Genomic DNA, 270,243 nt, shown 5'->3' on the forward strand with positions numbered 1-270,243 from the left:
AAGGATGCTTTTTGGGGCTGAACGAGTTGAAGATGGTTCTACAATCACAGTGCACCCTGGTGACACTGGAGTAGAAGATGGCAGTTTCCCCCACACCACATATTCCTTCTGTGGCAGTAAAGTGACAGCTTGTCTCAACTTCACAGATCCAATCTTGTCTGGTTGCTCGGAGCCAGACCATCGTGAGGTGCAACTGAGAAGCTGGAGAAACTCATCGCATCCTGGGTCTGAAGTCCTTGATGATATCAGCTCCCAATATTTTGGGTCACACTTCTGTATAACTGGACGGAGTACATTGGTACCAATGATCAGTTCATCCCTCTGTCCTGGCACCACAAAAGTTGGCACTTCAAATCGAAAACCATAGACTTCAAGATCCAAATTGCATTTTGGGCGTGTTAGCAGGCCACCACAACCAACCATAACCACATTTTCGGGGACAGATTTGAGAGTAAGTACAACACCAAAAGACTGTAGTTTGCTTTCTGCCTCTTCACTTATTGTGCATGACATGCTCCCTGAATCAAGCATTCCTCTCAAAACGGCTCTGTTTCCAACAGACACGGGGGTGTAGAACAACTCACAGGCCTGATCTACTCGTTGTGATCCAACAAAAATCACAGTCTTCTTGTCTGACAATGACTCACAACAGTTCACATATACTGCGTAAGGGTCTACTGTATTTCTGAGGGTATTTCCCGTGTGACCCATGCTGCCCCTCTCTTCACATGGGCTTGCTAGTTTAAATCAGTGCTAGAAGAGGGAACTACTGTTGGTGGTTTCTGAGCCACCAATGTACAGTCACGTTTCACATGTCCTGAACCAAAGCAGTTGAGGCATAGTCTAAATAGTCTGCAATGAGCGTGGGTAGTGTGGTCTTTTGAACTACAGACCTTGCATGGGAAATGTTCAAATTTCTGCTGACCATGTGGACGGCCATTTTGCTGTTGTCTCCGACGATCAGTTGTAAGAGAAGAAGTACACAGTGACAGAACTTTATCAAACATGTTCACCATTTGTTGGGTGGCATGTTCAATTATGGGCTGTGAAGAAATGAATGTATTAGCAGCAGAATCAGCAGTCACCGTTGAGTGTTGAGGGGTTCGAACATCACCAACAGACTGATGTTGGCCATTGACATTGGTTGATTGTGAAACCTGCGAAGGATGACAGTGTTGATCTTTTGTAGGAAAAGCGACTGCATTAGAATCAAGCTGAGACTGACAGGTAAAACTCAGGGCATTCTGACTGGGAATGGTTTGACTCAAACCATGTTTTGACTGAGGGACTGAGCTTTTGATTTTGCCTAAATAGCTGCAGGGCTCCAGACTGCGAGCAATTGGTCGCATTTTGCGACCAAAATTTGAGAGTGTGCGACTGAATTTTACATCCAGTCGCACATGCGCGACCAGTAAATTTGCCTCCCCCACCCTTCGTATTTTTTTATACATCAAACGTGGAAGGGGCACGTCAATGATCAATGAAATAATCAATGAGACGCAAGCGCACACGGACGCAGGCAGACACACACACTCGCGCACATACTCATGAAACGCGAGCACGTACACTCTCGCCTGATACCTGTCTGTGAGGCGGCCACTGCGTGTGAGAAGAATAGGGAATGCCACTGTGAGTGGCTAAAATGCGTGTAGGGGGAGGGGCCTAGAGATAATCGAGCGCGCGTAAACATCTGTGGGAAGGAAACTGAGACAAATATCACAACCTGATATGTGCGTCTGAGCTATGAGCAAGCGAACTATTGATTCGTTCTTCCGACCTGCAGCTCGTGTACCCGTGCCAGAGTGTACAGCAGGGGTCTCAAACTCGCGGCCGCAGGCTATTTGCGGCCCCCAAGATGATATTTTGCGGCCCCCGCCTTAATATGAAGGTTTAACGTTACTGCAGCCCGCCAGTTTGTATGAATGACACTTTTTCATCGTCGTGCACGGAGATGACCAACCAATCACAGTGGAGTAAATGACTCTTGGGGGCGTGACAATGACAGGGCTTGAAAGCAGGAAACCTGACAGCCCCCTCCCTCCCCGGGCCACATTAAGAAGTTCCTTACTTTCCTTTAGAACGTATTTATTCGCTCGTAATTTTTTACATACATGCAGTCCGTGCTGAACTTTTCTCTGGGCCGCACAGAACCGGAGGAAGGTTTGGGTTTTGGTTACGGTTACGGCGGCGCATCAAAGGGTTATGCACGGCCGTTACGGCAGCACACCGCTCCCGCGGGAGTCGGGGTAGCTGAGGAGAATAAATGTCCCACACCTACATGCGTGACAGCTAACGGGGCTTGAACTTTAAACACGCTCGAGCAAAAACAACATTAGTTTTAGACTCACTGAAAATACGTGGGGAAAATGCAACGATAGACGTGTTTGAGATGAACCGGCACCTCGCCTGGATCGTTTGGGAGACCGGGGGGGGGGCTGTGAGATGAAAGCGAATCTGCAGCAAGACTGAAGGAGGACAGGAAGATGGAGTTGTCCTTAACATTCAATTTAGTTTTAATATTCTTCTCCCCCTTAGTATGATCTGTGTTATTATATATTTTATGATTATTTTAATGTTTTGTAATGTATGTAGCCTTTTTTAATGAATTGGTATTTTAAATTATTTTAATTAATCACTCCACTACAAAAACCATCAGGACACATGTCCCATAATGCATTGTTTTGTAGTCTGTAGGGCAGCTTTCAGTCAGTTCAGTTTCCAGCTGTGTCCGGGTAGGTTTGCCCCTTGCTCCCACCCCTTTCTCGCGATATTTTTGTGATGATTGACAGTTGATGTTGGAGCAAAAACAAAAATATATGTCACACACCAGGTGATCTGCGCAGCGTTGAGTTCACCTGGGTGATCTCAAACACGCTTATTGTGCATCTTGGCTGCACCTATTTAGTGTCACAAAGATAAATTTCCATCCGTTTTCTTTACTTATTTGTACTGTCATGACAGTGATGCTGCTGTCAGTTTACCTTCTTGTTGCATCTTCAAAAGTGCAGAATAAAATGTGACACTGCATTTGGAACAGCACATTGTAATTTCTGCATCTATTATTAAAGTATTTATTAGTAATACAGTGGAAATTAGTAGATTTGGTTAGAATGTTGATTTACGGTATGCGCCCCTAAATTTTCTGGTTGCGCCCCTAAAATTTTCAGTTAGGGGGCCACTGTGCTCCTAGTGAAAAAAGTTAGTCTGGAGCCCTGAGCTGTCCAATTTCTTCTGTACTTCAGCTGCTGTCCATTCGTGAGGGTCTTTTAACTGAAAAGACAGTGCAAGGCGGGCGTCAGGACAGTGGTTAATAAACATCATGACAACCTCAGCACTTGGGTTTTCCACAAGTCTGCCTCGCCTGCGAAGGCACTCAATGGCAACATCCATAGCTTTGTTAAGGCGGATCCAATAATCCATTGCGTCTTCACCAAGAAATGGCAATGTATTGTAGAAGTCCTTCATTGGAAGATCAGAGAATGTTAGCTCACTGAAGTTGCGCTTCAAAATGTCAAAAACAACATCCATCAATTCAGCATCACTCAGTGTGGGATGGCAGCGCATAGACACTTTCACTACATCCCTGGCCTTGCCCATCAGTCTGGACATCACTAAGTCAAATGCTTGTTGAGATCCACAATTAAGTCTGGACAAGTAACATCTCATCATATCTTCCCACTCATCAATAGAAAAGGTATCTGTTTGGTCACCCCTAAAATACGGTGGTGCTTTAGCTTCCGGCTGGATCACCACTCTTAACTGTTCATTGTGTTCTGAGGGTTGTCTCTCGGCGGGTTGTGATTGGACAGGTTTGTTGTGCTGCATCACACTGAGATTTGCTGTGATATTGTCCCCAATCTGTTTTGCCAAGTCGCTAATTACAGTGCTGAGCGTTTCAACTGTAATAACTTGGGTGGGACTAGGGGGGGGCATTTGCAACAGGTGTGGAAGTTGCAGCAGGGATTAGAGGAGGAGAAATTTCTGACTGTTCTGTGACACAATGAAAGTTGCTGGGCCTCATAAATCTTCCCCTCCCAAACGAAAGCAAGGGCTGACCCCTCCCCAAACCAGAACAAATCTGATGACTGGTAAACTTTTGTTCAGACATATTTTCCGGTTTCAGGGTCCCACAAATATCAATCACCTCAACAGAAAGTATGCTGTGTTGGTGCAGCCACAGTACTTAAAAACAGAAAAAGAATGGGGGGAAAAAACTGTTTCTTATTAACTCATGAAAAAAAAATCAGAAATGTTGATTGCCATGTAACAACATACTTGACAATAAGCAAGCCGACGCATGTAAAAAAAACAAAACAAAAAAAAAACAACACCTGTCAGTCAGAGCACAGGTAAAATTGCGCCCTTATTCAACGGGCTGTTGAAAAACCTGTAAGTCAATGTGCAGGGAACAGTTCAACCGTTACAAACTGCCGCTGTTAGCCGCCTGCGAGGTGGTCTGGATCATGCAGAGACGGTGATGGCGACAGAGATTGCTGATCCGCGATAGGACGGGTCTAACGGCACCAAGTGTAACCGGATCACTTCTGCGTTGTGTTTAGGAAGTCAAAAGATCTCGGGACACATCAGCACCCTTGGAGACCACCTCCGTTTATTGCGTATCTGGCAATTTTCCAAAAAGAAAATAGAAATTACGGTGTTAGCATCCCGTATTAGCTCCTACATGAGGGTGAGAGGTAGAGGGAGCACAGAACATGAACGGGAAATTCTTATTCTGAAATAAACAGTTAACATCTACAAAGGTTTTTATGTTTTTCATAACAGATTCCAAATAATAACAGTATATGGCACAATAATTAACATAAAATGAGGATTCATATGGCTAACATTACAGGACACCCACCTCTCCCGCTGGACAGTAAAACAAAAAGGAGAGAGGGAAAGAAAGCGCCAACCTTATAAAGAGAAAACCACGAAGAAGAACACATTAAGGAGGGGCTACAAAACCCAACACAGAATACAAGGGGGGAAAGAAACTTAGAGACAGTCAATATTTTGTGTAATTAAAATGAACAGATCACGTCCTGTTACAAATACATTCTTTTGGCAAAATTGTTCCGACGCAATGCATTGTGGTCTATAGTGCACTATGTAGTGAGTATCAGAATCAGACTTACTTTATTGATACCACACGTGGGAAATTTGTTCGTTACCATAGCAACTGACAGCAGAGAAAAACAAGAACAAAAAAAATGTAGCATAGATGCAAACAACAAGGTGGTATTTTTAAGGGAATTCCCTGTAATAAACAAATAGCAGGGATGCAACATTTCACTGATTCAGTTCAAACCTTGGTTTTTGTGTTCAGTCTTCTTTTATGTGTGTATTACAAAACAAACGTTTAGAAAAAATAACACACATTTATCAAATGTGTCTAATAATGCAATAATGAAGAAAAAGCTTTCCGTTGGCTCACCCTAAAGGCCCGTTCACACCGGGACGAATTTTGCCGGCGATTTTCACCGACGTTTAACGCCTCGTGACTAAACAAAGGGCACCAATGAGAGTGTGCACACCGACGCGAAAAAACGCCACGCGTCAAAGTGTCAAAAAAAGAAACGCCTCGGGTTCGTTTTTTTTTATTTTATTCTATTCGACCAATGAGAATGGCGCTTTTGCACACGTGTCTGGAGCTTCTGAAGTTACAGTAAAACACAACTTGGGGGCGCTCAAACACAAAACTGCCTTGCTGAGCACACATACCAGCGAAGAAGATAGACGCCAAGTAGCGTCTACACTGCCGCGAAGAAATAATGACGGACATTCTAAAATATCCCCTTACCAAGTACCAGTTGGAGCTACTGGTGCTTGAAATATTCATGTTTTCTTTGTATGATTCTGACAAGCGCGTAAATACTTGCTCTCTTCTTCTGAGTGAAAAGCGACTTTAAGAAGCGTAAAGTTGCGCAGCGCCACCTTGTGTACAGGAGTATTTCTGTTTTACATTAAGCGCCATCTAATGTCAGGGAATGAAATTGCATGTTCACTCCACTCATCGTCAGCGAAAATCGCCTGGGTGTGAACACAAAAGACGTGGCGAAAAACGCTGGCGAATAACGCCTGGCGAATATTCGTCCCGGTGTGTACGGGCCTTAAGTCTTTTGTCATGTAATAAAACCACAAATCCTAAATCCTTGTTAAAGTTGGCAGCGCTCATGTTTGACATAAACATACTGGTTGGGATGGAAAGATTCACTTTTCCCCACAGTTTGCTTCCATGGTGTAACGTACGGCTCAGCGAACCTTTGAATGTGAAAAGGTCAATGATGCTTTTGGCTTTGTTGAAAACACTCATTATATGGCGGCACGCATGAGGAACTGAGCAGATGATTTCAGTTGCCTCTCCAAGATCGTCTGAGCCATCATGTAGTCATACTTTTGCAGGATGCAGGATATCAGCCCTGCTCTTCCCTGCAGCCTCACAAAGTACTTTCCGACTGCGATGAGAGAGTTTCTTCCCGGTCCGGTTCTGTACGCGGTCTTTAGGTTCTGTGCACACACTGGGAGGCAGATGCAACGGCGCTCCACCTTTGGGTACATGATATAAAATAAAAGAGATTGCACTGAGACTTAGCTTAAAGCTGAGAAACAGCTGATGACTGCGTCACTGAGGAGCAAGAAGTGAAGAAATGAGGAGGAGGAAGAGGCGGGGGTCCTGGCGGCTAACAAGGCATGCTGGGAGCCATGTGTCACAACTGACATGACAAGCTTGACCTTGGAGTCGGCCAACACGCCCCCGCCTTCCCACTCATTCCCCCCCTCTTTCATTTCCATCCCTTCTTCTCCTCCTGAACGTCTGATTTCTCTGCGCTTTGTGCTGCGTGGAAAAGACTCGAAACGTGTGGCGAGCTCGGAGACGGGCGCCAAAGACCCGCTGGTCCGTGTTTGATGATGTGATGGGAAAAAGTCACTAAAACTTCAACGCAGCCATTTCAAGATGGCGAATCCTAATATTTATCGGGGGACAAAATAGGGTGGCCACTCATTAGAGAGAGGCAAAAAAAAGTTAGCACGTAACCATGGTAACACTTATCAGGCTCCTCTACTAACCATAACATCTGCCAATAATAGAGGAATGGTACATGTGTTTGTGATGCTCCTGGATGGATACACAACAGTTTCAGTGCACAGTGGTGTCCACACAACCATTAGGTGTTGTTGTGAGAGTTGGGGAGGAGAAAGATGTGAAAAGAACTGAGACCTTCCTTCAGTTAGCTTGTTTCTGTTTTTTTACATTTTATTTAAGTTCAAATAGGTTTTTATAGGTTTTATCTTGAGGAGGTATAATTAACAGTGAGTTTGTGTATTTGCCTCCTGTCTGTGAGTGTGTGGATGTGTGAAATGAAGTGTAGTGTGTGTGAGCAGGGTAATTGAATCATGAAGCACTTCCAGGATTTATCAATGGCATTGCATTCGTTGTAATTAAAGCTTTTTTTAATAATCTCTTTATGTGTGTGGGCTGTAATGAGAACAGCCGTTTACATTTTAAAGGGACATTTGTGTTTTCGTATTTGGAATCAAAGCATTTTTTAAAATCAGGCACTCTCTGCCCACTCCTAAACATGGTTGGCTTCCAACCACTCTTTGCTATGAAGACATGCTCTGTAATCATGGGGGGGTGGGGGTGGGGGTGGGATAATCAATGTTATTCATTAGCTGCAATGTTTCAGATTAGGCCAGGACCACTCTGTTACCTTTAGCGCCTTCCTTCATTAGTGCAGCATCATTAATTAGCACCGTCTGCTAATGAAAGCCACTCTTAATTGGCAATTGAGAGATAAGGGTTAAATGAAGACTTCAGCTATAGGTGTGTGTGAGTGTGTGTGTGTGTGTGTGTGTTTGTGTGTGTGTTCTCCTGAATCCTTCCTATATCAGGGAGGCCCAATCAATCTTTATTAGCTTCTTAACCAGCAGAGTTAGCCTTTTAAGGAGGACAATCCAGGAACGTTGTGTCAAGAGCAGGTTAGACGCAGACACCTCTAACAATACTTGCTCTCTTTGATCAATAACAGAAATGGTTGTACTTCTTTTCCTCAGCTGGGACGACTACAGAGCCCTCCCCTGCAGCTCCGCCCCCTCCTGAGGCTCAGCCAATAGAAGCCAAAGCTCCTGAAGAGGAAATAGATGTGACGGATGATGACATCACTGCAGGTAAAGGCCATATGTATATACCGGTGTATATATATTGATCGCTATGACATGCTAGCATCTTTTCTAGACTAATATCTTAGGGACATTTGAGAAGAATGTGTAAAGTCTCACCGACTCTCTGTTATGCAATCCTTTAAATTTACCAGATATTCTCAAATCATTTTGGTTAGATGGAGCAAAGAATCCACATCTGTCAGTTTTAAAAACTTTTGTCCGTGTTTCTTGTCACCACTATCATGCTACATCAGCTACAGCTAAAACAAAAGACCACGTAATCGAGTCTCTGATAGAAAACGCAAACGGACCTTCACGAGTTGAAATGTTAGCTTTCTTGGTAATGCTAGGACTAATGAGACGTGTGTTGCTGTTCACAGAGGTTAGGCTTTGCGGTTCTGGTAGCGTTTTGCATAAACCGTTGTTTATCGTGGGGGGTTACATTTTAAAAACAACCTGCGATTGGTGGAATCCACAAAGTGGGATTACGCTTTAAGGCTGTAAAACACCTCGCTACACACTTTACCCTTACCTGGTAAACTCTGCTGGTTGGTGTGTTCTGGATTGGGTCTTGACCCACATGGTTTTTAAAACAGGTTAACGCACATGTGTACACATGCCTTCACAAAACACACACAGACACGGAAAACACTGAGAGAAACTACACAACAGTTCTTGGAGAAGATTTCCTGAATGTTTTCATCACACACACGTTAGGGAACACTGTTTGTGTTATTTCATCATGAATCTTAGTGGTTGTCTAGAAATTATTCATCATATTTTCTTCTTGTTTTGTGGAAATGAAAAGAGCTGCCATCGTTTTAGTTTTGTAGACAACTGTCCTTCCTTTTGCCATCCTTCCATCCCAGAGATCAGTCAATATCACAGATGTGTAGTACAATTTATCATTTCTCACAGCTCATCTTTCTACTATTGACAGCCAGGCTTTTTTTTCCCCTCCGGTCTCTGCTGTATTAAATCTGTTAGCAGACGCCTCAAACGCTGTAAAATCTGATCCTTCGCTCCACTGGCTTTCTTTGTTTGTTGTCCTTCTCTGATTAAATCCACCGTTTGAATTTTATTCGGGAAAGCAGCAGGAAGAAGAACGTCTCTGTCAAACTAAATTAGGAAAAAGCTCCATTTATGTTGCCAAGCAGGTTAGAAATGTGGACTCTGACCATTAGTTTTCAGGGCATAGCAATCCATTTAAAGGATCTTTACTTTGCTGGAGTCAGATTTGGAGACTGTGCAACATTTTATACAGTCTTTGGAAATTACTCCAAAAAACATTGAAAGACACTTGCCAATGAAAATAGGGTTTTGGGTGTTTTTAGCGTGTTCCTGTAGTATTTTTCTCTTGTTATAGGACATTCAGAGGATAAATTAAGATTAAAACTGCCTTTCTGAGTTCTTTATTAAAATCATGTTAAATTAGGAGCAGATGCAAAAAACGCTGTTTGAAAAAGCTCTCAGTTGTAATGTAGAAACTGAAATGGGCGGGGCCAAAGTCTTCCAGCTCCGCCCCTTTCTGATCATCCACTGTCAGACAAAGGGATCAAGGACATCTTTGTTTTCCTCTTCTGAGCTGGAATCTGGATCAGAACCGTACGGCTGGATAGCTACGATGTTGCTGCCTATATTGTTGAACCGCTAATGTTAGGTTGGCTGTAAGCTAGCAGGAGAGTGTAAACAAAGGGATGATGGGATGTCAGCAGAGGCTTGCTCTTACGCAGAAACTATGTCCCAGAAATCTTTTTTTTTTGGCTAAAACTGCGTAGTCCTAATTAAAAGACCACTAGGAACACTAGATCTGAAAATGGATCAAAAAATGATTGGAGCACAACTCTAGAGCCTCGTTTCCACTAAGTGGTATTGTCTGGTCCCACTTGAATCAATTGAGCACTTCCAGTATAAAATGGACCCACTAAACCGGGCCAAACCATACCATTTTATTTGAGCCCTCGTTGGTTGTAGGTCCATAGAAAAATGGAATGGACCGGTTAAGGCGGAGCTACTGTTGAAACCCGTTGATTGGCTGAAAGTCATTATGAAAAAAGAAAGTCTGTATTCGTCTTCTCAGTCTTTTCTCGAACAACATGAAATGTTTTGTACCTACGAAAAACCAAAAGCCAAGCTGGAAAAAATGAGCTTCTGGATGACCTCCATTGTTGTTGTTGGCTTCACCCCGCATACACCGTGACGGTCCAACCTCTAGTGTAAATGCTCACCTTAATTTTCTGGACCATTCTAAACCGGACCGGACCATTTAACTCAATGAAAACGAGGCTCAAGTGTACTGTTTGCGCTGATCTGCATACATTTAGTGGTTTCTTTTTGTGTGTTTTGTTTTATATACTTGCATTTTAATATCATTAGTAATTTTACCAAAAATTCTGGATTCTGATTGACTGCTGAGTGTGGATTAAAAAGTGATGCTGTACACCTAAAAAAAGTAGTTCCGGTCACATATCTTAAATGTTCTGTATCACTGCTCTACCTTCTTTAAAACAAACTTTATCTTCTTCATTTGGACCAAAACAAGCGGTTAGAGGAGAACTTTCTCTCTGAACTGATGCTTTATTTAACACATCGTGATCATCAGCGTAAATATGACTTTCCTTTGCCGCTGCAGTCGAGGTCGTTGCTGGCTGAGCCGGCTACGCTCATCTGAATGAAGCTCATCTGCTGGACTATTTAAATATGTAGTTGTAGCGTTAGATAAGTTAATTCTTCTCTAAGAGTTCTGGTACATCACCTGTCCATCCTGGGGGAGGATCCCTCCTTCATGTCGCCCCCCCCTGAGGTTTTTCTCTTTTTTATGGAGTTTTTCCTAACCGCGTAGGAGGGTCTAAGGGCAGAGATGCCCAGTTTCGTTTAGTCCTATTGAATTGTATGTATTCATTATCCTTTTGGATTGTATGTTTACTTTACAATTACCGGTACGAAGCCCATTGAGACGACTGTTGTTGTGATTTTGGGCTATACAAATAAAATGGAATTGAACTGAATTAAGCAGCGCGATTTTGTAACGCTTCACGTTACAAATGGTCCACTTTTTGTGGAAAAAGTGATCTAAACGATCTGGTTGAATATTTATTTCTTTTGTAAGTGACCATGGTCTAGTGGGCTTTGAAGTGTGCATTATCAGAAAGTATCGCACGCCGCGGAAACCTGAACCGTCCAACGCGAATGGAAACTTCTTCGGCCATTATCCCTTACTTATTAGTTGTTTTTTTCAATTCTTAGGTTTTTGTTTTTGTCAAATGTCCAAAAAAATATAAAACCAAGTCAAAGATTTAGTTCAATGAAAACAGATGTGTGAGTGATGACAGAATTTATAGGAATCCAGGATTCATATAAAGCAACAATGAATGAATACAAATTGATTGTAACATTTCTTGCTTAGTCTTTCTTTTTTAAATTTTATTGTATGTTTTTAAAATAAAAATCATTTTTGGGGTCTCTTTCTTTGTAACGGCGCTTTGGTCCACGCAGCATCGCCACACTGTCCTGTCATTGCGCACAGGTCTTGTTGAAAAGGTGACAAGTGACAGAAATGATGAACAAATGCATGTTTGATGAAAGGAAGGAAGAGGACAAGAGATACGAGGACAAAGAAGAAGAAGCAGAACAGAGATGTCGACAGCTGTGCAGACACTTGGCTGCAGGCCGTTTCCACGGCGATAGACTATTCTCATCATTTTGTTGTCTCCCTCCTCCCTAGAACACACACACACACACACAAGTCAGGATGTGCAGGTGACAACAGTTGTTGCTCAGTGATTCAGCTGCAATTCCTCCCACAGCCATCAGCACATGCGCACACACACACACACACACACACACATGCACACACAGACAATCCAGTGCTCATACAAACACGCACTGTAATTATGTCCCTCGTGGTATCGAGGGATGTCATTAGGATCCACATCACTGGGTATCACACACGTGTGTGCACACACACACACACACACACGTGCACACACACACATGTAATCACTGCAGGCATGATTGATGGCAAAGAATTATTGTGCCGAAGTCATTTTCAGTCTAAAGACATGGGCTGTAAAAAGTCGAGATTTCTGGACGACTGTTTTGGTTGGATGTCTGGGGCGGCCCAGCACCTCTGTGGGATCCTGCAGATGGAGAGCTTTGGTCCGTCTCCACATCCTTAAGGTGGAAGTGTGGTTTGAAACGCAGCTGATTCCTCAGACCTCGTTGAGTCTTTAGCTGGAGAGTGAAACTACAGCTCTACGCTAGAGGGAAGACTGGCTCCACCCATCTTTGCTTCAGCTCATCTTGGATGGGGGGAGTGACTGCAGAGAGGTCAGAGGTCACAGTTTGACCCCATCCACCACTTTCCTCACACTCTTCCACCTTTTTGTGTGCTGCGGGGCATTTCTTCCTCTGCGGGATGGAGGAGTGGGTCTGTCCTCATCATGTCCGCTTGCTGGAATGTCGTTTTTCTGAAATAAAAGCGTTTTGCTGTCAGAAGCAGATCCTTGGTTTCTGTTTTGGGGGAAAAGGACAGCCGTCAGATTTAAGATTGTGAGATTTTCTTTTTCTCTTCTGCATCCTTCCCTCCTCACTTTGCTTCAGTGCAAGCGGTCCACCGTGATGGAGGTCGAAGGCCAGGGCGACCCTCCCCTCTTGGTCATTAGCTCAGTTGGGATTTGGTTAGCTGAAACGCCGACCTCCCTCATTAATCTAATACCAGGAGCTGGGGGGGGGGGGGGGGGGGGGGGTGTCACAGATCAAATTTCTGCTCAGAACAGATTGAACGGACGGAGAGATGAAGGTTCAGAGTGTGACCGCTTGGATTGTTCCCGATGATTGCATTGTCACATGCGGCGAACGGCCAGCTGCTGCTGGAGAACATTACTGTTGAACAGTGAGGCAGTTGTCCAAAAATGAAGGGTGTGAAGGAATGTAACGCTGGTTTCTCTGGTTTACAAACAGCTGGAACAAAGTAGAACAGACGGGAACCTGTGCTAAAAAATAAAACAAAAGTTAGAACACGTTATAAATCTGAAATGTCTCTATATTGAACTCTACATTTGTAGTGTTGTCTTTGTTGTGTGACATAGTTTATACCATGGTCTGGATGAATACTCGATTCTGATTGGCTGCTGGGTGTGCATTAAAAAGTGATGATCCACAGGATAACCGCACGGTGATAGAAGTTCCGGTCAGCTAGCTTAAATGTTTTGTATCACTGCGCCGGCTTCTTTAAAACAACCTTTTGCTTCATCATCTGGACTAAAACAAGCAGTAAGAGGAGAACTTTCTCTCTGAACTGATGCTTTATTCAAGCCATCGGGGCGATCGGCATATATATATCGCTTTATATAGCCGAATCTGCAGCGGTAGTGCGGCGCCGCACCACGTACCAAATAGTTAGCTTTTTGTGAGAAAAGCGATCCAAATTGGAAAAAAAACAAGAATTAAGGACTAAAAACTGGTTACTATCCATTTCTTTTGTAAGTGACCATGGTATAAGCGGGCTAATGGCCTTCGAATTGTGCATTATGACTTTTTAACGCACTTCGCGGAAGCAACCATCCTACGCGTTCAGGCTTCCACGGCGTGCGTTAAAAAGGGATAATGCACACTTCGTCAGCCATTAACCCTTACTTGATCCTGTGGTTTAAAATGAGAACTAACAAGTTCCAACAATCTAGTTCTACATATTTCCTTAGCTCATCATCTGCCAGCTGTAATGCTGAACCTGATGTTCAGTAAGAAAGAAAGGAAAAAGAAGAAAAAGTGCTGTGGGATCGTTTTTGCACATCTGTGTGCAGAAATGTTGGCTGAGAGAGTGTCTACACATGTTTGTGTTAGGCTGATGCGGCTATAGAAGGATACCCGTCATTCGCCAAAGCTTGATTCCAGAACCTGTTAGAAACCCGACTGTCTGTTGGAATGTTTTTTTTTCCATCACAAAATGCATCTAGCGTTTTGTTTGTTTGTTATTTTTTAAACCCTCTGAGCCCACGGAAATGTGCTGATGCATCCTCCAACTCCCTGAACATAAAAAAACAGTTCTCACTTTTAAAACAGTTATTATTTTACACAAACAAACAGAAACCAAATGGAAGTGTTTCCACTTCATTATGACGAGGAGCAGAGAATTGGGCTGAGTGACCGCCGTCCCACTGACCGCCGTCCCACTGACCGCCGTCCCACTGACCGCCGTCCCACTGACCGCCGTTTCCGGCTGGCAATGATGGGTTTGACACTGCTACAAAAGCTCGCAGTTTGCTAAAGATGTAAAAACAAACTAAAACTTAAAAAATGAAATATTGTAAAATGGTGTAGCACAAATATACCTTGAACTCATTTTAGGTACTTTCTGATTCTTGGAAACCTAATCAAGAAAAAATTTAGGCTGACTTTAGAGTTTTAAACGCATTGAATGACTTTGACTGAGAATCTCCACCAGCATTGGGGCGGAGCCTAATGACCTATGGGAGGGAACTGATGAGCCCTCAAACAGTTTTAGACCATTTGGAAATTTTTTCTTTTGCTGCCAACAGAGATGTGCTTCAGCCCCTCCCCAGTTTGAAATGTAAGATTGAATGTTTGAATGTGAGCACCGACACTGAAGTGGGTGTTTTGTGAGGATGTCACATCAAAGCCCAGTTTGAATGTGGTCAAACTGGGCTTTGGTGTTGTAAAGGAAGCGGTCGGACTTACTGGACCTGAAACACCCAGAGAGAATGATTCTGATCATTAGTTTACAAACTGCTTCATCCGGAGCCTTTTCTGCCTTTTCTGCTGCGTCTCCTCTTTGGGAAGGGGATTTCTTTTCCCGCTCGCTTTGCTTTTCATGCACGGGGAGCTCTTTGACATGTCTGTGCATTAGAGGAGAGTCACTAAGCTGCTCTGGCTGTAATTCCAACATAATTGTTTCTTTATGAAGAAGGGATGAGAAAGTGGCTGCCCGTTGTTTCTGCAGCAGAGAAATGAACATCCACAGTCATATTTGTCAGACTGCTCCATTTACTGCATAAATGGGACGGCTGCAGAGAAGCCAAAAATAATAAACCGAATAAAATCCTGAATAATTAAACTGCAGGCAAACATGGAGTTCTGTCTGAAATATCCCTGAAAAATGCAGTAACTTTGGGTAAAACCCAAACAATAATCCCTATGTTTTCTCTGTTGGTCTCTCGGTTTCTGTTTGCTTGGTTGAAATAGACAAACATGGCGTCATTCTGTTATGGTCACTCACTTATCACACCGAGGTCAATCAGGCTCTTAAAGTGTAAAACCTTTTCCTGTCACCCCTTTTACCCCACTAATTGTTTCTGACCATTTTGTTTCTTTGTTGAAGTATTTACTGCAAACATTGATTTGAAAACACAGCCCCCCCCAGCCCCCCATGCTGCTCGGTAGCTGACTCAGGTGTTTCCATGTTCTGACTGACTGAACACACCTGATCCAGGTTAGGAGCAGCAGGACGTGCAGGGAGAGCGGGCCTGGAATAATGACCGGAGAGGGAGGTTTCAATGACTGAGGAACGTTTCTGTTCTAAGTAAAGCTACTGATGAGCTGCAGAAAACCGGATGTTGACTTGAAGACATCTTTGAAGAGGAAGTTCTCTTCTGTACTCGAAGGCTGGATTTCAGAAAGGAAACCTTTCATCTTCTGTAGAAAGTACTTCAAGTACAATAGTGGAACTCATCGTTTTCTATTAGATAAACGTTTGAAGACCCACCGTGATGGAAATTGTGTTATTTACATGTTCTTGTGGCATTTTTCTGAGGATGGAGGACATAGATAAACAAAATGAAGCTCAAAGTATTTCTTTATTCAAATCAGGTGCAGACGAAAATGAAGAAAATGTTATCTGTGACGTAGAAACTAGAATCTGTGGGCTGTTAGCTCCAAGCTCCGCCCCTTTCTGATCATCCACCTGCAGACCAACAGATCCATGAACGTCTTGGTTTTCCTGGTCTGAGCTGGAATCTGGATCAGAACCGGACGGATGGATGGATCTGATGTTGCTGCTGTTTTGTTGCACCGCTAATGCTAGGTTGTGAGGGGCTGTAAGCTAGTGGGAGAGAAAACAAAAATGGAAAAGAAAAGTAGAATTTAATAATTTTGACTAAAAATAGCGTTGTGATAAATAAAGACCCCTGCTGGGAATGCTTTGAACAGGGATCAGAAGATGATCAGAGAGGGACTTTGGTTCGGAGGCCTAACACCATCACAGTGAAAAATCTGCTGGGTAGCTATGATAGTTAAACATCTTTGACACACAGAGCCAAGGTAACACGCTCCTCAGAGGCAAAAAAAACTACAAATTCCTCCTCCTTCCCATAATGAATGTTTATTCATTATCATTACTCCTGACCAAAACAGATGCCTGTGAAGAGGGCAGAGGTGAGGTTAGGATCAGATGGAAAGAACGCTGGAGCGTATTTTAGTGCGTTGATGCTGTTTGGTTCCGACCCGAGCTTTGCGGCTGACGGCGTCCCGTAGAGCCCTGAGCTCAGCTTGGTCTGTGGACCCCCTCCAGGCCTGACGGGTGTTTATGAGCCGCTGAGGGATTTTCAGCTGGCAGAAACATTTCCGATCTGTTTGGACCGAAAGTGAGCTGGAATCATGAGATCTTCTTGTCTAGAAGAACGGAGTCTGTTCTCCAAACATGCTACTTTCAAGGATCCAGCATGTCCATCACTGAATCCCTGACTGGTGCAGGTTTTTCTTCCCAGAGCTGCTGAGCGTCGCCTCCTTCATTCCTGCGGGACGGCGGCTCGGTTCAGCCTGGGAACGAAGGGAATGCTGATCCGGAACAGCAGCAGGGCTGGATTGGCTCTGCTTGGTGTCCTTTTCCGGCTGATTTCCAGTTTTTCCGGTTTGCCGTCCGAACACCCGTTCACCCCCCACCCCAACCCCCCCATCCAAGCGCAGCGCTCCCAGTGAGCAATAGTTCTTCTGTCTGTGTCTCAAGACGATAAAATACACTTAACCTTCAGATGGACTCGGCTGAGCAGAAGGGCAGCCACGGTTCGGATCTCGAATCTTTTTTCTTTATCACCTTAATTGTGTTTTCAATTATTTTCCGAGATTTTCGGTCTCCTGACATTTGCCGGAAGGACAGAGTTCACCTGGGACTCTCTTTGTCCGTCCTGCATCACCAGATCGTCTTCTGTAGCATTTCTCCAAAAACCTTTGGCTTGCATCCACTTTGACTGAGTTTTCTCTTCTCCCACACAACGTCTCCATCCTTCGCCTCCTCCTCTTCCTCCTCCTCCTCCTCCCTCCTCTTGGTTCCCACATCATTTCTTGCAGCTATTGATCCCCTCCCTCACTCCCCGGTGATCAGGTTTTACCAGTCTCCCATTGATTACCAATGGAGGCAGAGCCGAGGAGCATGCTGGGAAGCTGGTGGGGTTGCAGCTCCAGGAGGGGGGAGCTGGGAAGGTTGTTGGTGTGATTTCTTCAAGAACAAAGCAGCAAAACTGTTTCTGTAAATTGAATTAGAATGATTTCTAGCTCCGCAGCATTTATTTAAACACTGTTTTCTGATTTGAAGGAAGTTAAAGATTTCCTTCAATTACATTTTTAAACTAAAATTATTACGGGGTTAAATAAATTCTAGATGAAGAAAATAGCCTAGTATTTTTATTTATTTTTTATTTTAGAAAAGTGCAAACGTGTACTTCTTGCCTCTTTGTTTCTTTTTTTTAACCACCCTCTTGCTGCTGATTATTGAATGTTTTGAGATTTCTTCTTTATCTTTTGGCTTTGCTTCCATTTGTCGTTGTTTTCATCTCTAATTTAGAAATTAGGGAACATTGGAATTGAAAGAACATTCACTATATTCATACGTAACAGCAAATTGGCTGATAGATTTAACAGGTTTCTATGTCATTAATAATGAATGCTCCTGAAACAAAGTGCCCCTCTGATTGTTTCAGGGGCATTTCATTGTTTCTTTTTGCCCCGACACTCTCTGAACGTGAAAGCCTGGACTCCACAGGTGGCTGCAGTCCAGCTTTCTGTCCGTCTTTTAATAGATTCCTTCCTTTATGGATAATGTCATTTCAGCCAGAAAGCCTTTTTTGTCCTGATCCATTTTTGGTTTTTATGAAGATTTAGCGGAGCGGAGGCGAGTTACGGAGGGGAGCTTCTCTGTCCCCCCTCTTTGCTTTATTGGGTTATGTTTGGGAGTCGGTTGGCTCAACAAATAGGATTTAGATACAATGTCATTATAATAGATCTGCTGGTTGCGAAGGAAGCAGATCGATAGGCTTCAAGAATCAATCAGTCTCTCCGCACGGCAGCGAGGCAGCAGGTACACACTGACAGGAAGTGATGCGGCGTGACGGCGGCCCGTAGCAGCTCAGAGACTTCACTACAACCATCAAAAAAGTCCTTTTGAGCTAACGTTAGGATCTAGGCGTCATATTTCCAACCTTTACCGCATAAAGTGATGTTGAAATCTCCTTTCTGGATCGCAGAACGGTGAAGATGTTGGCTTTACTTACTGAACGCCATCGTTTGGTGAGAAAAGGAGAACATCTTCACAGAGGAGTCTGTTGAAAAAGGTTTGGGATTCCTACAAGAGAATCCCAAACCTTTTGCTGCTCGACTGATCAGCATCTTTAAAACTAGTTTAGTCTGGTAGTCATGCCGTCAGAAGCGTGCTCTAACACTTCCGGATTTATTTCAGTCAGAAAGTTTGAGAGAACCTTTGGAGAAATGTGGCTTACTGGGGATCTAATGGAGGGGTGGACATGTGAAAGAAAAAGGCTGCATATTGAGTTTTGTTTGAGTTTTCCAAGCCGTCCGAGTGGAGAGATGTGAATAAAAACCTGGGTTGTGTCCAAATTCCCGCCGTAACCTCTAACTTTTAAAACACTAACTAGAAGCAGTTCAGACTCCACGCTCACTACTGCGGCGGACATGACGTCATCGATTTCACAAAGTTAAAATCAAATTAAAATAAAAGTTTTGGGACGATTATTTATGAGTCCACTGTCTTCTGAAGATAAAAATGTTGATGGTTTATTAACAAAAAATACATTTAAATACATTTTCTCAGTAAAAAATGTCCCGATGCAATGCATTGTGGTCTATATTCGCTGATCTAGTGAGCATCGATCCACACTGGTTTTTCTCAGAGACTTCTGGGAAATTTCCAGGGATCTGGATTTTGGAATGGTAGATTCAGACAGAACTACAAAATGGCGAACACACTATAGAGTGCTCTATGTAGTGAGTAGGGTGGGAATTCAGACACACCCCCTGTCTTTAGACTTGGACATTAGCACCACTTGATGACATCATCAATAGTCGCCGGAGAGAGTAGCTGCAGGGCTCAAAAAATGTACACGCCGTGTCCGAATTCACTATAGTGCGTTCTCCGTGTTGTAGTTCTGTCTGAATCTGCAATTCCCAAATCCAGTGTTCTATGGAAATTTCCCAGAAGTCTCTGAGAAAAAATGGTGTGGATCGATGCTCCCTAGATCAGCGAATAAAGACCACAATGCATTGCGTCAGGGCAATTTTTGCCAAAAAAACTGTATTTAAATGTATTTTGATGTAATGTATTTTATAAAAAAAAACATTAACAATGTTTTTATCTTCAGAAGACATTAGATTCGCCGTTTGACAAAAAAAAAGTGAGCATGGTGTCTAAATTGCTTTTTAAATCCAGGGCACCACGTAGTGCCGCACCATATAGTTTTAGGGGTTAGGGTGGGAATTCAGACACAGCCCTAAGATCAGCTTTATAACTTTATAAAGTCATGCAAAAACCAAAGTTCATGTGAAGAAATGCGTTTCTCTTCTCACCAGGCATGTGGAGGGATATCCAAACCTGAGTCCCTGCTCAGAAAGAGGCAATAGTGAGAGCCAGAGGGGTAGGGGCAGTATTTGGATTCAGGTCTTGTGATGACTGAGGGCTGTGCGTCTGGATCCTCTAACCTCCTCCCAGATTGTCATTTAACATGAACTGCTTTGTGTAACCTGTTCTGGACAAGAGTCTCAGCAGGAGAACGAGAGGAAACCCCTTTTTGTGTTTCAGGGACTCTTGAGAAGTTTTCTTGACCACCGATCCTCCGACAGTGTGGCAGGACAGGGAATTACAAAGCTGTGGGGCAGAACAAAAATGTAGATGATGTCTTTGGGTTGGATCAACTTTTGATGGAGATCTTTCAGGACGCAGAGACATTCACAGTCTGAAGCAGGCAGTTTGTTCCCTCAGATACAACCTCCTGACTTTTTGCTTCTTTACTTTCATTTTCTTCAACAATCTGAACTTTTTAGTGATTCTAGTTGGGAGTCTATCTCTAATTCTGTTATCTACTGGCCCAGTCTGGCCCGGGGGATGGATGCCATCTGTAATCCACTTATCAGAGGCGGCCGCTGGGCCTTCTTCCAAATGACAGCTGGCCTTTAGCAATCTCATTACAAAGAGCACCCGGATACAGTATGGAGATATGGGGGGAGGGAGCTGGAGAGCAGAAATGAACACGGCAAAGGAAAATATGACCATAAAAACGTTGACCTCAATCAAATTCTGCTCCTTTCATACCAACATTCTGGTCACACCGGGTGCTTCATGAAGCAGTGATTCCAACATTCTCCTCCTCCTCACTTCAGGTAGTGTCGTTACCGCCGAGCAGCACCCGGACACGTAAACCAGCAGAAATGCATGGATGTAGTTTTCACGGTAAAACGCCGGCAGCTGTGGTTGCCAGAACGGCACCGTAACATTTCAGTGAAACATATTTTATTTTTACGGTAAGAAGGTATTTTTGTTGTTGATTTCACAGTCAAAACCTGTAAACAGTCAATATTCACTCCAGAAGAAAATATCTCTACTTGAAAAAAAATCAATGTTTCACCCTAAAATAAGCAAGAAAAAATGCATTAAAAAAGCCAAAAAACACACCAATAGTCTTTGTAAAATAATGATCTAAAAGTTTTTTCTGGGAAAATTACAATAACTTAATTGCTGTCTTGAGGCTAATAATATTATTTGTTTATAAAAGTAAAATATCTAACCAGTTTTGCTGTTTTCAAATACTACACAACCTTTTCATACTGCAGTACTTTGAGTCATTCTCTTTTCCAAGCTCAATACAGGAAGCATGGATCATTTAATACAGCAGGAATCAAACTTTCAATCAGATTTCAACTCTTTAAAGTATTTTATTTTTTAGTTTAGGATTATGTATTTTTTCTATAAAAAAAAATGTACTAATTACTATTTTTTCAGTTAATTGATGAACAGGAACCTCGAATAAAAAACCCAATTTTAAACAGTTTTATAGTTTACTTGGTTTTCCTGTCATGCTTTTACTGTTTTTATTGTTAAATATACAGATATTTGTTGCAGTTTGCAATCTACTCTGAGTGGGGCTGTTCAGGGGTCGGACAAACGGCGGCGCGGCCCGCCTCTGCTTGATCCTTTAGTCTGTGCTCCGCCTGCTGAAGTCAGTCTGTTTCATGGCTTTAATGAGGTGAACTGAACATTAGCTGACTTAAGTGTACTTTTACTGTACGCCAAGTCCCATCATGGCCGCAGACAGACTCAGATCAGGCTGCGTGCGCCCAGGTAAATAGCTGCATTTAACCCTCTGACTGGAATCCATCTGTGATTTCGGTCTTCTCGGACACATTTACCCAGTCAGCTGTTTTGGGATCGGATGGCCGACCACTTTGCCGAGGTGCTGCAGTGGTTCCGATGCTTCGACCGGCTCCAAACGGGACGATAACATCTACGCTGTGAAGGCTCTCAGGGTGCAGTTCTCACCTAGAAATGAGACGGAGATGAAGTTATACAACCAGCAAGACCAAGTTCAGTGTGTTCCTCAAAAACAAGTCAACACTGATTATGATTTTAGAGCAGTTTTAAACAGAAAAATATATTTTCTTGATATTTGAAGGTTGTACAGGTTTAAACTTCCCGCATGAATCTATGGTGCTGTGGAGAAAGCTGTGCAGCAAAAGGGGGAAAAGGTTAGCATAACGTGACACGCTGTTGCATAAGGAAAATAAAGAAAACAATAAACTGACAGTAAAAAAGGAAAATGACGAGAAATCTATACTGTTGACAGACACAGCGATGTTAAAAGTCTCCGATGAGCTCAGACAGAATTCAATGACGTTACAGCGTCAGCTTGTCTCAAACCAAACTCTCAGTTCTCATTCAAGTCTTTCCAAACATTCCAGGTCATTATAGTCCAGTACAGTCCTGAATATTCCAGTAAGGCTACGTTATATTAAATGTATACGTCACTAGCAAATTAGTTCTATTGTAACAAAATGAAAGTAAAATAAAAGAGATCTGTGAAGTAAATGTAAAAATGCAGTGATTTATTTTTAAAGAAAGTTTAAAATTGATTAAGAAGTTAGAATTCCTGCTTTTATGACTGGTAAGTTTTTCATTTTTGACTTTTTAACTTTCTGATAGAACCTGTGAGGACATGAACTCCGTTTGTAGACCCAGCAATGGTCCAAAAAGGGAAAAAAGTCCTGCAGAGGCTGCCGATCCATTGATTACAGCGCTCCAACAAACCCATCCCGTCCTCCTGTGTGTGTGTGTGTGTGTGTGGGTGTGTGTGTGTGGGTGGGTGTGTGTGTGTTCCTGTACCATACAAATAACAGTCTGCACACAAATCGAGACGGAGATGGTAAGGAGGGGAAGGTGACGGGGAGGTGTGTGTGGTTGCACACACCCAAACGCACACTCAGACACACACAGGCTGTTTTTATGTAGTCCTTATTGAGCCTTTGATCCAAAGTGTGTAAGGAGCCCCCCGTCCCGCTGTGAGCTACACATTCGGCGCTGGCGCACACTCTGGGCTGCAGCGGCTCCCGCTGAGTCCACCCTGTCGCACGCGCGCTTACAAAAGAGTTTATTTTCGGTGAACACAAAGAAAGGGCACGCCCACACGCACACAAACGTTTGCACGTGTGCAGAAGCCGTCCAGGCCTCTGCGAACACAACCGGCTGTGTGTTTAAATGTGTTTGCACTGTGACTAAAGGCCTCCAGCGCCACAATGGGACGTGTGCCTGTGTGTGCGAGTGTGTGTGCATGTCGTGATTAATGCCCGGACAATGGAAGTGTGCCTGCTCAGTTGTTATCAGCTCACAGGAGACTCACATGCCTGCTGCTTTTTTTTTCCAACCTCCTTTCAAAAATAAAATGGACTGAAAGAATTGAAGCGGTAGAAAAAAGGTTCCTCACCTTTCACTCCGAGGAAACATTGAACACAACCCTGTTATTTTAGGACTGCAGCAATATTTAGTCATTTTAACCCAGAGAGATCATTTTTCCTTTATTTTATGTTTTTGTTTGCAGTCATTGTCTTCACTGTGAAACCATCATTTGTGCACTAATGTCCTGTTATGTGTATCTATAAAGGTCGAGTTTTAGATTTCATTGATGGATCACAAGTTTTTACTTGTGATTCAGAGTTTTTTGCATTTCCTTTAGAATTGATACCACTTCCAACCCAAATAGCCACTCAGGTTTTTGGGTTATTATGAAAAATATGACTCGAGAAATAACATTAAACTTAAAACATTGAAAAATACCAACTTGTTGTTTTTTAGTTTTTATGTTACTGTTAAGGTTCGACCCAAATGAAATCTGTTACAGTTCTTTCAAATGTAGAAACGCCGTCGTGTAAAAAGCTAAAAGTCATTTTTTTGTAGGCATAAATTCCTTCTAAATGTTTGTTGCAGCATTTTGGGCCCAAATCTGATGCTTCTGCATCTCAACCATCAAACTGATTCAGTCTTCCCTTCATCTTCCCTCCAGGCTGTCTGTCCAACCTCCCTCCAAACGCCAAGAAGATCTCCAACTCTTACGAGGAGCGTCGCAAGCAGGCCACTGCCATCGTGCTCCTTGGGGTGATCGGGGCGGAGTTTGGTGCTGAGATCGAACCCCCAAAAGGTTCAGGAAGAGCTCGGCCCGGCGGACTGGTGCCTGAAGGCTTTGGGCCCACCAGCGGAGCGTCGTCTAACTACTCGCTAGCTAGACACACATGTAAGTACACGTGTGGATGGATTACTTGGACTAAGTTAGTGGCTTTGTCTAAATTTGTTTTATGACAACGGAAAGGTCAGACTGTCTGAACGCTTTGCTCCTTTTTTCTGTGAGTACCGTATTTTCTGGAGCGTAAGTCGCGGTTCTTTTCATAGTTTGGCCAGGAGTGTAACTTCTACTCCAGAGCGACTTGTAATAATAATAATAATGGATTGGATTTTTCTGTGCTTTTCCAGACGCTCAAAGCGCTTACATTGTGTCAATTATTCATTCACTCCTCATTCATACTTGGTGATGGTAAGCTACGGTTGTAGCCACAGCTGCCCTGGGGCAGACTGACAGAGGCGTGGCTGCCAGTTCGCGCCTACGGCCCCTCTGACCATCACCGGGATCATTCATGCACATTCAGACACCAGTGGAGCCACACTGGAGGCAAGGAGGGTGAAGTGTCTTGCCCAAGGACACAACAACATTTTGGCTGGTGGGAGCGGGGATCAAACCGCCGACCCTTCGATCATTGGACAACTTGCTCAACCGCCTGAGCCACTGCTGCCCCACTTGTACTCCAGAGCGACTTGTACTCAAGTGCGACTTATACTCAGGAAAATACGGTATTCAATCTTTAGGTTTCATTATCCGGTAAGTAATTCTTGCTCATAATCTCGAGATGTTTTAAGATTTAAATTAACTTTAAGTGAGGAAAAAAGCATGAAAATATTTGTAAGTTTGATAGAGTAAAATACTGCATAGAAAAAAGGTTAAGCTGAATATTAACAGAATTGGTATATTTCTTGGAATCTTTGGGTTCATATAAAAAATATCAGCATGAAGTCTCTCCTGAACGGAAAAAGGCAAAAACTGATGTCAAATCTTTAAAATGACAACATTATACCACTTTTACTTTAGAGAGGGAGATCGCCCGTCACTCTTTTGAGTGACGCGATCATGTGACATGAGTATCTTTTGGTTCATGATCGACCTCTTGTGCCCTCTGCAGAGCGATCAGCCTCACAGGCCTGTGCACAGCCTTGAAAAGGTTCAGCGGTTCGTCTTCTGCGCCTGAATCAAACTTACAACAGACAGAGTAGAAAGTTCAGTGCTGGATTAGAGCTGAGAAAAGTAAAAGAATCGATTTTCCCCCCTCAAGCTCAACATCTTAAGAAGCTTGGTGGTGATTTGGTCACACACCCAGAGTCCGGCCACTGCCGGGGTGCGCCTGCAGCAGTGGACCCCGGTGGGCATCAGACCTGCACTAAGCAGGGCCGTTCTTCCATCCCACTGCCTGCATGCTCTGATTGGCCGCCTCTGGGGGTCGTCCGCCCAAAAACAGAACCTGTGCTCCCACTGATGGGCTCTGGAGCGTGATGCCTCCCAGCTGGACGTGTGCACAGCAGTCCCCTCACCTGTGTGGATCATCAGACACCTGATCAGTTCATGAAACACCAGCTGGCTCCTCATATAAGCAGAGTTTCAGGTGTTACAGAAGGAAACTTGCCAACATGCTCTGTGAAAACAGAAGAGACGAGGAGATGTCTGCTCATTCTCTCTCACAGTGAAGCTACATTCATGCCGGGCTTATGTTGCAAGAACACCTTCACTGTCTCTACTCAATTCTAGTTTATGTGCTCACAGTTTGTGTAACATGTGGAAGCGATGCAAATGAGGTGAATCTTGCTCCAGACTGTCTCTTTCTCAGCTCAGTTCCAATATATGAAAGACTTGGTGTCATAGAATTCCAGCTGGGAACGAACCGCAGTTATGATCAATTTTCAAACGGGTCGTTCTGTCATCAGTTAAAGGGACGCCATCCATACGTCACTACTAAATCCTGAATCGTCCCTGCTGGGTTCATTTTTGACATTCAGTGGCCGGCCGCGTGTTTTGTACCCAAAGCCTGAAAACAGACGTAAAAACGGACGTAGCAACAAGTTGAGCCATAGCAACTGGACTCAGCGTTTAACGAAATGTTCCACGGAAGAAAGAAACCCAGAAAGATCATTTTTCCTTTCATTTTTTTACTTTGCATTCATTTTCTTCATTGTGAAACCATCATTCATGCACTAATGTCCTGTTATTATATCAAGTTTTAGATTTCATTGATGGATCATAAGTTTTTACTTGTGATTCAGAGTTTGTTGCATTTCCTTTAGAATTCTTACCACGTCCAACTTAAAAAGCCACTCAGGTTTTTAGATTATTAGGAAAAATATGACACATGAGATATAACATTAAATGTAAACATTTGGAAAACACGAACACCATTGTCTAAAAGTCAAAAGCATAAATACAGTTAAAGTCTTACATTAATCTTCCCGTCTCAGTCCTTCTAAATATCCTGTTTGTTGAAGTGCAGCTGCTGTAACTCGTCTTCAGGACGACGTCCCCTGGATGAAAGAGATCCTTCGCTGATGGAAATGGGTCTCGATTTTAGTTCATTCACAAAGATGATGACGTGTGGACACTCTATGTCAAATCCTATGGTCTGTCTGTTGGGAAGACGACGCGTGTTTCCATAATTCAGTCTTTTCCTGATCCAGTTATGACGACCTTTATTGTTTTGAACGTTGGCTGAGGCCTCAGAGCTCCAGAGGGTTTTCAATGAGGAGAAATGCTCCGTCTCTCCCCCTTTCCTTTTTTCCCTCCTGCCCTCCTGCCTCCTCATTTTGTCTGCACTCATTCCGTTAGTTGTTTTTCCGGCTCCTTCGCCCCCCACCCCCCACCGCCGCCTGGCTCCGTTATGAAATTGAAAGATTGATTGCTGTTCTTGGCGTCCAGCACCGTGTGATGAATGAGAGCTGTCCATTCGGTCAGATCCAGGTGCAGCACATACAGCGGAGCGCAGATTGGTTTGAGGGGGGTGTCGACGGGGGCGGGGGCTGATTGTAGGGATGGAAGGATGATGACAGACGGAGGGTGAAATGGCGTTGGGATGTAGAAGTGACGAAGCGTTGATGGGAGTTGGGTCTCCGGACGCCGCCGTTCGCAGGTAAATGTCAGACGAGTCCGAGCTGAACGCTGGCATTTTCAAACATTCATGAGAGCTAATTGGAAATGGAGTTTTATTTGTACTTACAAGGGGCAAACAGGGTAACTGCATGTCAGGCGTGTTTTTACCACTGCTTTGGGATTCTAACCCCAGACCAGTGACAGCTGCTTTACTTGTTGAACCCACTAACATTTTAAACAGGAAATTTTCAGATTTGATTCAGATTTGTATCCAGCCCCCCCAGGCATTACAATACAGTGGGGAAAATCCACCGTAGTTCAATAAATTGAACGATCTGAGTTTCCAATGAAAACGCAAATACATCTATGGACATCTTTGAAGGTTGGATCAGGTTCAACCTTTCCTTTAACTGGTTTTACTACTTAATGCCTAAACACTGAAATAAACTCTGTTTTAAGAAGGCATTTGAGCAGCTCTCTTGTTTCAAGCAACTTTACAAAGTGGCTTATAGACATACATAGGCAGAAAGGTAGATAGATGGTTAGAATGTATTTCTGACTCATAGTTCACTCAATGAAAAGGAGTCCACAGACCCACTACATTAAAAAAATACTGAATGCACAGGTAAAGAAGGAGTATACGAAAAATAACAATACTTCATCAAAAATAAATTAATACAAAAATAAGAATAAAAGAACAAATAAAAACAATACTTATATTTAGACAAACCACACCATAAACATTAGTTAGGACAAATGAGAATTGTAATTAAAAATATATATATTTGAACAATTATATATAATTAAAGCAATGTAAAGAAACTACCTGTCCTCGCCCTTGCCACCCCCTGACTACCCTCTTTTTACCCCCCCTCGCTGGCTGAGGCCACTCCCTCTCCCCTCTTCCTGTGCCACCCTGGTCAGAGCCGCACATCAACAAATTCATGATGAGCCACATTTTCTGTTGGTTTTATCTCCATAGCAACCATTTTATGTTATGGTCACCTGGGGGTGACGAACAGGTCTGTGTGGTTTTTAAAAGAATCTACAAAACTAAACTTTTGGATCTGCCTGGCAACAGAGAACTTGTGTTAACCACGCCCACATTCCCAATGTGTTCATTTTGTACGTCCTATTGTTTCGTTCGCCTTGAACCAATGATTCACGTGTTACATTTTCAGAATGTTCTGGTAAAAACTGAGCGAGTAACAGGGGAACGCACTTTGGCGAGCTTACCATGCCGAGGCAGTTCAAAAATCCACCAACTTCAAAACCACCAGAGCTTCACGTGATGCTCGAGGAGTTAGACGCGATAGTCGGAAGGAGGACTTTGAATTTGTAGCTGGTTCTAAGGGGATTTTTTTTATTTTATTTTATTCCAGACGGCTGCCTCAACAAATCTTTGAAATGTGGCTGTAGACTTAAACTGATGGCTGAATGTGAAATTTAGTGAAGATCGCTTTTTTTTTTTTTTTTTTTTTTTGCAGCTACAGAGGAGATTTAGCCCCCAGTCATGGTTCCTCCCGCTATGATGTCATGATGAAACGACGTGATGCAGTTTTCTCATGAATCTGAAAAGAATGGCAGAAACCATCGCTGCTCCTCTGTCTGGTTAAATACTTTTATTTTGAAGGGACTGTCATTGACTCTGTATTATAGAGCAGGTGTACATTGAGGGGTTGCACCAGTGCAGGTTTTAGGATAACATGTTCCTTAGATAAAAAATGGTTCATTAGGTTTTTCCTGCTCTCGGTGGAACGTCTCAAAATCTTTTTCTTGACCCCCCCCCCGCTCTGCAGCCAGTCTGATCCAGCTCTCACCCGCTAACCAAGTCCCCATCATTGATTTACCTTCACCTCTAATTTCAGCTGAAAAGCAGGCAGATCCAGAGAAAGAGAGCAGGTGGGGCGCGGCGAGCACAAAGCCAGTGAGCGTTTGTTTTCGGGCCGCTACATTTGAAACCTCACTAATCTGTCATTATTTCACGGACCCTGCTCCTTCCTCCTCTCCTCTTCATCCTTCCCTCTCTCCTCCTCTCCCTCTGCTCTAATCACCCATTGTGTGTTGACGCCACGTGTTTACTGCACTAACTAACCCCTCATTACAGTCAAGTGATGCTTTGTCAATAGTTGTCGGGTCATTCGGAGGCAGGGCTGCCTTTAAACAAAGATGTCCGCTGTGAGAAACAAATCAGACTCTGGCGCTTCTTCCACTTCCTGCTCGCTGCTTACGGAGAAGAGACTTGAATCTCTTGACAGAAAAGTATAAAAAGTCAAATAACCAAGTATCACAAGCTTAAAAAAAGACTCCAACTACTGCTGACTAAGAAACTTAAAGTTTAAAAAGGCGACCATACCAAAACCTCCAAATAGGGGGGAGGCTGCTATCTACAAGCACTGTACCTTAAATTGGTGAGAGTTAAGATGATTTAGTTAATTGAAATGTTAAGACGATATATTAAACCACAGATCAGGACTTTGAGGATGTGAAAAAATGACCGTGAGGTCCAATCCCCTTTACTGATATTTGACTTCACAAAGGTTTAGTTCAGGATTCATGTTTTGGAGCTGGAGGGGGACGTTTGTAGCATCACAGCAGAGGTAGATGATGGTGGAAGCACATGAGAGACTTCAGCTCACGCCTAAGCCTAACCGTCTCTGCTTTGTAGCTACAACACACCTGATCTGCACTGCTGATGTCTCTGCACCTGCAGCCGAGGCAGCCAACGGCGAGATGCCGTCGTCCGCTCTGTCGGCCGTAACGGCGCAGCACGATGATGCTAACACAGTTAGCGCTCTGTCAGTGCTGGCATATAATGATACTAAACAATGATAACACAGTTAGCCTCCAGCTATGTCTCTGCGAGCCACATTGGTGGGATGTGTGTGTGTGTGTGTGTGTGTGTGTGCGTTTGTGTGCAGAAACCAGTAAGTATTGGGGGGAGGGATGCCATTTAAGGGAGGCTGATGATGAAATGCCAGGAGATCCAGGTGATGAGATTAGCCGTGTGTCTCTGGAGAAGTGAGGACCTTTAGAGTCACCACAGGATTATAACTAAAGTAAATGATCAGTTTTATATTGTTTGCTTCTTTATATTATTGCTTTTTGCATTTGGAAGGAAAACACAGCAGGCTGTATTGATTACCTGAGGAACTCAGACAATAGAAAAAGGGGGGGAAAACCCAGCAACACAGCACAAGGATCAAAATCAGAGAATTTGTTCCAAATGGAAACATTTGCATTTTTAATCTGCAGTTCTTCGCCTGTTTCCCCTCATCTCAGTTCTAGCAGAGAATCTGCTAAAAGCTGAGAGTCTGCGACAGACAGGAGGGGAGGTTCAGTGTGTCTTTGGGGAAGAGGAGTGTTATTGAGAGATGGGGGATATTTTCTGGAGTCTTAATGGTCAGTCCGTCCCTGCAGAGACTGGCTCAAATGTCAGGTCAGCTATGAGATGACCTCCATCCCGTTTGCTGTCTTTATCGTCTGTGTGAGCGTCTGGGCTTCTGTGTGCAGTTTCTTTTCCTCCTAATTTAGTTTTCCTACCACTTCAGATGGAAATTTTAGTGTTAATGTGTGTCTGTGTTCTGGAGATGGGGGTTGACTGTGAAATCCCAGATCTATGGTGGTTTGATGCAACACAAAAATCCAAAGAAAAAGCCATCAGAAGCTGTAATCTTCTGTGGGCCATGCTGCGGCGCTCTTGTGGAAAAGAATGATATTTTTAGTGTTTATCAAATGATCTAATGTGCTAGCATGTTTCAAAAATGCAGTGTTGTGTGGTTGTAATGTGTGCAGGTAAGGCGCTGACCTTCCTGCTGCTCCAGCCCCCCAGCCCCAAGCTCCCGGCCCACAGCACCATCCGCCGCACTGCCATTGATCTGATTGGCCGGGGCTTCACCGTCTGGGAGCCGTACATGGACGTGTCGGCGGTGCTCATGGGACTGCTGGAGCTGTGCGCCGACGCCGAGAAGCAGCTGGGGAAGTGAGTTCACACACTGGCTTTGCTGGAAGGATCCGGAGCTGGATCTGGATTGTTCTCCAGGATCCGGATCGCCTTCATTACATTGTTACATCACAGGTCAATGACGCCATCCCTGAATGTGCAAAAATCAACTGAAGTTCTCACTTTGATGTGATGTTGAGTCTTTGGGGGAATTCAAATTCTCCCCCTGACCCTACAACTGTACAATTGGACAAACAGGGGATTCCATGAATGGCGGCTGAACATCATTAGCCGAAAATGGAAATTCTACGAGCATTCAGAATTGTACCACTTTTAATAAAGCTTTTTCATGTGATTAAACCGGTTAGTATGCAGGGCATACTATGGCACACTAAATGGGGCAAAAAGGGTAATCATTTTATTCCTTTCAAAAACGGATATAAACAAAAGTGTTTCAGATTTGTAAAACCGTTGATCCAGAGGCTTTAGCTCCAGCGTCTACATTTCTTCACCATAACGTGATCAACGTGAATCAGCATGTTCGTTAAGTTAAATGAATGTTTTTGGACCAAAAAAACAGAATATTTTTCGACTGAAATTGTTCCGGACTTTCAGTTCAGGCAAATGATGTCTTGCCGCCATGTTGTCTGTAACCAGGTGCTCTTGGGGGGGAAAAAAGGAATCCTATCTGTCTCTGTGTAAAGAAGTAATTGCCCCGCTCCTTATCACAAAATCACTGACTAATTACAAAGTGGGGACAGATGAGGTCTATTTCCCAAGCCAGACCCAAACCTGATCACCATACTAGTTCAATCAAGAAATCACTTAAACAGTATCTGTTAGAGAAAGGGAGGTTGGCTGCAAGATCTTGAGAACCAACGCATCGCGCCACCATCCAAAGAAATTCCAGAAGAAATGAGAAGCAAAGGGATTGAAATCCATCAGTCTGGAAAAGGTTTCAAAGCTGGAGCTCCAGCAAACCCGTGTCAGATCTATGATCCACAAACGAAGCAAACTGGGAACCGTGGCAAACCGTCCCAGGAGTGGTCGACCAACTAAAATGGCACTAAGAGTGAGACGACGACTCATCCAGGTCACAAAGGAACCGTGGAAAGCATCAAAAGAACTGCAGGCCTCACTCAAGGTCCGCGTTCATCACCATAAGACAGACACTCGCCAAAAATGGCATTCATGGGAAAGTTCCCAGGCGAGAATCCCCCCCCCTGCTGTCAACAAAGAACACGACGGCTCGTCTCACTTTAGCCAAAAGCCATCTTGATGGTTGTTGAGACAAACATTTCGTGGACTGACGAGTCAAAAAAGGTGTGCGGCCGTTACATCTGGCTTAAAAATGGAACGGCGTTTGATCAAAAATATCATGCCGACAGTAAAAGATGGTGGCAGGGCTAAGAATTCGGAGTCGGCCTTTGACTTGTTCTTTAAGCCAGAAGTCTCAGTGAAGGACTTGGAGACCTTCTTGTAAGAACTTGAGTCCAACTTTACTAAAAAACGTTGACTGATCCGTTCTGGTCTTTTAAGATCCTGCATTTGATTACTGTGTTTGTTTGCTAAAATGCTTAGTCCTCCGTCTCAGGTTGCAGAGCACAGGCGGGCTTGGAGAAGCACATGTATGAACACACGCTTACGCTGCAGCATCATGGAGCTGACACCGTGAGTTATGGAAGCCGGGCTGTAATTGGCTTTCAGGGCATTATGATGATGCAGTGATGTCTGTCTTGGTCTGATGTGAGACTCCCATCTGTGCGGTGCAGCCTTCATAAAGATTTTTCAAAGATGTCACTATGGCAGTGATGCCTGAAACTGGCCATCTAAAGATGAATGTGGAATATACAGTTTGGTTTCAACAAATCTTTGCTTAATTAAGGTTAAAGCCCAAAAACAAATCAAACCTGCCAACATAATTCCAGTCACAACAAACCATCCTTGGGTTCAGATCAAACTTTGAACATCCTTTTCTCAGTTCAGGGTCGTGTTCAGCAAGACCAGGAAAGAGAATTTTAGAGGGACCACATGGTTTGGTACCCCTTCTCTGACCCCTCTGACCTTCTCTGACCCCGCTGACCTTCTCTGACCCCGCTGACCTTGTCAGTTCCTTCTCGGTTCCTCAAACGTTTCCTGCTTTGGAGCCGAAGCTTTAGTGAAAACCAAGTAACTGACTCCAGTTTCTAATCCACTGGAGTGACTTTAGTTGTGAAGGGTTGATGCTTCAGCAGAATTTACATGTGTGCTACAAAACCCAACATGCGTGTGTGTGTGTGTGTGTGTGTGTGTCATCCTTCCTGCTGAAATGTAACTGGCCAATATGACGTGATCTGATTAAGGCTGAAACTCAAGCTGGGTCAGTCGGACTAAATGAGTATAGATATGTCTGCTGCTGCTGCGCCAGTTGCTGCTTTGTGTGTGTTTGTGTGTGTGTGTTTGTGTAGAAGAACAATTTATTTGAACACACTTTTATTAGAATGGAAAGAACGGTATATTCACATTGTCAGAAACTGGACTAAACCAAAAGTTCCCACGATGAAAAGCACAGAGGTTGTAGATTTTTCCAGTTCAGGATAAGCATAGAATTGATGAATTGTTTTTTTCAGAATCAGAATCAGCTTTTTACAGTACAGTACAGTACATGTACATGGATTTGGCTTCGTTGTCTTGTGCTCTCGTGCAAACCAAGCAAGGTATAAGGTGTAAAGGGGTAAAGACAAAAACAAAGATCAATAATTTAAAAATAAGTAATAAGAAGATAGATATAAGGATAAACAAACATAACAAAACCACATCATATTTAGTTAGACTTCATATTTATCTTTACTGTATACTTTGATAAAGTTGGCAACGCTGTACACTTTGTTGCCTGTAATGCAGTTTTTACACTCAAAACAAAGAGCCGGTGGTAGAAAAGCTCCTCTGATTTAAAAAGGAACGTTAAAAAATTGAAGCTCAGCAAAAACACTGAAGAAAAACCTTGTCAAAGACAAGCGGTCCAATTTTTACAGTTTTCATTGGAATTTTTAGAATTTTAATGGCAAGAATATCACGCTTGGTATAAAACAATCTGATCAATCTAATTCAAATTAAATATTACTTTGAAAATATCAAATCTACTTATCAATTTGCCCAATTTGAATGATTTAGCCAAAAGGTAGCTTTCAGGTAGTTGTTGATGTTATTTAAATATATAAATATAAATATACTCCAACATCTTGGCAGTAAGTGTTAGCCTGTAAAGAGTCAAGTGGGTTTAAACGGATTTTTGCTTTATTTGGGATTTATTTCCTCACACAAACCTGCAGACAACTCCCCAATGATTTCCTTTGAGCAATGTATTGACAGCTGCTAAAAATAACCATTGTTTAGTTGTTCAGTCTAAAGTGTAAAATCACAGAGCCTTGCTGGCTGGAAATCCCCCGTGGCTTCAACAAAATGGAAGTATTTCGCTCCTAACTCACCTTAAATAAATCCATTTAGGATTTCAGGTAAAAGAGTGTCCGGCTAGTCAGATTTTAAGGAGTCTTCTCCAGTTGCAGTTGCTTTCAGCTCCTAAAGCAGTCCTTTCAGGACAAGAGCAAACGCTGAGGAATGCTGGATCTGTGACCCTCCATGGATTGTCAGGTTGATGTGAGCTTCACACTGACAGAACCCACAGCCCAGGTTCATGAATAACTGATAATTAGACATCTGCAGATGAGTGCTGCTGCTTCCAGGGGCTGTTTGGAGAGCATGAGGGCTGATAAATGAGATACCCTGTAATCAGATCAATGCATTACAACACACAACCAGAATGGATTAACCAGTACGCACACTGTCACTCTAATAAAGTGCCTCAGTTTTCCTTCGCTCATTGAGTTTACTCTGTTGAAAGTGTGGATGCAAAGTTAAATCCATTATTGTTTCAAAAGAAGTGTGCACAAACACACACACAGAGGGTGCACATCTAAAGGCGTGTCTCACAGCCGCTATGGACAATCTATGCATATTGCATGATGAAACTGGTCATACGTTGAAAAAGTGAGAAAAGTTGTGGTCTTTACAAGAACTTTTCACAGATGAATCGCCAATGAACCACGTTAAAACCACGGAGGAAGAAGTACAAATAAACCAGGCAAAGAACACGTAAACCAACCAACGCAGATCATTTATCTCCTGACTGACATGAAGCCATCTCCTGACTGACCTGTCTGCGGCTGTGCAGCGCCGTCATAAAACTAGACACGGGATATTTAGCCTATAGAGGAATGTTTCATTTAGTTAATTAAGGTGAAGTCCATCCTGCTGAGTTAAAATCATTTAGAACATTTAGAACAGAGACATTTATCTTTACTTAAAGCAATATAATATCCTTTTACCGTTTTTAATCTGCATTATTTGTCTAAAAAAAAAAAATAACAATATTGGCTAAAGCTAAAAATACCAGAACAGATGTATTTGTTTATTTCTGCTATTCTGGTGAAATGATTTGACTTCCCCGCAGAGATAAATGTTGTCAAATTACAAATTTGAGCTTTAGACCATATTTGGCGTGTTCTGCCCGCAGAGATAACTGCACATGTTTTTTCCCTCTGCGTGGGTGGAACACTTGCATTTATTCTGTTGCAGAAGATGAATGTACTGCAGACGTTGTCCTGCAGAGATGTTCTCAGTTCACCATTGGTAGGAGAAGCAGCCGTTCACGTCACCAGACAATACGTGGGGAAAAAGTTGTGTCTGAGCCATATTGATTCTCGCTCTTTGAGGTTTCTGAACAGACGGAAGGATTTGAGTTCATCAAACAGTTGTTTAGACCATTGGAGGAAAATGGTTTTAAAACGGAAGAGTGAAAAATCCTAGTAAACTGCTGAATTAGCCAGTCACATTGTTATTTTTGAAACGGTCTAAAAATATGACCAATAATTGGTTAGCCACCTTTATACCTTTGAGTCACCATTTGTCAATAGTTCTGTCTTAAAACAGGCAGTTCTCAGGAACCTTTTTTCAGATTAACTGTAAGTCCTCTTGATAATTTATGCACTTGATCCGTGAGAGTGCAGAGGCCTGAACATCTGAAAATAAGGCCTAGAAACCTCCTAGACACCTGTGTGTAGGGTTGATGGTGAGTCACGAACAGGTGGAATAAAAGCCTGTGAAAGATGGTGAATTAATCCAAAAGTTTTCAGGAACTGTCCGTTTGTTCAGGTGGCAACCATTAACACATTTTAGCACCACTTATCAATGGTTAATCAGCAGGTCTGTGACCCACTGTAGAAGTTTTACAGTTACACAGTTACAGTGGGGCAAAAATGTATTTAGTCATCCTCCAAATGTACAAGTTCTCCCACTTAAAAAGATGAGAGACGCATGTAAGGTTTACCCCTCATGGGTAAACCTCAACTATGAGAGACAAAACGAGGGGAAAAAATGCAGAAAAATCATAATGACGGATTTTTTAAGTATTGGTTTGTAAATGGTGGTGGAAATATTTGGTCCCCTACAAACAAACAGTATTTCTGTCTCTCACAGACCTGTAACTTTTTTGGTGAGGATCCTCTGTCCTCCACTGGTTACCTGTATTAAAGACCCCTGTTTGAACTGGTTATCTATAGAAAAGACTCCTGTCCACAACCTCAGACAGTCCAGAATCCACTATGGCCATACGTCAATGCCGCAATGTGTATATTAACTGAACGTAAATATGTGGGAATAGCATCAGCCTTTATTTTGTCTGGACACGATTGGAAACATGACTTCACATGATTGTTTATATGGTTTCTCAGGACTGGGCGGGATTTCTTTATTCAAAAGCTGCTTCCATTAGCTCACACACCGTCACAAAGCCGCCGTCTCCTATTCTTGGAGACACTGTTCTCCCGGGAGACCTGGTTCTCCTGAGGCCGGCAGGTCGCTCACGCAGACGGACCGCGGTCCGAAGCCCCCTCCGGAGCACCCTCCCCTGCCCTCCAACACAAAGCTATGAGTCCGGCTGCTCTGCTCAGAGACACAATTTGCTCGCACAGAGCAGCCGGCTGGACCTGTTCGCGCTCCAAAGCCTCGTCTGGAGCACCACACTGTCTGTCTGTCTGTGCATGACGTCAGCCAGAGCTGTAGTGACCCACGATCAGAGTGAACCGTTTCTATTCACCATGATCGGATCAACAATCGGCATAACCCACCTATGTCCGTCGGAAAGAAATTTTGATCCGTATGAGTCTGATCGGGGCAGAGTATTCCGAGCGGCGTGTTTACATGACGCATTTTTATTCTGATCAGGCGTTCATTCCGATTACTTTTGTCCATGTAGATTCCGCTAGAGACAAATGACCTCACTAGTGTCACAATGAAATGCAGGTGTTTGCTCATCTCTTTGGACTTGACCAAAACTTGATTTGGTTCTGGTCATTAACTAATGCAATTGTTGTGCAAAGAGATTTCCAGGAAAGCAGCTGCATCAGCACCACAGCACACCAGGTGGTTGGAATCCAGACTCCTGACAGCAGAGCTAATCCAGTCCCACCTGAGATGTTCATGAATGGATATGTTCTGCACATGCAGAGGGGGTAATGTGGTTACCGGTGTGAGAGCAGGATGAGCTCTGAAAGTCTAATGGACAGGTTTTCAACAACCTGAATGAAGTCTCTTCCAAAAGAGGACTGAGCTTCTCATGCATCTGCTGCCTGTGAAAGAAGGGCTGCACAGCAGTCAGTAAGCCACTCCAGTCAATAAATCAGTCGGTAAGCTTTCCAGCAAGCCAACCCCATCTACACCCCACCGAGAGAACCAATCAGAAAGTCAGTCAGTCCCCCCAACAGTCAGCCAACCGTACCCGTGCAGTCTTAGCATCGTACAGCGGCAGCTCGCATCATGTGACGGGGGTTATTCACTCCTCCCACACATTCACAAATCGATACTGCGCTGCCCTCGCTGTGTCCGCCTGTGTGTGACTGTATTGACTGGATAATGTCAGCGCGCTATTGGCTGTGAATGCAGCCGTGTTCCCAGCTTCACACATGCTGGACCCTGAGCTGGCTGCTCCAACAAAAGCCTAGACGATTCATCACAATTCCAACTTTACACTTCTTTTGACTCCTTTCTTTCACTGGTTATGGTTTTTAGTCATTTGGGGGGGATTTCTGCACACGCAGCAAGCGATTCTATGATTGCAGAGTCTCTGACCTTTAAACAGACATTTCAGCTCAAATCCCTAATGAGACGGATGTGTGTGTTGTTCTGGATTCTAATGATAGTACAGATGATTTCATTAAATGTTCTAAATGTTGGTCATTGACTTCAGTAGCTTTCTGTACAATTAACTCCACGCCTTTCTGCTGCATTTTATCAAGGCGGTGACTGTTTCCAATTACAGCCACCTTTCCAAATGAAATTAAACATTTCAGTATTGCTGATGTATTGCCGGTCTATTACCAGTATTAATTACAGGATCTGTAGCCGTGATGTGTAATAGGAGGCGATGAATCGTGCTGCCTGGCTGCCGTCCGCCCATCACCCCACTCTCTCTCTCCCCCCACAGTAATTTGTTAACAGGGTGGCCTTGCTCGGCCGCCTCCTCCTTCCTCCTCTTCCTCACACACACACACACACACACACACACTGAGGAGTGTGTGGCCAGCTGTTAGGGTGTGTGTGTTTCCAGTTCCTGTTGCATTGTGGGAGTCTATTATGCTGTCGCCTGGTGAATGGATCCCGTTCACTCGGCCTTGACATGATAAACTGCTCCCTAATCTCTTCACTGCATATATTCGTAAGACTCAATATCTGAGTCTAACGCCTCTCTGACTCTTTTTCAGTTTACCAGAGTTTAATCTAGCTCATTTAGTAGTTTATTTGAACAAAACATGAAGCAAAGTCTTCCAGAAGAAGTAGAAAGACAGGTATATGGCAACAAATGTCTGGAACAATAAAATAATGTTTTAAAAAAAGTTTTTTTAGACCTAACCTTAACGCCTTAGTCACATGCACCTGTACGGCGGGTTGACCTGCACGGGTGCTGCAGGTTTTTGGGTTGTTCAGGTCCGTGGAGGATCATAGAGAGGATTGGCTGCATCTTTAGTGGAGCGCAGGTGTGTCTCGCAGTTCCTTTGCTGCTCGTGCGGCCACCACTAAAGGACGTCATGAAAAATGGAACGTACCATTATTGAGCGTGTGGTCAGTGTATTGTGAAATATTTGTAAGGATACACGCACTTATGACGTAGGACTGATTTCGTCATAGGCGGTCAAACGTAAGGTGTCTGATTTCCTCATTTCTAACAGTCGGGCTGCACATAAGGAGCGCGCACGTATCACTGCTGCAGACACCCCACGCAGTTGTGACCAAGGAATTAACGCTGGTCAGCTAATGAGACTTGTTCTGATTCTCATCATCATAATCAGTTTCCCTTTGCATTTCATCCAAAGTAAACAGTTCAGTGGAGATGAAATATAAAACTCTAAAACCCCTCAATGAAATATATTAATCTAAATATTTAGAGTTTGAGAAATAAAGCTATGTAAACACAGTAAGAGTAAGCAACCAATAAGAAAAAGACTCTAGACCAGAAGAAGAGCTAAAAAAGGTTGAAAGTCCGAGCCTCGTCCTGCTAGTCTACGCTGAAAATCTGATTACCAATCTCAGATTATTTATTGATTTTCCTACATTTTAGAGTCCTATAATTTTAATGTTTGGACCATATGAGAACTGGACTGAGTGACCCCGCCCTCCTGGCACTCCATTGACATAGAAAAAATCCCATAGATTTCCATAGAGGAATAAACGGCTGTTACTCATTCATTCTAGATCTGATAACTTTTATTAACAAGTTCTTGATAATCCTATTTTTTTTCCACATTTTTGTTGTAGTGCAAGTTATTCAAGTCATAAACTGGCCAATCAGATGTCTCCATTAAAGTTCCTCGTGTCAAACGTTTGATTGACAGATTCTCCCAAGCCTGCTTTTGGGGGGTAGGGGTGTGGACTGTCAATCTAGCTCACTCCTGATTGGTGGTTTCCATAGAAACGATGACTCAGACTAAGTCAGACCAATCACTGCCTCCCGACATCCGTATTGTGAAAAAATGGCGACTGAATTGGCGTCATTTGGTTGGAGCCAGACATAAACCGTTTTCAATGGGTGATGTCACACTGGCTCAGTCCAGTTTGCAGATTCATTCAATGGGGTGGACTCTCTTCTCTGTCTGCAGCATTGATGTGACACAAAGCGGGCTTCCATTTCATTACTTTCATTACTCTAGCTTAAATTCATCTGTCAGCAGCAACTGAAAGTAACTGGATTTAACTCCATGGTTACGCCCTCCATCCTGGAGGAGAGAGACTGGAAGAAGCTGGGAGGGCTGTGATGGAGAGCAGCGTCTTTCGAGGTGGTCTCGGCTTGTTTCCAATTGGACTGAGCTTTGGTTCGCTCTGAGTTTCCTCAGTCTGACTACATCCGTGCTCAAAGCGGAAAAACTGTAGCCGGGCATTATGGGATGTAAACAGAGTAGTGGAGCAACAATGAGACACAGGAACTCATTAAAATAAGTTGTCGGATGTATGCTGGCTTATTAAAACCACCTTGAACGTGATAAATATTGATTCTCGCACTGTTTTTCCAACAATCTATATGTCAAACATTTATCAGCGTAGCTCCTCAGCCGTCGTCTCCACAGTAACCGCCCTGCAGCACGCCTCCACCGGACCAAAGTAAAAAGTGTTGGTCAGAGAAATATTAAGTTTGAAACAGTGAACTATGCAGACAAGCGCAAAAAGTGCAGGACTTCCTTAATGTCTGCCATTCGCTGCTTTTTCCTGCCACATTGCCTCTGGCCAATGATTGAAGAGATCTTTGGTCATGTGGCTTTTTTGGGTTGACAGCTGACCAAATGCAACACACATCAAAGCTGTAGAACTTTTTCTGTCTTTATGTTTTTGGGATGCAGCCAAAAAAAAAAGGCTTTGAATAAGCAGACCTAAGTTCACCTCCTAAAGATGTCAAGAGTCTTCCCTGCAGCCTGCTGTCGGTCAAGCCAAGTGTCTTCTGAGCAGTGAAATCGGTTTTCCTTTGAACTCAGCCAGAGATCGTTCATTGTGTGTCCTCCGTTTCTGAGCATGTTTGTCTTTCAGCTCAAACGAAGGTGAAGTTCACAGTAACCCATTTCTCTCTCCTCCCACAGCGTCTCTATGGGTTTGCCCCTCAACCCTCCTGCAGATTCGGCTCGCTCCGCCCGCCACGCCCTCTCCCTCATAGCCACGGCCCGCCCCCCCGCCTTCATCACCACCATTGCAAGAGAGGTGAAGTAGATTTTTGCACACGGCAGCTCCGGGACTCTTCAGTCTTCACGCTGGCGTCTTGTCCCGGTTCGGTTTTGTCTGGCGCTCCTGACAGACCGTTTGGTTTACAGGTTCATCGACACAACGCAGCTCAGGCCAACTCTCAGTCACAGCAAAATGTCCACACCACCACTCTGGCCAGAGCGAAGGCAGAGATACTGCGAGTGATTGACATCCTGATCGAGAAGATGCCTGGAGATGTGGTGGATCTGCTGGTTGAAGTAATGAGATGCTTTATTCATTCTGTAAAGAACATCTAAGCAGACTTAGTCAAAGAGAAATATGATACTTTTTATCCAAATCTTCCTAAGAGAAAGATTGACCTTAAAGTCAAAGGTCAACATCCTCCTCTTCCTCAGGTGATGGACATCATCATGTACTGCATTGAGGGTTCTCTGGTGAAGAAGAAAGGACTGCAGGAGTGTTTCCCTGCTATTTGCAAGTAAGTGTGCTTACCGGCGTGAGTGCTCTTCAGCGGAGTGTGGAACGAAGGAGTGTCTGAAGCTGTGCCCGTGTCAAAAGGTCAACTCGCTTCTGATGCTAGAGAAAAAAACATCAGCTCTGTCTGGCGAGGCACTTTTCGGTAGGTACCGGCTGCCTTGGCCGCCACCAGAGGTCCCACAGCGTCACACAGCTGTCATGTGGAATTGTTGGATCCACAGCTCGCCTTTAAAATCAGCTGGCTTGGTTTGTGTTTATCTGTGGTGCAATTCAATTCTATTTCTATAACCCAATATTTGCAACAATAGTCATCTCACTGGGCTTCATGCCGGTTATTATGTAATAAACAGGAATCGTTAAGAACGTAGTCATACCATTCAGAAGGTAATGGCTAAACTAAACTGAACTGGGCATCCCTGCCCTTAGACCCTCCTTCTCGGTAAGGAAACACTCAAAAAATAAAAAGGAAACCTCAGGGGTGTCCACATGAAGGAGGGATCCTCCCCCAGGACGGACAGCCGATGTACCAGAACTGATAGAGAAAATTAGCTTATCTAACTCTACAACTACATTTTTAAATAGGGTCCAAAACCTATTTGTGCAGCGGCAGGGTGGTCGACCTCCGGTTGGAAGATTGCAGGTTTGATTCCCGCCCATACTCGAACCCCACCTTTCCTCCGGTTGAAGGTTGGCGCCAGCGTTCAGCAGTGGAGCTGCGATCAGTGTGTGAATGTGACTGTGAAGCCTCTGGGCCTTCGAGGAACATAGAAAAGCGCCAAATGAGTATACACTGGTGTAATTGCAAGATGTGTTTTTTCAACATTTTTTCTAGGTATTCGATAAAGTTTTGCCCATTTTGGAAACGCAGCTTAAGAGATGCTGAAATCGATCAGGACACATTTGACACCGCTCTCTCCCATCAGGACATTCAGCCTCTGTCTGCTCGTGTTCTGATGCTCCTGTGCTCCATCGTCCAGGTTCTACATGGTGGGTTACTGTGACCGCAGCCACCGCATCGCCGTGGGAGCTCGCCAGGGTTCGGTGGCCCTCTACGATGTCCGTACTGGAAAATGTCAGGTTGGTTCAGCGTGGGCAGAGATCTCTGCCGTTCAACAGCAACACTAGCAAACAGCAGGTTCCTCCATCCGTCATCCTCTTCATCAGCTCAGCTGTTCACGGAGCCTCCTGGAAAAGCTCCCATCACTCACGTTTACCTGAACCTATTAAACGAGTCCAACTGTACTCCATCCATCCGTTTGGCCCAAATCCCTTCATCTACTTCACTCATGTGGCAAAAAAGCAATTTTTGGGAGTAACATTACAAATAAAAAAAAGCATCTCTGCATTAAAAAATAGAGAAGTGAAAGGATGGAGGAAGACGAGTTTCTCTTTCTCTCTCTGTAACTGATAAACGACAAAATGGTGACGTTGTTAATCATGTTTTTGTCTTACCCCACAATTCCCTGTGATGTAGTGCAGCTGTGTGAGTGTGTGTGTGTAATTGTGTGGGTCCTGGTCCAGTGTGTGCGTTGGTAATTTGCTGTGTATTGATTTTGCGTAACGCGAGCAGTCTAGTTTGGTGAAGGGGGTCATTTATATCTGATAGCGGCACGGCCCCAGTCACCCAACATCTCCTTTGGTTGTGTGCATGTGTGTGTTTGTTTTTAGTGTACTCGGGGAAGAGCGGACAGCCGTTGTGTTATTTGCAGTAATTAACATTTAATAGATAATGGACCTGCAGAAACTGTGTGTTACAAGTGTTTTATTGCCGTTCTAATGGAAAGCTTTCCTCTTGATTAATGGGGTTCAAAATCTTTAGGTTTTATTAATTCTGTCCCTTCCTATTGATCCTCCATGTTGGCTAATGTCTTTAGCAGGATGCCAAATGTATCTGAAGCAGATATTGACTGCTATTAAGTGGTGATCAACGCCTGTTTCCACAGTGAGGAGAAACGAGAGCAAAGTGAAAGATGATTGGACCGAAAAGCCTCGGGTTCACTGCACATTGTTTTATTCAGCAAAGCAGCTGCTCTCAAAGCCTTCGCTCCTCTGGACTGCCTTAAAAGAGGCTAACATTGTTGGAACAGGAGTTTCTGAATCTGTCAAACTGGAACAAACGATAGAAACTCTAACCCTCCACAGTAAGAGCCTCACTCCTGCCCTTTAGGAGAACCCGTGTAACAATCAGCTCCTTATTTTAGTGCTCATTACAGTCTTTTAAGGGTACCTGGAATCTTTCAGTTTATATATTTACATCACAGATTCGACTCTTTGATGTTCGGTTTCTTTTATGCAACAAAAGAAAACCAGACCGATCCAGAAAAAACTAAAGATACATCAATTCTCAGTCACCAAAACCCCTTTTTTTTTTTTTAAGTTCCTGCTAACGTCCATACTGAGCAACTTCCCTTCACTCCAGCTATGGATACGTTTGCATCCATAATAACGAAATGAGAACCAGACATGAGAAATGAATCCGCTCACCCAAAGGTTGTTTGTCCAGGTGAATCCAAACTGAAAGGAAATCCCAAAACAAATGTTGACAGGTTCAGAAGTCTGTCATATAGACAGCTGAGGGCAGGGAGCCTTTAGCCCAGCCTATTTTCTACGTCACAAATATGATTTTATCCCCTGTATTTTATTTCTGCTCCTCATTCACATCAATTTGAATACTTAAATACTTAAAAATACAACTTTAAGCTTAATTTTCTTTTTACATGTCCTCCATCAGGTGAAAGCTGTTACAAGAACAAGTTAAAAACACCCAAAACAGCATTTTTCTTTAGTGCGGATCTCAGAACAGATTTTGACTCTTCATGGTCTTTCTGTTGTTGGTTTGCTGATGCAAAAGAAAACAAAAAAAAACAATTTTCTCTTCAAGGCAACTTAGTAGAAGGAACTTGAAGCCTTTTTGTTGTCATTCTTTATCATTTCTCCTTTTCCTCCACTATTCTGTTTGACATTAGCTCTGAGGAAGCACTAACACATATTGAGCTTTACATACATGTACCGGTAAGTACATGTATGTAAGACATGCATTCAGTCCATCAAAATCCTTTAAGTCTTCAAAGCGATTTTAGTTTTTTTCTGGGAAATCTTCTAAAGGCCGTGTCACACAGCCACTGCCCACATTTTCTTTCATGAAACATGTAATTCAAATCTACGTCATTCATACGTGTTTCCTGCGTTCGTCATTCTTCCATCGAGGGTTTTGGCTGACAGAATTTTACGTGAATTCAGTTTTGAGCCTTTCAAACTTTTTGGTCTGTTGAGAAGACAGCGTTTATGCGTATTTTACATAGTTTATATACACAATTATTACATAAATCTTACACAATTATGCCTGATTTTTGTGAGATGCATACACAAATTTGTGTCTTTCCACGACCGTTCCATGTTTGTCAAACAGACTTTTCATGCATGAAGCACCAATGTAGATCTTTTATATCACGTATACGGAGCACAGATCACGTTCAGATCACGTAAGTGACACACGAATCACGAATGAACTAATAAACAGCACAATGATCACACGGTTCACGTTCTACGTTGGTTTACGTGTTCTCTGCGTGTTTATTCTTCTGTGGTTTTAGTGTGGTTCATTCCTGATACACCTGAAATCTCAGGTGTTGTAATGTTTAGGTTCTCCTTTGGGGAGTCAAACGTATCGCCTCTATCACTCCTTCTACTGCTGTAAATGTTTTTTGTCGTATTTTTTTTTTTTTGCCACTTTGTTCTTGTCTCCACGTCTTCTAGTTTTTCAGGAAACTGGAGCTTTTCTTGAGGTGCCAGAGCTTGTTGCACAGTGTGTCCTCCACATCCACCTACCCATTAAGTATTTGGGGAGTGGGTCGGTCGCGACTGTCCAACACTTTGGTCACACTTTGCTTTTTTACTAATAAAGTGGACCTGACTGCAGGAGCCGCTTTAGAGGTTTAACTCACCGATCCGGCCGTCACCCTTTTCACTAAGGAAACGTCGGAATCCAGTTTCTGAGGCTTCGGTTCGACCTGAACGCAGATTCAAACCCTCGGCGTCCCAGCCCAATAATACCAGCAGGATGCAGTGAGACCTGAGGCGGAGCGTAGATTTTGGCCAGTGCTGAAGGTCCTGGGCCATGTTGATGACAGTCACTGCATCTTCAGTACTTCTCAGCCTCATGTTGCTGAAACCTAATTAGAGACGCCCCAATATGAAAGGTGGGAGGGAAGGCATTAAAAACATGAGGTTTTCATCTCACCCAGTTGTTACCATTTCTCTCAGCTTTAACTACAGCAGACGGGTTATTATTTCCAGGTCTGAGCACTGCAGGCGACGCATCTTAATCTCATCTGGAGGGGAGAGACTTTGTAATCCCAGTCGCGGGGCAGAAGCTGGGTGGGGATTTCTGGGAGGGCGTTTATTGTATTACACGCCCCGCATCTGCCGGGACGCTTTATTGCGTTACCGCGATTGCCGCCACGATTTATTTTGTCCCCGGAGTTCGGCCGGCAGCATCTGCTGGAGCAGAAGCTGCCGCTCGTCTGATGGAATTATGTCATCCAAACCTTTACAGCCACGGTTGAAGCAAAGACTTGATCTGCAGCCGCTCAATGAAATTCTGCTACAAGCAAGACTTGTTTTTCCTTTGTTCACTAACTGGATGAAGTTCATCAAAGCGTTGGCCTGAACCTCCAGCTGTAACTGCGGCTTCCGGCCTCCAGATTCACCATCAAACTATTTTCCTTTCAGCCTTCTGACCAACGAGGAGCCGTTTGGGTTTTTTAATGTCGATCTAAAACCTAGAATTGTGTTAGTTTTCCTCCACTGGATGCTTGGAAGCCTCTGGAACGCCGTTCACACGGACAAACACACCTCGCTGCCCTCCTCTGTTGAACTAGAATGTTTTTTTTTTTTTTTTCTGTTGAACTAGAATGTATTTACAGAATAACTCGGGTTTCTTCATTTTTACCGTCACATAGTTGTTTTTTTCAGAGCCGTGTTGTGGCGAAGTCGTTCATTTGCTGAGTCGGCTGATTCAATGATATGACATCTTGATCTTTGCAGAATATTCACGGTCACAAAGGTCCGATTACAGCCGTGTCGTTCGCCCCAGATGGCCGTTACCTGGCGACCTACTCCAACGCCGACAGCCACATCTCTTTCTGGCAGGTGAGGCACAGTCAGAGAAAATCCAAGCTGTGATGGAAATATTTCACTGTGACGTGTGCAGGCATGTAGAGAGGCTCTCATTAGTATTTCAACCCCCACTCTGCAGGCCTTTTTTCTTTCTTTAAAGGATCGTTTCAGGTTTCAATTATCAAATCCACCTTAAAAGTTCCCAAAAACTAAACAACAGTCAGAGGAGCACAGAGAGGATAAAATCACTTCTTATCTCTTCCCAGAACTCTTCTTTTGAATAAAAGGTCTGTCTGACCTCTGACATGACTGGCTACACTCACACCCCCCCCCCCCCCCCCCCCCCACCCCCTCTAATGGCATTACTGTAAGTATAAACCACTGCAAGCGTGCCGGCAGGATGGCTGCTGTGGTAATTAGCTGGCAGACGCTTTGTCGGTGTGTGAGGGTCTCGTCTCAGACAACGATTGAGTTTCCCTGCTACTTTTTTCCTACACACACACACACACACACACACACACACACACACACTCCCACACACACACACGCACACACACGCACACACAAGCTTTGTCTACCTTCATTCTTTGCCTTTCTGCGACCGCTCAGTGTTGACCTCACTGTCAGTAGCAGATGATTTTAGTCACTTCCACAATCCTCCTTTTTTGAGGTTTATGTTTGAATAAACTAAAAACTGTTAAAAGTTGCAGAATGGTGCTTTAACCCTTTGCACTCTGTTGTCTTTTTACATTTTTGTTTTATTTTAAAGTTTGCTTTTTTTGGCCGTGTTTGACATCCATCCTTTAAGTACAACCCCAGCTTTTTTTTAACGATACATTTTTTGATTATATTGCACAATATTACAACCATGAACCTAAAACTGTACAAAATTTGAGATCAAACATGTCGAGACAAAATAAAGCGGTAGAACATTTCAGAAACAAAGAAAGTTAAAGCAAAATGAAAAAAAAAAATGAGACGAGGGTCCACTTAACTAAATACAAGTTTCAAGGATGATTCATTCCAGTGGGAATCATAATTATGTGTCATAAACAAACTATGTAAGGGCTGCACGATATGAGGAAAACTCGCAATTTGCGATACTAGTGATCAATATTGCAATGTCAATATACAAACAATTAGCAAAACATCATTTTCATTTCACTGCAACAGTTGAATTTAAATAAGAGTAACCATACATTAAGTTATAATCCAAATGACCCTAGTATATGCAGGAGGCGAACATCTAAAATAAAACGGTTCCATCTGATTGGTCAACAACACAAAGGCGTCCATCTGATTGGTCGAATGCATAAAGGGATTGATTTGATTCGTTAAATACTTCAAGCTGCCATAAGTTAGTTTTAGCACATTCAAGGTAACCATTTATTGCAGTTTTCGCTGTCTTTAGCGATATCCAGCTAAATGTGCGATTTATTGTGCAGACCTAAACAATGTAAAAGCTAAATTTGAAACCTTCATGTTAGGCTCAGAATGAAAACAATGCTAATGGGGGGTTGTTGGTTTCATTCCCAGCGTCTGTCAGACTCACCGGAGAGTTTAGGGCCTGCAGAGGGTTTATGTTTGGACTCCTCGTCTGTTTTTCTTACAAAGTTAGCTCTGGTTTTACAGTAGAATCGTCTCCAGAACCAGATTCTTTTGTTTGCTTGTTTCTGTGTTTAAACCCGACCACCTTCTGGTTTGTGGACATTTTCATGTGAACTGAGTGTTTTGGTGGCGATCCGCAGATGAACACCAGCCTGCTGGGCCAAATCGGCATGCTGAACTCGGCTCCTCAGCTGCGTTGCATCAAGACGTACCAGGTTCCTCCGGTGCAGCCGGCCTCCCCAGGATCCCAAAACCACCTGAAGCTCGCCCGCCTCATCTGGACCTCCAACCGCAACGTCATCCTGATGGCTCATGATGGAAAGGAGCATCGCTTCATGGTCTAAGCCCTCCTGCAGTCGGCGCTGCTGTCATTGTGGACCGGTTTAGGGAGTTCTGTTCTGGGTCTGGAGGGAAGTTAGTGAAATGTGGTCTAGAAAGTCTCACTGGGGGATTTGTGGAACAGCAGCTCAGCTAGAATGGAACAAATCCAGTCCAGGTCCCAGTTTGGCTCGCTTAAACTTTATGTTCTACTGTAACCTTTGTGGAGAAGCGTGCTCTGTACATATTTATAGGCCGTGTGTTTACATTAGGATTTGTGCATATGTGAATCAGTGACATCATTCTTATTCCTATTTATTTGTTGCTTTTCATCAGAGTCCCAGTGCTCCTTCGCTTTGTGAGGCAGCTGTTGCTGCTGGTCAGGACAGAAGCGTGCTACCGCGACGCGCTCTCTGGTCTCTGAGCCTGCTTTTGGGAGACGAGCGGTGCAGAACACGCACATGTTCCATCACAAGAGGGAAGCGGCTGCAGCTATAAGAGGCGGCGGCGGCGGGCTTTGACCCATGCAAGGCCGCACGCAACACGCTTTCCTCGTTTCAAAGAGGCTTCAACCTGCCAGCACTCTGCTTTGACTGTTGTAGCACCTTCAAGGCTTTTCCTGGCTTCACACCGACCTGTGTGTGTGTTTGTGTGTGTGTGTATTGTGACTGTTAAACACACATTCTCACTTCAGGCTGTTCGCTCTAAAAGCATGGAAAGGTGCAGCGCCTCCATGCAGAGAAGGCCCTCTGAGGTCACAAAGCCACACTCCTTATTAGGATCATTTTATTCTTCCAAGTGGCTTTTGGGTCGAGATCATCATCATTCGTGTCGACATCTGCAGAAACGTTTGTCTGCTGAGCTTGATGGGGTTTTGGCTTTAAGCTCCAGTACCTCCTCTTAATAAATTGTCTGTGTCTCTCACTAGTTCTGAGTAACAGTCCATGTTCGCCGTCGCCGTCGCCGCCGCTGCTGCTGCCGCCGCCCTCCCTTGGCGTGTGTTGTGGCATCTGCCTGGATCCCACTCTCCTTGAACTTGTTTAAAATGCTTTTTTTTGTTTAACTCAAATGCAACCTGTTTTTCTAGAGACAATTTTCTTTCTTTTTTTAATAAAAAATGTAACTTTGGAAATAGAGGACGGCCAAAAGAATAAAGTACAAGATAGAAAAGCAGCAGCAGACGTCAGAATCTAAGGGGGAACATTTCCGTCTTGATGTTGTTGAAATATGAAAAACTGCTGCTTTGATTCCCCCCTAGACTGATTAACAATTAAATTTGATCCTTCTCAGAGTTTTATCCAGAGAAATGAAGTTAGAATATATACAAATATAAGACGTCTATCAATATTCTATGGACGGGGAGACCAGTCTGTTGGACAGAGTCCCTCTTGGTGTGTTGGAGGGGTTGGAAGCCTCCTTTTCTGCCCTCCCTCCACCTCCTGTCAGTTTCATTAGTGCTGTCAGAAAGCTTCTAACACCGTTACACACCTGTAAACCCGAGCGTGTCAAAGCTTTTCACAGGTTCTGCCTCCCCTCAGAGGGAGGGGGGGGGGGGGGGCGGCGTCTGGTCGGGGGGATATTTTCAAAAACACTCAAACATGCCAAGTCCAGCTCATCCTGACAGCTCTGAGATCTTAATCTTTCCTTTCCTCCGGCACTCTTAACAGTTTGAGAAAATATGTTTTTGGCAGCCTCTCAGGGGAGGACGGGTGAGAAAAATGGAAAAGGCGGGGAGGAAGAGCTGAAGAGTAAGTAACAAGTGAGGAGATCAGCTCGGCCAACCAGAAAAAGAGGATCTGTGGTGAAGGCAGAGAACCAAAGTGTTTTCCCTTAACCTTTGGTTCCTTTTGTTTTGTTTTTCTCCTTCCTGACACGCAGAGATGAGCCGCCATCGCCCCCCCCCCCCCCCCCCCCCCCCCCCATCTCTGCCCCCCATGGCTAATTCTGGTCATTGGGTTCAGATGCGTTTACAGGAAGTGGCGTGTTTAAAGTGACTGACGTCCTGCATGTAGATGAGCCTCCCTTCATGCTGCTGTGCATCATGTGAACGTGTGTGTTCTTCTTAAAGTGTGTTGCTGTTGACTTGGTGTCCAATAAAGGCATTCCTGTGTCAAATCTTAGTTTTTCGTCTGTAACACCCGGTTCATGCTGGTCAGTGCTGCACCGTCATATTGACACCAACCAGGTTTTACTACATTTTTACAAGGACTGGTGAAATACAGAGAAAAGGAGGAGTGGAGGATGAGTGGGTATTGGTTGGAGAAGCTGATTGATTTCTTTCTAGTTCTAATATCAGATTTTTATACCTTTAAAACTTTTTTTTATTGGATTAATTCAAACTCAACTTTTTAGTGTTTTCATAAATGATCTAAACCGCGTCTGCAGTACATGCAGTTGGTGAGCCAAGTGAATCGTCTCCTCAATGATTCTCTTTAACTGAAATAACAAAATGATTTCTGCAGTTCTAAAACTAGAACTTGTGACGGTTCTCTGCGGCTCTGAGCTACACAGTACAACTTTTCCCTCCGCACCTCTCAGATGGGGCCGGTTTAGCTCGTGCTGGTTTGCGGCACCTTCCGTCCGTGAGACCAGGGTTCGACTCCGGGCTGTTCCCTATTCCGTTCTCTGCTGCCCTGCCGGTCCCAAGCCCGGATAAATTGAGTGGGTTGCGTCAGGAAGGGCATCCGGCGTAAAACATTGCCAAGTTACAAAGGAGAGTGTTTCTCTGTGGCGACCCCTGATGGGAAAAGCCGAAAAAGAAAGAAGATTTCTGAGCGCCTCTCAGAAGCTGGAAGCATCCACAGAATCAGGCTGGAGCACAAAGTCAGCGCTAGATTTTTATGTAAAAAAAAACAAACCAACCAAAAACAAAGCTTTGATAGGACTTTATCATGGGAGTCTTCAAAAATCAAGTCAGCAAACAGTAACAAGCATTAGTAATGTGTTTATTAGCCTTTATGTGACATTCATGATCCATTCATAAGCAAACAAATGTAGCACTTAATCAGCTCCTTATAAATATATTTATTAGCAGAGTTAGCCTAACAGGTGTTGATTAGGTACTTATAAAAAATTAGCATTACCTGTTAATTGCTAATCTTTTTGCAGAAGGTCCTAAACAGTAAATTTTATTTATTCTCATCTATTCTTCAATCTGAAGTGTGACCATCATGCTTGTCTTCACGAGGCTTATGCGGAAATCCTTTGTAAATAATTGATAAACGCATTACTTGCCCATCATTTAAAGTTTGGACTGTTCCTTGCCAGTAACCTGACATTTGGGTGATGGAGACATGCTTCAAACAATTTGTCGTAGCCTGATAACTCATCCGAATCGCCTCAAAAGGCGACGCTGCCTTTGCAGAGCCGACTCACATCTATGACGTCAGCTGTGAAAGGATGGAGTGTTTTCACTGGCGTCACAAATCCAGTCGGAATCCCGATGTGTTGCCACGTTGGAGATATCCACACGTTGCCTTCATTTGAGCTTAGCCGTGTACAAATCCCCCAAAAGCCACGACAATTCTGTGGCGAATGGCAACAAAACTGAACGGAAACATGAACAGTTCTCTATATCGACCTGAACCTAAAGAAAAGGAGCGTTAATGAGTTTAATTGAATTAACTGATAGAGAAAATTCACATACGATGCAACCAGTTCTTCTGACCAGGGCTAGCACTTGTCCTGAGGTTGTAAATGAACTTCTCCTTCGCGAGTCAAAAGATCGATAGGTCTGTGAAAATGTATTTCTACTCCTGTGCAGTCAAACTAGATAAAGACGACACAGCTCATGTTCTGTTTAATCATCAGTACTAGTGTCAAGAGGATGACTACTAACCCTAATCTACTGAGTTGGAGAGAACAGAACTGGTAATGTCAATCATTTTTAGCATAAATAGTCTTTTCCAATTTTGCCAATTCTAATCAAAGTTATGATCAAAATGATTTTTATCGTTTTAATCAAAATTCGGTTGGAAATTTCACAGATGTCTTTTTTTTGCCAGTAAATTCCTGATTTCTAGTAAACGGTAGAACAGTTACAGAGTTTCTCTGTCTGACCTGCTGTTGCAGCCGAGTACTCGGCAAATATTGACTGTTCTGCTTCAAAGTTGAGTTCTGGACTCATCGTAACGTGTTTGTTTATGTTTTGGCAACGCCAACATGGCCGACCTCCGGGATGATGGCTTCACATAAAAACAACCAACAGGTGAGGAAATGAATTTGCATCCCAGCTGAAGGGAGAGCAGAGGGGGGGGGATTTTCCTCCTATCCGCAGACTGCATACTAACAAACTTTGGACTTTTGGAGAAGTTCTAGTCTTGGTTCGCTGCTTCGCACCAAAGCAATCTTTGAATCTGCATTTTGGGGTGTGTCAAAATTCGAGGGAGATTCCCTCAATGGCCGCAGCCTTACCTGGCATCGTTGGCCGGGACCTCCGTCCACCTGGTAGGCCGGATGTGAACGGCTGTGAGTTTGGACGAATCTAGCCTTTAGATAATTCCAGCCGTTATATCGGCGAAAGAGAGGATTCAACTATTAATCTTGAAGGTGTAATTATCTCCATCTCCGGGTCCTGCTTCACATTCCCCCATTGTTGTCAGAAAATCTCCGGGATCTGCCGCAAAGCATTGTGGGATATGGACAGCATAGAAGGATACACCAGACCGATCCTTGAAGTCGGGCTAAAGAAGGCCGCATTCAGTGGCCGCATCTGAAGGAGACGTTGACTTTGGACGGCGGCGCTGTGACGTAAGCGGCCTTCAAATGCAGGCCTCCGATTTGGAATCAGCCTTGGAGTTCATTTTTTTACTCCAAATTGGCAAAACAGAGACCTTTTTTTCAGAAGGCAGGACAGCAGAAGACTGAACTCAGTTCCCCAACTCTTCCACAGAAATGTGCCTGAATTTCCTGCTGGAAAAGGAGAAGAGCGATTTCTCCAGGAGAACCAAAGAGCTTCGCTTCTAGCTCGGGAACTGGACCGGGCTAAATGAAAATTTGAGCAGGAAAAAGGCAAAAAGGTCGTTTGATCCACAGTGAAAGTAGAATGAGGAAAGTTCTGAGGAGGCAGAAAAGTCAGCTGATGGGGAGTTGTTTTTAGAGGATGCCCGGTGGCCCATGTCCAAGACCCAGGAACCAAAGACCCCCATTGGAACCAGACAGAGACTCAGAGACTCTGGAGGTATTTAGGACTCCGGCAAGCTCCCAGGACCCAAAAAGAAGTGCATCTGGCAGAGAGCCGGTGTAGGTACCGTAACCGTTTGGTCTGGAACCTCCGTTCAGGGTCCTTTCGACTGAAGGTAACGTCACACTACGGTAACCCTACTGGGACAAACTATGTAGCGTGGAGATCTGCTCGGGCTCCACAAATGGTCATTTCACACTCCCTTTTGTAACCTAAAGTTATTTTCCCTCATAAATTGTGTCTGACAATATTCTTTGTAATTTTTATAAAGAGATTTTGCCACAATCCGCTTGTTATTTCAGTTTAAGTTCAGCTGTGGCTGAAAATGTTGTCAGCACGGCTCAGAAAGTGTCTGAGAAGAGAGAAGAAATCTACTAATGCTAATAAATGATGAATAATCACATTACTCGTGTGATTATTAAGGAATAATATTATAAAGCGCTGTCAAATACAAACAAAAAATGTTGAAACATTTTGATTAGAAAATTGAGAAGCCTCATGGGGTTAAAAAAAGAAAAACTATTAAACAAAAACAAGCAACATGAGAACCACTGTAGTATAAGTATACAATATAGATACCATTTTAACAGCCAGAGGGATTGTTTACATAAATGCCAAGAATTACACATATCAATCGTTTTGAGTGCTTTGATAGTAATTTTACATAAACATGTACACATTTTAATAATTGTGGATAATATGCAGTTTTATTAATACATTTACATTTATGTGCATAACATTTGGCCAGAAGAATTAATAAATGAATAATTGTTTAACATTGTTAGGACGTTTTCTGGTGTCCTGAAAAAACAAAGTGCAGTAACACATTTTACACATCTAGCAGCTTTTCCTTATAGTTTAGTCATTTATATTTCTTTCATTCTTTTTTGTTTTAGAGAATAATGATCAATGTTTAGGCGTAAAAATGTGCATAGAAAATATGGCAGGATTGGGGGTGGAAATCGATCCGTTTTCTTCTACCTACTCCTTTTTGAGCACTTTAATATTTGATGTTTGTTTGTTGTGTCTAAGTATTTTATTTGGTCTTTGCAAATCAAATGTAATCCAAATCTGTGGTGAACCCTCTTAGAGAACACCAGCAACTGCAGCTTTGAAGGACGGCGTGAGAGAATCAGGTGGATGTTTCTGACAAAGACATGAGTGAAGTCCAGGTCTCCACACAAACATTCAGACTTTTGCTTTTCCACAGTCCGTAGACCATCTTCCATCAAACCACCGCCTTCACTGTAGATCCTGATGGAGCTTCAGGCTCAGGAAGTGCCTGAAAACATGATGTTGGGACTTTGTTTTCATCAGACGACTGTAGTGGAACGAGTCGAAGAGGAGGAATGCTCACTCAAGATTAGAATCAGTCAGCCTGATGATAAGATGAGACTTTATTTATCACAAGAGGTGGAAATTCTTTTGTGACATTCAGTTCAGTCCAGCAGTGGAAAAGAACAGAAGAACATCTGCAACTTACACGACTGAAAATAAATTAAATCAAAATTACAATAAAATTACAAACCAAACAACCTTTGTGGGAACCAGAAACGATAGAAACAACAACTGGAATACACTGTGTGGGTTCCTAGAGTCACTGCAGCACCGTCTGATGGCTGTGGGGGGGGGGATGACCTGCGGGGCTCCTTCTTGCACTGTGGGGGTAACTGTCTCGTGCTGAAAGAGCTGGTCAGCACCTCTACAGTTTGGTGCAGGCGGTGGGAGGGTGTATCAAAGTTCATTCAATCAATCACACTTTATTTATAAAATAGCGTTTCTCATGCAGTTGCACAGCTCGAAACTTTAACATTAAAAACAGAAAACACACAATATTACAGCAAAAACCCACCCTTCATCCTTCACACTCCCCTCCGTCAAAACATATGACCCATGGCCCCCACGTACAAAGAATAACTATTTAACTGTAAAAAATAAATACATAAACAAGTTACGCTTGGCTCTGCTGTGAGGAAACAGTATTTGGGAATCTCTTCATGCTAGGAGCCAGCTTGGCCATGAGAACATCACCACAGTGCCCCCCCCCCCCCAGAGTGGGACAGCAAAGGGGTCCACTTCACAGCCGTGAGGCTGCAAAGTTAAACTCCAGCTGCCCCAGCAAGGGCAACAACTGCAGCAACAACCACTGACCAGGCCGGCATGCCCCGGAGGAAAAGATCCAGCGACAGAAGGTCACGGATCAGGCTTTGGGGCCAAGACGGACACATTCAGGAGGGGACCATTTCCTGTGACGTCATTTCCGGGTGAGCTATTCCCAGTGCTAGTCGTGTGTGACTGCTGTCCTCTTGTTTGGCATTAGCCTTACTACTATTGCTTACTCTAACGGTTATCTGGGTTAATATTCACATCTAGTACCTTTTATTAGCGAATTCACCACTGTTAAACCGCTTGCTGTTCACTTTTCTCATTTTGCTAAATAAACCACTTCTCTTTACCTAAACACCGCTAGCCTTACCTTAAAACCTGGCATGGCCACCACTCCTTCCGCCTCTCCTCCTTTCTCCTGCCCCATGTGCCATATGTTTAGTGATGATCCTGCCTCCTTTAGTGAAAATAGCGGTAGTTGTGTTAAGTGTAGTCTTGTGTTAGACTTGGAGGCCAGGCTGGAGCAGTTAGAAGCGCGGCTCCGCACAGTGGAAGCTAAGCCGGCTAGCCAGGTCGTTACTCGTAGCGCGGGCCGCGCTACCAGGGCTAACTTAGCTAGCACCCCAGCGCCCTCCCAACAGCCGGGAGACAGTCAGGGGTTTGTACCGGTTGGGAGGAAACATAGTGCTAAACGCAAAAACTTAGAGCACCCGAGACTCCACGTTAGTAATAGGTTCTCCCCCCTCGGCGACACACCCGCTGAACTCTCAACTCTGGTTATAGGCTCTTCTGAAGTTAGAAACGTGGAGCTCCCAGCGGCTACTGTCAGGTGTTATCCGGGGGCCAGAGTTGGTGACATCGAGGGGAACCTTAGGATGTTAGCTCAGAATAAGTCCAGGTTCCGTCAAGTCGTGATTCACGCAGGCGGTAATGATGCCCGACGGAGACAGTCAGAGGTGGTTAAGTTAAACGTAGCTTCGGTGTGTAAACTGGCTAAGACGATGTCCGACACTGTAATTTTCTCTGGTCCCCTGCCGAACTTAGTCAGTGATGAAATGTACAGCCGCTTTTCATCATTTAACCGCTGGCTTTCTAGATGGTGCCCAGAAAACGGCGTTGGTTTTGTGGATAACTGGAGCGCGTTTTGGGGGAAGCCCGGTCTCATGCGGAGAGACGGCGTCCATCCCACTCGGGACGGTGCCGCTCTTCTTTCTAGAAACATTTCTGCTAGCCTTAGTCTGTTAACCTGACAATCCAGAGACGAGACCCGGGCGCAGAGCAGCAGTGTAAAACGCTCCTCTGAGCCTCCCTTAGGGTTAGTGCCGGTGCAAAACCCATGCAGGGAAAGTCAAGCAGGTCCTAGCTTTAGCTTATGTGCTGAAAGACAAATGAAAGGAGCGCGTCATAGAAACCTTACAGTGACAGACAGCAGTTCTCACAAGCAGAATTATGATGTAATTAAATGCGGTTTATTAAACATTAGATCCATTTCCTCCAAGTCCCTCTTAGTCAATGAGTTAATTACTGATAACAATCTTAGTCTTCTAGCCTTAACAGAAACTTGGCTCCATCAGGATGACTATGTTAGATTGAATGAAGCAACCCCCCCCACTTATGCTAACTATCAGAAATCCAGGATTTCAGGTAAAGGAGGGGGTTTGGCAGTAATATCCCAGTCTAGCTTACTTCTCAGCCCTAAAGTTAAAAATGCTTATAATTCATTTGAAAGCATCATATTGTCTTTAAGTCACCCAAACAGGAAAACTCCAAAACCTGTTTTACTCATAATTATTTATCGCCCCCCCGGCCCATATTCAGAATTTTTAACTGAGTTTTCCGACTTCCTATCGACTATTGTCTTAGATTCTGATCAAACTATAATATTAGGGGATTTTAATATTCATGTTGATGACCCCAGTGACTGCCTAGGAAAGGCTTTTGCAGCTTTATTAGATGATGTTGGTTTCACCCAAAGTGTGAATGAACCCACTCACTGTCATAAGCACACCCTGGACCTTGTTCTAACCCATGGGATAGAGATCAGCCAGCTGAGTGTCCTTCCTCTTAACCCCATCATTTCTGATCACTTTCTGATTACCTTCCAGTTTACACTGGAACATCCTTCTGCCCCAGTGAATAAGAAACAGCTTAGAAGAACCTTAACTGACCGTTCTGTGTCTGAGTTTAAACACACAGTTCAGCCAGTACTTAGTGATATTCTGAGAAAATACTCTGAGACCAGCTCCCATAGTATCAGTCCTAGTATAAATGACCACTTTGTTAATGATGCCTTACAAGCCCTCAGGAGTACACTCCATGTTGTTGCCCCCTTGAAACCTAAGTTCGTCAGACAAAACCGAGTAGCACCGTGGTTTAACGCTGAAACTCGTTCTCTTAAACGAGAAACCCGTAAGTTGGAAAGAGAATGGCGCCGCTCCGGTTCAGAGCAGTCACTGGATATCTGGAAACATAGCCTATTAAATTATAAAAAAGCCCTGCGTAGAGCTAGAAGCCAGTACTATTCAACCTTAATATCAGAGAATGGAAACAATCCAAGATTTCTTTTTAGCACTATTGCTAAATTAACTCACAGTCAGAGCTCAGTAGAACCACATGTTCCTGTTTCTCTCAGCTCTGATGATTTTCTTACATTTTTCGATAGTAAAATCTCAAATATTAGACATAAGTTAAATCAAGTTATTCCTACTATCAGCCCAGAACAGGCTGAAGCGGTAGAAATGGAGGCATCCATAGAAACCTCTGTAACATTAGACTGCTTCACTGCTGTGGATCAAGTGTAAATAACATCAATTATTACGTCCTCCAAATCCTCAACGTGTCTGTTAGACCCAATTCCCACTAGACTTTTTAAAGAAACTTTTCCCCTAATTAATGATCCCATATTAACAATGATAAATGCCTCTCTGGAAACGGGTTACGTGCCACAGTCTTTTAAATATGCAGTTGTTAAACCTCTTCTGAAAAAGCCCAGTTTGGATCCTAGCATCTTGGCCAACTATAGACCGATATCAAACCTGCCCTTTATTTCTAAAATCCTAGAAAGAGTTGTAGTTAAGCAGCTTTACTGCCACCTACAGGACAACAGCCACTTTGAAGACTTTCAGTCGGGGTTTAGACCCCACCACAGTACGGAAACTGCTCTAGTTAGAGTCTCTAATGACTTGTTATTGGCCTCAGAAAAGGGACTAGTTTCTATTCTGGTCCTGTTGGACCTCAGTGCAGCCTTTGACACTATCGACCACGGTATTTTACTCCATAGATTAGAGCAGGACATAGGGATCAGAGGATCTGCTCTCCAGTGGTTTAAATCCTATCTGTCCGATAGGTATCAGTTCGTTAATGTAAATGGCCATTCCTCTCAGTGCACTCGAGTCAACTATGGAGTCCCACAGGGCTCAGTCTTGGGACCGATCCTGTTTACGCTTTATATGCTACCCCTAGGAAACATAATCAGGAAACACAGCATTAATTTTCATTGTTATGCCGACGATACGCAGTTGTATTTATCCATGAAGCCTGACCAGAATGACCAGATAGAGAAACTGAACGCCTGCATCAGTGACATCAAGACCTGGATGACAATTAATGACCTCCTCTTGAACCCAGAAAAAACTGAGGTCATTATACTTGGTCCTAAAAACCTCAGAGATGCTCTGTCTGCTCAGATAGTCTCCCTGGATGGCATAAGTATAGCCCCCAATTCCACAGTTAGAAACCTTGGGGTTTTACTTGACCAGGATTTATCATTTAAGGCTCACATATCTCAGGCGTGTAGAACTGCCTTTTTTCACCTGCGGAATATTGCTAAGATCAGAAATATACTTTCTAAGAGTGATGCTGAAAAACTCATCCATGCATTTGTTACGTGGAGGCTGGATTACTGTAACTCCTCGTTAGCAGCGTGTCCTAAGAGTTCCTTAAGAAGTCTCCAGCTTGTTCAGAACGCAGCAGCTAGATTGTTAGCAGGAACTAGCAGAAGAGATCACATCACTCCTGTGTTAGTTTCGCTCCATTGGCTCCCAGTTGATTCTAGAATCAAGTTCAAGATCCTCCTGTTAACCTATAAGGCCTTACATGGAATGGCCCCGTCCTATATTAAGGACCTCATAGTCCCTTACCATCCAATGAGAACACTTCGCTCGCAAAATGCAGGACTGCTTGTGGTTCCTAGAATTAGTAAAAGTATGGTTGGAGGTAGAGCGTTTAGTCACCACGCCCCTGTCTTATGGAATAAACTCCCAGCTCATATAAGAGAGGCCGACTCAGTTTCTACATTCAAAGCTAGACTGAAAACATTCCTCTTTGGACAGGCTTATTGTCAGACTAGTTAGTATTCAGAGATTATTCAACTTAATGTTAATTTGTTTAAATTAAACTTAATAATAACTATTTCTTTTAAAAGGCTGCTAGAAGTTGAAGCTGGGGTAACTATGGTGCACTGGGGTTCTGTCCTCTTTCCTGTTTTTACTTCTACCCTTCCTCTCCTCTATTCTTGATCATAATTTATCATTTAGTTCTCCATGCCTCTGTTTGGTGCAGTGCGATTCATGTATTGTCCCTCTTTCCCCTCCTGGGGAGTGGGAGTGCTTCCAGACTCCAGTTGGCTCATCCGTGCTCCTGTTCCTGACCGTTTACCTCGCCTCTGCTCCTGCTCCTACACCTGGCTGTGGATCCTGTCTCCGGCTCGACTCGCGCCTTTGACTGTCCCCACAACCACGGCTGGATGAAGCTCGTCTGCTGGACTTTTATATATGTAGTTGTAGATTTAGATAAGTTAATTCTTCTCTAAGATTTCTGGTAAATCGCCTGTCCGTCCTGGGGGAGGATCCCTCCTTCATGTGGACACCCCTGAGGTTTCTTCGTTTTTTCCGGAATCCGTTTTTTTTGGGAGTTTTTCCTTACCGCGAAGGGGGGTCTAAGGGCAGGGATGTCCAGTATAGCTTAGTCAGTTTGTTAGTTCATTTTAGTATTTTCCTATTGAACTCTTTGTATTCATGATCCTTTTGATTTCATGTTTTACTTCGAAGCCCATCGAGACGACTGTTGTTGTGATTTTGGGCTATACAAATAAAATTGAATTGAATTGAATTGAAAAGAAACACTGAGGCTAAAATTATGATAAGATCCTAAAAATAAAGACATAAGATGAATATAAAAACATAAAATTGAGAATAAAATGCATAAAATGAAAACAAATACATAAAATAGCCTATATTAAAATTACCAGAATAAATAAGCAGATAAGATCAACTAAAAGCCAGATTATAATGTCTTGAGCCTCGTCTTAACACCCTCTACAGTCTCTGCGGCCCTGAGGCTCTCCGGCAGGCTGTTCCACAGGCGAGGACCGTGATGGGATGTTCAGCCTCATCCTGTTTCCCCTGAACTGATGCCCCCTGTACTGCCCCTGCCCAGCACACAACTCCAGGAAGGACCACTGAGGCCCCCACAGTGTCATAGAAAGTCTTGAGCAGCTGTCTGCTCCAATAGACCTGAGTCTTTCCGGTTCCAGGTTATAGCACGGACTCGTGGGGCTGACGCCGGCTATACAACTGTCTTCAAATGACTTAAAAAGTTGATTTTCTCCAAAAAAGAGAGCTGACCATGGCCCCGAAGAAAAGCCAGGACTACGAAGACCTTAAAAAAATTCTTGATGATATCAAAGCTACGTTGTATCCATTTATGGATCAAGTGTCCACTAAGCTAGCTCCACTGATTGAACTGATGGAAGAGTTCCGAAGATTTCAGGCTCAAAACGACCAACGAGAAAACCGGGTCGACAGTCTGGAGAAAAGACTGGACGATGTGGAACAACAAGTAAGGATGAATAATGTCATTCTCACTGGAGTACCGATCAAACCACGGGCAAAGCTAAATGCTTGCTAAAGCTATAGTAGCTATAGCATAGCTAGCAGTGCTGAAACGGAGAGCGGTGGAGAGACTCTGGAACACCAAGTGGAATCATTTCTCACATCTAAAGGGATTTCCCTGGATCTCAACACCATCGAGACCTGCCACCCGCTCCCCAGGAGAAAGGAGACGGATAAACCAGCGATCCTCATCAGGTTTGTGAATCAAAAACACAAACTAGCTCTGATGAATCAACGTAAAAATCTGAAAGGATCTGCTGCTTATCTGAATGACCATCTGACCAGAAAGAATGCTGAAATCTCCAAACAGGAAGCGTAAGCAGATTGAGAACACTTGGGTTAAAGGCTGCAGGATTCACGTCAAACCGCTCGGTCCACCGGACCGGTCCAAGGTTCTGGTCGTGGACACCATGAAGGACTTTGAGAAGTGTTTGATCACGGTCGTCTGAAACAACATGGATTAATAAACCAAAGAGCCAAATAATTTCAAGAAATATGACGCCTAGATTCATCATTTTCTCCAAAAGTCTGAAATGACCCTGATTTCAGCAAAGCTCTGACATGCAGACAAGTTGACCTCAACTTACACCGCAGGTTATATCAGCTGAAGAAGGATATGGACCTGGATCTAATGTCAGCAGACAGAACATCGAAGAGAACTATAAACTCTGTTTAAACCCAGACAGCTGTTGATCAGCAGAAGAAGCAATACCAACCTTGGTCATTCGAAAGATTATGGACCCTTTTTTTTATTTTACTTCACAGCATTACTTTATTATAAAAAAAATACATAAAAAATAATAAAACAAATGATTAGTCAATTATTGAAAATGGTTACATTGATTGACTTTTAATTATATTATTTCACTTGCTCCAAAAATGGATAAATTGATTCATGATTTTTTCCTAATGTAACATAATCTGCACACATTTTGGATAACTGATCTGCATGTGCCATGTTGATTTCTAAAAGTTATTTTTTACATAATAATTAAGTAATTCATATTTGTCATGTGCTTTATTGATATTTCAGAATTCAATTCTGTCTGATAAAAGTTACGAACCGGATATTGATAAATCATGTAATAAAATGGTTACAGTAGAACAGGGGTGGGATTATATGGGTTCGCTTCCTTCCACTCCCTTTCAAGCAATATTTATCAATATGCATAATTATCCTAAGTTTGATTCGTCATTGTATGAATGTATAACTGATGATTGTATTGTTTTTTTTGTGTATTATTCTTATTTGATTGCTTGAAATAAACCATTTCAAATCAAATCAAATCAAGTCTCCTCAGGAGCTGAAGGCGACTCTGGCCCGTCCTGTAAAGAGCATCAGTCCAGTTTGTTGTTTAGGTGAACATGCAGGTATTTAAACGTGTCCACAACCTCAATGTCCTGATGGCCTGGATGTTCACCGGTGAATGTGACGGTGAGGACCTCCTGAAGTCCAGAACAAATAACAAATCCCATTTGTGTTTACACTTGTTTGGAGCTGTTGATTCAAACCAGTAATCTAAAAAAAAGAAGTTGGTGGAATCCTGAGGATGTGACGTCTCACTGTTTGAGGAATCCCTCAGCAGCCAAAGGCTCCTTCAGATGAGGCCCATGGCTGCATGGTGAGGGTTTCAGAGCCTCCAAGAGGGGCAATTAACAAAAGAGTCAAATAAAGTTCTGTGTCACGTTCCTCTTTCTCCTCCCTTCCACAGACTCTCCTTCCTCCTTCTCTGTTTCTGTCGTTAATAACTCCTCATGCTCCAAACTGATCAGCGTATTGATCGGGAGTGTGATCTGCAGCTGAATCCATTTTTCTCATCATCTCATTTTGAAGGCGTTTGATCACTAACCTCAGAAGGAGTTTGATCTGCGACGAGAAAAGAACCAGCAACCCGTGTGTCTGCTCACAAAGACATCACCCTGAAGTGACCAGGTCAGGTTCCTCACGTCAGAGATTAGGGAGTTCGTTTATGATCCAGTATTCTGTGTTAAATGTCAAACAGTGTTCACTTGCACATTTCCCTCTTTAATTCTTTGTGAACTTCTTCTTAGTCGTTAGTTAAAGCGTAAAAAGCAGCAGGAGCTCATGTTTCTCTGGGCTCAGATTTTCTCATTGATCCGCCTCTGGCAGCCAACCAAACTCTGCTCTTCATCTCCGTCTTCCTCCCATCCAGACTTCACTTTGGCTGTTTCTGTTCCACCAACAGTTATTGCATAAAACATAAAGAACATTTAACATTTTTGTAATCTCAATATGTATGAGCTGCAGAGGCTGTTTTTGATGCGTGTTTACATCAGCCCCTTTAAACTAATTAGCTGTAAATGGGAATGTTTGGGGGAATTATTCATGCTGTTGGAGCCTGTGCCTTTATCCATTATTGATGTTCCTCAAAGTTCTTGTGGTTGAGCTGCAAGTTTTTCCTCTCAAGATAAAAAGATTATGAAAAGATCTGTGGATGTTTGTGATCAATACGATCTCACAGCTGGACTGGAAGCTTTTTGATGAGAGGAAGAGGAAAAATCTGCTTCTGCAAATGTTTTAGGAGGTACCTGGCATTCAGACGTTTCTGCTGCCTCTGAGGTGCTTTTTGGTTTTTAAAGACACGTTTCATCTAAAGGCTATTTGTAATGCTTTTTGTTACCAACTGGTTTACTTTCTGATACCATTAATCGGGTTAAGGTCACATGTATTCATTCAAAGACCTTTTGTTTTAGACTAATTTGTTAAACATCGATAAAGTTAAAGAAAACCCAATGTGTTACAGCAAACATCCTGCTTTAATGTTGTTTTCAATTTTGAGCCATTTCTGATAATTAAAGAGCTTCATGCCAGACAGCAGTGGATGCAGTTTGTTTTTGGCAGCCTGGCTGTGCGGGTCTGATTTGTTTAGTCTCCTGGAGGGGAGCTTCATCAACAGAACAGAACAAATTCATCTCTTGTCTTTGAACACTGGTCTCCGGCGTTCGACCGGTCTCCGGTCGAACGCCAACTTCAGCGAGGCTGAAGTTGGCGTTCGATTTTTGGTCTTTGCTTCCAAATTCCCTTAACTTTTGAGGGTAGAGTTTATCTTCATCCTCTGTAAAATGTTTGCAGCTGCTTTAAACATTCTACACTAGATTTCACGTAAGAACAATTCACGTAGGATCTAGATTTCCCCCAAACTGTCAATGTAGAAGCTACAAAATCAGACGCCAACTTCAGCCTCGTCCGACTTTTAAGGTGGGATGGATAAATACACAAAAGGTCACTAAAACTGTTATTTTCTAAGTATAATAATAAACGTGAATCCACTGTTTGAACAACTTTACTAGCAGCATGTTCGGAACATTAGACAGCTGGTTGCCGAGCATTCTGCATTATTATTATGGTCTGTGGGAACTACTCTAACAATAAATGATCATTTGGAGTAAAGACTCCTGGTTTTTGACTGTTAACTGCAGCTTTCTTTTATTTTGAAACCGAAGGCTCTTCTTCTGTTTCCTCTGGATCTTTTCTGCCGAAAGAAACGTTCTTTCAGACGGTCGTTGCAGCTGCTTTAAAAACGTGGTGGAAGGATTTTCCACATGTGACCGAGTGACTTGATATGAGTCAAGAATGAGTCGCATGTGGTGGAGAGAATCCCGTAGTTTTCCAAAATAAAACGTCCTTCAGAATCAGATTACAAAAAAAACAGAAAAAAATGTAGGTTGTGTTTCATGTCTCTGTGGCCCGGTACCAACTGCTCTACAGACCGGTACCAGTCTGCGGCCCGTGGGACAGGAACCACTTTAAGCTCTTTTAAGCTTTATATTTATGATAACAATGTGTAAGAGGGTTTTTGTGACTCGAGCAAAACTACGGTCACTGAGTTCTCACGACGTTCATCGTTGAAACAAAACAAGTTTTCTCTCAGAAAGGATTCTTCACAGCAGCCGTCCTGATCATTTTCACGACCACTGAGAAGAAAGGAAAAGCTTCGCAGCAAACAGCAGCTTTGCATTTTCCTTCAGAAAGCAAATGTCCTGCAGGAGGACTCTGCAAGGTCTACAAAGCAGGAATAGTTTCATTCTGTTGACCAGTTCATGATTCTGTCTCTCCCCTCATAGATGATCCTGCACTTGAAGGCAAGAGACGGTCTAAGTTAAGGCCGTGTCACACAGCCACTGTGTACATTTTGTACATCATCCACGTATGAAATTTTGGTCTTTAATGATCCATGCATGATAATGTTTCTTGCATTTGTCGTGTCGAGGGTCTCAGCCGACAGGTCTTTACGTGAATTCAGTTTTGAGCTGATTGGAGTTTTTGGTGGGTTAAGAATTACGCTTTTTTGTAGTTTATATGCAATTATTACTTAAATCTTGTGCAATTGTGTGTGATTTTTGTGAGATGCAAACACAGATTTGTGGCTTTCCACAACTGCTTCACGTATGCCTAATGGACTTTTCAGAAGTATAACTTTTATATCACGTGTACGGCGCACCTAAAAACGATGTAATTGACGCAGGAATCACTAATGAATTGCATGTAAACAGCGCAACAATCACACACGGTTAATGTTCTACGTTGCTTTACGTGTTCTTTGCGTGGTTTATTCGTACTTCTGTGGCTTTAACGTGGTTCATTCTTTGAAAATTTCACAAAAAGATCAAAACTTTTCTCACTTTTTCCATATTTATTCACGTATGACCAGGTTTTTATCCATGCAATATGCGCCAAATGTATGTAGTGGCTGTGTGACACGGCCTTTATGTATGAAGGAGATCTGCAAAAGGTCTTTCTGTACAATATTTGGTACATTTAAATGTGTTAAAATCTTAATTTGGGAAATACCACGGCATCCATCAGGCTGATCTTCGTCTCTAAGCTTTTTGATGCTCTTTGAGTTTTCCCGGTCGCAGCTCCTTGATGTTGGCGGCCGTACGTTTCCACAGCGGCGCCTTGAACTCTCCGAGTTTCCTCTAAAGTTCCTCCTAATCCTGAGAAAGCACCGAGCATGCTTAAACGAGGAACAAAGTCGTCCAGCGTCGACGTTTAAAGAGAAGCAAAAAGACAAGTCAATGTTAAGTGCAGAGCGAAGAGGAGATCAAAGGCGGCGCCGTGTGTGCATTTAGCTCCAACAAGGCAAAGTTTGTTGATAAAGTTAGGAGGTGCAGAGAGGAGAGAGGGGGAGTTTGGAGGAGCTCAGGGTTCGATTAGTTAAGAGCAGAGAGGCTGTGATTCTGCTCAGCAGGAGAGAGAGAGTATCGACGTGGAGCCAGAGAACCTCGTCTCCTCCCTCAGGTAGGCATTAAAACTGGGCTGAGAGATGGAGGGAAGAAGAAATGGAGGGAAAGAACCCCCAAGAGCCCGGCTGGAGTTTTGATTCACTTGGGTTTCTCACATCAGCCTGACGGGGAGCGGCGGGGGAGCCGGTGTTTTTAAATCCACAATGCTGTCAAAAATTAATCACCGCTTTACTTTTGGATGATCAATTCAGCGTGGAGCGGCGCCGCGGCTTACAGGCGGCTCTGGGTTACCCGCAGAGGTGTGGACCGGGGCTTACTGGGATTGATGTGCGTTTGGTCTGAAATGTGAGGAAGCTGGAGACAAACTAATACACTTTCAGAAGCTCAACCTGCAGAAAGAGAACGACAGGGGATCCTAAAGTCTGTGTTTCTGCTTGCGTGTCCCATGATGCACTTGGCAACACTCTGCATTCTGTTCCTAATTGGCATAGCAGCGATGTGCTTCGGTTAGGGGGCAGCAGACGATCTGTGAATAGTTGCGAGTCGCAGCTGTCATGTTCGGGACGTCACGCCGGACCACAGCGGCTCCCGGGCCTCTGAGCGGCTCCCGTCCAGCACGGGACCCTGGAACTGTGTCTCTGTGCTCGTAATTGTAGAACAAACTCATAATTGACTGTTCAGCCTCCACACGTGTCCCGTTCCTCTGGGAATGTTTCTTTGACCTCTGCTCCTGCAGGAGATGGTGCAGCGTCTGTGTGCAGAGGGAGGGGAGGACCACTTCCTGAAAACATCCCATCTGTCCAGTTTAAGACACACAAACACTCCCTCATGAGGACCCCTTATTGACCGGACCGCTCACTCTTACCGTGAAACAGACAAAGACGTTGGAAAGACTCACAAACCACAAATCCGCTGCTGACAGCCTGAAAACTTCTGACCACAGACGTTTCAAAATAAAGACGCTTCACCTTCATTAGAGGGATTTCTATATTTGCTACTCATTCCATTTTCTTCTAACAGGAAAATTCAGCCATTTTGTGTGATTTGCACTTTATAAGACTATGTCTTTATAAGCAGCTTAATACCACATTATTAATGCTTGGTCATGTATTCTTTATTAAGAACTGAATTCTAAGGCATCACCAAATTTTACTTTGAATGTTTGCCATTAACAACTAAATATAATGTGGTTGTTTTAATTTAATGGAAACAATACGGACAAAAACAATAAAAAATAGAAAAAATCTCAATATTATGTATCATAACAATAGTACAAACTCAACTAAAACAATTAACATCCTGATTCTAAGTATTTCAAACAGGAATAGAAAATAAAATATACAGATTTTTTTTACAGTTTGTGAGAATTTACTTTACGTAGTTACGGATAAAACTAGCAAGAAAACTGGAAAAAGATAAACAATAAATGCATAAATAACAGAATTATTTTATTTCATGTATATATCGAACCTTTCACCACCATTTAAGGAGGCCCAAAGTTCTGTTCACCACGTCAAATCAACGAATAATCCAATGACAAAACATAAAAAACAAAACATAACAAAGGATCAAATTAATTCATCATAAGCAAAAGCCAAGTTAAAGGTCAGCTAGGCAGATACTACGGCACGGTAAAATCAAATTTACAACAATCCCCAAAAAGTTGTAAGCACAGTTTTCCTGTTTTTCTATTGTGTAGTGAATTTAAATGTTGGATTAAAGCCTCCCTCTCCAGGAGGGATAGCAGTCTACCAGCACAGTGCCGTTATCCTCCTGCATCGTTTCCCAGAGCTGCCGGCAGCTTCAGCGGCAGAGCCGTCAACTTCTAATCCAACTGTAATCCTGAGAAAAACGAAGTCATCTGGTGTCGACGTTTAAAGGGATATGCAATGGAAAGTCGATGTTAAGTGCTGAGTGAAGAGGAGATCAAAAACAGGACAACTGGTGTGTTTAGCTTTGACAAGCTTGGAGCTGTAATGAGAAAGAATGGAGGGTGAAAGCCCAAGTTTAGCCTGCAGCGGCGGGGAGAGAGACTCGGAGACTGGATGAGAGTCTTTAACACACTACTCTTTAGTAACGTGGTGATGTTAAGTCATCTAATCTACAGTACTGCAAACAGAGCTGAATGTGAAACCAGCAAAGGAAAAACTTTTATTACGATCATCTTCTGATCTATTTTCAAAGCTTCCCCAGTGATCTTTTAATTATGATTATGCCAAAATAAAAGACCTGTGTCATTTTCTACAACAGTTTTCCCCAACGCCTGATTTCGAGTCGCAGACACCAACTTGGATTATTTCCATTTAGTTTATTTTCTGATGCTGAAGGATCTTTTATTTTGGTAAACCACCGGATTGTGTTCCCCACATCCTTCTGTCTTAAGGCGTCACGTGACGTTAAGCAGCTGCTCGGACCGCTGAGTTTGCAGCCTAAAGCTAAAAAGCAAAAGAAAAAAACAAACAAAACAACATATTTGGAAAGTTTCTTTGGAGAGAAAAGATTCAGAAGAACTGAATAAAAGTCTTTGACTTGACAGAAACACAAAGCTACTGTTTCCAGACAAAACCAGGAGTTTTCCTCCACATACAGATTTGTGTACAGAGGATTAAGCATCTGTTAAGAAACTTTAGGACAGAAAATGTTTCTAGAAATAAATACACTTGTGTAAAAACAAAATATGAAACATCGTTTTGGTCTGAAAGATGATCTGAGCCTGGGTTGACCCTCTGCGTGTTCTATAAAAAAAAAGAAGTAATGTTGCTTCTATTGAATATCTACAAATCACAAACTACTTTTTCAAATGAACAATTTTCTTTCACCGAATCCTCGTTTTCTGCCAAACAAATCTACTAATGTTTGCAGACATTTTCTTGTATTTGCATTTCAACGTGAAAAATAGGTTTGACAGAAACTGGAGGTTAAAAATAGTAAATACCAACTTTGGCCCCGTTCAGACCGGTCCATGAAAGTACTGTCTGGGCAGCGGCGCTCGCTCGCTCGCTCGCTCAATCCCCGCTTGCTCACTATGCTGAGCTGCCGCAGAATTTCCTGGTTACTGTTGGGCGAAGGCGGGGTCCACCCTGGACAGGTCGCCAGCCTGTCACAGAGCCCATGGAGCTGGAGAACGCCGCCACCCAACAGTAAGTTTGACAGCTTCCGACAACCACGCGGCCCCAGCGAGTTAAGAAAATGGATGAAGCATCCGGACAAAAATCCTCTCATCGCGTGGCCATATTGGATTTTTTCTATCCTTTGATCGAGTCGCTGAAAATGTCACTTGCCCAAAGCTGAGTCCCTGATCGCAGCGCCCAATCCCCAATTTGTGCCACAGGATCTCAGATTGTGTCTTTACATTGACTTGACATTGGATCTCGATGCCCAGACATGCGAGTCGCGTCCAGTGTGGTCTGTCATCACGTTTCCTTTTCTGTGCATCATTACTCTAAACTGCTTATCATCCTTCTGTCTGTTTCTCTGCCTCACCTGTACAGATCCACCTCCCACTCCTCTGTGTCTAAACTGTCATACATGACCTCATATGGCCTTTGTTTGGTCTTCACCACAGCCGTCTTTTGCTGCATCTTCCTGTATTTCTACCTGCTGTCTTCTGTCCTCTGAGGCCACTTCCTCCCTTTTCCTCTTGAACTTTTTCATTCCCCCACCGGGTCTCCTATTTGAAGTTTCCCTGTATTCTCTGTGATTGTGCCTCATAATCACAAGACATGCCCCTTAGAATTCTGTTTAAGTTCATTGAATGAAAAAATATGTTGTAGCCTCATGACTTACTCAACAGAAATCTCAAAGACATACAAAGAAAAAACCCAGATTTATTCCAAACCCAGAATTGATTGATTGATTGTTGAATGCTAGCTGGTCCAGCTTGATTGACTGCAGGTAAACATACCCAGCATCCTCCTGGACTCTCTGCAGTGAAGGTGACCTGCTCCTTTGCAGGCTGCAGTGGTCTACCTCCTGCATGAAGCTCCAACTAACAACTTTGTTTGGTGCTGTGTCAAAGTTTCTGCTCCTCTCTGATAAATGTTTCACCACCAAACAAACATTCATTGGAGCCTTTATAAGATTCATGCAGCGGTAAATAAGATAGCATGGTGTCCTGAAGGCAGATGGAGGTGGAATCCTCAGCAGACTGAAGCTGAAGAACCCAGCTCTGGCATTTCCATCGCTGCCTGCTGATCCTCTCACCAAGACCACAAGAGCATCGGTTACTTTGCCTCCTGGAAACAAGTGCATGTTGGAGAAATCTCCCCTTTTTGAGGCAGCAAAAAGCCCCCATCTCCTTATATTTATGTTGAGTTTGGAAAATGAGATCAATATGGACTCATGTTTGATGTCCTGCAGGCATACGATTCTGCACTTAACTGCTGTGATATGTACACCGCAGGGCACAAGCATTGATCATGTTTCCAAACTAAGAGCTCCTTGATAATAAATATTTGATATCTGAGCGCATCAATAAGTTAGTCACTAACAACGCATGAATTGCTGTGAACTCATCCTGGACACAGATGATTTCTGCGAGGTTATCGACGGACTGTTTATGAGCAGCTGATGAGGAGATGAATTGGCTTTGTGGTGCAGCATCCGCTCTGTGCATCAGAGCTGCTGCTCATAATTACATCTCAGTTGATTGACAAGCAGCCGTCTCAGCCTGTGGCGCACAAAACTGGACATATTTGGAGGAATAAACAAAGAATTAAGAAGGCACAGCTTCTGAGTCCAGCTTTGAGCGGATGGCGTGACACCTCAAGCGAGCCCGCGGTTAACGAATGCGTCTAACCTTCAGTTTGGCGAATAACGTGTCTACTGGGCTAGTTTTCAATTCATAGTTGCAAAAGGAAAATTAATCAAATTAAAACATGTTGATGGAGGGTAATTTAATGGGTTTTTTTAAGCGTATCCCTTGACTTTTTTTTAAAAACTGGAACTAAGACTGAAATGTGTCAAATGTTGAGAATTGTAGAAAAAATGTAAAAAAAACAAACTCAGTTTACGAATACAAGATAAATATTTTACAACTTCTTTTTCAAATAGTTATTAAAAAAAAACACAAGAAGTATTATCTCTTCTTAGACCATATTTTTAGGGCCACGTCTATTTTTAAATTGAGGCGAGCAGCTGTTAAAGCGAGGACTGTCCCAGATGAAAGAGTTGTGTTTTTAAGGTTGTGTTGTGTTCTTTACTGTATTTTGTTGCATCTCTGCCAGTACAGCAGATGTTTGTAATGTTTTCAACAAGAGTTTCATCCTATATAAGAGTGCTATAAATGGAGGAAACTGTCGTGGCAAGCTAGGCGAGGCAGACGCTGGAACCCGGAAGGAAAACACAGGTGAGTGATGAGGTGAGTAATAAAGTTTATTTTTGTCCGGCGAGGCTTGGAGTCGTGGAGTAGCAGGAAGCTGGATAATGGCTCGTGGCGTGACTGGAGGAATCCGTGAGGCGCTTCTGCTCAGGAAGTCAGGAGACTCAGGTGACCACTTGTGGGTAGAATGTCCTGATGACAAGGCAAAGATGAAGTTAGGTGAGAGCATAGATACATGAGCAAGAATGAACTAGGCGACCAGACTAAGCACCATCAGGGACAACTAACTGGCGATGAATACTGGATCTGGATCTCCTTAAGAAGGTCTGGAGGTCTGATGGTTGAGTGGACACAGCTGGGATGAGTCAGGAGCAGAGCAGAGAGGGGAGGGGGAGGAGAGCTGCTAGAGGCACCATGACAGAAACAGCATCACAGAGTGACTGAGACTCTGAAGAAACTGATGGAGGGTTCTGGTTCTCTCCCGGGTCCAGTTCTGATTGTCCAAAGAACGATATTTCACAGGATGAAATGGAAGTCTAGATTGTAATTTATAGCCCATAACCTCAGAACTAACAGTTTATGATGTTTTCCAACTTTCATACTGCAAAACCCGGTTGGTTCTTTTTTGTTGTTGTTTCTATTTTCTAAGTTACAGATTTTTGCCTCATAAATGAAAGACTTCAATCTCGTAAATTCTCAAATTATAAATTAGAAAATTCTAACTTTGTTACTGTAAAATATTGACTCTTTTACTCATAATTCTAGGCTTTCATTCTAGTCGATATTTTTCCTCATAATTTCACCACTTTACTCTTGTACATTTGTTTTAGTTTTTTGGTGTCCCTGATATTCCATATTCGTAAATTTCCACTTGGAAATCAATCAGGTTTTTGGGGATTTTATAGAAGACGCCACGCTACACAGTTCAGATTCGCTTACCTGAAAGAGAACTTGTTTATGTTGGAGCATATGTTGCTCTGACAATGAAGTTTTTTATCATTTCAAAGAAACAATGATTTCATAATGTAACCCACATTATCATTTTTCCATCTTGTACTCTGAAGCCTCTGATGAAGTTTCTAAAATATTTCTCCTCATGTTTAGGCCATTTCTTTCCAAAATCCCTTCTGAGTTCTCCGTAGGACCACTCGCGACTTGTCCACTATTTATCTCCAAACTACTGCACACCAAACTGTTGATTGACTTTTGCAAAGAAAAAAGTAAAAAAAAAAATACTCATAAAATATTGTTAAAGAGACCTGTCAAAAACTGATGGAAAATGTTACAAAGGGAGTGAACTGTGTTTTTTCATCCACAATTGGTGAAATTCAATTCTTTGATTCCATCCTATCCGAAACACTCCCATCAGTTTTTCATTTCAACCAAGAGGAAGAAACACGGAGCCCTTCTGCTGCAGCAGACACTTTGTAAAGAAGCGACGCTGTTACCTGACAACATGGTCTCCAGACCAGATTCCTCAGGTGCATTAAGGCTGGAACCAGAGCAGGATGTGACTGGCAACAGCATTGGCTGGTTAAGGCTGGAGATTGCAGAGCGAACGGATCAATACGCTTGGAGCCGGACAGAGCTGGAAACTTGAAGACAGAATGATGAAGGAAAGGCTGAAGAAATTCTATCATTCTATACCTTCCTACTTCTGTCTTTTCTTCAATCTTCTGTTGTTGTAAAAATAATGTTGGAGTCCACAATCAGAAACTGAAACTGAGAAGGGTCAGACAGATTACTCAGAGTAAGAAAAAAACAATCTTTTCCTTTCACACGAACACAAAAGATTGTTTAAGTATTTGAAAATCAAAATCAAATGTATATATACATATTTGTTCCTGCAGGAATAATAAGATGGCCAAAGGAAGAGATACAGACCACGGATGTTAAAACATGAAAGCTCCTCACCATGCATGGAGGGTTCCATCCCAAATCCAACACCCTGAGACTGTATGCTAGCTGCAAGGAAGGAGGCCGAGGACTAGTGAGTGTAGGATCCAGGATGAAACATCCAAGATGCATGAGTACATCAAGCTCAAGGCCCCAACTGACAGTGTGTTCAGTGAATGTCTCAAGCAATGGAAAGCAGAAGGATACAGTGCTGGAGGACAGATCCTCATAGGAGGACAAACCCCTGCATGGGATGTACCACCGGACCATAACTGAAGTGGCTGATATCAAGAAGTCCTACCAATGGCTAGAAAGGGCTGGCCTACAGGACAGCACTGAAGCGCTCATCCTGGCAGCTCAGGAACAAGCCCTGAGCACCAGAGCCATAGAGGCTCAGATCTACCACACCAGACAAGACCCAAGGTGTAGATCTACCACACCAGACAAGACCCACGGTGTAGATCTACCACACCAGACAAGACCCAAGGTGTAGATCTACCACACCAGACAAGACCCACGGTGTAGATCTACCACACCAGACAAGACCCACGGTGTAGATCTACCACACCAGACAAGACCCACGGTGTAGATCTACCACACCAGAGAAGACCCACGGTGTAGATCTACCACACCAGACAAGACCCACGGTGTAGATCTACCACACCAGACAAGACCCAAGGTGTAGATCTACCACACCAGACAAGACCCAAGGTATAGATCTACCACACCAGACAAGACCCAAGGTGTAGATCTACCACACCAGACAAGACCCACGGTGTAGATCTACCACACCAGACAAGACCCAAGGTGTAGATCTACCACACCAGACAAGACCCACGGTGTAGATCTACCACACCAGACAAGACCCACGGTGTAGATCTACCACACCAGACAAGACCCAAGGTGTAGATCTACCACACCAGACAAGACCCACGGTGTAGATCTACCACACCAGACAAGACCCACGGTGTAGATCTACCACACCAGACAAGACCCAAGGTGTAGATCTACCACACCAGACAAGACCCAAGGTATAGATCTACCACACCAGACAAGACCCAAGGTGTAGATCTAGCACACCAGACAAGACCCAAGGTGTAGATCTAGCACACCAGACAAGACCCACGGTGTAGATCTACCACACCAGACAAGACCCACGGTGTAGATCTACCACACCAGAGAAGACCCAAGGTGTAGATCTACCACACCAGACAAGACCCACGGTGTAGATCTACCACACCAGACAAGACCCACGGTGTAGATCTACCACACCAGACAAGACCCAAGGTGTAGATCTAGCACACCAGACAAGACCCAAGGTATAGATCTACCACACCAGACAAGACCCAAGGTGTAGATCTACCACACCAGACAAGACCCACGGTGTAGATCTACCACACCAGACAAGACCCAAGGTGTAGATCTACCACACCAGACAAGACCCAAGGTGTAGATCTAGCACACCAGACAAGACCCAAGGTGTAGATCTACCACACCAGACAAGACCCAAGGTGTAGATCTACCACACCAGACAAGACCCACGGTGTAGATCTACCACACCAGGGACTTCCGGAATGCCGGCATAGAGGAGACACGCTCAGTCTGAGGCTCCCACACTCGGTTCACTAAAAACTCCACAAACTCGAAAAAAAAACAACAGAAAAGAAGATATGAGTGGAGGAAACACGCTGCGGAAAAGCCAAAGAAAAAAAAAAGAAGTGAACGAGCTGACCGAACCAGAAAATATCGAGCACGAGATGGAAGAAGCGGCCAGCGAAGCTAACTCGGACAACGAAAACCAGCGAAGCCCCAGCGACACAAAGCTAATGCTAGACGGGCTAGCAAAAATTAGCGCTCAGATCCATGACTTGGACACAGAGCTGCGAGGGGCAAAGAACGAACTGAAACAGGAAATATCTTCCCTCAGGCAAGATATGGACCGACAGTTCAAGGAGCACCACAACTCGCTGGAAATTCAAAAAGCAGACCTAGCCGAAGCCCAGACTCGCATCGCAACTTTGGAGGAGAGCAACATGGAGGCGAATGGTGAGCTGAAAACAATGCAAAAACAGATGCAACTTCTTCGGGACAAAGTCACGGAATCTGAAGCCAGAGCCCGGAGAAATAACATCAGAATCTTCGGGCTACCAGAAGAAGTTGAAGGGGGCTCAGTTATAACTTATCTAAACGATTTGTTTAAAAAAGAGCTTCTCATTCCGACGGACTTTGATCTTCAGATGCAGCGCGCACACAGAACCCCCCCGATGAAACCCAAAGCAGGCCAGCGCCCGAGGCATGTCGTGGTCAATTTCTTAAGTTTTGCAACGAAAGACACGATCCTGAAGAAAGCATGGCAAAAGAAAATAAAAGTGAAAGATCAGCTCATCCAGTTTGACCACGACTACCCAGCAGAAATTGTACAACAAAGGCGCTCATACTCGGACATTAAAAAAGTTCTGAAGGAGCGGGGAATCCGTTTTCAAACCCCATACACAAAGCTGAGGATTCATTGGAAGGAAGGCGTACAAAGCTACAACAGCGCGATGGAAGCGGCAGAAGACATTAAGAAGAGAGGGATCGATATCAACACTCCAAGCAGCGAAAGCAGCAGGGGACCGGACCGGACCCAAGCAGCAGAGGGATGGCAGCGCGTCGGAGGGACAGCGCGGCGTGCACAAGAGAGGCTCCAGGAATACCAGAGGAAATAACCACAGGGAATCCGTAAATGGAGTCGAATTAAACAAAAAAGGCCGAGACGGAGCTCACAGACTGAGGAGGAAGGAACGTTGGACAAAGCTAGACTTATGTCTAGAGGCAGGCTCCCATCTGGAATGAGGACATCCTGCCCACCCACCAACGGGGACGAGAGAGGAGAGATGGATCATCTTTTCTCCATGTGGAAGTCACAATTTACGTTTGTGTTCAGGTTTTACAGTTTTTTACAATTTTTGTTTACATGGTCACGGTCTAGGTGCATAAATATGATTGTTATACGATAAAATGTGTAGTTTGAGTATTGCCTCGTTAAATGTGAATGGGTTAACCACACCCAAAAAGAGGGGGATAATTCTGCAAAAATTAAAAAAAGAAAATATACAATTAGCTCTATTACAAGAAACCCATTTAAATGATCAAGAACACGAGAAACTTAAAAAACTAGGATTCAGAAATACATATTACAGTTCATACAAACAAAGCCGCAAACGAGGAGTCGCTATTCTGATATCAAACAGAACTCAATTTGAGACTGACAAAGTCATAAAGGGGAAGGACGGGCAGTACATCATTGTTAAAGGACGAATGGGAGATGCAGTTTTGACAATAGTAAATGTATACGCCCCACCTGAAAGTGATAAACAGTTTTTTAAATTCCTGTTTAACGTTATTGCTGAAGAGGCCGAGGGTATATTAATCTGTGGAGGAGACTTCAATGTAGCCTTAAACTTTAAATTAGACACAACTAGTAAACATAAACATAAAAAGGCTATTGCCAAATTTGTTAAATTATCAATGGAAGAACTGGGATTGCTGGATGTGTGGAGAAGCTTAAACCCCCGTAAGAAAGCTTACACACATTACTCCGCAAGTCACAAAGTACATTCACGAATAGACTATTTCTTTGTTTTTAAATCAGATATTAATAGAGTAGAAGAATGTAAAATTGAGGGTGCAGATGTGTCTGACCATAATATCCAGCACATGAAAATAAATATATCAAATAGGAAGAAACAAACAACATGGAGACTGAACGTTGGGATTTTGAATAATGAAACAATTATAAAGGACATAAAAGCCGACATAAAACAATATATGGATGACAATGACAATGGAGCGGTAGACCCTACAGTGCTATGGGATGCTCTTAAAGCAGTAATTAGAGGAAAACTAATAGCGAAGACAGCATGGTTGCGGAAAAAGAGAATTCAAAAATATGAAGAATACTCGGTAAAATTAAAAGAACTTGAACAGCAGCTCATAAATAAAAATACAACAGAAATATACCAACAAATACAAAATATTAAAAAACAAATCAACCACATATTAGAGGACGAAATAGAAAAAAAGATGATTTATTTCAAACAAAGCTATCAGGAAGTAGGGCCTAAATCAACAAAATTACTAGCCAAAAGAATTAAAAAACAACAAACTCTGAATACAATCTATGAAATCCTTGATCCCGAAACCAATAAAGTAACAAATAATCCAGAGGAAATTGAGAGAATATTCACTAATTACTATAAAAAGCTATATTCACAACCTCCTTCAGCCTGTGAACAAGATAAAAGAAGCTTTCTGGAAAATATGGATCTGCCATTTATCGGATTAAATCAAAATAAACTACTTACAGCTGAAATTACTACAGAGGAAATATTAAAAACCATAAGCTCTTTGAAAAACAATAAATCACCAGGCAGCGACGGGTTTCCAGCTGAATGGTATAAAATATTTAAAGATGAGCTGACTCCAATATTACACAAATCTTTGAATTGGACCCTACAAAATGATAAAATGCCTATTTCCTGGTCCGAAGCAATTATTTCAGTTCTGTTGAAACCAGGGAAAAACAAACAGTCGTGCGCCAATTATAGGCCTATTTCAGTACTAAATATAGATTACAAAATCTACACGTCTATAATCTGTAACAGGATAAACACATTTTTACCTGACATTATTGATGAGGACCAGACGGGATTCATAAAAAGTCGCCAGACACACGACAACATTAGAAGAACCCTACACTTAACTGAAAGAGCCCAAAGAGAACATATAAGTACAGTTCTCTTAAGTATTGACGCGGAAAAAGCTTTTGACTGCGTTAATTGGGAATTTTTATTCTTAGTCTTAGAAAAAATGGGATTTAATAACAAATCAGTTGAAATTATAAAAACAATATATTCACAACCAACGGCTAAAATTAAAATAAACGGGAATTTAACAGGAACATTTAAATTAGAAAGATCCACTAGGCAGGGTTGTGGACTCTCCCCAACTCTGTTTGCTCTTTTTATTGAGCCTCTGGCACAGGCAATCCGAGAAAAACCTGAAATTAAAGGAGTTTCAATGAATGGCGTTGAACATAAAATAGGATTGTTTGCTGATGACCTAATAGCGTACCTCGAACAACCAGAATCATCAATTCCACAGTTTATGAAACTGTTGGGAACATTTGAAAATTTATCGGGATATAAAATTAATATTTCAAAAACTCAGACTCTAACATTCAACTATGTTCCCTCTGAATACATTAGAAACAACTTTAAATTCAATTGGAATATGACAAGTATTAAATACTTAGGAGTAGAAATAACACAAGACTTTCAACATGTAAACGTTAAAAATTATTCAGAAGTACAAGACAAGATAAAAAAAGACATAGAAAGATGGTCAACACTCCCACTAGATTTCAGCTCTAGAATCGAAATAGTGAAAATGAATATATTGCCGCGGTTTTTATTTTTATTTCAAGCTCTACCAGCACAGGTCTCCAACACTCAATTTGCAACGTGGGATAAAACAATATCCAGATTCATATGGGACAATAAAAGATCCAGAATAAAATATGGCACCCTCCAGCTTCCAAAGAACAAAGGAGGTATGGCATTACCAAAGCTAAAAGAGTACTACATCGTCTCACAATTACGGTACTTATGCTGTTGGTGTAACCCCCATTATACTGGAAAATGGAAAAATATTGAATGTGAAACTTTACAAGAACCTATTCAAAACATTATTGGTGATAAAGAGTTATATGAAACAAAGAAAAGGCATTTAGATCCCATAACAAATCATACACTAACTATATGGTTCAAACTACTCCAAAAATACAAAATCTTAAATAGTGCAAAAAAATTAAAATGGGTAGCATATGACAGGCAATTTAAACCAGCAGAATATGATCAGACCTTTAAATATTGGACTACAAAAGGAATAACAGCATGGTGCTTGCTAGAAAAGGACGGACAGCTGGAGAGTTTTGAGAACTTAACTAAACAATTTCACCTTGAAAAACAGGATTTTTTCAGATACTTACAAATGAGAAACTACCATAAGAAAGCAATACAGAGAGACTCCTCTGGGGATGAAGGCGGGATAGTTCACACAATAACAAAGACATATAAAGACAACAATACTAAATGGATTAGTATGCTATATAAATCATTAATGGAATATGACGAAAACACAACTTTGAAAGTAAAAGATAACTGGGAAAGAGAATTAAACATAAGGATAACTGAACAGGACTGGTTAGATATGTGGAGACACCACCATACCACCACTGGATCTCGAACGTGGAGAGAGTTTGCCTGGAAAAACCTTATTAGATTTTTCATAACACCTAAACTGAAGAACAAACATTTGAAAACAAATCAGAGCTGTTGGCGCGGATGTGGAGAAATAAATGTTGACCACTCTCATGTATTTTGGAAATGTCAGAATGTAACAGGTTTTTGGAATATGGTGGGCGATCTCACATGCAAAGTGCTGGGATACACAATCCCTTTGTTGCCAGAACTGTTTTATCTGTACATGTTTTCAGGAAACCTAATCCACCAAAGTGACAAATATTTATTTAAAGTCATGTCACTAGCCGCCAAAAAAACAATAACCAGAAACTGGGGCACTACGGAGATCCCTTCAAAGGAGCAATGGACTTCAACAATCAACAACATATATTCAATGGAATTAATAACATACAGGCTGAAGCTGCAAGAGGCACAATTACACCGAAAGTGGAAAAAATGGACACTGTACAACAGATAGACATGGGGAACACCTAGACTTGACCTTTTTCTTTTCTCTCTTGTTTTTTTGTGATGTTGTTTGAGATTTGTGTTCATGTAACAAAAACTAATAAAAATAAAGTTATAAAAAAAAAAAAAGATCTACCACACCAGACAAGACCCAAGGTGTAGATCTAGCACACCAGACAAGACCCAAGGTGTAGATCTAGCACACCAGACAAGACCCAAGGTGTAGATCTAGCACACCAGACAAGACCCAAGGTGTAGATCTACCACACCAGACAAGACCCAATGTGTAGATCTACCACACCAGAGAAGACCCAAGGTGTAGATCTACCACACCAGAGAAGACCCAAGATGTAGATCTACCACACCAGACAAGACCCAAGGTGTAGATCTAGCACACCAGACAAGACCCAAGGTGTAGATCTACCACACCAGACAAGACCCACGGTGTAGATCTACCACACCAGACAAGACCCAAGGTGTATATCTACCACACCAGACAAGACCCAAGGTGTAGATCTACCACACCAGACAAGACCCAAGGTGTATATCTACCACACCAGACAAGACCCAAGGTGTAGATCTACCACACCAGACAAGATCCAAGGTGTAGATCTAGCACACCAGACAAGACTCAAGGTATAGATCTACCACACCAGACAAGACCCAAGGTGTAGATCTACCACACCAGACAAGACCCAATGTGTAGATCTACCACACCAGAGAAGACCCAAGGTGTAGATCTACCACACCAGACAAGACCCACGGTGTAGATCTACCACACCAGACAAGACCCACGGTGTAGATCTACCACACCAGACAAGACCCAAGGTGTAGATCTACCACACCAGACAAGACCCACGGTGTAGATCTACCACACCAGACAAGACCCAAGGTGTAGATCTACCACACCAGACAAGACCCACGGTGTAGATCTACCACACCAGACAAGACCCACGGTGTAGATCTACCACACCAGACAAGACCCAAGGTGTAGATCTACCACACCAGACAAGACCCACGGTGTAGATCTACCACACCAGACAAGACCCAAGGTGTAGATCTACCACACCAGACAAGACCCACGGTGTAGATCTACCACACCAGACAAGACCCAAGGTGTATATCTACCACACCAGACAAGACCCAAGGTATAGATCTACCACACCAGACAAGATCCAAGGTGTAGATCTACCACACCAGACAAGACCCAAGGTATAGATCTACCACACCAGACAAGACCCAAGGTGTAGATCTACCACACCAGAGAAGACCCAAGATGTAGATCTACCACACCAGAGAAGACCCAAGGTGTAGATCTACCACACCAGACAAGACCCAAGGTGTAGATCTACCACACCAGACAAGACCCAAGGTGTAGATCTACCAAACCAGACAAGACCCAAGGTGTAGCTCTACCACACCAGACAAGACCCAAGGTGTAGATCTACCACACCAGACAAGACCCAAGGTGTAGATCTACCACACCAGAGAAGACCCAAGGTGTAGATCTACCACACCAGACAAGACCCAAGGTGTAGATCTACCACACCAGAGAAGACCCAAGTTGTAGATGTACCACACCAGACAAGACCCAAGGTGCAGATCTATCACACCAGACAAGACCCAATGTGTAGATCTACCACACCAGACAAGACCCAAGGTGTAGATCTACCACACCAGACAAGACCCAAGGTGTAGATCTACCACACCAGACAAGACTCAAGGTGTATATCTACCACACCAGACAAGACCCAAGGTGTAGATCTACCACACCAGACAAGACCCACGGTGTAGATCTACCACACCAGACAAGACCCAAGGTGTAGATCTACCACACCAGACAAGACCCAAGGTGTAGATCTACCACACCAGAGAAGACCCAAGGTGTAGATCTACCACACCAGACAAGACCCAAGGTGTAGATCTACCACACCAGAGAAGACCCAAGTTGTAGATGTACCACACCAGACAAGACCCAAGGTGCAGATCTATCACACCAGACAAGACCCAATGTGTAGATCTACCACACCAGACAAGACCCAAGGTGTAGATCTACCACACCAGACAAGACCCAAGGTGTAGATCTACCACACCAGACAAGACCCAAGGTGTATATCTACCACACCAGACAAGACCCAAGGTGTAGATCTACCACACCAGACAAGACCCACGGTGTAGATCTACCACACCAGACAAGACCCAATGTGTAGATCTACCACACCAGAGAAGACCCAAGGTGTAGATCTACCACACCAGACAAGACCCAAGGTGTAGATCTACCACACCAGAGAAGACCCAAGATGTAGATCTACCACACCAGAGAAGACCCAAGATGTAAATCTACCACACCAGAGAAGACCCACGGTGTAGATCTACCACACCAGACAAGACCCAAGGTGTAGCTCTACCACACCAGACAAGACCCAAGGTGTAGATCTACCACACCAGGCAAGACCCAATGTGTAGATCTACCACACCAGAGAAGACCCAAGGTGTAGATCTACCACACCAGACAAGACCCAAGGTGTAGATCTACCACACCAGGCAAGACCCAATGTGTAGATCTACCACACCAGAGAAGACCCAAGGTGTAGATCTACCACACCAGAGAAGACCCAAGATGTAGATCTACCACACCAGAGAAGACCCAAGGTGTAGATCTACCACACCAGACAAGACCCAAGTTGTAGATCTACCACACCAGAGAAGACCCAAGGTGTAGATGTACCACACCAGACAAGACCCAAGTTGTAGATCTACCACACCAGACAAGACCCAAGGTGTAGATGTACCACACCAGACAAGACCCGAGGTCTAGATCTCCCACACCAGACAAGACCCAAGGTATAGGCTGTGCAAAGAGGTGCCTGAAACAATCCAGCACATAATTGCAGTGTGTAAGATGCTGGCAGGTGAAGCATACATGGAGCGCCACAATCAAGTGGCTGGAATAATATACAGGAACATGTGTGCAGAATATGAACTGGAAACCCCAAGGTCAAAATGGAAAACACCTCCAAAGGTGGTATCGAATGAGATTGCAAAGATCCTGTGGGACTTCCAGATCCAGACTGATAGGATGGTAATGGAGAACCAACCAGACATTGTAGTGGTGGATAAAGAACAGAGGAAAGCCGTTGTGGTGGATGTGGCAGTGCCAAGAGATGGGAACATCAGGAAGAAGGAACATGAGAAACTAGAGAAATACCAGGGACTCAGAGAAGAACTGGAGAAAGCCTGGAAAGTGAAGGTGACAGTGGTGCCTGTGGTAATTGGAGCACTCGGGGCAGTAACCCCCAAGCTGGAGGAGTGGCTACAACAGATACCTGGAAAGACCTCAGACCTCTCAGTCTAGAAAAGCTCAGTGCTAGAAACAGCTAAGATACTGCAGAATCAGAATCTTTTTATTGTCATTATGCAGTGAACAACGAAATTATTATCCAGCAGCTCTTTTCAGTGAATACCTATACAAGGAAGAATGACTGTATAGTAAAATGTACTTTTTTACTGCACAAAAAATTAAAAGAAAAGCAGCAAGGGCACATCACAGTGTGTTGGCAGGGGTAAGGGGGGTTATGTTCAGTTTGAGGGGGGCACAAGTGTGTGATGGGGGGTAGGGGGGTAGGATGGACTTCATAGGTCTGGGAAAGAAGCTGTTTCTCAGTCTATTGGTGTGAGTTCTGATGCTCCTGTATTTCTTTCCAGAGGGTAGAGGTACAAACAGTTGGTGTCCCGGGTTATATACGAGCTATACGGCCAGCCTTCTGTCGGACCAGGGCCAAGTCCTGTCTGTCTCTAGTAGTGCAAATTCCGTACCACACAGTAGCACTCAGACAGAGGATGCTTTCTATAGTGGCTCTGCAGAAGTTCCCTAGTAGTTCCGTTGAGAGTCCAGTCCTCTTAAGCTTCCTGAGAAAGTTGAGCCTTCTTCACCAGGTGGGATGTGTTCAGCGACCAGGCGAGGTTCAATGTGATGTGGACCCCCAGTAGCTTGATGTGGTCCACCCGCTCCATCTCCTCGCCATGAATGAGGAGAGGGATGTGTAGCACCTTCTGAGACCTTCTGAAGTCCACAATGACCTCCTTGGTGTTCAGGACGAGGTTGTTGTCGGCAGTCCATTCCTGTTAGGTGCTGGATCTCCTCTCTAGTGGGTCTCATCGTTGTTTGATATTAGACCTACTACGGTGGTGTCATCAGCAAACTTTACGAACATGCTTGTGGGATGGATAGCAGAGCAGTCATGGGTGAACAGAGTGAACGGGGCCGGGCTGAGGACACACCCCTGTGGTGTTCCTGTGCTCAAGATCAGTGTGGATGATGTTGACTCCCGATTCTCACCACTCGAGACCTGTTGGTGAGAAAGTCTGTGATCAACAAGCACAGAGAGGCAGGCAGTCCCAGGTTGTCCAGGATCACCATGTTGAAGGCTGAACTGAAGTCTACAAACGACATCCTGATGTAGGTGTTCATATGCTCCCGGTGGGACTGGGTCATGTGTGGGGCCAATGACACTGCATCTTGATGTCTGAAAACTGATGTCAGTCCAGAGTAGCAGGGATAATGTCCTTGATGTGGCTCAGGACAATCCTTTCGAAGCACTTCATTTTCCACTTAAACCCCTGGCCGCTAGGTGGCAGCACCGCCCACTTTGAGCAGCTCTACAGCACAAAACAGCTACAAGATCTGAGCGAGAAGCAGCTTGTTTTGTTGTTATGAAACATGAACTGCTTAGTTTTTACTTGGGATGGGTACCGTACCGAAACTCTGTTCCATGTTGCTGCCAGTGTCATATAAAAACACGGATTGCTCAGCTTTGTAGCTCAGATAAGAAGGAATGAAGCACTGCAGCTGCACAGCGGCTAATTCACGGAGCATCAGCCAAAATGCTGTCGGCACATTGGGCCAAAGTTCTGCAGAACCTCCCAGCAATGGATTCTAGTTCAGCAACCTGATGGATCAGAGTGATGTGTCCAACGCTCTGAAAACAGGACGACATCGTGGCGATGAGCGTTAAAATCTGTGTTTACTTCCACGTGTGAGAAAGTGGAGCTGCAGCTGCAGAGCAGCCTGGAAATAAAGCATCTTAGCCACATTAAAGCGTCTCCTTCATCCTGTCATGCCGCCTCATCATCACTTTATTGTTTCAGGAAAGAATTAGTGTTATTTTTCTTTTCCTTTATTTTTATTCTTATGCTTTTGTTTTTCAAACAAAAATGGTAAAAGTTGGGATTTTGTACAGATCAGAGGGTTTGGGAGTTTTCTTTTTTAATTACCGGTAAATGTTTTTAGGCTTAATAGTATTGAAGTTTTTGTTTTATATTCATGTTTATTTAACTTCTTCTAAACTTAAGTCTCTATTGGTCAGTATAGCACAAATTGAAAATTTGAAAAATTTTGATCTTGTTTTAGGTTTTAGGTTGTTTAAACACAGAGAGAACTGGAGAGAAACTTTGGCCCAGAATGAAAAATAAAAACAACACAAGTGTGTGTGCATGTGTGTGCGCACGTGCCTGTGTGTGTGACCTTGACACTGGCAGAGCTCTAGCCTTAGGCCTGTCCTTTAGCTCAGGGGAACACACAAAAGCAGTTATACTCACACATGATGTTGCATGCACACAAAGACACAAACCAGTATTCACACACACCCACACACACACACACAGTGTCCGAGTAGCCAGCAGAGATGTGGATCATTAATAATGCATTGATTGTAGAGAGAAGAGCAGTGGACTGGAAGACCTGAGCATGCGTGCACGTTTGTGGGAGTGGACATGTGTGTGTACCTGTGTGTGGATGTGTGTTCATTGCACAGATGTCCAGTTTCCTTTTTAGGACTGGAAATGTTTTTTATCTGTTTTATGGGATAGATGTTGATGACAATTTAATCACCATTCAGTAATTATTGAAAAAATTAGAATTTTAATTTAGCTGCAACACACGTTTGACCCCGTGTAGTGTCCCAGGTTAAAGGTCATGTCACACAGCCACTTTATACACTTGGTATATTTTCTACATATGACATTTCTGTCTTTGGTGATTCATGTGTGATCAACGTCATTCATTTGTGTTTCTTGCGTTCGTCGATGTGCTCAGACGTCCGTCGAGGATTTTGGTCGACGTTTCTTTATGTGAATTCAGTTTTGAGTCATTCAAACTTTTTGGTTGGTTGAGAATTATGCAGTTTATGCGTATTTTATGTAGTTTATACACAATTATTACTTAAATCTTACGCAATTGCTTGTGAGATTTAGGACACTTCGACACATGGGCAGGCAAGGAGGGAATCAAACCTTCAATATTGAGATTAAAGGTCGACCGCCCTACCACTGCACTACGGACGTCCATTATTTAATGTACATAGTCTAAAAAGAGTCGAAATCATGGGATGGTTAGCAGTCTTGCCTCACGGTGTGAAGGCGCTGGTTCGAATCCTGACTGTTCTTTCTGTGTGGATTTTGCCTGTTTTCCCCGTGCGTGTGTCCGTTTTCTCCAGGCTTCCTCTCACAGTCCAAAGACAAGCTGCATAGGTTGACTGGGTATTCTAAATTCTCGTGTAGGTGTATATGTAAGTGATGTTTGTGTGTGTCATTGTGTGGTTCTGCGACACACCAGTGACCCGTGCAGGGTGTGCCTCGCCTTCGCCCGACAGTAGCAGTGATGGGCTCCAGCATCCAGGGGATACAACAGATTAAGAAAATGGACAGATGGCATCAAAATCAGGATAGTTCCTTCTTTAACCTTTGTGCTATCTTAGATGACCCCCCCTTCCATTGAGGTGTTCTCCCTACCATGACAAAGGTGGATAAAGGTGGAAAGATTTCATGTAATCCATGGACACCAGTGAAGATCACAAATCATTGAAGAAAAAAGGTTCAGAGCACTGTCTAGTGGGTCTAGACCATTGTTTTTCAACCAGTGTGCCGCGGCACACTAGTGTGCCGTGGGAGATGGTCAAGTGCGCCGTGGAGAAATTGCCCTCATTAACTGATCTAAAAACATTTCCCATCTCCAGGATTTCAGCTCTCTGTTCATCCAAACAGGCCCTGATAAAACACTGAGGAGTTAGGAATATAAAAGATGTAAAATACATTTTCTTTACGTTTATTTTATTTTATTAAAGACATTTTGATAAGAATGACTGTTCCGCGATTCAGCTGCAGGTTCGGCTGTATTTTGGAAAAGTCCCGTCGCTTTAACTGTCTCCACCAATCATTCTTGGGGGGCTTAATCACATGTCATCAGTCTGACCAATCAGAAGTGCTTAAAGTCTTCACTTCCTTGTCCCGATTTAGCTCGTAAAGTCGCTCAGTTCTAACAAAAATACCAGCTAAAGCTCGTCTTTAGCGGTGTAGCTTTCCACAGAATCCGGTATCAGACCGGGGAACAAGTGAACAAAACAATGAAGCTCCGAAAAGCGATCTTTGGCCATTTAATGCACTACATCTCCCATGATGCATTGGGTTGTGAGAGTGACAGCGCACAAGGAGATCTGTTGTTAAACGTCTTGAAACCAACGAACACACATCAAACTGTTTTTAAATCTTCTAACTTAACTTTTATTGCATCTTTTAGAAAAAAAACAGCTGCAGTTTCCAGCTTTTTCTGTAACAATTATCTCAAAAATGCATGTGAGACTGTGGAGGGAGGGGCTGTAGATCAATACACACTGAGTTTCTCCTTGTTTTTTTTTAATTTTTGGATGCTGGTGTGCCGTGGGATTTTTTTTAAGGTTAAAGTGTGCCGTGGCTCAGAAAAGGTTGAAAAACACTGGTCTAGATGACCCAACTCCCAACGTTAAAGTGCCTAGGATAGCACAAGGGTTAATCAAACTCTGTCATGTGTCGTGAACGTTCATGAGGACACACTGCCGGTCCCAAAAAAGGCAGCTTCCAGGGGTGTAACGGTCCATTTGAACAATTTGATTCATATCACAAGAAATGATCCCATAGAAGAGCAGAGAGAAAAAAAAGGAAAGCAAGTAGCATGTGAAGGGATGTCAGAGGGAGGTGAGAAGACAATTAAAACAGTCAACAGGCACTTTGGATTCCCTGGACAACATCTCATCATTACATCAGACGCAGTCTGCAGGCAAACTGAGGCCTGTGGGCCAGCTCTCTGGTTGCCGCGGGAAACACTTCCTTGTTTGCCCTAGCGCCCTCACTTCCTGCGTGCTGAGACATTTAGGGATAGAAAGGATGGGTGTGTGTGTGTTTTGTTGCATGGCTAATTTTGACAGCATGGGAATGAGAGAGTAAGTAATGTTCCCAGCAGACTGTGTGTGCCTGTGTGCACCCAGAGAGTTGCATCCATTAGTGATAATGGGGAAACAGAGCTGCTATTAGCTGTTAATGGACAAACACACATCCTCAGCACAGATCTCTTCTCCATCTGACCCAGTAGACCCACAAAGCTGTGCGGCCTGCGGATGGCCGGCTAAACCAGTTGTCTTTCACTTTCACTTGATTCTGGATCCTTTTTAATGAGCAAAAGCCTCCATTAGTGAGTGACTGGATGCACTCCAATAATGCAACGCAGAGAGATAACTGTATGATTTTGTTTTTGAAGACGTATAAAAATCACAGCAGAAACACAACCCAAGCTTCACTAAAGTCAAAGCAGTAGGTAACTTTTCTGACTGATTTTTAAAAAAGCAGCTTAAAATAAACTGTGGCTTCGTCTGAATTCCCTCCCTACTCTCTAAGTTCTAAAAAACTAAAGAGTGCCTGGTTATCTAGTGCTCTGGATTTTAAAGCGCCTGTTTCGTGCTAAATCAATTTTTAAGCTTTTAAGTGTATTATAATGTTCGTTTCTCTCCAGCCCCTCCCAAACCACGAAAACGAGTGGGTTCTCTCATTTTGACATCACAAAGTGAGGAACCGGCCCTTCCAGGAAGAGTCTGCGCTACCAGCTCCGCCCTCAGACACGCCCACAAACTGCATGTCAAGACGATGCAAATTTAACTTTAAAGCAACCTGGTTTCATTATTGCATTTCAGAATTGATTGTAAAGTTCTTTTATTGGACTATAAATGTTTTTATGGTCTCTGGCCTTCACATTTATCTGATATGATTTTAAAGTACGAGCCCTCGCGGACCCTGAGGTCCTCTGATACCGGCCGTTTGGTTATCCCAAAAGTTAGAACTAAAACATGCAGCGAGGCCTCATTCAGTTTTTATGGACCCCGCCTGTGGAACAGCCTCACAGAAGCCTTAGGGCCACAGAGACTGTTCACGTTTTAAAAGGAAGGCTTAAGACCTACCTTTTTTTTCTAGCTTTTAGCTGAAATTTATGTTCTATTTTTATCAATTTGATTTATGTGTATGCATATACATTTATTTATTTATTTATTTTAATGTATTCATTCACATTTACCATTTTATATCTGTCTTTTTAGGTTTATTTATGTACTTTTGTGGTTATTTATCGATTTTAATTTTAACTGTATTCCTTTTCCATTTAATTTTTTCCTCAGACGGACCCTCCTCATCAGTGATGACCCTTCTCAGTGAACGGCGTCAGTGGGATTTCCCAGGTCTGGCTCCTAAACTCAGATCTGGGGGGTCCCGCGGTAGTGCATTCTATCAACTTGTGTGTGTGTGTGTGGGGGGGGGGGGGGGTCACTGATGTGGACATGTGCCAAAATATTGTTTCCCCACTTCAGTACAAAGCCAGATTTCTACATCGCATCATTTTATCAGTCTTTTTATCTGTGTGTGTGTGTGGGAGGGGGGGGGGGGGGGTCGGCATGGTGGCAGTTTTAACCAAAATATTTGTTTGTAGTGTCCTTTGGTTTTAAATTAAAAGTGCTACACTAATAAAGTTTGATTTGATTTCATTATTAAATAGAACCTATTTCCAGACTGAATCCCAAATTGTTTCCCTTTAACACCAGGATTTAATAGCCATGACAAGGTGGCTGTTAATTTTTATGAACTTCTCTTTTTGATTGAAATTCTGCTATTGGAGGGTGGTGAGGCTTGTTTGTCCTTCATGCTTGAGTAATTCCAGAAAGGCCAGAGAGAGATGGGTAAAGGTTTAGCTGGACCACAGAGCTGGAAAGCTGACTAGCACTTGTATTGAATGTAAATCTTAACACAAATATCATTTAAGCTGAATTTGTGTAAAATTGTCAAAGCTGTTTGTTCCAAATTTGTTACTCTTTATACTCCTCTAAGTAATGCAATAAGACATTTTTAAAAACGTTTAACATTTTTAATAAAAGGTATAATGAAGTTCTTTGTGGTCCTTGACCCTTGTGCTATCCTATGGGGTCAAGATAACCTTTCACGTGTTCTCCCTACCATGACAAAGGTGGAAAGATTTCATGTAATCCATGGACACCAGTGAAGATCACAAATCATTGAAGAAAAAAGGTTCAGAGCACTGTCTAGTGGGTCTAGATGACCCAATTCCCAATTTTAAAGTGCATAGGATAGCACAAGGGTTAAAGATGTTCAGAAGTTTGTTATGAGACGATGCAAATCCATGGGGAAAGTTGGTGAAAGCCAAGGCTGGAAACTGCCGTTTCAGTGCAGGGTACAGTTTCATGTACTTGATCTTTGAGCCTTCAGACAGCTCAGCATGCTGCTGTGATCAATACTGCCACATGCACTTCAGAAACTGTTGTCATTCAACAGTCCTCCAACGTAACCTGAAGCTGTATTATGTAAGAAACAAGCAATATATCAACTCTGAGCTGATAGGCCAACCGGGCTGCACACACGAGCTCAGCTCAGAAGGACGGAGACCGTGGACACGTGTTTTGTGGTCAGATGGGTTCATGTTTCAGCTTACCTATAGGGAAAAATTAACGCTGGTTTTTGTGTGCCAAAGAAAAGATGTGTGTGCGTGTTGGGAAGGAGATTAAAAAGTGTGATAGTGGTGAAAAGAAAAGATAGATAAAGGATGGAAAAGGTGTATTATTATCAGGAGTGCAACACTAATGGCACTGATGACTTGAATGTGTGTAAACGTGCTCTGTGGACAAAACTGTCACTTCCCTCTTGAAGCTAACTCAAAAATCAAATCAAATGTACATAGCATTTTTATATAAAACATATTACAAAGTACTTTACACCAGAACATACAAACATACATCCAACTGAGAAGGCTCTGGAAATATAAAAAGGAAAATACAATAAATAAATAAATAATTAGAAACAAATAATTGACAATAAAATATGAAATAAGGAATATTACATTGAATTATTAATAGTCCTGTGTAAAATAATAATATCTGACTAAGTGGATAAATTAATAATGGTAAATGGCGTACACTTATAAAGCACTTGTCTACCTTCCTCGAAGGCCCAAGGCGCCTTACAGTCACACACACATTCACACACACATTCACACACTGGTGGCGGCTCCGCTGCCGAACACTGGCGTCAACCTCCCACCAGAGGCAAGGTGGGGTTCAGTGTCTTGCCCAAGGACTCTTCGACACATGGGCGGGCAAGGCGGGAATCGAGCCTGCAATGTCCCGATCATGGGTCGAACGCCATACCACTGCTCCACTGCCTCCCATTCATACAAAATAGATAATAACTAATAAAAATAGTGAAATGAGTTAAAAGCCCAGTTAAAAAGGTAGATCTTGAGCCTTTTCTTTAAACTTCTAAACTCGCTGTGACTCTTCTTCCTCTGGCAGGCCGTTCCGCACATGAGGACCGTATCCTCCCCCAGGACAGACAGGTGATGTACCACAACTCTTAGAGAAGGATTAGCCAATCTAACTCTACAACTACATGTTTGAATAGTCCAGCAGATGGAACTGGGGGCGCGAGACAAGCCAGAGGCGAGGTCAAGGCCACCAAGGCCAAGTACAGGAGCAGGGACGAGCCAACTGGAATCTGGAATCACTCGGAAAGAGGGAAGACACATGAATGTCACTGCACCAAACAGAGGCATGGAGAACTTAATGACAAATAAATGATCAAGAACAGAGGAGAGGAGGAGAGTAGAGGACAGAACCCCAGTGCACCATAGTTTCCCCAGCTTCAAACTTCTAGCAGCCGACTAACAATTGTAATTATTGGAGAAACAAATTCCTTCCCAGTGTTTTCCCAACAATCTATATGTCAGAAACACTTATCAACGTACCTTCTTAGGTTTTGTCTCCTTGCTGTACCAAAGTAAAAAGTCTTGAACCTGACTTTGATATAGATGTTGATATAGAAAATTGGTCAGCAAAACGTAAAGTTTGAATCAGTGAACTATCCTGACAAGGACTGCAAAGCACAGGACTTCCATTATTCTTTCTCTCATTGCTTTGCCCCGCCTTTTTAATGTCTGGCCGATGACTGAAGAGATCTTTAGTCACATGGTTTTGTTTACAAGCTTTGGTGCAAAACAGAAATCATTTGATGTGTTGATGACACAAGTTTGAGTTGATGACAGTCTGAAAACAGACCAAAGAAAGGTTCAGGACTCAGTCTGGACCAAAGAAGGAGAACTCATTCTGGACTAACGGACTTTTCTGATCTGAGTACAGCTTAAATGTCAAGTAAAGAGTTAACTTAATACTCAGTATTCAGTGACATCCTATTTTCTTTTACTTGTTGTATTGCCGTTTAATTAAAGATTTATTCATTTATTCACACGTAGGCGTTTCCATTCCTCACTGTGCTGCTTTGAGTCAGATAGACGGCACGGGGTTGACTGCAGCTTAGATTCTCAGATGATGCAGGCGAGTTGAAAACAGAGGAATAAAAAAAAGTCCTAAGTTTGTTCAGAATTATGACAGAATGATGTTCTGTCAGATCCACATGGGTCCAGCATGTGGTTTCATACCTGACACACAGAAACAAAACCTGAGAAGGTGGGGGTGGAGGGGGGCTTCATACATGTATGATTCATGTCATTTGCTGTCTGGACCAAGGACTGTACATGTCACTGATAAATGGTGGTTTAATTCCTGGCCTTGACGGACATAGATGCATTCTGAAGACGCTTGACCCCGCGCTGACCTTGATGCATTTATGAGGAACAGACGGAGGGCGGTGGGAAAGCGTCCGTCGCTTCAGTGGCTTTCTGACGGCAAAAGCACATCACGACGCTGAACTGTTTGACGATGTTCAGTTGTTGATTTCTGAATGACAGATTGTCCCTCAGATTCACTCACAGTTCAGGTTCTGAATGTCGGCTTTCAGCTTAAACACATCTTTGAGTTTGTGTCCATTTTCTCCTGTTTTTTATGAGTCGAATGGAATTTTGGATCAAGTTACTCCTGAAATAAACTTTTTGATCTTCCTGAAGTACATCCCCTTTCAGCTGAATACTGTAAAACTTACTTGCTTCCTCAGTTTTTGCACATCCCCAATGCAGATTCAGTACACTTGTGTCAACTTGTTTACCTTTTTTTTTTTTACACGTTTCTTCTTCTACTTATTTTTGTCTATTCCCCTCCCTTTCCTAATTTTTATTCTGTAATGCCCCTCTTGTAGCCCCCCCCCCCCCCCCTTCCTATTAAGGTCAGGATGGTGCTAAGTGTCTATCAGTGCTGATGAGGCTCTGGAGACTCCTTTGTTCTCAATGAGGGGGAAAATCTGCAGCAGCCACAGAGGCCCCCGCCTCTCTCCGCTAACCCCCACCTTGATCCCCTCATCCTTCCATCGCTCATCTCACAGCCCAATCAATCACTGCCTCTCCCTAACAACTCTATTGATCAGCTGCACTAACAACATCTTTCATTTATTAATTATGAGAGGAGGTCTTCCTGGGATTTTGCTCTGTGTTCTGTTCTCCTGACCCCTCCTCTGATGTTCCTGCAGACGGTCCCCAAGCCTTTAACCTGTTCGCACATCCTTTTGTTTGAAACCTTGGATTCATCACAAACATGTTTACAAAACTGAATGTCTTATTTTTTTTAAATCTTAAAATCATTTTAAGCTTCATGTGGAGTCATTTGAATCCAAAGAATTGGATTGTTGATGTTTTTTTTTTAGATGTAAACTCTGTGGTTATGTGTGCAAAAACCTTTAAAACATTTCATTTTCTGATTTTTTTAATCAAAGATGAAGTGATGCAAGCGACAATGGCCAGTGAGTTAACTCTTGCACTGTGGAGCTGAGCTTTCTCCAGCAGAAAAAGCGTTGGAAGTTAAGGTGTGGGGCTTGAAAAATGATGAAACCTTGAGATATTTTCATTACAGTCTGAAGAAAAGGTTGTGTTTTTTTTTAGCTGAATCTGTGGGTTCAAGTCATCCCAATTAGTCAAACACTGTGTCCTTTTATTGCTGTTGTTCTTACAGGATGCAGAACCAGCCGTGCTTCAAAACCGGCTTCTGGCTTTGCAATACAGTGAAACGGATTTTGAATGGGTCATTCAATTCATTTTTATTTAAATAGCCCAATATTTACAACAATAGCCATTTCAATGGGCTTCAAACTGGTAATTGTGCAATAAACATGAATCACAAAGAACATAAAATCATAGAATTCAATAGCTGATTGCTAAACTTAGCCCTTAGACACTCCCTATTGGTAAGGAAAAACCCCTAGAAAGAAACGGGTTCCGGGAAAAAAAGGAGAAACCTCAGGGGTGTCCATATGAAGGAAGGATCCTCCCCCAGGACGGACAGACGATGTATCAGAACTAGAGAGGAAGTAGCTCTTCTAACTCTCCAACTACATCACATCTGAGCCTGGGGGTGTCCGTGTCTCTGTGGTGTGGGTTCTGGTCCTTGCCCCTGAGTGCTGGGCCTTTCCAAATTTCCAACTGTGGGCGAGCCTGGTGGGGCCATGTTTACAACACTTCTTGTGGACCCCCTCTTCCCTTGGGTGTCCTCCTCCTGGGTGGGGACGGCGGGCCCCTGCCTTGCTCTCTCCTGGACCAACTGTGGGCCGGGTGGGTGGCTGCCAGGAGCACGGGGCGGGTCTCCCTTGGGGAGTCCTGCTCGTACCTGGGGTTGGGGCGGGGGGATGCCCAGAACTCCTTGGTGGTGAGGTGCTCTTCTGGGGCTGTGGGGTCTCTTCTGGGGTGGGGCCCCGCGTTGGGCCCTCCCGGTGCGGTGGGGGGGCTGCTCTCCTGGTAGGGCTGGAGTTTGCACTTTCTGTCCCCCCATGCCTCCTTGCTCTCTCCCTGCCCCTGTGGCGGTCCTGCTGACCCTGACCTGGGTGGTGGATGTAGTCACCCGGGGGGCGGTTGTTCTCTATCTGCTGCCGTGTGGGTGTTGGGGGGTTCTGGCTGCCTCTGCTGCTGCGGCGGGGGTCTTGGTGTGGGGATGCCTGGGAACTCTCTCTCCTTCTTTTTACATTCCACCATCTATTTTAGAGGAACATGAACACTCACTCGAGCACAGGTGTTAGCTCACCTTTCTATAAATAATTTCTGTGATTGAATGAATTATTTCACACTAGTTGGTTGGAAGGCATAAGTATGCGTGTGTGAACAAAATTTGTATTGTGTGCATGTTGACATGTGAACATTTTTGGAGGCAACAGCTGTGTTTATAACATTTGAGTGTGTGTGGACAGGTCCCGCCCTTATAGACGTGTATTACATCTGAACCTGATCGTAATGATTAACATCCAGTAACTTGTTGCTTTATGCTGCTTCATGGTTTTACCCCCCCCCCCCCCCCCCTATATAATCACCCTCCTTTACCCCCTCTCTCTAATGTCCCTCTTTCTTCTTCCCTCCTTTCCTTTTCTGTCCGGTCCAACACAAAAGATTTTCAATTATGATTAAAATGAATAAAGTTCGGCCTCGATTACAAAAGGGGTTTATTCAGACATACCTCTGGTTTGTCAGAAGATTACAGTTTTTCTCGCTGGCTTTAGTACAATTTTCAGATCAGAATTGAAGTTTGCAAATACGTGTGTGCATTTCTCAAAACAATTCGTGCAAACAGCAAAACACTACGGATTTCTTGCAAAAGCCTGTAACTTGCTCAAAATCTTTAGTTCATCTCTCAAAACTAAGTCTTTATGTCATTGAACATGTCAGTGCCATCAGAATGTCAAGTCCTTGTGTCATTGTCTACGAACAAGACAGTCAAATTACTTAGTCATGTTGTCAATATAACTGTGTACTTTAGAGGGAGGTTCTGATGGAAACTATGGCTAAAGTTTGGATGACAATTATTGTAAAATGTAAGTTACACCTTGTTTGTGTGATTGCAAGAGACTGGACAAGATTCACATTTACACTTTTATTGTTCATATTGTAATTTGTTGACAGACCATGTCATACCAACATAGAAAAAACCCACTGCAAACAGTAACACAAAGGGAAAAAAAAGATAGGACAATATTCTGTACAACAGTACAGGCAATGCAGTAGGAATTGGTGTGGTCGTCCTACACCTCTTGTCGTTCCTGTATGTTAGGCCACAAATTCTCATCCACATCACAGCGAATATCCTCTCTTGCAATGCAGCGAAATATGTTTGTCACATTATGACAACTTGGTCAACCATTTTGCCGTTGATGACTTATACGATGAACTAATGACTGGGTGTTTTGAGGAGGAAGACTATTGCACAGTGAACTATAGAATACATTTTGATCAACATGACATAAACAATTCATAATGTAGCAAAGACCAGAGAATTGTACATAATCATTTGCATGGATGTACCAAAGGAATTGCAACTTGTTCAAATAAGTGAGAAACTGCTTATATGATGTGGACAAGTGACATCATGATGTGAAGATTGAACAAATAGTTTTGGGAATTTCATTCTGATCTGAGAATTGTACTAAAGCGACTGAGAAAAACTGTAATAACCCCTCTTGTTAAAGTAAAATATGTCCAACACAAGAGGCCTTCAGCTCTCATCTGTCAGCCCAGCTGTTGGACAGGACAAGTTAAACAAATAATAAAAAAAGACTCCCAAACGTTTCCCGACCAGTTCTGTTGTTTCCCGTGCATAGGAATCAACGTGAGTTCATTTTACCATGGCTCCTGGTAAAAAACGTTCTGTGGATTGAGATCATTTCAATTTAGTTTCTCCTAATAACTATTAACTATTAACTATGAACCTAATTATAAAGCGGGTAGTTTTATAAATCTATGATTACAATCAGACACAGTCACATTACAGATAGCTCAATGGCAAAATTTGTGATGTTTTTGCCTTGCGTTTATCTTCTTCTTGTGATGTCTGTTTTGCAGTGACAAGACAGCACTTCTCACAGAAATCGTGACACATTGTGTTGTTTTACTTTTTTTATTATTTCCACATTGAAGCGTTACAAGGACCTTAGTTGAAATAGATGATCTACATCCAGTCCACCACCAGATGCCGTTATTCTGTGTGGTTTCAAAGCCCCAAATGGTTGTTTCATTTTTCCGGCACAGTTACATAAACCTCGAGAAAGCTTCATGGGGCTTCTATTCCCATCCCTAGTAGGAAGCCAGTATTCGCACCTTTGCTATAGGCTATAAAGCAGGGACGAGCAACTCCAGGCCTCTAGGGCCGGGATGTCAGCATGATTTACACATATCCAAGCCATACTCGTGACTGATAAGCTGGTTTAGGTGTGTCCAGCCAATGACAACATGCCAGAGCAGGGTATGTTGGAAAACATGTTGGAATGTGGCCCTTGAGGCCTGGAGTTGCCCCTCCCTGCTACAGAGGGTGGCATAAGGGCACCATACGACAGCATCATCCGGACGTCATATAAATGCGTGTAACTTACTTTATCCCCACAAAAACTTTACGATACACTCACCCCACACACGACAATGGTACGTTCCATTGAGGTGGACACATGAGCCGCCGGTTAAGAGGCAGCCCCTCCTCTTTGTGACCCTCCACAGACCCGGACGACCCAAAAACCTGCAGCACCCGTATGGGTGCATGTGACTAAGACATTAGTTACAACAGTTGAAAAGAGTAAAATATCAATTACCTCTCTTTTAGCTAAAAAAAACGTGAAAGTAAAAAAGTGAATATGTTTGTTTGTGAATTCACAGAAACTTGTTATTTTATGTAATTTGCAGTTAACATATTCTTAGAACAAACATTGCAATAATCTCTACCAATCTGGATTCAAATGGTCTAAAATGTTTGGATTAAAACACTGGTGATATTAAAAGATGGGTTTGATGTTTTTGTCCCTCTGTGGGACTTTTTGACAGAACTGTGTGTAACTCTGGATCAAAGTATCTGATGATGTCCTGTTTTTCAGTCTGTTTGATGTCCACCTCTGAGCTGAGCCCAGCTGTCTCTCCTCCCTGGTGCTCATCTGTCTCATCCTCCGTTGCTGTGGTCTCCTCTGTGTCCTCCTCACGCTGCAGACTGAGAGCTGCCATTGATTGAAGTGGTGAGTGCTGAGAGACTGAACAGAAGCCTTTTTATTGAAGGCCTGTCTCTGTCGAAGTGTTCACACAGAACCAGTCAGTTCTGTTCGCTCGACCCAGTGCCAGCCTGCAGGGTCACAGTTATTAATACACAAAAGAGAGACGAACGATGCCCAACTCTCAGGAACTGAACCTGGACCAGAATCTATAGCTTATTTGTGGCTGTTAAAATAAACCGGCTGCTCCAAGCGAGCGAATCGTGTCTCTGAGCAGAGCAGCCAGACTTGAAGCTTTGTGTTTGCAGAGAGGGGAGGATGCTTTGTTACGGTGTGCAGTCCACAGGAGGCTTCGGACCGCAGTCCGTACAGCTGCTCTGTGTGAGCGAGCTGCCGGACTCAGGAGAACCGTGTCCCCCGGGAGATTTTTTATCTCCAAGCAGAGAAGCGCCTTTGGGACGGTGTGTGCGCTGGCGGAGGCGGCTTTTGAATGAACAGTCCTGAGAAACCGTGCAAACAATCATGTGAATTTGTGTTACCAGTCCTAATCCTAACCGTATTTCTGGGTTTGTTCTGCCAAGAAAAACTTGGATGATAATAACAATCATAACAATAATAAAAGCCCGTTTAGAAGATCATCTCACTCCGTGTCGGAGCTTTGTTTACAACGGGACTCCAACTTCTTCTACGATCGTACCAATTTATCCAGACCAATGACCAATCACCATATCGTCAGCCTAATAGCATATCTGCCTAACTCATTTTTTCAGGTTTTTGGAAAAGAAGAAAAAACACCTTTTTGTCACCAAAGGAGAGAAGAGTTAGGCCAATATCTCAATTTGGCAAAAAAAATGAGTTAGGCAGAAATGCTATTAGGCTGACGATATAAATAAAAAGTTCTTACAATTTGGTGAAAAAAAGGTGTTTTTTCTTCTTTTCCAAAAACCTGAAAAAATGAGTTAGGCAAATATGCTATTAGGCTGACGATATTGCACGTCATTGGACCAACATACCGCCAATAAAATAGTGTGACGTCATCATTAGTCGCAGGCCCCCAAACAGTTTTGGTGCCTACACCGTCTTTCCACAACACGACCAGGCTTTACGCAAGAGTTCTACTTCAGTTCGTTGATGTGTCAATGTAGCGGGAAATAGCTGAACAAATGGGAAGCAGATCCAGGTTTCAAAATAAAAATTTTCATTTGCAATTTCAAAATAAAACTTTAGGGTGACGTGGCCGTGTGCTAATGCACCTTAACCCAGTGGACAATGTAGTTGTACTTTTTCACCATGGACGATGAAAGTACAAGAAGATGTAAGTACAAGAAGATGTTATTGAAACAAAAGCATACGTTTTACAAGGACCCAGTGCCTGTTACCTGCCTCTCCCCAGACCGCACTTCCCTGATTGAAATGTATTTGTAAGCAGCAACTAAAAGCTCTTGAACCGATTCCAAACCCGCCCAAATTATGCCTATCCACTTAAAGCAACTTTTGCCCACAAAGGCAGAATAAAAACCACCCTATTGGGTGGAAAACTAACTAGTCGGGCAAAAGTTAACGACACTGTTCGCTAACTTGGGAGTCTCTGGACCTGCTATTGACTGGAATATACCATTGCTACAGAAGGACAGGGGAAGACCTTTTACATGACCAATTTTATGCCAGTTCAGCGTTTGGTGTAGGGTTGGGCGATTGACGATGTTTGCAGTAAACCATCGGGATGGAGGATGACATCGTCGGGGGGGTATTTTTAATTTTTCGTTATTATATATAATTATTATTCGTTATTTTACTTTATTATTTCATTTATTTTATTTTTCCAAAATGACTCACCCGCGATGATCCAGCATTAACTGAGGGAAGTGACTTTAACAGAAAAATAACATAAAATAACAAATAAAATAGAAAAGACGTAGTCCGTTCCTGCACCTGGTTAGTCAAGTGGACCGGTGGACCGGTGGACAATGTCTCTGAGCAGTTGGACTTTGTGTTTGAGGGGAAGGGAGGAGGCTTTGTTACGTGTACGCTATGTGTGCAAGACTTTTGCGATCCGTCCTGCAGCTCTAGGTGAACGAGCTACCGAACTCAGGAGAACCGGGTCTCCCAGTAGAACCGGGTCTTCCGGTAAAAGTGTGTCCGGGCAGAGCTCATACCAACAGCTCACACAGTGGCTTTGGGGCGGTGTGTGAGCTTTTCAAAGCAGGAATGTCGCTCAGTCCTTAGAAACCGTTCAAACAATCACGTGGATTTGTGTTTCCAGTCGTGGCTGATAAAGGCTGATGTTATTCCCACATATTTACGTGCAGCCAAGATGCAGATTGCAGCGTTTCTCGCATGGATTTTATGTTCATCAAAGGCTAAATGTTGTTAGCTCATGTTAGCCTCTCTTAGTCCTGGCTTCTTCCAGCTCGGTTCTTCTAAAGAAAAAGCACCGACCACACGGATGAAAAAGTAACAAACAGGCGCTTCATAATAACTGTAACATTAATAAAAGCACGTTTAGAGGATCATCTCGTATATTACCGAGCTGCCAGATATCTATGTATGTAGCCGCTCGGCTGAACTCATTTCCTCCTCCGGTATTTCAAACACTACTGCGCATGTGCGAATGATTTATTCCGACCGAAAGTGTGACCATGTGAACGTTTGCTTTAATCGGAAAAGGTTTTCTGGGCCCATGTACACGGATGGATTCTAATCCGACCATTGATCCCATGAAAATATTTTGCACATGTAACCGCGGCTTATGGTGTCGACTCGCAGCGTGGCGGGGGAGTGGCATCATGATGGTGTCTCTCCATCGGGATGTCAGTCAACCATCACGATGGTATCGGACAACCCTAGTTCGGGGTGTTTTTTTATGACACAGTTAAATGTTAGACGTAAAATTTAGTTTTCAGTTTGGGGCCCCTGGAAAGTTGGAGGGTCCAGGTGATCGCCTTTTGCCTTTGTCTATAATGGTAAGTAATGACTTTTTGATTTTGCGTTACTTTTTTCGTTCTAAAAAAGTCTGCATTTAAACTTAAATGAACTGCTCCAAAGTCTGTTAATGAGCATCAACCTCCTGTTCTGAAAGCGGCAGTGTGTGCTCCTTCACTCTCTTGTTATACAGCCTAACGTCTCCTGCTAGCTTGGAAATCTTCTTTTAAACCTTTAGCACTGGAGTTTTTAGCTCTGGTGTTCTTTCAATTACCACAAACTTCAACCGTTAACATGATTTTAGTCATTTTTAACCCTTTGTGCTATCTTAGATGACCCCCCCTTCTATTGACGTGTTATCCCTATCATGACAAAGGTGGAGAAAGGTGGAAAGATTTCATGTAATCCATGGACACCAGTGAAGATCACAAATCATTGAAGAAAAAAGGTTCAGAGCACTGTCTAGTGGGTCTAGATGACCCAACTCCCAATGGTAAAGTGCCTAGGATAGCATAAGGTTTACTGGATTCTGAAGTGGAGAAAAGCACTTTTTCACTGATGTTACGTCCCTCTTCAGAGAGGAGGGAGAAAAACAACTGATATGTAACACTTACAAGGGTACAGTGTTAACATAATCAATGTAAACTAACTGAAATTGAAGTGTAGAAAAGGAACTTTGTGCTAAAATACAACACTTCAGGTAAAGGGCCTCAAAATTCATTGGACTTGAAGAAATTGCATAAATGGTTAGAGAATAACGGCAGTTTGAAGAATGTGTTTCCAAAACTAAAATACAAAAAAACACCACACAAGGCTCAATGGGCGGGGCTTAAAGTGAATGATATAATTGGGCAGAAATCGTTTCAAAACTTTTCATGGCATGAACATGAAGCAGTCCTATACTTTCATAAGAGACTCAGTGAGTGAGAGGCGGTTTGTGTCTCTTTGGTTCTGGTCCAAACTCCTTCAGGACATATTTGCTCTTTCTCTGTTTTTCTGGTGTCCTCTGTCTCACCCGGCCCTGGGGGGGTGCTGTCAGATGACTGGGCAGCGACACGACAACCAATTAAGGTCTAATTAATCAAGCTCCAGTAAAGAGGTAATATCCTGAGCCACTCGGGGTGAAATTGTGAGTGTGAGAGCGAGAGAGAGCAGAGCGAGCTAATGAGAGACAGCAAGTAAATAAAGGACAGGAAAGATTTGTTTCAACTGAAGTTTTTCACTCGCTCTCAGGATCAAAACACAATAATTAAAACAGTGAACCCACAAGTTTCAGTAAGACCAACGTTTGTACAAATGTTTATTTGTGAATGTGTGCAGCAAGTTTTTCATCTATTCTTTGACAGTTTTTACAGACATCTGCACTGATGATTGGATTTGCGATTTTAATAGAAAAACGACAATTAAGAAAAAAGTTGCATTTATCAAAGAGAGTTTTTGCGCTTGGGGGAGGTTGTTTTTGAGGCGCATCAAAATGGACATATTTTGCAAAACTGCAATGGAAACAGTTTTTTCTAATAAAATGAGTCATGTGACCAACAACCGGAAGGCGATGTGCTTCTTGGTTGGAACTGGCGGCCTTGGACAGCGGGCGCCACCAGAGGTCCCACAGCGTCACACAGTTCATCCAAAGTAGAGGACTTGTTGGATCCACAGCTCCTCTGGAAAATCACCATTTCCCAAAATGGCTTCATCCGTAGCCCCTCCCACATGTAAGGAGCTCGCCGCCTCCTGGCCTGAAGAAGACGCCAACGTCTCCTTTGTTAGATGATGATGAGCAGAAACGTAAAAGAATCTGCTGTCGATCAAAGTATTGTTCATATCCGTCGCCATGTTTATGAATGACTTCCCACGTGAGTTTCTGTTTAATGGTTTGATTAGGATTTAATGGAACCAGTGAAATTGTTAAATTAGATTTTCTACGTTTCTAGAATTTTGATCAAGTTCTTAACATTTGAATTATGGAAACGCAGCTACTGACAAACATTGTAAAAAAAAAACTGCACAAAAGTACCAGTTATGACCGTCTGTTAGTTCTGAATGTTTTTCACTCCGTAAACAAGATAACATTTTAAAGTCAATCAAAAAGCATCAACAGGAATTCCCAGTCCTTTCCTTTGGTTAATGAGTGGAATCACGCAGTGATGGTGACAGAGCTTCCATGCAGGACTTCCCTGCAGACGCTACAGTGTGGGAGGGAGAACCAAACCTGCAACTTCTCCAACCAGAGGTAGACCGCTCTACCTCTGAACCGCCACACTGAAAACAGTTTCGCCTTTTGCTGTCTGCTGGTCGTCGTGGAAGAACGGTAAATCTCAAAACAATGTGTTTCATTTTTGTTGGGACCGTTCATGATGACCAACAGCAAAGACCTCAGGCGACCATGTGGGAGGAGCTGTCTACTTTTTTCAAATGAGCTTTTCTTCCAAAGAAAGGCGGCGCTCCGCTATGCCTGCGCTGCCTTGTTCCATCATGACTGCATTGGTGTGTCGTCCATTGACTGTTTACAGTGGTGCTGCGGTCAAAACACATGGAGCTGGGGTGGGGTGGGGGTGGAGATGGGGGGCCTGGGGGCAGCTGAATGGAAGTATTGATGAGAACAGACGTGCACACACGCACGCATGCACACACACACACACACATACACAGTGTTGGAGCCGCTGGCTAGAGGCCACAGTAAACCTATTGATCCATTGTTGTTTTCAAACTATCTCTATCTGTTCTCTCTCACACACGGGCACACACACATGTCACGCACACACATAGGAGAACCACAGCATTATTGTCGTGTTGTTTTCTGCTTTGGTCTCCATAACTGCACATGTGAACATTTTGTTCAGACGCCGCTCAGGTTAGTTATGCTGGTCCAGATTGAGTTTTGTCAGGGCTGCTGCTGAAATCTGTAATTACAAATGAATAATCAATGATGGACATCCCATCACTTTGTCACTTCCAGACCCACTCTAATGTTTTTAATACGTTTTTGAGCCATTTTTGTTATGATAGAGGAAATAGACAAAGAACTTTAAGCTCATAATTCCATTTCTGAGGATTTATTTATTTAAAGTCCCCCTCTGTTAAAAAATAAAAATCAAGTTTTTTTCATGTTTGCATTTCTGAGTATTTCTTCTTGTAAATCGCTGTCAATCAAACTGTGTCAGAGCTTGGTTTGAATTAATGAGCTGTTGTGATGTCACGACGGCCCAGTAGCGCCTGCTCATTGCACCCCTGATGTGCCCCGTCCTGTGTGAACATCAGCTCAGGTGCCACAGAAGAGAAGATGTCACATTGCTGCATTCTCCGCTCGTATTTTAAGTGCGTCCAAGGCTGGATTAGGTTTTTGGCTGGACGAATATCAAGTGAAACTTAAAGTTAAAGTCCTAAATACGTTTTCTGCATTTGTGTTCTCTCTGACCGAGTTTGAAGGCTCGCTGTCCTCAGTAACCAGAGGGAGGAAAAATAAAAACAAGAATAAAATCATGGGACTTTTTTTTATTATTGCCTCCATGAAAATAAGAAAAAAATCCTGATGTTCAGGAGGTCTGATCAGGCTGGCTCCTCATCCCACAACGGTTCTCTGTCTGGCCCCCAGCTCGCCTCCTGGGAGCCGGCATAGTGATCGGAATCGCTCCATCGGCCCTGCGACGGACCGTCCAGGTTCACCCGCCTTCCCCCAACCGTAGCTGAGATGGTCCCGTTGGGCCATCTGGTTCAGACGGGTATCAAATTGCGCCACGGTGCTGCCAGACCTTTGCGCTGCACCTCGCCATTGGACCTCAAATCACGTTTGTACCATCGACTTAATATTGAAACTGGCCGCCTTTGGTGCACAAATTGCGTTTGGTGTGAACGCAGCTTAACCGTAAACTGAACGCTTCCTCTGGGTCCATGCAGCCAAAAAGTGTTGCTTTGGAACCAAAAATGTCACTTTTCTGCATTTGTTTATCGCTAAAGATAAACTTTTGAGAATAGAGACTGTCAGTAGGTGTTGTCGTGGCCCCCCCATGAGGCTCTTCAGTCATGCAAAATGCAGCTTGCAGAAAGTAGGGCGGGGCTACTCAGCTCAGCACCAATGGCCACGCCCATGCAGAGGAGATTTTGAAAACAGAGGCCTGAAATATGAAATATTTCAAGGTCAATGAAACAGTGAAATATTGTTTTCTTTTTACATTTAGGTTGTGGGGTTTTGGTTAAAACTTCATCGTCATAATTAAAACACCACTGGGAATGTTTTTATATATTAAAAAAATGCTGCTTTAAAAATTCTTGTCGTTGTTATCTACAATTTGGGCTATGTGACCAGAACATTTTAACATGATCATTAGGCTTTGGCATGACCATTCCCACATGGTTCCAAAGGAAAATGGATCGGTATCAGTGACATTTACAGTCCTAGCTGTCAGTCTTTCTGCCTGTTCATCCGTCCACAAACCAGATCATTCTGCTCACTTTCAACCGTTTTTCAGATGAACTGGAAGGAAACTGTGATAGCTGACAAGCGTGCTGCCTTCTGAGGGACTTTTCTCTGAAGCTGTTCTGTTGTTTTTGCAATGAGAAAACTGAATCTTCACAGCAAGACGTGTCTACGTGTTTACAAAGCTAGAAGAACCTCAGACAATATACCCCACATATAGATTGATCTTAAATGTTTACTACAGCTGGGAATGAACTCTTACTCACATTGGCACATTTACAGGAATATTAATTGCTTGATATTTTCCAATTTAAAATAGAGAAAGACATGAAGAAAAGGTTGGCTTTGACCTCTGCTGTGTCTCCTTGTGCAGCTGTCGTCCTTCATCTCCCCCTCCTTACAGATCGGCACCAGGATGAGGCACAAACTTATGATTTGCCCCCTCCATATAGGCTTCATAACTCACCCCTCTGCCTGCCGCCTGCTGTCAGCCCACCAAGACCTGAGCTGGTTGCAGGCTGAAATACCGCCGCCCGTCCATTCCCTGCGGCCCTCTCCCGAACAGTGTTGGGCAGAAAAAAATGGCATGAGGGGGAGTGGGGTTAATAGAGAGATCCTCCTCTTTTAATTGAAAAAGTTAAATGATGCGACAGGGTGAGGATGTCATTACAGGAATGAGCTGTGCACTGAGAGATGAATGGCAGCCTCCAAGGTTGGTTTAATGAGGACACTGGGGATCTTGCAGGATACTGGACATGAGGGTCAAATGCTGAAAACCAGCATTCACAGTTTTTTTAAGGGTTTTGTAGGCAGACCCAGAGTATGGCAGTGATCATTAGAGCTCTGAACATGCCGTCCCACTTTGATTCTGTGCTCCATCTCTTTATGAAAGAGATGTTTAACGGAGAAAAGCAGAATCAACAGACATGCTGTCCTCCCATCAAGAGGAGCTGAGCTCTTATTGTGCATAAACACCAGATGGACATTTTGGTGCGTATTTATCAACTAAAAAGAAAGAGGCCTTTGCAAATAATTGAATGACACTAGCTGCGTTTCCTTTGACTAGGAAATTGCTCAAACTGCATTTGCGATAATAAATTCGCCTAATGAAAACTCGACAATTTAAAAAAAGCTCACATTTATCGAAAAAAAGGTTTTTGCGCTTGCAGGATGTGCTTTTTCAGGCGTATCGGAATTGACATATTTGGCAAAACTACAATGAAAACACTTTTTTCCTATTAAATGAGTCACGTGACCAACAACCTTTGGTGCTGCACAGCGGCGCCACCAGAGGTCCCACAGCGTCACACAGCGTCACACGGATAATCCAAAAGTTGAGCGTGTCATGAGGAATTGTTGGATCCACAGATCCTCTGGAAAATCACCAACCATTTCCCAAAATGGCTTCATCCGTAACCCCTCCCACTTGTAAGGAGCTCGCCGCCCAATGGCCTGCAGAAGACGCCGACGTCTGAAGGTGAAGGTACCTGCTGTCAATCAAGGTATTGATCACATCTGTGTTCCTGAATGACTTATCGCGTGAGTCGGTTTGGGTTTTTTCACATGATAATGATTTCCAAAAAAAAAGAATTTTGATTACCGGTAAGTTTAGCATACACAATGGAAACACAGCTAATGGCTCCTAGCAAAGAGGAGTCTTTGCTGCACAGAGGACATCATTGCTGGTGTTTATTTAATGTCACAAACTATACAGGGGATCACAGAGAAGCAGCAGAACAACAATACTCTGAGGTTTGATGGGCTTTTCCTGCAGGAATTGCCACAGAAATTAGGATTGACTTTATGTCTTTCTAAAGAGAAGCAATTTTAGAAAAAACTCTATTAATGTCAAGAAGATGAGTTTTAAAGAAGATCCCATGGAAGTCAAAACATGAGTGTGCAGGACGTGACGTGAAACAGCATCAGGTCTCTGTCCGAGTCACAGCTGCTTCTGCAGGATGAGTGACAGCTTGATGATCTGGAGTGGAAGTCCTTCTGATTGGACTTCTGTCAGTCGGTGTTATAGAACGATTTATATTCAGAAATAAGAATTGTAACACAGTTAATGTGGTGCTACATTACAGCCAGTCAGAAGTTAAAGTGGCCAGACACCTATTTAAAATCAATGTGAAGAATTTAATAGGTGTGGGCTGATAGGACGATTCACTCTCAAATTTGTCTTCTCTGCTTAATTTTTTCAAATAATCTAACAGTTTATTTTTTTATTAACCACCTGATGAAACGACTGAAATAACTTCATTAACTTGTTTTTTTTTCTCTCAAAAGTAAGATAAAAAATAGAACATAATCAGTTTGGGGGCATTTATCATAATGCAACTTTGATGATAAAATAACTGTAAAATGTTCAATTCTGACTTTTTCTGAGGTCTTAAAGAAAAAATGTCCCACATGATCATTAAAATGTTTTACTGAAATGCCTGGATGGGCTGAAACATCAAACGATGAACCTCCAGGACGTCCAGTTCCTAAAAACAAAGTGCGTTTCCCCGGTCATGGGTTCACCTGGTCTTCTCAAACCACATGTCTCCTTTTCCGATTCCCATCTGCAACTATTCCAGCTCTCCTCCTTGTAGGGTCAGTCAGCGTTTCCAACACCCCTTGCCCCTTTACATGTTATCATTTATTAATGGTAAGAGGTCTGCATAAAGCATTAGCACTGTTTGTGATAAACCATTAGTGATGAATTTCATTTTTCTCCATAGGAAACAGAGGAGCATTGGGGGCCGTTAATATCCGCTAATGTTAAGAGGCGGCGGAAGGGGGAAGAGGTTCCTCCCTCTGAGATGATTAGACCCGTCCATTTAGTTAGAGGGCATGCATGCAGACAGCAGCACACATGCACACTCACATGTACACTATGTGAGCAACTCTTCATGCATGTAAACCTTTTAGATTGTGCCCCAGTTCAGGCCAATGTTCTGCCTCAGCACAACGTGGAACGGACACTCCTGTCCGGCACGGCAGCAGCCAGGATGAGTAAGTATGCAGCTTAATACAAGAGCGGGGCCCAGAGGGGATTCGTAAGTAACACAGAGAAACACCAACGCATTATCAACGAAGACGTAGAGACAGACACGTCTGCACGCTGCTGAGGAAGAGACAGTCAGGAACTCACAACGCTGCCAACATTTCTGCTGTCTGTACTTGCTCCCTGTGGCTCCAACTGGGTTTCATAGCTGGATTCTTCAAACGACTCCCAGCTCTGCCACCAAACCACCATGGACCATAAGATGCTCTCTGCTGCTCAGATGCAGTCAAAGTTCGTCCGTTCTGCGTTGACGGAACTGAAGTCCTTGTAATTAGATCCAAGAAAAACACAGAGAGAAGGCAACTGAAGAACTGACTCCTGGAGAAATTAAGTCAAAGTAGAGACCTTGAACTTTAGTTGTATTGTGTTCATGTTGACATGTTTGTATGTGAACATTTTTGGAGCCAACAGGTATGTTTGTAACATTTCAGTGTGTGTGAACTGGCCGCGCCCCTTTTTAGAATTGTATTACATCTAAACCTGACCCTAATGATTATAACCATCCAGCAACTGTTGCTTTATGCTGCTTCATGGTTTTAACCCCCCCCGCTTCTATAATCACCCTTCTATGCCCCGCTCTCTAACATCCTTCTCTCTTCTTCCCTCCTTTTTTTCCCCGTCCAGTCCAACAAAAAACTGTTGCAAATATGAGCAAGATGAATAAAGCTTAGTCTAAATTACCGGTACAATAGAAGTTTATCCAAATATTCCTCTGGTGTGTCAGAAGATTCATAACCCCTATTGTTACAGTAAAATATGTCCAACACAATGGGCTTTCAGTTCCTGTCTGTGAGCTCAGCTGTTGGACAGGACAAGTTAAAAAAAAAAAAAAAAAAGTAAAAACCTTGGAATCACGCTAGTGACACATCTTAAGGCCGTGTCACAAGGCCTCTACCTACATTTTGCGCATTTTTCACATAGGAAATTTCAGTCTTTCGTGATACATGTGTGGTACATATATTCGGCAGGGAACGTTCCACCGCCTCCACTCATAATAGCACAGTCCCCTTGACAGACTCACACAGGTTCCTGGGCTCCATCATCACACGGGACCTTAAGTGGACCCATTGGCGGTCTGTGGATTACACACCTGGGCCTTCAGCAGAGCTGCATCTGAATCACTTAACCCATCGTGAACCATTTTACGATGTAGAAACGAGGTTTGCATTGCATATTGAAAATTCCTGTAGCCACAATAAATGCCTCTAAATAAAGAGAATAAACAAAACAGTAGATGAATCTCATTATGCAGCTAGAGCCAGCACAAAACAGAGAAAACCACCACATAAATTTGGAATATTTTGTGTTCTGATATTTTTCATTTCACTCATCAAAAAATCAGATTATTTAAAGACAAAATCCATCCTCCTCTCTTTCCTCAAAAACAGTCCATCACCCTGTCATGTAGGTAATGGTCTCAGTTCCATCAAGAAGTCCTTTCTATTCCATCATCAGTGCTGAGAGCCCAGTCTGTCCAGTTGGGTTTCTGCGTAGGTTTGAATTCGCTTCAGAGCAGAAAATGTTTGCCTGACAGACACAGTGGACACGGGAACGGTCAGTCCAAACACACAAATCTGTACGGCTGCTTCATGATTCACTCAGATTTGTCAGATGAAGGAAATCAAAGAGATCAGTGGGAGATTTTCCTGCTAAATCCTCCATGGAGTACATCACAGTCAGTTGTGGTTTTACTGAGACAGATCAAAAGGTCCTCTGGGGCTCTGTATCAAACTTTTTTGGGTTCAGGAGGAGGTCATTAATTGTAATCCAGGTCTTGATGTCTCTGCTGCAGGTAACAAGTTTCTCTATGGTCATTCTGGTCAGGTTTGATGGATAAATACAACTGCGTGTCATCTGCATTTAAGTGAAAATTAATGCTGTGTTTTGTTTCCTAAGGCCAGCATGTAAAGCATAAACAGGATGGGTCCTAAAACAGAGCCCTGTGGGACTCCGTAGTTAACTCTAGTGCACTGAGAGGACTGTCCATTTACATTAACAAACTGATACCTATCGGATAAATGCGAGTAAAACCACTGGAGGGCAGATGCTCTGATCCCTATGTCCTGCTGTAATCTTGGGAGAAAAAAATACTCTGGTCGATAGTGTCAAAGGCTGCACTGAGGTCTAACAGGACCAGAATAGAAAGTAGTCCATTTTCTGAGGCCAATAACAAGTCATTAGAGACTCTAAATTGTGCAGTTGTCATGGCGAGTATGACGTGGCAGACCCAGACGCTGAAACCCGCAAGTAAACTCAAATCAGGAAGTTTTGGAACAGATTTATTTTTTCTTCCAAGTATGGTATAATGGAAATTTAGTAGTAATGGTTTGTAGATTCTTGTAGTTCGCCGTCAGCGTAGATGTTGGAGGTTGGCGATGATGTTGTGATAGCCCGTGTCCGTGGCAGAGGTCTTGGGAGGAACGCTGAGAGCGAGACCGGAGCGCGACGAGGCAGGAACGTCTTGGCAGGAGCTGGATGGACTGCAGAACTCTGGGAGCGAGCGACAAAGCGTGGTAAGTACAAGCCAAAACTATGAAAAGTAGCTTAACTTGGATGCCAGACAAAAGCACCGGAGTGAGTAACGAACTGGCGATGAATGCTGGGGTTGGATTTCCTTAAGAAGGCAGACAGGTGATGAGGTGAGTATCGGTAGCTGGTTCCAATCAGCAGAGGAGAGAGGGGAGGGGGAAGGTAGACTGCCAGAGGCACCATGACAGCCGTTAGGCTCTTGCATGCAGAGCCCCTGGTAGTTTTAGATTAGAATAGATCAGGTTCAACTGTATCATCGAGAAACAGAAGACGTGAAGCAGCAGAGACGTGAACTCTGGAGCATCTTTTTGTTTTTGGTACATTTCATCCAGATCATGAATGAAAACAATACAACATTTAAGCGTAATTTTTGATGTGAGGATTTCCCGTCTTCCCTCTTCATTATCCAATCATCGTATACAAACGGTGAAGCAACAAACACAAACATTTACATTGACTGATGGGGAGAAGGGAAGCAGCTTCACTGGAGACAGGACGTCTGCTTCAACTGCACTGTCAGCAGAAAGAGAACGCCCCCTGATCCTATCACTACTTTGACAGTAACATATTCATATTTGGCTTTCATCACCACCACTACGATTCCACATGCCTGGCTCGCTGCACAAAAGCTGAATTTTGCATCCTAACTGCATCAGTGCATCTTTTTTGTGGATGGCGGTTATTGTTTCCTCTAAAAGCTCAGACAGATATCATGCTGCCTGACAGATTTACAGTTTAATCTCATCTTTACACGCGTGTGGATGTTGCTCTCTGGAGTTTTAACAGATGGCATCATTCATGAAATAATAATGATGAGCAGGAGGCCGGTGTGACTCCGTTTGTCACTATGATGTTCATCCTCACAGCTCACCAGAAAACAGCTGGACTGACAGAAACCTGCCCCCTTTCTCCCCCCAGCCTTTGAGTCCTCTCATGAAGGTAAACCACTTTACTGCAGGCTGCAGAAGGAGGTGGAGCTCCTCACTTTCTGAACATGTGACTTTAGAAGTGTGTTAACCTAGAGCTCCATTCTCCAAAAATTCATATTATTTCATGCAGTCACATGTGCCCCCCCACCGCACACACACACGTGTTTATGTGAAGAGTCAGGGTTGTACACGTGAAGACCAGATGAATTGGATCCCTAACTTGATGAAACTCGTGTTTTAGCATTGCAACACGTCAAGGCAATTCCAGAGGAATTGTGTTGGATCTCTTGTTAAAGCTAATTTGTGTTCACATCCCTTTTATGGGGCACTAAACTCTTTTTTCCAGGTCAATCCAGCAATGTCATACTCACACCTGAGCTGCCAGAGCAACCACAGACCCACCTGTGCCCATATCAGCTTGTTCCGGGTGTTTGGGGGGGGTGTTACGGTTGGTCAGGGAAGATAAACCCAGGAACAGGAAGACTCAAAGACGTTCATAAAGTTTCAAGGATTTACTCGGCAGTACAAAACAGTGATCCAGCATAGACGTCGCTCCAACACAAAACACAGAAAGAACAGAACTTAAATCGGAAGCAAGATAATTGCTGGCAGCTGTGACTAACCAGGGAGAGACCACAGCTAACCTGCCAAAAAACATCACCAAAAAACAACACTAGGGGGGAACCATGACGGGGGCAGTGGACACACCTGAACATCGGTTTCAGGTCTAACCCTTGTGCTATCCTACGCACTTTAACGTTGGGAGTTGGGTCATCTGGACCTACTAGAGCAGTGTTTTTCAACCTTTTTTGAGCCACGGCACACTTTAACCTTGACAAAAATCCCGCGGCACACCAGCATCCAAAAAAAAGAAAAGCAGTAATTCATGGTCTGTATTGATTGACAGCCCCCCCCCCCCCCCTCACGTGCATTTTGTGCATTTTGTGATAATTGTGGCCGAAAAAGCAGGAAGTTGCGGCTGTTTTTTCTAAGACATGAAATAAAAGTTAAATTAGAAAATTTAGAAACTGTTTGTTTATTCGTTGAGGTTTCTAGACATTTCACGCGGACGACACGGGGACACTGGCCCTTTAAGCCAATGCATCATGGGAGATGTAGTGTGAAAACTGCCGAAAAAGGGCAGAAAGACTCGCGTCTGTGAGCTTCATTGTTTTGTTCACGGTCTGACACGGTCTGACACCGGACTCTGTGGAAAGCTACACCGCTAAAGACGAGCTTTAGCTGGTATTTTTGTTAGAACTGAGCAACTTTATCAGCAGAATTAAGAACAAGAAAGTGAAGACATTAACCACTTCTGATTGGTCAGACTGATGACATGTGATTAAGCCTTCAACAATGATTGGCGGAGACAGTTAAAGGGGCGGGACTTTTCCGCAAACCACTATAGCTGCAGGTAAATCGCGGTACCGTATTCTTATCAAAATGTCTTTAATAGAATCAAATAAACACAAAGAAAAATTAATTTTAAGATCTTTTCTATTCCTAACTGCTCAGTGTTTTATCAGGGCCTGTTTGGATGAACAAAGAGCTGATTTCCTGGAGATGGAAAATGTTTTTAGATCAGTTAATGATTAATGAGGGCAATTTCCCACGGCGCACTTGACCATCTCCCACGGCACACGGCACGGCACACTGGTTGAAAAACACTGCACTAGACAGTGGGCTGAACCTTTTTTCTTCAATGAATTGTGATCTTCACTGGTGTCCATGGATTACATGAAATCTTTCCACCTTTATCCACCTTTGTCATGGTAGGGAGAACACCTCAATGGAAGGGGGGGGGGGGTCATAGGATAGCACAAGGGTTAACCTGACCATGTTAAATCCTGATAGGGCTTGAACCAGCAACCCTCCAGCTGAAGACCATGTAATACTACGGTCACATCTCCCAAAATGCCACAGCGAGCCGACCTAAATGCAAGTTTTTCAGCAAAATTGGCAGGTGGCCGCGCAGCAGCGTTTGTAATCGGGAGGGGGCAGTCGCGTTTTGACATGCTGCGCAGAAGCCACCGAAGTTTTGAGAAAAACTTCAAATCGAACGGCGACCTGACAATTTTTTTGACATTGGTCAGTGGTCGCTCGCTCACATTTGGAGGTCACGCAGTGGCAGTACACTGACAGGAAAGCAGTAGCCCCACAATTGACTGATAGGAGGGTCTCCAAGGTCCCCAAAATCGTTCGATGATGGGCCGATTTCAGACTGCCGCCCTCCAGCCATCCCCTTGCCATCGTCCCACAGCCACCGTCTGATTGTTAGAAATCCTACGGTCGCACTGCGGGTACTCGAGAGCTATTGACACGGGCCGGGGCCCAGCGATGACCGGACATCGATCTGGTGATCCCGGCCACCTGTGGGTCTAAAGGGGGAGACGGCACTGAGACCTGCGTCTTGAGGTAATGCAGTTGATGCTGAGAAAAAAATTGTGCTTTCTAGGAGGCATCTTACATGAAAATTATTTCATTTGTAAATTAACAAGATTCTAATGCGCGCTCTAAAGCCGAGTTGAGAATGACCAGTGATGCAGAACGGGCCACTTTTATATACCCCCGGGCTACTGGCGGCCAGTGGCATTTGATATGGACATCTGCTGTCTGGACACAGTAACACATCGTCCAATCAGAGCTGCCGCCTGCCGGCAATCCAGCTGCCACCGCCCTGTGGTCGCCCAGCTGTTTCCCGTTTTCGTAAAGGCGCCTGCCTGAGCGACAGAAGTCTGACTGCCACCGTCATCATTCATGGCCATGCCCCCAATTTTCAAAAATCGGTTGGCGGCATGAAATCTTGAAGATTCTGCCGATGCCTCCTCGTTTTATATGCGATCGTTGCATGATGGTTGAACCAGCACTGGATGCTGCCCAAAACTATAATGTTGCTGCTCAGATCAAGTGCTCTTCCTGTGAAGGAAGGAAGGACAAACACACTTGTTTTCGAAGGTCTCCATTGCAACCGTCTGTAAGAATTCCACCAAACAAACATGAGGTTCAAGGTATAGAATTTCTGAAACAGAGAAGAAATGTTAGAGAATCAACCAAACAGCATTTCAGTAAAATCAGGAATCTGTAGAGGGAGCCAGAGATTAATATTCATGATGGGCAAATAGAGAAAATGGACTAACCCGGTTTTTCCTGTTCTTCAAAATCACATCTGTTGAGTCAAACGTCTTGATTCTTATATTAATATTCAAACGAAGGTGTGGGAGTGGGCGGCTGAAGATGACTGCATCAAAAGGGACAGCATTAAAAAACCTCTGTAACACTAAAAGTCTGGAACACACCCCTCATTTCATACTCAGCGCTGATGCTGTTTTGCTTTCTGCAGACATCCAAAGAATGTGTCTTTTCTGTTCTGAGCCTTTCCCTTCTTTGTCTGAGAAAAGGGTTCAGTAAAAGCCCCGCTGTAGTGTCATTAGTCGTTTCCACAGCAGTGGGATGGAAATGAATGCATGAAAATGAAACCCGTGCTTCCTCCACATCATTGCCCTGCTTTTTCAGGTAATTTCTGAACAAAGTGAGATTACAAGCAGAGTGTGTTCCAGCCCCAGCCTGCTTGTCAAACATCCCTCAAGCAGAAATCAATAGGTCATCATCTCTACATATTACTACATATCAGGAGGGGCCCAGAGGAGGAGGAAGTGCAGGCCAGGAATCTAACTACAAGGCTGGTATGGGATCAGATCTTCTTCTTGTTTGTGTTTTTAAATTTCATAGAAGGTCTGTTTTTGTAACCTGCTGTGATCCGTCTAAGTATTTCATCTGATGTGGCTTTAAGACTCCATAAAACAGAGAAGCTTTATTCCCCTCTTGGGTCAAACAGCCCGGCAGCTAAATTAAAAATATTTTCCTCCAAAACATCGCTGCAGCATCTCCCCGAGTGTTAAGAGTGCATCATGGAACACATCAACCATTGGCTATTGTTTAAAAGTGCATGATAATAACAGCAATCAGTAAAATGTCAAGGCCTCTGTGCTTAAACTCAACACACAGCCGCGCTCTTAACTGAAATCCACTTAAAATGTGCCGCTGAGTCGGAGTCAATCATTAAACAGCTCACTTTGAGAGTCTGAGCAGCGATAGATATCGATTGTCATTTTTACAGGTCATTTCCTCTGAAGATGATTAATATGTCTGTTTCTCAATCACTGGAGCGTCCACAGACTGACATCAGACACTCGGGAAGGCTCAGCCGAACAGGAGGTAGGCTATAATTCACCGGGCCGTCTGCAAAGTTCAGGGAGAGCAACGGCGCTCACCTGAAGGCAAATATTTACCCAAAGTACAGTTTATCCTTCAGGGTCGCGACAATCGGACACAACAGAAAGTTTCTGTTCTTTTTTTTACCCAAAACGTGAGAGCTTCATCCACTGTCGGGGTTTTTCAAAATAAATTAATTTAATTCAGCTGTTAAGTAGATCTCATATATGTGGGTTCTTGTATTTTACTTTCATATTTATTTATGCTTGTTATCATTGTATTTTTTATGCATTACTTCAATTTATACTCTCATAACTTAGCTAGTTTTTTATTTTAACTTTTCTATCTATTACTTAGACGTTTTAGCTGTTCATTGTGTCCTCTCACACTTTTTGTTTGCTGTTTCTTTTACATGAAAGGTGCTTTACATATAAAATCAATTTGAATTTGTTTGAAAACAGACATTTGTAAGAATTTTTCTTCATATCTTTACATTTCTCTACATTTTGGTCAAACAGGAAAATTGTAATTTTTATTTTTTTTTAACATGTTTCTGTGCCATTTTCCTCATGATGGAGGACATATATAAACAAAATTAAGCTTAAAATTGCATTTCTGAGTAATCCTTTATTCAAATGTGAATAGGGAGCAGACGAAAAACTGCTGTAGAAGCTACAACATGGAGCCACAAACTCCCTGCTCTGCTCCATTCTGATGTATCCACTTGCAGACGACTATGTACATCCTTTTTGCTTTGTGCATCCATTTTTGTTGCCCCGGTAACGTTAGCTTGGGGTTGTGAGGGGCTGTAAGCTAGAGGAAGAGCGTGTAGACAGATGGGTGATGGGACGTGATGACTGGTCTACAACTCAGAAGTAAATTTCTAATAAACTCCTGCCGCTCTGCAGAAACTATGTCCTAGAAAATGACAGGGTTTTTGGATTTTGGCCAAAAATGGCATCTTCATCATTTAAAGATCCCCTGGAACACTTTGAAAATAGATTAAAAGATGAACGGAGTGGGACTTTAACTCAAGACTTCCTCTAAGTTTGGGTAGGTTTTCATTTGGAAAATTTAATTTAAAAGTTTTCGCTGCTGCCCCGTCGACCCATCGACATTTTTAAAGGAGCAGACTTTTATGAACAGGCCTCGCTGAAGCTCAATATGTCATAAAGCACTTAGACATTTGATGGGGTTGCAGAGATTCAACTGCATTTGACTTCTTGTGTATTTTGGTCACACCAAATTGATTGTAAATTCCAATATGAGTAGATTTCTTCTGAGAGTTTCTGTAATACTACATGGAAATCAAGCATATCTAAAAAGTGAAAAACCTATAATGGCTGCTCCTCCACATTCAGTAAATCAGCCTCTGCATTCATGCCACATTGTGGGCTTCAGTTTTTTCACACTGACTATCAAAAGGACATTTTTGAAATAAGGATGATCTCTGTCACATAGAGATCTCTGTCTGTTCTTTTAGTCTGAATTCATCCTCAAAACTGGTATTAAACTATCAGAAGGTACAAATGTTGAACATGAAATGTTTATTAATGGAAATGACTGCAGCTCAGATCTCCATTTCTACAGCTGGGACTTGAATTTGTCAAACTTTTTTCCCCCATCTTGCTCTGGGATTTCAGCAGCTTAGGACTTCTCCATCCAGTAAAAAAACAAAATAACAAAAAACATTTCCATCCAGCATCCGCAGCTTCACAGCATCTGAAGACAATTCTTTTTTTGAGAAATTGTGCAACGATGCACAAAACGTCTTCTATTCTTTGTTTTCTAGTGCTTTCGTTTGTTGCTTTCTTATTGATGAGTGATTTCTGTTCTCTGCCTCAGTTGGTTGTAGTTTGTAATAAAGTCATCTGCATCTCAGTCCTCTGATTCCAGCCTCGGTACCACGGTAACAGTCTGATCCTGCTTTTGTTCCGTCCCGCCCCTGCTGTCCTTCATTTAGTAAATCCATTCTTGGCAAATATGGTAACCTCACATGACGGGGAATATTAAAGAAGTGACAGAGCTGCAGCAGTGAAGGGATGTTTTAGCTCTGTCATATTAGTCCACACAGAGGAGATCAATGGCTGCTCATATCTGCAGCAATCAATGGTGTTTAGAGACAGACTGATCAGTAAAGCTGCTCCAGTCTGACTTTATTACAGAAAAGTGATACAGAGAGGAGGACAAAGGTTCAGAGCAGCTGAGGATGGACAACCACAGTGGCTGTCTACCCTCTGGATGCTGTGAGAGCTTCGCCTGTTGGCGTCTTCTCCTCAAATCTGCTTTGAATAAATATGAAGACATTCAAAGTGTCCACAGAAACGGCCACAAACGCAGGAACACGCTAGATCTGCCACAATTTTGTTGTTTGGCACAAAACTGCACAGAAAACGTTGTCATCAAAACCATTATTTTTACAGGTAATTTCATTATTGAGCTGAAAAAAGCAAAAGTTCTGCAGATGCACTAAAGACCGGAGAGAAACGGGTCCGAATAAAAAAAACCTGATGAAAAGGAAGACCACAAAGTCTCATCTCACCGTGCAGACGACAGACGTCTGCAAAGGAAAGACGCTCCGTACGGTTAGCCCTGATGTGCAAATCACAGCAACACAAGAACAATCAAATTCACCACAACAATTAAAATAACAAAATGATAAAACAACGTTTTAAAAACCACAACAGAAGAAAAAAAAACATTCAGAAAACAAAAGTAATTTCCGGAAATCAAAATGAAATGTGAAAAACACAACAGGAAACCAGAAAAGGTAGTTGCTACTGGACATCTCTGACTGGATGATGACGTTTGTTCACCTTTTCAAATGGAAGTTATTTGGCACAGAAGATATTTCCTTAAGCATTAGGCCACGCCCACTACAAACGTTCAGTGATTGATCAATCAAATCTTCACCACAGTTTGGAAAAAACATCCCTCTGCTTCATCATCAATTACTCATGTCCCACATATACCTTCCTTTCTGAGTTTTTCATTTTGACTTTTGGAAAGTACTTTTGTTTTCTGAACTGTTTTTTTTTTACATTTCTGTTTGTGGAATCTTGCGTAGAGTTTTTTTTATTATTATTTGTTTTTATTTTTACATTTTTGTTGTGATTTTTAAATGTGTTTGCATTGAGTGATTTGTTGATGTGATTTTCCCTTCAGGGCCACCGTAGTTAATAAAATCTTTAGCAACAGTAATTGATGTTAGTGTGATTTACTGCACCATGTGATCCATCTCTAACTAAAACAGAAAATGTTTATTAAAGATATTGATCACAGTTAATAAATTAACAAAACAAGTAAATCAATCTATATAATTTGTGCGTGTTTAAGGTTTTGTAGAGGGGATGAATTTTTGCAAAGGCTCTTCTGGGGCTGTTGGGGTTGTGTCAAACCTGCTGGGGGCAGCAGCATGAAGCAGTGTCGGTCTTCCTTGGCGGGACTTAAAAAGTTCTGGACTTGTCCCACTGACCTGATATTTTATGCAGCAGGGCTTTGTTTTGTGTTTGGAGGTGAGAAGGTGAAACCGGGATGTTGCAGGTCGCAGAGGATCGGATGAATGATCTCCAGACGAAAGTAAAAAAATCTTTGACAAGTTCAACAACGACAGAGAGTCGTCTTTAGATCAAAGAAAAGCTTCATCCAGACAATAGAAATGAAAACCAGAAAACGTTGTGTGAGTGTGTGTGTGTGTCCTAGCATACACACACACTCACTCGTATGTGTGTAATTGATGTTGGTCCGCTCTGGTCACGCACCTGCTGCAATTGATTGGCTGGAGCAACTTCCACAATCAGTGAACAGCGACCATCGGCCCATCCTTTCACCTGTGTTTTTTTCTCCTGTCTTCATTTTTTTGTCTCTCTTCCTCACATCTTCTATCCTTACTCCCTATCTCTCCCTCCGTCCTCAACCTTTATCTCCTCCCCCAGCTTTCCTACACCCCGTGGCCTCTCCACCCTTCTTTTGGTCAGGCGTGTTGCTAGGCAACAGCTGGTTTATCTCCCTTTTTTCTCACCTGGACTATGTGAGTTTGACCAGAGAGGAGTGAGGTGGGAGGACAGATAAATGATAGAGAGAGGGGAAAACTGGTGGATGGAAGAAAAGGCGTTGTGGGGGGGGGGGGGGGGTGTGGATGAAATGATAAGAGTCATAATGATGAGATAACTGGACAAAGGATGGAGAGATGAGAGGAAAAGAGGACAAAGAAAGATAAAGTGCAGCAGAGAGGGAATGCTAGCAAAATGTAAAGATTACACGTTCTGTTATACAATGACCCCCCCCCCCCCCACACACACACACACACACTTCCTTTATTTATGTTTCCTGCTGCTCTACAAAGGAGAGACGTTGGCCGAATCCCAATTCTTCCCCGACCCCTATGGCTTCTCCCTACCCCTACATTTAGCCCTCCAAAGAGAGGGTTATACAAAAATCCTGGTTGTGTCTGTAGTCCCACCCTAACCTCTAATTACCAATAACTATATAGTAGTGCCCTGAATTTTAAAAGCAATTCAGACACTACGCTCACTACATTTTTTTTTTTTTAACGGCAGAGGATATGACGTCCTCGATTTCACAAAGTTAAAATCTAATTAATACAAGCGTTTTGGGACAATTATTTATGATCCACTGTCTTTTGAAGGTAAAAACATTGGTGGTTTATTAAAAAAATACATTTAAATACAATTTTTTGGTAAAAATTATTCTGACGCAATGCATTGTGGTTTATATTTGCCAATCTAGTGAGCATTGATGCTCATTTGTTTTTCACAGAGACCTGTGGGAAATTTCTAGGGCTCTGGATTTTGGAATTGTAGATTCAGACACAATAGAAAAAGGAGAACACGCTATATAGTGAGCAGGGATGGAATTCGGACGTTACTCCCACTCGATGATGTCATCAATAGTCGCAGGTCATCTACATAAGTAAGTAGCTGCCAGCGCTCGGACAATGCATAACAATATATCGTTTTATAAAAGCCGTTCTAAAACACAAAGTCATTGCTTACAATTAAATGAAGAAATGCATTTCTCCTCTGCAGCACAGCGTCATGCGGATTCAAAAACCTGTTTCGGATACCCCCATCCCTCCAAATGCCCCTGCAGTCGGAGGGAGGTCGCAGGTTTTCTGCAGAATCGGGTCCACTCTTTGGCAAAGTCTCGATCCTCCTGGGTTGATAAAAGGAAAACCCACCAATACAAACTGAAAAATGATTAAATAAATGAGACATTTCATAATACTCTAAAATAAATTCTCAAAAATTCTCTTTTTTTTATTGACAATAAGTTTTTCTTGTACTTTGGCCTTTCTTTTTTATTCATTCTCATTATTGTACAAATAGTGTTTGTATTGATAATTGCATTTCAGTATTAATCTGTAACATTTTATTCAACTTTACACATTTTCAAATCTGGATATTTCTGTGTATTTCTCAACAAGGAAATCTCAAAACCAGGTAGCAAAAAGTCACAGCTTGATTCTCATTTGTGGTTGTTTTTTCTTCCATTTAAACCTGTTCAGCTCTGCTACAAAATGTGTCCAAGTTCCCACACAAACACACACCCAGAGAGGGCTCAGACCACTGCTGTCTGAGCGCGGAGTGATGTACAGTCTATCTGCTGTCCTCTGTCGATACAGTGGACATAACAAAGCACCACATCCTCCTCCACTTACACTCCCACACACAAAAAAAGCCTTTTTTCACACACCCACACTCACAGATCTCATCTCCAACCAGGAACGGGTTCAGTTTGGAGGTCGGGATGATGAATTATGAAATGTGAAACTGGATTCTTCAATGTGACCTTGGCTGTGGAGCAGAGGCGTCATTAACGACTGCCGTCTGCACTTCACGCTCTGAATTCTGCCAAACCTTGAGCCAGTGACATTACAGGTTAGTCAATCACTTTATGATGCAGACGACATCTGTAAGCAAATTCAACAAGAAACAGGCAGGATCTTCGTTCACTTCATCAGGTGTAGAGGGAATCAGAAATGTCCCTTCAGTCACTTTCTGTATGCCCCGCATGAGAGCTGCAAACAGGACGGGTCGGCCACGGCACAAAGCTGAAGGTCGAGGTTGAGTTCCAAACCCAAACCAATCTGAATGATATTTCACACAGCGGTGTGAAAGTGATGCAAACAAACGGCACACTGCCAGAACAGGCCCCTAAGAAATGAGGTAAACAGTCTGATTCCACTGGCGGGTTTTCTTGAAATTAGCAAAATAATCTGCCATGGGATAAAAACAAAAAGGTCCTATCAAGATTCTGATTTTCAGAAAAGGATTCTACTCATCAATGCTGCATTTGCAACTGCCACTAGGCGACGGGGAGGCAGTGGCAGCTGCCAATGGAAATGTTGTCGTCAGAAAATCGTTGGCGTGGTCATGAATGCAGACGGCGGTGGTCAGGCGGCTGTCAGTCAGGCAAGGCAAAAACAAAAAATGAAATCTGGCAAAAACTGGGAAGCAGCAGCAGTATCATTGGCCGCCGGCAGCTCTGATTGGTCGTTGTGTAAATGTCTCAGAATGGCGGTTGTTGGTATCAGGTGCCTGATAGCCTGGGGGTGTACAATAAGCGGGCACCACTGGTCATTTGCTACTCAGATTTTGAGCACGCATTAGAATCTTGTCAAGTTACAAATTCCCACATTAATAGACTCCCCAGCCGCAATTCGTCGATACACAGAGTTTCTATGAAGCCATCAAAGCCATTATGAGATTTTTGCAGCATCAATGCCATCTTCCCATTTGGAACCCCTATGATCGGGATCACCTGATTGTCGTCCAGTCATCTTTGAGTGCCTGCGCTGCTACCTAACAATTTCTAACAATCAGACTGTGGCAATGGGACGGCAGCATGGTGGCAGGGGGGTGGCTGGAGGGTGACCATCTGAAATCGGCCAATCAACAGACGATTTTTGGGAGCTTGGAGACCCTCGGATCAGTCAATAATTGTCCTGCTGCCTTCCTGCCACACACCTACACACCTGTCACTGGACTGGATCTCCAGTTGTGCCCATGTGGCCACAGACCAATGTCAAAAAATCGTTTCCCAAAACCTTGGTGGCTGTCCTACTTTTAACTCGCAGGGCGTTTAAAAATGCAACTGCCGCCTCCCGATTACAAATGCCACCACGCGGCCACCTGTCGAATTTTCTGATAAACTTGCATTTAGGTTGTGGGGCAGGGTCATTTTGGGACATCCAGCCGTAGTCCAAGACACGTTTTCTCAAAGTACAATTCTTTTACTATTAAAAAAACTTTCTTGATGAGATTAATTTTCTTGCAGGACTGTAAGACATGTTTTAATGAAATAAGGGTCTAAACAAATCCAGAGGAGGATTTCTGCTGTGAGGATACATTTTAAACCAGAGTGGTAGTGTGATACATTATCTTATTTCAAGTGTAAACTTTTAAATAAAACCATTTTGATGGTAACTTCCGTTTTTTAAAAGTCTTCATGTACTCTATCGATGCTTCCTGTGAGGCATCAGTGCCTGTAGGATGATTGTTGATGTTTGACACATGAACTATTCCAAAAGTACCAGAAAGAAAACCCAACACATTTGGATTGCTTTTAGTGGAAACACACTGGGGCTCCTACTGTCTGGGAAAAGAAGAGGGTCAGGATCTGCAGCTGCTGTAAAAGCCAGGGCACATGAATCGTGGGGGTGTGGGAGAAACTGAAAGGAAAAATAATCAGGGCTGTGGTAGAATCATCCTGAATGAATATGGCAAAAAGCTAAATATAAGAGTGTTAGGCCGTCACTGGATGAAAAGTGGAATGAAGAATGTTTGAAAAGAGGTTACTGAGAAAAGGAAACCAAACAAATAATCAGGAAGTAGACCAGCAGAAGACCAGATGCAGAACAGACAAGAAGGAAACATGTGAGGAAGGAAACACAGATTAAATCTGACCAGAGGCCATGTTATAAGAAAAAAAAAAACTAAAATATAAAAAAGGAGGAAAATACCGGACATAAGCCATATGGTAGTGCCTCAGTAGAGGGAAAGCATCAACACGCATCAAGGCTGCTGTCAGTGGAGGTTCCTGAAAGCAAAAAGGCTTTTCAAAGTCAGAACCTGCTAGAAATCCTCCTTATAATCACTATTAAAGTTTGAACTGCCTTTTTTTGCCTCATTAGCTTCAGCGACGGCTGTGGAAATGTTTCCTTCCTTAGTTTAAACTCCTGTACTGTTGTTCAAGGAGGACGTGATTTCAAAGTTTAACTTTTGCTTTAAGTGTCATTGCTGAAGCAGGATCCATGTGAGAACATCAAACTTTCATGCGTTGATGGGGAAGAGCCTCCACCCACCACCAGTCTACCCCACACCCCACCCAAACATGTACCAGGTGAGCTCTCTGAAACGGAACGGCATGTTAATTTCATGCTCCTGCAGCTCACTCTGTCCTCCTCTCCCATTCAATGAATATTGATTATGAATTGATTCCTGTCTCTGATTGGTCTCATATCACACAGTTCTCATGAAAATTGAATCAGTCCGATTGTGAATTCATTCTGATTGGATTAAACTCCACCGACAACTGCTGCACGAGGCAAGAGGAAAAAAGGAAGTAGGTCACTATTTCCTTCCATAATAAAAGCCTGAGACAAATTCAAACCAGTGCTGAGAGATTTGGATTTTCTTAAAGTTGATTGTGAGTGTATGACAGATGTTCCAATATTATAAAACAGAATCTTAAGAATCTACCCTTTTTTATACAAACAAGTCCAGGGCTAATCGTTTTGTTCAAATATTTTTTTTGAAACTATTGGAAAATCATTACAGGTATGCAAAAACCTAAAATGCTGCGTTCACACTGGACTCAATTCACGCATCAGAGGCGTTGAGTTTCAGTGTTAGGTCAATGTACGGATGCGATCTGAGGTCCTGCGATGCGATTTGGGTGGCAGACGCAGCGACCTGTGTCAACCAATCAGAGAATCAACTTTAGGCAGGTGACGCTTTAGCGACTCAGTCAGCGAGTTGAAAAAAAAATCTAATCTGGACGCTCGATGTAAGGATTTCCGTCCTGAACTTCCATCATTTTCTTAACCTGCAGGGGCTGCTGGGATGCCACAGACTGTCCTGACCACACCCTGCACAGGTCTCCATGGAGCTGGAAAGATCAAACCCGCTACACCAGCCAGCCGCCCGGCGGACAGCAGAGCTAGCCAGCACCGCTGCCCAGGGTCTGGTAGAGCTGGTGAGCGCTCGCCATGCGGTTGCCTAGCCGGCTGACAGACAGATGCTGTTGTAGCGGCACAATCGCCCCAGCTCCATGGGCTTATGATGTTTATCGTGTTAATGTAGAACAGAAATTCTTCAAACTGGCCCACAGACAGACAGAAGTAACATTTAAAAGGGCCGTTATCTAGGGGAAGCTCCTCCAGTAAATGGTGAGGCGTCTCTGAAGTTCAACTGAGTCGTCCACTCTCCTTTCTGTTACAGATTTGAGGACATCAGTTTGAGAGAAACCACAAACACGCTGCATCTAAGGTTACGTTCACACTGCAGGGCTTAATGCTCAATTCAGAATTTTTGAAATGATAAGATTTTTTTGCAAGGCCGTTCACATTTCCAATTAAATGCGAACTTTTGTGATCTCCTGTGTGACCGTGAAACGACCCAGAAGTGACCCGGATGCGCAGAAGAGTACTCAACGGTGAACGACGTCACTTGTTGTTTGCAGAAGCAGCTAACGTTAACAATTGATGTCAACACCAGTGTTGTCAGCAGCGCAGCTCTTTTTGCATTAATACATATACTTTCACAAAGGATCCAGCACAATAACAATCTTCTCATTTTAACCCTTGCGCTATCCTATGACCCCCCCCTGACATTGACGTGTTCTCCCTACCATGACAAAGGTGGATAAAGGTGGAAAGATTTCATGTAATCCATGGACACCAGTGAAGATCACAAATCATTGAAGAAAAAAGGTTCAGAGCACTGTCTAGTGGGTCTAGATGACCCAACTCCCAATGTTAAAGACCCTAGGATAGCACAAGGATTATGAAGGCATTGGAGCCAGGATCGTCTGGACCCACTGTTGTGGAATGGGGATGTGTGTGTGCTGGGGCCACGCGTGTGTGTGTAAGAGAGAGAGAGGTAGGTAGGGAATGAGGGGGGCGCGAATTCATGTTGTGTTACGGAGGAAGGAGAACGGTAATAAAAGAAGGTTTCTCCGAGAATAAATGCTATGGACTCTTTATTAACCCGCTCTGGAGAATCTGAGGGTCCGAACGGTGACCTCGCTTCCCTTCCACTGACTGGTCTCAGCAGCATCGTCCGCTATGGTTGCTGTTTATGTTCTCGTTCCCGCCCACTTCAACGCAGAATAATGAAGTTTGTAGCGTATCGATGACGTTCAGGTTGGATTCATGTGGCCTGGCCGTTCAGATGGAGGTCACATTTGAAAAGATCGGATACGTATCGGGTTCAGGACCACATACCCAAGTGGCCTGGGTCGCATTCGAAAAGATTGGATCTGTGTCATTCAAACTGTCATGAAAAGATCAGATACAGGTCACATAGGGGCAAAAAAAATCGGAATTGGGTCGTTTCAGCCTGCGGTGTGAACGTAGCCTAAGATGGACAGATCCCGTCATTTTGTTTCCAAAAGAAGCACTTGGGTGGGACAAACATGCTTTTCAACTGTTGGATCACAGCGAACAGGTGAAGGTCAAGACGTAACCTGCAAGATGGGTCCTATAAACCAATAGAGCACTATGTGCATATTCTGAATGTCAGACGAAACTTTAGCCTCTATGCCGTTTCACTAGATTTATAGAATCTAAAGAAATCGTTTCTAAATGATCTCCTTTTTCTATTGCAGCAGTTCTTTCCCCCCCACTAGTGAAACGTATTACTCAAGCAGCTGTGAGGCTTAATGAATCCCAGTAGCTTCGACTCTCCGGCAGCAGATCAGCAGAAACCTCCAGACTCAGGTGCTGGAGTTTGTCCTGGACTGTTGGAAGTCACAGCTGCAGAAAAAACAGCAGACAGAGATGCACACGGCTCACAAAAAAAGGAATATTCAGCTTTCAGGGGCAAAGAGGACAAAATGTGAAAAGTCAAGTTGCATTATGCCATAAAATCAGGGCATTCTTGCAGAAGAGAGATGGAGTTTTGCCATCTTAAACGCAGAAATACAAAAAAACGGTGTGAAAAGACAAATCTTCCTGGTATCTTTATAGCTTGTTGTGTATCAACCTGAGCATAAGTTCCAGCTTGAAAACAGCATCTCGTGTTGTTTGTGAGTCGTCTTAATATTGGTTTCTCCAGAAACTTTTGGATGTCAGTTTAGCATTTAGACGTGTATCTGTGGTTACACAACAGGAAATATGTCAGGAAGTCCTGTTAGACGGAAGAGCCAGAAATTCACCAATTAAAAGAGGTTCAAATTAGGCTCAAGCTGTTTTACACAAAATTTAGAAATGTTACAAAACTTTGAATACTTTTTGCAAGTAGTGCATCTAAAACCACAAACTTTAGTTTTTCCAGAGGAAGACTTTTGTCTTGTTTTGTCGTTTGCATCAGTTTGAAGCAGCAGTTAGCCTTTCTAAAAGCTGTGTCCCACAGCCACTATGTACATTAAATGCATATTGCACAGATGAACATTGGTCACACATGAATATATACATGAATATATGTGAAAAAAGTGAGAAAAGTTGTGGCCTTTTGGTGAAATTTTCCCAGATGTATCACGAATGAACCACGTTAAAACCACGGAAGAAGTACAAATGAACCACACCAACAACACGGAAATCAATGTAAAGGTTATATCTGCTCAAAATTTGTGTGTCAATTACGTCCTTTTCTTGTAATATGTGCGCCGGTTACGTCATATAAAAGTTCTACATCAGTGGTACATGCACCAAAAGTCTGGAACGGTTGTGGAAAGACACAGATTTGCGTATGCATCTAGCAAAAATCACACAATTGTGTAAGATTTAAGTAATAATTGCATTTAAACTGCATAAAATGCGCATGAACTGCATAATTCTCAACCAACGAAAAAATTTGAACAGCTCAAAATTCAAAACGAAACCCTTGATGGTCATCTGCGCACATCGATGAATGACGAACGGAAGAAATGAATGATGATGATGAATGACGTTCATCACGCATGATTCACGGAAGACCGAAACTTCATATGTGGAAAATGCACAAAATGTCCAAAGTGGCTGTGTGACACGGCTTTCACTCTGAGTTGGCCTGGATGCATTCACGCCCTGACTTTGGTGGAAAGAGAAAAATGCTCAAATGTAGGTAAATTATTTTTCCACTAGTAGATTTCTGTATAGAAACCAGACCTCCAAGTTCTTTATACAACCCCCCCACCCCCCAACCTTAAAGCAAAGCTCAAAAGGCTACATAAAAACTTCAGACTGAGCTTTATTGATTATGACTGTTATAATCCAGTTAAATCCAGATCATTCCAACAAAGTCAGATTATCAGAATTGAATTCTAATGACCTGCAGAAACCAACAGATTAAATACAAACGTTTTGTTAATCCCCAAACTAAGCAAACAAAAGGAGACAGTGGAGAACCCCCCCCCCCCCCCCCAAAGGAAGAAGCCTCCACACTGTAAAAAAAACATTTCAGGGGTGCAGTAAATATGACAGAAAAATATGGGTATGAATGCATGATAAAATAAGTGAACAACATTGTGAAGACTAATCCAGCAAGAGCATTTGTGTGAAATGAACATGTAAAAATAAGTATTCCAAATAAAGAAATAAATGTTTAAGTAATAAAATAAATCATTTAAAATGTTTTTTATTTTCAACGTCTGTGCTTCAGAGCAGACCCACGAGAAGAAAAGCGTTTCTCCTACACACTACAGAGCCACCCTACCGGCGGAGGGACACCACGCCCTAACTTGTTATGGCTCCACCTTAAAAAAAAACCTTTCGAACACCACTAGCTTCCAATGCCCCTACAGTTGGGGCCATAGGGAGGAGCCTAGGGGTGGGGGACCAATGCGGATCACTATGAGTCAAGTGCTCTCTGACTGCTCCGACGGTAGATTTCAGTTTTAGGAAATTCAGTTTTGGCTCAACACTTCTTCTTTTTCAATAAAAAAGGGGCTGAAATCCAAGTCCTCAGAGTGTGGATGTGTTGGTGATAGCAGGTCAAAGAAGTTTGTCCATAACGGTATCTCTATTTACCATTTCTCCTCTGTTTGTGTCCAGACTCATCTAATTTTGACCTCTCATCTCTTAAATGCTATAAATTATTCAACCAACCAACTGTTTTCCTGTTTCTCTTTCTTTATTCTAGTATCTTCCTCCAATTTTGGTCGCTTAACTCCTCCTACAATGTTTCATCTACTTGAACCATTCAACTATTCAAATGTTCAGCTCTTTCAGCTTTTTTCATCTGTGACTTTTGATCCTTCAGATCCTTGAACTTCTCAAGGTACTCCTTTAAAATTCATGGGGAATCCTTGGTGCAGAAGCTCGCTGGTTCGATACCCGGCTCTGGCTTTTTTCAAAAAAATAAATTTTTGTTATTGTGCTGTTTTCACTTTATTTTTGGTCAACTTTGATCATTTCTTTATTCAGTTTTTTATTTATGCCAATTATTGCCCTTTAAGTTTCATGTTCCTTCAGCAATGTAGCATCAATCCTCCATTTTCTTCTGGAAATGCAGCTCCTTCTAGTTGGTAAAGCATCTTTCTTGAGCTTCATATGTTTTCATTTTTTGGCTAAATTTCCTTGTCCTTGAACTTTAACATCTTCGGCTTTTCCTCCTGTCTCTTTCTAACCTCTAAAGGTCACACCACATGTTTTCTCTCTATTTAGTCATGTTTTGACTTTTTTAAAACCAAGTTTGTTGCAACAAACTCTTTATATTTAAAACCTTTGGCTCCGGCTCATGTGGCCCCCCCAGCCGTCCCCCCCACTCCATCTGGATGAAGCTCATCTGCTGGACTATTTAAACATGTAGTTGTAGAGTTAGATAAGCTAATTCTCTCTCAGAGTCTGGTCCATCGCCTGTCCGTCCTGGGGGAGGATCCCTCCTTCACCCCTGAGGTTTCTTTGTTTTTTCTTTTTTTTTCTTTTTTTGTTTCAGTTTTTTCTCACAGAGAAGGAGGGTCTAGAGGCAGGGATGCCCAGTTTAGTTTAGTTTGGAATTTTCCTATTGAATTCTACGTATTTATCATCCTTATGATTTTATATTTACTTTACAATTACCAGTGCGAAGCCCATTAAGACGACTGTTCTCGTGATTTGGGGCTATAGACATAAAACTGAGTAGAATTCAGGTCATCAAGTCAAAGTGCAGCATTTAACCCAAACCGCCAGGCCCTGCAGGTGAATGTTTTCATGGTTGCTGGTGCTCTGACGTGTTTGAAGGAAACTTTGAAGGAAGGAAGCTTTGAAGGAAGCCCAGGCTGAAGCCTCAGGAGGAGCGGGATGCTGGCAGCCGTCCTCCGCCTGACTCCTCAGTCAGACGCCTCCCGGGCCGCTGATCATCATGCGCCTCCTCTCTCTCTGCCTCGGATCAGGAAGCGGAGCTCCTCCTCGGAGGCTGTTGCTCCTGTTTATCTGATTCCCGCGACACAAGAGCCGAGTCTCCTTTAAGCGACACCCGCTGGATCTCGTTAGCTCTTCCTCCCGGACAGCCGGCGGGATGCGGAGCAGCGGAGGCAGTCCAGCATCCATCTTGTGTGCGCGTGTCTCTGCGCGCCTTGGGGTGATGAAGCGGACTGTAATCTGAGCCGGCGAGCCAACAGGAAACCCCTCCTCCTCCATCATGGATGCAGACTGTCAGTATTTGCTCCTCTCGCTGCAGAGGCTCGGCCCTGTATGAGGGTCTGTCCCGCTGAAACGCGTCCTTGAATCAGCGCGTCCGCCTCCGCGCCCTCGCGCGCGCTCTCCTCGTTCCTCCCGGCCGCTCCCTCTTCCTCTCCTCCGGGGGAGGGGGGGCAGCTGCCCGCAGCGCTGCAGGATGCTGCGGTACACCAGCACGTTCGGCCTCATCATATTCAGCGTGGCGCTGCTCATCCTGTCCTTCATCAGCTTCGTGTCCATCAAGAAGGACGTCAACCCCAGATACGGACCCAACGGAGGACCGAGGATGTACATGTTCCACGCGGGCTTTCGGTGAGTTCAGGCCACGGAGTCAGTCTGAGGCTGCAAACACCCACATTTGAACCGGTTTAACCTGTTCTGGTAGCGTGTGTCTTTCATCAGGTCTGAACTCATCAACCCACTGAGCTGTTGGAGGGATTGGACATGAATGAAGCATGTAGATGTTTGGGGGGTAGATCTGCTGCGGGAGGAGGCAGCTGAAAGCCGGCTGCTGGAGGCCTCTGCTGTTGGAGGCCTGGTTGAAAGCTCTCATCCAAAGGATTGGTGCTTCTTCAGTTTTTGAAAAAGCCTTTTGTGCTTCGGTTTCTGAAAGCCATCTTTTGTTTTGTGTCCAGGTCATGGTCCTGTTGTCTGCAGTTTTGATTCTCCTTCATGCATAGCTGCTTGTGTTTCCATGATGTTTAGTTCATTGTTTTGGCTCCTGCTAACTAACACATTCCCCGCTGCAAAAGTCAGGTTTTTCCAGGCAATTTTTCTCATATTTTCCTATTCTTATTATATTTCTTTTCTTTTAGTAATTTTGCATTGTCATTTTTTCTTTCAAAGTATGTTTTAATCATCCTACAGCAGGTTTCCTGCTTTTGGGTCCTCCACAATCATACTTTTTGGAGGGAATTTACTCTTTAGACGTAAAAAATGTGAGGATACAATCATTTACAAGTTCAAAAGTACATTTTTAAGTTCAAGTTTCACACAATTTAACAGCAGCAGCCAAAAACAAACTGAAACTAACCAGAGACAGCAGATAAGGTCACATGAATTCACACATACACACATGCAAATCACTTAAATGAGCAAAATCCAGAGACAGAAAGTGAAGTCATCAACAGTAAACGTGGCTAAAGAGCCTGTATCCTGCTTTCCTTTAGCCTTTCAGAATAATCCAAATATTTGACCATATATTACCTTTGGTACACTGAAGAACCGTTTTTTAAATGAATTATTAGTTACTTTTGCAGCTTGTTTTCCTACTTGGAAGTAAGACGACTCGATCTCAGAGGCTCCGCCTTTCATTCCTTGCGGGTACCGCCCATTTCATGACATCAATCTAGAGCCGGCCTTGGCAGTGTGTCTGCGTTTCTCCCACGAAAACAAACAACATTCAAACTTTTGCAAAAGGGATGTTCACATTGTGCATAGAAAAGGAAAGTATTTAGCCAATCACCGCTAGCTCTCCACGGAGAAAGTGTTAGTCTGGGGGTGGAGCTGGCAGCGCCTACTCTTCCTGGAAGGGGCGGTTCTTCACTTTGTGACATCACACTGTGAGGACTGATCCTGCTGGACTAAACAGAGGAAGTCTTATGATGTCCAGAAATGGTGATCAGAGCTGCTCTGCTGCTGATGCAGACAGTGAATGCCAACTTCTCTGATCACAAATGAGGATCAGACCAAACAAACGGGGGGGGGGGGCTGGTGCTCAGAGCGCAGGTTTGTTCAGAAATGCGCGTATGGAACAAACATATCGCTTTGGGGTTTTTATGGTGAGGAATGAACATTATAACACACTTAAAAGCTCAAAAAGTTGATTTTGCATGATAATAGGCCCTTTAATTTAATGTCCCAAAAAATTCCAAAAGGAGTCTAACATTAAAGACACAGAGGAACTTTATAAACTTCAGTTTGAACAATTTTCAAAATATAAAGACAGATAATCAAAGCTTAGAAGTGCTTCCTGATTCAAAGCTTCATTTAGTGAATACAAAGATTTGAGTCACTGACATGTTACTTTTTTTTCCAGCGGCAGCCTTGTTGGTCTTTAGAGCTCTGACCGTTCTCAGTCAGAGCAGCTCAGATTTCCTCTGATGGGAACGAAACACCTGGGTGTCATTTTCCGGGACTGGGGGTGCGAAAGACACTAAAGGTTTTTAGATGGTCACACAGTAACAGCGCACGGTCTCACATGAATGCTCTGAATGCATCCGCTAGGACTTATGCATTAGAGAAAGAAGCAGGATGGTTCCAATTGATTTAAGAAACAGCTCAGCCCTGATGTGAAAAACTAAAAACTGCAATCCAGTTCATGATTTTAGGGGGCCTTGTTTTGGAGCAGGGGTCCCCAAATCCAGGCCTCAAGGGCCGGTGTCCTGCTGGTTTTCCTGAATCCCTGCCTTATTTGCTGCTGATGACCTGGATCAGGTGTGTTTAGCCAGTAAGGAGCTTCAATGGGAAGATGGTTGGAAAATATGTAGGACCCTCGAGGCCTGGATTTGGGGACCCCTGTTTTGGAGGATAGGCTACAACAGAAGGAATCTTTGCTTAAATGAACTAGTGTACATCTGCATTTTCCTGTAAATGTGCATCAATCTGAAGGGAAAACAGAGCATCTGTTCGTCTCCTCGTGCCAGGTCGTCCAGTCAAAGCTCAGGTGTGGTTTGGAGGGATTTAGCTTGTCCAACAGCAACTGTGCCAGACTCACATAGAGAAGGGCGTTTTTGCAGTTCGTGCAGTTCCAAGATTTCAGGAAGCGATAAATCATGGCGACGCAATCGGGGCACCAGGGAATTTTCACCTGTTTTGTGTCCTGATTTGCTTTTGCCAACTCTGCAGTTTTTTCTGACATTGTGGTTTCTGAGTGGAATTAACGTGACATTTAATTGAAGCCAAATTCACATCAAAACGTGGATTATGTTTGGCCTCATTGCTGTTGAATGAGCAGGTCTTTTAGCTTTTTAGATCTGAGAGGACTTTGCCGTGTCTTAATGAACTTTGGGAGCATTAAGCTCTTTATCTGGAAGGAGCTCATGAAGATGTTCATAACATTGGAAAAAAAACATTATTAGGATGTATTATTATTAATTATAAATAATTTATTACAATTATATAATAATTATTATTCTTTATCATAAAGTTAAATGCTGCAAACATAAACTGACCTTACTTTCTTTTATGTTTTAATTCATTACAATCAATTCATGACTCATCCTAGGTTTGACATCATCATGTATACAGAAACAAAAAATGGAATAAAAGCGTCAGTATTTCCATAATTCCATTCAAAAACATAGAAACTTAGAAACTATATTCAGGGCCAACTGTTTACTTAATTTCAAGTATTTGTTTATTTTGCAAAAAACTGGGGTTCCAGCTCATGAAATCCACAAAAAAACGGATTTCAGGAAATAAGAACCGTGTGGAGAAATCTGTCCAAATTATTCTTTTTCTTCTTGGAGTTTAAATGAAGATGGGCATCATCTTTGAGGTGCTACTGTGTAAGAGTGTGTAGGTTAAACATTACGTATCAGTTCATTTTTCCATAAAGCTTGAGTTTGGCCCGTGACTTTACTTCACTGCTTCCTTTTGGCCCCTTGTGATTTAGAGTTTGACACCCCTGATCTAAGAGAATGTTCCAAAGCAGCGGTCTCCAGCCTTCTTCAGTTCACGGACCAGTTTAATGGCAGCCAATATTAATGGGAGAGAAGTTTGAGTTTAATATTATTAAGTTTCAGATTTCCCGGTACAGAGTAAACCATGGACCGTACTGGTCCGCGGCCTGGGGTTGGAGTTCTAGAGGACTTCATGATTCCTTCTGCTGAGGATCTGGATGGAGATGCTTCATTTTGGTTGATTTGATGAACTTATAATTAGGGGTGTGAAAGAAAATTGATTCGGCAAAATATCGCGATAGTTCATTTGGCGACACTTGTATTGATTCAAAATGCTGCCAGGACGATATTTATGTAATCATTTCTGAGCGTCCTTCAGCGTCTGACTCTTGTTGTCCACTTCACCCTCCAGCCACTAGTTGGCAGCAGAGAACACTGAGCCCCTTCAAGCAGCTCTACTCTGCACAAAACAATAGACCTTTTTCGCAAAAACCGGAAGTACGTCATCAACGTGTAAACCTAGTTCCGGTTTGTGCTTCGCTGGCGGAGGAATGGCAGAGCCTAGAGTGTTTTCGAAGAGCCTGAGTTGTGTTCCGAAGTTCACCAGCACCGATGTGATGAAGAGTGTGAAGATGCAATCGTCCACTAAAGGAAACAAATTGGACATGGGATATAAATTCGTCCACGAAGAGTTTATCCACCATTACCAAGGTAAGCTTCAGCTAGCTTTAGCCATAGCCGCATCACCGGTAACTCTGTGTGTTTACGTCAACTGTAAATCCTGGTGTTATTAATTTGTAATATAAGGCATCGCAGTGAATATGTTGTGTGTATGTTTAAGTGAAAAGGCATGAGATTAACATAACACCCAAAAATTTGGTGAAGCTGTAAATAAGAAATGTTAAGTTGCCCGTATGCGTGTTCATTTTGCTGCGGTTGCGGCACTTTCTTCACTTACTAGTATTATTTTTCTGAAAGTATGGTGAGCAGAAGTCCTCTTTTCCTGGACATGTCCTCTCTTTTGATACTTATATAATAAAATAACATTGAACATAGATGAAATGTAATTATATTTGCTTCATGTATGCAGCTCTGAACACCAATTACTCTCGATGAAATATCTCACAAACTCACTTCACTCCTCTTTTTTACAAACTCAAATCTGGTCACCCTATTGACAGTTATAGTTTCATGTCATTCTGAACATTGATGTAGCAACATAAGTATGTCCTAATTTTAACCTATATAATTTATTGTGTCTAGATATCACTGGACGCAGAAAGTGCCAACCTGAAAGCTTTCGTCTGCAGTTGTGTGGCTGCTAAAGGATTTTGCAATCACATAGTTGCCATCCTGTTCCAGACCGCACATTATTCACAGCTGGGTCTGCAGGCTGCTCCACCCCCCTGGCCTGCACGAGTGGCTTGCAAAGATGGCACAGGTGGGTTTGTGATCATATTGTCATTATTTTTTAAGAACGTATGTGTATCCATAACAACTCTAAATTATTATAAAAACACCCCAAGTAGTTACTACAGACTTTAATTGCTTTCTGCCTTTTACTTATAAGGGAATCCATCCTGAACCGGTTAGTGAGCTGATGGTGCAAAAACCCAAAACAGTTGGCAGGGACGGTCAGAGGTCCACACTGTACAAGGCATACAGGTGATTAACTTTTTGTTGCTTTGTGAGCAAGTTAAGTTTTTTTTTTTTTAATCTTATGACTAACCAAATTATGGTTACAGCAGATATAATGAATTAAATTGAAATGTAGTTATGCACTTATGTCTAACTTTTGTGTGTTGTGTTTCTCTTGTGTAGGACCACAGCCAGATCCATATGATGGCATCTGGAAGCAGATTATGCCAGGTGCAGCCCCAACCTCTCATGGTTGTGTTGGATGGGTTTCTGAGATGGAATGAAAGAGAACTTGGATATATATTGTGGCAAATGCATGAATGCATACCTTAAATTACACTTATCTTGTCTTTAACAATCAGTTCAGCCTTCTGTCTTACTGTTGATCTGTAATGTTATTTTTTATTGTAAATGTTTGATGTTATTTGCATACCAAAAAATTAAACGAGGCACAATTTTGACCAAAATTGTTTTATTTGTTCATCTAATTTTTTTGTGTAGTCAGTCACATTTCAACAGAAAAATATTACGAATATAACAATTATATTTAATTAGATTTTAAGAATATGTGGAAACACTAAATTTTTCCATACTATTTGCACATTATACATTATTTACATACCAAACATTAATTCACTCTTCAAAACAAAAAAGTCCATGATAATTTGCCAAAACACGGCGGTTAAGCCAGATCTGATTCACACTGCCCATCAGTGTGAGCGGCACAGAGAGTTCCTGATGTGAAAGGACTTTATCCTACTGATCACTCTTTCCACCATAATTCTGAGGCGGGTGATGGCTGCGGTTTGTTCTGTTTCCTCCTTGCTGAATTGAGCTGAAAGCTTAAAAGGTGGAATAATGATCTTAGATCCAATGTCAGTTAGGAGGTCTTGAACGAGGAACTTTTGTCCGCCATGACATCGTCTCCTGGCTCCAGCAAAGGAACTTGGCTTCTAAGTCATGGATGTAATCCAAAGCCTCATCCAGAGCACCTGTGAAGATAAAGAAATTAAAAATCAGTCTTAATATATTAATGCTACCTTTCAACACAACACAGTAATCATGTTTTGAAAAGTATGTTAAGTATTTAATTACAAATACATTTCATTTATTTTTGTTAAGGAAATTACAAAATGACAAAATGCTCAAAAGTGATTAAATACATGTAATTAAAATAGGTGAGAGCATGAACATCTTTTATTATAAATATTAATTTGTTCAGGTAGAAATGCATGTATCCAATAACGGTACACATAGTTGACTAACGTTAACCAAACACATTATGAACAACCTTACCTGCAGGTGGGTGTGTCATGTAGTCGTGATCCATCTTTACTGTCTTAGCTTAGCCACCATGTCGCTAGTATCTTCACAGCTTAGCTGCATAGCCTGACGTTTGAGGTTCTGTCATATTCTGACTCCCTTCTCAAAGGATCAGTAAAGTTGTTCCAAGGGAAAATACTCGGGGCAACACCACTCTTCAGGCGACGAACGACGCAGCCGCACCACAATCCCGGAGCGAAGTTAGTAAGTGCCGGCAGCAGAGGGTGCTACCTGTGTTTACATTAAAACTATGCCCTTCATCTCTTCGGATCGCCTATATCCATTTGGGTTTCAGGTTTGGATCCACAGGAAAATAATGAAATGAAAGGTAAGGCTGTTTTTGGTTGGAAGACGAACAGCCTGGAACGCAACAGAGACTGCAACTCTTCGACTCTGCCATTCTTCATATCTGCTGCTACGCTAACAGGAAGTTGTTTTACACGTCATTGACGTATTTCCGGTCGAAAAATGCGGAAGTGTGAAAAAGGTCTATAGGAAGACCTCAGCTAGAGGCAGCTTGTTTTGTTGTTATGAGACATGAAATACTTCGTTTTTACTTGGGATGGGATCCAAACAGAAACTCTGAGCCAGTAACATATAAAAATGTGGATTGTGGTGCTTTTAGCGGCTCAGATAAAAACGAATGAAGCAGCGCAGCGGCTAATTCACGGAGCATCATCCAAAATGCTATCGGCAAATTGGGCCAAAGTTCTGCAGAACCTCCCAGCAATAGATTCTAGTTTGGTGACCTGATGGATCAGAGGGATGTGTACAACGCTCTGAAAAAAAGGCCGACATCATGGCGAGGAGCGTTTCTAGTTTACTTCCGCGTGTGAGAAACGTGGCTGCAGCTGCAGAGCAGATATGTAAACACAGTACCTTCTTTGTCACATTAAAACAACTTTCCTTCGTTCTGTCATGCTGCCTCATCATCACACTTTATTGTTTCTGAAAAGAATCAGCCCCCCCCCTTATTTTTGAAACACCATTCAGGCTCCTGAACCGTTCAAATGTTCTGGAGAAGCTACATTAAGCAATGTTGAAAATAAACAGCATTGTATTTCCCCAATAGAAACTTATTGGTTAAGGAACATTCATTCGTTTTTTCTCATACTGAAAAATATTTTGTTGTGGAAATCAGACAATGTTTACTGTTCCCTTTCTATATTTTAACTTACCAAAATAAAAGCACTATGAATTTGCTTTGGTAAATGCAAATCATATACGAGATTCAGCTGCAGCGCTTAACATTGTGATCATTAAATAAACTGAATTTGACCATTTTATTACAATAGAAGACATAAACAAATTCAGGTAGAGTTTTTTCAAAGTCAAATGTATAAAAAAAGAAAGAAAATATGTTTCGGTAAAATATCGGGATACGTATCGTATCTCCAGACTCTTGCCAATACACACCTCTACTTATAATCCCTGTCTTTTTCCTTTTGCAAAAACAGAGAAATGAATGGTGATTCCTCCACAGTTTTCTTATTTTCTGAAATCCTGTTTTTGTGGGTCTCATCAGCTGGAACCCCAGTTTATGTCAAAATAAACAAATAATCTAAATCATTTGAAAAGAGGGATCTGACTGAATATATATTCCACAATAGTTCACTTTTCAGAATGGAATTAAGGAAATAAACACACTTTTCCATGATACTTCATTCTGTATATACATGTTTGTCTTGTTTAGGTTTGTTTTTACTTTTAATTTTTGTTATGTTTTTATTGTGTGACCGAAACCAATTTCAATTCAACGAAACCCCGAAAGAAAAGACGTACTTATGCAATGTTTTTGGGCTCTTGGGAAAAGTTTTGCCAGAAATATATAAAATAGATTCCTTATTGCTTCCATAGGAATTTGATTAAGCTGATCAAGTTTGAATAAAATAAACTTTTTTGAAGACACGCCCTGTGAGTGTTATAATATTAAAGAATATAATATTTTAATGTCCATCATTCTATAATCATCAAGTTTAGAAGCTTTAGTTGGTTCACCCAAAAGAGCAAAATCCCAAGTTCTGCGTGCTTCACTTAATAAAGTGAAGCACGTTATAATGAAATAAATGAAAATATGAAATAAAGTTAGAAGAGAATGTAAGGACAGCGATGCAGAACGTCTGGACCATCTCCTGACGTCAAAAGGACTGATTTGAAAGTTCAGCTGGTTTCAGTCAGACTAATACAGACCCGCTCCTCAACCAACTGTTGTGTAAATCATTTCTGACCCAACGTGTCGCTGTGGAGCATGATGGCTGGTTCTGGAGGCCAGCGAGCCGTCCTTGGTGGTTGTGATTTACAGCACGGCAGCAGCATTCATTTTCCTCCCGTCAGTAATCATTTTGCTTCTCGTTCTCTGTCACTGTGGGCCAAGGTTATGCTCCGAATGAGTTAAGATGTCCAGGAAGGCGGCATTTGGACAAAGCTTTCTGCTGCTGGACAAAACAGAGGAAGTCTTGCCCAGAAATGGTGATCGGAGCTGCTCTGCTGCTGATGCAGACAGTAAATGCCAATTTCTCTGATCACAAATGAGGATCAGACCGAAAACAGACGTTAATGCAACCCAAACCCTAAGTACAACAAAATCTGTGAAAACCATGGATGCCTGTTCTGAAATAGAGAAAAATATGTTAAAGAAATCTAGTTAGATGAAACATGAGGAGGATTTTGAGTGTCAAAACCTGGCAACCTGGCAGTGACCTGTCTTAGGCTGTGTCTGAATTCCTTCCCTACATAGTGCACTAAATACTTTGCTAGTTCTGTCTGAATCTGCAATTCCAAAATCCAGAGCCCTAGAAATTTCCCAGAAGTCTCTGCGAAAAACCAGTGTGCTCACTAGATCTGTGAATATAGACCACAATGCATTGCGTCGGAACAAGTTTTGCCAAAAGAATGAATTTAAATGTATATTTTTGGTATAACATCAACATTGTAATTTTCAGAAGACAGTGGACTCATAAATAATCATCACAAACGCTCATTAATTAGATTTTAACTTTTCCGTAAAAAAAATATAGTAGTGAGCGTGGAGTATGACTTGCTTTTAAAATCCAGGGCTCTACATAGAGCAAAGCTATATAGTTTTTTAGTAGTGAGGGGTTAGGGGGGCACAAGTGTTTGCAGGCCAATGTTTTATTTCAGAACAAACTCAGGTTTTCTGGGGAAGCTCACACTTTATGTGGGAGCAGAAAGGGGTTCATTTGATCTGTTGCAAAGAAATGACATGAGATCAAATACAAAAACACCAAAGAAGGGGAGTTTGGTGCTCTGGGGGTCAACATTTTTGGCTTATATGTAGTCAGGGGGATGAACCCGCCTGTTTGAGTCACTCTCATCGTTTTAATTGCTTCCACTGCCTCTCTATTGGATCAGATTTAGAGGCGCCTCGCCGTCATCAGAGGCGTGTTTTTGTTGTCCTGTAACATCTGCATGCCAAGCCTCCACACAATCATTTTTGTTGTTCCTTTTTGTGCATTTGAAGCTGGTTTCAGCAGTTGAGTGATGACTGAGACATGGGTGAGTTATTGTTTGTCTTGTGTTTCATGTCCTTGTTGCAGCGAAAGGCCGCCTCGCAAACCCGACCTGAGGTGAATACAAAGAGAAGAATGTATTTCTGCTCCCACACACTTCTATGTCTCCATCTATTCTTTAAGCTCTAATGTCTGAAATAGCCCCAAACATTGGAACAGAATATGGAAAATGCATTGAAAACAGTTCTGAGGTATTTGATGTTCTTTAACTGTAACTGCAAGCAGTATGAAAGACAGATATGTACTGAAGGGTCTTTGCTGCTTCTGTCGGAAATTCTATTTTTGTGTCTGAAAACAGCTTTTAACTCTTAATGGGACTTTATCACAACATTTACAACACCTTTGAGGAAACTGAGTGATGGGGATCTGGATGTTCATTCCACAGTGAAAGCACCGGCCTGAATGCAGTCAACACCCGTAATGGTACTGCATTCAGGCGCTCACTGTCCTTTTCCTTTGGCCACGCCTCTATAAGGGTTAGCAAGAATGTGCTTGTACTATGGAAAATACTCATGCAAATAACCAGTGTTGGGTACATTACTATGAAAAAGTCTTTTGAAAACAGGAAGTACTAAAGTTCTCCAGCAGTTTTTTTCTCCTAAAAGGCAAAACGGTCATTCTGACTGGAGGGGGCGGGGCTACAACCAGTGAAAAGTCTAAAATCCAAAAGAACAACTATTTCCAATACAACTTTTTACTTTATAAATGTTTAGGTTTCTCCTTTTAAAGAAAGTTAAAGTGAAACAACACAAAAAGCAGCGACCACAGCACCAAATGTGAATCAAAATGCACGAAAGAAAAAGAAAAAACTAACATAAGGTTTAAATGAATCGTGGTAAAGGTTTCAAAGTGTCTCAGCTTTGTGAAGCTGTTCTAGTTTCAGTGATAATCCCGCTCTGGAGAAGATTCTCTCAGTTTTCGGGTCGGTTCTGGAGCAGATTCAGATGAGATGACTTCTTGCAGACTTTAAATTCTGCCTTTGTGTTCTCCATCAAAGTGTAATGGTTCCGTGTGGATGTGGATTCTTCTGGTTGCATCCGTCTGTCAGTTCTGCATTGCTGCCAGTGTTTCCAACTATGCCCCCCCCCCGACGTGCTGCTTAGTGAAAAAAGGAAAACAGGTGAAAGACTTTAGAAAAAAGAACGTCTCCGGCTCGTGTCGTTCTCATCATAGAGCGGCTCTAGGAGCGGAGCGGATCTATGCTCTGGTGCTCCTCACAGCCTCTCTCTTCGTCTCACCTGGACCTCCCACATTCATGCACTCTAGAAGGAGAAATTTGCAGACTGACTTTAAAAAATAGGATGTTGTGCCACATTAAGAACTCTGGTTCCTCAAAACCTTCTTGCACATGGACTAAAAAGAGCCAGTGAAAGAAAATATCTTGGTTTCATACTGCTTGTTTAAAAAAATGTATGCATTTACATTTTTTGGTTTTCAATTTTCCATATTGTCCAATAATGGCTACAATTTCCGGCCTGTCTCGGTCTGTAATCATGGTCCTTTACTGAAAAGTCATCATTTTTGCTTGGATTCTGCTGGTCTGAGTTGAAGCCTGCAGCTTTGTGTCACATTATGGACACAAAGCCAGTTTGAGCCAAAGACAGTGAATCTGTTCTGCCGCTGTTTGATGCTGATGTGCTCAGATTTGAAACAGCATGAGGAAAAAGTACTTCAGATTTGAGTTTGACTCTTGTTTTTTAGAAATTTTTTGTGCAAATATACCAATATTTATGTTGTAAAGACAAGTGTGTTTATTTTTTTTGAAGTGTTTCGACATACTTTAAGTGTTTTTTTTCTCAGTCAATGAAACTGCCTTGGGGACCATGAGAGGTGACACACCTGTGATGACAGGTAAAAAGTCCTGTGAAATGACAGTAATCACAGCATTTTGAATAAACTTGGGAACTCCTCACAAATCCTGACAGCAGATAAAGGTACATTGCATCCTACGGAGCCCGTGTCCTGACATGGTTAAAAAAAACATATTAATTTGTACCAACGAATTATTATTTCATTTCAACGAAACAATAAATAGTTCCCACTGAATAATTAAGTTGTTCCCTTGAAATGTTAATTTGTTCAAATGAAGGAGTTTGTAAAATGAAGAAAATCCTTAAAGCTGACTTTTTTATCTCGCATTAACCAGAAGTGGTAACCTGTCAGGTAATGTCTTTTCTGGCTAGCTAGATTTTGTGGAAAATGAGGCAAATCTTCTCATTTACTTTGATAATTTGCCATGTTTCACTTAGAAAAATGTGTAATTACACTGTTTCCATTTAATCATTGATGCAAAATAAACACAATCCAACTCACGTCACAAGGCATTCTTAAACACAGATGTGAGGAATACTTGGATTTACAGCAGAGACCTTCACATTTCTGTCTGTGTGTATCTCATCACATTGCATGGAAGACACAGAGGATGTTTAGAGATCAGATTTATGTATTTTAAATAGTTTTACAAAAGCATCGGGAATCACGTCTCCATGTCTGCTTTCATTCACATCCTGGTACGCACTCCGCCCCGCTGCAAAAGCCGCTTTGTCAGACACACCTTATGAGGGAGAAGAACTTCAGGTTACAAAAGAAAACGTGAAATGAAAACATGTAGACAAACACGTAGTTTGTCCAAGAGGGGCAACAGTAGCGTGATGTCATCATTAGTGTCAGGCCCCGAACACGTGTTGCAGGCCGAACAGTAGTTTTTGTACCGTCACCGGAGTAGCAATCGCATCAGTATAGTCAATGGAAACATCAGTGATGCAATGGCAAAATATATTTCATCTTTGCTTTAAACCAGTTAACTTATTTACAAAAAGATGTAAGCAGAAGCATTTAAGTTTATTTCCAGTTGAAAACACGCGGCATGTAAAAGGTCACAATTATTTAGTGGGAACAAATTAGTATTTTTTTTAACCCATGTCAGGTCAAGGGCTCCGTACCTTTTGTTAATTAGAAATTACGTTAATTACGATCATATTTGTTTTGCTGTAACCAGGCTGTCCTGGGTTTTCAGTTGTTCTTCAGTCGGGAACTTTGAACCCGATATTTAAACATTGTTGTGAAGTTAGCTTATCCCAATTATTGGTTTGAAAAATTTGTGAAAATGTTGGCGATTTATTTATTTATGCATTTTTGCCAACCTATGATAGGCAAATTCCTACATCAAAATCACAAAAATCACAGAGTTTTATATATAAATATATCAAATATATATATAATAAAAAAGTAAAGAGAATAGAATAAAACAAAAAAGTTTGAACCTTTGAAGCATGTTAAGGCGAGGAGGCAGCGGTAAAAAAATGGAGGTGAGGACGTTTTCTGTACTTCACGTTTCAGTCAAACATGTTTGAAAGTAAAAGGACGTCTCACAGAAGAACTTAAAGTTCTTAAAGAACTCAAACGCCATTCATAACGACTCTTGAAAAAGTTGATAACTTATTAAAGATAATTAGTCCGCCTGCGTTAAGGCGGAATAATATCTTAAAATGATATGTTAGTTTACATCTTTACATTTTCGCCCCGTCTTTGCTGAACTGTGTCTTTGGCTGTTGAGTTCAGTTCAAGGATGGTTCCCAGATCTAGAAGACTAAAGACGATCATGTAGCTCCAGCGAGGACCGCTTGAAACGTCTCTGTGAAGCTCTGTGTGTGTGGGGGGGGGGGTCTGTAATGATGTCCCTCTCACAGCAATGCGGTTCTGGGATCTCTGCTTGCTGGTAACCGTCACCAGCGCCAGCAGGATTTTCCTCTGTTCCTGACCTGAAGAGTTTTTTTTAATGTATAATTCTCCCACATTTACGTATTTCAGGGGCTTCATGCACTGCAGAAACCGAAATTGGTCATCTTAGCAAATGTGCTAAAGCTTTAAATTTAATCTAAAATTTGGATTTGTTCAGACATCTTTTTACATAAAGACACATTGCATTAATAGGGATAGTTAAATGCTAGAAAGTCCCAGAGATACACTTTGCAAAGATGACTAAACTTGCTGCATGAGTTCTGCCTTGTCGCTATTACCAAACACATCCCTGGTTCTGACGCAGAATAAAAAAACTTGTAAAGCCTGCATTTAAACTGTGATGAAAGAATAAATGATGTTATCCAAATTGTTACCATTTTTTAGGAGTTATATCAATTTGAAAAACATTTTTTTAAGCTCCTGCATGTTTCTTTTGAAGGCATTTTAGCTTAAGCAAGAACGAAGGCTACTGTTCAGTTTTGAAACCAAGCCTGTCAGAATATTTTAAATTGAAGATCATCCTAAAAATTCCAAGATTAGATGTCGCTCAAGCGTTGGTTTGGCAAATTAACCACAATAATGAATTCTGTGGATGAGAAAGCAAAAGCTTTTACAATAAAACTGCTTCAGTTCGCAGATGAAAACTTCAAGTTCTTACAGTAATTATGTGCACAAACCATATATTTGCCTTCATTATATCACAGTATCTTTTTTCTAAAATACTTTGCAGAAACACAAAGCAGGCTGTGAGTTTGTCTCGCAAAGCTTTTACTCCGTGTTCAGATGTTTCTCTGCGTGTTCTGTAAGTTTATTGATGTGACTGATTTATTAACCGCTTATTCTGCTGCTGATAAAGTTCTAATATAGTAAAGGCCTTCTTAGTGAAACTTAGGCGAGCTAAAATGCTTCTCAAAACGTGAAAGTGCTGCTTCCAAAGGTGAACGCTTTGGTAATTTAGGACACCTGTCCTCCTCCTCTTCCTCCTCTTCCTCCTCCATGCAGTTCCCAGGTGGCGATGAAGTATCTGGATCCAGCTTTCACTTCACTGAGCAGCGCTATTAATGAGGACCTGAAGAACTCCTCAAAATGGACGTACAACAGCACTGCTTTTATACAGCTGAGGTACACACACACACGCGCACGCACACACACACACACACACTGAAACTATACAGGCTTTTAGCACTTGCAAGTCCAACGGCAAGTTGAGAAAACGTTGAAGCTAAGGGCATTTGCAATGTCATAGTAAAGGAAAATTACAGCGTTAATATGAAAATATGCCATTTACAGAAAACGTTCATGTTGAGAATGAATGTTTTGTGACATGAAAGGTTTTTTGGGTTCAAAAGACCTAAACTGAATTTCAGTTCAGGCTTAAACTCATGGTTATTCAGCACATGCAAGAGTTTACACCCTGCAGCCTAAAACCTACAACCTGCCAGATTTGTGTAAACGTTAATCCTGGAACCAAGTGGATGGTAAGAGCAGACATGTTTCTCATTCTTTCTTCCTGACGCCTCCTGCACCTAATAAGTACGGTGGCCAAGAGGTGCAAAACACGGTTACATTTAAGATACAACAGCAACAAATCAGTTCAAATGAACAAATACTGAAACACAACAGTAAACCCGAGTGCAAATTACCAGGTACCGAATCACAAAAAGCAATCCCGTAACAAATTTGGTATTTGGTCATTTGCACCCGGATTTGCTTTTGCTTTTCAGGACTCTGTAATTTGTTCCGTGATTTGCTGTTTTGAGCAAATCACGAAAGCGAGCTCCAACTGCTTCAGTAAAGCATTTGGAGCTCTGGAACTGGGGAGTAAAGCCCAGCCCTTCAAAACAATCTCACTCCGTAATCCACCCGCCCATTAGTACTTCTGTAGAGTATGGCAGTATGAAAAACCATGAATACAAGAAATACAAAAAATAAAACTGGGCTCAACACAAAACCATGGCGCTAATTTAACAGACACGAATCTGTTTAAGCAGTAATGTCGCTCTTATGAAACTGCCTACGGGGCCAAGATCTGGCTGTTGGTTATGAAAGTTAACTTTTTACATGAATTAACTATTGGACCAAATAAACCAGCCTTGGTCATCAGCTTGGTGAAGCTGACCCCTCACCCACTTAAAGTGTCTGGTTAGTGGTTAGTGCGTCCTTTGTGCTGATATGTGCCTTCAATATTATCATCAGTGCTGCTGTGGTTTCTGCGGTATTAAAAGTATTCACAGCTAATCATCCCCCCAGGGTACTCCAAAAATGAACCTGATTGGTCCACTGTTTTTACTTTTTTATGCTGATTTGTACCGTTTCCGATGTTTTAAAATGTTTTTGTCCGAAAATAAAATAGAGGTTCCTCTTCTACTAGCCTTTATTTCTCAAAAGCCTGGTTCAAAAGATCTGGACAGCTGTATCGTTTGTACCATCATTATCTTTCAGTCCAACGAAAGTTATTCCACACTGAGGCAGTTGTTTAGCTCTCTTACATCTGCCCACTCCATGCTTAGGCTTAGTTATTGAAGAGCAGCTGTGCAAAAATGACCACTAAAGCTCTAGCACTGTGTTGCAGGACAGAGATCTCTCATCACATCGACATGCCCCACAACTTCACTCTGACTCGAGACGCAGTCAAAGTCGGACAGCTGATGCACTTTGACTACTCTAGTCACAAGTACGTGTACTCCATCGGAGAGAACTTCCGCTCGCTCTTGCCAGAGGTCTCGCCGATCCTCAACAGGCACTACAACGTTTGTGCTGTGGTCGGCAACAGTGGCATTCTCACCGGCTCGCTCTGCGGGGCCCAGATTGAGAAGTATGACTTTGTCTTCCGATGCAACTTTGCTCCCACAGAGATTTTTAAGAAGGACGTTGGTCGCCGAACCAACATGACGACATTTAACCCCAGCATCCTGGAGAAGTACTACAATAATTTGTTGACTGTTCAGGACAGGAACAACTTCTTCTTGAGCCTGAAGAAACTGGATGGAGCCATTCTTTGGATCCCGGCGTTTTTCTTTCACACGTCGGCCACAGTGACCAGAACACTGGTGGACTTCTTTGTGGAACATCGAGGACAGCTGAAGGTCCAGCTAGCTTGGCCCGGAAACATCATGCAGTACATCAACAAGTAAGACAGATGCAATGTTTGCAGTGTGTCCATGTGATTTATCATGATGATGTTACACATGTAATTCTTATGACGAAATACAAGTTTTTATCGGCTGAGCTGGCAGGTTTTGACTGCTATCATGGTGTTTTCAAAGAATAGACTGCTCTGTGATCTCCTTTGATTGATTCTCAGCAAAAACAGCTGTCATCTTACACGTTCTGCAGGTTTTAAGATAGTGTGGAAGTGAAGCAAGATCATCCTTTGACCTTAAATGTGGTTTCACGTGGTCTTGTATTGAGTTTTCAGGGAGTGTGTTTGCAGATTACCAGTAATTCTTACATTAAGGGAAGACTACATTTACTCACAGAAAACAGAAGAGACAAAGTGAAGATAAAGAAATACATTAGTGTGTCCAGTGTGCTGTTAATAATGTGGCCACAGTTAGATTAAAATACCAGCAAGATGCCTTAGTCAAAATATAAATGCAAGTAATACAACTTTTTTTTTATCTTGCCTACTGGTTTCAGTCAGGGAAGACAGTGCCTGGATCTAAAAGGCCAATTTCTACTAGTCTATCTGCAGTACGTCTCTGTTGTGCTTGCATTGACACTGAAAAAAATATAGAATGTTCATTAATCAATCAGATTGTTTACATCGCCTCTGGGTTCCTAGTCCGTCCCTCTGCACCGCAAACCAAGCTTTAGGCAGGAGTTCTATGTCCAGCCTGTTGAAGCGTAAAAAGTCAGGGAACCGAGACAAATCCAGGTTTCAAAATAAACACCTCTGTTGTACTTTCAAAATCAAACCTCATTTTATATTCAAGGTGACCTGCCGCAGATAACATCAGCGTCCATTTTCTCCATGGACAGTGACAGTTTGGTTTTGGAAGTACAAAAACATAACATATATGACACAAAACATGCATTTTACAAGGACTCAGTGAGGAAGGAGAGAGGATAGGGCCTCTTTGCTTCAGGTTTAGGTGAGCGGGTTACAGAAAATGGATGGATGGAAGTTCAGGACGAGAAAGATCAAACTGATCCTCTACATCGGATTTGCTCAATAATGTCCCTCTCCTCTGGGTTTGTGATGTGTATGTACTGCAATGTGAAGTCATGTGACAAGGTCACCACAAGTCAAACAAGAGGATGTGGGTTAGAAGCTTTGCTGACCATCACAGAATCATTCATTTGTTCATTCATTTTCTAACTGTATGTCCCCTTTCGGCGTCTCGGGACTGCCGGAGCCCTTACTGGCCACTTGTGGGCGAAGGCTGGGGACACCTTGGACAGGTCACCAATCCATCATAGAATATGTTTGGTTTTTTTGAGATATTTGGAAAGCAAGAAGAGTTTTTTTTAGGCAAAAATTGTTCTCAGATATTGTGGACAGCAGAAGCTCTTCTTATGCAGTTCAAATGAAGATGGGTAAATGTTCATCTGCACTCCACAAGCTGGGCACAACATCCATCTTCTTATCCCTTTAATGTGTCTTTATCCTGTTTCTTGTACCATTTGAAATGAGCAGGTGCTATTGTTGTCCAAAGCTTTGCTTCATGTTTACAGCAAAGTGGAGATTTAGGCTGAAAGCCGGATTATAGGGAAACTCCATTTAGTGAAGGGAAAGGAACTCAGCTCTGTCTGTGAGTGGAGAGGGATTTACGTCTGTTGCTTACTGTTGGAGCTGTGGAGAATGCCTCTCTCACGCGGACATTATCTTAACCAATCCCATTAAATCTACCTGCTCTGGACAAATGACCACATTGAGATAGCTCACAGGGCTTTCACCAGCACAAGGACCGATTAAGATGTTTGTGACAAAGCTCGTTTGGAGAGAGTCTCCCTCTGTGATGCGGAAACAAAACCCGAAAGAATGGTTGGAAGAACCTGCATTATCAGTGCTTACTTTTGTCGTCTCCAGCTGGGTAAATGTCTGCATAACTGGCTCATCAAAAACTCTACAGCCTCATTTCCACTAAGCGCTACGGTCCAGTCCGGTTGAGGATGATCCTAGTAACTCAGGTGAGCATTTCCACTCTAAGTTGGACTGTCACGGACAATGCGGGGTGAAGCTAACAACAACAACAACAACAATGGAGGTCATCCAGCAGCTCATTTTTATCCTCTTGGCTTTTGGTTCTTCATATCTACAAAGCATTTCATGTCTTTTGAGAGAAGATTGCGGGCGGCGAGGAGGAATACAGACGTTTTTGTTGTTGTGATGACCTTCAGCTAATTGACGGCTTTCAACAGTAGCTCCACCCTAACCGGTCTGTTTCATTTGTATATGGACCTAAAACAAGGGGGGCCCAAAAATGTTGTGGGTCGGTCCAGCTTAATGGGTCCATTTTATATAGAAACACTCAAAATACTAGACTGGACAAGACCGGACCATACCGCTCTGTGAAAACGAGGAATAATTGATTTTTAATCAAATAAATATGTACTGATTTCTGCACAAACTTTAACAGAAAAAAAATTGTGCTAAAAGTTTAGCATTTTGAATTATTGATTGATTGATTTAGCCTTGTAATCCAAGCCTTGCTTTTGCTTTAGCGAGTTACGGTGTCCTAATGTTGTGTGATGGTTTCTTTTAATGGTCACACATATGTGCACATTAATTGATAACAGATTAGACCAGGGGTTGGGAACCTTTTTGTCCGAGAGAGCCATAAACGCCACCTATTTTTAAATGTCATTTTGTGAGAGCCATACAATATTGTAGTGTCCCTTTCCCACACTGAGGCACGGAGACTTAACCTCTTTTAAGGTTATTTATTCTGGTTACTGCAGGCCGTAACCAACGCGGTACAACTTATTCAGCAACTCCTGATCTCTCCTGCCGAGAGCGCTTCTCTACAACTTTTTATTTCCCCGCTCCCGCACCAGCCCTCCTATTTCCTTTATTCGGCCCATCGCTGAACCCCATTGGTCCAAACTCCCCAACGACAGGCTGAGCAACAGAACTGAGGGCCAATTAGCATCTCTGTTTGATGCGTTCAATGAACTCTGGAACTTAGAATGCGACCCAACAACCACCCAGTGCGCTACAATCTGTTTAAAGATAAAAATACAAGTGAATGTTTGCATTTTATGTCATTTCAACACTTAAATTACATTAAGTCTGTAGATTCTTTTTAATAACATTGTTATGCTGTTGCAAATAAATGATGAGTATTTCCTAGCATTAATGTGATTCTGGTGCTGCATGGTGGTTTTGCTGATGGTCTAGTCTGGTTAATATCATGGTGAGTTTCAGCTTCATGGAGGCGTTGAGACTTCCATCCGTTAAACGTGATCGTAGGTTGGTCTGAATGTTCTTTAGATGTGAGAAAGACTGCTCACATGCAGACGTGGGGCCAAACATTGTCAGCAATACTCACACGCTGCAGTGTGTGGTATGTGACGGGAAGCGTGTTCTAAGTTCTGACAATCAGTGTGCCGTTTTCACCTCGCTGCGTGAGCCCACTACCCCTTCCCTTTTCCTTCACACACATTTGTAGCTCCTTCACAGAGATGGGAGCATCTGCAGAGACGGCAATTCGCAGGTCTCAGGCTGGTGCAAACTCTGTGATATAACAGATAATAGTAAACTGGTAGTGGCGCAGATTTTTTTTGTCCTAGCACCGCTACTACTGCACGCGTCCCCTGGCATCGCATCGCGCCCGCGAAAGACTGGTCTAATGAAACTTTTTTTTTTTTTAATTAAAGATTTGTCTGCAAGCCACATGTGACCATCAAAAGAGCCAGATATGGCTTGCGAGCCACAGGCTCCTGACCCCTGGGTTAGACCAACACAGTGGTGAGAATGAGAAGACTATAAATATCCCTTTGATTGAATTTGTTCTTGTATTTAACAGCTACTGGAAAACCAAACAGTTGTCGCCGAAGCGCCTGAGCACCGGCATCCTGATGTACACTCTGGCCTCTTCCATGTGCGACCAAATCCACCTGTACGGCTTCTGGCCTTTTGGCTGGGACCCCAACACGGGTAAGGAGCTGCCGTACCACTACTACGACAGGAAGGGGACCAAATTTACCACCAAATGGCAGGAGTCCCATCAGCTGCCAGCAGAGTTCAAACTCCTCCACAAGATGCACACAGAAGGACTGCTGAAACTCACCCTTTCACATTGTGCTTAAAGCCGCCGCCGCCGTCGCTGCAGTGCTCATTCAAACTACCATCCAGAGCTTCTGAAGGCGGAGCTAAGGGAAGGACACCACACCAAGGTTTGGAGAACGGTCACCATGAATCTGTTATTGGTTAAATTCAATCTTCTGTTTTAACTCATTTTAGCTGCTCAGCAACTTCCTCCTCTATGCCTCATCTATGACTTTGGTTTATATCATTTTGTTTGTCAAGTTAACGCATTAAGCTTTTTAAAGACACAGTGGCCGAACAGGAAGCCTTCTGCTGGGTTTTTACCGTGTTAAGGTGGTGACCTTTCAACCTTTAACATCTTTTCGTTTGGTACTGCTTGTGCTTGACATCTTGTGGTTATATGCAGTTTTGCAGCTACTAGAGATGCCTTTATGTGATATGCTGTAAGTATTTCATAAGCCTTAAGTTAATGGCCATCACTTCCAAACCTCATGTGCAATACCTTTTTTCTTCAGCCCCAGAAATATCAGAGAATATGTCCATTAGAATCTTTTGCCAAAACAAAAATCTTATTTTTTCCATAAAATAGGAAAAAAAGATCTTAAATACAATTTATCAACAAGTTATAAACAAGATATAAGAAGTTGTATTTAAGATATAAATACAACTTGAGCACATTACACATTCTGGTTTTAATACCAACAATCAAAGTCAAATTTGGAAAGCAATAAAACCTGTGAATGCTTCACTACCTCTGCTTAGAAAAGTTGAATAGAAGTTATAGCTGAGAGCTCTACGAGAAGTATGAAATTCTAAACCAAATCTTACTCTTTTTGCCATCCCTGCTGACACCTGGTCTTCTTGGATTGGCTAGATTTTATTCAGAGGAGGTACCCAACTTCCTCTTTGGTCACAGTAACACAGAAAGGTGCGGGGAAATGTCTAAACAGATGCCAAGAACTTCAGATGCAGCTCTATGAAGAGAAGCTTCATGTAACACAGAGCATTGCTTACAATGATACAAACTCACCCTTCAGTGTTCTCAGCAGACTTTTGTTCAGGTAAAACATGCATTGATAAAAAAAAAACGGTGGTAAATCTTGAATCTGAGCTTTCTTTTGTTCCCAGCTCACCCTTGGCACAGGCTGGCTCAGGGGGATTCTCTGCATTGTGTTTGAATGACAGGACAGCCGGTTTGTCTGTGTTTGATTCTCTCCACAACATATTGTAAAGGTGATGCTCAGAAACGGAAGACTGACCCTAACCCTATCATTAACCTTAAGTACACTAAACAAGCAGCACACTGCAAAAAGTGAAATGGCTCCTTAGCAACCAGTGGTTGGCTGGCAAAGGGTGTACAGTATTCTCCATGTATTTGCGGGGGTTAGGTACCAGAGACACCCCGAAAACGCAGTATTCGCAAATACGGAGAACAATCCCGCCATTCCAGCCACCCCACGTCTGTCTACTCACCCTTCTAAAACATCTCTGATGCTTTTTTATAACATTCATTAAAGAACCTTTTAATTCAGAGCAATAGACTGTACCACAGCGTACTTTGTAAGCACACTAGGAGTGTCACTGGTAATTTGTGACGGTTTCATCCATCATTCATTCGTCTGGATGGTAATTATCCTCCACGATTATCCTCTTCAGCGTATCAGGAATTTTTCCGGCTGCTCATGAGTCAGCTGATGCCATTTCTCCATGCAGGAGCAAAAACTTCAGTTGGTAGAGATTCGGGAACCAGTGGAACAAGCTCTTGGAGGCTGACGTGCTCTTCATGTCCGCTCCCCTCCTCAGAAATTCGTGCTGCACCATCCTCAGATGCTAAAGTCTCATACAAGCAGTTTTTCGGATGAACTTGAGTCACGTGACAGAAAGAAAAAAAAAAGTCTGTGAATACTTGAAACCGCAAATGATTCAGACTGGATACATTTGGTTCGCTTAAAGTCAATCAGAGTTTGTTTCCCCCTATTATCCAGATCACATTTTAAGTGTGAATACACCCAAGTGAACCCTGGTCTGGGACCAGGATCCGCTCTGACCCAACGTTGGAGATGTTCTTGGTTTGTTTCCAATCGGACTGAGCCGCGATTCGCTCTGAGTTTCCTCAGTCTGAATAGGCTCACTGCTCAGAGAGGAACAACTGAACTGGAACGGCCACCGTAGCCGACGTAAACTGAGTAGGACCATAGCAACCATTACAATAACAACTCATTAAAATGTGGTTGCATGAATACAGGCTCCTTAAAACTCCTTTTAACGTGATAAATGTTGATTTATCACACTGTTTTCCCAAAAATCTACATGTCATAAACATATATCAGCGTAGTTTCTTAGCCGTTGTCTCCTCAGTAACCGCCCTGCAGCACGCCTCCACCGCACTAAAGTAAAGGGTTGTACCTGACGTTGATACAGACGTTCAGAATTGGTCAGTGAAATGTAAAGTTTGAATCAGTGAACTATCCTGACAAGCACTGCAAAGCGCAGGACTTCCAATATTCTTCCTCTCTTTGCTTTGCCCCGCCCTCATGATTCCTGGCCAATGACTGAAGAGATCCTTAGTCACATGGTTTTGTCTGCTTGATGGCAATCTGAATACAGACTAAACACAAGGTTCTGGACTCGATCTGGACCAGCAGACGTTTCCAGTCTGAATACAGCCATAACATGTAATAACGTTACAATGTAAAACTTAAATGACATACAAAACATTATAAAGTAACATAATGATGACTAAATCCTCACAATGAGACATTGGTAAGAATATAAAAACATGAAAATAATACAGAGTGCTGTACTATGTGACCTACCTCAGTGTCTGTGTCACGACCACTGAATTTCTGCAACAGCACAACGAATAGCTACAAACCAATGCTAGTGATGGTTTGCTGCAGCTGCAGCCAGAATGATCCTCTGTGTGGTTTGTTGGTTTTTAATGCTGGAGGCTTGTCGCGTCCATCCATTTATCCCCATTTGTGTTCTGCTGATATGAAGAGATATTAAGATAACGGAGAGGCTTTTAGCATGATGAGATGGGGGGGGGGTACATGCAGCTACAATATAAAAAAGTAATTCGAAAGGATTTCATGTGGCCTTTTTTGATCATTTTGCAAATTTTAAAGTAAGATATTTGTCACTATTGTATTTTGTGTGTAAAAAAGAAATTTGCTTTGTTGTGTAATTATCTTGACCAGCAAGTCTTGATTGTTAATGTAAAGGCCGTGTCCCACAGCCACTATGTACAAATTGCACATATTGCACAGATGAAAATTATTCATACGTGTATAGACGTGGAAAAAGTGAGTAAAGTTATCGTCGTTATGGGAAATTTTCACAGATGTATAAGGAATGAACCACGTTAAAACCACGGAAGAAGTACGAATAAAACCCACGCAAAGAACACATAAACCAATGTAGAACATGAACCGTGTGTGATTTTTGCATATATACTATAAACTATTTTTGCATATATACTAATTGCATATAAACTATAAAAAATATGCATAGACTGCGTAATTCTCAATCAACTCAAAAATTGTGAACAGCTCAAAACCAAATTCACATAAAGACCTGTCGGTCAAAAGGACATCCATGAACACAAGAAACACGTATGTTTATCACGCATGGATCATGAATGACGGAAAATTCATACATGAATAATGTACGTAGTGTCTGTTGTGCCACGGCCTTCAGGTTGATTAAAAAGAGGAACACTGCTGCTGTGAATGAGCTGCACCTCCACCCATCCATCCATCCATCCATCCATCCATCCATCCATGGGACGACAGTGGCACAGGTGGTTGAGCGGGTCGTCCAATGATCGAAGGGTTGGCGGTTCGATCCCTGCTCCCACCAGCCAAAATGTCGTTGTGTCCTTGGGCAAGACACTTCACCCTCCTTGCCTCCAGTGTGGCTCCACTGGTGCGTGTATGCGCATGAATGATCCCGGTGATGGTCAGAGGGGCCGTAGGCGCGAAATGGCAGCCACGCCTCTGTCAGTCTGCCCCAGGGCAGCTGTGGCTACAACCATAGCTTACCATCACCAAGTATGAATGAGGAGTGAATGAATAATGGACACACTGTAAGCGCTTTGGGTGTCTTGAAAAGCGCAGATAAATCCAATCCATTATTATTATTATCCATCCATCCATCCACCCATCCATCCATCCATCCATCTATCCATCATCCATCCATCCATCCATCCATCCATCCATCTATCCATCATCCATCCATCCATCCATCATCCATCCATCCACCCATCCATCCATCCATCATCCATCCATCCATCCATCCATCATCCATCCATCCATCCATCCATCCATCCTCCAGACCTGCACTGAAGCTGCATGTTGGCTTTGGACGGACTGGATGGAATTTACAAGACAGACTGTTCAGTAAGATGGGACTCTGTGGGTAAATGTAAAATCGACTGCAGGAAACCAATGACAGAGTCTCAAACACAACAGATCCATGATGAAATGGTGAGGAGTGTAGGGAAAATGAATATATTTGCAGCATTTTAGGTGATTTCTGCACCACTGTTTGAATTCCAGCAAAAGACAAAGCAAGACAGGACGACTTCTTGATGTGAACAGAGAAAAACACATTTCTGTAGCTAAAAATGCATCTATGTACACTTGTACCATGCAGTGACTCTCTTACATTATTCCACAACATGCAGAACTTTAAATATTTTTATATTTAATAATGTTCTGACTTTTGTTTTTAATTTTAAACTTGTGTTCTGGGGATGTATATGTCTGAATCCTGGTGTTTCTGTGAAACGGTGTAAATGCATGAACATGTCAGTTTGGTTAGCAGATGAATCCATCCTCTGTCTATGGATGTTTGTAAGAAACAGCTGTGCGTGGGATCCTGTGTTTAGAATCAGTTTAATCAAACTGGGATCCATAGGTTGGTCCTTGGACTGAGACAGAGCAGGACATATGTGAGGAGAGTTTAAAAGGAAAATGTCTATAAATGTGGAATAATGGAGACGGCCTAAAGCAGGTTTTTTCTCTCATCTCATCCACTTTCGTTTTCGAGTCAGAAAGTAAAACAAATGTGACACAAACTACAGTACAATGCCAAGTTAGTGATTTTCAGGTGAATATTTTTCTGCTGCTTTTTTTCACTTATATAGTTGCTCATATATATTGCCTCTTTGTTGAGACACCGAAGTGTGAGTGCTCTTTTTGACTGTCTTGCTGTTTGTGTTTGTTTTTGTGAGACAACAAAAATGTGAGGAGATAGATTTAGCTTCTAAATGGCAGATCAACTTTATTTTTCTAAGTGAATTTTAAATCTAAGTCTCTGGTTTTCAGGATTTTGACATAAAGATTGTTGACATTCTCCTAGAGAAAATGACCAGCAGATTTTATTGATGGAGATCTAGTTTGCTGCATCAGAAGTTACTAACAGTTTTTTTTTTTTGTTCCATCAGTATCAAGTTGGGTTCTGAAAGTCAAGACTGTAAATTCTGAGTTTAATTATATTTCATAATATTCTGTCTACAAATAAAATTGCTCTGTGCTATATTTGATTGTTCATCCATTAAAATGATTCAAGCATCGGAGAAATGTTGTCCTTTTTTGAGACTATCATGACGTCTGAGGGATTGTATTTATCTGTCTGTTGGACGCATAAAGAAGAAGGTTTCAGGGCTGCATGAGAGCTGGATGTGTGACAGCAGTGCAGTTGGAACATCTCCTTCATCTGCATGGCTTCATTTGGTCCAGAGTCGACAAATTCTTAAATGCAATTCTGAAAAAAGCAGGTTTTTAAATACAGATCAAATCAAGCAAACAAGAAAAAACAAACATCTGCCACTGGATAAAAAGAGTTTTTCCTTGTTTGTCAAATGAGGAAGTTTGTAGATCTTTCTGTTCCAAAAACAAGGCGGCAGGCCTTTCCTTCTTCAAACTGAAGCTTCTTAAATTTGACTGAATCCATTCACCTTCCTTCCTGAACCGAGTCCAGTTCCATGGAGATGCTGGAGCCTACCCTTCACAACCGCTGGAAGAAGGTGGCGTTTACCAGTACGTCAAGGGCAAAAAGACACAAGTTACATTTCAGAGTCAACAATTAAAGAGAAGAACTAACCCACGAACGAGGAGAACATGCAAATGAAAGAATCCAGCTGGGATTTGAACCAGCGCCTTCTCACTTTGGGGCCAGGGTGCCAACCACTACACCACCGCGCAACCTGTGACTCACTCAATGTTCTCAGAAACATCCCAACAAGAAGATCCCACACAGATTTACCAAAAAAGAATGTTAAACTTTTGAAATGACACAAACTACCAGAAATGACAGAAAATTCGACTTATTTTCTGAAATTAAGTATTTTTTGCGTTTAACAAAATAAACTAAGCAATAAACAAACGTGCCTTTGTCTATTGCACAAATGTTTAGATTTTAGGTTGAAAACAATAATGTCTGTGGGACTCAGGCAGTTAGAATAAATCCTATCGACAATGTCCACAATAAGCAAAGAGTAGTCCACGTTTCACAGGCAGGGGTCAAAAGTCAACGCATGACCTTTAGTCTGCATGAAGCTTTGCGCGTCTGAAGAGTCTTATCAACTTGACTGAGAGCTGTTTAGACTTGTTCATTTTCGGTTTCACATGATGAAAAGTCTTTGTTTGTGTTGTTTTTATCAGCAGCACACGGGCGTCTGGCGTTCAAACACTGTGTCCTATGTCCTGTCTTTCCTCACTGCGTCCTTGTAAAACATGCATGTTTTGTGTCATAAATGATGTTGTGTTTTTGTACTTCCAAAGTTGAACTGTTGTCGTCAATGACGAAAATGGTGATCTGGTGTGTTAACGTCTTATCGCTTAGCACATCACCTGAAATTTAAAATAGAATTGGATCAAGTTTTATTTTGTAAGTACAATAGAAATTTTTATTTTGAAATTTGGATCTGTTTCCAGTTCTCCTTTTTTTTTTTTAACCACAAAATTGACGTGTCAACAGACTGGAAATGGAACTCCTGCTTAACCCTTGTGCTATCTTAGATGACCCCCCCCCTTCCATTGAGGTGTTCTCCCTACCATGACAAAGGTGGATAAAGGTGGAAAGATTTCATGTAATCCATGGACACCAGTGAAGATCACAAATCATTGAAGAAAAAAGGTTCAGAGCACTGTCTAGTGGGTCTAGATGACCCCACTCCCAACGTTAAAGTGCCTAGGATAGCACAAGGGTTGCAGCTTGTGTTGCCGTGGCGAGGCAGACATGGCGGAGGCGAGGTAAACATTCTGATTGATTGATGAACGTCTTATTTTTTTGTGTCAACACAATGGAGACAGACAAACGGACCAGTAAATATTAGCCTTTGGTGCTGTCCAGAAAGGAGGCTAGAAATTGGTGGGAGGTGACTTTTGTGAAGCCACCTGCCCATTTCTCAATCCAGTGGGGGGCAGGTCAAGGAAGGAAGGCAGGCAGGCAGGCAGACGGGCAGGCAGGCAGACGTGTAGGCAGGCAGGCAGACGTGTAGGCAGGCAGGCAGGCAGACGTGTAGGCAGGCAGGCAGGCAGACGTGTAGGCAGGCAGGCAGGCAGACGTGTAGGCAGGCAGGCAGGCAGACGGGTAGGCAGGCAGGCAGGCAGGCAGACGGGCAGGCAGGCAGGCAGACGGGCAGGCAGACTGGCAGACGGGCAGGCAGGCAGACGGGCAGGCAGGCCGACTGGCAATGGAATCCTCTTTACTGACTGAATCCCCTGCAGTTTTTCCAGTCTAGTCCAGCTGTGATGGAGCTGATGGACTTTCTGTGCTGCAGGTACCCAGCAGCTCTGCTGGGCAGTCCTCTCCCTGTTTCACATACTGGGAGATGATGGGATCCAGAACCCTGAACCTGATGGACATAGTGTGGGAGACAGAGGTGGAGAAGACGTTTTGTAATTTTAGCTAAAATTAATTTGATTAATTTGATATGTGTGTAATTTAAGCTAAAATTACGCACATATCAAATTAATCAAAAACTTTCAGCAAATGGCGTTCACGCAGCTAGCCTAAGAATAACTGGAATAAAACCTGGGGCTGAAACCAAATAACATCAAAATTACACATAGGAACATTTAACACCAACATTTTCACTTACTTCTTTCTTGTTCGTTTTCTGTAGTCCTCCTTTTCGCAGCGGTGTATATGGGAGAAGCCATGTAATATGCTCCCCTGGCATATCTGAAGTTTACTTTGTAAAATTGTGTTTTGTATTGTACTTCTGTTTTGTACAATCAAGTAAAAAAAATGTATGCAGCCGTTTATTTAGATGCATCGCTTTTTTTATGTTTGCATTTATTTATTTTTGCATCGCTTTTTTTTTTCTTTTTTGCTAGTAGTTTTTTATTTTTGCTCCTTTTTTTTTTGTTGCTGCGATGGCGGTTCTCGGCCAACATAAGTTTCACCTTCAGACACAAACATGAAGATCAGGTAGAGCAGAATATCAGAACCAGATGGAGACAGAAGGTTCTGCAGGGAAGCAGAAGAACTTTAACGTTTTTGGTGCGTTCCGTTCTGCCAGAGGAGGGAGACAAAAGTTCCTCAGCATAACAAAAAGTTGCCTTAGCTCAGACGTTTTGAGGCGTAATCCTCTTCCATGCTCAAATGTCCTCACCTGGATTCGGGAAAGGGTTTCGGATCAGAAACCTCTTTCGTCCTGTGGTGTAACAGTTTAGCCCTGCTGTCGTAACCTCGTGCACACGTTCATGCGCGCGCATCAGGAGCTGCAAAAGCAAACAGAGATGATGGCAGACTGCGGCGACCGGCAGGTCACCGCTGAACTTCGGAGGTCAACGGTTGGGCGGCGCCTTCACCAGCACCAAAAACAAGGACAGTCCTGTCGGAAACATGAAAGACAGTCGCCTCGGCGCTCGTTTGTGTGAGCAACCTGTGATGAGAGTAAATCTCCCCCTGAAATGCAATGCAGACATTGTCATAAAAGCAGTTTTGAATGGAACAATCTTTAAGATTATTTCACAAAATGCCAGATTTAACAGCCCTGAAAGCAATGTGGTTTCCTTCTTTTACAGAAATGCACGTGTTTTGTGTCAGGGGAGTTCAGGCTGCAGGAGCAGAGAGAAACGGCGGCAGAATGTAGGTCAGCGTGTATGGAAATGAGGGGGTCAGGTGGCGTGCGCTGGGGACGGCCAACCTCTGACCTCTGACCCTCTCAGTCCATGTCAGCAGCTTGGAACAAAGGGGCCCTGCAGGAGTCCACAGCTGGATCCCAAAGGATCTTTTGTGACCCAACAGATTGGGATATTCTTTCAATTTGCAAACTTTCAGAGTTTTACCGCTTTGGTTTGTTGGAGAATCCGTCGTCGTTTCCATAAACAAACGGGACACTGAACTAAAAGGAATGTTTGCCGTTGTTGTGCTTCCTAAGCCGGAATTAAACCTGCTGTGCAGGGAATCAAACCACCGACGGGAAGGACACCGGTCCTCCAACACAGAAGTGGAAAAAGAAGAAAAACCAAGAGGACTCATGGGAAAAAAAATGACAAAAAGTAAATAAATGCAACGATAAATTTAAACAACATTTCAAACGACGAAATTAAAATGACAAAAGAAAATCAGAAATGTACATTTTAAATGTCTTTGTTTGTTCATTTCTGTGGTTACTTGTCTGTGGGATGCAGTTCAGTCCAGACAAAGAAAATAAAGTCCTCCAGAAAATCCCTGGAGGACTTTGAGCTGAGTGGATGCTTCACATCTGCAAGCTGCACTAAGAATGTTTCCATCCAGACTTTACATGTTCAAACGAGGTCGTTTTGGAATTTTTCCGTACTTTTACCTTAAGTGAAACAAGAAAAATGTTCAGAACACATCAAATCTCAAACAATAAAAGGGAATTGTTATATTTGTGACAGCAGCAGGCATCTGAGAGACCAAACTGTGACATCAGAGAAGCTCAGATTCAACTCAGTGAAGCAGTGCTGCCGATCTGATGAAGGCCGTGAAACATGAACTCAGCTCCTCTTCCTCTCATTTCTGCTCTCTTTGATCATCAGGGTGAAACTCAGAGACGTCTGTCTTCTTGGCAAGACCAAATCAATAAATCAACAGTTATGATTAAAAGAGCAACACGGCAGAGGACATTAAATAATCATGCGGAGAAGAGGAGGAGGAGGAGGAAGAGCTGCCTCCTCTGCCTCTCGTTAATGAGTGAACTGTGTTGAGATGAATTCCTCCTCTGCTGCTCTGTCAACACGGCGATAACACCGCCACGTCTGTGCACGTCGTCTCCAACGTTACCCTCCAATCATCTGACAGGAGCGTCTGCCACACAAGTCAAGTTAGATTTGAAATTCTAAAGGAGGAAGACTCTTCTCAAAGTTATTTCATGTTTGAAGTTTTCATTTTTGCGTTTTTTTGTTTAGAACCCGTGACCCTGACCCTTCAAATAAAAACCTAGAAGTCGTGAATAAAGTCTAAAGAGGGATGTCGCAGAAATGCAAAAGAACCAATGAATGTGACTAAAATGAAATAATAAAAATTCACGTTTACTTAATGTGTAATACTCTCAACAGAGAACCTTTTTCAATGTTAAATCAACAATTTACAATTTTTCCAACATTATTTCAACTGTTGATGAAGTGTTTGTATTTTAGTTTTTATTTTATTTTGATTTTTAAGCAGTTCAATCATTATTTCTAAAAGAAACATTTTTAAAAATACATTAAAATGTGGCACAAAAAAAACCTTTTCCGTCTAAAACCTTGATGAGAAGATGAGTGACTGAACCCTTTTCCATCCATCCGATGTGTTTTAGTGTGCATCTATGCAGCACGGCATAACACACTCACTGTGAGCGCTATGCCGTGCTGCATAGATGCACACTGTGTGTGTGTGTGTGTGTGTGGCACACACACACACACACATGCAGGACTCACCTCAGTGAAGAGATTAGGGGGAAAGAAGCCCTCAGTCTGCTGAGGCCTGAGCTCACATGGAAGCATGAAAGTTCATCACAGTTATTGATCCGACTTAGTATGAGCTGCTGTGTGTGTTTGTGTGTGTGTGTGTGTGTGTGTGTGTGTTTGTGGGGGGGTTTGCACTGTGTCTGTTTTTCTCTCGATTTTTTTTCCATTCAGCTAAATAATAAAATGTATTTTCTTTTTTTTAAAAACTATTTATAAATAATGGAATGCATAACATTTAAATGATTAAGAGCCGTGTTTTTCCCCACAAACTGATGATCTGAATGTCGTTTCCACTGGTTCAGACTCACAGAAACCTCTCCAGGAAGGTGTGTGGCGTTCATAGAATTCCTTTAAATACCGTCAGAAAATGCAGTTGGTGAAAACGAGAGGTTCAAACCTTTTTTGTCTTAGATTCTGATGGAGGTCGTTCCTGTTTTCCGGTGACATTTACGTGATCCTTGGGCTGTGGGTTTTTCTTTGTGTCTTGTCAGCATTTCCCTGCATTTATCTGTTTTTTCAACCGTTTTGTTCTGCACGGTGAATCAGCATTCGGAAGCATTTCTGCACGCCTCCCTTCCAGCTGCTGCTGCTTTCTGCTTCATTTCTGTAAAATCCCACACACCTTCTGTTGAGAACAGGATCCGGTTTCTGGTGTGAAACCTCCTCACACTGACCGGCTAACCGCAAAAGAACAAGAATAGCTAAATAGTGACTGAACAGATTTGATACCAGCAGCCAGTTTCTGCAGCAGCTAATAAACACGTTGAGATGAAAGCCGTCGGAGCTGCTGTTTGTTTAAAGCTGGCAGGACACTCGTGCGTGCGTGCGGTCACATTTGAATACAGCAGGTCAGCTCCACACGCCGCCATTGTGCCGCTATTAAAAGCAGATTTCATGGCCAACAGAACGGCAACAAAAGAGGCAGCAGGTCCAGAAACTTCAGAAGCTTGAAGGAAGGACACAACCAAGGAGGACAGATGGAAGAAGGCCGGGCTCCAAAAATTATTGTTATTATTGTTGCTGTATTATTATTATTATTATTATTATTATTATTATTATTATTATTATTATTATTATTATTATTATTATTATTATTATTACAATTATTGTTTGATGGATATAATATATTATGATTAATTTTAAATAATTTGGCAAAATCCTTTAATAATGAAATTTGAATTTTTTTCAGATTCTTAGATGATTTAAATAAAACATTTTTTGGTTTTTGTGAAAATTTTATTTACAATTTTTTAAGCTATTTTTAAAGAACTGATTTCTTTAAATAATATTGTATTATTTATCTAAAAAAAAGCAAGAATGTTCCACTTTTTAGTTTTTTTTTAAGTGACGCACAGAATTTTTGACAGATATAAATTCAGAATTGTGAGGTTTTTTTTCATCTCTTTCTAAAAAATTACATTTGATTATGGGAACACATTGATCTCACATAAATGTGTTTATTTTATCAAAGCCTGTATAATTCTTGAAAAACAAATAAATTATATGAAACTGTAAATGTTCCTCAAGGAGCTTTACATTTTTTACATATATGTTTTTTGTACAGTGACTACTCATACTTGTTTCTATTTAATTTACTTGTATTTTTTCTTTTTTGAATGCAGAGTAAAGGGTCAAAAAGTCGACATATTTGTCTTAATTTTAATATTACGTCAGATTTCTTTGAGTCCCTTCGTGTTCCTGCTTTTGGCTGTCATTTGACCGCACCAGGCTGCTGAAAACGAAGAAGAGCAGGGTGAGGAGGAAGAGCTCCAGCCGGACAGATGGACCCCTGCCTGAAAACTGCTGGGTCATTTGGAGGAGAAGGGGAGGGAGGATGACTCTGAGAGCTGCGAGAGGCGAGAGTCAGTGGGACAGATGCGAGGCAAAGCGGAGCTGTGTTTGTTACCAACGCTATAGATTAGCATGTGGTCTCCAGCACAAAGCTGCAGATCAATACTGCTGCTCTGCACCCAGCAGATGGCCCGGGACGGAGAGAGGCAGGCAGGGAGGCAGAGGGAGAGCATGCGCCTCACCCGCCTCAGACAGAGGAGCTGGGAAAGCTCCTGCAGGAGCAACAGCATCTTTTTCTGCAGGTTTAGTTTCTTCTGCTTTCCTTTCAGAACAACAGAAGGAAGAGGAACAATTTAAGAGTCTGACAATTTAACAAAGGAAAGAGCTGGTTTAATACTTTAGAAAGAATTATTTTAGTTAAAAACAAGACAATAAAAAAGTCCAAAATAAAACTTCAGAATAATACTAAAGAAATGGAAAGACTGAACTATTATTACTCTAAATTTATGTTTCTTTTAAAGTCCCCTTACCATAGAAAATCCGATTTCAGCAGCTGAATTCAGAGGTAAACGTTGTGGCAGAGCTCAACAGAACATCTTTAAGGTTTCTCAAAAACATTGCAGAAAAGGGAACAAATTGGACGGAAAGGAAATAAATCTGGACACGAGGCTCATTTGGACTTTTGAGGTTTTCAGCCTTTGCAGGGACTGACATCTGTTCATGTGACGTGGAAGCATTTGATGGTGGTTCTTTTCTTCAGCAGCACCAGAATCAAACGTCTTCTCCTGACGTGAGCCGTGTGGATATTCGGGGGGTTTTCTAGAAAACTGTCGCTGATGTCGCTGATGCTGACTTGCTTTTCGGGATCCTGTCCCTGTTTTCTTCTGACTCCTAACTCTGTCACTTCCTCCTCCGCCTTCTTTTCCTCCCCCTGCAGCTGCTCCTTTGCTGCCTCCCCCCACTCCACCTCCCATTACTTCCATTTTCTTGCTTCCCTGCTCTCTCCTTACCTCATGCTCCCGCCTGCTCTCCTGCTGCAACACTTACTCCTGCCCACAAACTTCTCCCTTTGTTCCCTCCCACCAGCTGGGATCTGCAGCATCAGGTGGAGCTCTGAAAGGACACCGCCTTTTACCGAACCTGCAGGTCCTTCCTGAACCGAGGCAGCTGAAAGTTTGAGGAAGGAAGCAGACGGAGCCGCTGGCCGTGTCTGCGCAGACCCCCCGCCTGGCTCTCTGACAGCTGATCAAAAGGAGAAAATGGGTCAGGCTTCTGCTCTTCTGTCCCTAATTACACAACAGTCTTTAAACAAAGCAACATCTGCCCAACTACCCAGCATGCTCCTCCTCCTCTTTTGCATCTCCTCATCCTCTGCTCTCCTCAAACCACCAGCCGTCTCACAGGAGCCTTTTGAGAGACATTTTCAAACTCTGATGAAAGATCAGGAAACAGTTAGGCTCCTCCCACATCGTCAGAGGACTATCTGCATGCACTCGGGCTGCACGATATGAGGAAAACTCGCAATATTAGTGATCAAAATTGCGATGACGATATTACCTGAAATACATGAACAAATGGCAAAACAACATCATTTCCCTGCACCAATTTAATTTAAATAAAAGTCAACAGAACTTAAATTAAACTCCAAATGACCCTCGTCAACATAAAAGGGCTCATCTGATTGGTCAACAATGTGAAGGCGTCCATCTGATTGGTCAAACGCATAGATGGATTTATCTCATTCCTTTACTACTTCATGCTGCTTGAAGATTGTTTTTGCACATTTAAGGTAACCAATCACTGCAATTTTCGCCATCTTTTGCGACATGCGTATAGCGCAGCTTGATATCGCGATGATGATACATTTGCGATTTATTGTGCAGCTTTCGTCAAAAAAAAGGGATGATGTCGCAACAACAGATGAGATGATCACATATAATAACCCTAAAACTGAGACAAACTCAACGTTTTGGTCTGTTAGAAGCTAAGCGACTTAACGTTTTCCTGTTTTCAGTCCATCTGATCCATTTTTCTGAAGAACTTTAAAACAAAAATCCACTTTTTGTGAATGAAGAGAAGCAAAAGAGTTTTCACATTTCTACACTAAAATGAAAAAAACATACTTCAAGCTGATCCAAAAAAGTTCAGCTGCTTTAACTTATTTTCAGATTTTCCACTCTGAGATTTTCTGCATAAAACAAGGCGGCGCTCCTGCAGAACATCCAACACCTGCATCGCCGTGGAGGGACTCGCTGCAGAAGGCCTGCAGGGGAACCCAGAGCAGAAATCGGAACCTGGAGCACGGAGGCAGGAAGGAAGGTTCTGCAGTTTCAGGTGGAGCTTCACTGCTTTGACCCCCGTCGGATCGGGTCAGCCGTCTGGGCCACAGAAACTCCGCTGCAGCGCTCGCACTGCAAGTCATACGGTGAGAAGTACTTTCACACAGAGTGTGAAATTGATTTTGTGTAGCTTATTGCTTGATGTAAGTCTGAGGCCCGCCGGCAACGGTGAGCACAGAGCGGCGTTTAGCACCTCAACAGTTTGATGCTTTCCTGACGAGCCGAGGATCCAGAAATGATCATGAAGGAAAATGAAAATGTTGCTTAACAAGAAATGAAAAGCAGCTATTCAAACAATTAAACAGTAAAAGCTAAATAGACAAAAGTACTCAAGCACTGTGGAACTTTATGGTCTACAAATGGAATAAAAATGTAAAATAACTGACTGAAGCAGGTTCACAATATTCACAATAAATACTTGAGTAAACGTAAAAAGTATGGTGCACAGAAACAGTTGGACTTCCTTTTCTTCCATATAACTCCAGAGGAAACTGGTCTGAAGCCAGCGGCAGGCAAACTGAACAGATCTCCATGAAACTACAGCTTTATTAGGATTTATGTGTAACAGACAAATATCAGATGTATTTAAGGGAACTGCTGCAATCCTCACATAAAAACCTATTTTAATGTAGACTTTCTTTAAAATGTTCTTATTTTCCTGAGGAAACAGTTTGAGGATTTGTTGCTCAGTGGGGAGACAGATGATCCTGATCCCACCTGTCGTCACAGCCGTTACGTCCTTTACCTGCTAGTTCAGGTGTCTCTGGAGTTGATCAAGCTTGTGCCTGTTTCTCTGTGAAGAACTGATTCATTTCAGGATTTTTTCCAGCTGTTTATCAACTGATGTAAAAAAAAACACAGATGTGAACAAAAAGGATTTTTATGGAATGCAGAAAAAAATCCTGTAATCTGTTTTCTACGGAGCCCTTGTCCTGACATTAAGATATTAAAATATATCTTGTACGAAATACTATTCTGTTCCCACAGGATACTATTCCGTTCCCTCGAAATGAATAACTCGTGCAATAATTATTGCGTTTGAACGCAATAATTATTCACGTCATAAGTCATTCACGCGGATATGCTCTCTTTACGCAGGCAAAAGCGTCTCAATGAATATAAGAAAAATATCAAAAGATTTATGATAACTAGGCTGCTTTGTCATAGATAGCTCCTGCTAGGCTACTACTAGCGCCGCCGCAGAGCTCTTTGATGTATGCCGGCATTTGGGCAACTGGCTGGTCGGTTGACAGACAGCTGATATTGTAGTTTAGGGTCGAATAGGAATAATAATATTCAGGACTTGTATTTTATTAACTTTAGCAGTCAGTCGCTTTACATTCGAAGGCTATTAGGCTACATGCTAACTAACTAGCCGATCATTCCTGTTATTAATTTACGTCATAGATTTACAGCGGATAACTTTTGATATTTTTCTTATATTCATTGAGACAGTAATAAAGTGATCATTTTTGTTTTTCATGTTTCTTTTTTGAACAAATGTGGGTCACAGAGACACGGACGTTACCGCTGAAAGCGGCTTTTGCCGGTGTACAGAGAGCATATCCGCGTGAATGACTTATGACGCAATAATTATTGCGTTCGTACGAGTTAATCATTTCAAGGGAACGGAATAGTATTTCGTACGAACGAGATATTAATCTGAGGGAACAAGATATATTTTAATATCTTCATGTCAGGACAAGGGCTCCGTAGTTTTCGGATAAAAAAAACTTTAAAAAGCTGTTAAATTTAGAATATCTGAAAGATGTTAAATAAAGATGATAAAGATATGAAATAAAAATAACAATGTGAGTTTTTTGTGTCTTGTGTCTGGCTGTTTCCTTGGTGCTGAACCAAAGAGTGAGAGAAGCAGACAGAGGGAGAGTATTTCAGCTGTGATTTGCCCTTCAAAGTGTAATGAATTGTAAAGTGAACAAGCTGCAGGCCATGATGTTCACTCAGAGCAACTCCCACGTTCATCACTCCACCGGAGACTGTCGATAGCGTCCCAACACGTCCGTCTGCGCATGCGCAGCTCTGCACATGCAGACACCACCTCTGTCTGCTTTTAGCAGCTGCTGAAATTCTTCTGGCCTGCATCACAACACAAAGAATCAGAACGTTGTTTCTATGGTTTCTAATGGTCTGGCAGCCCCCGCCCCTGCAGCGTCCGGATTGCTGATGTCATTTAGGAAGAAAAAAACATTTGGAAGACGCGTTTTTGTCTTATGTCAACTCTTGTCAAACAGCAGGAGTTGGATTCCATTAAAGATTTTACTTCAAAATGTCAGCAACACAGCAGCTGTTTTTGACCAAACCAAAGTGAAATCATGTTCACCGTGTTGCCTTCGAGCTCTTCAGGGAACAATCCTCTTCCTTTGTGAAATTCAGCTCTGAGCTGAAGTTTCTGTGTTTCACAAACACAGAAACTTCAGTTCAGACCTGAAAGTGAAACCAATAATTATAATAATGCATTTTATTTAAAAGTGCCTTTCAAAACACTCCAGGACACTGTACAGAATCAAAAGTAAAACAAAATGAAATCACAAAATGTAATAAGCACAATAAATGAGTTGAAATAAAATATCAAACAAAATAGCAGAAGATGGAAAAATTGTGATCTGGAAAAGCAAATTTGAACCGATAAGTTTTGAGTCTGGATTTAAAAATTGAAAAGGAGTCTACAGTTCCAGAGTAGGGGAGCTGAGCGGCTGAAGGCACGGGTCCACATGGTGACCACACGGACAGCTGAAGGGCAGAAGAAGACCGGAGAGAGCGAGAGGGAGTGTTGATATGGAGGAGATTAGGAAGATAAGAAGGAGCATGGAGGGCTTTGAACGTGTAGAGAAGGATTTGAATTGAATCCTGAAAATGTCTGGAAGCCCGTTCAGCTGCTGGAGAATGGGAGGGATGTAATGGAAGGAAGGAGTTCTGGTGAGGATGCTGAACTCTGGACTAATTGAGTTTTATTGGGAAGAGCAGAGAGACATGCACTGCAATAGTCAAAGCCAGAAGTGACTAGACTAGGAACAAAGAGTGGACAGTGACTAAGACACACCGGCTTCTGATCCTGACAGGTGAGGGGACACCTGTGTCCCACAACTTCCTCTGTAAAAGAAAAGATCAACCAGGAGAGAAACAGACTTGACATGCAAAACGCCATCAGGCTTCAGAAATGTGAGCGTCTGTGCAGGACAAGCCGGAGAATCCAAGCAGGGAATCCAGGAGATGCTGGAGGCAGAGATGCTTCTAGCAGAAACAACACAGTTACACTTTCTTCTTTTATTAGACATATTAAAAATCTGCACGTGATCTGATCAGAGCTGAATTAGGAAACCCATGCAAAACCATAAAATGAAGTAACTCAGTAGGGGTGGGATTAAATAAATTCACTTTTTCCTGCTCTGACTGATAGAAAAAAGAAAATCGGCGTCACTGAACATCAAATCAGAGCCTCTTCTCAAGATATTTCAGTTTCTTTCACGATGTCAGACCTTCATCCTGCAAAACACTCCCAAACAGCTCGACTTCCCGGCCTGCAGTCAAGATGTTTCTCCTTTTAGGAGGCGTGATGCAAGAGGAAAGTCCGACAATGCCACCTCATCATTAGCTTCAGTTATGCAAGAGACGGATTTAGGCATTTAAGGGCGGGGGGATGCCCCCTTAAATGTGACGGCCCACAATATCTCACTAAAGGAATGAAAAGCACAAAAAAACCTCCACAAAAAAAACATAATAAAAAAAAAAGAAAGAAACAAAAACAGAAGGATGGACGGACGGATAAAGAAACAGACATAAAAAGAAAAAAAAGATAAATGCAGCCTCAGCAGAGAACAAGCCAGAGTCCTGCTTGTGCTTGTCCCAAACCCGGTAAACACAGAGGGTGGTGTCAGGAAGAGCATTCAGATTTAGAGATGGATGAACTGATGACAGCATTTTATTGGTTCAACGGGATAAGACATCCCAAACTCTCAGCCCACCCGGACTGGGATCCATGGGAGGAAAACTTAGTGTCCAAAGTGTCAGAGTGGGAGCAGTTGTGCGTGGTGAGCACACACTGCAGACCCGTGTGCTGTTTCTCTTTGTGACAGATGTGACGCTCCACACACAACTGAATCCTCCTGTTCACGTGCCTCTCTGCTGCAGTGGGCAGAAACACTCACATGTGGATAAATGGACTTTACCAGAGGGGTCGGGTCGGGCGCTCTGCCTTTTCTTTGTTCGCACAACTTTATTAAGTTTCACAAAAGCAATCAAGGGCTGACAGGCAAAATCATGGACACAAAATCCATCAGTTAAACTTTTCTAAACGTTGGATTGAAAAAATAAATGAAAAAGATTCAATTACTTATTCAAATTGTGGATTTAAATATTCTATAAATGCAACGAATTTTGTCGTCATCAATATATGTATATAGACACACACAGTGTGTTTATATTAAACTATTTTAAATGATGCTACAGAACTCCAGAGATCTCCTCCTTTTTGTGTTACAACAGGAGCCTGATCTTTGCCCAAATGTTTGCACTGGTGAGAAAAGAGGAGCCCAGCTTCGCTTTGGAGACTTGCTGTTGTTTTACAGTCAGCTGTAGTTTGATGTTTTTTTCCTCAAGTTACACTCAACAGACACAAGCAGCAGGTGATGAGATGAGGGCTGAGATGGGATCAAATTTTAATGATGCCTGTGAGGCAAAGAGCTTCTCGGAGATGAAGAGAAAGCGCCGCTTCCTCTGTTTGGGACGGAGATGAGTTGTGAACCTCCTGCTCAGAAAGGGCAACTTTGGTCTGAGGACCAATTTGAAACTTTTTGAGTTTAATGTTTTGTGGATGAGCGTCTTTGTCTAAAAGAATATCATCAAGGAGAACATAAACATCACTTAAGACGTTTCTCCAGAAAAGATTGAAGCGACTTTTCTGTCTTTGTGCGTAAAGAATCTGCATTCTTCAGATGTACCAAACCATAAGGATGCTTCCTCATTTCAGCCAGAGCTGCCTCATTGTCAGAACCTCTGAGGCCAGCGGACGCCTCGGTTGGTGGACCGAGTCACGGCCCCGCCCCTCCTGTCCCAGTCTCGCCCCCTTTGATTGGTCGGTTCCTCCGTCACTCCCGAGGGTGAGGCCCCTCTGACCCAGCCTCTTTGTTGCTCTCCGCTCCCCTCAGCAGGTTGGGCTGAGGGCGCGTCTAGGGGACCGCGGACAGCTCCCGACCGGAGCGCAGAGCAACGCAGGAGGAGGAGAGGGCTGGATATGGGGGAGCCGGCGCGCGGGCCCGAACGAGCGAGATAAGACAGGCTTTTTCATGCGCGCACTCCGGGGGGAAGACACAAAGAGACGCCCTGGGAGGACGCAGAGGGGGAAAGCGGGAGCACGGCTGCTGACCCATCCCGGCAGGAAAGGAGGAGGAAGAAGAGGAGAAAGAATTGTGCTCACCCTGATGGACTGAGAGGACAGATGAATGAAGACTGCCTACACTAACGCCTATAGATGCCTGGCCAAGGACCTGGACGCTTACGCCATGAACGCAGACATGACAATGGACGGCATTGGCAGCCTGCATGGCGGGGTGTCGGTCAGCTCCGTGGCCCCTGACGCGGAGCTGATGAGCGGCCACAGCCCGCATCACGGCCGCGGAGGCTCGTCGGTAGCGGCCGGGGGACCCGGAGCGGCGGCGGCGGCGGCTGCGGCTGCGTCCACCCTGCGGATACACCAGGACCTGGCCGCCGCCGCCGCCGCGTCCTCCCGCTCCGCCATGGTGTCCGGCATGGCCAGCATCCTGGACGGGAGCGGGGAGTACCGGCCGGAGCTGTCACTGCCGCTTCACCACGCCATGAGCGTGCCCTGCGACGCCTCCTCTCCCGGGATGGGAATGAGCGGCACCTACACCACCCTGACGCCGCTGCAGCCGCTTCCCCCCATCTCCACCGTGTCCGACAAGTTCGCCCACCACCATCACCACCACCAGCGGCTCTCCGGGAACGTGAGCGGGAGCTTTACTCTGATGCGGGACGAGCGGGGGCTGCCGGGCATGAACAACATCTACAGCCCCTACCACAAAGACCCCATGTCCGGGATGGGTCAGAGCCTGTCCCCGGTGCTGGGGAACGGCTTGGGTTCCATCCACAACACCCAGCAGGGTCTCCACAACTACGGCGCCACGACGCACGGCGGACACGACAAGATGCTGAATTTTGACGCGCACCACACGGCGTCCATGCTGGCCAGAGGGGACCACCACCACCACCACCAGCACCGAGGCCTCGGCGGCCCCGCCGCCGGGATGATGCCACACCTGAACGGCATGCACCACCCGGGGCACCCCGCCGCCTCCTCCGCGGGCCACCACCCCCACCCCCACCTCCAGTCTCCGTCCCACGGGCCCGTGTTGGCTTCCACCCGAGAAAGACCGCCCTCCTCCTCGGGGACGCAAGGGGGTAACGGCTCGGGTCAGCTGGAGGAAATCAACACCAAAGAGGTTGCGCAGAGGATCACGGCAGAGCTGAAGAGGTACAGCATCCCTCAGGCCATCTTCGCTCAAAGGGTGCTGTGCCGCTCCCAAGGGACCCTGTCGGACCTCCTGAGGAACCCCAAACCCTGGAGTAAACTAAAGTCAGGCCGGGAGACTTTCCGGAGGATGTGGAAGTGGCTGCAGGAGCCCGAGTTCCAGAGGATGTCGGCCCTCAGACTGGCAGGTAGGAACAGAAAAAAAGGAGAAATCTCATCTGTCTCATGGAGAAGAAAGTTTTGTTGGTTGTTTGGTCTTTCGCTGCGCCTCCTCGGCCCTCCGCGCATCTTTGTAGGTGAGTGGGATTTATTTAGAATCACCAGTGTTGTGATTACCATTATTGATCAATAACAAAAGGGGGATCGATAGGAAATGACAAGGTCACGGGGTTTCCCTCCAGCAGTCCCTCAGTGCGCTCTCTGACAGGCCGGGTTTTTATTTCCTGTCCCATGCGCGTCAGAGAGGAAAACGGCATTTTTAATGAACGGCAGTGCTCCATAAAATCCATTTAAGCACTCCCAAAATGTGTCCAGACAATCCCAGAAAGCACTTACAGCCAGTTTGGTTTTCTTTATTGAATTCGGGAGGAAGTGAGTGATTATCCTCACAGACAGACCCTTATGTAAATCTCATCATATGATGTTTGGCTCTGGTCTGGTGAAGGCGCGCTGCGCCCTGGATGTGCGGCTTTACGAGGATCCGTGGTGCAGGGAGGCGCGCGGGGAGTGCTCGCTGAACCCGAGAGGTGTTTAGGTGGGTCTGGGGCCCCCTCTAGTGAGGAGCCAGGTCCGTGTCCCGCCGTGGAGCCTCTTTTGTCTGCGGCGGACAGCAGCGCTCCTGCGCGTCTTTGCGCGCTGCCCTGAAGATGACAGTTGGAACAAAACCTTTTTCGTTCCAGAAAAAAGTGTCAAATCTACGCAGAACAGGAGACACAGACTCCAGAGACAGTCTGATCTTTGAACAGCTGAATTTCTTTTTCAACGGGGCCACATTTGCTTCGATATTTTAGTCGAACTGTTTCCGCTGTAAAAACTAGAATTTAATCCAAATTCCTAGAAATGTTTATATTAAAAAAATTTTTTTTCGTTAATTTGTAGTCATAAACAATTTTATTAATATAACAATTGTTTGAGTATGTTTTATGTCAATGTTTAGGTTATTTTTTTTTTGCATTAAACCCTGTTTAAGAAGAAAAAGAAAACTTGTTTCTAAATGGTCAGTATTTTGTTTAATTTCTCCTATTTGTTACAATATTCTTGTGACAATAACATGCTGAGTTATTACAATGTTGTCGTTTTTATAATTTTAATCCCCTGTTTATTTGTAATGAGGACACAGGAGAGCTTTTGCTCCCAGTTGAACTGATGGTTTGAACCTGTTGTGCAAATCTACTCAGGAGAATTTGAACCTCATGTCACAGTTAGACAAACACAGCAGTCCCAGTTTAATTTGGCGTCTTTTACGTTTCACATACAAATGCATCAGAACAGAACAGGTGATGTGTGCTGTACAGTCAGAAAAACAGCGGGTCCTTTTTTATTTATTTACCTTTACAAACGTTCAGAACCAAATACGCTGACAAACGGACCTGTTTCTGTTATTCTGAGGAGATAAATATTGATTGTAAATAAATGAGTAAAAGGTAAAGTGATTTGGATTGTAGAGATTTAAATCATTAGTGACTTTTCTGTTCAACAAACATACAATAGTTTTATAGTCCTTTGATTTGGGTAAAGTATTAAATACTTTTGTCTTCCTGTAATCCTTTTATCGTGAACTGAAGAACTCTTTGAAACTTTGGGCTGAAACGACATATAAAGTGAGATTTGAACTTAAAATTGACTTTAAAAGAGAAAAGCTTTGAAATAACAATCAGTTTGATGTTAAAGGATTTTCTGAGAGTTTCTGCAATAGAAGTTTTTACCTCCTTCTTCAGAGTGGAGCTTCAGCTTAAAGGCCAAAGGCCGGCCGCTCGTTATTTCTCATGAAACATTTTGGAAATGAAGTTCTGAATTACGTAAACGTTGTGTTTATTACTGTCTATGGAACGGAACCACAGCGAACTGGAGGCATAAGGCTGAGCTTCTTTTCCAAAGGTTGAATATATTTACAAATAGAAATAAATAGATGTTTATAAAATGTAAAATAAATATACATTTAAAATTCTAAACCAAAACAGGCATTAGGTGTGAGAAAAAGGACATTTTATTCACCGACTCTTTTGCCTTTGGTCCTCATTTCTTGTGGTTTTCTGTTTATTTGTTGTGTCCTCACTGATCCTAAGATCCGTCCACCTCACATGGATGCCTAAATAGGGAATCTTTGAGGTGTTTAACATATTTGCTCATGAAACAAAATAGATTGAAATTTATATTCACATTCATCAGTTTATTTAATATTCGGTCTGTTTGAATTTTCAAATGTTGAGGAGTAACTTTGACTTGGAGGGAGTAATCAGAGTACATTTGCTCATTTCTGCTGCACTTGCACAGATTTCAGACCGTCTTCAGATATGTTTTTTTTTTTTTCTTGGTGGTGGGGGCTGGTTTGATGACTGGATCCCTGACGTGGATGAGATTATCTCTGCAGAACTTGACTGTAATTTCATCAGGGCCTCCTTGATTTTCTGGAGCGCTGCTTGGCGGGACGGGTTAATGGGAAATGACGGGAGTGACAGTGGAGGGAGAAGCTTGAGGGGGGAGAAGGAGCGTTGGTGGCGCGTGTGCTCCCCGGTGTGTTGTAAAATGTCACAGTAGAGCGTTGTGGACTTCTGAGTGAGATGCACTCGTCTGCCTCCCTCTGTCTCTGACATTCAATCTTCTGTTCACAAAGCAAAGCCTGGACGCTACGGCGGTTCTGAAACTATTTCTTGATTCTCCTGCTGGGAGAGATAAACCGTCTTTTGACTTTTAATGCTTTTAAACCAGCTGTTGATTTTACCCGTTCTGACAGTGTGCATGCAAAGTTACATTTGATCTTCAAAGTGCGGTGGTTTCTTCTTCCACTGAGATGAACGTTTGCAGAACCCGGTTAATGGCCGCTGTAGGACAGAGGAAAACAAAGTGCAGACCCTGTGGAGCTACAGAGGCTGTGGGTGTGTCTGAGTGTCACTGCATGCGCTCATCCTCTGCGTCGCTGCGTCTGACACACAACTTCTTTAAAAAGCTCTTCACAAAATAATATATATATATATATATTATTATTATAATATTCAAACATACAGCAGGACTCAATAGGTGGATAATTTGAGAGAAGAGAGAAAAAGTTGGAGCAGGAAAATCCCAATACGACCCGTTTGAGGGCACAATCATTCTGGGGATGAAGGCAGCTGAGCTGCAGAACTTTCTGTTTGTTCCTCCAGTCAAATGCAGAACATGACCAGAGCTAGTCTGCACAGTTGTGACTCTGCAGATGCTCTCCTGTTTGTTTCTCAGTCAGAAAGTCATGTTGTGTTTTAAAATCCCACTGACCTGGTACTATTAGAAGGCTGCATGAGGACTGCTGGCACGTCTGCATTGCTTTCATGCAATCTGACGCTCATAGTATCATTGAAATACAACTGACACCCCTTGGTCTTGTTGGTGTGATCTGAGCTGAACTATGTTAAATCGTGCAGCATCAGTTCAGTTGTAAAGGCATCTTGTTTTGTGTGAGAGAACCTCGCTCTATAAATAAGCTGAAGGGTTTGACGGAACAGCAGGCGTGTGCTGGATTCAGTCCATCACAAGCCTCTCACAAAGTTAGTATTTTATTACACTATTGTTAATTATTTTAACGTGATGATGAAACAATGAAACTGTGTTCTAAGCTGCTGCTGTAGAAAGTAGACCTGGAGTGACAGGAGACGCTTTTTTCTTTTGTCTTGAGGTCGCAGTAAGTCGGACATTTCTGCTGACGTTTCTTCCTGGTTCTGTTCTGGAACCGTATATGACTTCATGTGACACACTTAACACACGTGAAGAAGCTTTGGTTTTGTTTGTTTAAATGGTTTGAATGCTATAAAGTATTCAACCGTTGTTTTCCTTTTTTTCTTTCTTTATTCTAGTATCTTCTGTCATTTTTTGTCCCTTAACTCCTTCAACTGTTCAGCTATTTTATCCATCCAACTCTTCAAATGTTCAGCTCTTTCAGCTTTTTCCAGCTGTGACTTTTGGTCCTTCAAATCCTTGAAATTTTCCAGATATTCCAGGATTTCCAGGATTTCTGCCTCCATTGAAACACATGGGGAATCCTTGGTGCAGAAGCTCGCTGGTTCTGGCATTTTTCACAAACATATCTTTTTTGTTATTGTGCTGTTTTCCCTACATTTATGCTCAACATTGATCATTTCTTTATTTTATATTTTTATTTTTTATTTTTACCCTTTAAGTTTCATTTTCATTCAGCAATACAGCATCAACCTGCATTTTCTTCTGGAAATGCAGCTCCTTCTAGTTTTTTTTCTTTTTTCATTGTTGTCTTTTTCCTAGTTGAGTTCAGAATGACTGTAGAAACAGAAGCAGCAATTTTCCGGATCAGCATGGCTACAAGCATCCAATAGAGGCGAGGTCAAAAGTCAGGGCAGCATCACTGAGACAATAGATGGAGCAAACTCTCCTCTGACCTCCAGGTGAGCTAAGGGGCAGCAGTGGGGGGATGAGGGGAACCGAGTGGCGTCTTGACCGACGACCATATTCTACTTCAGCACCTCTAATCTTCCATATTTTAGACATATGATTGTTGTTTCATCAGGGCTCATGCAGCCGTGGGTTTAGGTGGGTTCGGTTGCTTTAGTTTCTCCTAGATAATTTCATAGCTAACTCTTTCTGTGAATGAACACTGAATAAATGGACATTTATGTTTTTTAACAAGCAAAAACTTTTTTTAAATGTTATTTTAACACTTGTTTTGTTAAAGGTTTCTTGATTTCCTGTCATAAAGGCAGAAGATTTTATTGATAAAAGCCTAAAAATAGAACAAAACGAAGACGTGAAAAACTGAAAATATGTTTTTATTTGTTGTGATTTAATAACCAACCAGTCATCTGATCAATGAGATTCTTTACTTTTGAGATCCGATTGTCTTATTGACACGGTTTTCCTGTTTGTCGACTCATTGGTTTGTTTGGTGTGAAACCCTTCCGGACGGCTGAGGTTGTGGTGAAGTGATGAACTTCAATTGGTTGATTGATTCTCATTGAGTGAGGGAAAAATCCATCTGTGGAAATGAAGCAAGAACCTCCTCTCAGCCGAGGTTTGACCAGGAGGAGAGGGGTCGAGTGTTTTCCCCCTCGGAGGCCGTGCGGTCTCGGCAGGAGGCTCACCTCCGCCGTGGAGGTGGAGGCCGTGTGGCGATGGGTGGAGGGGGGTGAAGGTCTCATCTGATTGGGACGTGCTGGAACTGCATGGAGGTCGCCGCCACGACTGCACCTGCAGGCCGCTGCTGAAAGCCCCATTTGCAAGCGTTTTCCATGCATCCGACGGGCCTTTTCGGGTTGTTCTTGCTTTAATTCTGCAGCCTCTGTGTTGACTCGGCATGAGCTCGGATGATTCTCTGGATTCATCAGCCAAAGCCCCCCTAAAGCAGAAACAAGGATCTTTTTTAGCCCATATACCTACCTTCTTTTATCCTTTCATCATTTTCTCCTTTTGCGGACCTCTCTCCTTCTGACTCCCCCCCATTCCTCTCTTTTTTTTGGGGGGGGGAGGTATTATGTGATTGTCAGGGGAATTGAACACAAGAGCAGAGGCAGCAGCGGCCCAATGAATTATTGATGGGAATCTCAGCATGACCCGCCTCGGTCTGCTCACTTCACTTCTTCTTCACCTCGCAGCCGGGTTAACCAGCCAAAATGGAGGAAGGGCGAGGGGGGAGGAGTCCATTGTTTGGATGAAGATCCTGCGGCTGCAGGTGAACCTGCGGCAGATCCAGCCTCGTTTTATTGGTGTTTTTGTTCTCCCGCGGCATCAGTGCCTCTCAACACACTTTATTTGTGCTTTTGTTTATTCCCAATTCTAGTTTTTTAATCGTTGACAAGGTAAAACACTGGAGCACATTACATCCAGTTCTAACAAGAGCTACTTTCCTTTAAGAAGGATTTGCATTGCTTTCAGCTAAATTATTTATGTTTTTGTTTAGTTTGTTTCAGGCTCACGCTTAGCGTTAATGAGACTTCATGAGAGTCTGCTTTTTAACAAAAAGGTGGGAAAGCATTGACAGCATTTAAGGTTACAGAGAGACCTCCACATTTACCAAATTGTGCAGAAAATCTGAATTCCAGAGCCTGAATCCTTTCCATTTTATGCATCCTGCCGCGAGCAGACGCAGTGCATTATTAATGATCCGGACATTGCCTTATAACGCAGATTACCAGCAGCTCCTGTGTGTGTGTGTTTGTGTGTGTGTTACTGCTCCAGACTGTGGGAATACAGCTTGTGTTCGTTTTCAAGGTTTCCGTCCTGACCTCTTGCATATGCACAGACTGCTATCGATCCACAATAATGGATTTCAGGCTACAAAGAGGAGACTCGTGATGTTTGTTTGTGTCGGCGTGAGGAGGTTTGACAGACGCTGTTATATCTCGTCTTATACTGTCAACAGCAGTTTCGGAGGCTGAAAAGTGAGACGTAAAAAAGGGCAGTTTCAGCTTTGGAGGTTCTGTCACACGTCTGAAAGGAAACTTCTCTGTCCTGGAGGAATCTGCAACAAACGTCTTCAACCTGTCTGCCGTTCTGTTTGCCGTAATGTCCGAGCATAAATGCTCCCCGACGTCCCTCAGATGTCTCCCAATGTTGATGCTTGAGGTGCTGTAGACCAGTAAGAACAATCTATGCGAGCAGCTGCATTGTGACTTTCCTTTTTTAGACTGCCCACACCAATTAGGGAGCCCCGACAGTGTTAGGCCAGGAGAAGAAGTGTTGCTTGGCCGGCTGAGTGGATGGGGTTCAGAGGAGAAAATGGGTCTGTCACGGCTTTATTAGGCCGGTCAAATCAAACGTGACACTTGGACTCAGAAGCCATTGAGGCGGTATGCCCAGAGAATGCAGGCAGACCTCTGCACTTGCAAGCAGCCGCAGAATCTTCCTTCAGTTGTGTTTGGGCTAATTTTTAGCCGTCATTGCATGTGGCGTAGAGGTCTTCTTGATCAACGTAAACGCTACTTTTGCGAGTAGCATTTTTGGACTTTTGCTCTTACCTAAGAAACTCTTGGTCTCCTTATAAAAACAAAAATTCAGGATGGTCAGTCGGATGTTTTCAATCCTCGCAAATGTGATAGGAAGAAAAAATCTCAACAGAAACTTTTAACTCAAATGAAATAAACACAAAGACCTTCACAGATTCAGTTCTGTCAGTCTAGCTGTCAAGTTTAATGTTTTTAAAGAAAAAAAAGGTCAAAGTTACAACCTGTAAAATGACTTCATGGATGTCCAAAGCTGTTTTTTCAAAGGAGAATTCTCTTTTTTAAAGTTTGTTTTTGCATCAGACAGACAGCCGCACAATGCTTGACCTCATTGCATCATGGGAAATTTTAGCAAATCTGATCTTTCTAATAAGTCCTGTTCCAAATTCTTATGGTTGCATTTAGTGCAATGTTCAAAATATTTGCAGAATTCACCTTCACAGCCTCAAACCCCCCCCCCCCCCCCCCCCTTTCTAGAAGCAGTAGAATAGCCTGTCGGTGCATGAGGTAACCATAGCAACGGAATGAAACTACAAAAGAAGCAAGAACAGAATAAAAAGCTAATTGCCTCCTTTCTGTGGCTAACCAACGTATTACTGTTTAGGGTGACGGCAATGACAAAACCAACATAAAGCTTTGGGAAAAGTTTGAGATCTGAATTCAAAAACTAAACATTGAAGTAAAAAAGTTAATTTAATGGATGTGGCCGAGAAAGCAATGGTGAATTACAGCACAAAAACTCCAACAAACTGACAAATTAAGGAATAAAGATCTAAATCCATCAGATGTTGTTCAGACGACAGAGTGAAACTGGACTCTAAAGAGAAGATGTCTGTAGAGGGAACGCAAAGACAATTCAGAACCTTAAGAAAAATGATTGTTAAATCTTTGAAACGATTTAAAACAATCTTTGAACAAATATCAGATGTAACAAAGAAGGCAGAGAGATTAAAAGAAGTTCTTAATTGTATATCTATTTTTTTTTAAATGCAAAGACATCATGTCTTTTGGGCCTAAAAGGGAAATGTATGTAAGGAATCACTCATCCTAACCAAAAAGCTAAAACAGAGACTTATGTAACCAGTGCCTTTGTTTGGGATGTGATTTGGCCTTCATGAGGAACTATAGAAAACTAGAAGGAGCTGCATTTCCAGAAGTAAATGCAGGTTGCATGATAAACTTAAAAGGTAATAATTGGTACACAAAAAAATTTAACCAAGAAATGATCAAAGTTGATCATAAATGAGGTGAAAACATCATAATAATAACAAAGATAATTTTTTGAAAAATTCCAGAGCCGGGTATCGAACCAGCGAGTTTCTGCACCAAGGATTCCCCGTTTATTTCTATGGAGGCAGAAATCCTGGAATGTCTGGAAAAGTTCAAGGATTTGAAGGACCAAAAGTCACAGCTGGAAAAAGCTGAAAGAGCTGAACATTTGAATAGTTAAAATAGATGAAACATTGTAGGAGGAGATAAGCGGTAAAACATGGAGGAAGATACTAGAATAAAGAAAGAGAAAAAGGAAAACAATGGTTGAAGGATTCATAGCATTCAACCAAATATATTCAATTTTAGAAAGCTTAGTTGTCAAAAAATTGTATAACGATTAAAAACCATGTTTTTTTTGTTTTAAACATGCTCTTCCATCTTCTTTTCTGATGAATGAGGACATATTTGACAAAAATTAAATTCCAAATTGTATTTCTGAGGATTTCTTTATTCATTTTATTTATTTATTTAGGTGCATACATAAAAATCCAGTTTGAAAAAGAGACTATTTGTAGCGTAAAAGTATGCTGGGCAGCCCAAAGACAAACAGATCCATGAATAGATAGATAGATATTCTTTATTGATCCCACATTGGGGAAATTCAATTGTCACAGCAGTTCCAAAGAGCAGAGAAAAGAAAAGTGACAGCAATGTGCAAAAGTGAGGGGTGTTCCCAAATGTGCAAGTATTCAAATACAATAAATGTGCAAAAATAGAAAAAAGTAAGAAGTAAGTAAGTAATAAATTATGTACACTATTACAACATAACACATGTTATGCCTAATAATAAAATTAAATAAATCAAGTAAAGACATAGAATATACAGATGAGCTATGGATCATGTCTATGGAATGTCTTTGTTTTCCTGGTCTGAGCTGGAATCTGGATCAGAACTGGACGGATGGACGGATCTGATGTTGCTGCTGTTTTTGTTGCACCGCTACTGTTAACTTGGGAGAGTGAGGGGCTGTAAGCTAGCAAGAGAGAATGTAAACAAAGGGATGATGGGAAGCAGAGGGGGGGCTCACTCTTTGCTAACATCCCACCCACAACTCAGAGGTGAATTTCTGATGAACTGCTGCCGCTCTGCAGAAACTAGGTTCAAGAATGATTCTGAATTGATTTTGGCTAAAAAAGGCAAACAAACCACTGGGAACACTTTGAAAATAGATCAAAAGATGATCTGAGTGAGACTTCAAATAAAAATTTAAAGTGGCAAATTAAATAAAAAAAACACGTTTATAAACTCAGATTAACAAACCAAAGTTGAACCCAGATATTAACTGTAACCACCAGATCTGTCATATAGAAGCTGAAAGGAAACAGAACCGAGTGTTTGTCTATTTTAGGTTTGGAGGATTTATTGTAATGTAGAGTTGATCTAAACACATTTTCTCATAGCAAAAACCCAGTGACTCACATTTCAAAGGTGTTTCTGTTTGATGTTTTTTACATTTTCACCACACCTGTCTTGTGATTTATCCAGTTTTATCCCTTTTCTAAGCCCTTGTGTTGTTGTTTTTTTGCATGTTTTGTGCGCTTCCTTCCCCTCTCTTCGTCACACGGTCGTCGCTCTCTTTGCTCCCCTCTTCCTCTCCCAGCTTCATTAGTATTGGTGTCACAGTGCAGATAAAATAACTCTGTCCAGAGGGGAAATGAGCGACAGCAGGCAGGACAAACCCATCAGGCTGCAGGCACGTTTCACGGTCAAAAACAGACTCTGTTCAAATAAACCTGAGAGTAAATACAATTTCCTTCTCGCCACGTTGGTGTGAAGGGAACGCCGTAATGCAATCAGTCTATGACCATTTAAAAGAATGTTTATGACGATTATTATATATGAGTTTTTTATTGCACCTGTTACATTATCTGCTGTGGTTTAAGACAACCGTTATTGTGCTGCGTTGAACTTGATCAAAATACCTTTTTTTTTGTAAATAATGTTTTTGGAAGATTTTTGAAATTAAACAAATTGAGAAACTTCTCTAAAGCGTTCGATCTTGAGGTCCTTTGTCAGCAGCTCTCTGCATGTGGACGTGCTGAAGTGATCAGTCAGCCATCGGTCGCCACATAAACAAGGAATCAGGGCTTCTTTTTTTTCTTCCAGCCTCTCCTCTTCTCAGGTTATTTTCTCCCACACATCATTTTAGAGAGTAAACGCGTCTGTGGGTGTTTTCTTGGTATGATCCAGCAGCTCGGGCTCGGCTTTGGAGCGGATGGATGACATGGATCGATGGCTGTAATCCCAGGCAGATTAAAAGAGCATTAATACTGGCAACGATAACGTAAACGCTGCAGACCCAGATCTCCATTGATCTGCAGGAACCTGATCCAGACCAGTTCCTGGAAAAGATGGTGCTGGGGTGGGGGGTGGGGGTGGGTGGGGGGTCTATAGTGTATAGACAAGAGAGACGAGGAGAGCCACAAGCAAACAGCCAGGAGAGATGGAGAGGAACATGAGTTTTGAAAATTGGAATTCGGAACCAGCTTCCAGATTTGAAGATGCTGTGATCAGCAGGTACTGATACTGATTAGAATTTATCTTCTAACAATGATCCACATTTTTTCAATAAATGTCAAACCAAAGACACCAGCCTTACAGTGCAGCTCTGTCTTCTCTTTAAAATGCATTTAAAAAGAAAGTGATAACTAATGCAATGAAGGCCATGATGTCACCCGATGGTGTTCAAGTTAGCCGAGATGTGCCAAATGTTGCATTTCCTCTAATGATTGCATGGTTTCAGAAGGGGGGGGGGGGGCACTGTCCTGTTGACTGACATGTTAAAATCTCCAACTTCCAAATAAAATAAACATTAGTTAATCTGGTTACAAACAATATTTTTTTTAAATCTATCACTTTATTTTCTATTGTAGACATTAAATATTTTGTGGATCTCCAGCAGGTAAAGTCTGATTCAAAACAAAAAGGAAGTCATCATTTAGTTGCTGAATTCTGCATGAATGGGGATCTTGGCGCAGAAGCAAATTCTCTCCTTTTCAGTCGGGTCCGTCTGGCGCTGGGAGCATCTTTCTGGTCTGTCTGCAGCTGGGAGGTACCGCTGCATGAAGATGAAAAATGATTTGCCCTTTAAACTTTATGGTCTCTGCAGCGACACAGCAGGGCAGCATAGCAGCATCCATTACTGCTCTCAAAAAAAAAAACAGACCTCGCATCAAAGTCACCAAAAGTCTCTAACAGCAGCAAAAGTAGCTAATCCCGGTGTGTGTCTGCTTCCCAGACTTATGTGTTGTATGTGTTGCTTTTTAGCTAGACGTCAGTGAGCTACGGTGGACGACAACCACCATTGCAGCAAAAAAAAAAAAAGGCAACTGCAAACAAAATGAAAATTAAATGCAAATAAAAAACGCTGCAAATAATAACCGCCATCACAGCAAATAGCTAAAAGCTCTGAAACACATTTTTTAGATTGACGGCCAGCAGAGACTTTGCCGTGAGGAGAGGCGGTAGACGCAAATTTGCCCGCGAATCGCGTTCGGCGTGAACACAGCTTGATTAGTGGTCTTTCTGTACACTGTCTGGACTGGGTGTGTCTGCGCGTTAGCCGAAGTTAACAATACCCGGAATAAAACCTAGGGCTACCTCTGACCAAACCAAATAACATCAAAATTACACATAGTAACACTTAACACCAACATTTTCTCTTACTTCACTTTCTCGTTCAGTTTCCGAGTCGTACTCCTGTATCCCTCCTTCTTTCTTCAGCGGTGTGTAGTAAAAACCAATCCACTTCTAGTGTACATTCTGCAAACTGACCCCAGATCTGTTGTGGCGTCACTTTTGTGGTGATGTCACTTCCTCTAAGGCTTTCCTTGTATTTGCAGCCGTTTTCCTAGATGCATCGCTTTTTTATGTTTGCATTTCTTTTCTGTTTTTTGCATCGCTTTTTTTTCTTTTTTGCTGTGATGGCGGTTATTAATTGCAGCGTTTATTTTTTATTTGCATTTCATTTTCTTTTTGTTTGCAGTTGCTTTTTTTTTTCTCCTTTTTTGTTGTTGCTGCAATGGCGGTTCTCGGCCACCGTGGCGAGCTCATGCCCTATAGCTCTGCATATATCGCACAACTTTACTGAAGCTGTCAGCAGACAGATTTACATACATGCAAACTGAAGGGAAATCTGTTTAAAGTCTGATGGACAAATGGTAAAAGCAAACAAACACATTAAGAAAAAAGTTATATATTTGTCCTTCTTCATGTTCCGCTCTCTCCCGTTAAACCGTGAAACTGTGGATGTTGTGTCATGTTGTTTATGTTGGCATCTCATTTGCTGTCTAACAACCCACGACTATTTCCTGCTCACCTGTTAGATCAGCTTATGTAGTTTAAAAGGAACAGTTCACCGTTTTAGATGACGTCTAAACGCTGGGATAGGCTCCAGCAAAACAGTGACCCCAAAAGGGATTAGCAGGTTCAGAAAATGGATGGATGGATTTATGAATGGGTGGCTGGATAATCTATGACTGTCACGTTTTGAAGCTTTTTTCCTATTTTTTCCATCAAATTCATTTCTTTCAGGATCCCATCCGTCAAGCCAGAATCCCAATAGAATGAATAATACATTTATTTAAAAAAAAATGGTGGTGTTGAATATTTTGGAACAACTCAGATGAGTTACAAATAGTTTGATATTTTGAAAGAGATGCTGAAAATGTCATTGATTTCCTGACATTCATGTTTCAAAGCGTTATTGAAAAAACTCTGATCTGTTAGAGGAGTTCCCACCCTTTTTGCTGGTTTCCAGGCCAGCAGAAAGGCATAGTCCCTCTAGGAGGTCTCGGGTCTTCTCCAGGACCTCACTTCAGTGGGATATGCTCATGAAATTCCCCAGGGACATGACATGACTTTCTCGTGATGCGGAGAAACAGCAGTTTTACTGCAAGCACCTCCTGGGGGATCAAGCTTCTCACCCGACCTCTAAAGTCTTGGTCACAGGAACCTGTTGGGGGGGTTGACATGTACAGGAAGCTGCAGGTTTTTGGGTTGTCCGGGCCTGTGAAGGGCCAGAAACAGGATGGGCTACATCTTAAGGTGTGTTTTGCAGTTCTCTTTAGGCTTGTGCACCCACCTCAGTGGATGTTAAGAAAATGGAACATACCAACCATTGTCCTGTAAGTGTATCGTGAAGGATTTGTAAGGATAATGTGAGTTAAACGCACTCATGACGTACAGACGATGCTATCGTTGTGCACAGTTGTGCATGCACGGGCTCCTCACTGACCGCGCTCAAATGCTGCATGCAATAGGTGTGCATGAGATGCATAAGAGTCTGTAGGCTGCCCACACAAACCACACTGTCTAATTTCTCTTTTCTAACATCCAGATTGCATGCGAGGGGGCCCCAATGTGTGTTCAAGAAGTGCATAAGGAAATTACACCTTTCCCTTGAACAGCACTGACGGATTTGGGAGGGTTAAAAAGTGGAAAAATCTGTAAGCCACGACTGCTACTCACCTAGCTCTCCCTGTCGCCTGCAGCATGCCCATAGAAAAAATGTTTATAAGCATTGTCACCATACGGGTTCACAGAGGCATAAAATCGTGATATTTTGTGCGGACCAACTGCATGGCCATTTTTCAGCCTGTATCCAGCCATAAAGGAAGTTGTGACTAAGGCTTAACCCTTGTGCTATCCTAGGCACTTTAACATTGGGAGTTGGGTCATCTAGACCCACTAGACAGTGCTCTGAACCTTTTTTCTCCAATGATTTGTGATCTTCACTGGTGTCCATGGATTACATGAAATCTTTCCACCTTTATCCACCTTTGTCATGGTAGGGAGAACACGTCAATGGAAGGGGGGGGGTCATCTAAGATAGCACAAGGGTTAAGCAGAACATTTTAGAGTTTTTAGCCAATTGCACCAACGGCTTGATGTACCTCATGTAAAACTTAGAGAAATGCTGCGTTCATGTGGTGTTTGAATGATCGTAAGATTGAAAAACAATAAATCTTCTAACACCCCAAACTTTTTTTTAGGAGGGCCACAAGAACTCTTTTTCTTTCAACTTCTTTTATCTTTTTTTTGTCCTAAAGCCCTATAATAAAGTTTTATTTATTCATGATCCTTTTAATAAAATAAATAGCACTCTTTATGAAGTAAAAAAAATGACCAAACAACCGTGATTTTCAAAGACAAAAAGTCAGGAAAAAATATACTGAGAAATTAAAAAGAAAAACCAATAAATAGTGGATTTTCCCGCTGAGACTTTGAGGGCTGCAGCTCCTCTCGTCTCACAGTTTGCACTAAAACTGAACAGCTGTGTCCTGCATGTCTGTTTCTCATCCAGTAACAATGTTAAAAAGCACATTTCAATGTCTTCTGCTGCAGCTACGCATATTTCTGTGTTACCTTTTCCCCAGAACAGAGTTCCCTCGTTTATTCCAGGAGTTACGTTCAAAAAATAACCGTGATCGGTGAAATCCATGGAGTCTGATTACAGACGTTTATCATGGTAGTAAATCTCCTCACTGCCTAAATATACTTTTCTCACACAAACATGAACATTTTCACCCTTTTCTCTTGCTTAAATTCTCAAACCTTCATAGAAATTAGGTCCAGGATCTTAGAATGAAAACAAAGATCCGCGTTTCTGCACAGGAGACACAGAGGAGATTGATTGACAAGGTCTCCAGCCAATCAGGATACAGAACAGGATGCGCTGTTTATAAAAAGCAGCATGATTGCTCTAAAAGAATGAGGAGCTAAACCGGGAAAGATGAACTGTGACGTAGAAAGGAAAGACTGTCTTCTGATCTGTTTGACAGAGATTTTAGAGCGTTTCAGGTTGGAGCACAAACTGCAGAAGGGGGGAAGAAAATGTCATGTTCTATGCAGGTCGTGATCGTGTGGCCAGATGAAAAATAAAAACATGGGTCTCTGACATTGTTCAGTGGGCCGGACCAAACATGGAGGCGGGCCGGATCCAGCCCGCGGACCGTAGTTTGCCCACCCCTGGTCCAAATGCTCATCCTTCTAGAATTTGGTGGTAAAAGCATTAAACACAGCCGGTTTGATGTGCAGCTGGGATTGAATGGAATTTTTCTCTATTCGATTGGACTACGTAAAAGGATTTGTTAAGCCAGATCTGTCCTTTATTGGATTATTTTCCATATTGGATGGACAGGATCCAGTTGTAAACATTACAGCCTTAAATGATGACAGGTTTAGCAGGAGACATGGAACAGACATGAGACATGTATAGAAAGAAAGACAAAATGTAGAACATGTGTTCTTGGCAACAAAAAACATAAACTCTGGAGAGTTGAAGTGATCAAATGTGTAATTTCCTCTGCCTCTTGTCGTGGTCAAACAGCAGGGAATGGTGTGTCGGAATGTCACCATTGTGTGTGTGACAGAATGATTTCAGGCCTCCAAAACATTGCTGATAAGAAAGATACCGAGAGGCCAGTTAACTCGTCATCTATTAGTTCTGGTAAATGTGTGTGCTCAATGTCCAAGCATTCCTCGGACTGTCCACACTGTCAACATTAAGCAGGTTGAAGGTTAGCAAATGTTTTCTCTTTTAAAAGCTGCTACGTCCATAAACTTTTGATTCCATGGTGTTTCCCTTCCTGTAGAGTTCATTGGTGCTGTATACACATTTCCTTTAGACATGTTTCCCTGCTGTCAAACTCTGTGAGATAGAAACCCCTCATGGATTTGCGGTGCAGCGTGTTGTGCTCAAGCTGGATGGCTTTTGAGAATTTAAAGCCTTCTGGAGTTTTGCCTGTCTCCATCCAGTTGGGGACCGTCCTTTCCACATCAAAATTCAAAGTAATCTGCTTGATTTTAAAGGCAGTTTGTTCCATACCTCCATAGGGTCATGTGTCACTTCCAAATAGAAAAATTACAACGGATTCTGACCATATTGCATCTAACTGGGCTGCAACTGTTGGCGAGAAATTACAATCGGCTTTCTTAAAAAATCTATTCCTAACATCCCTAAATGTTTCAGGATTTAGACAACATGAACACGACAACTTTCCTATGTGAAAAGTATTTTTAGAAACGTCACAGACATTTAACTAGTTTTTTCAACAGATGTAGAACCTTTCCGACAGAAAGCTGAAGAAGTCTGTCACTTCTTTGGGAGAGATTTACCACCACTACTGGAAATGAATCCAGTTCTTAAGATGCATGTGATTCCCAGGCAACTTTAACAAAACCTCATAGGGAGTTCAGGCAAAATTCGTGTTATTTAAATTCATTGTGATTTCTAAAGTAGAAAATGCTCCTAATTAGCGTTTTTTTTTTCTCGCAATTTTGTCTCCAACTAGTTGCGAGCTGTCGCAGCCCAGTGAGATACAACCCTTACTCCAACGTTCCTCACAGTGACACTGAAGCCAAGGTAACCCATGCTGTGTATTCAAGTAAGTATTATCATGTCTGTCTGTTCTCCGGTGTCTCTCTAGACGTAGGAAACATCGTAGCTCATGCATGTTCTGCTCTCATTCAGAAATGGTAAAAATGGAAACTTTTTTTGAGATCAGAAGATTAGAAAAGAAATATGGAGCGAGTATAACCTTAAATTTGTCACATGTCAGAGTCAACACATCATTAATGCTCATTTTTGTCACTACATAAACTCGTTTGATTTTTGCGGGTGGCGTTTTTGTTAAGGACTTTTTTTCCTCCAGGCCTGGGCCTTCACCCCCCGTGTGAACCTCAACCCCCCGTAAAGCTCACGTTTCATTTGACATTAAAGCTTAACGGTTTCTAAACTAAATAGTTTGTCAAGGTCATTTGTATTAGTTAGTGTATTTTTTAGTGAACAAATATTATTATTGCATCTAAGTAAATGTTGCTAATTACTTTTCACAAATATTATGACAAAAATAAAATTTATAACCACATTTATATTCAAGACATTAGTTATGTAACAACTATAGTGTCATTAAATTGTCAAATACAGCATCATAAACATCACACGACTCCAAACAAACAAAGAAAGGTATGCAAATAAAACTTATTTAAAACACTGACCGGTTAGAGGTTCAATTCCAAGCTACCACAGTCACTTTTTGAAGTGTTCTTGTTCTTCATAAGGCGGTATTACAACATAGCTGTGAAAATAAATAAATGTATAAATAGTAGGTTATAGTATATTAATAGTAGATGTCTCAACACTTGTAAAACTTTTGATTTCATACACGGCAAAAACTAATAAAGGGTTGCATCATAAATAAAACCAGGCCCCTCTAATGTTTAAAAACTCAAAAAAATAATGTGTATGATAAGGTTGGATGATAAACACAGACAAAGAAAAATACATTAAAAATTATTTTAAATAAACAGCAATTTAACCAAGTTTGAAGACCTTTCAATTTCTTTTGTCCAAGTGTCAATGTAACTTCGTAAAACAAGGATTTAGTTATCGATTGTCGTCATTACTATTAGTTTTGAGGATATTTATGGTAATTTTGTGCAAATCACACTATGTTATAGTCTCTGCTGTGGTGCAGAGGTAGACCTCTGATTGGGGGATTGCAGGTTTGGTTCTCATCTTTCCTGTCCAAGTGTCCGTCGGCAAGACACTGAACCCCACTTTGCTCCTGGTGGTTCCAGGTTAGCGTCAGTGTTCGGCAGTGGAGCCGCCATCAATGTCTGAAGGTGTCAGCATGGGGGAATGGAAGAGGAAGCAAGTGAGAGTAGAGCTTTAGGTCATTTACCAAACCCAAAGTAAAGAAGAACAAAAGATCTTCAATATTTAAAAGAGTGATGAAAACAATGGGAAGGATTTAACAATTAATGTTCGTCAAAGTTCATCTTGAAAATAATTATTGAACAGACGAAACAAACCAAAATGATTGGAGGCCTGTACAGTCGGGAACCCCCCCCATTCTTCGGATTTTCTATCTCTATTTTGTTCATCTGAAGTGACTTGATAAAATAGCAGGTGAGGAAGATGAATAGAAAAATCCAAACATTTCAGGCCACAGTAGACGAACCGAAACTAGGTAACGTTGTACCCCCCACAGGAGCGGTCCACACCAGTCCTGCTACCAGACATGCTGGTGTTGATCACAGCACCAAAGTAGACAGGAGTTGGGATTTAGGCAAGAGTTCAGGGCAAAAAAAACAGCACCAAAAGAGCAAAGGGCATCTGGGAACAAATAAAGAAATTCTGTTTGGGAAAGGTATTTTTGAATTGGCCTGTTGAAATGTTCACAACTTTAATGCTCTTTCCAACATACCAATTATGCAGATAGTTTCAAAGTTTTAGTCTCACAAAAACACAGGATTTTGCCCCCTTGTGGTTGTTTTTTCACCACTTTCCTCTACAGAGGAGCTATCTTCAATCTGAACTTGGAAACTGTCATTTATCCCTGAATAACAACCCATTGCTGGGCTGTTTGTGTGAGTCTGTTGAGATCCTTTTAGACGTCGTCCTAACCCTTGTGCTATCCTAGGCACTTTAACATTGGGAGTTGGGTCATCTAGACCCACTAGACAGTGCTCTGAACCTTTTTTCTTCAATGATTTGTGATCTTCACTGGTGTCCATGGATTACATGAAATCTTTCCACCTTTATCCACCTTTGTCATGGTAGGGAGAACACATCAATGTAAGGGGGGGTCAAAGGATAGCACAAGGGTTAAAACTTGTGCGGAAGGTTTAGAAACCTCTTAGGTTTAGAAAAAAATTGTTACAGTGAAAAAAGGACCATCAAAAGAAGCAGAACAAATGTAAGGAGGGCAAGAATTATATGTTTGTGATGAAACCGGACCTACAGAACATTAAAAATAATGTAATATTCTTCTCTCAGTTGTGCATCAACAGAGCTCAAAACTTTCTCAAGATGCGCTGGCACTATCGCACAAAACCCACTGGACCAGATAGTGAGGCTCATGGCTTCTGATGAGGGAAGAGGGGAGGGCTGCTGAAAGGGGAAAGAACCCTCAAGAGTTTAACAAGGAGTTGTGAGCATATTCTATCCAGGGGAATGGAAAGGACCAAGTGCTTAAAGGACAAAGCCATCACAGAAGTCTGTAGGTCCTAGTTTAACCACTCTACTTGACCATTAGTCTGGGGATGTAACCAGAAAACAGGCTAACCTTGATCTCCAGAGTTTGCAGAACTCTAAGAAGGCCACTAAGAATTGAGTTGGCCCATTCTAAAACAATGTTCATAAGGAGACCATGCTGGAGACAAAGAAGCTTAGCGACCACCACAGCAAGTTCCTTTTGCAGATGGCAGACCCAGCAGAAGCAAAACATGGGCCATCTTGGAAAATGTGTCTGTAATGCAGAGAGCGACAGTGTTGTTTCTTGAGGCAGGAAGGCCTGTTATTGATTTCATGGCAGAAACAACAGGCGGGAAGGGTCTGGCAGAGATTGAAGCAACCACATAGGAGGCCTTTGTGGCAACTTGACACTTGAGCCTGAAGGTCAGAAGGCACTGAAGGCCACCTGAAATGTTGTGGCATGAGGATAGCCATACCAGATACTCCTACATGGAAAGCCAAATAAGAAGAATAATCCCACTTGAGAACCTGGTAATAAAGACTGGGAGGGACAAAGAGGCAACAGACAGCAGGAACAGAAGCCTAAACCTTACACTTCAAGGTCCACCGTGAATTTGATGGTGGATTTCTGTGCTAATACTGTATGTAACGCAACAGGTTATGGATCATCACCTCCTCTTGATGTAGACAAGACAGTGCATCCAGAAGGACAGAGTAAACTGGAATCAGTTAATTAAAAATAAAAAATAAAACAGATCCCACCTCGCCTTGCGAGAGTTGAGTCTATTGGCAGATCTTTTGTTCTTCCTTTACATTTGGTCCAATTTGATAGTTCCCTGCAGTAAGTCTTCAGCTTGAAAGTTTCACATAGGCTCTTAAATATTTGCAATGTCATTGATAATGTGAGAAGCACACCAGCTGATATCTGCATTCTTGATCTTGAGGGTGTCATCTGCTTGCAGTTTTCCTGGATCCATCTAGTTTACCTTTCTGTCAACAAAAGGTAATCTCATCAGTTAGCTCCATAAGTAGCATGAGTTTGTCTAAAGCGACTGTTTGGTAATAAGCAGTCTAACGGCCCGCGAGGAGTAACTGTTTTCAAAGAATATTGTTCTGCAGCAAACGCTGTGTAACCCTCTTCCAGATTGCAGCCAGGAGGAACCGTCCATGGTCGGGGCGAGTAGGATCTGACAGAATACAATGTGCCATGGACGGGTGGGTGAACGGAAGCCCTTTTCAATTGACACAGGACGCACATGTACTGTTGGGCTACATCTACACCAGGAAGGTGTTGTAAGATGGGCAGCAGAGGTTGTCATGGCATACACCTCCAGGAACATGGTGCTGTTGACAACCTCCACAGCTGATAAGGAGCATGGCTGGCTCAAGTTAAAGTTATCCTGACCTCCATGATGATTTCTTGTAGAAATTCAGAACCATGTTGTTCACCGTGCATTAGTGCCTCCCCCCCAGCCCCCCACCCTGCACCTACTCCCTGTAAGTCAGTTCTTTGTCATTGTGAAGGAGGTGTACTACTGTTGTGTCGTCTGTGTACTCCAGGATGGGGTTGGAGCTGAATCTGTGGCGACAGACATGTCTGACTCTGTCTGACCATGACATACTTCTTCCCATTTTACACAATATTTGTTTCATTTGATTATTCCACGTTATCTTACTGTCCACAATAACCCCAAGCAGTTTAGCCTCTGCCTCATCAATAAATTGTTTGATCTGAAGGGTGGGGACTCAGAAACTAATCCTGGGGAGAACCAGTGTTAAGGTTGAGGACACTGGAGGTGTTGTTACCTACAGAATGTGTTCTGTTGATGAGGACGTCTAGCAGCCAGCTGGACGAGGGGGTGTTCAGACTCAGGGGTACAAATTTCCATATGGGTAATTATTGGGTAATTATTGTACTGAAACCAGAGTTTAGGTCCAGGAAAAGCATTCAAACTGGATTGTTTTTTCTTTAGCTCAGGTGGACGGCAGTGGAGATAGGAGGAGCCTTTTGTCTTTTATGGTTTGACATAAAAACGCAAAAGATAAGCACCTTGTGACGTGTGTTCTGTGAAAGATGCTATATAAATAAACGTACTTACTTACTTACATTTAGTGACCACACCACATCTGTTTTCTGTAAGTTCTTGCACTGTCGCTCTTCATTCCAGATCTAAGACAAATTATTCTGGCATCTCTGTTGTCACTGCTTGGTGTACAGTGTTCCTGCACGTGGCTTTCACCAGTCGTCACTGTACAGGATCTATTCATAGTACATTTTTTTAAATCTTCAAAATCCATGGTTTGGTTTTAAATGAAAAAATGTTATACCGGCTTTTCTACGTGTTGCATACATTGCTAATCATTGGGAACATCCCTGATCATTAGTGAGAGGCTTTTATTGTCCAAGAATTAAACTCTCTCAGGACAAACAGGAATATTTCTTTTAGCATCTGCTACTACTTTGGCTTTACTGTTGGGCTGTCTTACACCGAATTTAAGTTAGTTCAATTGTTTTCCATTTTTACACTGCTCTGTCTGCGGTGCATCTTCGTTGCGTTGCGTAGGGAGTCTGTCTCACCACCGTCAGTTAGTTAACATCTACTCCATTGGGTCTCCTGTCCGTCCCCCCTTCCCCCTTGGCTCCTGGAGGAGTGGTTTGTCCTGCTACCCCCATGTCAAGTAGCTTGTCCCGTTGTCTTTGCTCATTATAAAACGTAAGCAATCAGGGTCCTATCCCCTCACCTTCCTCACTGAATCCATCTAAAATGCATGTTTTGTGTCATAAATGTTGTGTTTCTGTACTTCTAAAAGTAAACTGTCGTCGTCCGTGGGGAAAAAGGACGCCGGTGTTATTTGCTGTGTTAATGTGCGTTACCACATCGGTATGTCACCCTAAATGTTAAATAATGTTTTATCTTGAAAGCACAACAGAAGTGTTTATTTTAAAACCAGGACATAATTCCGGTTCCCCACCTTTTTGCTGCAACATTAACGCCAACAACCATTAAATAGAGCTCCTGCATGAAGGTCCAGAGGAGGATCGCAGACATGATGAAGGCGATGTCAATTCTGATTGATTGATGAACGTTCTTTTTTTTTTTGCGTCGATAGAAATCAACGTCTAGAATTGTATTCTTTGGCACTTCCAGTCTGTAGCACACTATCCATCTTGACTGTCTTTCAGTAAGGAAAACCCTAAAAAAAAAATGTTCCTGAGCTTCACAACCTTTTGGCTTTGCAACTTCACCAGCGATGTACCCAAAGAAAGAAAATGTGATGAAGAAAAAATGATACATTTTAGACTCTGCATACTAATTAGACACAAGTCAAATGTCATTCCTCAGTATACAGCTAACAACTACTAGCATTTACACGGCTACACATTAGCATGATGTAACGCGCCCCCAACCCCCAACCTGTGCCTCTAGACAAAGCCTTACATCCACTTTGGCAATAATACACAAATCATTGACTCAACTGCAGTGAATAAACTAAAATATTTCAACATCTAGGAAATAATAGGCATCATTCAAAATCAATGTTCATGCAAAAGTTTTAAAATTACCTTTTTTTATGTCTTAAACTTTCAGAATATTTGTAGAGCTCAAAGGACCTAAATTCATTATTTTTTTGGGCATCACATTTGGTATGTCAGTGTTTTCGTTTTGCAGCTAAATTATGTTGTTTTTTAAAATAAAATAATAATGTGTTTGTGTCACCAAAAACATCTTAAGTGAAATGAGATCAAAACAAAAGGATTACAGGAATGGCGGGACAGAAAAGAAAGGAAAGAGGATGACATCAAACTCCTCTGAGGCCATGTCCTCATCAAATCAATGACATCACTGAGCCACCGTTGGCTGGGATTGGTCAAAAAGTTGGAAGAACATGGTCTGTGTGTGGGTCCGTGTGGACACGTGCACATGTGCGCATGTCCATGAGCGCGCATGAGTAGGCAGAGCGACCTTTGTCCAGGGATCTCACAACAGAATGTGTGGGCACAAATGCACTGATAAACCATCACTAAGCCAACACCCCCACCCACACACACACACACACCCCCGCACACACACCCCCCCCCCACACACACACACACACACACACACACACACACACACTCTTACTCAGTCTTTCTTTGTTCCTCATAGCTCCAGTGCGTGTAGATTTATTCATTCATACATAATTTTTTCTATGGCAGCAAATCTTCTTATTAACCTTGAATCATTTCCTGGGTCAGAAGAAAACAGAATCATAAAACCACTTCAGAAGGAGGCATTCGTGTAAGAATAGGGTGTTGCTTTTTTACAAACATTTACGGGAGTCATATTTATCTTTTACTTGAATATAAACACATTAGACCCGTAAACACGTCATTTAGTCATTTAGAGTAAACTGTCCGCTGTCTAGAAAAACTCAACAAAACAAATTGAGTTTGTTGTCTCATCTGAATATGAACAATATTTAAAAAACATTATTATTTAAAATACCTGTGTAGTGTAGGGACAAACATCCTTCTGAATGTACCTGGAACACATTGTTTTCTATTGTAAAAAAATATTGTTTTTATCTTATTTTTTAATTTCTTGATTTATTTTATGAAAAACAAATACTGTATGAATTAGGAAAATGTGTTAATGGTTCTTATAGGATTATCCAGCCGTCGTATTTGCACAAATTTTACGATTTATTAATTCTAACATTTTGGAGATACCCAGATAACTTGAATAGATGATTCAGTGGCCGGGATGGGCTCCGGCAGCCCCGTGACCCCGAGAGGGATAAAACAGAATAGAAAATGAATGAATGAATGAATGAGAGGATTCATTTCACTGATATTATATTACAACTGTCAAGTTAAATTTGTTCCTAAATCAAATGTCCTTGATCCTCAACAACCTGTCAGGAGATTGTTTACATCATTTTCTTGAAGCCAGCAGTAATTCTGGGATGCTGGCTGACGTGTTTGGATTCATGGCATCTGCTTTATACTGTAGGTTGTGTATGTTCGGACTTTTCATGTGATACTTATACATCCTGTTAGTTGTAGTTGTCGTTCATTTTGATCTGTTGAATGTTAGACTAAGACAACTTTCTGTAATTACACATGTCCATGATTATTTGGCATTTCAACAAAGAAAATCCTTTTTTTTTACATCCAAAAGATCTACCTCCATTGAAGCAATGGGGTCCAGAACATCCACAACAATGCAGTGTAGCATTTGGTGGATAGCTACCAGAGGACAGTTTAAAGTAAACGTTGGCACCAGTTTGAGTAATTTCTTATGTGTGCATACTTATCTGGGTTATGTTCATTTTAAAATTGCTTTTTTTTGAATGTGATCTTTCTGTCCAGTATAAAGCAGGAGAAGCCCCTTATTGGGCATTCTGGAATAAATTTCAGATGTTTGTTTTGTTTTATTTTGTTTATTTGCATGTTTTATACTTCAGTTGGGTGGCAGTGGCGTGATGGAGGGAAGAAAAAAAGCACAGAGAAAAAGTACCATCAGTTTATCCTGAACATGTGCCGAATCCACAGGATTTTAGTGATTGTAGTATTTGAAATGGTAATGAATGTATCATACAGTATACCATACAGTATAGATGGAATGTGTGTGTGTACACACAGCTAATCATTTAGCTCTCAGAGGTGCAGTTTGTCGGTTGGTTGGTTGATCAACATGTTAATAATCAGCCGTTCAGGGAAAAAACAATCATTTAAGTAACTAAACAACAAGACCGCAGCCATCACTGCATGTGCAGCTTTATTGAAACAACATTCAAGTGATGGTCTTAAACTATGACTGAGTAAGGTGCTGCTTGTCACGAGGTTACCAGAATTCCAGAAGCAAGATTTCCAGATTTTCAATGAATGAATGAAGATCCCATGATAAAGTGTTGAACTGCTGTTTTTCAGGTTCTCACAGAGTCTCATATTTGGACGACTGCTTACAATCCGGAGACGGGGAAGGTTGAGCACACGTTCTTCAAGTGAAGGAATAATGAAATGGTCACTGCTGGCTCCTGTTTCAGTGGGCGGGCGGTTTTTACCGTCGTAGAGCAGAAGGCTGACGATGACTTCTGACGGACGGCTTGGGTCTTTGAATGGCTCATTGCTCCATTTCCGGTTATCTGCTCAAATTGTGAGGCAGAGATCAGTGGTGCATTAAGCAGCACAGCACACGCACACATACATACAGACACCAGCTAATCCAGCGCTGATTGCTAAGTGCTACAATGCTGTGTGTCTGAGTGCTGAGATATGATGCATCAAATGTGTCTGCCGTGCAGCTGTGCTGCTCTTGAGTGTGTTTGCTGCAGTTGTGTCTACTTCAGCTAAAAGGACTACTTGTGTTTTAAATTTTGTCCGCAGAAAAAACCTCTGAGCACAGAACGTTTCCAACAGTCATGAGAGAACTGGAAGCATGTCGACTTTGTAAAAAGTGCTAAAAACTCCTTAATATCTAGTGTATGTCTTCATGAATATTTTCCACATGAATTGTTTTTTGTACAAAAAGATCATAATGAGAAAAGCGGCAGCAGAATTTAAGCAAAGTGAAACCTGTGTTTGGGATTAGGGACTCTGTCACTGAATCAAAACGATTTGTTCTTGAAAGTCTGATTTTTTTCTTGGGGGGGGCACAATCAAGCCCTGTTGCAGGTCAGAGGAGTGCATTCTTTCAATAGACACAGGTTTTGACTCTCATCAAAAGCAGGCCGATCCCTGCGGCCATCCTAAACAAGCATGACTGTAGATTGATGTCGTGGTTTTCAGATGGACTTCTAGTGACGGAGAGTTTAGGTGCAGACAGAAATATCTTTGGACACAAATCATTGGCAGTTGCTGATTCAAGGGGTGTGCAGTGGTTTGGTGGCTAGCACCATCTCCTAACAGCAAGAATGCCCTGGTTCAAATCCTGGCTGGGTCTTCTCTCTTTGGAGTTAGCATGTTCTCCTTGGGCCTGAGTGGGTTTTAATCCAAGCATTTCGTCTTCCTCATGCAGTCCAAAAACATATTTGCTAGGCCAGGGGTCGCTAACCTGAACCTCTCAAAGAGCCATTAGGATCAGTTTCCTACTGAGATGAAAGCACAGGGAGCCGCAACACTAGATGTGTTAGAAAAAATATCTTTTTACATATCGCGATAGTTCATTTGGCGATACTTCAAAATGCTGTCAGGATATATCTAGACCCGCTAGACAGTGCGCTGAACCTTTTTTCTTCAATGATTTGTGATCTTCACTGGTGTCCATGGATTACATGAAATCTTTCCACCTTTATCCACCTTTGTCATGGTAGGGAGAACACGTCAATGGAAGGGGGGGGGGTCATAGGATAGCACAAGGGTTCAAGACACCACGACAATCTTAGAACATGACACTTATTTTACAAAAACATAGAGAGCCGCAGCACAGGCATGAAAGAGCCGCATGCGGCTCCGGAGCCGCCGGTTTCCGACCCCTGTGCTAAGCCAATGGTGACCATACATTCCCATCTTAGATGTGAATGTGAGAGTGTGTTGTTTGTCCTTGTGTGGCCATGTGATGGACTGGAGAACTCCCCCCTTCGGTTGATAGTTGCTGGGTAGGCTCCAGCAAGACCCTGCATTGGAATTACTGGGTATAGAAGATAGAAGAGCCATGGATGGATGAATATATTTGAGGATGGATGGATGTGTGGATGATGGATGATGGATGGATGGAACTGCTGATTCACAGAAACAACCAGAACTCTTTGAGCAAACAGATGATGTTGAATTGTCTTTTAATCTGTTTGGGTGCAAATCCCTCATGTAAAGGGCGGAGTTTTGTGGAAACATAAAGCTGGACCTGAGGATGATGATGATGATGATGATGTTTCAGCTTCCATTCACATTCAAAATGAATCAACACAACTGTTTCCTCGGCTCCTATACCAACTTCCCGCCCCCGTGGCTTACAGCCCCTCCCCTCGCCGTCCTCTTAGCGTGTTTTCTACTCTCGCTGTTCTTTTAACTTGTTCCATTCAGCCAGGGGAGGGGCTTCAACCAGGAGACTCAGAAAACTGGATTGAGTTCAATCACGTTGCTGCATTCCTTCACTGTAAATTTCTGCTGTCGGAGATGCATGGAGGTGTGGCTGCCCCCCCCACAGTCACGGGGTGTGGGTCCGTTCTCAGTTGCAGCCGAGAGCCTCATGTGGAGGATGAGTGTGTTCCTCTCAGGGTACCGGAAGAACCGATGCAAATGTGGAGGTGCTGAGTGCAGTGGATTGTTGCAGAGAGAATTAAATGACAGTTAGCCGTCATGATAATTGGGGTGGGGGCCTGGACATCGTGACGGCATCGCCCACATTAGCGGGATCACGGCTGATTAATGGCAGAATCCAAACATCGCTCAGCCCTGCTGCCTCATGACAAAGAGACGAAGCGTCCAAATGTGGCGCCACACACAAGCAGTGAAGTGTATGTTGAAGGGCGACTTTATTACTTACCCTGCACTTATATGCCCTGTGTGTAATGGATACCCAGGCTTAAGTGGTAATGGTGCAATAAAAAAAAGAAAAAAGAAGAGGAGAGACTGGGAGTTCAGACGGAGGGAGGCAGAGAGATGGGAGAAAAATGAGATGAAGGAGAGGCAGGGCAAGAGGAGGAGAAGGAATGAAGGAAGCTTGGAGACCAGAGAAGAGACAAAGCAGGAAAGAGCTGAAAGGATAATGGAAATAAAAGAGCGGGAATGAAAATCAAAGAGACTTTGAATGATGAGGTACGAAAACCAAGAACAAAAGTGGCTTGGAAAAGATATCGCAGAAAGATTACAGAAAAAAAGAAATCTTTTTGCTTTCAGCAAAACCTAGAGAGAAATGTCAGTGTTGGTGAATGCAAAGGTCGACCAAAAAATAAAGAAATGGAGAGTCAATGGCAGCTTCTTTGTCCAAGAAGCTTCTTTCTCCTTACTGAAGGCAGTGGGGCTGCACTCCTGTGGCTTACAGTCAGCTCTATTGATCCCCAACTGTTTTCTTTCTCCTCTCGCATTGTTAATTTCTCAGCATCTACTACCTGAAACTCAGTCCCCCTCCCTTACCCTGTTTACATCCCGCCATCATGCAGAACTGAACCGGGTTCTGGATCATCAAGATCATTGATGGACAGGACAGCAGTAAAACATTTCTGTCTGTTAGGGATAGCAGCTAATAAAACACTTTTTATTTGGAAAATAAAATGAAGGAGGAAAAAATCTCTACGTTTAAGTTCATGTGTTGATTACAAGGAATCACAAGAAAACATGTTGTACTCTTAGCAGGTCTTTGTCTGGTGATCCCTTCCCTAAGTCTGCTCGTGGCGCTGAGACATTTGTTGTGTTTCAGTCACCGTGGAGTCTTGGGCGAAGCCGGCATGCAGGCTGTAATCCATCTTTGTGGTGAAGATGAAAACAGTCTCTAATGATTGTGCCGAGCTCCTCTCTGTAAGATGAAACCAAAGCGTGCCGGCTCACTCACTTCCTCCATCGTAACTGTTACTCTTAATAATAAACTTAATCCCTATTTAACAGTTCATATGGTGAAGCCCAGAGTGCTGCATGTGCAGGCAGGCTGCAGAAAAAGGACAGTTTTGTGCTCTGAGCAGCATCTCTACGCTGGACATGGGCGGAATGTACATCAAAGATTAGGAGCAAAGAAAGGGAATTAGTGTTGACTGTCTTATGAAACCAAAAGTTACCAGAAAATAAATGTTTTCCTCTCCGTCTGTTCCACGTGGATCTTTTTCCATATCATCCACTGTCTCCAGCTGTTTCCACTCCATTTCCACTCCTCTACACTGACCCATGTGGTCTCTGTCTTCACTTTGAATGGCCGTTTCAATAAAGCACCGCCTCCATGTTTCTATTGACGGTTAGCAGCCCTTAACTCTAAAATCACAGTATGAAACATTGATGTGTTTGCTGTTACTGTTACCTGCTCTCCAGACTCAATACTCCACTTCCATTCAAGTGAGAGGAGAAAATGCTTTGAGGTGGAATAATGGCCCCTCATTCTGGATTGGAGGACTTGACCTTCAGGGCCGAAGCGGATGTTTGTGAAAAAGGGTCAAAGCTTTTCAGTTTTTGAAAAACTGAGACTGTTGGGAAAAAAAGCTGTTGCTGTTGCCGATTGCTTATTATGATGGTTGTGCTGGTTTTCACCAGAACAGGTTGATGATCTTGATGATGGCTGTCTGTAATGATGAAGGCTTTTGCGATGATGACACACTTTCACGACACGAGGAGTCAGAAGTTGGCAAAAGTTTCTTTCCTCATTTGCTCCAAACCGTCCAGTGATGTGAATATCCAGGATGTTTTTGCTGAACACAGAATTTCAGTGGTTTCCTCTGTCCAGCCAGGATCCTCTGTAACGTGTTCACAAACTGTTCCTGAAAGCATATTCCTACGAATCATTGTTTGAAATCCACCAATAAATCAAATCAATCAAATTAAATTTGCAGTAGATTTAGCCTTTTGTGACACATCTGAGCAGAGGCCCGGTCAGCTGAGATTATTTTAGCATGTTTACCTCAGTGTAAGTAAGCCGTGTCACGACTGAAGCAATGTTTGGAAAAAACATGACAATCGGGAAAAGAAAGAAGAAATATTCTAATCTCCCCAGATTGATTGTAAAAGTGTTCCCAATCATGTCGTTTTTAGTCTAAATCAAATAACCTGTGTTGTCTAGGACATAGTTTCTGCAGAGCGGCAGTGTTGTTTTTTTTCAAACTTTAATTATGAATATTGAGAAAGTTATAAAACAATAAATTTAAATTCACTTTGGGCCAATTTTGGACCAATGACTTATATCTCCATTCTCGGCATTTCTTTTATTTTTTCAATAACATAACTAAGTATCTAACAAGAAACAAAACAGGGAACAGCGGATGCATTATTAGGGAGGGAGGGAAGTAAAAAAAAGGGGGGGGCGATCAGGGGTTTATTCATCTTGATTATATTTACAAGTCAGACATGTTCGTTACTTCCATTTGTTGCAAGTGATTAACATAGAATGCAGTAGTTTTTTAGAAATTCACCTCAGAGTTGTGGGCGGGACTTGTGGCATGGAGCAACCCCACCCCCCCTTCCAGTCACCCATCTGAGTACATGCTCTCCAGTTAGCTTACAGCCCCTCAGAACCCCAACCTAACATTAGAAATGGCGAGCAATATCAGAGCTTTCCATCCGTCCAGTTCTGATCCAGATTCCAGCTCAGACCAGGAAAACGAAGACGTTCATGTTTGTCTGCAGGTGGATGATCAGAAAGGGGCGGAGCTGAGAGCTTACAGCCCACCCATCTTTTATGTAGCAATTACAAGCGTTTTCAAGCGGGACGCCATCATAATTTTCATTATTTATGTCCGTCATCATGAGAAAAATGCCAGAAGAACTTGTTACAAACACCAAAAACACTTTTTTTTATTGGAGTGGGTCTTTCACAAACATAAACAAGCGCCTGAAGCTAAAGAAACTTTTCAGAAGGAAATCATTTTGTCTCCTGATAAATTAATACCCGTTAGTCGAAAAATCAACACAAATGTAGCAAAAACAAGCACGTTCTGTGACGTTAGAAGGTTTTCATGTTTCCATGCTCCATCCTCTAGTTTTAATCAACGTCGTCGATCACAGTCCACGTTGACAAGCAGAAAAACGATTGACCATAAAGAAAAAAAAGAGGAGTGATGCTGACAAAGCAACATGACAGTGGATCCACATGGAAAGACAAAGCAGAGAGGGCTGGCAGGTTATTGCCCGTGCTTCCTGTGCCGTTAGGGAGGCGGTGAGGAGCACACGGATGTCTACGGGATGAGCCGACAGAGCTGATGAAAGGCAGCGGGACCTCGCTCTATTGATCCCATTGATCCAGCCCTTACCTTTAAACAATAGGCCCCCATCCTACTGTCTTTACTCAAACTTGTAAACCCTTCTGAATAGTATAATTGTGATTGCTACTGTATCTCCAGACGGGGTGGGAGAAGAGCCTGATTGAATCACTGACGCCTCGTCCTCTTCCTCCTCCTCCTCCTCCACAGATTCAGTGTTTTTGTGTGGGTGGCTGATTTTGATTGCTCCGTGTTTCCACGTAGATGTGTCTGCACTTTTGTAGCTGCAGAAAAAAAGCCTGTCTGGGGCGAACTGCTGCTGCTGCTGCTGCTGCTGCTGCTGCTGAGCCTCATGCTACAGTGAGCAGCTGCAGTAAGCAAAAAACAGAGACACACAGACTCCTGTGAAATATATGAGCAAACGGAGGCAGGATGGATTACATCCGTTTTTAAGAACATAGGTCTATATATCTTTACAAGGTGCACAGAAGCCCCTTTTGTGGACGAAACTCTACTCTAACACTACAAATAACTATCTATTTGTCTCCATCTTTGCTAATTCACTCAAAATTGGCAGATTTTGTCAAGCAGACATTTAGACAACAGTCCCACTGCTTGAAGCTCTGCTCTCCGAGATGACAGGGCTCGTGTGGGGAAATGTAAAAATGGAGTCCATTGATTGATTTTCTAAAATAACTGTGATATAAAAAGGATTTCATAACCCCCCAGCAACTCCAATCTGAAATGACTATTTTAAGATTTTCATCACAACAGAAATTCTACGATACTGAAACGTAAACTAGCAGGTTTCCAAACATTTGTGTGAACTAGATTGCTGTAAAAACTATTACTGATAAAATATTCAGAGCTCCCTTTCCTCCAAACCAGCGGATTCACAAGTATCTGATATTTTTTAAAGAGCTTGAAATAACTGGTAAAAAAACCTCTGAATTGAAAATGCATTGGACCCACTCCAATTAAAATCACGTTGTTTTTTTGGTGTTTTTAACATGTTCTTGTAGCATTTTTCTCATATAGAGGACATACAGTATATAAAATAATGAAAACTGCGTTCTGAATATTTCCGTACTCAAATCGCGTTGGATGAGGAGCAGACAAAGACCTGCGTGTCGAAAAAGTCTCGGTTTGTGACGTAGCAGCATCCATGGGCAGGTCAAAGGTCTCCTGCTGCTCTGCAGAAAATAGGTCTTAAAGAAAGACACAGGCCCTATGATTGAAAAACATCTTAATAATTTAAAGACCACTGGGAAAAATATATTTGGTTTGGGACTAAAGAAATGATGAATGAATGACTAAATAAGTGCAAAGAACAGAATAATATTACTCATTCTGGTCATTGAAGAGATTGTCCTTTTTTTAAATCGTTGGATTGTTTTTCTGTTATGCTGGATTTCTAAACCCCCTGTAAATCTGCGCAGTGTTGTTTAACAAAATAATGTAACGTTTTATTTTGAAAAGAGTTTTTTACTTCCTGTTTAGGATTCACATTTAGTTTCTGGTTGCCTTTCTGTCACAGGCATTATTTCATGGTAGAAACTGGTTCCCTGTAACTAATTCAATATCACTTATTTTATTTGTTTCACTAAATACTATAACTTTATTTGTTTCTGGTGTTTTTAACGTGTTTTTGTGACATTTTTCTCAAGATGGAGGACATTTATAAAGATAAGTAAGCTTAAAATGGCATTTCTGTGAAAAAATGCCAGAGCCGGGTATCGAACCAGCGAGCTTCTGCACCAAGGATTCCCCATTTATTTCAATGGAGGCAGAAATCCTGGAAAAGTTCAAGGATTTGAAGGAGCAAAAGTCACAGTTGGAAAAAGCTGAAAGAGCTGAACATTTGAATAGTTGAATGGTTGAAATAGAAGAAACATTATTAGGCGGCAAAAATGGTGGAAGATACTAGAATAAAGAAAGAGAAACAGGAAAACAATGGCTGAAGGATTTATAGCATTCAACCAATGAACTCTTTGACTCGTTTCGGGTTCCATGGCTGCAGCGTTTGAGCAGATGTTCAGATGAGACGGAGTCAGTCCATCGGGCTGTTAGCACAGGGAGGATCTGGCTGCGTTCAAAGTCCAAGACGCTCTGTACTTTTAGACTTTGAATCATCAAAAAACAACATTTTTGGCCTGAAGAAGCTCGTTTGAACCTCACTCTTATCAGACTGATAACAACAGAAGGCCCAAACAACACATCCAAACAGAACAAATAAATCTGTGTTTAAATATGAGAAAATGTTTAACAAAGTACCAGTACTAGAGTCAATACTAGAAGTTTAAACTATGAATTAAAATTGAAAATCAATTAATTAATTTTGACTCTAAGCCACTGCTTTAGAAGTTTTATGGACAATCAAACAGATTTACTCCTGACTGAACTGGATGGTGAAACCATCATGTTGGTGGAGATCATCATCCTTCAGATGTGAGGATCCACAGCGCCACCTGTCAGTGACCAGCTGTAAGCAGAAGCATGGCAGCAGCTCATGTGAAGAGCCTCAGCTCACGCATGACAAAGCGTCCCCGTCAGAGAGCGTTCACGTGGGATGCTGAAGAGACATTTGAGCGGTTAGTGTCCCGCTAAAGCCTGCCGTGCGTCCCGCTCATGTGCTGTTGGGCTGCTGAGTGCTGTGATAAGAAGCTGAAAGGACACGGGGTGGGGGGGTCTGTGAGTGCTGGTGTGTCTGTTTACAGCGAGGATAGTTTCCTCTTACATAACAGTTCTGCTACTGAATTGAGTCCTTAACCAGATTCGTATTGATCAGTTGGGCTCTGACTCGTGCATACTTAATTCGAGGAGGTAATCGAATCAAACACACCCCGACCTCCTCCTCTGCCTCCTCTGTCAGACTTACCAAACATTGGAGGAGGTTCTGTTGTTTTCATGGCGAGAAAAGCGTCGTCAGCTTTACTGAGCGTGTGTGTGGCTTTTGCCTGGACTCAACTTTAGCTTTAACCATGTGACCGTATGAGGATTGACTCGTTTTTGGGTTGTCCGGGCCCCTGGGGGGGTCGTAGAGAGGGGTGGTTGCACTTTAGGGGAGCCCAGTTGTGTCCCCTGAGGCCCGTGCCGTCACCTTGTATGTGTGTGGTAAGTGTATTGTGATTCTTCTAACATGCGGGTGATGCTGTCATACGGTGCCTTACACAGCAATCTATAGCCATCGGTGAGCTAGATCCTCACATACCACACACAAATGCTGTGTGCACCAGGTGTGCACGTGATATGTAAGTGCCCGCAGGACGTCCACACAAACTTGTCTAATGTGTTGAAGAGGCTGTCTTTCCAAACACTGACACGTGGATTCTGCCTTTCCCCAGCTTGCAAACGGAAGGAACAGGACACGGCGAAGGACCGCAGCAACACACCAAAGAAGTCGCGACTCGTCTTTACCGACCTGCAGCGGCGCACCCTGCTGGCCATCTTCAAGGAGAACAAGCGTCCGTCGAAGGAGATGCAGCTCACCATCTCCCAGCAGCTGGGGCTGGAACTCACCACCGTCAGCAACTTCTTCATGAACGCCCGCCGCCGGAGCCTGGACAAATGGACAGACGACGGAGCCAGCCCCGGCGGCCAATCCTCAGCGTCCAGCACTTGTACCAAAGCATGATAGGAGAGGGAGGGGAGCCACGGGATGGGAGGGCTTTTTGGGGCGGGATGGGTGGAGTTGACGGGAGGGGGGGATGGGATGAGGGTCGGGGCTTTGTCCAGTTCAAGCGAGGAGGAAAACCAAACTTTTTACAATATTTTTGTTTGTCTGTTTTGCTTTCCTCCAGGGTGACAAACTGAGAGAGGGGCTGCTCACTGCCACCACTTGTTGTAGCCGAACCGCCTTTTGCAAATTTCTCATAAATCCACATGGAAGCTTTAAAACACACAAACCTCACTGGAGGGCAGAAACCTTCCGAATCATAGATTGTCACGGCTGATGTCTCCTCATGGACAGCAGACGGACACACTAGCCCAAATACCAAAGACTAGAAGACAAGAAATGTTTTCTATTATGCAATATAAGCTAGGAAACTACCAAACAAGTTACCAAGAAAAGCTTTATGACTGCAGAATGTGACAGACGCTCTGGGATAATAATAAGGGAAGAAAAAAAAACACTATTCTTTATTTTTGATGTTTTCAGACCCTCAGATGTCCAAAGAAACTTTGGAAGGTGGATTTTAAACATGAACAGTAATACTTAGAAGGCTTTTGCGGGTGGGTTTGAGGACAACAGGGAGCAGTCTGGTCTGCTGAAGGGGAGCTTATGTGTCATTCGTATACAAACCAAAGATATGCGTAGATTCTAGTTACCAGGTTCAGAATTCATGGTTTTGCTGATTGAACTTTGTGAAAGTTGCTCGCCTCAGTCAGACCTGCGATCAAAAGTGATCACGATTCAAAGGGATTTGACTCTTTAAAGCGGCTGGTGAGAATTTTCTCAATTTGGGACAAAACATGCAAGCACAAACGCTCAAACACAAACGTGCAAATTCCTCACGGGTTGAACAGCCAAGCCCTCAGCAGATGCAGCTCTCAGTGGAGAGGCATTGTGGTTCATTTTCATCGAAACGTGAGCACAATCCTAAAGCACATTTTCTTTGCAATAGAACCGGGGCCTACAGCCGAGCCGAGCCGAGCCGAGCCGAGCCGAGCCGAGCCGAGTGGTCTTCACATCTTAGAAAACTCAGGATGCCATTTTTTTCTAAACAGCGGCTGAAAGCCGTTCGGCGCTTGTCACTGCATGCTGTTCTGTACAGATGTGCTGTGGACTCACACAGATAGGACTGCTTTAAGGAAAAGACACACAACTTTAAAGAGTCATTTCTCGATTCCCCAGCTCCCAGCCCGACCTTCAGATAAACCAAGCTAAGCTCCAGATCAGCCTTTCCACGGAGCATCGGAGCGCCACCGCTGTCTCTGCTCCTCACTCAGAGGAAAGCTGAAGCAAAACCATGAGTCCCAAATCTGAGCTCACGAAAACCAGAGGCCTGCACCACTTATGCAGACTTCAACGAAACCAAAGACTACGTTTCACATTTTAGTCCTCTGACTTCCTACTGAATACGCTTTAGAGTGAGGTTTTCATTTAGCTTTGGCTGCAAACTCAGATGCTTTTGGGAGGTTTCTCCTGCCTTCACAGCCACAAACAGCGTTCAGCAGACGCGGCAAACCGGCCGAACCTGCAGAGGACGAACTGTCCAGGCGCATCAGGGCCTTTGTAATAATTAAAGAGGACAATCTTAAGACGATGCCTGGCCAGTCCGTTCCTTCCAGGAGGTCGGTGAGCCGGAAAATGTCAACACAAACCTCAGCCACTCATTTCAATGACTGTCATCAACTCATTGAGAGGGAAAAAAGGAAACAGACTCCAGACTGACAGGAAGAGAACATCTGCTTTTGATGGAGTCTATCAATGGCTCTCTGTATTGTTGTCTTCCGACCATTAATTCCGTGTTTCGTACCCATTGGTTTTAGGAGGTTTTATTCGAATGTAGCGCCGTCTAAATTGATAGAAGAATTAGCGCAGGCTAAATCCTCAGCCACTGTCACTGTCTGTCCCTCTCCTTTCACCCCATCAATCATCCTTCACTGAAGCTACCAAACCAAAAAGAAACACGTGAGAACGCAACAGTAACCAAACCAAAGCAAAGGCGTCAGTCAGCAGCCCCTGCTCCTTCAAAAATCCAGGCTGAGACGTGGCCTGGTCAGAGGCAGCCAAAGGCTTTAGGAATGCTTTGACGTAAAAAAAAATGGACACTTGAGACTTTTTCTATTTATTGACAAATCGAAACCAAAGAAAAACCTTTTTCTGCACCTAACTGTTCCAACAAATGGAAGAAACTGACTGAAAATGGAAGAAAATTATTACCAAACAGAGAAAAAGACCAAAAAAATAAAGAGTGGTGGCAACGATGTCAAGGACGACAGCAAAGATGGACGGAAGGAAGAAAGAAAGGATGACATCCTGGTGGTAGAAAAGTAGCTATGTTGTGCCTGGTGTTGCATCAGGCAATCTTTACGGGGAAGCAAGTTGGCAACTGGAAAGGGTGAAACCACACAGGATGGAGGGAGGAAAGAAAGAAAGACTATTGTCACCCTTTTTCTTCTCTCCAAGCCCTCAAAAAGGCAGAACATTATTGTGTTTCTCACGGTTGAAGTCTTTAACGTGTGCCTATGCAGTTTTTCAAAGTAAAACAAAGGTTAAAGAACAACAAAAACCTCATCAGCTACCAAACCAAAGATTCACTGTTAACCCAAGTAGCAGTACTCCCCCCCCCACCCAAAAAAAGGGAAGATGTCCAAGGGTCTCAACTGTGATTGGTCAAAACCCCTCCTAAAATACCATCAACAGAATCCAGAAACCTGTTTTTGATGCGGTGAAAAAGCTTTATTGAACCACCTTGTTTCACAGCGTAGCCTAATCAGACACTTTTGCCTTGGTAGCTACCAAGTTTGTTCTTAGTTACGGTGTTAAGCACTTTCACAGTTTAACCACGAGCAGCTACACTATTTTTGGCTACTCGTCCAGCTGGAGCCGTCGTGACAGGACAGGGAAAGACGAGCTCGACGCTGAGCTTTGTCACCAAAGGATTCTGGGAAAAACTAGGTTTTTGTTTACTGCTGCAAATCTGATCTGGGATCAGGTCCCATTTTCCTCCAGAACAAGCTGCTGGCTGCTGCCAGGAAGGCGACAGGAGCTGCTATGGGACACGTACAGAGCATACCAAAGATTTTCTGCTGTACTGACGTTAGCACACTGTCACTTTTTCCTCGCTCCACGCCGAACCAGTTTGGTTTTTTTTGGTTATTCTGGTATTGTCTGCGACTTTTTAACTTTTCTGAAGCCAAACCCCTCATGAGAAAGGCATTAGAGGCTCATCTGTGAAGCTTTTTCAAAGAGGTAAAGGCCAGCAAGGCTTCAACTGGACCCTCACTGGAGCAGGAGAGAAAAGTGGGCATTCAAGAGGCAAATGAGGTCATCTGTAGAAGGAATGCATCACCGGCCAAAGCATTTCATTTATATAACACGTCAAATTGAATTTGCACGGTGAGCCAAAACAGAATTCCAAAAGAATCCCACATTTCTAATCTTCTGTTCTGAAGTTTAGTTGTAATGCTGCTATATTTTTATCTGAGAGTTGAACCAACACCCACAACATTAGAAAAGACGTGTGGATGCTTCCAAAACATCCGTAGCTTTCGTTTTATAGACCACACAACCGTAAGTCCATTTCCAACGTGTGAAAAGCAAAGTGTTGCTAAAATGACAAATGAAAATCCCAGCATTTTGTGGCTCAAAGTGTTTTTTTGGGCTGAAAAGTTAAGAAAGGCAGACAGTCCCATTTTACAGATTTTTCTTTGATAGAGGAGGGGTTCACACTACATGTCCCCAGATTGGCTTACGACTTGGGGGGAGGAACGATGCTACTTCCTCATCTATACAACCACAATAAATGAAACAAAACCAAAAAGCAACTGCTGAGAGAAACTGCTAAACTATCGGTCAAATAGCTTTATTCTTAGTTTTCTCTCCGTCTTTCTGTATGTAAAGCTTCTAGTCCAAAGAAGTCCCCCGCCCACCTGAGCCAGTCTTGCTGGCCACGCCCACGGAGGGGCGGGATTTATGGCTCAGGGGGTGGCTGTCATTTTTCATTCCCTCTTGCAGTTCTGTCTGGATGTAATACAGGCTAAATCTGCCAAACCAAAAAGTGTTAATAATCATAGAAAAAAGGGGAACAGAGGAGAAGTCCAAACCAAAAACTGACCCAAAGAGGTTTATTGCTTGTTTGTCGAGTACTTATGAAAATGTTTTGCCAATTAATATTTCTGCCACTTCGGTATTTCCTAAGTTTTTGCAATATGTGATTCATTTGTAAAGTGATTTATGGGTTTTATTAATTCTTGAGTAATTTCAGCGAACAAAGTTTTGTGGCCAAAAAAATCCCCCAGAATCCTTTTGACCTTAAAGATGATTAACTTTGCCAAAGTTTACATCCAATCTTCCCTTTTCTTTCTGGTTGAAGCTTTATTTATTTATGAGGTGTTTTAGAACACATTAGTTTTGTACTTAATGATAATTTAATGTTATTTAATTAGATGTAATTGTTTTCGATTCCTATTTATGGGTATTTAAGAATGTTAGTTGCATCCAGGATGCAGTGCTTATGCCAGGCCGTTTAATTTATTCTTAGCTAGATTTACTTTACAAAGCAAAGGAAATGTTGTTATGAATGTTTAGACTTGATGACAGAACAATATAGATTGTCAGACTAGATTTATGTATTTCTGAATGTCAACACGTTCTCTGTAGCTAATCTTGCTCCTTTATTTTTGGTGTTAATTTATTTTTTTAAGAATGAAAAGAATCTCCTTGAATCCTCCTAAATGATGAGCACTGCATCAGACTTTTCCTTTTCTTCTTTGGGAATGTTTTAGCTCAAATGTTGTTCATTTTGTTGTTGTTATTATTTGTTTTATTCCATTCTTGCTGACCAGTGTTGAACAAGCAATGAACTTCCGACTGACGTAAATGCCCCTCGATCAGGTGACGTACGGGCCACATGCTGATTTAAACGGAACCGCCAAAGATAACGGGAATCCTTAAGAGGCCAATAAACTGTGTGTTTACATCCATGCAGCTCATACCCTGGTTTAGCCCAACTCTTTGAAAATCATAGCTGAAAGGAGTTTGTAGACTTCCTGTCATTGTCTGTTCATAGAGGACTTATCCAGTACAAAGAGGATGGAAGAAACTCCTTCACAGAGAAAAGTATTTTCCAAATGTTTTCCTTTTTCCCATCCATTCCCTGCCTTGTGCTGGTATTATCGGAGCTTATCCGGGTTTCTGTGTCCCTGATGTGATGTTCCCACCACAGTCGCCACCGTCACACCACAATGGCTGCTGTGTCTCCCAGTGTGTGGCTGTGTGAATGCAAACACACCCACTTGTTTCACTCGGTAAGGAAGAAAACGGACGAGTCCCTCAAAGCTAGCTGCTTCCAGGACTGACCTTGTCTGTGTGTAAAATAGATGAAGAAAAAAAAACCTTTTGTATTTCAATAGTGAGAACCAGGGAGGCTACCTCACTGACTTTCCATTTGTCCTTTTAATTGTGTTGATGAAACCAAAGATTTGTTTCTTCTTCAATGCGGTCTGCGCTCCGCTGCAGGTTTTTCTGCTCTTCTCCTTCCTGCTTTCCCATGATCCTCCTGGGGCTTTCTGCCAAAATGAGCTGCAAAAACCAAAACTCTGTGATCATTTTATTACTTGTTTGATAGAAACTTTAGAATGAAAATTTCAATTCTTGCTGTTCCATTCAGGCAAATCTCTCGATTTTTGAAAAGTGCAAAGCTTTTTGGACCGTTTTTGTTGTTTTGGTTATCAATCTTGCTTTGCCTTGTAAGTAGAAGGAACTCTAACAGAACACTGTTGCAACAGAGGGAGCACACATATTGCTTTATTGATTGTTAACCACGCCCGCCTTCATAAAGTAGACATAAGGTCAGAGCGCTTTTGTTTTACATCGCTCTGTAAAAATCGCCGGATAATGTTCACAGATCTTTCATTCACTAAATCTGTCTAAATAGTGCTCAAGAGAAAGTTTTGCATTTAATCACTTTACAGCTTGTGGTTTAAATCCCCATCTCAGTCATTTGACAATGAAAATGTTTCCATCCTTAAATTTAAAAAAAATGCTTTTATTTGAGTTCAAGTTCCTGTGACAAAGAAACAACCTTCATGGATTACATTTAAAACCTTCACAAATGATCTGTTCTTCACCCAAAAAAACAAAAGAGGCAGAAACAGGTTTGTGTGAAATGAAACTTTAAAGTAGAACATTTGAAAGCAGAAACAGCTTCCTGTAAAGCAGAAAACATCATTGATAATTGAAGTCAACGAGCTCAGTGGCATTTAGAAGCGCCTCGAATTGAAAGATCATCATCTAATTCTTCAGGAAAAAGGCTTTTGTTGCAGTTTTGGAAAGAGAGATTTCCTACAGCGTGAAGAATTCTCATAAACATTTCCCAAACCCGATCAAAAAAGAAAAACACATTTTTATGCCTTTTTCACAAATTCTTACCCACAATTTTTTCTTTCTATTAATTTGTAAACAAATCTTTCTCATTTTCTTGTGTTTTTTTATCAGATTACATGGATGAAATATGCTGAATCCTAAAAACAAACAGAATCCTTGAATAAGATCATTGAAGAGCCAAATTGAAGACACTTTTACAAAACTGTTTGATTTAAATAAACCTTTTAAAACTCCTTCCCTGCAATCATCGGTGAATAAATGTGTTCAGTTGGAAATGCAGCTCTTTTCTGTCCTTTAGCTTCACTCGGTTACAGAGCTTTCGATGGAAAACGAGGAGAAAGGCTTGTGCTGCGCAGACCGCTCGCTCTTTACCAAACTGTTGCAGAAATACCTCATACACACTAGTGTTAGGATGATGTTCCAGAGCTTATGTCATAAATTATTCACGTTTTCACCCTCATTTTTTTCTTAAAAATGAAACGAGTGTGGGTAAAAAAAAAAAGCTTTTCTCATTTTTAAGTCAGTCTACTTTATGTGAGAGCTAAGAAGTGAATGCTTGTATATTTCATGGTCCTCCTCTGGATGTGTTCATGTCGTCTCTCTGTCAGGGACGGGGGGGGGGGACGACACTTCAAACCTGTTTTCCGGCTCAGTTTAAACGTTAAACTTCTACCATGTGAATGTTTTTGGGATTGGGAACAATGCTAGAATGATATGTGTCCGTCCAGAGAAATACCAATGATCCATTTGTTTAAGAAGCTCACACCCAAAGAATTATGCAATATGTTGTCTCTTTTATTCTACGCTTTGGTTTTTCCTCTTTTGTGATGCATTCCACTGCAAAGCCCATGCAGCCGTTCTATTAGCCCAGACTTTATGCATGAGTATAATTACAAGTAGCTAGCCGTGTAATGCATTGTGATCGCTATCATTGACCTCCTCCTCATCATTTGGTCATCTTTGACAGCAGAATTGTGTTTACATGTATATGACCTTTGACCTGCTCATGTTTAGGCTGAAAACCTGCTTCATTAGAGTCAAGCGGAGCGGGAGAGGAGGGGTGTCAGACTCGCAGCTTTATCCGCCAGCTATCCTGTGGCGTTCACGTCCATCTGGAAAATCAAACACAACCCCGGTCATCTCTGGAGGTCACTGGGTTTTGTTCTTTTTTTCTTTCTGCAACACAGACTTCCATCCAAATCAAGTGAAAAGACATTTTTATGTCTGTGGAGTTTAGCTTCTCCTTCTTCTTAACCCGAGAACAAAACCGAGCATCGCAGAAGCCTGCAATCGAACAAAATGAGTGAGGGAACAAAGAATGAAAGTGGATCAAAACACAGAAGTGAATCAGATCCGAGCTGCAGCAGCATCCAGCCAAAACACGAGAGGAAAAGGACCAAGCCTTACGTCATGAAACCGAATCCCCGTGATGATGGAAAACAAAAATATAACTCCTGTAAACAACATTTATCCAACTGAATCTGTGAGATGCATTAAATGTGATTGAATGAGCCACTTTTACCTGATAATCAATGTCCAAATCCTGGATAAATTCACAAGTGAACAGATCGGATGTGCAAAGGCTCCTAAAACTCTTTCTTTCCTTCACTGAGACAAAAATGATCAAAGAGTTTTAAAACACAACCATAGCATCAGACAGCAGCACCAGCACAGGTCAAAGGTCAAATCTGGAGGTCAGCGATGGTTGTGGTTCCATCAAACCATCATGGTCTTCATTTGGAGTGACTCCGGCGCCGCTGTGGGAAACGGTTTCAGCACATTCCGTCGCTCATTTCACGTACTTTTCCAGTTCCATCCCTTTTGCTTTCTGTCGGTTTTTCAGGGTTTTGCATTTGTTGTCACACAAAAAGTTTTTTTTTGTTTTGTTTTTACATTTGGTTTCAAACTGAAAAGAGAAGTGACTTCTAACGTGTTGTGTGGACTGAAACGATGATCAAACATGAAGGAGATCTTTGGGAAATTAATGTTGTTCCACTCTATGTATAAAATAAGGAAAAAAATCAATAAAGAAATCACAATGGTCTTATCCATGTCAAACCGAAGCTCCTCCTGTTGTTTTTTTAAATAAAAGGTGACATTAAAATGATCCAGATTGATAGTCTGAATAGAGGAATTTCAACAACCCAGTTTGGAAAAATTATTCACAGAATCCAATTAAAGTGTCGCTATCAACAGCTAAGATTAGATTAGGTTATCCATCTTCTTCTGCTCATCCGGGACCGGGTGGTGGGTTCAGCGGTCTAAGCAAAGACGCCCAGACTTCCCTCTCCCGGCCACTTCCTCCAGCTCCTCTGGGGGGAACCCGAGGCGTTCCCAGGCCAGTCCAGAGACGACGTCTGTCCAGCGCATCCTGGGTTTTCTCAGCCGTCTCTGAACAGAAAGCCATGCCCGGAGCACCTCCCTTGATGTGGAGGTGCAGCGGCCCTCCAGGTCACTAAGCTCCTCCCCCTATCCCTAAGGGAGCGCCCAGCCACCCTACGGAGGAAGCTGACTTCAGCCGCTTGTATCCGGGACCTCGGTCTTTGGGTCATGATCAAAGGAATAAAACCCAGCAAAAAGTAGGCCCAGGTTTTTCACACATTGAGGTTTAAAGTTCCTGAGTTTGGGTAAAATCCTCTCTCTGCTTTGTCTTCTGAACACATGATTAACACTTCAGTTTTGTCCTGGTTGAGCTGTAGGAGGTTTTCTGCCATCCACGACGTTAAATCTAAAATACTATTTAAAAGCTTGAAGGTCATCAGGATAACTGAGTACATAAATACGGTTGGTGGCTGTTGCTGCGTCCTCCTGGCTTCCCTCTCTTCTGTCCTGTGTTGACATTCTGACTGCAGCTGGGAAGAAGCCGTTGTGGAGGCGTGTGGCGGGCGCGTGCGTGGATGCTTTCACGCCTGCGGCGTCTGAGCCTGTGGCCTTAGTCCACACACTGGATGAGTGCGTGGGAGGGGTGGTGTCTGTCCCTGATGACCTCCGCCGCTCTCCCCCTGCTGCGTCGTCTGTAGATGGTCTCCATGGACGAAAGATTGCAGCCAATGATCTTTTTCCTGCTGTGTTGATGACCCTTTGCAGCATTTCTTCTCTTTCATGGTGGTGTTTCCAAACCAAGCTGTTATTCTGCTGGTGAAGATGCTTTCCACAAGCCCCCCCGTAGGCTTTGGTGAGGGTCCTGCGCTTAAGTGCGGCCTTCTTCAGCAGCCTGTTGGAGTACAACCTCTGCTGGGTTTTCTTCACTGTGGGGACAACATTGTCCTCACCGTGGGTCAGGGGTGGGCAAACCTTTCAACTGGTGGGCCACAAAGGGTTCTAAAAAGTGTCATACATCGCATTTTGGTGTTTTTATTTCAGAAGAGTGTCAGAAGACTCATAACCCCTGTTGTAAAAGTAAAATAATATGTCTCTAACACGAGAGGCTTTCAGCTCTCATCTGTTTGCTCAGCTGCTGGACAGGACAAGTAAAAAATAAAAAGACAGCAATGATGTTTAGAGATCAGATTTAAGACGTTCTACAAACCATCGGTAATCGCGTCTCCATGTCTGGTTCATGAGATCAGTCAATTTTCTGCTGCAAAAACATCTTTCTGCTGCTGCTTCCGAGCCTCTGTGACCCACATTAGTTCAAGAGGGGGAAAATAAAAACAAGAACCAAACTAGAGGATACTTATAAAATTGTCTCGAAGGAAATACGAAAAATATCATAAGATTTAGTAAGCTCGAGCTGGCTGCCTTTCGATCTTGCAGTGGCGCTCTGTCTGCAGCCGCCCAGGTGCCAGCGTGACGAGCAAACATGCTCCACTGACGGGCATGGCGAGCAGCAAAGCCGGGACCCGGCGGGGCGACCGCAGGCTGGCGACATGTCCAGGGTGTTCCTCTACAGTAGCCGGGTCTACAGTCTACCTGTGCAGAGTTGTTGGTCACGAGACTCATTTAATTCCAAATCATTTTTTCAAAATTGAGGTGTTTCCATTAGGCAAATTTCAAATTTCCGTTGTTTTTACAGAATGGGCCGCTCGATGCCAGTCTGAATACAGACCAAACGCAAGGTTCTGAACTCAGGTAAGCGGACTGGATTCGAAACCAAAGGAGTTTTCCAGTCTGAATCCATCCCTCTCTGTGTCCACATTGATTTCAGTCCAAAGGATCGCTGAGCTCCTTTGATCTATTTTTATGCACATTTAGTTTTGGTGTTTCCAGTCAGACTATTTCTGTCCTTTCACTTGTCCGCTTCCCCCCTCCCTCGGTGATTGCCACCCACCAATCTATTTTATGTCTTTAATGATTGCATCCTGTTGTTCTCCTTTTCTAGTTCCAATCACTCCATCCCTCTCTGGAGCTCTCTGCTCTGTAGTCATTCCAGCATCCATCTCCTCCCATCAGTCGACCTTGTCACTTCTTCCCTTTACCTCATCCAGTCCACCCCCTCTCCACTTTTAATCACTCCGTCCCATTCTCCTGTTTCTCCACATCCTCTTGTTACCACGGAAACGGGAGCCCGTTCCTCTGGCTGTTAATCCGGTGACATTGTCTCTCTGTTATCTGCGGGTCAGATGCCTCGATAAGGAGGTCTAAGCGTGGGAAACCGTTGGAAAGTGTTGGTCTTCATTAACACGGGGGGCAGTGATGGTAATGGTACGGTCCTGACGGCTCTGAGCACATTCTGGATGAAACACACAAGAATGAGACTGTATGATCACTAAGGAGGACAAACAGCACGAAAGCCCAAAGACTGCAGGCCAACGCACCTCCACAGAGGAGAGCTGCACCCGGAGAGAAAACTCTCCGCCATGCCTGACTTAGCAGAAAAATAAAATGCGTTGGAGTATGCTTACAGCCCCCTCTTCAACAGAAAACATGTTTTTTCCCCCCTCCCTAAAGTCCCTGTTCCTCCTTCCATGACTCCGTCTCTCCGTGTGCACAAATCAATGCTTCTCCTGCCTGCAGGAGGTCACAGGGATGCACAGAGGGCTGCAGTCCCGCTTTTTCAATTACCAGCCATCGCCAAAACATGCACACACCTGCACACAGGGGTCCTTCTGAGCAAACCCCCCACCCGACGGACCACGTTCACAGGAAAAGCCTAAAGACTTCAAGCGGATGCTTTGGATCCTGAACAGAGCAGAAGATCAAAATTAACTGAATGAAAGAGTGAGTGATGGAGAAAACAAAGAAGCCGTTTACTGAACAGTCGGCCAAAAACCAGCATGAATCTTCTCTCAGGATCCTGGTTGGCTGCTGAGGCAGTCGTTCCATTTTCTTTACTTTTACTTTGTATTTTCTGTCTTTTTTCTTTTATATTTTCAGTCAAAATAGAAATATTTTCATGTCTCCTTTCCCTAATATAAGTCAGAATTCAAGGCAACTTGACAGAAAAAAAGATGTTATTATCTCATCGTTTACGGTGTAAAAATATAAAACCAGAGCAGCTGTATTACTTAAAAAATGTAGCTTTTTCAGGAACTTTTGCTTTAAAAAGTATTTAAAGGGAGGAATGTATTAAAATCACCATAAGTTAAATTTTTTTTTTTTTCAAAGCTCAGGAGAGAAGACCGGCGAAGGAATGAGGAGAAGGGAACAGGAGGCGACACTTTAATGATTCCAGAAGACGTGGAGAAGAGATTCCACAGAAGAGGAGAGGCACGAAGAACGAGGGAGAAAGAAGAGGAGAACGTCTGAGAGCGTGTGAGACGAGGAAACGAACAGGAAGAAGACACATGAAATTATCTGAGGACGGGGGGTGAAGACGTAGAGAGGGGAGAGGAAAGTTGAGATTAAGAGAGAGGAGGAAAAGCAGCGACGGAGGAGGGCAGAAAGGAGGCCATCAGGGGCAAGAAGAGATGGTGAGGAGAAAAGAGGACAAAATGAAATGAAAGATGGTTGCTGGCTCAGACGTACTGTAAGGAGGGGGAGGAGGAAGGGGGAGGACGGCGCCGAGCCCTCTGGGGTTATTGGGTCGTGGACAGCCAATCTCTCTCAGCTTAATCAACAGCAGCAGAGGTGATTGCAGCACCGCAGGGGACTGCTGGGAAAAAGATGGAGGGATGGGGGGGTGAGGGGAATGGAAGGGGGGAGGAGACAGGGATGAATGGGAAGGAATGGAAAGAAAGGGAGGACAGAGGAGGATGAGGAAATATTGGAAAAGAATGGAAAATGGGATGAGGTGGAAAAACAGGAAAGAAAAAGGGCAGAACATTGAAAAGGTAAAGGGGGCGGGGGGAAATGAAGCCCCCTCCCTCTCTGGGGTGAGGGGTCGAGGCAGGGAGAACAGAAGTGAGAAAGATGAAAAAATTCAGGGATGGCAGGAAGATATGATTGAAGGAATCTGGGGAAAAAAAGAAGAGCAAATAAAGAGGGATGAGTGAAAGAGGAAGGAAAAGAAAAGAAAGAAAAATGATGACAGGATGAAGAGGAGAGATGAAGATTAAGCAGAAACAGAGAGAGAGAAAATGAATGAAAAAGATGCTGAGGCTGTGGAGAGAGGAGGTGAAAACAAAGGAGGAACGTAAGAGAAAAAGGAAGGATGTGGAAAATAAAGGAAGGAGGAGATCCTAAACTACAAAAACTGAAATGTATTTTATTAAATAGTCTTAATTTCTGTCTTGCAAAAAATATATATTTAAAAAAAAAAATAATCGTAGTTTAAGGAAACTTGTTAGTGTTTAGTTTTTTTATTTAAAGAAGAATTCTTGGAAAGACTTTCCTAACAGATTTTTAGTTTATTTTAAATAAATTTTTCCAATATTAAAGTACCTATATTCTTAATCCTTTTATACTTAACAATATCCATGTTTAGGATAATTTATGACTCTAAAGAACACATTTTTCCAACTAAATAAGACGACTCGATCTCTGATGCTCCGCCTTTCGCTCCTTGTGGGTGCCGCCCATTTCATGACATCATCCTAGAGCCGACGTCAGAAGCGTGTCGGCGTTTCTCCCATTCAAACTTTTGCAGCGATGGATGTTCATGCTGTTCATATCAAAGGAAAGCGTTTAGCCGATCACCGCTAGCTCCACTGAGAAAGTGGGCGTGTGTGTCATCCTGGGGGCGGGGCTGGCAGCGCAGACTCTTCCTGGAAGGGGCGGTTCTTCACGTTGTGATGTCACAATGTGAGGAGGGGCCGGTGCTCAGAGGGCAGCTTTATAGAGGAATCCTCAGGCTAGAAACAACATTCACTGCTGTCGTCGTGACGCCAAACAACAATGTCCAGACACAAACACTTTCTTTTTTTATGCAGCTTTTTATTTTAAAGGAAGACTTATAGAGATAAAAATGAACCAATGATGCTGGTCTGAGGAGTCAGACAGCTTGGCAGCAAAGTCCAGACTTCTGTGTGTTACTGCAACCCAAGCAAAGACCATTCATGGCTACATGTTCACCCAAATACACAAACAAATAAATACATTCAAACAAAAACACACAACAGTTCTGTCATGAGACGTCTGCCGTGACCCGGCCATCGTTCCCACGCCTTCTCCCTGAAAGAGTCTCCACACAGGAGATTCAGTTTGGAGGGTTTAAAGCATCAACGCCAGTTTGAAAATGACAAAACAGTTTCCATTTTCGCCGTGGCCCCCGTCACGCCACTACAGGACAGACGATGGACGGCCCAGTACAACAACTTTGGAGTAAATGTCAAGCTGTCGCCGTCTTCACGCGGGACAAGGTCCCGTAGAAGAGTCTTTTTAGGAACTGAATAAAAAGATCAGCCAGTTGGCCGTCTGCTAGCTTCACTCGCAGCACTTTTCATGTCTAGAAACCCGGTCTGGGCTTTAGGAAGGGTCCATGGCTCAGGTGACAGCGGGGAAATGTACATAAACAGACATAAAGCACAAGAGCAGTGATTCTAGTTATCCAGTGTCAGAGAAGGCACGTTAGCTTTAGCATCAACGGACAAAAACAGCCTCCTACAAGCGCTTCCAGTTCTCTACGGTCCTGTTTCAAAAAAAGCTTTTGGGTGTTTTTTATGGACTGATCCAGAACCTCAAAATCCATCCTCAATGCTACTAAAGGATGCGTCCTTAAAGCAGAGAGACTTCAGGAGGAGACAGAGGCTCAACGTTAATGAAATCCTTTCTAAAGCAGTGAGCGGCGTCGTTGAGGAAAGCGGCGTTTGGCGAAGGCTGGATGGCACAACATTTGAACTGTTTGCTCTTTTCAGCAGAGCTTTCAGAGGAGGAAGCATGCTGATGTCTGAGGAGAAACCGACACCACAAAGAACCTGCTTGAGTCTACTTCACAGTGGGGTTTGTCACACGTTTGGAGGATGTCCTTTTCCTGCTCAGAGACACCGTTTGGGGAAGAATTGTCCCACTTTGACCAACTTACAGATAATCAGAAACTTAAACTCCTTCATTTGTTAGATCAGTCGTCCGGTCTGAACTCAGCTGCTACTTGACCTTCTTCTAACTCAGCCCTGTTCCTATTGATTTGCTGAGGCGGTCTCTGAAAATGAGCTATGGAGTGAAGCATGGGGAGCATGTGCAGTAAAAACCACTCTCAGGCTGCACATTTCAAGATAGGAAAAGGTAAAAAGCAGGAGGAAGCAAAGACCGGAGGAAAAGGTGATGAATTTCAGCAGCAGCAGTTTCTAACCGCCTCATTTCCGCTTTGACAGACTTCAGCTGGAGCTCCGTTTATTGTGGAAATGAAACAAACCTGCTCTCTGAATGCAGTGGTATCCATGGAGCTCACAGTTTGCATTTTAATCACCTATAAGGCAGAACCAGCAGTGGGTAGCATAAAGGGGTCATGTGGGAGACGAACTGTAGGAACTTTAGAACGGAATGTGAGGATGGGAAACATCATCTGAAAACGTTACCAGCAAAGCTGGGGGATCAACACAGAACTTTCGCTCAGTCCCGCCCGCTTTCCCGGGTTTCTGCAGAGGCGCTTTGAACGCGGAGATGTTTCCAGAAGGCCTTGGGTAACAGGAAGGGGTTCCGGAGGCGCCGGCGTGGTTCTATCTGAGCTTCTGGCCGGCAAAGAAGGCTTTCGTCTCTCCGCAGGTGGGGTTTGTGCAGAGCGGGCAGCGCAGCGTCAGCTGGCGGGAGCACGGCTCGTTGGACTTCAGGTGGGACTGGACCAGGTCTGCCAGAGCCTGGACACAAACAACAGTGCAGACGCTGAAGCTGCACCCAAAATGGACGCTCCGTCTGCTAACAGATCTTATGACATGATGTAATGAATAAAGTGGGTGCATGAATTACATGCCAGACATCTCATTACCTTCAAATATCACAAAGTAGCCCAAAATAGTCAGGAAAAATGCAAAACTCAACAAAGGCATGCTTTCAAAATATAACTAAATACTTTGTTGATGACTATCTACTTTTTCCAGTCAATCCTTTCTCTTCTAAGTGGTAGAGTTTGTTGCTACCACTCAAACACTCAAGTAAAGCAATGGCAGACATGAAAATGTCTGAATATTGGAGTTTTATGTCGGTGAACTGAAAAGAAAAGCTGTCATTGTTGAGATATTACAACTGAAAGGTTCTTTTTTTGTTTTGTGCAGAAAATCCACCATCAGTTCAGCAAACCCAAAGACAATGAGATTAACCGAAGCATCCGTTCAGCCGGCGTGCATCCAACTCTGCTCACAACGCTCGACTTCAGGATTCGGTGCGGACGCTGGTAGAATTCAGCAGCACTTTCCTCCCACATCACCGGGATGAGCGGCTCTAAATCACTGCAGCTACTCGTGGAACCAGCCTCCAAAGTCCTGCAGTACAGAGACGTTCCTCAGATGCAGACTGCGACCAGAGCCGAGCTGACGGCCGACGGCGTCAAAACATGAAGACGGTCAAAATCCTTCTCGACTACAGCTTAATGTGTCGTCTTCCTGGTGTCATTCTCATAGGTTTGTCTGATAAATACATCTGTGTGTGCATGCATGACAGCATCTGCGCAGAAGGAAAGTCGAGCAGAGCGCCTCAGGAGAACTGAACCCTCAGCAAAGTTTGAAGAGAAACAGTTTCTTTATTTTCTCGCTGCTGCAGACGACAGCAGCACACGGAGAAACTGAAACCGCACCGAGGAAACCATCCTTCAGTAACCACCAACTAATCATCCTCTGATATTGATTCCCTCACACACACGCACGTGCACACACACACGCACACACACAGACAGACACTCAGAGGCTTGGCGAGGGGTCTCTGAGCACGGCAGGTCCGACCAGCCAGCCAGCCGGGCGGTTCAGTTCTACTGTAGTCAGCTCTAAAGGTTCCCATTGATCTGCCCCCTCCTTTAATAACCCCTCACACACACACACACACACACAGACACACAACAGTTGTTTGTTGTGAGAATGGGGGGGGGGGGGGTGACAGGAAGAACTCAGGAGGAGGAACAAAAGGAAACAAAGATGGGGGGGTGGACTTTCTGCACTGGATTCTCCGTCACTCCTGCTGTGTTCTCAGGTATGACCCCTCCCCTTCCCCCACCTCCATATATGGTCATGAACACATCCAACCACCTTTGTGGCGATACGATTCTTTTCCCTTAGAGGACCCGACCTAAAGTCACAAACCAGAAAAACCTTTAGACCGTTTTGTTCTTTGTGGATAAATAAAAGTCTCATTTTTACTGATTCTGGGATTGTTAGGCGTGAATCAAAAGTGTTGTCGTATGTTTAGTGAACACGACGCACATCCCTCACTGTGCTTCATTTGATTGATTTGATTGATTGATTGATTGATTATCTTCAGATTTCAGTACCGTCAGCCAATTGGAATAGACTGGGTCTAAGCGAGCTTGTGATTGGACGTTGGGTGTTTTACATCACATGGAGATAAAAAAGCAGAGTGGAGACACAACAGGAAGAGAAACGGACAAAGTTTGACAGAAACTTCCTGCTTTGAAAGCTTTAGACCAACACAATCTAGTTTGAATGTGTGGTTTTCATCAGATGCTGCTGCTGCTCTCAGTACCAGATCCAGTTTTGATGCAGATCTGGATCCTTCCCATCCCAACCGGTTCAAAGGTGTTTCTGAAACCGGACCGTACCTTCATGAAGAGAGGATTCCCGTTCAGTGACTCCGCTCTGCGGATGTTCTCCACCCCGCACTAGACAACGACAACAAAACAAAGCAGCTGTCACACAATCTCACACAAAGCTCTGTAACACAAAAATCTAAATGTTGAAGCCGTAAACGGCCCTCCTCCTCCTCCTCGCCTGTGTGCTCTTCATCAGGTTATAAAAAAGAGGGAAAAACGGAGCTCCAGCCTGTGAGCTGCTCGGCTTTCCGTCACTCACACACCGACAGCCGGGGGTTGCAAAGCCCCCCAGGTAGAGTCTGAAAGCAGACAAAGCCCTGGAGCTCCGTCTGTTGGGGACAAACGTCTGAGAGTCCACCACGAAAAAAAGGATGGACTGAACGAAACGTTCAGGAGCCGTCCACGTCTTCAAGACAGAAAAGAGTTGTTTGTCTGCAACACAACTGTTGTCGTTCAGTAACAGGGTTCTGTGTTCACGCACAAGTGTGTGCCTGTCTGTCTGTCTGTGTGTGTGTCTGTGTGTGTAAGCTTTTGTATGTGTGAACACGTTTTTGTGCATGTTTTGTGTAGGTGTGTCAGACTCTCAGCAAGACAGGCCCATGTCTGAATTTCTTTTGGTTGAGGTGATGTCTTTGTGACATCATTTCCTCTTTGACTAACAGAAACTTTCTGATTCTACACAACAGCTGCAGAGAAGAGGAGGATCTCTGTAGAGTAGAGCTGACTTCTCTTCAGTTCTACCGTTTCTGTTTTGACCGCTCAGATGGTCAGTGTGGAGATTTGACCCTAAGGGCCGTTTGAGGGGAAACTCAGGCGATCAAAAGGCTTCAAAGCAAAAAGCCCCCCCCCCAGATTCATGTACCACACAGAGAACAAACGAGAGCTCTCCCTCACCTCCTCCCCCAGCACCTGGGCGTACTCGATGTCCAGCTCGTGGAGCGTCTCGATGTGGTCGGACGTGAAGGCGATGGGGACCAGCAGGAGGTTCTTCTTCCCTCGTTCACACAGACCTTTGATCACCTCGTCCGTCTGCGGGCCGAGCCACGCCATGGGCCCCACCTTCAGTGGCAAACACAGCGGGGTGAGAGGGGGGCAGTACTGCTCCTGCCCCCGGATCCTCCGGGAGCAGACCCTGATCCTTTCAGAGCTGATGGTAGAGCGCGTTTTGTTCTGTAGTCTGGCCACACTGATCCGAATCTTTCCCGTTCTCTTATCCCCTGTGCTGTCTTGTGGGGTCCAGATGACCCCCTCCCAACGTTAATGTGCCTCCAAAGCACGTTAACGTTTGGAGTGGTGTCATCTAGACCCACTAGACAGTGCTCTGAACCTTTTTTCTTCAATGATTTGTGATCTTCACTGGTGTCCATGGATTACATGAAATCTTTCCACCTTTATCCACCTTTGTCATGGTAGGGAGAACACGTCAATGTACGGGGGGGGGGGGGGGGGGTCATCTGGACCCCAGAAGATAGCACAAGGGTTATTCACATGTGGACGGTGGGATGTGGACACGTGGATCTGTTTCTTCCTTCTCTGTCAAACTCCCACCTGATGTTTGTCAGAAACCAAACTGCTGTCAGGACCTCAGAGGCTTTTCCTGGACTTACGGCGCCCTCTTGTGGACAGAAAAACGTCCAACCTAAAAATGTTTTTTTCATTCGTTCGTTTTAGTGACTACATTCTTTTCTTTGAGTGAAAATGTCAAATTGTCTGCTACACTTTGACAACTCCATCAGAGCTTTTATAGATTATTGATCACCTGATCATCATCCCTCCTCCCCCGTACTTATTTTATGGGGATGGAGGGTTTATAGTCAAACCGCTCTGACCCTGTGAAGCTGGTTTGGCATGGCTCTGTCTGGCCCTATAAAGCTGGTTTGGCATGGCTCTGACTGGCCCTGTGAAGCTGGTTTGGCATGGTTCGGTCTGGCCCTGTGAAGCTGGTTTGGCATGGCTCGGTCTGGCCCTGTGAAACTGGTTTGGCATGGCTCGGTCTGACCCTGTGAAGCTGGTTTGGCATGGTTTGGTCTGACCATGTGAAGCTGGTTTGGCATGGCTCGGTCTGGCCCTATAAAGCTGGTTTGGCATGGCTCTGTCTGACCCTGTGAAGCTGGTTTGGCATGGTTCGGTCTGGCCCTGTGAAGCTGGTTTGGCATGGCTCGGTCTGGCCCTGTGAAGCTGGTTTGGCATGGTTCGGTCTGGCCCTGTGAAGCTGGTTTGGCATGGCTCTGTCTGACCCTGTGAAGCTGGTTTGGCATGGCTCGGTCTGACCCTGTGAAGCTGGTTTGGCATGGCTCGGTCTGACCCTGTGAAGCTGGTTTGGCATGGTTTGGTCTGACCCTGTGAAGCTGGTTTGGCATGGTTCGGTCTGGCCCTGTGAAGCTGGTTTGGCATGGTTCGGTCTGGCCCTGTGAAGCTGGTTTGGCATGGTTCGGTCTGGCCCTGTGAAGCTGGTTTGGCATGGCTCGGTCTGGCCCTGTGAAGCTGGTTTGGCATGGCTCGGTCTGACCCTGTGAAGCTGGTTTGGCATGGCTCGGTCTGACCCTGTGAAGCTGGTTTGGCATGGTTCGGTCTGACCCTGTGAAGCTGGTTTGGCATGGTTCGGTCTGACCCTGTGAAGCTGGTTTGGCATGGTTCGGTCTGGCCCTGTGAAGCTGGTTTGGCATGGTTCGGTCTGGCCCTGTGAAGCTGGTTTGGCATGGTTCGGTCTGGCCCTGTGAAGCTGGTTTGGCATGGCTCGGTCTGACCCTGTGAAGCTGGTTTGGCATGGCTCGGTCTGACCCTGTGAAGCTGGTTTGGCATGGTTCGGTCTGGCCCTGTGAAGCTGGTTTGGGATGGTTCGGTCTGGCCCTGTGAAGCTGGTTTGGCATGGTTCGGTCTGGCCCTGTGAAGCTGGTTTGGCATGGTTCGGTCTGGCCCTGTGAAGCTGGTTTGGCATGGCTCGGTCTGGCCCTGTGAAGCTGGTTTGGCATGGTTCGGTCTGACCCTGTGAAGCTGGTTTGGCATGGTTCGGTCTGGCCCTGTGAAGCTGGTTTGGCATGGTTCGGTCTGGCCCTGTGAAGCTGGTTTGGCATGGTTCGGTCTGACCCTGTGAAGCTGGTTTGGCATGGCTCGGTCTGACCCTGTGAAGCTGGTTTGGCATGGCTCGGTCTGACCCTGTGAAATTGGTTTGGCATGGTTCGGTCTGGCCCTGTGAAGCTGGTTTGGCATGGTTCGGTCTGGCCCTGTGAAGCTGGTTTGGCATGGTTCGGTCTGGCCCTGTGAAGCTGGTTTGGCATGGCTCGGTCTGGCCCTGTGAAGCTGGTTTGGCATGGTTCGGTCTGACCCTGTGAAGCTGGTTTGGCATGGTTCGGTCTGGCCCTGTGAAGCTGGTTTGGCATGGTTCGGTCTGGCCCTGTGAAGCTGGTTTGGCATGGTTCGGTCTGGCCCTGTGAAGCTGGTTTGGCATGGCTCGGTCTGACCCTGTGAAGCTGGTTTGGCATGGCTCGGTCTGACCCTGTGAAGCTGGTTTGGCATGGTTCGGTCTGGCCCTGTGAAGCTGGTTTGGCATGGTTCGGTCTGGCCCTGTGAAGCTGGTTTGGCATGGTTCGGTCTGGCCCTGTGAAGCTGGTTTGGCATGGCTCGGTCTGGCCCTGTGAAACTGGTTTGGCATGGCTCGGTCTGACCCTGTGAAGCTGGTTTGGCATGGCTCGGTCTGGCCCTGTGAAGCTGGTTTGGCATGGTTCGGTCTGGCCCTGTGAAGCTGGTTTGGCATGGCTCGGTCTGACCCTGTGAAGCTGGTTTGGCATGGTTTGGTCTGACCCTGTGAAGCTGGTTTGGCATGGTTCGGTCTGGCCCTGTGAAGCTGGTTTGGCATGGTTCGGTCTGGCCCTGTGAAGCTGGTTTGGCATGGTTCGGTCTGGCCCTGTGAAGCTGGTTTGGCATGGCTCGGTCTGGCCCTGTGAAGCTGGTTTGGCATGGCTCGGTCTGACCCTGTGAAGCTGGTTTGGCATGGTTCGGTCTGACCCTGTGAAGCTGGTTTGGCATGGTTCGGTCTGGCCCTGTGAAGCTGGTTTGGCATGGTTCGGTCTGGCCCTGTGAAGCTGGTTTGGCATGGTTCGGTCTGGCCCTGTGAAGCTGGTTTGGCATGGTTCGGTCTGGCCCTGTGAAGCTGGTTTGGCATGGTTCGGTCTGACCCTGTGAAGCTGGTTTGGCATGGCTCGGTCTGACCCTGTGAAGCTGGTTTGGCATGGCTCGGTCTGACCCTGTGAAGCTGGTTTGGCATGGTTCGGTCTGGCCCTGTGAAGCTGGTTTGGCATGGTTCGGTCTGGCCCTGTGAAGCTGGTTTGGCATGGTTCGGTCTGGCCCTGTGAAGCTGGTTTGGCATGGTTCGGTCTGGCCCTGTGAAGCTGGTTTGGCATGGTTCGGTCTGACCCTGTGAAGCTGGTTTGGCATGGCTCGGTCTGACCCTGTGAAGCTGGTTTGGCATGGCTCGGTCTGACCCTGTGAAGCTGGTTTGGCATGGCTCGGTCTGACCCTGTGAAGCTGGTTTGGCATGGTTCGGTCTGGCCCTGTGAAGCTGGTTTGGCATGGTTCGGTCTGGCCCTGTGAAGCTGGTTTGGCATGGTTCGGTCTGGCCCTGTGAAGCTGGTTTGGCATGGCTCGGTCTGACCCTGTGAAGCTGGTTTGGCATGGTTCGGTCTGGCCCTGTGAAGCTGGTTTGGCATGGTTCGGTCTGGCCCTGTGAAGCTGGTTTGGCATGGTTCGGTCTGGCCCTGTGAAGCTGGTTTGGCATGGTTCGGTCTGGCCCTGTGAAGCTGGTTTGGCATGGTTCGGTCTGTTCAGGTGTTCACTGACAGAACTGAGCCTCTCAGGTTCATGGAGGAGTTCCCATTTCCAGAGCATCAGTGAATCACACATTCTTCTGTAGTACATCAGCAGGAAGACAGACTTCATGGTGTTGAGTGTAAAAAGTTCCCACTTTAGAGACAGCAGCCTCTGATCTGTGAGTGAGCGGACTCACCCTGGACTGCCACACCAGTCTGTAAGGGTTGCAGTGTCCCAGTCTCTCCATGACTCTCTGTACGGTGGCCCCCACCTCCTGGGGGTAAGGGTCTCCTCGGTTTACCACCTGCAGAGGACAGACGTCAGAGGAAAGCCGCAGAGACGGCTGGCGCTAAAGCACCACGGTGACGGGGTTCCTAAAAGGACGTTCTACATCTGAATCCACCAGAAAGATCAAACGCCTCCATGTCAGTCTAAAGTCATGAAGCTGAATCAGGAAAACTGAAGGAGTTCTGGCTTTAATGAAGTGCAATCCGCCCCGTTCTGTTCTATGAAGGGTGGAGGTGGAGACACAGGTGGAGCAGGAGAAAACCAAACACTTGGACTCACAGCCATGGGGAGCGAGTGGGCAGAGAACAAGATGACCACGTCGTCCCTCTTGTCTTCTGGAAACTTCTGGAGTTCATTTAAGACGTGCTCTGCAAAACACTGAACAGGGAAATGTGGTTTAGGTTTCTGCTGTTCATCGGCGTTCAGTCAGGATGAGCAGCAATGCAGCCGCATTTCACATTTCTGCAATTTCCCCCAAAACCCAACAGAAAGAGCCGGATGCTGCTGCTGCTGCTGCTGCTGCTGCTGCTGCTGCTGATGCTGCTGCTGCTGCTGCTGCTGCTGCTGCTGCTGCTGCTGCGAGGTCCTCCAGTGTTCACAAGAGTTTTGGAGAACAGCCAGAAAAAGAATGAAAATATGATTGATTTATTGACTACGACCGCTCTTTAAATCTAAATAAATGGGAAAATACGCAAAAAGCCACATATCAGAATGTTTGATGACATTAAAAATGCATATCACACATTTGCTTTGATCTTTTTACAAATCTGAGAAAACCAGGACAAAGTTTTGTGTTCCTGGAGTTTTGTTTCAGTTTGAGGGACGGTTTTAAAGCGCCTGCGATCTTCTGCACGGGTCTGCATGCGTGCTTTCACAGCCGTCGTTCAGAGACATGCACGCACACACGCACGCACACAGGCCGAGTGCATGTGTGCTGAGCTCTGCAGGCCTGCAGGTGGAGCCGTGCACGTCGGACCATCCATTCATGACCCTCTGAGGTGAGACTGCAGGCAGGTGGCGCTCCTCTATTTCTTATTTCTCTTTTGAAGAGGAAGCTCCTCCTGTTTGACACAGCGGAGCTGATGTTCAGACTTTGTTCAGCCAAAGCACAAACACAGAGGAACTTCACGAGTCGCTCGGTCACAGCAGACGATTTTGACACACCAGCATCATTATTTACCAGTAAACGCCGTCTTTACTTGTTTTTTTATCTGTACTTGACTGTGTTTTACCGACGCCACTGTTGTCCCCAAAGTCAGCAGGAGTTTGGTTCATCCCATGTTTTCTAGTCTGAAACTGTTGTGTGTATGTGTGTGTGTCTGTGTGTGTGTGTGTGTGTGTGTGTGTGTACCTCCACCAGCAAAGGATGTGTTGGCCATCGGTCAATGACGCTCCATCGCATGTTGGGCCGTCCTCCTTTGTTGCTATAGTAACGGTAGATGGCGTTGAGACTGCTGCCTGTTGACACAGCAAAGTGCGTGGAGGTTATAAACGTCTCCTGCTGCAGGGGCTCCAGGTTTACTGCCTTGCTCAACACCGTGGCGCTTTAGGATTTCACTGCCTTCAGTTTCAAGGCTGAAACAGACCTAAACAGGGAGGCAGTAGAAGCTAAAACACGATGCAGCTTCCTGTCGGCACTGCAGCAGATTTCCATCCACTGCTGTGCTTCACTTTCATCACGACGATCATCTCTAATCCAGCAAGTTTGATCAGAATTCATTTGCACTTTTAATCCCGCCTGCTTTCATCTGACGTCACTGAGGAGCAGGAAGACTGCTGAGCAGAGAAAAGCCCCAACAGCAGAGGACACAAACAGGATCAAACTCTGGATGCAACACAAAGCCCATCTAGACCCAGGAACCGTAGAAAACTGTCTACGGAGCAGGAGGAGTTCTTTCCACAAGACAGGAGCGCCACATGAAGCGTTGAGGAAATAAGTCCATAAATTCTGCTCCACTTCTGAATCATTCAGATTTGGTGGCTGTTGCTTAGCAACCCTGAGCTTCAGCTCTCTCTCTCTCTCTGGACCGCTCCAGGACCCTGATCTGCTGCTTGGTTGTCTTGTTTGTTTGGGGTCATGACCCTGTTGGAGGACCCGTCCACCCGTTTTAAGCTTCCTGCTGGAGGGAAGGAGGTTCTCACTCAGGATTTGATGGGACATGGCTCCGCCCATCTTCACAGTGAAGTAGCGCTGTACAGGAAAGCCTTCCACACCATCATGTTTCCACCTCCATGCCTGACAGTGGGGATGGTGTTCTTGGGGTCATCTGCAGCTTTTCTCTTGCTCCAAATACGACCCCAAAGATCTCCGTGTCGGTCCCGCCACCAATGGTTTTCTTGGTTCCGGTGAGATCATCTACCAACTCCTGCCGTGTTGTTTTAGGCCCATTTCTGTTCTCATGATCATGGAAACCCCACCAGGTCTGATCTGGTTTGGAGCCCCAGACCTACAGGTGGACTAATGGTTGTCATGGTAACCCCCAGCTTCTCACTGATTGGTTTGATTGGTCCAATCGTATCCGATTTTTGCATTTACACTACGCAATGCTGAAACTATCAAACGTAGACGTTCTGAGGACTACGTAGCAGCATTCCCGCCTTCCGCGGAACTCCTTTGGACTTTTGTGACTGCGGTTGTCATGGAGGCAACACAGCGACGGAGGGAGGCGTTGCCTTGGGCGCTCCTGAGGGGATCCACGGGGGAGTTAAGAGGGAGGGCTGCTCGGCCGGCTTATGTGCTCTCCCTGAGTTTTGAACGAGGAAGTGTTTGCAGACGTTGTGCTGTGCCAACAGTTTGATCCAAGCAAAGAAATAAACGGCTTCTAGCCTGTTCCAGAGCAACGCTGTCCCGCTTGATTAGTTACCGTTTGCGTCCCGACCGGGACCGGACCGGTAATAACAAAGCCTGAGGCTGAAAGGTAACGCTCTGATGGGGCTCCAGCTGTCCTCCAACAGCAAAATCAGCACAAAAGCACCTTAATAAGTCATGTGATCTCAGTTGGTGTCTCCTGAGTTGATGTCACTGACGCACGACTCGCATTTACTGGGGAATATCCGATTTGTCTGCTTACATGGCACACGCAAATACACGTATCCCATTCGTATCCGATTTATTTCCACATAGGAATGAGGCCTGAATCCGATCTGAGAAAAACGGAATCCATGCGCTTTTTTCCTGCTTCCACGGTCACCGGTCATATCCGATCTGTGCCACATGAGAGGAAAAAAATCAGAATTGGGTCACTTGAACCATGCAGTGTAAATACGGCTTTAGTCTTTCCACGTTGGAGTTTGGAGTCTGATGGACGGATTCTGTGGACAGGTGTCTTTCAGCAGGTGATCGGGTCAAACGGGTGTCTTCAGTTCAGGTGACAGGTTGATTAGGAGAGTCTAACTTGGGGACCAAATACTTATTTCCATCAATGAAATGCAAAAAAACAATGTATTTCAATTCTTAAAAGTGGATTTCTTGATTTTCCATCTCAATGTTGAAATGAAGCGACCATCAGGACGACAGACGGTTCATTTCTTCTTTAGAGGGAAAACCTACTGAATCAGCGGGGGATCACATGTTTATTCCTCCCCTGTAGGCTGAGGGACGTGTCGTCGGGGCAGCAGGTCTATGAGCCAAAGACCATATAAACGGTCAGAGAAGCAGTGAGGCTTCGTGTTCCTGCAGCAGCGTTTCAGTGAACTGATCCTCACGGCAGCAAGTCAGAAACGGAGCTGTCAGACGTGAAGGTTTCTGTGTGAAATAACCCTCACTGCTGCAAAGACTCTGTCATCTTTAGTCTTTAACCGCCAGCAGACCCTGGTCACATGACCTCAGGGACCTGCTGGGAGTGGACGGGTCTACTAGACTAGGACCTCAGTTTTCACTTCATTTGGTTGGAGAAAGTTATTCTTCATCCAACTTTCTGCTGACCCACAGCCTCTCAGCCACATCCTGTGTTTGTGTGTTTGTGTGTTTGTGTGTGTGTGTGTGTGTGTGGGGGGGGGGGGGGGGGGTACCTGTGGTGGAGCAGCTGTACTGAGGGTACTGCGTGAAGGCCACGGCTCTCTCCACGCCATCCTTCTCCATCTCTTCAATGGCTTCCTCCGTCAGCGGGTTTACGTAGCGGAAGCCGATGTAGAACTTGTGGGGAGCTGATGGTGGAGGACAGATGTGAGAAGAGCACAGCAGGAAATCCCAAACAGACCAGCAGCTTTCAGGATTCTGGGTTTTCAAAAGACGATTCGTGCTGCAGAACCTCCTGGACAGACCTGCTGGGCTGGATCCCTCAGCAGAACGGCGCTGAGAGACTCCCAGACTCTTTACACGCCGTCAAATGAAAGAAGAGTCTGACAGGATCCCTTTGGGGATCACCTCCACCAACACCAGATCAGACTGGATCAGCCGGAACGTCTGACGGTTGTCTGAGCGTTCCTAATCAGAGCGGGTCTCCAGGCGTGTGAGGAGACACTCCTTCTCTGCACTTCTATCTCCTCCTCACACACTTTGTCTGTTGGTTTATCAGCTCTGAACCGACCGCTGCCTCTGACCTGATAACAGCAGAGCGGCGGTGGGGGCGTCCGTGCCAGAGCTCACCTGTGTCGGGGCTCATTTCATCCAGGAGCTTCACCATGCCCTCCCCCTGCATGGAGGTCCAGCGTTTGATGGGGGAGCCTCCTCCGATCTTGCTGTACTGCTCCTGGATCTTTGGCGTTCGCCGCTTTGCTATAAACGGGCCGAGCTTGCTGCAGAGCAGAGGAGACAAACGGAGGATGAAATGACCTCCGTTACTTCTGTCAGATGTCCTCTGTCCAGTCCATGAAAAGCTGTGCATGTGCGTGCACGTGCGTGTCCACACACCTCTGTACAGGCAGCTTCATCAGATCTGTGTCCAGGAAGAGCCGCAGCAGGAAGTCGTGGACGTCTTCCAGCTTCTCCGGTCCTCCCATGTTCAGCATGAGGATTCCCGTCTTAGGTTTCCTGCAAACACCACAGATTCCCCGTCACCGTCGTTATTGGACGGGGCAGCCGAGCCAGCGGGCTGTGGAGCAGCGGAAAACCAAGCTGGGCTCATCAGTCACTGGTTCAAGGCCAGGACTGAGGGCTTTCAGGTCTCAGTCGTGAGGTGAGCCTGTGAGGGATCGCCAGACGGCGGTCCGAACTTCACTAAACACACAGAGAAACGGAGGCAAAGGCGGAGCAGCCGGACTGCACGGCACGGTGGACGCGCGGACAGAAGAAGCAGCGTCCGCGACGTCAGCGACCCTCTGGAGCTGCAGCTTCTCCTGCTGATCATCCAGACGTGTGCATTGAACCACGGTTTGAAGGGAAGAGCAGAGGGAACGCGGCAAACGGCGTCATTTCTCCCAGATGACATCAGTTTATGAAACGTCTGTTCTACGCTCAACACTCCACAACCTGAGTCAGAGTTTGATTCTAAAAGCAACTGTTCTCACTTTAGCCTGGATTTAAATCTGTGCTCCGCGTCCATTTTGATCGTCTGAGCTTCCAGTGCGTGACGCTAACCTGGGGGGGGGGGTCTAACAAAGTCAAGCCATTCTCAATTGATGCTCTCTTTTACCTGAAAGGTGAACAATCCAGCAACTTTTTTTTTTCTTGAAAGTCTCTTTTTCTGATCTCCACTTCAAACCACCAGGAAGGCTTTTGTTCGACAATAACACTCGACTGTAAACACGCCTCTGTGTCTGTTTGTCTCTAGATTCCTAATAACCATCAAACATTTGGGATTTTCACATGACATTTTGAACAGCTTCCAAATCAAAACATCCGTTTCCCAAACCTCCACCTTCCTGTTTTATGGTCACAGGGATGATTTCTGGTTCACTGGGGTCAGTTTACAAGGCAACACAAAGACGCACAACCCACGTCATTTAAAGTTACAACCCATGAAACATGTTTTTGGACTGTGGGAGGGGGCCAGAGAAAATGCAAACTGCACACAGAGAGCTGGGATTTGACCCACGGCCTTCTTAATGCACCGACTACAGCCCAGTGACGTCCACACGTGTCACATGGAGCGCCTCAGCAGAGGATTGCTGCATCAATTCTTTTCTACATCCACTCACTAGGAAACTGCTGTGCTAACCGTGTGCATGGCTGTGCGTGTGTGTGCATGTGTGTGTTTGTGTAGGTGTGCATGTGTGTGTAATTGTGTGTGTGCATGTTTGTGTGTGCATTTGTGTGTGTGTGTGCTATGCATACATGTGTGTGTGTGTGTATGTGCATTTGTGGGTATGCATATGTATGTTTGAGTGTGCAAATGTGTGTCCAAGTGTGTGTGTGTGTCCATGTATATGTGTGTGCACCTATGCGCGTGTGTGTGTGCATGTTTGTGGGCAAGTGTGTGTGTCCATGTATACGTGTGTGCATCTTTGCGCGTATGCATGTTTGCGTGTGCGTCGTACCTGTTCTCCTGTGTTTCTGGTGGTGCCGTCTGTGCTAAAGCAGCAGCAGTGGAGCGTCTCCTCACACTCAGACCGATGCTGCTCCTGGCAACTACAGAAGAGGAGGAACTCTCTCAATTCATTGAATTTGCTTATTCAAACTCACATTTCAGGATTTAAATCGGTCAGGAATAAAAACACAAGTGGAAATTTTATTTTAGTTATTTTTTACAGCACGTGTCTTGTGGTGCTTTGTTGTGCTATGTCACTTGCATAATTTACACTGCAGTTCCCGCATTGGCCACCAGGTGGCCTGCTTAGATTATGCAAGTTCGGAACTCTGTCATTGTGTAACTTTTAGTGAGTAGTTTCCTCTTCTCTCCGTGCAGCAGGAGTGACAAGACACGTCAGGCCTCCACGGAGCAGCTTACAGCCGCTGAATGCAGCGGCGTACGGGATAAGTTCCTTATGTAACAAAGACATTTAACAGTAACCTACAGCAAGGCTGAACCTCGTCAAGTGTCGGGAATTTTCGGTTCTGGGCGGATGCGCCGAAAATACTTTACAAAATTAAAGCCCCAAAAGGCTACTGGTTGATCACAATGTTCGCATTTCAACAAATCAAACGTGTAATGCAAATATAGTACACATTAAGGCAGACTTCAGAGAAAAACGACGGGCTTCTGGTGTTTTAATAATATACAATTTAAAGAAACGGAAAATATTAACCGGAAGTTGCCGTCCTATAAATGTGTTAGCTTAACACCCCGAAACGTCAATGTCAGTAACGTGCAGTTCAACCGGAATATGACACAAACCTGACTCCAACAAACAATACAGTTTATTTTACACGGGTTCGAGACATCCCGGGACAGCGTGTCGGGTCTGGAGGTTCCCGTGCTCCGCTCCAAAACGTGCTAACGTCACACTCACACTGAATCAAGCGACCGGCGCTGCCCAGGGCTGCCATCATCATCATGCTAGCTCCCCGCGTCTATCTTCCAGCAGGAGTCTTGGTCTCCGCACAAACCACGTCCAGCCCTGAAGGTGGCTTTGAGAAATGCCTCCAACTCCCGCAGGGTGATCCGCGGGTCAGTTAGATGTGACAGTCAGATTCCTTCAGCTACCGCCGGCTGGCTGTCCCGGAACCTGTCAAGGCTGAGAGGATCACCGTATCCACTTCCGGTTGGGGTTTCACACAAAAAATAAAAATAAATAAACACATCAAACACGAGAAGACGCAACAGAATCCACAATAGCAGCACTATAATATAATATAATATAATATAATATAATATAATATAATATAATATAATATAATATAATATAATATAATATAATATAATATAATATAATATAATATAATATAATACAATACAATACAATATAATATAATATAATATAATATAATATAATATAATATAATATAATATAATATAATATAATATAATATAATGTAATGTAATATAATATAAATAACAATGTATTATTGTATTATTTGTGTACATTTAGTCATTCTATAAAGTATTCCCAAAGATCTTTGGGAATAAAAACACTGTTCAAAGTAAAGAAATAAATACACAACAGTACATCAATTTATAAGACAGAAAACTGAGTAATCTCAATTAAGTCTGAACTCACAGGACTTCTCTATGGAGTCTAAGGAAAATAATGAAACCTAGTAAACGAACAAAGAACTTTTTAAAACACTTGGAGCACAAAAAGTTATTTGTAATAACAGGAAAATTGTTTAACAGCACATATCAAATCAGTCATTTTCCAGACTTTAACATTGAATAAAATGTCAACTTGTAATGTTGACAATTTGCTCCAGTAAAAAAAAAAACACCCAATCAGAATGCATTTTTTATATTTCAACCCTTGTGCTATCTTAGTTGACCCCCCCTTCCATTGAGGTGTTCTCCCTACCATGACAAAGGTGGATAAAGGTGGAAAGATTTCATGTAATCCATGGACACCAGTGAAGATCACAAATCATTGAAGAAAAAAGGTTCAGAGCACTGTCTAGTGGGTCTAGATGACCCAACTCCCAACGTTTAAGTGCCTAGGATAGCACAAGGGTTATTTAGCCCGTAAACATAGTAGACAGAAAACAAATAAGAATTTTTCTAATCACTTCTAAGCAATAATCTTTTTACAATTTGGAATCATTTCTTTTTTCCCCCCAATTCCCTGTTTTCATGCTTTTATTTTTAAACAATCGACAACTTCCGGTTGAACTCTTGATTTTACACGACTCTTGATGCATGTGCGGCGTCACGTGAACCCTGCCCACCCATGTAGGCCACGCCCACAGGGGGACGGACTGGTGAACAGGCAGAGCGTGTTTTTGGAGGATGACAGCAGCATTTGATCCTCATCTTCATAGAGAGAACATTTTATGGAACCCTGTGATCAAAAATTAATACATAAATAAATAGATAATTAAAAAAGCCGGAATGATGTAAAAGTTTGAGTTTTAGATTTTACATTGACGCCGTCTACAGACATTTAAGGAGCTGAACAACTCTCCAGGGGGGTATTCCAGGAAGCATGTTTAAATTACTCAGGCGATCTGGGGGTTAGCCCCGCCTTCAGCCCCTAAGACTCATTGGAAGTGTGGAATCTTGGTGTGAAAACCATGAGTGAGAGGGCTGGCAACAGAACTGACCTCCTTGCTGTTAAGCTGTTTGTGTTTGTGTAAATAAATGGGCTTTAATGCTGGAAAGGAGATTACGCAGTCTGCCTCTCTGGTTGTTATTCTCTCTCTGAGATTGTCTGGAGTCGTGCGATGTATGGGGCACAAAGTAAAAGCACGAGTTTCTGATCTTCTTTCATTCTGACGGATATAAAAAAAAAATGCCCCTCTTACCCTCCGCAGGTGGTTTTCTCCTCCAAGCTTGGGTCCTCTACCAGAGGGCTGGGAGCTTGAGGGTCCTGCAGTATCTTAGCTGTTCCTTGCAATGCGCTTTTCTGGACTGAGAGGTCTGAGGTCTTTCCAGGTATCTGTTGTAGCCACTCCTCCAGCTTGGGGGTTACTGCCCCGAGTGCTCCAATTACCACAGGCACCACTGTCACCTTCACTTTCCGTGCTTTTTCCAGTTCTTCTCTGAGTCCCTGGTATTTCTCCAGTTTCTCATGTCCCTTCTTCCTGATGTTCCCATCGCTTGGCACTGCCACATCCACCACAACGGCTTTCCTCTGTTCTTTATCCACCACTACAATGTCTGGTTGGTTCGCCATTACCATCCTATCAGTCTGGATCTGGAAGTCCCACAGGATCTTTGCCCTCTCATTCTATACCACCTTTGGAGGTGTTTCCCATTTTGACCTTGGGGTTTCCAGTTCATATTCTGCACACATGTTCCTGTATATTATTCCAGCCACTTGATTGTGGCGCTCCATGTATGCTTTCCATGCCAGCATCTTACACCCTGCAGTTATGTGCTGGATTGTTTCAGGCACCTCTTTGCACAGCTTACTCCCTGGGTCTTGTCTGGTGTGGTAGATCTACACCTTGGGTCTTGTCTGGTGTGGTAGATTTGAGCCTCTATGTCTCTGGTGCTCAGGGCTTGTTCCTGAGCTGCCAGGATGAGTGCTTGGCGTATGGCGTATACTTATATAGCGCCTTTCTTCCTACAAGGACAAAGCGCTTTACAGTCACAGACCCATTCACCCAGTCACACACACATTCACACACACATTCACACACTGGTGGCGGCTCCGCTGCCAAACACAGGCGCCCGCCCACCACCAGAGGCAAGGTGGGGTTCAGTGTCTTGCCCAAGGACACTTCGACTCATGGGTGTGCAAGGCGGAATCGAACCTGCAACCTTACGATCATGGGTCGACCGCCCTACCGCTGCACCACGGCCGCCACAGCTTCAGTGCTGTCCCGTAGGCCAGCCCTTTCTAGCCACTGGTAGGACTTCTTGATATCAGCCACTTCAGTTATGGTCCGGTGGTACATCCCATGCAGGGGTTTGTCCTCCCATGACGATCTGTCCTCCAGCACTGTATCCTCTGCTCTCCATTGCCTGAGACATTCACTGAGCACAATGTCAGTTGGGTCCTTGAGCTTGATGTAGTCATGCATCTTGGATGTTTCATCCTGGATAGTGGCTTCTACGCTCACTAGTCCTCGGCCTCCTTCCTTGCGGCTAGCTACTTGACCTACTACTACTACTCAAGTATATATACACACATATATACAAGGGTCGTAACCCCAGGTTATGTTCAGAGCATGAATTGCTGTGGGGAACTTAGCGTACCCTGAAACATACCTGTTTTTGAAATGAAAGCTGAGGTTCTCCACTTCCTTAGCCTTCCTTATCTGGTTACTATTAGATGAACGCTCTTTTATGTCAGGACAAAAAATAAGTATATCTTGTTCCCACGAAATACTATTTCGTTCCCTCGAAGTGCGAACAAAACAATTATTCAAGTCATAAGTCATTCATAAACACGGATATGCTCTCCGTCCGGCCACTTTCAGCGGTAACTTCTGTGCCTCTGTGACCCACATTCGTTCAAGAAAGGAAAAAGAAAAACAAGAATGATTGATTTATTATTGTCTATTTATTAACATCCGAAGGCTACATGCTACGTATCCCATCATGCATCATACATATCCCATAATGCATCTCGACCAATCACTGTGGCCCTGTAACTGTGATGCATTCAAAGACAATAGGGGGGGGTGCTCAGGACTCCTGGGTGGTGGTGGGCCACCCATCTGGGGATTGGGGTGCCCCCCTGGGGTGGGACGCCTCGTTGGGCCCCCTGGTCACGGTGGGGAGGCTGCTCTATGGGTCGTGGTGGGGCTTGCATTTTCTACCCCCTGCTCTCTGGTTTTGGGGGCTGCTATGGCGGTCCCGCCGGTCCTGCCCGGGATGGCGGATCTGGTTGCCCGGGGGGCGGTCCTTCTCTATCTGCTGTATTGTGTGAGTGTTGGGGGGTCCCAGCTGCCACTGCTGCTGCTGTGGGGGCCTTGGTGGGGGGGCGGCTGGGTTTTCTCCCTCTTTTTACCTTCCATCATCCACCCCAGGAGAACATAAACACTCACTCGAGCACGGGTGCTGTCTCAGCTTTGCACAAACAGTTTGCGTGACTGAATGAAATGTTTCACGTGTGTTAGTCTGAAAGCATAAGTGGGCGTGTGTGAATGTTAGTGGTAGTATGTCCACCCTTTTGGGGCCAACAGGTGTGTGTGGACAGGCCCCGCCCATTGTAGATTATTCGTACATCTTAACCTGTTAGTTGTGATTATGAAGCTCCAGCAACTTGTTGCTTTCTGACGCTTCATGATCTTACCCTGGCTACTATAATCACCCCTCTAACCCCCCCCCCCCCCCCTTATCCGTCATCCCTCTCTCTTTTTTCAACCTTTTCTTTTCCGTCCCGTCCAACAAAAAATATTTACAAATATAATTAACATGAATAAAGTTTAGCTGAAATTACAAAAGGGGTTTATTTAAATATACATCTGGTGTATCATAAGATTCATAACCCCTTTTGTAAAAGTAACATATGTCCAACACAAAAGGCTTTCAGCTCTCATCTGTTTGCTTAGCTGTTGGACAGGACAAGTTAGAAGAAAAAAAACAAAAAAAATAACAAAGACAATAGGACAAATGATGGGCTAGGTAGCATGTAGCCTACTAGCCTTCAGATGTAAAGCGACTGCTAACGAGTATGTTAATAAAAGACAAGTCCTGAATATCATTATTCCTATTCCACCCTCTGTCTGTCCACACACAGACAGAAATGTGAAGGTATCTGCTATAAATCCAACTATTGCTCTCATCCGTATTTATGAAGCCATAGGAGCGAAGTCCAGTAGGCGAAGCATCAATCTGTGTTTATGAATGACTCACGACGTAATAATTATTTCGTTCGCACGAAATAATTATTTTGGGACAGAATATTATTTCGTGGGAACAAGATATTCATTTGTGGGAACGAGACATCTTTTATTTTATCCATGTCAGGACACGGGCTCCGTATTTTTGAGATGGTGACCTGCACATTACTTTTGTTACTTCTTTCATCTGATTGCTAACTTCTTCATCACTGCGGCCACACGTATTTTCCCTTTTCATTATAAGCTTGATGAAAACAGAATGTTGTTTTCAACTGTTAACATTCTTTCAGAGTCATACCAGTTTTTCCAGATATTCGGTTTTGTTTCCAGTTTCCTTTTCTTTTACTCAACTCTAAGCTCCTCTGTAAAATTCAAATTTAATCAGATTACTTTAATGGAGGAAGGGATTAGGATCTTAAATTTCTGATGATTTAAGTCTGAAAGAGTATATGTTGACCAAGAATTTAAATGGTCTGTACATATTTAGCGCTTTTCTGCTTTCCAGTCACAGACGCAGACTGATGCGCTCTGCTGCTGAATGATGGCGCCAGCCGTCCACCAGAGGCAGGGTGGGGTTCAGGAAACTTTAATATATGTGCAGGCAAGGCGGGAATTGAGCCTGCAGCGTTGCCATCAGGGGTTGACCGCAGCCCCACAGCCGGCCCGAACTGTTGAAACATTTTTCGTACCTCCGTCGGCTGCAAAACACATTTTTTAACCATTGAGACCTCTGTTGAAGTTAGTTTTGAACTAACCGCCTTCAGCAGTCAGCATTCACACAAGCTTTTGTTCTGAACTTTTGAGTAAATCAAGCGGATCCAGGATACACGCCAATCAAACAGCCTTTTCCTGAAGGAAGACACCAACATCGGTCTCCGTCAGCAGAAACAATGCTGGAGGTAAAATAACCCCCCCACAGCCCAGAAGAAACTTTGAAAGGTTTTTATTTCAGTTCAGAAGTTGTTGTAGATTCAGAACAAACGGTCCGCTCCACTGATGCAGGCAGGCTGCTCGTCAGACACATTTTTAGATCTTCTGTCCCCAGATGCCTTCTACTGGTTCTTAGTATAAACATGAAAACTAAAGTCGCCTGTCTTTTCGTTCGTCTCTGCAGGGAATAACTGGAAGCTCCAGAACGTGTCACCGATTTGTTTTATTGAACAGCTATAAGCTTGAATATGAATTTCAGAACAAACATGCAACGCAATCGAAAAATGAAACCCAGGTGGATCACAGAGACAAAGGAAGGGGACAGCGGCTGAGTCCATATAATCACAGAATACTCCTGTTGTGCAGAGGCAGACGTGGACGGGGTTAGCGGTCAAGTCCCAGAACTAAAACACGTTTGTTTTCTTACAATAAAAGCGAAGATGCTGAAGTATCGGGGAACAGTATGGAGTTCTACGCTTGTGCGGTTGCGTTCCGGAGACCTGGCTGTACACGAGAGTGTGCACGTGTGCTCAGGGTCGGCACCGCTGGATGAACCGTGGGTACAGGCAGACGTCTCTGATGTGATGTCTGTTCAGCAGCCAGGTGAGGAAGCGGTCCAAGCCCAGGCCGTATCCTCCGTGAGGACACGTGCCGTACTTCCTCTGGAACACAAACCGCATTCATCCCCGTCAGACCACACCTCTGAATGCTTCCCATGCTGTGCAGATGCACACACACACACACACATTTACCTGGTCAGTGTACCAGTAGTAGGGGGTTGGGTCGATTCCCTCCCTCTTGTATCCGTCCAACAGTTCGTCGGAGTCCCAGATACGCATGGATCCTCCCACTATCTCGCCAACGTTGGGCATCAACACGTCGACCTGCAGAGGAAGCGATTCCAGTGACTCAACCTCTTTCACATTACCGAGAGTCCCTGCAGCTCTCATCTTCCATACCGACTCTGTGAGGCGCCGGTCCTCCGGACAGCGCTGCATGTAGAAGGACTTGATCTCTGCCGGGAAGCGACAAAGCAGGATGGTCTCGTTGATGGCGTCGGTCATCTGCCTCTCTGGAGCCTCTGGGATGTCCTGAGAAATTCGGCAAATGCAACTTAGAGCTGGAACCACTTGTGAAAAAGTTTGAGGCAACAACAAGAAAAACATTTTTAGTAAACCAGAAAAGGAGAATTTTTCTTTTCCACCCTCCTTTTCTTTGTATTTGCATCGGTGAAGCCACAGCTGCACAGGCTTCCCTCCTGTAAAAATAGCAGCAGCATGGTGAATCCAAGCTGTGCCCTCCACTGGTGTACCTGACAATTACAGTAGGTGCACTTGTAAGCAGTTTGTAACTGCGGTCACATATACAACCGCCACCGCACGAGGGGGACACATCAGCATAATCTTCTAGATCAGCTGCCGCCACCCGATTTTTCAGAAACTCGTGGTCAGAAATGCAAACGGAGGCAGGAAGTCGGTCGGGGATGATGCCGTTACAATATCAGGCGACAGCTGGGCGGTCACAGCCGGACATCTGGCCGGCAGCAGCTCTAAAAGGACAATGTGTAAATGTCTCCGGACGGCGGCCGTCCATGTAACGGCAACCGGCCGCCCATGTGACGGCCAACAGCCGCCCATTGCCGTCCATGTGACGGCCACCGGCCGCCCATGTGACGGCCACCGGCCGCCCATTAAGGGCCACCGGCCGCCCATGTGACGGCCTCCGGCCGCCCATGTGACGGCCACCGGCCGCCTCCGGCTGCCCATGTAAGGGCCACCGGCCGCCCATGTGACGGCCACCGGCCGCCCATGTGACGGCCACCGGCCGCCCATGTGACGGCCACCGGCCGCCCATGTGACGGCCACCGGCCGCCCATGTGACGGCCACCGGCCGCCTACTGCTGTCCATGTAAGGGCCACCAGCAGTTGCTGTGGCATTTTGGCATACAGTATGTGAACGTAGCTGAAGAGGAAGGACGCAGTTTGGATGAAGACGCCTGAATTTATCGTTACGTCCAGCGCTGTCTTAGCTCATCAGTGACATTTCAATCAACAGTTTGAGATTGACAGTTAACCAGCAGAACAGAATGAAGGAAACAAGGTCAGCACTGCTACTGTGAACAATACCAAATACAGCATAAAAGGACACAGAAATGGATTTTTGTAGCCAAAGATAATATTAAAGTGCTTGGTCAAAAACCCAAAATTTATCAAATAAGGATGTTGAGTTTGTTCATAGTGTCTTAAATATTGCATACATAGCTAAGAATAAAATGTAGACATGTTTATATCATGTATAAATATATCATTTCATGTTAAGTTTATTTTATTGAAAGTAAAAAATTTACAAGAAAAATTCAGACATTTACGACTTAAAATCTAGTAAATGTATAATATTTTAATCTTGTAAAGTTACTTTATTTTAATTACTAATTAATTTTATTTAAAGTCGGGATTTACGAGATTTTCTCTCGTAAATTTACAATCTATAGATGAATAATTAAAACGCAAATACCCAATGGTTATCAAATGAGGATGCTGAATTTGTTTATATAGTGTCTTAAATATTGCATAAATAGCTAAAAATAAAATGTAAACATGTTTATATCAAGTTGAAACATCAATTTGAACCGTAGATGGGCTACTAAAACAGGAAATATTTCTTCAAGTACACAACATTACCCAGGCCAGGACCAATTTATCAATAATTGCTTCACACAGACAAAACATGAACAACTGTGTGCTAGCAGCACTGCATTAAAATGATGCAGTGCTGCTAGCTTTCCTTCTCGCTGCAGCAGTCTCTCTCGTGTGGAGGGGGTGTGTCTGAATGAACGCACGGAGGGGGCGTGTCTGTGAACGCGTGTGAACGCGTGGAGGGGGCGTGTCTGTGAACGCCTGTGAACGCGTAGAGGGGGCGTGTCTGTGAACGTGTGTGAACGTGTGGAGGGGGCGTGTCTGTGAACGTGTGTGAACGCGTGGAGGGGGCGTGTCTGTGAACGCGTGTGAACGCGCGGAGGGGGCGTGTCTGTGAACGCCTGTGAACGCGTAGAGGGGGCGTGTCTGTGAACGTGTGTGAACGCGTGGAGGGGGCGTGTCTGTGAACGTGTGTGAACGCGTGGAGGGGGCGTGTCTGTGAACGTGTGTGAACGCGTGGAGGGGGCGTGTCTGTGAACGTGTGTGAACGCGTGGAGGGGGCGTGTCTGTGAACGCCTGTGAACGCGTGGAGGGGGCGTGTCTGTGAACGTGTGTGAACGCGTGGAGGGGGCGTGTCTGTGAACGTGTGTGAACGCGTGGAGGGGGCGTGTCTGTGAACGTGTGTGAACGTGTGGAGGGGGCGTGTCTGTGAACGTGTGTGAACGCGTGGAGGGGGCGTGTCTGTGATGGGAGGGAAAGGATGGATGGACAGTACATGTTGAATGAGAATTTCATTAAAGCCCCATCATGCAGAACCTCTCGGCGTCGTCTGTCCACCAGCTGTTGTATTTTTGTGAGCGGGTCGGCACCAGGCGAGCTGCTCGTCCCTGGAGCGGCTCCCCTGTGCTGACGACTACGGTCGGCAAGCACTAAACAGGACAGGTTCATAAAAATAAAACAAAAAACCAACGGGTTGAGTTTTAGGTCAAAAAAATCTCTAAATGTAGACGTTTTCTAAGTGAAGTTCTGTGTGACCATCGACCTCCGTCACTGATTCCAGCAGGCAAGACATCCCAACAACGTTCTGACCCAGATGGGCCAACGTTGGAGAATCTGGAGAAAATGGAAGTTCCTGAAGAAAACAGTCCGTTTAATGGCACCTGGGCAGATTTGTTTGCTCTCAACGACTTTACCAGAATGATTCATATGTGACGAGGAATTAGCAAACAACACAGTCTGAAATGTGGCGTGACATCCCAGAACAAACACGCAGCATTTGCAATGAAACATCCTGATCCAGATGAGAAAAAAGTTGTTTGTTGACAAAAATCTATTGGAGAAGTGGGTGAACTGCTGGTTTATGACCACATATTTGCTAGTTTGAAGGCCTCTCTGGAAATAGTCCTCATCAGAACCCATGAAATGACATAAAAACCTTAAAAAACGAGAGAAATTATGCCGTTCACTGGAAACAACGGGTTCTCCAAAGGCTGTTGCGGGTCCCTGTGCTTTAATTTCTGTGGAAAAGTGATCCCAAACGGCTAATCGACTGGTAAAGGTTGCCGACACCTGCACTAGAGCAGTGTTTTTCAACCTTTTTTGAGCCACGGCACACTTTAACCTTGACAAAAATCCCGCGGCACACCAGCATCCCAAAAAAAAAAAAAAAAGCAGAAACTCATAGTCTGTTTTGATCTACAGCCCCCCCCCACTGCAATCTGACGTGCATTTTTGTGATAATTGTGGCAGAAAAAGCAGGAAGTTGCAGATGTTTTTCTAAAAGATGTAATAAAAGTTAAGTTACATACAAACTGTATGTTCGTTGTGTTTTCAAGACGCTGTCCCTTTAAGCCAATGCATCATGGGAGATGTAGTGTGAAAACTGCGAGAAAACGGCAGAAAGACTCGCGTCTCTGAGCTTCATTGTTTTGTTCACTTGTTCCACGGTCTGATACCGGATTCTGTGGAAAGCTACACCGCTAAAGACGAGCTTTAGCTGGTGTTTTTGTCGGAACTGACTGAGTTATGAGCTAAATTGGAACAAGGAAGTGGAGACTTTAACCACTTCTGATTGGTCAGACTGATGACATGTGATTAAGCCTTCAAGAATGATTGGTGGAGTCGTGGAGACAGTAAAAGCTGCGGGACTTTTCCTTACACAGTTATAGCTGCAGCTATTTCGCGTTACCGTCATTCTTATCAAAATGTCTTTAATAGAATCAAATAAACACAAAGAAAAAAGTATTTTATGATCGTTTATAGTCCTAACTACTCAGTGTTTTATCAGGACCTGTTTGGATGAACAAAGAGCTGATTTCCTGGAGATGGGAAATGCTTTTAGATCAGTTAATGAGGGCAATTTTCCACGGCACACTTGACCATCTCCCACGGCACACTAGTGTGCCGCGGCACACTGGTTGAAAAACACTGCACTAGAGCATCGATGCAGGCTAACTGGCGTCATTGGGTCACATGTCACTATTTGGCCTTACTTAACCTCGCTCCCACTGAAGGCCGAATGTGACTTTATTGCAATGTTGGTGGCTGAGTATTCAGTGCATTCAGTGAACGTCTCCTGTTTGATCCCCACCTCTCCAAACTCGTAGTAGGACCCGTCGTCCTTCTTGACGTCGTGCTCTTTGAGCCACTCGATGGCCTCAGTGTAGTTCATTCTCTTGAACGGCCGTTTGGGGGGTTGGAAGTTCTGAAAAAGATTTCAACGGTAAGAAACCCGTTTGTGAGCAGAACCCTTCAGGCGCTTACGGAACACAGACCGGGTTGATGTCATACAGCAGCTGACCAGCGGGGGACTTGAGCACTCGGTCCACAACGTCACACACCAGGTCCTCCAGCCGGTTCAGCAGGTCTTCAAAGGTGATGAAGGGACACTCTGCCTCTATGTGAGTGTATCTGCAGACAAGAAGACTCACGTCATTCACACAAACACACAACAGATGCCAAGCAATATCAGAGCTAGAACCAGATTCCAGCTGGAATGAGGAGTAATCCACAGATGGAAGCATCAGAACAGAGGAGGGAGCTTGAGGATTTCATGAAGACGACTACAATCCTTCTCCAACTGAATGTTTTTGTCTGCTCCTGATTCACAACACTTTCAATCAACAAATACTTAAAAATGCTATTTTAATCCAATTTTTATATATATATATATATATATATATATATATATATATATATATATATATATATATATATATATATATATATATATATATATATATATATATATATATATATATATATATAAAAAATGTGTGTCCTCCATCATGTTAAAAAGGCCACAGGAACATATTTAAAACAACCAAACCAGAAACTCGACATTTATCTTTAAAAAGTATTCAGTATCCTGAAATGAATGATTAGAATAAATAAAATTAAAACAGCTGAAGATACAAAAAGTACAACAGAGTTTTAGGGCCCTCAAAAAAAAAATGAAGTAAATAAAATAACGAGATTTAATGTCATAAATTTAGAAGTTTTTTTCTCGTAAATTTACTACTTTAAATCCCATAATTTTACTTTATTTTATTAATAATTTTAATTTGTTTAAAGTCGTAAATTTACGAGAAATAACTTGTAACTTCATGACTTTACGAGTTTTTTTCCTCATAAATTTACAACATTTTTAGTTGCAACTGTACAACTATAAATCTCAAACTGTTGCGTTATTTTTTAAAATTTTAATATTAATTCATCTTTTTTAAAGCATTTACGAGAAAATAAAATAAATTCACGACGTTTACTCTAGTAAATTTAGTTTTTTATTTATTTATCTAAAAAAAAAATTCTCGTAAACTTACGAGATTTATAGTTGTAAAATTTACGACATTAAAGTCGTACTTAAAAAAAAAAAAGGTTTTGTAAACTGTCCCTAAACTCATAAAAAGGAAATCCTGGATTGAAAAAAAAACACCAAACTGTTTTTTCAAATTATTTCCTTTATCAGTGTGTCCACCTCTACAGATCCTCCATCTGAACAGTCACTGCATTCTGTACTTTATTGCAAATTCATTATTTAGCAGCTAAAGTTTACTGAAGAAATTAAAAAACAAAACATTAAACTTTTTTTCTATCAAGAAAAAAAGTTGTAACAGTCTGTCCAAGAGTCTGGATCCAGAGAAACAGCCCCATACCATCACACCTCCTCCTCCATGCCTAATGTCATGGAGTCATTGTTTCTGCCGTTTGTTGCCTTATTGTTGTGGTTTTTGGATCAATTCCCTTCTTTCTGCTGAAGAAAACCCAGTTCTGCTTTCATGTAGACAGAGGAGTCTATTTAAACCGGATCAGACTCCGTTTCACACTAACACCTTTTTACTGACCTCACTGGTGTTCCATTGAAAAAACTACTTTTTGTAAAATTATCAAACTGTCACAATGTTATAGATTTAGCTGATCTCACCATATCTAAAACTTCTGATAGTTTAAAATTTAATTTTGATACATTTTAAGCTGTTTGCTGAACTTTAAACTTTAAACCAGATTTTTCTTTTAATCCACTTTTTCTTTTGGGTGCTCCGTTTGAAAGTCACCACAATGAATCATGGGAAAAATGTGAATAGTTGGCGTAGAAACTGCGATGTTCTAAAAGGTTTGAGCGATAGTTTAAAGCACTGAATGGATTTTCTTGGGCCTCTGACGCAAACAAATAAAAGAAAAACCTCAAAAGCTGTTTGAGCTGCAGCCTCTCACCGGGAGGTCGTGCGAGTGTTTTCATGGCGTGTGAAGGGGAAATGGAAGCCGTGCAGCGTGCCGGCGGTCTGAGCGCGGGACTCACTCAGCCAGGTGTCTGCGGGTGCGAGACTGCTCGGCCCGGTAGGACTGGGCGATGCAGAAGGTGTCGCCCAGCGCTGGTATGCAGGTCTCCAGGTAGAGCTGGGACGACTGAGTCAGGTACGCCTCCTCGCCGAAGTAGTTGAGGTTAAAGAGCGTGGAGCCGCCTTCCACCTGAGTCTGCACCAAGGTGGGAGGAGTGATCTGCACACACAGCAGAAGGAGAACTGTGCTTTCCAGAGATCCAAACCCAGCTACACACAACTTGGTAACCAGGAATACGTCTCAACAAGAAGCCAAATGTTTTTCTACTCAGGTTAACTGCCTATAATGCTAGTTTAACTGTTGTGATGCAGGTACTGCTATGACTCACTGCAGCAGGCTGTTCCTTCTACTTTATCACTCAAACCCTCTCTGAGGTTCAGATGGAGGTTTTACGGGCCGACGCCCAAAGCCCCACTCAGAGCATTTCCTGTTAGACCTAAATGGCGTAAATGGCGTATACTTATATAGCGCTTTTCTACCTACAAGGCCCAAAGTGCTTTCCAGTCACACACACATTCACACGGCGGCTCCGCTGCCGAACACTGGCGCCAACCTCCCACCAGAGGCAAGGTGGGGTTCAGTGTCTTGCCCAAGGACACTTCGACACATGGGCGGGCAAGGCGGGAATCGAACCTGTAATCTTACGATCATGGGCTGCCCGCCCACCTACTGCTGCTGCAACACCAAGTTCTGCTTTGATTGGCGTTTCTTTCCGCGTGATTGAACAAAGCTGCAGTGCCCGAACCTCGTAGTATCCGCGGCTGAAGAAATGGTCCCTGAAGCACTGGGTCACCGTGGAGCGCACTCGCAGGATCTTGGACACGTTCTCCCCTCTGATCATCATGTGTCTGTTGTTGAGCTGGACGTCCACGTCCGACTCTTCGTTCAGCAGGTTGTCGGCGCCACCTGCCGGGGCCAATCCGATCAGCTCCCAGAAGTCGCAGTGCAGCTCGTGGCCGCCGGGCGCCTGGCAGAGGAGAGGCGCACCGGCTGAACACATGAGGGAAAGTCTTCTACGGCTTGACAACCAAACGTGTGCAGAAAGACTCCACTCATGGGTGAAAACACCAGCTCAACATCTGCCTGCAGAGGTGGTTTGACTCTCGGCGGGCGTTTACCTGCTTCCCCTCAGGAACTGCGTTGATGGTCCCATACAGAACCACGGAGCTCTCTGTGGACAGCATCAAGCCGTTGTAGCACTGGCACTGAAAAAGACAAAACACAAGTAGATGCTATTCATCTTTTCTTCGTTTAAACAAAAGTGGTTAGCGCTCTCGCTAACCGCTGCACTACTGTGCAGCTAGAAGGTTCAAATCCCCGCTGGGACCTTTCTGTGAGGAGTTTGCATGTTCTTCCCGTGTATTTGGGCGGGTATCTCCCCAAACATGCTTCATAGGTTGATTGGTTACTCCAAGTGTGCATGTGACAGACCGTCGACCTATCCAAGGAGTGCCCCGCCTCCACCCAACAGTAGACGGGCTCCAGCAACCCTATGACCCCCAAAGGGATACAGCGGGTTCAGAAAAGGAACGGATGGATGTTTAAAAAACTGGATGAAATCTGCACCTGCTCCATTCAATTCAATGAGTTATCAAAATAGATTTTTATAGTTTCACTTTTTTTATTTGTCATAAAAACATTCTTTAAAACGTTTTAAACATTCAAATTGAAACTGGCTTTTCATAGCCTTACTACATCGGGGACTTTCCACTCCCTTTTTAATATTACACATTATTTTAATGTTTGGTAGTGCTTAAGGGAAAACCATCGACTGTATGTGAGAACTGGACTGACTTTTTTTTTTTGGTAACGGATTTCACCAAGTTAAACTGTAATTGATACGAGTATTTTGCGATAATTATCTTTGAATCTACGGTCTTTCTAAAGATAAAAATGTTGATGGTTCATTAAAAAACACATTTAAATACATTTTGTTGGTAAAAAATGTTCCGATGCAATGCATTGTGGTCTACAAACGACTATCCAATCACCTGATTTCATCTAGAAGATTTGTAAACAGTCTATTTCTCCTTCAAGGTTTGTGTTGGAGCACTAAGGATTCCAGAGTTTGGTCCGAGTCCTCCTTCAAACTCAAACAGCTGCTTCTAATTAAGTCTGGATTTATGGACAAATTCTATTTCAGACTTCAAACATTTAAAGAAAACAATAAAAGTTTAACTGACAGGAAGAATTACAGTGATTAAAGTGAAACACCAATGAAGCAACAAAGCCGTACCAGTTTATCAGACAGGACACACTGCAGGAAACCCGTTCCGTCTCTCAGAACGATGAACATCAGGTTCTTCCCTGCAGGACACAAAGTCATCAGGTCACAGAGGCAAGTATGTTTACAGAATATTTCAGAATCTGCTGATTTTCCTCACCCTGCCTCCTGAGGCGGTGCACCCATCCAAACACTTTGACCCGCTGCCCCCGCTTTTCCTCCAGGTGCCGAATTTTAACCTGCAAACACAGTTTTGTTGGGAAATGGAGAGACGACCCCGTTTCTTCTGACCCTGAACTTATGAACCTAAGCTGAGCTGAGAATACCAAAGAGAAATAATCAAGCTATTTACCTAAATGAGACGACACTTTAACATGTTTTAACGACTTTAATGACAAAGTATAAGGTGCATAGATCCATTTCACTGGAACTTGACAGCAGTTTAAAAGTTGACCTTTTAGGCCCAAAGGTTGTAGACGTGTCCTTGTCTCCCTGCTTTAGCACATCAACTGTTGAAGTCAAATGGACGATGGAAGTTGGAAAAAATATTTAGTGAAAAAACTGAAAATATATAGGGAAAATCAGAAAAAAATAGAGAAAAATCAGAAAGATTCTAGTGAAAATCAGAAAAAATCTACAAAAAAAAAAGAATATAGAGAGAGGGAAAAAATTATGAAAAATTCTAGTCAAAATAAGAAAGAAAAAAGTAAAAACAGAAAAAGATAATTTTGAAAAACAGACTGAGCCATAAAGTTGACCACACCCACAGCGTGAGCATCCTGGTCTCCACAGACTTTGCTGCAGGACATAATCGTCAGGATTGACTTGCAAACAACAGAAACAAACAAACAGATCCTACTGGACGGTATTTGATACTTCTCCCATGTTTTGCTCTGTAATCTTTGTGGATAAAGTCAGAAGGAAGAACAAAAAGAAACTGGTGATATAGTGATCAGCGCATAAACTCAACGATCACGTCTGTGACACAAACACTTTGAGCTTTTCTTTAGTAGAATGCAATGCGCTTCGACAGAGAACCTACAGTTAAAACTATTTTATTTGACAGATGACATTCTCTAGGCGGTGACAGAAAGCAGGTCGCCTGGGAGAACACTGACCGTTTCAGGCGCAGGCAGGCTGGGGTCATTCTCTATGGTGATCTTCTTGGCCTCCTCCATGTTCTTCTCTCTCCTCTCGATGTCCTCTGCCTGAACCACAAACATGGATCAACGTGGACACATTTCATCCGCCCCGTCCTGAAACAAAATCCGTCTAACGAAGGGGCAGCTGGGGGACCAACCTCTTTTTTTTCTTTGGAATCACTCTTTAGCTGCTCGCGGTTAAAGGCCTTCTTTGCGTTCTTCATCTGCGTTTTAGAGATCACTGCCCAGCGCTGAAGAAGGAGGACAGTGTCATCAACAGAAGCATTAAACCTTCAACTTTGTGTGTGTAAAAGAAAAGCTGAAAGGAAAAAGTCAGGATGACCAGGAGCTCTACGGTAAAACCAAGCAGGAGGTGAAACTACCTCGCCGTCCTTTTGAGAGTCCACATAGACGGTGGGGAATGGCTCCTTGCCTGCAAACAGCAGAGCCTGACAGACGAAGACAAGAACAATGAGGCGAGGACAGAGCAACGACATCCTCTACTGATGATTACGGACACCTCAGTCCACCTGCAGCTGACGCAGAACTTGCCTTGAGGGGAGTTTTGAAGGGTTTCTGCTCCGAGCCGTCACCATCCTGGTCGCTGCCACATTTGTCGGACACGTACAGCTCACCTGGGAGACACGGATGCGGTTGGAAGCTGTTAGCTCTCTGGCTGGAGGCGGCGCTGCTGCTGAGGGGCGTGCATCAGAAACACACGCTTATGTCGGAGTGACACTGAGACGGCGAGGGGCTCCAAACGAATCAAAGGGATGGTTTCAGGAACCCATGGGCTACATGAGAGCCGTGAAATCCCCTCACAACAGCCACATAACTACATCTTTTAGTCACACAAAAACGTAATCGGAAACGGCTTGAGAAGCAGGTTCAGGTCCTGTTCAAAAAATAAACCTTCCCAGAATGTTCACAAGTCAAAGCTTTAAATGTAAAATGATTTCAGCATCATCGGAACCATGGATGGTCATCCTCCTTCTTTGACACGGATCCTTTTCACTTCTAGGTGAACAGTGTCAGCTAGAACCAGAATGGCTGCAGCAGATTTCTTTGTTTGAAGATGGAGGAAACGCTCGTTTGTTGGGAATTTGTTCCAAAAATCACATCAAGACTTCCAACCTGCCACTCAATCATCTTTTTACTTATTGTAGAATCGTTCCGTGGGGTCTTTTAATTACGATGATGCCATTTTTAACCAAAAACTAAAAACCTGTGTGGTTTTCATAGTTTCTGCAGAGCATCAGGAGTTCGTTAGAAAAATGCCACAAGAACAAGTTAAAAGCACCATTTTCATATAAGTAGGTCTATGAATCACCTTCCACTTAAGAATAAAGTCCTGGCCTAATAACAGATACATCTATTCAACTGAATTCCAAAAGCAGTATTGGATATGAAGGAATTTTCATACAACCAGTGTTTGAAACTCTGTGACCTGATGATTTGTTTGAATTCAGTTTTCTTAAAAATAATTTCATAAGTCAAACTGAAGCTGAATGTCCCTGAAGGTGTTGCCCCCCCAGTCTTATATTGAGTATTAAAGTCCCCTTATGACAACGTTGCTGTTCTTTGAATAAAAACATGCCCATTGGTGTCTTAATTATGAGGTTTTTAACCAAAACTCCACAACCTAAACGTCTTAAAAAGCCGCATATCAAGTCAATCTGAAGCCTGTTTCCAAAATCGCCTCTGATTCTCACTGGTCCGGTCAGAAGTGTGATGTGAGCTGCAGCCGTGTGACAGCGGAAAGCATGGGGGGGGTCAAAAGGCCGTGTTCCATTAAAGTACAACATTCAGATAAAAATACATTCTACATCCTCGCAAAGTGCCCTGCTGTTGAAGCAACTATTATGGGATGTAAGAACTGAAACTGTTCAGCACAAGACCTGTTGTTCAACAGATCAGTCCATCATTCCAGTCCAATGTGTGGACAGACTTTGAATAAAGTCATGTGACCATCCAGTGTCTAGAATGTTCTAAGAATGTTCCCTTTGGATTCTTTGGATGTGGAAAAACAACAGTGGAGAACTTTAGGAAACTAACATGTGAATGGATTTGACATTCATTCTAGTTTACTTGTTGGTTTGGACTCAGATTTCATTTAACTTGATGATCTGGAAGAAATCCAAGAATCTGGAAAACTGTTCAGTAGCAGGAATTTCTGTCTGAGTCTCACTGCTGGAAGTTTGGATGAAGAGGATCTGGATCCACTTATAATTAGAGAATCGGATTATGAACCAATATTGACGATGAATCGGATCTTTAAATGAATCGTTACACGCCTACTGGTTGGGTGGCCTTGAGTCAAACGGGATGTCAGTGAAAAGAATGGAGCACCATTACAGAATCAAAAACTGTACACGAATCTTCAGAAACTCTACGATGGTTGATGATGAACATTTCCACGACCCAACAAGGTCATGTTTGGTCACTCCTCCTCCTCCTCCTCCTTAATTAAGCATTAGATTCACACAGCTGTCGGTATACCGTTCATTCGCTCGAGAGCTGCAGGATCAAACACCTGACTAATGTTTATCTCATAAATTTTTCAAATGAACCCATAATCGGAGAAAAGCAGTATGAGGAACCAGCGGGATAGCTGGAAGTACAACTGACGCAATCTGCAGGAGGAGACAACACATGTCCGGAGGAAGAAGCTAACCCGGCTAGCTGGCTAACCTCGGTTCTTTCTTACCCACTGAGACATGCTGCACACCTGCAGTAATATCCGTCGACATGGTGGCCGAAGTGCGACAGCAGTCTCCCGAACAAAACCCGGAACCGTTTTAGTTCACAGAAATGACGAACGCCACAGGCTGGGATGACGGTTCTGCTCCACAGTCCACCTGCTGCCGTTCTGTGTCAGCTCTGTTGCGTTTTCAGCACAGGGGGAGGGCGGACCCAACAAGGCCTGCGCTCATTGGTTGAAATGTGATCGTCATGTCCTCAAAGTCGTTGAGGATTGGTCGCGAACCATGTCAAGTGAGGATGCGTTTCCTGTTCACCGGAAGTGACGAAGGATTCAAGGGTGATTTGATGTTTCATCAGAATTGACTAAAAGTTTCCTGAGAAAAAAAAAATAAAAATAAAAAAGATTCATTTAGATTCATACGTGACACTAAAAAGCATCAGAAGTGACTGCACACTTTTTATATGAAAATTTATCTAAAAAACGTAATATCTATACACAGAAAAATACAAATAAAGTGAAGTCCAGAAAAACGTTGGCGGTTGTTCCGCAGCCAGGGCGTCAAGGGCAGGCATTGAGCAGTAAATTTGACGCGTGTCAATAGAGAGGCAGCAGACGCAAATTTGATGCTTGAATCCCGGTGTGAATGCAGTTGCAGACATCAGCTGATGATGTCATGAGCACAAAATGATAGCATGCTCTCAAACTGGTGTTCATGATGAAGGTGTCATCATTGTGATGTCATCATGATGTCATCATGACGATAACTCAATGATGTCATTCGCCGTATTTATGTTGTCATAATTAAACAATATTACACAACTGGACTATGTCAAATGATGTCATTTGATATCACCTGGACAAAGAAAAAAATTGACAAGTATAACCAAATTCTAATTCAAAACCATTGTATATTGGATCCTTTACAAGTTTAACCAACCACGTTCCTGCGAGATGGCTTGTTTTGGAAATAGTACTTTTTGCAATAACCTTTTTTCTGGAATCTGTAGAAAAGTGAGAACATCCTTTTCTAAGTTAAAGAGAACACTTGGAAGAAACAGGAACAGAACATCTCCAGATACATCCATCGATACTACAGATACAAGTCTAAGTCAAGAGGAGAGGCCTTTAGGTTGTGGATCAGTGGAAACCACAAATCAAACTCAAAATGGGCAGGACAAGCTCCTTTTAACTTCTGCAATTTGTAAATTCAGCAACTGCTTCAACAACTGTTGGCTGAATTCCTCATTACAGGCAGCATTAAACATTGACATAGTTAAAGAAAAACTTATTCCAATGCCCAGAAAAGACTTGGAGAGCTACTCTCAAACACCTCTATGTGCAGAATTGTTCCTGACAGCACTTCATAATCCAGGTGAGTGCTTCAATATGCGAGATATCCTCCCAGTTCTAAAGGAGATGAGTCAGTTCAGGCCAGATTTAAGATTAGCGAGACAGAATGATGTAGCTGACTTTATGGAACCTTTTCTGCAATGGCTAAATATTTGTGGAGTTAAAACCAATCTCCAGATAACTTGTAAAAACACATGTGGCGAATGCAAGGAGACGGAAATAAACCATTTCCACCAAGACAATATGTTCTTTCTAGCACAGCATTCAGATGGAAAGGATTCCCTTACTGCACTTTTTGTTGAAGCTGTCAAAAACGTCTGTGGAAGTAAACAGTGTAACATGTGCTTTGCAGAGGTAAAACGACAAATATCTTTTGGAGACTGTGATTTGATAACTTTGTATCTGCCCAGACAGGCTCAGGCGGATGTGAAAAGAAGGTATGTGACACCACCTGGCTTAATTGATATTCCGGTCAATAACGTAAAACAGAAATACCGCCTGGCCACTGTGATTTGTCACAAAAGAATTGGTTCTTCATCTGGTCATTACCACACATATATTTACAAAGATGGAGTCTTTATTGAAGCCAATGATGAGAGAATATCTATTGCAAGAAAAAGTCATTTTGCCAACATCAAGAAAAATGGCACAATTTTTCTCTATGAAAGGTGCAAATAAAGTTCTCATTGGTTTTAATCAAAGCAGTGTGCATAGGTTGGCCCGTTAACGAGTACTGAGACGTGTTGGTAGAACCATTGTTGTGTTGGGAAAGCATTTTAAAGGGGAAAGGATCGATGAAGAAGAATTAGAGTAGGACAAAAACTATAAGGCAGCCACCAATTCTGCAAGATTACAATAACCAAAGATGGGGGACACAATGGATCACAAATGTTAGAAGTCTTTAGCGTTAGTGAAAAACAGTTATGTTAGTAGGTCAATGAAACAGATGAGAAATTATTTTGCAAAAGGTTTAGTGTTAGGGTTAGGGTTTTAGTGAGTAGGTCAATTTAAACAGATGTGTTTTCAGTTGGGTTTTTTGACACAGGTAGAGTGTCTGTGATCCTGATTTTAAATTCAAGTTAGGGAGCAGAGCATTAGAAATGTTCTGCTGTGAAACAGTTTTGATGAAGCAAAATGGTAGGAATTTATAAATTATCCAAGCAGTTCAAGTTTTGGACAAGTTTATGCTTGTTGAGGGATTTGTTGGGAAGGTAAAGAGGAAAGAAATGCACTGATGCACCGTCGGGTCGGGCCAGTCCTCGGGCGCCGGCGCATCGGTCCAGTCCTCGGGCGCTAGTGGATTGGGCCAGGGGTGTGTCTGGCACCACCACCGGAACAGAAACCGGTAGGTATGCCTCAAGGCAGTGAGCCTCCAGAAGTAGCATGTCCTGCTCTGCTGGCTCCAGGAAAACCTATGGCTGGTCCATTCTGTCAAGTAGGGGGGTTGATGAAGGACCCAAAATGCAGAGACGGGAGGCAGGGTATTCCAAAAAACAAGGGATTTTAATATTAAGAAAAAAAGCGCTGCCAAGCAGGGAAACTGAAGAAGAAACTGGCTGTGTAAACAGGCTGACAGGGAAGTAGACAGTATGGACCAGCACAGAGGAAGGCAAAGACAAGACATATATACAAACAGGACTGACAAGACACAGGTGAAAACGATAACGGGAGATAGGGACCAGGAAGTAAAACCCAGAAACTAAGACAAGCAGGAAACCTTCGAAATAAAACAGGAAAAAACTAAAATAAAAAAAAAACAAAAAAAAACCTAATCATGACACTCTTCACCACAACAGACTGGGACAGAGTCCACTGTTATGCAGTGGGTGTACTGTACTCACATCTTCCAATCAAGATCTGAGTTCAAGATCGAAAATGACCTTGCTCTCTGGCTGGGCCCTCCCTTAGAGATAGGGGGAGGAGGTCAGTCACCCGGAATGAGCTCAGAGTAAAGCTGCCACTCCTCCACATCCAGAGGAGCCAGTTGAAGTAGCTCGGTCTGGCTCTGGTCTGGATGCCTCCTGGATGCCTCCCTGGGGAGGTGTTCCGGGCATGTCCCACTGGGTGGGAGCCCCGGGGAAGACCCAGGACACGCTGGAGAGACTACATCTCTCAGCTGGCCTGGGAATGTCTCGGGGTCCTCCCAGAGGAGCTGGAGGAAATGGCCCGGAAGAAGAGGAATGGATAGTTAGTTGTCTGGAAGTGTTTTTTTCTGCTGAAATGTGCAGAAATTGCTTTTGTGTTCCTTTTTGGGTTCTCTCCGGGTGCTCCGGCTTTCCCTAGATTCTAAAAAAGACTTTTAAAAAGTGAATTAAAGGCTAACAAGCACTACTTGCCCTCGGTTCTATGCGCCACGCGCCCTCGCTGTCTGCATCTAGACACTACTGCCGCCGCCGTCACCCACCTTTGACCTGACCTCACCTGCTGGGCAGCCACTATGCACATCTAACTCTGCCTTCTCTTTCTGTGAGGCTGTCTGAGTTACATGTGTCTGCATGTGGATAAAAAGCTAGCATTGCTATCAGCATCATTAACCATCTTAGGAAAACAAACAAACAAAAATGTCTCCAGCTGTGAAAACTGTTTGGTCCTCTCAGACAGTCACTGCTATGGGCCATGATGATAATAACTAAAAATAAATAATAAAATATACAAATCAATAACATAATAATACATTAATAATGAATAAATACATAAATATCAGTCACCAAAATGTATAGATAATGAACCAAATTCAAGCCGGACAGTCCTGTGGGTTTTCTCTGAGTCCTTCAGTTTCCCCACAGTAATTGTTAGTGATTGGCCAGTGACTGATAAATACCCCATCCCTGAATCGCCACCTTATCGTGGTGGAGGGGTTTGCGTGTCCGAGTGATCCCAGGAGCCAGTAGCCGGGTGTTGATCCCCCTCAAACTGGTCCTGGGGGACGGGCCAGACTAAGGGCGATTCAAACAAAAACCTTTTCATTACTAGATCCACTTACTCCCCCCAATAAGAGTTAACAGTGCCCCACCCTGGAGCCAGACTAGTTAGTTCTTGTCTGGTGTGTTTTAATTGCTCTGGGACAGTGGACAGTGGGGCAGTGGACAGCGGGGCAGTGGACAGCAAGCATGTTGTCCTGAGGCTCCCCAAAGCAAAGGAGCTTTTTCTGGAGCTCCTCTAGTGGCTTTGGTTGCTTGTTGGTGATGGATGTTGGGGCAGGACGAGCAACGGTGGGACACTGGCTTTATCCACCTTTGGTCAGACGCTTCACAGTGGATCACTCAATCGTCTGTCTCCAATGAGTCCCCCATCCCCAGAGAAAACAACAATCTCCTTCCTGGTGTCTTTGTGGCAGATGAGGCCTTCCCCCTGCAGAGAAACCTGATGCCGTCGTTCCCTGGGCGCCTCCTTTCCCAATAGAGGTGCATCTTTACCTACGACCTGTCCCCAGCCCGGCTGCTTGTGAAGAATGCCTGCTCTCTGCACAGTGGGGTCTGTGTTGGCACCTGACTTAAGATCCAGAGCAGAGGGGGAAGTTCTGGTGTTCTGCACAGCTTCATCAGGTCCAAAGCACGTCAGAAACCTGCAGTGATGAGGCTGTGGTAACTGAAGACGAGCTGCTGCACGAGATCAAATAGGTTGCTGTCAACAGAGACGCTCTCCAGCTGAGAGACTCCTTCATGATCCACTTTCCTGCAGAGGGAGAAACCCATGGCAGCTCCAGAATCCAGTTTCTGTCCTCCAAGGACTGACCCACAACGGCTCTTTTGAGAGCCACCCACAACACCTCTAAGAGCTTGATTCTCTCTTTTTCACAGTTTTTACTGAAAACTTTTAAAGTACCACAGTGGTATTAGAAAGTTTGTGCACCCCTGATAATTTTCAAGATTTTCTTTCACAAATCATTGGTTGTTCGGATCATCAATTTCAGTTAAATATCTCATATAGCAGATGAACACAGTGATATTTGAGAAGTGAATGAAGTTTATTGGATTTAAAAACACTGTGCAATAATTGCTTTAAAATAGGCAGGTGCGTAAATTTGGGCCCCCCAACAGAAATACGCCATCAATATTTAGTAGATCCTCCTTTTGCAGAAGTGACAGCCTCCAATCGCTTCCTATAGCTTCCAATAAGGGCCTGGATTCTGGTTGAAGATATTTTGGACCATTCCTCTTTGCAAAACATCTCCAGTTCAGTCAGATTTGATGGCTTCCGAGCACGGACGGCCCGCTTTAAATCCCACCACAGATTAACCATCACATTTCAGGTCTGGGACTGAGATGGCCGTTCCAGAACATTGTACTTGTTCCTCTGCATGAATGGCTTTGTAGAATTAGAGCAGTGTTTAGGGTCATTGTCTTGTTGAAGTGTCCAGCCCCGGCGGATTTCAACTTTGTCACTGATTCTTGAACATTGTTTGTAAGAATCTGCTGATACTGACTGGAATCTATGCCACCTTCAACTTTGACAAGATTTGCAGTACCTGCACTGGCCACACAGCCCCAAAGTATGATGGAACCGCCACCAAATCTGACTGTGGTAGAGGTAAGGTCGGGCCTAAAAAATCCAACCCGACCCGACACAGGCCCACGGGCTTTAAAGATGAACCCAGCCCGAACCCGACCAATTAACTTGATTTGCAGGCCCGAGCCCGAAGCAAACCCGAAATTTCAATTTATCCCATAGTATTTTTGGCAGAAAAAAACACAAAAGATTTCTTAAGGTTAAAATAATCTACAATTTTATGATCATGATAAATGCATTTGCAAATCTGGAACACAGAATAAGAGGCCAGACAAAGAGAGTGAAAGTGAGATCTTGATGCGCACTAACTTCAATACGCAGATAAATACCTGTGGCTGTGCCTGTGGTCTTCCATTTTCTCACTTTATTCCTTACAGTGGAAATTAACAGCTGAAATCCAGCACCTTCCCAGCATCCGGGAGACATTCAGGGGTTTGTACCGGTTGGGAGGAAACATAGTGCTAAACGCAACTTAGAGCACCCGAAACTCCACGTTAGTAATAGGTTCTCCCCCCCCCAGCGACACACCAGCTGAACCCTCAACTCTGGTTATAGGCTCTTCTGAAGTTAAAAAACGTGGAGCTCCCAGCGGCCACAGTCAGGTGTTATCCGGGGGCTAGAGTTGGTGACATCAAGGGGAACCTCAGGATGTTAGCTCAGAATAAGTCCAGGTTCCGTCAAGTCGTGATTCACGCAGGCGGTAATGATGCCCGACGGAGACAGTCAGAGGTGGTTAAGTTAAACGTAGCTTCGGTGTGTAAACTGGCTAAGACGATGTCCGACACTGTAATTTTCTCTGGCCCCCTGCCGAACTTAGTCAGTGATGAAATGTACAGCCGCTTTTCATCATTTAACCGCTGGCTTTCTAGATGGTGCCCAGAAAACGGCGTTGGTTTTGTGGATAACTGGAGTGCGTTTTGGGGGAAGCCCGGTCTCATGCGGAGAGACGGCGTCCATCCCACCCGGGACGGTGCCGCTCTTCTTTCTAGAAACATTTCTGCTAGCCTTAGTCTGTTAACCTGACAATCCAGAGACGAGACCCGGGCGCAGAGCAGCAGTGTAAAACGCTCCTCTGAGCCTCCCTTAGGGTTAGTGCTGGTGCAAAACCCATGCAGGGAAAGTCAAGCAGGTCCTAGCTTTAGCTTATGTGCTGAAAGACAAATGGAAGGAGCGCGTCATAGAAACCTTAAAGTGACAGACAGCAGTTCTCACAAGCAGAATTATGATGTCATTAAATGCGGTTTATTAAACATTCGATCCATTTCCTCCAAGTCCCTCTTAGTCAATGAGTTAATTACTGATAAAAACCTTAGTCTTCTAGCCTTAACAGAAACTTGGCTCCAACAGGATGACTATGTTAGATTGAATGAAGCAACCCCCCCCCCCCCCCCCCACTTATGCTAACTATCAGAAATCCAGGATTTCAGGTAAAGGAGGTGGTTTGGCAGTAATATCACAGTCTAGCTTACTTCTCAGCCCTAAAGTTAAAAATGCTTATAATTCATTTGAAAGCATCATATTGTCTATAAATCACCCAAACAGGAAAACTCGAAAACCTGTTTTATTCATAATTATTTATCGCCCCCCCGACCCATATTCAGAATTTTTAACTGAGTTTTCCGACTTCCTATCGACTATTGTCTTAGATTCTGATCAAATTATAATATTAGGGGATTTTAATATTCATGTTGATGACCCCAGTGACTGTCTAGGAAAGGCTTTTGCAGCTTTATTAGATGATGTTGGTTTCACCCAAAGTGTGAATGAACCCACTCACTGTCATAAGCACACCCTGGATCTTGTTCTAACCCATGGTATAGAGATCAGCCAGCTGAGTGTCCTTCCTCTTAACCCCATCATTTCTGATCACTTTCTGATTACCTTCCAGTTTACACTGGAACATCCTTCTGCCCCAGTGAATAAGAAACAGCTTAGAAGAATCTTAACTGACCGTTCTGTGTCTGAGTTTAAACACACAGTTCAGCCAGTACTTAGTGATATTCTGAGAAAATACTCTGAGACCAGCTCCCATAGTATCAGTCCTAGTATAAATGACCACTTTGTTAATGATGCCTTACAAGCCCTCAGGAGTACACTCGATGTTGTTGCCCCCTTGAAACCTAAGTTCGTCAGACAAAACCGAGTAGCACCGTGGTTTAACGCTGAAACTCGTTCTCTTAAACAAGAAACCCGTAAATTGGAAAGGGAATGGCGCCGCTCCGGTTCAGAGTAGTCTCTGAATACCTGGAAACATAGCCTTTTAAATTATAAAAAAGCCCTGCGTAGAGCTAGAAGCCAGTACTATTCAACCTTAATATCAGAGAATGGAAATAATCCAAGATTTCTTTTTAGCACTATTGCTAAATTAACTCACAGTCAGAGCTCAGTAGAACCACATGTTCCTGTTTCTCTCAGCTCTGATGATTTTCTTACATTTTTTGATAGTAAAATCTCAAACATTAGACATAAGTTAAATCAAGTTATTCCTACTATCAGCCCAGAACAGGCTGAAGCGGTAGAAGTGGAGGCATCCATAGAAACCTCTGTAACATTAGACTGCTTCATTATTGTGGATCAAGTGGAAATAGCATGAGTTATTATGTCCTCCAAATCCTCAACGTGTCTGTTAGACCCAATTCCCACTAGACTTTTTAAAGAAACTTTTCCCCTAATTAATGATCCCATATTAACAATGATAAATGCCTCTCTAGAAACGGGTTACGTGCCACAGTCTTTTAAATATGCAGTTGTTAAACCTCTTCTGAAAAAGCCCAGTTTGGATCCTAGCATCTTGGCCAACTATAGACCGATATCAAACCTGCCCTTTATTTCTAAAATCCTAGAAAGAGTTGTAGTTAAGCAGCTTTACTGCCACCTACAGGACAACAGCCACTTTGAAGACTTTCAGTCGGGGTTTAGACCTCCCCACAGTACGGAAACTGCACTAGTTAGAGTCTCTAATGACTTGTTATTGGCCTCAGAAAAGGGACTAGTTTCTATTCTGGTCCTGTTGGACGTCAGTGCAGCCTTTGACACTATCGACCACGGTATTTTACTCCATAGATTAGAGCAGGACATAGGGATCAGAGGATCTGCTCTCCAGTGGTTTAAATCCTATCTGTCTGATAGGTATCAGTTCGTTAATGTAAATGGCTATTCCTCTCAGTGCACTCGAGTCAACTATGGAGTCCCACAGGGCTCAGTCTTGGGACCGATCCTGTTTACGCTTTATATGTTACCCCTAGGAAACATAATCAGGAAACACAGCATTAATTTTCATTGTTATGCCGACGATACGCAGTTGTATTTATCCATGAAACCTGACCAGAATGACAATATAGAGAAACTGAACGCCTGCATCAGTGACATCAAGACCTGGATGACAATTAATTACCTCCTCTTGAACCCAGAAAAAACTGAGGTCATTATACTTGGTCCTAAAAACCTCAGAGATGCTCTGTCTGCTCAGATAGTCTCCCTGGATGGCATAAGTATAGCCCCCAATTCCACAGTTAGAAACCTTGGGGTTTTACTTGACCAGGATTTATAATTTAAGGCTCAGATATCTCAGGTGTGTAGAACTGCCTTTTTTCACCTGCGGAATATTGCTAAGATCAGAAATATACTTTCTAAGAGTGATGCTGAAAAACTCATCCATGCATTTGTTACGTCGAGGCTGGATTACTGTAACTCCTTGTTAGCAGCGTGTCCTAAGAGTTCCTTAAGAAGTCTCCAGCTTGTTCAGAACGCAGCAGCTAGATTGTTAGCTGGAACTAGCAGAAGAGATCACATCACTCCTGTGTTAGTTTCACTTCACTGGATCCCAGTTGATTCCAGAATCAAGTTCAAGATCCTCCTGTTAACCTATAAGGCCTTACATGGACTGGCCCCATCCTACATTAACCCTTGTGCTATCTTATTTTTTTTTTTTTTGTTTTTTTTTTAACTTGTCCTGTCCAACAGCTAGGCAGACAGATGAGAGCTGAGGGCCTCTTGGGTTGGACATATTTTACTTTAACAAGAGGGGTTATTAATCTTCAGACAAACCAAAGGTATGTCTGAATAAACCCCTTTTGTAATTGAGGCCAAACTTTATTAATTTCAAACATGTCTGAAAATCTTTGGTGTTGGACCGGACGGAAAAGGAAAGAGGGGAAGAAGAGAGAGGGACATTAGAGAGAGGGGGGGTAGGGGGTGATAATAGGAGGGGAAGGGGGATAAGACCATGAAGCAGCATAAAGCAACAAGTTTACTGGTTGTTAATCATTATGGTAAGGTTCAAATGTAAAAAAAAACAAAAAAAAGGGCGGAGCCTGTCCACACACACACTCAAATGTTATAAACACACCTGTTAGTTGCAAAAATGTCCACCTGTCGACATGTACACAAAACAGATAGTGTTCACACGCATACTTATGCCTTAAAACCCACTAGTGTGAAATATTTCAGTCATTCAGTCTGTTGAGCTAACACCTGTGCTCAGGTGAGTGCACCCTTGTGCTATCTTAGATGACCCCACCCTTTCTGTGACGTGTTCTCCCCACCATGACAAAGGTGGAAAGATTTTATGTAATCCATGGACACCAGTGAAGATCACAAATCATTGAAAAAAAAAGGTTCAGAGCACTGTCTAGTGGGTCTAGATGACCCAACTCCCAATGTTAAAGTGCCTAGGATAGAACAAGGGTTACGGACCTCATAGTCCCTTACCATCTGATAAGAACACTTCCCTCGCAAAATGCAGGACTGCTTGTGGTTCCTAGAATTAGTAAAAGTACGGTTGGAGGTAGAGCGTTTAGCCACCAAGCCCCTGTTTTATGGAATAAACTCCCAGCTCATGTAAGAGAGGCCGACTCAGTTTCTACATTCAAGGTTAGACTGAAAACATTCCTCTTTCGACAGGATTATTATCAGACTAGTTAGTATTCAGAGATTATTTAACTTAATGTTAATGTGTTTAAATTAAACTTAATAACAATAACTATTTGTTTTAAAAGGCTGCTAGAAGTTGGAGCTAGGGTAACTATGGTGCACTGGGGTTCTGTCTCTGCTCCTGCTTCTACACCTGGCTGTGGATCCTGTCTCAGGCTCGACTCGCGCCCCCGGCCGTCCCCCCAACTCCGGCTGGATGAAGCTCATCTGCTGGACTTTATATATGTAGTTGTAGTGTTAGATAAGTTAATTCTTCTCTATGAGTTCTGGCAAATCGCCTGTCCGTCCTGGGGGAGGATCCCTCCTTCATGTGGACACCCCTGAGGTTTCTTCGTTTTTTCCGG

The 270,243-nt window shown here is 43.3% G+C and overlaps 5 protein-coding genes and 3 long non-coding RNA genes across 20 annotated transcripts in view; 4 read left to right on the plus strand and 4 right to left on the minus strand.

The window, feature by feature from the left end:
- wdr7 (WD repeat domain 7) overlaps positions 1-50,985 on the plus strand; it is a 104,008-nt gene extending 53,023 nt beyond the window's left edge. For all 5 annotated transcript variants that reach the window (XM_023961066.2, XM_023961069.2, XM_023961068.2 and 2 more), the window contains 9 exons: positions 8,056-8,169; positions 23,955-24,182; positions 30,924-31,110; positions 41,229-41,346; positions 41,457-41,606; positions 41,745-41,827; positions 42,804-42,903; positions 46,873-46,977; positions 48,693-50,985. In XM_023961066.2, coding sequence (XP_023816834.1) covers positions 8,056-8,169; positions 23,955-24,182; positions 30,924-31,110; positions 41,229-41,346; positions 41,457-41,606; positions 41,745-41,827; positions 42,804-42,903; positions 46,873-46,977; positions 48,693-48,896 — 1,289 coding nt within the window. In that variant the 3' untranslated portion in view covers positions 48,897-50,985. The remainder of the gene's footprint in view (positions 1-8,055; positions 8,170-23,954; positions 24,183-30,923; positions 31,111-41,228; positions 41,347-41,456; positions 41,607-41,744; positions 41,828-42,803; positions 42,904-46,872; positions 46,978-48,692) is intronic.
- Positions 4,408-4,928, minus strand: LOC144996244 (uncharacterized). The gene is made up of 2 exons (XR_013659259.1): positions 4,862-4,928; positions 4,408-4,620 (listed from the first exon to the last, which is right to left on the minus strand). It is a non-coding gene; the product is annotated as an uncharacterized LOC144996244 (long non-coding RNA).
- Positions 50,986-117,207: 66,222 nt separating the features above from the next.
- Positions 117,208-122,882, plus strand: LOC110016129 (uncharacterized). The gene is made up of 3 exons (XR_002291416.3): positions 117,208-117,529; positions 122,306-122,458; positions 122,575-122,882. It is a non-coding gene; the product is annotated as an uncharacterized LOC110016129 (long non-coding RNA).
- Positions 122,883-131,540: 8,658 nt separating this feature from the next.
- On the plus strand, positions 131,541-170,662 carry st8sia3 (ST8 alpha-N-acetyl-neuraminide alpha-2,8-sialyltransferase 3). Of its 5 annotated transcripts, XR_013659232.1 has the most exons (6): positions 131,541-132,659; positions 142,489-142,518; positions 147,205-147,324; positions 148,775-149,332; positions 167,227-167,403; positions 168,309-170,654. XR_013659232.1 is itself a non-coding variant. In XM_078955460.1 (5 exons), the coding sequence occupies exons 1-5, from the start codon at positions 132,505-132,507 to the stop codon at positions 167,255-167,257; spliced, it is 894 nt and encodes a 297-aa protein (XP_078811586.1). In that variant the 5' UTR covers positions 131,541-132,504; the 3' UTR covers positions 167,258-170,662. The 5 variants fall into 5 exon arrangements, 4 of the variants coding, with proteins under 4 accessions (XP_078811586.1, XP_078811584.1, XP_078811585.1 ...); XM_078955460.1 differs by having other exon boundaries at positions 167,227-170,662; XM_078955458.1 differs by lacking the exons at positions 167,227-167,403; positions 168,309-170,654 and adding an exon at positions 153,174-161,983.
- LOC144996246 (uncharacterized) lies at positions 138,064-139,420 on the minus strand. The gene is made up of 2 exons (XR_013659260.1): positions 138,905-139,420; positions 138,064-138,600 (listed from the first exon to the last, which is right to left on the minus strand). It is a non-coding gene; the product is annotated as an uncharacterized LOC144996246 (long non-coding RNA).
- Positions 170,663-173,645: 2,983 nt separating the features above from the next.
- onecut2 (one cut homeobox 2) lies at positions 173,646-212,035 on the plus strand. Of its 3 annotated transcripts, none has more exons than XM_023960604.2 (3): positions 173,652-175,172; positions 191,712-191,804; positions 209,560-212,035. In XM_023960604.2, exons 1-3 carry the CDS (start codon positions 173,939-173,941, stop codon positions 209,847-209,849), a joined length of 1,617 nt encoding a protein of 538 aa, XP_023816372.1. In that variant the 5' UTR covers positions 173,652-173,938; the 3' UTR covers positions 209,850-212,035. The 3 variants fall into 3 exon arrangements, with proteins under 3 accessions (XP_023816373.1, XP_023816372.1, XP_078811704.1); XM_078955578.1 differs by having other exon boundaries at positions 191,712-191,782; positions 209,560-209,878; XM_023960605.2 differs by lacking the exon at positions 191,712-191,804 and having other exon boundaries at positions 173,646-175,172; positions 209,560-211,847.
- An 11,467-nt stretch (positions 212,036-223,502) lies between these two features.
- Positions 223,503-239,951, minus strand: fech (ferrochelatase). Of its 2 annotated transcripts, XM_004075159.5 has the most exons (11): positions 239,704-239,951; positions 238,792-238,882; positions 237,227-237,346; positions 236,963-237,111; positions 236,386-236,520; positions 233,726-233,832; positions 232,654-232,752; positions 232,283-232,390; positions 228,175-228,339; positions 227,290-227,349; positions 223,503-225,382 (listed from the first exon to the last, which is right to left on the minus strand). In XM_004075159.5, exons 1-11 carry the CDS (start codon positions 239,747-239,749, stop codon positions 225,245-225,247), a joined length of 1,218 nt encoding a protein of 405 aa, XP_004075207.1. In that variant the 5' UTR covers positions 239,750-239,951; the 3' UTR covers positions 223,503-225,244. The 2 variants fall into 2 exon arrangements, with proteins under 2 accessions (XP_004075207.1, XP_078811705.1); XM_078955579.1 differs by lacking the exons at positions 232,283-232,390; positions 232,654-232,752 and having other exon boundaries at positions 239,704-239,948.
- Positions 239,952-245,767: 5,816 nt separating this feature from the next.
- nars1 (asparaginyl-tRNA synthetase 1) lies at positions 245,768-259,347 on the minus strand. Of its 2 annotated transcripts, none has more exons than XM_011482119.4 (15): positions 259,133-259,347; positions 256,957-257,039; positions 256,788-256,853; positions 256,563-256,655; positions 256,381-256,470; positions 255,423-255,501; positions 255,275-255,345; positions 254,157-254,243; positions 253,784-254,005; positions 252,998-253,197; positions 250,974-251,109; positions 250,790-250,903; positions 246,523-246,654; positions 246,316-246,447; positions 245,768-246,225 (listed from the first exon to the last, which is right to left on the minus strand). In XM_011482119.4, exons 1-15 carry the CDS (start codon positions 259,152-259,154, stop codon positions 246,094-246,096), a joined length of 1,659 nt encoding a protein of 552 aa, XP_011480421.1. In that variant the 5' UTR covers positions 259,155-259,347; the 3' UTR covers positions 245,768-246,093. The 2 variants fall into 2 exon arrangements, with proteins under 2 accessions (XP_011480421.1, XP_004075195.1); XM_004075147.5 differs by having other exon boundaries at positions 259,112-259,323.
- Positions 259,348-270,243: the final 10,896 nt, after the last annotated feature.

This window comes from Oryzias latipes, chromosome 12 (genome assembly GCF_053564925.1).
Source record: "Oryzias latipes strain Hd-rR chromosome 12, Olatipes_Hd-rR_3.1".
Taxonomy (NCBI): domain Eukaryota; kingdom Metazoa; phylum Chordata; class Actinopteri; order Beloniformes; family Adrianichthyidae; genus Oryzias; species Oryzias latipes.

Bases quoted from the DNA above. Each gene is read 5' to 3' on its own strand.
- st8sia3 (XM_078955458.1), top strand. From the start codon at position 132,505: ATGCTGCGGTACACCAGCACGTTCGGCCTCATCATATTCAGCGTGGCG. The intron at 142,519-147,204 runs GTGAATACAAAG...TCCTCCATGCAG, and splicing joins CCTCGCAAACCCGACCTGAG to TTCCCAGGTGGCGATGAAGT. The intron at 149,333-153,173 runs GTAAGACAGATG...TGTATTTAACAG, and splicing joins ATCATGCAGTACATCAACAA to CTACTGGAAAACCAAACAGT.
- onecut2 (XM_023960604.2), top strand. From the start codon at position 173,939: ATGAAGACTGCCTACACTAACGCCTATAGATGCCTGGCCAAGGACCTG. The intron at 175,173-191,711 runs GTAGGAACAGAA...GTCTCCAACTAG, and splicing joins GTCGGCCCTCAGACTGGCAG to TTGCGAGCTGTCGCAGCCCA. The intron at 191,805-209,559 runs GTAAGTATTATC...GCCTTTCCCCAG, and splicing joins AACCCATGCTGTGTATTCAA to CTTGCAAACGGAAGGAACAG.
- fech (XM_004075159.5), bottom strand. From the start codon at position 239,749: ATGATGATGATGGCAGCCCTGGGCAGCGCCGGTCGCTTGATTCAGT. The intron at 237,112-237,226 runs GTGTGTGGACAC...TCTGCTCTGCAG, and splicing joins ATGAAGCTGCCTGTACAGAG to CAAGCTCGGCCCGTTTATAG. The intron at 227,350-228,174 runs GTGAGGGAGAGC...GTCGTTGTCTAG, and splicing joins CCCAGGTGCTGGGGGAGGAG to TGCGGGGTGGAGAACATCCG.
- nars1 (XM_004075147.5), bottom strand. From the start codon at position 259,154: ATGTCGACGGATATTACTGCAGGTGTGCAGCATGTCTCAGTGG. The intron at 255,502-256,380 runs GTCAGTGTTCTC...CTGTGTTTGCAG, and splicing joins GCCTGCCTGCGCCTGAAACG to GTTAAAATTCGGCACCTGGA. The intron at 246,655-250,789 runs GTGGGGATCAAA...CGAATTTCTCAG, and splicing joins CCTACTACGAGTTTGGAGAG to GACATCCCAGAGGCTCCAGA.